Here is a 288,358-nt window from a genome sequence, read left to right on the forward strand (position 1 = left end):
TGAGTGAGGAGAGCCTGTCTGAGCCCCCAGGTCCCAGCTCTCAGCCAGTTTTCTCTCCTAGAGAAATGTGGGCCCCCTGAGAGGGCACAGTGAGGGGCGGGGTTTGTGACATCCGAAGCACTGCCCCCATGGAGGAAGGGACCATGTGGTGCTTCTTACTGGGAGACCTGAGTGAGCCTGAGACCGCTGCTGCATGGGTGTGAGAGTGATCACAGCTGCCGATGCGTCAGTGTGGAACCCGGCTGCAGGACTGTGAGCAGCTGCTCTCTGGGAAGCCAGGTATCAAACAACAGAGAAGCCCGGGAGAGAAGCCAGAAAAAGTGGGTAGTGGCCACACTACAGAGGGCTTGCTGCCTGGGTGAGGAGTTCACACCTGCCTCCCACAGTGAACCATGCGGGAGCAGGAAGATTCATCTGGCTTCTGGGTATAGGAAAGAGTAAAGCAGCAGCAAAGGCTCCGCTTGGACACCATGGCAGCCCTTAGACTTAGAGTCTGCATTTGCGATGATGGAAAGGAGGATGCAGGATCGATGTGAAGGTTTAGCCTTGGGAGCACATAATAATCACCAGAGAAGACCAATGAACATCAATTCCTCCAATGGTCCCAAAGTACAGCAGGCTTGGGAACCGGTGGTCAAAATTCCAGTGGCTTCTACCCCTGTGCCACCCAAAGGGTGATCCATGAACCAGCAGGAAGGCGACCTCAGCATCACCTGGGAGCCCATTGAGAATACAGACTCTCCATCCCACCCAGACCTGCGCCAGAATCTGCAGTGAACAAGATCCCCGAGTAATTCTAGGGGATATAAGAGTTTGAAAAGCCCTGGCCTAGAACATTCTAAAACCTTTAGTTAAGGGGCTCCTACAAGCTGCCTTCTTCTCTAATAATGACCACCACAAACTGAATGCATGCCAGTTCCCCAGACCACACTAGATAATTCTTTATGCTTTATCCAGCAAACCTTCAAGTCTTAATTTCAGACTAACAGGAAAGTTGCAAGAGCAGTACAAAGAATTTCCATATGTTTCACCCAGTTTCCCCAAATATTGATATTTTACCAATTAACTTCATCATCTCTCTCATTCTCATTCCTTTTCTCTGTATCTATATGTATAGGAACCTTTGAAAATTGCAAATATGATGCTCTTTTATCTCTAAATACTTCAATGTATATTTCTTAGGGGAAAACAACAACAAGGGCATTCTCTTTTTTTTATTATTATACTTTAAGTTCCAGGGCACATGTGCACAATGTGCAGGTTTGTTACATATGTATACATGTGCCATGTTGGTGTGCTGCACCCATTAACTCATCATTTACATTAGGTATATCTCCTAATGCCATCCCTCCCCCCTCCCCCCTCCCCACAATAGGACCTGGTGTGTGATGCTCCCCTTTCTGCGTCCAAGTGATCTCATTGTTCAATTCCCACCTATGAGAGAGAACATGCAGTATTTGGTTTTCTGTTCTTGCAATAGTTTGCTGAGAATGATGGTTTCCAGCTGCATCCATGTCCCTACAAAGGACATGAATTCATCCTTTTTTATGGCTGCATAGTATTCCATGGTATATATGTGCCACATTTTCTTAATCCAGTCTGTCATTGATGGACATTTGGGTTGATTCCAAGTCTTTGCTATTGTGAATAGTCCTGCAGTAAACATACGTGTGCATGTGTCTTTATAGCAGCATGACTTATAATCCTTTGGGTATATACCCAGTAATGGGATGACTGGGTCAAATGGTATTTCTATTTCTAGATCCTTGAGGAATCGCCACACTGTTTTCCACAATGGTTGAAGTAGTTTACAGTCCCACCAACAGTGTAAAAGTGTTCCTATTTCTCCACATCCTCTCCAGCACCTGTTGTTTCCTGATTTTTTAATGATTGCCATTCTAACTGGTGTGAGATGGTATCTCATTGTGGTTTTGATTTGCATTTCTCTGATGGCAAGTGGTGATGAGCATTTTTTCATGTGTCTGTTGGCTATATGAATGTCTTCCTTTGAGAAGTGTCTGTTCATATCCTTTGCCCACTTTTTGATGGGGTTGTTTGTTTTTTTCTTGTAAATTTGATTGAGTTCTTTATAGGTTCTGGATATTAGCCCTTTGTCAGATGAGCAGATTGCAAACATTTTCTGCCATTCTGTAGGTTGCCTGTTCACTCTGATGGTAGTTTCTTTTGCTGTGCAGAAGCTCTTTAGTTTAATTAGATCCCATTTGTCAATTTTGGCTTTTGTTGCCATTGCTTTTGGTGTTTTAGACATGAAATCCTTGCCCATGCCTATGTCCTGAATGGTATTGCCTAGGTTTTCTTCTAGGGTTTTTATGGTTTTAGGTCTAACATTTAAGTCTCTAATCCATCTTGAATTAATTTTCGAATAAGGAGTAAGGAAAGGATCCAGTTTTAGCTTTCCACTTATGGCTAGCCAATTTTCCCAGCACCATTTATTAAATAGGGAATCCTTTCCCTATTTCTTGTTTTTGTCAGGTTTGTCAAGGATCAGATGGCTGTAGATGTGTGGTATTATTTCTGAGGGCTCTGTTCTGTTCCATTGGTCTATATCTCTGTTTTGGTACCAGTACCATGCTGTTTTGGTTACTGTAGCCTTGTAGTATAGTTTGAAGTCAGGTAGTGTGATGCCTCCAGCTTTGTTCTTTTGGCTTAGGATTGTCTTGGCAATGCGGGGTCTTTTTTGGTTCCATATGAACTTTAAAGCAGTTTTTTCCAATTCTGTGAAGAAAGTCATTGGTAGCTTAATGGGGATGGCATTGAATCTATAAATTACCTTGGGCAGTATGGCCATTTTCACAATATTGATTCTTCCTATCCATGAGCATGGTATGTTTTTCCATTTGTTTGTGTCCTCTTTTATTTCACTGAGCAGTGGTTTGTAGTTCTCCTTGAAGAGGTCCTTTACATCCCTTGTAAGTTGGATTCCTAGGTATTTTATTCTCTTTGAAGCTATTGTGAATGGGAGTTCATTCATGATTTGGCTCTTTGTTTGTTACTGGTGTATAAGAATGCTTGTGATTTTCACACATTGATTTTGTATCCTGAGACTTTGCTGAAGTTGCTTGTCAGCTTAAGGAGATTTTGGGCTGAGACAATGGGGTTTTCTAAATATACAATCATGTCATCTGCAAACGGGGACAATTTGACTTCTTCTTTTCCTAAGTGAATACCCTTGATTTCTTTCTCTTGCCTGATTGCCCTAGCCAGAACTTCCAACACTATGTTGAATAGGAGTGGTGAGAGAGGGCATCCCTGTCTTGTGCCAGTTTTCAAAGGGAATGCTTCCAGTTTTTGCCCATTCAGTATGATATTGGCTGTGGGTTTGTCATAAATAGCTCTTACTATTTTGAGATACGTTCCATCAATACCGAATTTATTGAGAGTTTTTAGTATGAAGGGCTGTTGAATTTTGTCAAAGGCCTTTTCTGCATCTATTGAGATAATCATGTGGTTTTTGTCTTTGGTTCTGTTTATATGCTGGATTACGTTTATTGATTTGCATATGTTGAACCAGCCTTGCATCCCAGGGATGAAGCCCACTTGATCATGGTGGATAAGCTTTTTGATGTGCTGCTGGATTCGGTTTGCCAGTATTTTGTTGAGGATTTTTGCATCGATGTTCATCAGGGATATTGGTCTAAAATTCTCTTTTTCGGTTGTATCTCTGTCAGGCTTTGGTATCAGGATGATGTTGGCCTCGTAAACTGAGTTAGGGAGGATTTCCTCTTTTTCTATTGATTGGAATAGTTTCAGAAGGAATGGTACCAGCTCCTCCTTGTATCTCTGGTAGAATTTGGCTGTGAATCCATCTGGTCCTGGACTTTTTTTGGTTGGTAGGCTATTAATTATTGCCTCAATTTCAGAGCCTGCCATTGGTCTATTCAGGGATTCAACTTCTTCCTGGTTTAGTCTTGGGAGAGTGCAAGTGTCCAGGAAATTATCCATTTCTTCTAGGTTGTCTAGTTTATTTGCATAGGGGTGTTTATAGTATTCTCTGATGGTAGTTTGTATTTCTGTGGAGTCGGTGGTGATATCCCCTTTATCATTTTTTATTGTGTCTATTTGATTCTTCTCTCTTTTCTTCTTTATTAGTCTTGCTAGCGGTCTATCAATTTTGTTGATCTTTTCAAAAAACCAGCTCCTGGATTCATGGAATTTTTGGAGGGTTTTTTGTGTCTCTATCTCCTTCAGTTCTGCTCTGATCTTAGTTATTTCTTGCCTTCTGCTAGTTTTTGAATGTGTTTGCTCTTGCTTCTCTAGTTCTTTTAATTGTGATGTTAGGGTGTCAATTTTAGATCTTTCCTGCTTTCTCTTGTGGGCATTTAGTGCTAGAAATTTCCCTCTACACACTGCTTTAAATGTGTCCCAGAGATTCTGGTATGTTGTATCTTTGTTCTCACTGGTTTCAAAGAACATCTTTATTTCTGCCTTCATTTCGTTTTGTACCCAGTAGTCATTCAGGAGCAGGTTGTTCAGTTTCCATGTAGTTGAGCAGTTTGATTGAGTTTCTTAGTTCTGAGTTCTAGTTTAATTGCACTATGGTCTGAGAGACAGTTTGTTATAATTTCTGTTCTTTTACATTTGCTGAGGAGTGCTTTACTTCCAACTATGTCGTCAATTTTAGAATAAGTGTGATGTGGTGCTGAGAAGAATGTATAGTCTGTTGATTTGGGGTGGAGTATTAGGTCCGCTTGGTGCAGAGTTGAGTTCAATTCCTGGATATCCTTGTTAACTTTCTGTCTCGTTGATCTGTCTAATGTTGACAGTGGGGTGTTAAAGTCTCCCATTATTATTCTGTGGGAGTCTAAGTGTCTTTGTAAGTCTCTAAGGACTTGCTTTATAAATCTGGGTGCTCCTGTATTGGGTGCATATATATTTAGGATAGTTAGCTCTTCCTGATGAACTGATCCCTTTACCATCATGTAATGGCCTTCTTTGTCTCTTTTGATCTTTGATGGTTTAAAGCCTATTTTATCAGAGACTAGGATTGCAACCCCTGCTTTTTTTTGTTTTCTGTTTGCTTGGTAGATCTTCCTCCATCCCTTTATTTTGAGCCTATGTGTGTCTCTGCATGTGAGATGGGTCTCCTGAATACAGCATACTGATGGGTCTTGACTCTTTGTCCAATTTGCCAGTCTGCGTCTTTTAATTGGACCATTTAGTCCATTTACATTTAAGGTTAATATTGTTATGTGTGAACTTGATCCTGTCATTATGATATTAGCTGGTTACTTTGCTCATTAGTTGATGCAGTTTCTTCCTAGCATCGGTGGACTTTACATTTTGACATGTTTTTGCAATGGCTGGTACCTGTTGTTCCTTTCCATGTTTAGTGCTTCCTTCAGGATCTCTTGTAGGGCAGGCCTGGTGGTGACAAAATCTCTGAAACTTAGTTTGGCTGGATATGAAATTCTGGGTTGAAAATTCTTTTCTTTAAGAATGTTGAATATTGGCCCCCACTCTCTTCTGGCTTGGAGAGTTTCTGCCTAGAAATCTGCTGTTAGTCTGATGGGCTTCCCTTTGTGTGTAACCCGACTTTTCTCTCTGGCTGCCTTTAACATTTTTTCCTTCATTTCAACTTTGATGAATCTGACAATTATGTGTCTTGGAGTTGCTCTTCTTGAGGAGCATCTTTGTGGCATTCTCTGTATTTCCTGAATTTGAATGTTGGCCTGCCTTACTAGGTTGGGGAAATTCTCCTTGATGATATGCTGCAGAGTGTTTTCCAACTTGGTTCCATTTTCCCTGTCACTTTCAGGCACACCAATCAGACGTAGATTTGGTCTTTTCACATAATCCCATACTTCTTGGAGGCTTTGTTCATTTATTTTTACTCTTTTTTCTCCACACTTCTCTTCTCGCTTCATTTCATTCATTTGATCTTCAATTGCTGATACTCTTTCTTCCAGCTGATTGAGTCGGTTACTGAAGCTTGCGCATTTGTCACGTATTTCTCGTGTTATGGTTTTCATCTCTATCAGTTCTTTTAAGGTCTTCCCTGCATTAATTATTCTAGTTATCCATTCATCCATTCTTTTTTCAAGGATTTTAGTTTCTTTGCGCTGGTTACGTAGTTCCTCCTTTAGCTCTGAGAAGTTTGATTGACTGAAGCCTTCTACTCTCAAATCATCAAAGTCATTCTCCGTCCAGCTTTGTTCCATTGCTGGCAATGAGCTGCGTTCCTTTGGAGAGGGAGATGCGCTCTGATTTTTTGAATTTCCAGCTTCTCTGCACTGCTTTTTCCCCATCTTTGTGGTTTTATCTGCCTTTGGTCTTTGATGATGGTGACGTACTGATGAGGTTTTGGTGTGGGTGTCCTTTCTGTTTGTTAGTTTTCCTTCTAACAGTCAGGACCCTCTGCTGTAGGTCTGTTGGAGTTTGCTTGAGGTCCACTCCAGACCCTGTTTGCCTGGGTATCAGCAGCAGAGGCTGCAGAAGATAGAATATTGCTGAACAGAGAGTGTTGCTGTCTGATTTTCACTCTGGAAGCTTCGTCTCAGGGGTGTACCCTGCTGTGTGAGGTGTGAGGTGTCGGTCTGCACCTAGGGGGAGATGTCTCCCAGTTAGGCTACTCAGGGGTCAGGGACCCACTTGAGCAGGCAGTCTGTCCATTCTCAGATCTCAACCTCCGTGCTGGGAGATCCACTGCTCTCTTCAAAGCTATCAGACAGGGGCATTTACCTCTGCCAAGGTTTCTGCTGCTTTTTGTTTAGCTATGCCCTGTCCCCAGAGGAGGAGTCTTCAGAGGCAGGCCGGCCTCCTTGAGCTGCGGTGGGCTCCACCCAATTTGAGCTTCCTGGTGGCTTTGTTTAACCTCTTAAGCCTCAGCAATGGCAGGCGCCCCTCTCCCAGCCTTGCTGCCACCTTGCAGTTAGATCTCAGACCGCTGTGCTAGCAATAAGGGAGGCTCCATGGGCATGGGACCTTCTGGGCCAGGTGTGGGATATAATCTCCTGGTGTGCCGTTTGCTAAGACTCTTGGTAAAGCGCAGTATTAGGGTGGGAGTTACCCGATTTTCCAGGTGTTGTGTGTCTCAGTTTCCCTTGGCTAGGAAAAGGGATTCCCTTCCCCCTTGTGCTTCCCAGGTGAGGTGATGCCTTGCCCTGCTCCAGCTCTCGCTGGTTGGGCTGCACCAGCTGACCAGCACCGATTGTCCGGCACTCACCAGTGAGATGAACCGGTACCTCAGTTGAAAATGCAGAAATCACCCATCTTCTGAGTCACTCATGCTGGGAGCTGGAGGCTGGAGTTGTTCCTATTCGGTCATCTTGGGCGTGCCCCCGCATCAGACTTCTTGACAGAAACACTTTTGTCAGGAGGCCGCTGAAGAGTGCTGCACCACAGTTAGGAAGGCGTGGATTCAGCAAACAGGGGGCATTCTCTTATATAACCATGATGTAGTTATCAAAATCAGGAAGTTCACTGATAAACTACCACTATCACCTGATCTTCAGACCTGACTCCAATGTTTCCAATTATCCCAACAAGAACATTGTTGGCCCCCAAATTATTTTCTGGTCCAGGACTGAATTCAGCTACATATTGCATTTAGTCACCATGTCTCTTTCATTTCCTTTAATCTGAATAATTCCTCTGTCTTTGTTTTCATGACCCTGACAGTTTTGAGGTCACCTGGCCAGTTATTCTGTAGAATATTCCTTAGTTGGGCTGAACCTTATGTTCAGTTGTGGTGAGATTCAGGCTGTGTGTTTCGGGCAGGAATACCCAGAAGTGATGGTGTGTCCTCAGTACATTGTGTCAGGAGGCACAGGTTGCTGACTTGTTTCATCACTTGGTCAAAGTGCTGTTTGCCAGGGTTCTACTCCATAAATAACTATTTTACCCCCATCATGAGTAAGTGTCTTGTGGGGAGACACTCTGAAGCCATATAAATATCCTGTTTCTCATAAGACTGTCACCACCAGACTCAGCACCCATTGATGGTCCTTGCCTGAATTGTCACTGTGATGTTACCAAATTACCAAATGATGGTGATTTTCTAATCTCCTTCTCCTCCTCTTCCTCCTCCTCCTCCTTCTCCTTCTTCTTCTTCCTCTTCCTCTCCCTCTTCTCCTTCTTTCTTCTTTCTTCTTCACAGGGTCTTGCTTTTTTGCCCTAGCTGGTCTCAAACTCCTGGGCTCAAGTGATCGTCCTGCCTCAGCCTCCAAAGTAGCTGGGTGTACAGGACTAATTCTATCCTTCTATACCTATTAGCTGGCCCTCAACTCTACAGGAGAGCTTTCCCTACTCATTTATTGGTTGATTTATACTATGTGGACCTAGAGATTCTTATTTTTCTATGAGTTATACTCATTTACAATCATTATTTATTTGGATGCTGAAACTCTTTTAGATTTGGCCATGGGAGCAGCTTCAAACTGGCTCCTGTCTCCTTGGGACGTGTCCCCATCATCATCAGGGCCCTTCCTTATTTTCTGAAATAAGATGTTCCAGGCAGGCCAGGTGTGGTGGCTCACGCCTGTAATCCCAGCACTTTGGGAGGCTGAAGCAGGTGGATCACTTGAGGTCAGGAGTTTGAGACCAGCCTGGCCAACATGGTGAAACCCCATCTCTACTAAAACTACAAAAATTAGCCAAGCGTGGTGGTGCATGCCTGTAATCCCAGCTACTTAGGAGGCTGAGGCAGGAGAATCACTTGAACCTGGGAGGTGGAGGTTGCAGTGAGCCAAGATCGTGCCACTGCACTCCAGCCTGCTGACAGAGCAAGACTCTGTCTCAAAAAAAAAAAAAAAAAAAAAAAAAAAGGTGTTCCAGGCTCATCTTGTCCCTTCCCTGTACCAGCCCTGGGATCAGCCATTTCTCCAGGAGCCCTGGCTCCTTTGAGTGGGGTCAGATATTCAGAAACAAGGATATGGGTGTCAGGTGTGTGTGCTTCTTGCTGCCGGCATGTCATCACTCCTAGGACCTCTCAGTGGTCAGAGCTAAGAAGAAAACCATAGAGTACACTTCTCTCTATTTCTTTCTTTTTTTTTTTTTTTGAGACGGAGTCTTGCTCTGTCACCCAGGCTGGAGTGCAGTGGCCGGATCTCAGCTCACTGCAAGCTCTGCCTCCCGGGTTCACGCCATTCTCCTGCCTCAGCCTCCTGAGTAGCTGGGACTACAGGCGCCTGCCACCTCGCCCGGCTAATTTTTTGTAGTTTTTTTTGGTAGAGATGGGATTTCACCGTGTTAGCCAGGATGGTCTCGATCTCCTGACCTCGTGATCTGCCCGCCTTGGCCTCCCAAAGTGCTGGGATTACAGGCGTGAGCCACCGCACCCGGCCCACTTCTCTATATTTTTATCTCTCTCTATATATATATATAAAAATAGGAATTCATGCTGATACTTCCAATGCCAACCCCACACTCTAGGGTTTAGTCTAAGCTTCCCCTTTATTATTTCTCATGTCGCACGGCTAATGTGCTGATGTTGTAACAAGATGTGAGGGTGGGACATCACACACGCTCTCGCAAACACCCAATCATCACGCTTACAAGCTGCAAAAGGATCGTCACCTTCCCCTTGAGATTTGCAACTTCTTTCTCTAATAATGAGAAACCTGGCTCCAGGTTACTTATTTGCCCGGTTCTAAAATACCCAGAAAGTAGTTTCCGAATTGCTAACCCATGCACCTACGAAAAAGAAGCCTGGGAGCCACCAGTCATTCAGATCACCCACCCAGTGCCAGGCGTGGGTGGCCCTTGGCAGCAAATGAGAAAGACAAGTGAGGAAGCCGAGTGCTGCCGGCGGCGGGAGAGTGGAGGCCTCCCAGGTGTGCAGGGATTGCCTCGAGGACCAGTGCGAAGGTGTGTCCTTATCTGAGAACACGATGTGTCCATCAAGAGGGCAGCTGGAGTTACAGACTGAAGGCCACGAGTCCTGCCCTTGTGGCCATGCGAGGGAAGGGCCACCCTCCACGCTCCAGAGAGGTGACCTGGTCCGCCTACCTGATCCTCTACCACTGAGGAGATACTGGGGCAGCTGTCAGAACTGACACCACCCCACGTTCCAGGCCCATCAGTCACTGCTCCTGTACTGACTCCACCGTTGCCAAGTAACCTTGGGTAAGGAAGCCTCTTGGCTGGGTAGCAAGGAGGGCAGACCCTGGTCAGACCACTGTGACCATCCACTCCACCTGACTGTTATGTTTTCACCGCGGGCTAATCAATTGGCTTTCAAGTTTTCACTGCTTGATACTGTGGGTCTGTAAGCCCCAAGCCTGGAGAACTGTGTAACTCTGAGCTGGACTGTGGTGACTTCTCCAAGGCACATGTGGCGCTCTTCCCGTCTCTAGGAGCTCCTAGCAGAGCCTCTCCCTGCACTAGGAAGGGTGTGAAGGGAGCCCTGTCCTCTAGGACAGTCTGGGAGAGGGAGGTAGGCAGGACTTAGAGTGACCCCGTGCTGTGACCTCCTCCCCACTACTGTGCTGGATGGGACATTGTGCGGTCAGGGACAGCTCCCTAGAGATCTTTAAGTGAGTCTTGAAAGACAAATGAGTTGATGTTTCCCAGAAATACTTAGGGTAGAGGGAGGAAAGGGAAGAAAACAGAGAGGCAAGGACCAGCCTGCTGGTGTCGGCTAACGGAGACAGGACAAGACAGGGGCCAGCATGGATCCTCTCACATGGCCTTTGAGGAAACTCCAGGAGACCAGGGAGGGAGATGCTGCTTTTATTTCGGCTCTAAAATGCACTCAATTCAAAAGTGTGTTTTAAGTTTATTAATATTTTTGGAGGAAACAACCACCACCTCTGCAATGTAAATGTATCTGCCAGTGGTATATCTGGATCTAAGAAGCAGTAAAATGGGGAAATGGGGGTAAAATAGAGAAACTACCTGACAGAAGTAGTTTGACTAGTGGGCAGTGCTGCAAAGGATTCTGGGACTGTGTTCAGACACAGCCAGCGAGATGCTGTGATCGATTAGTGATGTCTGGCCTGGGAGTTGGAGTGGAGGCTGAGCCCCTGCTTCCTCTGTGGTGGACCATGAGGAGCCTTCATTCTTAGGTAATGGGGAGCCAGGGCAGGGTTGGAGGCAGGGAAGTGACGTGATGGCTTCTGCATCATGAGATGCATCTGAACCTCAGTTTACAAACTCATAGATGCTGATGTGAGAGATGTCATTTAAGAACGTTTTCCATAATTAAAGTGAATTGGTCGGGCATGATGGCTCATGCCTGTAATCCCAACACTTTGGGAGGCAGAGGCAGGCAGATAACCTGAGGTCAAGAGTTCAAAACCAGCCTGGAAAACATGGTGAAACCTGTCTCTACTGAAAATACAAAAAAAATTAGCTGGGCATGGGGGTGTGTGTGCCTGTAATCCCAGCTACTTGGGAGGCTGAGGCAGGAGAATCGCTTGAACCTGGGAGGTGGAGGTTGCAGTGAGCCAAGATGGTGCCACTGTACTCCAGGCTGGGCAACAGAGTGAGACTTGCTCTCAAAAAAAAAAAAGAAAAAAAAAAAAAAGAAAATTAAGTCCAACTCTGAGTCCCCATTCAGCCAGGCATTTGAGAAATCCATTCTCAGTCGCTTTGGCGAGCTCTTTTTACCGTGGATTGGGGGAAAGGTCCCAGAAACTTATGCAGCAATGAAGCATTGGAGAAAGGGGACCCTGCAGGTCGAAGCTGCCCAGTGGCAGTCACACTGTGTCCATGGAAATGCCCAGCGTCCCTGCACATGTGAGCCCTTCCGGCCACAAGGTTGTGCTGCTTTCTCTGCCATGCACAGGGCACAAGGAGGCCCCGTCTTAGGTCTTCCCATTCTAGGGACGCCAGGCACCCACCCCTTGTGATGTCCTGCCACTTGCTTGAAGCGAGGCTGCTGAGAGGTGTGTGGGTGCCAGTTGTCCTCAGGACTGACCACTGTTGATCCCCTGTCAAGCCAGATCTGCCCTCTGCATATTCCCTTACTCATCCAGAGACCACCCACAACTCCCTGTCCGAGCACTAGGACATACACTCATCCAGGGTTTAGGCAGGCACAGAAGATGGGGAAGAAAAGTGTCCTGGGTCTTACACGCGACACTGGCTTTTGGCTTAGTAAAATGAAAGGCCTGGATACTTGCCTGAGCTGGGAGAAACAGGAGAAAATCAAAGAGCAAAAGCAGACCTTCATGTTTTCGTGTCTCACCCCTCTGTGCAGCCCCTGGAGGGAGGCAGGGCAGAAGGCCTGATGGAGGGAGGTTGCCTCGGGGGTTCTGTGCTGCCCTGGTGAGGACTGAAGGGCTAAGCCAGCTAGGAAGAAAGGGGAACCGATTCCAAAGGTAACATGAAGGAGAAACCAACAGGACTTGGGGGCATTTGTTATGGAGGTGAGAGAGGGACAGGTCTAAGGCAGTATTGGCAATGTCTGGGGACATTTTTGGTTGTCACATCTTCCAGGGGACGGGGGATGGGGGGACTACTGGCATCTAGTAAGTAAAGGTCAGAGGCTGCAAAATATCCTACAATGCACCAAGCAACCCACACAACAAAGAATTATCTAGCCCTAGATGAAGGAACTCACAGCTTGCTTATGTGGTGATCTCTTTTCTCTTTTCTTTTCGTTTCCTTTTCTTCCTTTCTTTTTCTTTTCTTTCTTTTCTTTTCTTCCCTTCCCTTGCCATTTCTTTTCTTTTCCTTTCTTTTTATTTTCTTACAGGATCTTGCTGTGTCGTCCCAGGCTGGAGCACAGTGGCACGATCACAGTTCATTGTGGCCTCGACCTCCCAGGCTCAAGCAATCCTCTCACCTCAGCCTCTTGGGTAGCTGCAACCATAGACATGCACCACCATGCCTAATTTTTGTATTTTTTGTAGGGACGGGGTTTTGCCATGTTGCTCAGACTGGTCTCAAACTCCTGGACTCAAGCAATCCTCCCGCCCAAAGTGCTGGGATTACAGGCGTGAGCCACTGCACCCAGCCAGGCAATGTCTTTTTAATTCTCACAAAACATCCACAAAGTAGGTTTTATCCCCATTTAGTAGATGGGGGAATTGAGATTGGGAGAGGTTAATTTGCCCAATGTTGTGTAAATGGTAAGGGGCTGAACTGAGATTGGAATTTAAGCCGGCTTGATTTTGGAGCACTCAATTTAGTTAGCTGGAACAGTTTGGACAAACAAAGATTTTATTAAAATGAATTTAGGTTGTTTTCATCTATTATAAACAGAGCAAGGCAAGACAAGGTGGGCAAAAATGAATTTGAAAAGCTAAAGTAACCAACAACTAGGTCTTGGTTAACTAAGCAGTGTATATGGTATTAACAAAACTCAGAAACAGTTAACTGTGGTTGGAAATATTCATCTAAAAATCAAATTATGAAAATAAAAAACTCACCAAAAAAAATCATCAAACAAGTAGAGGAGACATAATTGGCTAAAAATAAACTAGGAGAGAAAAAACCTCTAAAACCTCCCTAAAACTCCAAATCCTCTTTTTTGATTGTTCATTTTTATTGCTTTGTTTTTTCTTTCATGGTTTAAATTCCTTTTAGTATTTTCTTTTTTTAAATTACAAAAGCAACGAGTGAGCCTTGCGGGAAAAGCAGAAACTTCAGTCAATCTATATCTAGATCTACATATCATACACACACACACACACACACACACGCATGCACACACTCACTCACTTTTTTTTTTTTTTGAGATGGAGTCTCGCTTTGTCGGCAGGCTGGAGTGCAGTGGCGTGATCTCGGCTCACTGCAAGCTCTGCCACCTGGGTTCGAGTGATTCTCCTGTCTCAGCCTCCCGAGTAGCTGGGACTACAGGCGCCCGCCATCATGCCCAGTTAATTTTTTTATTTTCAATAGAGACGGGGTTTCACCAAGTTGGCCAGGATGGTCTCGATCTCTTGACCTTGTGATCTGCCTGCCTCGGCCTCCCAAAGTGTTGGGATTACAGGCGTGAGCCACTGTACCTGGGCCACACACTCACATATTTTATATACATATATAAGAACCTTGAACTCACTCACCCTGCTTAGGTACAACATGGTGTATTTTTCCAGACCTTTCTCTATATACACTCATATGAATGTATTTTCTTTCACTCTTTCGCTCTCACTCTCTCGTTCTTGCCTTTTCTTTCTTTCCTTTTAACAAAAGTAGGATTACATCGTAATTTCTGTTTTGTAAACTTTCATCTTTATTAAACCAATCCTCTATTTTATCTTTTTTTTTTTTTTTTTGAGACAGAGTCCCACTCTGTTGCTCATGCTAGAGTGCAGTGGCACGATCTTGGCTCACTGCAAACTCCTCCTCCTGGGTTCAAGTGATTCTCCAGCCTCAGCCTCCGGAATAGCTGGGACTATAGGAGCCAGCCACCATGCCCGGCTAATTTTTGTGTGTTTGGTAGAGACGAGGGTCTCACCATGTTGGCCAAGCTGGTCTGGAACCGTTGACCTCAAGTGATCCGCCCGCCTCGGCCTCTCAAAGTGCTGAGATGACAGGGATGCGCCACTGTGCCTAGCCTCCCCTATTTTTTAACATTTAGATTGTTTCCAACATTTGCTGTTATAAACCTCACAGTACGGTAATGAAAAGGAGTGTACTGCAACCACACAAGAAAAACGAATGTCACAGTGTTGAATGAAAGAAGCCAGACACAAAACATTTACAATATGATTTCGTTTGTGTAGTATTCTCAAACAGATAGGCAAACCTAAAGCCCAGCCACAGACATGCATTCTTAGGAGGCAAAAGGACAAAGGCCAAAAGGACGCAGTCACCCAGCAGCAGGGTGGCTATGTCCTTCAGGGCTAACAAGGGTGCTGTGTCGGGAAGGACACTCAGGTGTACCTGGGGGCCAGTGATGTCCTGGCTCTTCACTAGTTGTGTTTTTGTGGGTTCTTACTTTATAACTATTAAACAGTACCTTTATGTTTTATGCACTTTTACTTCTATATGTGCTGGCTGGGGGTGGTGGCTCATGCCTGTAATCCCAGTACTTGGGGAGGCTGAGGCCAGTGGATCACCTGAGGTCAGGAGTTCGAGACCAGCCTGCCCAACATGGCAAAACCGCATCCCTACTAAAAGTACAAAAATTAGCCGGGCATGGTGGCAGACGCCTGTAATCCCAGCTACTCAGGAGACTGAGACAGAAGAATCGCTTGAACCCGGGAGACAGAGGTTGCAGTGAGCCGAGATCATGCCATTGCACTCCAGCCTGGACGAAAGAGTTAGACTCTGTCTCAAAACACAAACAAACAAACAAATACATATGTATGTGCCAAATCATGATAAAAAACGTTAAAAATGAACAGAATAAAAATAGTTAACTAAAAAATTAACTAGAAATTTAAAGCACAGGGTAAAACTAAATATCCCGAAATGTAAGCAAAATACTTGAAAAGGCACAAAATGATGCAATTCACCTTCATGCTGCATTAAAATTCTAATTTTTGAAAAATAATGTGGGGTATACTTTTAGACCAAATTGTCCTTTGGGTTGAATTGTTTCCGCTGCAACTTGTTCTCAACCAAATTGTTTTCTGTCCAATTGCTTTTGTTTTTGAACCAGTCACCTGGATTCTTCCAAAACCCAGGCATTTTCTGTGGCCCTCACTGTACTGTACAACTCTGATGGTGATCAAGTCCTTTGTTTTTAGTAAAAACCTCACTGGCTGTGTTTCAACACCTCTGCTTGGGGCCATATGATACTGGAGACTCTTGTCCTGCCTTAGCTCTGAGCCTGAAGTTCACCTCTGTCTCTCTTGAAAAGCATTCATTCGTTTGTTCATTCATTCACTCATTCGCGCATCCATCCACAAGTGGCCATTGCTGAGCACCCACAGGCATGGTCCTGGGCACTGGGTCAGAGCCGCAGGGTGCCTGCAGTCTCTGCTCCGGCAGAGCTCCGTGTGAACATCACACAGGTAAAATACAAGGTGTCAGGTGGCGATAAGAGAAAGTGAAATGCATCACTGCGGGGACAGCAGATAGAAAGTGACCAGGGAGCTGCGATTTTATACAGGTGGAGTCGGGGGTCCTCAAGGACACGGGGACGTTTGCACTGAGACCTGACTGAAGCGCAGTCTGCGGCAAGGGTGCCCGGGGGAGCGGCCAGGCAGGTGCCCCAAGGTGTCCAGGGAAGAGTGAGTGAGGAGAGGGCTGGGGGGTGGCCAGGGCCTGATCGGGTGGGGACCCGCCGCTGGGGAGGCCTGAGTGCTGTCAGCCGGACGGCATTTGCGGGAGGGCAGGGTTTACAGGGGAGGCGGGGGGCGCGGGCAGAGCGGGGAAACAGGGAGAGGAGCTCGGAGGCTTCTGTGGGGTCCGGTGGCCCCGGGGGCAGGGCAGCCCCCTCCCTCGGGGCCTCTTCCTGAGACCAAAGGCCTCCACTCTGCCGGAGCAGCCCGCCCCCTTTCCTCCAGGGCGCGCCGCGGTGTTCAGCACCGCCCTCCGTGGCTGCAAGCCTTCCCAGCCTGCCGGGAGCCTCCACTGATCCCTCCTAAAGGCATCTGGTTCAAGCTGCCCCCGCTGCGGCCTGTCAAGCACTCTTGGATCCTGGTTCTGTCAGGCCCTAAGTGCCGTCTGGCAACCACGGGGTCATTCCTAGACGTAGAGAAGGTGCCATCCATTCCCGACTGCAAATGGCTGTATTGACGTTGACTGGAACAGGCTGAGGACAGTGTCCCCTCCATGCCGCTGGACAGCTTCCTGCAGTGACCTGTCTCCGCTAATCTAACCTTGGTGGGGGCCGAGGGATGGGGTAATAAAATATTGAAATTTGCAAGCTATTAATTTTGATTGTTTGTTTGAGACAGGGTCTCACTCTGTGGCCCGGGCTGGAGTGCGGTGGTGCAATGGTGGCTCACTGCAGCCTCGACCTCCCTGGGCTCAAGCAGTTCTCCCGCCTCAGCCTCCCAAGCAGCTAGGATCACAGGCACAGGCCACCACCTCAGCTAATTTTTTTTTTTTTTTTTTTTGACAGATGGGGTCTCCCTCTGTCTCCCAAGCTTACTCTTAAAAAATCTGTGGCCAGCCTCGGTGGCTCACGCCTGTAATCCCAGCACTTTGGGAGGCTGAGGATCACAAGGTCAGGAGGTCGAGGCCATCCTGGCTAACACGGTGAAACCCTGTCTTCACTAAAAATACAAAAAATTAGCCGGGCGTGGTGGCGGGCGCCTGTAGTCCCAGCTACTCGGGAGGCTGAGGCAGGAGAATGGCGTGAACCCGGGAGGCGGAGCTTGCAGTGAGCCGAGATCGCGCCACTGCACTCCAGCCTGGGCGACAAAAACAACAACAACAACAACAACAACAACAACAACAACAAATCTGTAACAGAGCAGATTCAAAGCTAGTTCCATAGAACAATTATTCTCATTTACTTGCAATCCAATGAACTTTCTCCAGTTGAGGAGAAAGGATGGCATTCCTTCCTGTTTCTGACAGGGGACTCAGACCCAGGTCAGCACTGCCACTGCCTCTGGCCTCTGGAAATCCCCCGAGGAGCCCCAGTTCTTCTAGACAGGAGGGATTCTTTCCAGCCCTGGGGCAGCTCCCTCCTACTCCTTGGCAAGTTTGTTTCCATAACCAAAAAAACAAACAAAAAAAACAAAAAACCCGTCACACTCACCTTCCCTCTCCACACCCTTGACCCCAATAACCTCACTCTTGCTTAGTCAACCTCACTTCCCTCTGCTTGCAAAGCATTTTTTATTTTACACAGTGATTCCGCATGGCAGTATCCTCCTGTTCTCTACAAAGGTGAATCAGAAGTGACTTCCAAAATTACAAATACTAAAATAGGAAAAATGTTGAGTAAAAGTCAAGGCCAGAGAAGAGACTAAGGGGAAACTGGGTCACAAACATGCAAATTACAGGTTCTCACAAAATTACTAAAGGTGAAGTGTGAATTTGGCTCTGAGTTTCCTGACGGCCAAAAGAAGAAGAGAAAGATGATCTATTGCATGATTCACTGTTTCCCTGAGGTAAACACACCTGTTTTTCAGGGGAAAGCAATGGGATTGCTGTAATTAGTCCCAAAAGAATACTTTTCCCTGACATTAGAAAGTGTGGTGACGAGAAAGCAGGGCCAGGTTCTATCCTGATTATCTCTTTACACTTCCACTGATACCTCTTCTGGGCCCCACGCTGTTCCATGCCCTGTGCTAGTCTGCATTGACTGGTGGCTTCTTTGACCAAGGTTATTAACTGTAAAGTAGCCAAGAATTGTCACAACCTCTGCAGTTGCTCAGAGGTCACACTGGAAGTGTAGAGTTGTTCCTGTCTTGGTGGAGCTCTAGTTACTATTGTTCTGAATTCGTAGAGCAAAGGTACATGTGAATGCTGGAACTGAAGTCATCTTGCACTCTTCTGACGAGATACTTGCAACATACGGGCATTTTAGCAAGGACTTCCTTCTGTCTCTCTTTCTCTGAGTCACCTCTGTACGACCTGGTCTCTCTTTCTATGAGAGGAGCTGCCCTGTAGGATTGGAGGGGTCTTAGGGTCATTTTGACCTTCCGAACAGCACCTAGGTGAGGTACCACCTGGAAAATACCCACCCCCCCCCACTGTCAATGCCCACATTCTGTCCCTGAGTCACCCTCTGCTCCCCCTTTCGGTTTAACCACTTCCTGCCCACTGTTTGTTGTCTAAACAGCACAGTCAGAATGACATATTTGAACACTTCCCCACCCTCTAATGTAATTTTCCCTTCCAAGCTTATTTCTTCTCTGAGTGTTGGAATTTCGTATTCTGAAAATCCAAGTCACATGCCAGACAGTGTTCGAACGTTCTCTCCTTGGGGAAAATGATCGTAATTGCTCATATGTACTGAACGCTTTCTGCATGTCAGGCACAGGGAAAAGCTGTTTGCATACTTTACCTTACTTAATCCCCCCAGCAGCCCTGGGAAGTACATGCTGTTGTTATCCTCACTCTACAGACCGGGTCGGTAGAGCCCCAGATACTTGCTTGGGGTCACCTAGGGTGTAAGGATGGAGTTGGCATCGACACTTAGCTCCATTTGACCAGAGTCTGTGCATGTGACCATCACCCAGGACCACCTTCCGGGGTACTGAGAGGACATGGGCACTCCCCCGAGTTTCCGTTTCCACTTGGCCAGCCTATTCATCCCTGTTGGTCATTATTGGCTCGAAAGCTTCGCAGCAATGGTGTTTTCCACCTTCCGGGGGATGACAGTATCAGCGTGGCAAGGCGAGTGTGCTGGATGTTCTGCTTGTAACTAAATGGACTCCCCAGCAGATGCTGGGTCTCCCATGCCTACTGGCCCCTGTACATGGCTGGGGGCTGCCTCCAGGTGTCACCCAGTCCAGCCATCTGGCTGGCCAATGGGGTTGGTTGGCCTGTGCCTTTCTTTCTTTCCCCTATCCCTCAGGCCCTCCCAGGTGCCTTCTCCTCCAGGATGGCTGCTTTCTTTGAAGGTAGACATATTTCTGACACAGGGCTCCCTGCATTGACTGTCTTCCTCACCTCTGCCCCCAGGCGAGGCCAAGAGCATCCTAGAAAAACCCCCTCCCTTTTCTCCAGGGCCTGAGTGGCCTCTCCAGTTCCAATAACCCCAGTGCACCCGCTCTGACCTGGCCTCAGCTGCATGCCCTTGGCCTCTATGCTGGCTCTTCCTGTGGTCATCCCTTTGGATGAGATGGTTTGCCTGGCCCATTAAATCCTTAGCCTGTCTTCACCAGACACGCAGCCTTCACCCACAGCCCGGGAGGCTCCCGGAAGCTTCAGCCAGTTAGAGCCTGCCCTGCCGTCTTCCTGAAAGGGGGTTAGTCACTCTGTCCCAGCATAAAGCTTCCCTTTCCTCTGGGCAACATGTTCAACCCAGCTAGCAGCCAGCAGTCGCATCTACCTCATCCAGTCCCACAAAGAAACTCTCAGAGGCAATGACTCCAGAATTCTGCATGGAACAGAGTGGGAGGGAGCTGCCTTGCCACCCCGTTTGGCCTGAGCCCTGAGCAATACTACCTGCAGAGACCCTGCCTGTAGGGCCCTTGGCCACTGGAAGCCAAATGTCCTTTCCTTTTATATATATTTTTAAATAATTCCAACTTTTGTTTTAGATTCAGGGGGTGTATGTGCAGGTTACAAGGGTTTGTTTTTTTAGTTTTAGTTTTTTGAGACAGGGTCTCGCTCTGTCACCCAGCCTGAAGTGCAGTGGTACAATCATAGCTCACAGGAGCCTTGACCTCCTGGGCTCCCATCCTCGCATCTCAGCCTCCAGAGTAGCTGGGACTACAGGCCTAAGTGTCCTTTATTGATGGGAAGGCCTAAGTGGGCAATGGGCCTTCCATAGTCTCTTGGCAGAGAGCCTTGGTGTGGCCCTCCTCATCTAGGTCATAGTGACATAGAAGAGGCAGGCCAAAACTGCACTGGGTAATGGAGACTCCAAGGCTTAAGTAGAAGTTGTGTATGGTAAATACTGGTTGAATAAATAAGCGATGTCACAGGGTTCGCCACCAAGAAGACATGGGATAGAGTGTCTTCCTCTGAGAGCATGCTGGTTTATTCCCACCAGATCCCCAGGAGGATCAGTAGTAGGGGGTCCTTCTTCACAACAGGCACAGAGAGAAGTTAAGTTTGAGAGGAGAGCCATGCCTTAGTAATTGTATTGTGAATTCCCAGTTTTCTGCTCCACTGTCTGGAATCTAAGGTCTCCCCCATAGAAAATAGGTAGCCTCGTTCAAAGGCTTAAACAGGAAAAGATGCTGTATATGGAAGACTGATGACAATGTGGCACAGCTCTTGTAAAAATTGGGGCAAGGGAGTATGGGACTCAGCAGCCAGGCTGATGACGCTTCCAATCCCACCCCTCACCAGCTCTGTGGGCTTGGGGCAAAATGCCTCACTTCTCTCTCCCTCAGCTTCCTCACCTGTAAAGTTTGGATAATGCTAGCACTCCCCTCCCAGGGCCAATGTGAAGGTTCACAGAGGCCCTGCAGTGGCGCACTCAGCCCTTAGTCAGCACTCAGTAAATGTGGGTTGACCCTCATTATGACATGGGCCCATACAGCATTATAACAAGTGATATTTTTTCATCCAGCTACTGTGAACAAGTCAGGAAACTTCGGAAATAAGATTTGTCATCTTGTGGGGGAGGCTATTTTATGTGAAAGCTGTCTTTCTAATTATCCACAGTTCAAAGCTTCCTCTCCACAACCACAGTAAACAAGGGATCCTGATGCTGTAGAGAACATAGCTTTTGTTGAGGTTGTGACCAATGCACAATGAGGTTGGGTTCCATTTGGAGCTCGTCCACGGTGATGGATCCTAGAATCACACATCCTAAAAGGACCCAGCTGCCACCCCTACCCTTTGGAGAAAGCAGACAAGGCAGGCCACTTTCCAAAGTAGCAGTACCAGAAAGTTCCTTTTTCATCAGCCCTGCAGGCACAATGCCAATGTAGTTAACTTATAGGGCACCATAAAAAACTTTCAAAAATTTTAGGTGGTTTTTAGAATAAGAAGACATTGGTCAACAAGGAGAAAGACAACTTTTTCCTTCCTCTTGACTCTGAAAAAGTGCTCTCCTGGTGTAACAAAAACAGGAAGACACACTGCACTTGGCGAACTTGCCAAGACGAGGACTTGAGCACCAGTGAGACTCACGCTGGAAAGGTGGCAGCATGAGGCAGGGCGTTTGTGTGCTGTTCTTAGAGGTGTCCTCACCTTTAGGACACAGCCTGATACGGAGCGGGTGCTCAAGCCGTATTTGTTCAGTGAATGAATAAATGTATACTAACCAAATGGGTTAGTATGTAACAGAATGGACATCCTCAGCCAATGCCTCTCTCCTCTCAGTGAGTTGTGCAATCCACGAGGTCTTTCCTTCCACGTGCCCCAGCCTCCAGGCCACACCACAGCCCCACGAAGCTCTGCCCTGCCTAAGCACCTGCCTCAACTGCCCTGGATGTTCTCCTTCCCAGTAATGCTCCTTTCCCAGCAAACACTCACTCTTCCTCCAGGGCCTAGCTCGAATGCACCAACTCTGACTTCTCATGGAACTTTACCGTACAACTTTATTCCACAACTAATTACACCGCATTAAATTGTGTGCATATCTTTCCCAGGCTACAGGCTGCTCGAAAGACGCGGAAGTCTTGGCAGTGCTTACAGCCCCAGTGCGCTACCTGCATCATCAGAGACACCCAAAACAAAGGGCAAGTCAGCCAAGAGCGAGTGAACCAGCAGGTGAAACCAGTAGGTGGGATGATGGGGCAGTGGAGAGGGTGGGACTGTGGCTAATTCTGATCAACAAATGGGCTCAACTGGAGCTACACAATCTCAATCCTCATCACAGGCTCCAAGGGCTGAAAACTTAGCTAGTGATGTTTCCCTTAAATTAAAAGAAAAAAAGAAATCTGATGAACGCAGTTCTGCAAGGACAACCATGAAAGGGTAAACTGGGATACAAAACATCAGAAAGACCACAATTTCTTTAATAATGAAATAATTTATTATTTGTTAACGGTTGAACAATACAGTTTACATATACACAGCAAAGATTCTCTAAAACATGTAGTTTCTAAAAATGCATGTGCTAACTGTAGTAAAAAGCACCATTCTCTATGGTCTTGACACAGGATTTACATTGGCGTCATATTTACATAAAGAAACATCTGGAAACAGAATAGCATACCCTTTCATCTGCTGCTCCCCTGTCAGGCTGTATGTAGCATTAGGAAGATGGCCCCCCCAAAATGATGGTTAACAGCAATATTCCAAGAGCACCAGTTCTAGGGACGGGGGTAAAGGCAAGTTTGGTTGTCAGGTAAAAGCTAAAATGAAGAATGCTCCCTCAACTTGCCACCCCCCCAGAGAGAAGAAATCAAAATGTAAAAATCTGGATAAATCTTAAAATTGGGTGCCTTATGATTTCTCACTTTATGATTTTGAGAAAAGGTCAGATACTCAATCTCTTCAGCCATTCAATAGCTGAATCTAGCAGTGCCTGTCAATTTCTTCTTTCAGAAGAATCTAAGAAAAATCATCCATGTAATATTGATAATGAAAAAAATCATGATAAATCACCTATTGCACACCCCACCCTCTAACCCAGTTATCTTTGAAAGCAAAGCATCCTACAGTCTATAGATATCAGAGGATGTAGAATGAGAAAACCACCTCATCGAAAAGGGCCTTTGGGTTGTCTTCAACCAGGAAGAGTTTTTAAATAGGAGTAGCCAGCTACTAGACACGCTAAACACGCTGCACTGGAGTCAAACATAGAAAAAGAATAGATTGACGTGCAGGAAATCGCGTTTAGCCTTTTACTACCTGATGTTCAACACTCAGGGAAGGCAAAGAGGTGCAGACAAACTTGGGGAAACAAAGAAGAAACAGAAAAGACCAGGATTTTAAAGTCTCTTGTGTGGTTCATGAAAAAATAAAAAATAAAAAAAGACCAAGACTTGGGGGAAGTAGACTGTAAAGGACAATGATAGTGGTATTCTTGCCAATACAGTGTGGTATAAAAACCTAAATAATAATGTGTGTGTGTGTGTGTGTGTGTGTGTGTGTGTGTGTATAGACACTTTTCAAAAATAAGTTCTCTCTTGAAAGGATGGGGAAGAGGCAAGAAGAAATAAGCCCACAAAATCCATTCTCAAGCTCTAAGATATTGCTAGACGGTTATTTTGAGCATCACAATCCTACCTAGTTTACACTTTTTTCTTTTTTCTTAGCCCCCAGGATTTGCTCTTGGCCACTTTGGGGATGCAGAAGAGAGGCCCACAGGAAACCTAAGTCAAGGCCCCTTTGTTGCTTTTGAAAAAGTAGAGGTTAAAGGAAAATGCCCACCTTAAAAAATAAACAAAACAAAAAAACACTCAAGTGGCCAACTGCAGGATGAGGGGCTACTTCATGTTCAGTTCTGAATCAACACTGAAATTATTTTCATCTTGGGTTGACTGGGAAAATCTAGGTCCTGCCTAAAAATGTGATGCATTTTGAATCACTAAACTAGCATTAGGTGTGTGACTACAGAAAGGAGCCAGCAGTTGCTATCAGCACCTTGAAGAATTCAAGATCTCTGCTTAGCAAAAGAGAACCAAAATAAAGACACCCTGGGTGCTCGGCCCACCATTCAAAGCCAACAGGGGATGGAAAGCTATGTTTTCAGGATGTTACAGAAGCACACATATATATTTTCTCACTGAATGAAATTAAATTAGACTGCGTACTCTTATTTTTCCCACTTGCACTATGATGGTATCAATAAGAGTGCAGTTTAGATTTTTTAGTTTTTTAAAATCAACTTTCACATAAAAATATGCATGTGCCTATATTTATACACGTCTATATTTACGTACAATTGTCAAAGTCTTAAAGGCTGGGGTTTATATCTTTGCCCATCCCCTCCCAACCCCAAATCCCTACTAGAAAGGTTTTCATCTTGCTTAAAAAGACAAAACAACTAAAAAGACTATAGCTCTTAGCAGTCAGGCTGGTGGATCAGTGAATGAGAGAGGATAGACTGGCAAACCAGGGCTGCTGGTCAGCAGCGGGGGCGGAGGATGGGGTCAGGGGATTAGCTGCCTTGGGCTGAGTTTGCTGGTCCTGAAGATTACAGTTTTGGTTAGAGAGAGAAGCCTGTCTAGCATGCTGACTCGGTCTACCTCGAGCTTTGAAAGTAATGTCTAACCCTGCTGTCAGTTTATCACAAGTGCATTAAAAATATAGAGATCTATCAAGTTCCACATTTATATGCAATCAAATTGAAAAGGACCAGACAAACAGTGCAAAGGTCAAATAATTACTGTTTTATATTGGGACAGTACATTTCAGATTTCAACCAAAAGACAAAAATGCAGTTTAACTCAAAGGCACAACAATTGAAACACAGAAAATAATGGCATCTCTTGGATGCCTTATTTCTAAATTAAACAAAGAAGTACACAAATTTTGTTCCCTTCCCTCCCCCAGTGCAAGCCCACAAGCTTTTTCCAAAGTCTTGAGCTTTCGATGCTGTCCCGCATCGTGGACTTGTGAGGCGCTTGGATGTAGCAATGAAACAAAATGCTTGAGAGGTCTAGTGAATGGCATTCAAAAGGGACCTCAAAGTGCAGACATATCTTTTTCAAACATGTTACAGGCTGAGCTGGCTCTGTGAACACCATCACTCTGCTTAAAATCCAGGAAGCAGGCTTTAAAAATGCAAAAGGCATACAAGTTGTATTTCAGTGCAAATCTTTAGCTGGTTGTTGGAAAAGATTCCAAAAATTAAAAAAAAAAAAAAATCCTTTGTGTCACCTGCCCCTCCCCCCAGCCAAAGCTGAAATGAAGAAAAAACAAAGACAGAAGAATTACAGATGACTTTGGAATCATTTAAGAATCCACTACTTCCAATTAGAACATTTAGAAAAATACATTAAAGAATCATTTTTTAAAACACATAAAAGTAATCTTGCTTTTTGAGATTGCTCTTCGGGCATAGAATGAGCTTCCGTGGGGAGTGCGTTTGAACTTTGACCTTAGCTGTGTGCGAGGTGCAGACGCTGGGGGAGCTTCAGGCTGTGGTGTGCGAGTGACCACAGGCCAGCAGGCGCGCGGGGGGGGGGTGGCTGCCCGCTGCCGAGTCAGCCATTGAGCCCTTAGGTCGCAGTGCGTCCATGGATTTTAGGAATGTTCTCATCACTTCGTGACACACTCTGCTTCAGCATCACAGATTTTACAAATGGTTCAAATTCAATGAAAAAGATTCGCCAGAGGCTGAAAACATCAAGACCTCAAAAATATGAATGCAAAAATATTCAGGGGAATGAACTAATTTTGTAGATACCTACATACAAAGTTTCTAGAACATCTATAAAAGCACAAAGTCATAAGAATTTTTTTCCATTACATTAGTTTATATAAAATGAATAAATAGTATTTATAGATTTAATGTGTCTTATGTACATATACATGTGCTCTGTTTTAGCTTAAATAAAAATGCTACAAAGTTGGAGACCACTTAAGGGAGAAATCATAACCAAAAAGAAAAATCGGCCTTTTAAACTATCAACCCAAAAGCCTCCATAAAGAAGTTTCTGGGTGTGTCCAAAAATAATCAATAAGGAGAGGAGTTCTAGTAACGGTGTACCATCCTCTCCTGTTCACCTGCAACAGAGTAGAAACGTGGACTTTTTCTTTCACTGATAATGGCTACTAGCGCTGCTAGTGCCACAGCTCAGTTATTGCTGAAAGTTCAATAGGAAAATAGATTATAATTGGACCAAATGTCACTTATTTGGGGGGAAAAAAAGGATAATCACTTTGTGTTAAGTGGGAAATGGAGATCTCATTTATCTCTGAGGTAGGAAAAAAAAATGTTCCAGAGACAAGTAGCATTAACAAAGTTGGAGGGGAGAATGTGCCTCGAGATAGCAGAACACAACGAGGTCCCAAGAACATCGCACAAAAATAGATTGTACCGTTTTGTTTGTGAGAACAAACAATTTGGAACTTTGATGAGCTGTGCAACCCCAAAGACACACTATCAAGGTGTCCATTTTAAAGTGAGAAATACTGCTCCCATCCACACGCGGTGCGTCGGGGGAATGAGCATGCGCAGTGTGAAGGGCGTGTTTTCTAGAGGTATTCCTGACTTCCTCACTGGTGGTGAGGTCCATGGTTAAGTGCTCTTAAATGCCGCTTTCAAAGCTTACTTTGGAGTTCTGAGATCAGGATCTCAATTTCAAAAGTTTGTTTCCTTCAGTTTCCTAAGTACAAGACACACTTGGACGTTCCTCCTAGGCAAGTAACATAGTAAGCCAGAAAACTGGAAGAAAGGTCTGGGAGAGGACACGAGGAGAGCAAAGAGGGGGACTGCTGAGATGTGGACATTGCTTACTCGGTCTAAGAATTCTTGGATGCTTCAAATTGATTGGAATGTATAGTCTCTCAGAGACAAATTTTTATGGCGAGTAAAAGAGAAGCTAGTGGATGCAATCAGAAACCCACAATCCTAAGCACTTCCTTGAAAACAGTTACAAAGCTGATTTTGGTCAAGGTGGGACACTGAAGTTTACGTGCAAGGGAGTTGTGGGCAGGTCCAATACGTTACCTAATCAGAACCAACAGGGAGAACCTTCAAGGAGGCAGCCGCAGTGCCCATTCTCTTAGAGACCAAGACATGCCTTGTGACTGTCCTGCAGCTTTATTCTCTTGATGCTGGCGCTGGAATAGCCCTCGTCACTGCCGAGGCTCTGCATGCTGCCCCGCTCGTCAGAGTCGCTCACGCTGCTGCTGCTCCAGTCCAGATCACCCGTGAGATAGTCCGTGCTCTCCACGTCAACGTCGATTTCTTCTGCAGGGAGGACAAGAGAGAAGAACACTGATGGAAGCGCTCTGCAGAAAACTCAGGTGCAGTGGCTCATGCCTGTAATCCCAGCACTTTGGGAGGTTGAGGCGGGTGGATCACTTGAGGTTAGGAGTTTGAGACCAGCTGGGCCAACACAGTGAAACCCCGTTTCTACTAATACAAAAATTTGGCCGGGCGTGATGGCTCACGCCTGTAATCCCAGCACTTTGGGAGGCCAAGGTGGGTGGATTACTTGAGGTCATGAGTTTGAGACCAGCCTGGCCAACATGGTGAAACCTCATCTCTACAAAAATACAAAAATTAGCCAGGCATTGTGGTGTGTGCCTGTAATCCCAGCTGCTTGGGAGGCTGAGGCAGTGGAATCACTTGAACCCGGGAGGCAGAGGTTGCAGTGAGCCAAGATCACACCACTGCATTCCAGCCTGGGTGACAGAGCAAGATTCTGCCTCAAAACAAAACAAAACAAACTCAGGCTGAAAACCAACCCCAATCAAACCCTTCTGTGGGTTGTCACCTAACTGTTAGCAGGGAGGAGGAACCTGTCACTGCAGGTCACACTATTCGACTTCTCTACATCATACCCAATGTCTTAGTTCTTCCTACACTCTGCCTCCTGTCTGCAGCACTGAACCCCTGCTCTGGAAGTGGGAGAGGACAAGGGAGACAGGAGGAGAGTGAGAGGGGCTCACCCCTGTCGGAGTCGGAGCGCTCCGAGGAGACGGTGGAGCCAATGCTGTCCATCCGGATCCTCTCAATGCCCAGTTTCTCCAGCTGCCTCTTCAGGTGTCGCTGCTCTCGCTGAAGCTGGTCTATTTGGTGAACGGCTTTTCTGTCACAATCTTCAAGTTTCTGCAAGTCAAAGGGGTAGTTGTTGGGCCCCACAGGGAGATTTCTAAATGGTCAATGCCCCCCGCGTCTTCCTTTCTAGCAGTAGAATGCGCCAAACTTCCTCAGACGCCTTCTGGTGCCACTCGTCAAGCTTCTCCCTGAGACAGAAGTCGACTGGCCAGTGACTCCTGGCTTCGTCTGACTCTTCAGCATCGCCAGTGCTGGGGGTACTTGTCCTGTCACAGGGATTCAGGGGAGAGCTCTCACATGGTGGCAGCCTGGTAGCCCTCAGTTTTAGTATCAAAAAGACTGCAGGCAGCAGCCCCCAACCTGATCTCCCTTGTTTGCAGCGATCCCCTGAACACCTGATCTCTGAACTAGAAAACTGCACGTGACGGGAGCTTAAGAAACATGCTTCCATTTAAAACTATGTTTATTCAAGTACATGTCCCAATTACATAAGCACTTTTTTGTGTCATGCCAAATCTCAATTAACTTCTGTTTGTTAGCAGGAAATAATAGTCCCTTTTGATGTCCTGATTCTAATTTGTCCAACAGAAGAGTTTAGAAAACACATTTCCATATAATACTCATTTTTACAAATCTGCCCCCTAGCTTCTCATATTCTTCAGATAATTAAGAAGATTGTTTAATTGTAGCTGTTTTGCTTTAAATAGAGGTTTTCTCCCAGAATTGTCATGAATGTAGGCTACTAACCATAATTAAAGTAACATTTGTCCAACTATAATATGATTATACGAACATGCTAAACAGGGATTTTGGCTCTGCAGACTTTGAATCCAACTCCCCTTACCCTTTGCTATTCAGGCAGCATAGAGAGTGTCAACTCTGTGCCCAACACCCTGGGAGGTGCTGGGGCTGCGAGGTGAACACAAAGACCCAGTCCCCTGCCTCGTGGAGCATATAGTCTAAGGACTGAGACAACCCAGTGGTCACACAAACCACTGTCAAATGTCAGTTATGACAGGGCTAAGAGATACCCAGTGCCTGGACCACCTGTCACAGGAAGGAGGTCACTGAGTCGGGAAAGTCAGCGAAGGATTCTCTGAGCTAGAGAGACTTGCACTGTGATCTGAAGAATAAGTAGAAGGGAACAGCATGGACAAAGGCCCTAAAGTAAGACAATATGACAGTGCCAGGGACTGGAAGAAGAGCTGGAGAAAGGGGACTTGGGGAACAAGATGGTGCTGCAGAGGCAGGTGAGGACCAGGCAAGGCAGAGCCTGGGGCAGGCCAGGTGATAGAGCTTGTCCTGAGCCACAGAAGAATTTTAAACAAGGTCGCATGTTGATTTGCACCTTGAAAGGACTGTTCTCAGGAAGTATGGAAAGCAGACGGGAGGGACCCAGAGGGATACAAGGAGACCTCTGAGGATTTTATTGCAGTAGACAGTGGGGATGAAGATGGAAGTAGACCAGGTTGTAAAATATTTAGGCCTTGGAGATGGCCTAGATATATACGGTTAAGGAGCAGGAGCTATCAAGGACTCCTGAGTTTCGGGCTTGTACAACTGGATGGAGAGTTGGATGGACCATTTAACCTCTGGTGCATGGGAGTGAGAAACACTCAGCTAGGTTTTTAATAGGTTGCATTTGAGGTACCTGTGATTCATCCAATAGCCAGACTGGAGGAGTTCTGGGGAGAGGACTGTCCTGGAGATATAACAACAGACAAACCCTCACTGAACAGGTAAGGATAAAGCAGCATCCCAACAATACACTTACCTTTATGTGCAATTTGGCTTTTGTTAATAAACTCAACGTAGTGTGTCGACTTGATTCGGGTCCAAGTGGCACCAGCCCCTTCAGCTTCTCCAGGCACAAGCGAAGATGAGCCCGTCTATGAAAACAAGACCATGGCAGCATTTGAGATTTCACAGTGGGCCAGAAGCACCCCAGGCAGAATGAGTTCTAAAAGAGTGTGAAGTTGCCCAGCCCTTGCTATGGCAAATGCTACCAATGACCTCTTGCTGAATAAACATATTTTGAACCAGACAATTCTGGTGAAAACCAATGAGAAGCAAAATCCAAGGTTTTCAAAGCTAAGTCTGTTGATAATACAAGCGTTGGGGTAGGGAATAATATCTGCTATTATATGGTCATTCACATATGTAAATACTATATACAGCAATGATCCCTGATTCACGATGGTTCAATTTACAATTTTTTAAAATTTATAATGAGTTTATTGAAGTATTAAATGCATATTAGACTTGGGATGTTTTTTATTTATGATGGGCTTTTTGAGACATAACCCCATCATAAGTCAAGGAGCATATATATCTGTGGCGTTATTTGTTGAAGCTTTATTTGTAATAGCAAAGATTGAAACAACCCAAATGACCAGCCAGGAGGGAACTGTTAAATAAATTATGCTACATCCACACCATGGAGTACTATGTAGCTATCAAAAAGAATGAGAATGTGCTTTATGTCCTATTAGGAAAGATTTTCCAGATATATTGTGAAGTGGAGAAAAGCAAGATTCCAAACTGTAAGTATACCATACTGTCTTAAAGGCGGAGGAAAACAAGAATCTATATTCATGTTTTCTTGTATGTAGACAAACTCTGGAACGACACATAAGAAACTGGCTAGGCAGGGAGAAGGCAAGGAACAGTCAGACAGAGATAAGGAAGGAAGCGAGGGGGGTTTTTACTGAGTCATTTTTTATACTTTTTGTTCTTGGAGTATGTCAGACCGATGCAACGGCACGGAGTGGGAGAGGGAAAAGAGCTAGATGAAGAAGCAGACATGGCAACTGACTGAAGAGAGAGCACAAGAGTTGCTCCAATTTAGAAATTTACATTTCCTTGAAATAGTTTGTGCTTTATTCTAGAACCTGGAAGATTCTGTGAATGTAAGAAACAGCTGAGATTTGGGGTTTTTGCTTAAGCTTACCACCTCCTTAAAGCCTTCCCAAGCCATCCTAGCTCACAGTGATTCCTCTATTTTCTCAGCACCACTTGTTTATACTATTCACTGGGAAGTTCACTGTACTGCCTGAATTGTTTTGTAATTGTTACTTAACGATTCACTGCAGTCTCCTTAGAAAGTCAGGACTGCAGCTTAATCATTGCTGTGCTGCCACAGTGCCTCAAACACATACGTGCTTAATAAGTGTTTGCTGAATGGATTATGTCATCTATTCAACCAGACTTTAAGCTTCTAGAGGACAGAGTCCATCTCTACTGCATCTTTGCACCTTCAGCAGTGCTCAGAGTCTTCAGGTTTTAGATAACATTCATTGCCCACACACAACCTACTTGGAGCAGAGCTTCCTGGAGTCTAGGAGGCTGCCCTCCAGCTGAATTGGGAAACAATGCAATGCCTTATAGGTTTGCCGTTTTTCCTCTTAAGAATTGTACTGGTATAGCAAAAGTTGAAATGTAGACCAAAAAAAGGAAATGGCTTCAGAAAGCTATAGGACAGGTGAATATGCATGATATTAATGTAAGAAGTCAATTCACACTCTCTAGGGAGACTTCAGGATGTTCCCCCAAGGCAGGTCTAGTAAGCGAGGCATCAGACTTCCTTCCTTCTGAGCCTCCTGCCTCCTCTAGGTCATGAGGAAGTAGCCTGAACTCTCCAAGGGCACTCTAAGGTTTGGCAAGCTTGGGGAGTACAGCATTCCTTTCTGAGCTAGGAAGAGGTAATGGGACACGGGTTTTACTATTTTGTAAGTCTTTCACTTGTTCTGAAAACCTGTCCATGTGGCAGAGTCATAGCAAAGACTCACCTTACAGGTTTGCTCCTCCCACTACTGCAACGAGTGGGGACGGGGAGGGGAAGGGAAGAAAACTTGTATGTAAAACATACTTGTTAATCTTGGATAATATTCTTCAACAAGAGCCATGAAAATAGATGTTATTAGAAACACTATGAGAAAGTATAATTTATACATTTATAAATTTGTCTTATTTCTTGTCATAAAACTTATAGACTAATTTTCTTTTTCTTTTTCTATTTTTGAGACGGAGTTCTCGCTATTGTTGCCCAGGCTGGAGTACAGTGGCGTGATCTCAGCTCACGGCAACCTCTGCCTCCCAGGCTCAACAGATTCTCCTGCCTCAGCCTCCTGAGTAGCTGGGATTACAGGTGCCGGCCACCACGTCCGGCTAATTTTTGTATTTTTAGTAGAGATGGGGTTTCACCATGTTGGCCAGGCTGGTGTTGAACTCCTGGCCTCAAGCGATCCACCTGCCTCAGCCTCCCAAAGTGCTGGGATTACAGGTGTGAGCTAATTTTCGAATTAGAAGAAAAAGTTCAAAAATTAAAATTATATTTGGATATTTTTCAGTCAGCTTGTTATTTGCAAAGACTGCATGATTCAGTCTGCATGATTGTCATATTAGTACTTTTATGATGTTGGTTTATATGCAGATATGAGTGTGTGAATTTTTTTAGGAAGTTTGTCCACTGATAAAAATATAATAAAGTCATCTTTTGAAGCATTGTCATTTCTAGCCTTATAGGAGTCTTGCCCAGAAAGTGCAATTTTCACTACCTAAATGTGGGTTTCCAAAGAACACTCCTAGTTGTGAAACTAGAAATAAGCCATTTGACTAATTCCAGCTGAGGCTCATACTTGTTCATTCAGTGTTTTCTGGCCTAGTTCTACAAAAATAGGACCAGAATTCTTTCTGGATTTTTGCAGAGACCCAAAGCCAACTCTGTCTTTGGCAGGGTCTGCCTTGGCCTTCTCTGGCACCTCACAGCTGCAGCCTGATGGCTGCCCCCTGCCCACATGCCACTGCCTGCAGCCATCCCCACACTGGTGCCCGGGCCAACCACAGGAGAGCAATGAAATATATTAAGTAGACTCAGTTCCATCATATAGTAGTGAAATCCAATCTCTCAACCAAAAAAAGCAAACAGACCCCTCTGTTATGTACAGCTCCTACACCAAGGCTCTCCAACCCTGACACACACACAGACACATAAACAGACACACATACACACACACAAACTCCTGGGATCTAGAATCCCTCTGCCAGCCCTGAGTACCCACGGAGCTCCCAGATCCAAAACAAGCAGAACCACCACCCATCTCAGCATTGTCTTCTCAGTTCTGACTACTTCCCTGCCCTGCTGTCCCATTTTAAACCAGGTCAAACTCCCGTTTGGGGAACTAGCAGGGGTTTTGCCATATATCCTCAACAGGAAGCCACCTGACACCTCAATCTGACCCCTGCAGTTGGCTCTCTTCCCATCACATCTTCTTCAGACAGTCTTCGCTCTGTTGCCAAGAGCTACCTCCCAGCTTCCTGGCTGCCTCTTCCTTTAGCACTGATCCACACTGCTTTGTACTTAGGTCATGAACTTTAACAAACTTCACCTTCTGACTCTTCAGAAATATAACTTTAATTATTCTGAATAGGCTGATATACCTTTGGTCTACAGCGGCATAAAGAAACCAATCTTTGAACTATAATAAGTCATGCTCCCAAGCAAGTATGGCCTATAACTAGTAATAACGAATTTAGGTACAACTATAGATTCTCTTCAGTAAGTTTTAAGTATCCCAAATTTTATTGATTTTTATTTTAAATTTTTAGAAAATATTCTGACTCTTTCAGTCACTATGCAACCAAACATTAATGTAGTGATTAAGAGTAAATGCCTGGAGAAATGTGGTACATATACATAATGGAGCAATATTCAGCCATAAAAAGAATGGGATCCTGTCATTTGCAACAACATGGCTGGAATTGGAGATCATTAGGTTAAGTGAAATAAGCCAGGCACAGAAAGACAAACATTGCTTATTCTCACTTATTTGTTGGATGTAAAAATCAAAGCAATTGAACTCACAGACATAGAGAGTAGGAGGGTTACCAGAGGCTGGGAAAGGTGGTGGGGGTGGGGAGGAGATGGGGATGGTTAATGGGTTTAAAAAAAAATAGCTTGAAAGAATGAATAACACCTAGTATTTGATAGCACAACAGGGTAACTATAGTCAAAATAATTTAATTGTATATTTTTAAATAACTGGAAGAGTAGAACTGGATGGTTTGTAACACAAAGGATAAATGCTTGAGGGGATGAACACCACATTTTACGTGATGTGGTTATTATGCATTGCATGCCTGTATCAAACACCTCATGCACCCCATAAATATACACACCTACCACATGGCCACAAAAATTAAAAATTAGTATTAAAAAAACAGTAAATGTTTGAGATCCTGGCTCTGCCACTTACTCCCTGTGTGACCTTGAGCAAATTACTTAACTCTGTGTAGCCTCAGTTTCCTTATTAGTAGAAAGAGGGTGACAAGTGCCTCCCTGGGAGGGCTGCCATGGGTACTGACTGAGACAAGGTATGGAAGCCCCTGGGTCAGGGTCTGACAGGGAGTACTCTGTATGTGGTAGCAGTTATCCTTTCAATCCTAGCTTCCTCTGTAGAAGGAGATTTACTGTGAGCAAACACAGATAATAATGGCCCTATAATATTCCTTTTACAATCAATAGGAACTAAAAAATGTCTCACTAGGCAGACAGAGGCTAACTGGCAAAATCCATTTTTCTGAATGCTTCCTTAAAGAAAATGGACATCTTTTGTCATTAAAATAATTAATGGAAAATCTAATCCATTTTCTGTGGAAACACAGAAAATGCTTATGCTAAAGGTACTATTTCTTTACATTTACAAAATTAGCAAGGGTTTTATAAAGCCAATGAATGCAAAATAAAAGATTCCTTTATTTCCTATTCACATCATGGAGAGGCAGGGGTAGAAAGGATTCCACGGTTGGGAGAGAGGCAGCTGCCTCACTTCTGCTTGCTGCAGGAGCAAGCATTCTGAAGAGCCTGGGCCTGCCTCCTTGACCTCTACTGCAAGGGCCAAAGGAAAATAAAAATAGAGGCAAATACTTATTGACTTGCGAAGCCCAAGCACACAGATCTTAAAATATCTCACGTGCAATAGCAAGAAGAAAGTATAACATACTGGGGAGCAAATTTAAAACAGATTGGGAAGGATCTATGGGAAGAAAACTGTAAAACTTTCTGTCGAAAGACAAAGAATATTTGAGTAAATGAAAAAAATAGCAGATTCCTGGATATGAACCCTCCAAACAAAAAATGTCAATGTTCCTCAAGTTTGTTTACAAATTTAACACAATTCCAAGAAAAAAACTCCCAACAGTGTTCTTTTTAATGCTGGGACTACACTTCATCTAGAAGAATAGATGTGTGAGACACTGCCAAAATTTTTGAAAAAGAAGAATAATGAGGAGGAATGTGCTGTACCAGATATTAAATTGTATTATAAAGCTTCAATAATTAAAAACAGTGTAGTACTAATACAGGAATAGGCAGACAAATCAAGTGAACAGGATAGAAATCCCCAGAAACAGACCTAAGAATAGATAGGAATTTAGCACATAAAGGAGATAATGCCACAAATCCTTGGGGAAAGAATGGATTACTCAGAAAATGGCAAGAGAGTGAGGAGGTTAACATCAAAATAAATTCCAAACAGATTAAAGATTTAAATATAAAATATATTCAGATACCACATATTTCTGTTGTTAGTCTTCCTTAACTCTTGCCAGCCATGAATTACGGAAAGTAAACATCCAAGTGAAGGAAGTTATTAATGAAGAAAGTGCCGAGCTGTTTGAGGCACCAGCTCCTACCAGAGCTTTGGCACTGATAGAAGGCACCTGGGCTAACCTGCGTGTCTCAGACAATTCTGACGGTAGCTCTTCACAGACCATGCTTCCTTGATTCTATCTATGAATCTCTCTCAGGCTAGTAGATCTGCAAATTGGGGAATAGATTTAACAGAGTAGGATTATTAGGCAGATGGTGCTATCTGTAGATAGTGTCTCCTGCACTTAATATACTATCCTTAAAGTTCTTTCTGACTTGGATGTAATCAAGACCAGAAGTTACCAAATGAGGGGTATGTGGGTATGTGTGTGTGTGTTTGAGGGAAGCACTGTTATCTGTGATTACTTCTCTTCATTGAAAGTGTAACAGGCTGGGCCGGGCGCAGTGGCTCATGCCTGTAATCCCATCACTTTGGGAGGCCGAGGTGGGTGGATCACTTGAGGCCAGGGGTTCGAGACCAGCCTGGGTAACATGGCAAAACCCCATTTCTACTAACAATACAAAAATTAGCCAGGTGTGGTGGTGCACATCTGTAATCCCAGCTACTTAGGACGTTGAGGTACAAGAATCGTTTGAACCTGGGAGGCAGAGGTTGCAGTGAGCTGAGATTGTGCTACTGCACTCCAGCCTGGCGACAGAGCAAGACTCTGTCTCAAAAAAAGAAAAAAAAAAACTATTATGTTATGTTCTGCTGCTTTCTTAGGTCACAGGCTATATTTTCTTTTTTTTTTTCTGCATTGTCAACCAGGCTGGAGTGTACTGGTGCCATCACAGTTCACTGTAGCCTCAACTTCATAGACTCAAGCAATCCTCCCATCTCAGCCTCCTGAGTAGCTGGGACTACAGGTGCACGCCACCACACCCAGCTAATTAATTAATTTATTTATTTTGGTACAGATGGGTCTCACTATGTCGCCCAGGCTGGTCCTGAATTCCTGGGCTCAACTGATCCTCCCACCTTGGCCTCCTAAAGTGCTGGGATTACAGGTGTGAGCCAGTGCCCCCAGCTAGTCTTGGGATACAATATTGAGTAAGATCAAGTCCCTACCTTTGAGGTAATTAAAATTTAGTTGGAGTGCTCAAACATGTAGATGAATTATTGCAGAATGATTTGTAGGAGCTACATTCAAACCCTGACAGATATCAGCTCCCACCTAAAGTTATAGAATGGGCTCCCCTTTGTTCTTACCAAACACGTTCTTTCTTTTTCCTCACCCTCAAACATCCCATCTGACTTAACTTATTTCCAAGTTTTCATAGCCTATCATAACTTTCTTTTCCTTTCCAAATAGATCACCCTAAACAGGGTAGCCTATTTTGAGGTTTCACCATTTTATCACCTATCTCAGTGGGTGCACAGACTTACCCAATTAAATAGCATCTTAAATCCTATAAGATAATTGGAGGTTGAACAAAAATAATTTTAGATATGGGTATGTATGAGCTGTATAATAAGGAAAAGAAGGTATTTAGTATAAAGTAAGAAGGAGCAAGTCTTATTAATGGGACTCGTAAAATTAATCCCTTAAAGTGTCAAGGGTCACAAGAGATTCTGCATTGAGAACAAAGCTCTACTAGGTGAAGATGACAAGTCATGCTTTGAAAAGGGAAAAAATACTTTCCTTCTTTCTCTAAAATGATCCCTTTATAAACAATTGCCAAGTGCATCATTATTACCAACTTAATTGGAACCCTAAAAGGTTTTGAAGATTTCTCACAGTTGTGCTGATAAATCTTTGTAGAAAATACAAAGATATTAATATATTCAGTGAATAATACATAAATAGCAGTTCACAGTGGCTACATTTTGGAGAGATAAGATCACTTCTTTATTAAAGTATAAAATACATAAGTACACCTCATTAATACTTCCTTTTTAGAGCCTAATTTTCAAATGCAACATATATATTATAATCATACTTGTTGGCTCTATCCCACTGTTTGACTATTAATGCCTATGACAAAAAGTCAGGGAGTAGCCCCAGAGTTCCAGGTAGGAGACTAGAAATTGGTCAAATGACCAGCGTGTGTCTCTCCTCTAAGTCTTGCCAAAGGCAGGTGTCATCTACTCAAGGGTTATAGTATAAGAAAGATGATTCTTGTGGTACAAATGTGAGTTCTTCTCCAGACCATCAATATAGACTGGATTTATACACTGATCCCTGTGTCTCTCCTTCGTAATAACCTTACCCCATGTTGCAACAAACATGGACTTGTTACAACATCCCAGAGTGAAATCTGAATGTGGTCAAGAAAGTTCAGAAACAATAAGAGTGATGCAACACATACCACAACTCAGGCCCAGTGCAAAAGTCAGGCCCCAGCCCTTCTGATATAAGGGACTTGGTCATTCGAAAAATCAAAATCCAAAAGGAACAATTACAGGGACCTGTAATCAATTAGAATATTCTTCCAGAAGAGACCTGACTGAATTAGTTTCTCATGCCAGACCAGATGCCACTGAAATACTGTTTGATCAAATGGAAATAACAGCTTAGACTGGGCTGCGGAGTCTTCCCCATGGAGCCACACAGAAATCTTCTGTCACAGGATCAGAAGACTCTGGCAGAGGTAGTAGCTCCAGACCAGGCACCTAATTCCAGCAAGAGCTGCATATGCACCATTCCAGAAAAATAGATGTCTACTATTAAAGGAAATGCCAGAGCCATCTTTTGAAAAAAGAGTCTATTCTACCACCTGGCTCCTGACCTATTGGCTGTAGCTTACATGTGTTCGCTCAGTCTCCATTTGCTGAGGGGCTCATTGAAAGGCTTTATTTTAAAGTGGAGGAATTCTCAGTTAAGAGAAAGATATAGCAGAATTATCATCAATAAAGGGTATATAACAACAAAATATTCAAATATTTTTATATTCCAACAATAATCAATTAGTTAACTAAAATGGGAAACCAATAGCAATCTAAAAATATACAAATCCAGGAATACCTTTTACAGGACATGTATAAGACCTGTGTGGAAAACTTTGCTACAAAACTTTGCTTAGAGACAGGTCTGAATAAAGAGAGATCTCAATAAAGACACACACCAAATCCTGGATGAAAAGATCTAATATATAAGCATGAACTTTTCAAGGTTAACTTATATTGGAATTATGCAATGTTAATTTTTAAACTCCCAAAAGAATTTAGGGGTTGGGGAATTCATAAAGTTTTTTCAGGAAAAATAAACTGGTGAAAATAGATAAGAGCATGGAAAAATAAAAAAAGGAGAATGCAAGGGTATGTATTGGCATAGAAAGAAGAGATGGATCAATGGACTGGAAGAATAAGTCTAGAAGGAGACCTAGCCATAAACAAAAATTAAGTATACACCAAAGGCAGCAACTTGAATCAGTGAGGGAAGACTGATTCTGTAAAGCTAAATGACAAACTGGACAGTTATGTGATAGAAAAAGTGTCAATATCTTTCATATATGTCCTTTAAATTACTGAAACTTTTCAAAATAAAGATAAATTCTTCAGTAGAAAATTGGGCAAATGCTATTGAATAGACAATTTGCACAAAGAGACGCACAGAGTCAAAAACATCAACACTGCTCAACTATGCTAGTAGTACAAGAAATGCAAATTAAAACAAGTTGCCTGTGTGGGTGTTTTTTATTTTTTACTTATCAAACTCATAAAGGTTTTAAGTTATAACATCAACTTGTGAAGTGTAGGGAAAATACTGCCTATAACCTGCCTGGTGGACAATCCAGCAATCCTAAAAACGTGCTCACCACCAATTCCACAGCTATAAATTTATCCAAAGGAAATAATTATGACGTTGGACAGAGATTTTTCTACAGGTGGTTTAAGAAAGCATTGTTTAGGTTCTGGGAAGAATCCAAACTAGGGGACTGATTACACGAGGTTTAACGTATTCATATAATATAATACTGGGCATTAAGTAATGTTGGAAAAGGACATTTAATGACACTGGTAAATGTTTATAACTGGAAAAGATGCTACAAATTATTACTATATGATCCCATGTTGGTTAAAAAAAACTGTACACAAAAGTCTAGATGGATATAGAACAAATGTTAGCAGGTGTTACCTCTGAGAGGCCTATTACAGGTGATTTTACATTCTTTGTGCTTTTCTGAATTTTCTAACTTTCCACACAAAACTATATTTTCAGTTCTTTTCCAAAACAATTGGAAAGATATACTTCCAAGTTCCATTGGTTTTCTCTGAGTGCCAGAACCATGGATGATTTAAATTTTTAGTATTGTTTTCTATATTTCTCAAAATTTTCTGCAAGATTAGTTTAAAAAAAGAAAAACCACACACACACCGCCCGCCACCCCCACACCCCTGAGGGTGTTTTCTTAGGAGCTCAGACCCAGAAAATTAGTTAAAATGCAGAGAAACACAGGCCATGTGCTGACTGACAAACCCCCTGTAGAGTGATATTAATCTGAGCTCCTCCACAGCAGTGCGTAGCCTTTACTGGACTCTGTAGTCCCAGCACCTACTACATGGCATCTTAGGTGCTCAACACCTATTCTGTTGAGTAGAGAATACTACCACCACCATTCTAGAAGTCTTTTCATTTATTGTCCCACCAATGCGAAGATACTTCAAAGTGTTGGTGTTGGGTATAATATCCTTACAGTTGAGTCCTGATAACATAGAGTAACACTAATTATTTAGGATCTCTAAAGTGCTACAGAAAAGGTTTCCATTCAAGAAAACTAACCCAAGTATAATCAGCTCTGCAATATCAAAAGGGAAAATCCCATTGTTAGAAGTTCTTTTCCTAAGTTGCCTTTTCTTCTTCCTTTTTTTTTTTTTTTTTTTTTGAGACCCATGGCAATCTTTTTACACTTGATTATAGCCAAAAGGCCGAGAAGCAATGAAAGCCATGATAATCTTTTTATGCAATGTTATCAGGTAAAAAATGGCTAAAGTGTATTAGCATTTACCAGAGTGGTATTCTTTTATAGAACTCAGCTACTAAAACCAGGAAGAGTACAAAAACAGCTGTTCAACTGACCTCCAAACCCTGAAGTTCGTAAACATCCACACTAATAAGAGAGGGGAGCCCAGCAGCTTTAACCTCCCCTGAACTGCAGCAACCAATGCTTGCTTAAATTAAGTAAACTGAGTCCTGATTTTCCTTCTCTTCTGTTCACATGCTCTAGACTAGAAAGACTATCAAGACCTTAAAAGACCAAATTCCAAAAAAGAAAAGAAGGAAACTAGATAACTAACCCTTCAACAAGCAAAATTGACTGGTCATATGGAAGCAAGCTCAATTATAGGCAGCTTGCCTAGTGGTGACTTCACGTCCACTCTTCTAGACTTTTTACCTCCAGCTTCTTGTGCACACCTCAATCTTAGCACTTAGTATATTAACTGAAACTGTCTCTGCATCTTTACCATTGGACAAACTGCACATTTATCTTGGATGAGGACCTTGCTGATTTAATACCCTACTAGGAACGCATTTAATACCCAGTAACACGCACAAGTTCTGGGGCCACCATAGACAAAAAATAAACATCCCTGAGGTGCTAAAATAAATAATACAATTGACATTCTGTGGCATTCCTGCAGAGGCAAAAGTCACAAAGTTTTAGTAAGTCTTTATGTGAAGGGATCAAATTTTAATAATAATAATAATAAATACCAAAGTAAAGTATTAGAGGGGTGAAGAACTAGAAGACTTTTTAGTAGAAACAGTCCCGGTTTACCCACATCACTGCAAAGGCAGGAAGAAGGGAGAGAATCTGAAGAGAAAATCTAAAGATGAGAAAGAGAAGCCACACTGACTACCTTTCCACTTTAAGAGATACTTTTGTGTTTCTAGTTCATGATATGTAAATAGCTAAAGCATAAAGGAAGCTTCAACTTAAAACATGGTCAGTCACGATCATAGAACAATTAAAAGGGAAGACGAAGGGATGAGCAGAAGCATATGTGCAGTGAGGCACACTCACCATCTCACACACACACACACACACACACACACACACACACACGAAATTCCATAGTGGAGTAAAGCTAACCGCCCTCTTCTAGAATTCTACCTGCCTGGGAAGGGTTTGGTCTGCCCTTTCACTGATGAAACATAAATATAATTCAGATCCTGACTTTCAGAGTCAGGCTCCTTTTTCAAAGAGGGTTGGCAGGAAATAACCACGTCTTTACAGAGCCATCATTACACATCCTTTTCTTGTTCATGCAGGGCACTGAGAAAGCACTCAATTTGGATGGGTAGCCCGCATTTCAAATTGATGGGAGCCCAGAGACCAGAATGAGGCTAGTTCAATGGTTCTCCGCCATGGCTGCACATGAGAATCACCTGAGGAGCTTTTGAAACATATGAGTGCAGAGCCTCAACCCAAACCAGTTAAATCAGAATTGCTAAAGGTAAGGTCTGGGCATTATTTTGTTTGTCTGTTTGTTGGCTTTTAAAAGCTCCACAGAAAGTTATCATTAATTTTTTTTCAGTATGGTAAAACCAAGTGTTTTTTCTTTGTTGTTGTTGTTTTGGGTATTTTGTGGCTTTTTTTTGGTGTTTACTAGAGATATACAAGAAAATTTGCTTTAAAATACTCCATGGGGAGAGGTGGTTTTGCTTATAGAAGACTGGCAAAATGCTGATAATTACTGAAGCTGGGTAATGGATACATAGGAGTTGATTAGTCACTCTACTTTTGTAGATTTGAAATTTTTTTTTTCTTTTTCTTTTTCTTTTTTTTTTTAAGACAGAGTCTCACTCTGTTGCCCAGGCTGGAGTGCAGTGGTGGGATCTTAGCTCACTGCAACCTCCGCCTCTAGGGTTCAAGTGATTCTCCTGTCTCAGCCTCCCTAGTAGCTGGGATTACAGGCACGTGCCACCACACCTGGCTAATTTTTGTATTATCAGTTGACACAGGGTTTTGCCATGTTGGGCAGGCTAGTCTCAAACTCCTGACCTCAGGTGATCCAGCCACTTTGGCCTCCCAAAGTGCTGGGATAACAGGTGTGAACCACTGTACCTGGCCAGATTTGAAATTTTCTATAATAAAAAGTTATTTTATAGAATCAGCAGAAATAAAACTTTGTTCTCTACTCTCACCAGAAAAATCTACAAGTCTATGTGTATAATGTGTTTAATATAAAAATATGTTTAAAAATACACAGAAAGCATTGCAAGTGATTCTAATGTGCAACCAGAGTTGAGAACCACTCAGCGGCCTCAATGAAGGAGGGGCAACTGGATTTGGAAAATAAAGATTTAAGTAAGCAGCAAGAAGCAATCCAGGTGAGAGAGATTCCACTCAGGCTGTGGCAAGATGGAGCCCAGTGAGGGTGGTAGGCCTCCTCTAGTTAGGCACCATCTCCAATTTTTGCTATGCATACATTTGCCTGAATTTTGAGACTCTTCATTCACAAGTAAACTGCAAATACTCATACATACACATGTTAATACACATGTGTTAATATTACACACATATATTATGTTTGTGTATATATATCTATGTATACATATTTTAGATAACATTGCCAATTATATTCAGTAGCATGTAATTTTTAAAAAACACTATTTGTGGAAATATTGCCTCTTACTAAAATGCTTTGGTCTGTGGAATAGTCATCCAAAGGCTTTCTTCAGGAGTGGGCTGGTGGGGGTGAGGGTTAGGGGTGTAGTCTTTTAACTGGCAAGCTCTATATCTACCTAAGTAATTTATGAGCAATGCTGCTTAGAGGGCCCTGGGTGAATTCTGAAATCAGGTGTTACTAGTGGGAAGAGTCAAAAAGAGCAACCAAGTTTGAACTTAATGAACAGAGAATGCAACAAAGCTCCCCGCATTCCACCTCCCAAATCCCCAACTCACCTATTCTTCTCCATTTCATTGTGAGTTGATCTGAAAGAGGGAACAATAAAAGAAGAATAAGATATTTTTGTCTTAAAGAACTACTTCAACACCAACACAATTCTTTTAACTTCCTTCTCTCCGAAGTTGATAGGAGAGATGTAGAAAGGGAGAAAAATTCACTGGGCTCTACTAAAAAAATTAGTCCATTTGAAGAGTTAGATAAATGTAAATACCTAAAATAGAGTTCAAGGTAAAGAGACAAACCAAGAAGCATGCCTTCTCTAGTGGAAAAATAATCCCTTTTAAGACAAGGAAGAAAAGGGGTCTATTTATGCAAAAACAGCTGCACAAAGCAATGGGAATTTGCATTACATAATATGACAAAGCCTTCTTTAGGCTAAGGGTAGAACAATGGAGGTAGCATCCCTACCCCACCCCTGCAGTTTTCCCTAGGGGTAGCATACACCAAAACTTTGTGTAAAGTTGCTTGACTATGCTGTTTTAAATAGTAAAATAACCCTCTTCCCCAATCTTCTGACTCCCTGAAGTAACTATCATGTACAAGATGCTACTGTTAAATAGCAACCAAATGATTTTAGGAAGGGGTTTCCAAAGCTCAGCTCAACATAAAGATGACAGGTTGGTTAAAGCAGAAGTTAGTGAAATGTGAAGTCCAGCTTTGCCACTGATATGCTGTGGAATAAATAAAATTCTTTACCATCCTGTCACTGGTTAACCTGTCTATAAGATGAGAATAAAAATAATTATCAATTATTTACTGAACAAGTATAGGCCAATGAGGTAGCAACTGTAAAACTGATTAGAGAGCCTCGGATGAAAGGTGTGATAGATATGAAACCATATGATTAGTGTATTTATGGCTGACCTTAAAGACAAGGTCTGGCCTAAGACTTTATGGACAAGTTACCACAAAGTTATAACAAGTCAATGTGGCCCTTTTAGTGTCCTCCTCACACAACTCCTTCCTAACCAGTTATAAATCTGGAAGAAGCTACCAGCATTATAAAGGAGCTGAATCTTGACCTTTCTTATGAAAATTCTCTGGAGTTTAACCAGCTCAGGAGTTTACTCCCTGGTTCAGCTCATGAATTCTGTTGGGCCATCAATAATCAGCACCTTACTGGGCTTAGGAGATATATTCTCACAGCTATCATGGAGGAATACCACCTCAAGAGTGCTCAGCCACTTATTTACATCAGGGGCACCACCACCAAGTTCACTCGTCAGAGAATGGGGGTAAGGACAGCAAATGTGGGGGGATAGTGGAGGAAATGAGGAGGTTGTCTTGAAATGAGAAATTTCCAACCTAGCATTAAACTTCTCTTCCACAAGGACCTTGGGAATCAATTTTTATTCACAAAGAAAAAATAAATGAGAAAATGACAGTATTTTAAGTTTAGAATATTTGTTTTCTAGGTAAACAACACATGGACCTCATGTATTCAAACCAATCCAAAATTGGTTAACTTAAAAGTTTTAGGCTGGGCGTGGTAACTCATGCCTGTAATCCCAACACTTTGGGAGGCCGAGGCGGGCGGATCACAAGGTCAGGAAATTGAGACCATTCTGGCCAACTGGTGAAACCCTATCTCTACTAAAAATATAAAAATTAGCTGGGCGTGGTGGTGGGCGCCTGTAATCCCAGCTACTCGCTTGAACGAGGGAGTCGGAGGTTGCAGTGAGCTGAGATCGTGCCACTGCAATCCAGCCTAGCGACAGAGGGAGACTCCGTCTCAAAAACAACACAAAACAAAACTTTAAAATTGTCAGACATGGTGGCTCAGACCTGTAATCTCAGCACTTTGGGAGGCTGAGGCAGGAGAACTGCTTGAGCTCAGGAGTTGGAGACCAGTGTGGGCAACACAGCAAGAGCCCATCTCAATTAAAAAGAAATAAAAGCTTTACATTGATTCACTTGGTTATCCCTCAGCATTCTCCAGTCACATTGTTCTGAAGGTTTATTGCCTTCAGTGGCCAACAGGATACTATAGTTAACAAGTATCTGGCATATACGGCAAACCTTTGGCTCTAAAGCACGTGGCATTTTAACTTTAACCAGGACTAGTAAATTCAAAGTCTGACAGATTTTTTTTAAAAGATGAAAGTAGATGGGCACGGTGGCTCACGCCTATAATCCCAGCACTGTGGGAGGCTGAGGTAGGTGGACAACTTAGGTCAGGAGTTCGAGACCAGCCTGGCCAACATGGCGAAACCCCTTCCTTACTAAAAATACAAAAATTAGCCAGGCATGGTCACATATGCCTGTAATCCCAGCTACTCAGGAGGCTGAGACAGGAGAATCACTTAAACCCGGGAGGTAGAAGCTGTAGTAAGCTGAGATGGTGCCACTGCATTCTAGCCTAGGCAACAGAGCAAGACTCTGTCTAAAATAAATAAATAAATAAATAAAATAAAATGGATGAAAGTATATGCCAACAGTTGGTTCAGATTACCCTCTTTCACTGTAGACAAGGACCATCCTTTGTAGGTGGAGGAGAGGAAAGTGAACAGGTTGAGAAGACAGTAGAAAATAACAGTACACAGGAAATTCTTACCAAAATATTTCTGGATTCTTTGAAAATATATAGATAAACTAATAGAGTTATATACTCATGTAAAATTTTGAATCCCCAAAATAAACTTTTAAACAAACTCCATAGGAAGCACAACTTCTTCCAAAATTTGAACAAAATTTTTAAAACTACAGATTTTCTTTGATTACTTGAGAGTGTTAAACACATGGTGCTTTTTCAAGGGGGACTTATAGCGAATGGCTAGAGCATTACTGAAGGGTATCCAGTTTACTGAAACTGAGTTATTAATAAAAAGCAGCCCTTTAAAAAATGATGAGTTCCGAGATGCCAGCCACCTCCATTGATGGGTAAACATTTACATTTTTAATTAAAGCATTATAAGAACACATTGATACCTTGTGTCAAAACTATTTTCCATGTGATTATGGAAAACAATGGATAACTCTGGAATCACTGATAAAGGTCAAATTTCACCATTTAAAAATACACTCTAATAAAAAAATAACTAAGCCAAATTATGGCGTATCTGAGATAACCAGGAAAGATCCTTGGGTTCAAAAAGACTCCTCATGTCAGGCCACTCTAGCCACTGTCTTATAAAACAACTGGGTGGCAAGTCCTGAACTTCCTCTTTCATATGAGTGCCAAAGCTTGCTTTACTCATTGAACAAAACACACTTTTAAAAAGTTCTAGATTTCAATTCTAAATAATTAGTAATTGACTTCAAAAATCAGTAGGAAAGAAACTTCCATCTTCCTACGGATAATTTCAAAAACAACTGATATTCACAATTTCATTTTCGTTTTTGTTTTAATAAGCAACTAGAGAAACGTGAATAAGATCTGCATTTTCAGTTCCCAAGAAGTTTCCTATGTGGCTAAATCTTATCTTTATTGTCTAAGGAAAAGTACCTCCCCAGACTCTACAAGCAAAAAGCACAGCATTTTCAACCTGTATGAACAAGAGTAAACTGTTATCCAAGGGTTATGTAAACCAGCAGTAATCTCTCCCTATCCTTTACCTCAGTTCAAAATTCTGACCATACATGGCTGAGGATATAAAGCTGATTCAAACCATGGGGTCAAGCTGCTTTCTCCGTTATGATTGCTTGTTCCTCAAAAAAGGAGCTATTCCAAATGGGTCATGAAGGAAATGATCACACTGAAAGAAAACTACCTGCTCCTGCCTCACACGTGTGCCTGGTGCTACCTCTAGGTTTAATCATGGTCTCTCAGAAATCCTTACACTACTGAATATATTACACTAACTCACTAACAGTCAAGTATATGGACAACTGTGATAATCCCCTGTCTCTAACCATGGAAAGCAAACCAACCCATTAACAGAAGAATTTGTAGCCCTTTTTTTTTTTTTTTTTTTTTTTTTTGGCATAGTACTGATTCTTTCTACTAGAAAGAATCCATTTCTTGGCTTAAGATTCTTAACTACTATTATTTTTCTTTCCTAATCACCTTTTGGGACCAAACCACTTCAACATCTCATTTTTTTATCCCCACTAGTGAACATCCCCTACAACCTTCCTGTGAAACTAAGGAAAAAAATAAGGTGTTAAGGTATTAAGCCTAAATAAGTAACATGGACAATTCCTCTCAAATCATTAGTGGACAATAATAAAAGCCAAAATGGACTATGTTTTTCCAGAAAAATTAACTGAAAGGCCTCAAAATTCTTTTAAACAAATTAAAAAAAATACTGTATTAAAATGCAACACAGCTGAATTGTTTTTATACCATTGCATATTACAAGTCAGTATTAACAACCTTCTTAAAGTGCCTTCATATCCATGCACAAAACTACAGGCTACCACCTTCAGGTAATGCTAAGATTAGAGGACAAGCAAAACCCACCAAGTAATTACCAGGTTGATTCTTCATGTGCCATTTTTATTCAAGGGCATGGCACAAGTAATGCTGCTCACATCCTGTGGTTCCACCAACGATACTAATGAGGTGAACCAAGTACAGAAGACGCAGCAAGAACAAGTGATTTTTAGGTTTAAGTGGGAAATTCCTGGTCTGTATTAAGCCACAGAGAATATCAAATAGATACTTGCAAGGAGTTATTCATGAGGGTGAGGGAGGGATGAGGATTCTAAACCAGTGACGAAAAAATCAATGCTTTTAATTTACTGGCAGGAAAGGTATAGTTGAAGGGATCTAATAAAACGAATTTCCTAGCCAACTACATTTTAAGGGCAAAGAAGGGAGAAAAAGGGCAGTAACATTGATGGACTATTTACATGTACCAGAAACTATGCACAGGACTTTAATATGTGATTTAACTGACCATTAACCAAATCTCCAGTGAGATTCACAGCTTTTAAGAACTATGGTATAAGACAATCTATAAGACTAACATGGAAAGGTTGTAGCATATTAATATTTCGGTATTATATATTCCTCTATCACTAAAGAGGTAGGTTTTAACCTCAATCATTCCTCTTTGCCACTACAAATAGAGGTGACAAATTAGAGTATCAAACAAACCACTGTATTTAATTTACATGTCAAGTATGAGATCCTACCACTTATGCCAAATCAGGTACTTTAATGTGTTTATAAAATCATTACAACGAAAAGTAAAAGAAATGGATAATGTCCAGCATTTTGACTTATAGAAAACTTGCCCTGATCTGCAACTTCTGAAGGGAAAATATTGTCACCATTGCTAATCTCACTTGAAGCTTTCACAGATTTTTTTGTTCCAAAAGGGAAGAAAAGCGAAATTAAATTTTGAATAAAGTTCATAAAAAATGTAAAACATTTCTATTTTTCTTTTCAGTTCCCTCAACCCAAACAGAAACAGCTTCCTACAAGGTCTTAAGTCCATGTGTACATTACTGAATCATGACGGCCACAATGTAATTTTATAGGGTTATAATCACAACAGGCAACTTACATTCAGCAGTTTGTGTCACCTACAATATAATCTAAAAGACAGAAAGAAGTATTTACCAAATTACCTGCTACTGCTGTTATTCTTTTTGGATTTGTTCCTCCGTTTTAAGGCATCTCTGTCCTTGTTATTGTATGGTAACATGGAGGCATAACCATGTTCAGCTTCTAGAAAACAGGAGGATCCAGTTAATGAATGGGCCCAGAATATTTAATACTCTCTCCTCTCTACAGTATTTCCTTTTTCCTTTATTTATCTTTAAAAGAATATTGTGGAAATAATTAAATGGAGTAAGGTGGAATTCTGAGAACAATGATTAAAAAAAAAAAAAAAACAACAACATTGTGTGAATACCCTCAGTTCGGAGCAGGTGTAAAGAGGATTCCAGCTGCTCATTGTTGAGAAAGACACAGTAGTGGCTAAGCTCACGCAGCCTGGGTTTCCCACTGGCAACGTCCAGCAGGTTGGTGCGGGTTAAGTGGAACCAGCCTCAGGCGAAGGTGCGGGGCAAGCACCGTGAGGCGCTGCTCCTCTGCCCAGGAGACTGGGGCGCTGGACCCACCTGGGGGCCGGCCGGGACCAGCCCGGGTGAGGTAAACCAGGGAGGCTATCGGAGGCGGCCCCGGCCACCCATTCGGGAGGGACTGCGGAAGGGGCGGCGTTCGGGACCCCGGCGGGCGAAAGCCCCTTCTCCACCTGATTCATTGCTCTAGGGCAGCGGCGGCCTCCCTTCGGACCGCGCGTGGGGAGAGCCGGAGGGGTTGGGAGCGCTCGCGGTCTCCCCGCCTCCAACCACCCCCGGAGCGGCTGGGCGCCCGGACCTGAGGCCGGCCCTACAGGACCCCCGGCCTCGGTTCGAGTGGACCCCTTCCCGTCCCCGTGCACCTCTCTCTCGCCGCTCCAGATAGTCGGCCGCCTCCAGCAGCATCTGGATGTTCATCCGAACCGCCGCCGCCATTCTGCACCGGGGGCCGGAGCCACGGGACCAACCCCCACTGCCCACGGGCTCGCTGCCGCCGCCGGACCGCTATGGAGCCCGCTGTGGACACCGCGGAGCAGGGCTGAGGGAGCCTCTCTGGCAACCACGCTCGACAAGAGAGGGAGGGGGGCCAGTGAGCTGGGCACCGCCGACACCGTGACAGAACCCGGAGCAGAGCAGCAGCCGCCACCGCCGCGGAGTGTTTATCCCCGACTCACCATCTCCCCGCCCCCAGCCCCTTCTCTTGACAGGCCAGCTTCGGCCGCGTTCCTCATTGGGCCCCCCAAAGAATGCCCCGCCCCCAAACTTGTGCGATTGGGAGAGGGCTTCACGGCTCCACCCCCCAAAGTCCGCTCCTCTCGCTGGTTGGTCACGCTTGACAAGGCCCGGGCTCCACCCCCTCTTTCCAATTGGTGACAGGATTCGCAACTCCGCCTCGTGCTCCTTCCTTGTTTCCCATTGGTTCTATACCAACAACCCGGGCCCCCTTTTGCTTTGTTAGTATTGGCCAAGAGCTGTAGCAGGCAAGCACCTCGCCGGTCTCCCATTGGTGAAGCCTTCGGAAACCTCCCAGCTACGATGATGTCACCTTTCTCCAGTTCAGGCGAGCCCTAAGTGGCTGATGGTCAGCGGCCTGCCTGCTCCTCACCAGGTGTGGCATTGGCTGGGAGGGCCGGTCCGGCGCTGGGCGGCGCTGATTCACCGGCAGCCGCGGAGCTCGGCTCCACCCGGTCTCGCCTCGGACCTGTTGCCAAGACCTGTCCCCGGGGAAAACTTCCGGGGACCTGCCAGGCGTCCCTCGAATGGAAGGCTGGCACCTCGCGTCGCCTGGGCGCTCTGCGCCGCTTGGGTTCGGGGCCGGAGCCCTGGGTCTGGTGGCCGCGGCCCTGGAGGTTCTGGGCTTCGCGGAACTCCGGCTGGCGAGGGCCCAGCCGCGAATCATCCCGGAGAGCGGTGTAGGATAGTGGCCGGTGAGCCGGGAGCTCGGGCAGGCGCCACGTGGCTGCTGCGGGGCTTGAGAAGAAAAGCCTGGCGGTTGTTAAATGCTTGCCGCCTGGCGTTTTTTCTGCCCTCAAGAAAGAGCTGGAATCGGGCTCCAATATACAGCATTGAGCTCATGCGCCTTTTCCGCACCCCCTCCATCCCCGGGAAATGATGGAATAATTAATTCCTTTCACGCGAGTGGGTTTTTAAAGCTGAGACTTTGTGAACCTACAGAATGGCATTAAACTCTAAGATTCTTTGACTTAAATCTCTTTTAGGGTTTTCCCCTCCCTTTTAATTCTAGATGAAGGCACTCACAAGATTATTGGGGGTTTTTTGTTTTTTTTGTTTTGAAAGGGAGTTTTGCTCTTGTCGGCCAGGCTGGAGTGCAATGGCGCAATCTCGGCTCACGGCAACCTCCTTCTCCCGCCCGGTTCAAGCGATTCTCCTGCCTCAATCTCCTGAGTAGCTGGGATTACTGGTGCCCACCACCACGCCCAGCTTATTTTTGTATTTTTAGTAGAGACGAGATTTCACTATGTTGCCCAGGCTGGTCTCGAACTCTGACCTCAGGTGATCCACCAGCCTCGGCCTCCCAAAGTGCTGGCATTTCAGGCCTGAGCCACCGCGCCTGGCCAAGAATACTCTTTAAGATGTCTGCAAATGGTGTGTTTCCGCATGGGGTGGTACCAATATAAATGCTTAATAGAATGTTATGTATAGAAAACTAAAAAGTTTAAAGATTGTTCCCTAAACCTATCAAAATTTTTGAGATGAAAGCTATATGGCAAACCAAGCTACACTGCCAATGTCCTGACAGACAGCTCCAATTTTAAAAGTAGAAATGAAGTTCTTGGTAGGTTGAGTCCCCAAAATACAAATGAGTAAAGCATGAACATATTTCTTTTTTTTTTTAAGTTTATTATTGTTGCCAATATATAATAGCTTACTATGTGTAGGCATCATACCTACATTATCTCTAATCTTCAACATAGCTCCATGAGGTAGGTTGTGTTAATTACATTTTGCAAGTGAAGAAACTGAGGCCCAGGGAGGCTAAATGATTTTCCTTGTCATGCATTCAGCTGCAGACATGGAAACTGAATCTAGGTCTATCTCACCCAGAGCCCAAATTACCAATCCTCCTGTTGGTAGTTGTATAAAGACAAGGTGGTTTAAACAGATTTCCAGACTGAGTCACAAAACACTGACAACTCAAGTACTGAAGAAAAAGACAAAGGTGTAAATGTAATTATGGTAGGAAATGTTAAACATGTATTTTTTAATGGTCCACAAACCCACTAAAATTAAATCAACTCAATAAATAGAATAAACATGTAGTAAATCATGCCTGACATATAGGCATATTCTGGTTTCAGTGGTTAACTGGATCTAAAAACTGATTCTTTAGGAAAATACTAATGAAATACACATACTGTAGGTAAAGGTTTTCAAGGTACAATACAAAGTTGGAAATGAAGGTAGAAATATAACAGTATTTTTTTTCTCCCCATCAGACAGGTAATGTGCCAATGCTGTAACAAGCTCTTTGGGGGGCACGTCTCACACATGAATGGGAACACCTAATTACTATGTTTATGAACTACAAAAGGATCTAACAGTTTTTAAAGAGTATTTTTAAATTGCATGTTATTTGTAAAACAAACTTGAAAATCATAAGTGCAATTCTACTAAAGTACCCAAAGCGATTAATACTAAAAATGCTTTGATTTCTTTATCCTAACATTTTGGATTTTGTGTATATTTATATTTTCTCTTTGATTTTATTACAAACATTTGGCATATGTCTCTATTCTCTTACTCTCAACTCTTTATTTTAACCAAGTCCTATTTCAGTATCATGACCCTTCCTCTACCATCACCCTGACTGGAAAGTCACACTTGTGTTTTAAAAAGGGGGAGAAAAGGTTGAAATCTGAGCCAGAAACAGCAAATAATTTAAATGCCAACAAGTCTAACTTAGACTCCAAACAAAAATACTACATTATATAAAAATTAGAGAATCAGACTAAAGAATAGACCATGTTCGTTCCTTGGTGGTGGACGCCAATTATCAATTAGCCAGCAACACCAACTAGGAATTAGTATAACGAAGACCTTCAAAGGGTATTTGGTGCCATCTACTGGAAATGAAGTAGTAAGTATAAAGCAAAGGTTTTGAGATTCGGAGTTTCCCAGAAATTATTTTACACAAATGTATGGGATGACCAGTTAATTAAGAAAACCTGAAAGTATAAGTCTTGAAGAAAGAACTGAGAATCCTAAGATAATGAAAAAGTGGTGACTTTCAATACCTAGTGCCTCAAAGGCATGATATAAGCATTGACTGACTGAGAATCACAGTTCCAAACATAGAAGTTGTGAATTCTAGGATGTTTGAACCTGAGTTTTACGACCAGAACTTTAAATAAAAAGCTATGTGTAATAACATAAACATGGGATGGCAATAGTTTATATCTCTGAGCATATATCAAGATAAACTAATTGAGATATACCTTGAAAATGGGGAATTACAAAGACCTAAAATATTAGACTTGTCAGATAATCTTTACTGCCAAGTAAATCTCTGCCCAGTCTCCTCTGGGGGGCTCCTACTCCAGATGGGCACAGGACAGTATATTAAGAGGTAAATGCCAATACTGAACAAGCAGCAGGCTCATCACACACTATGGAGTTCTTTGCCGGAGATGCCGCTTCAGAGAGCACCCCAGAGTGGCAGGGAAGACAACTGTTACGGTATTATAATCCTGAAGTGCTTAAAAAGTTCTATCACTATGAGAATTAAAGCCCCCTATTTATAACTGAGTTTGATACCTAACTACTATGACATTAAAATAAATTTTGCCTCATAAGGTTTTGAGGAATTGATTTTGTTCCTTGAAGTATAAATCAGGATTTCAAGTTTCTGCTTCAATAGTATCATCTCTTTCTTTGTGGCTACTTTGGACACACTAATATGATACCTAACATCATAATAGTAAATTTTAAAAACCTTTAAAAACTCTGCTTTGCAAAAATTAGTCACTGTACAAATCTGTGATTTAGAAAATGAGGCACTGGCCAGGGACTGTGACTCATGCCTGTAATCCCAGCATTTTGGGAGTCTGAAATGGGAGGATCACTTGAGCTCAGGAGTTCAAGACCAGACTGGACAACATAGTGAGACCTCATCTCTATTCAGAAAATAAATTAGCTGGGTGTGGTGGTGCAGCCTGTAGTCCCAGCTACTTGGGAGGCTGAGGCAGGAGGACTGTTTGAGCCCAGGAAGTTGAGGCTCCAGTGAGCTGTGATCACACCACACAGCACTCCAGCCAGAGCGGTTCAAAAAGAAAAAAAAGGCAATGGCTAAACTGTCATATGTACATCACACAAAACACTATGCAGCAGCTTTTTAAAAGGTAGACTTACATATACTGGCAAGAAAAGATCCCCAAGGCACAGTGTTGAGTAAATACATTGTAAAATAACCCTTACAGCATTTTCTTTTTAAAGGCCCAAACTATGTATTTTCCCAATTTCCTACTCTGTTATATACATAGAGGCATGGAAAAAAGATACAAAGCAAAGGATCAGCAATAAGAATGGGCAATATCAGCCGGGCGCGGTGGCTCAAGCCTGTAATCCCAGCACTTTGGGAGGCCGAGACGGGTGGATCACGAGGTCAGGAGATCGAGACCATCCTGGCTAACACGGTGAAACCCCGTCTCTACTAAAAAATACAAAAACTAGCCGGGCGAGGTGGCGGGCGCCTATAGTCCCAGCTACTCCGGAGGCTGAGGCAGGAGAATGACGTGAACCCGGGAGGCAGAGCTTGCAGTGAGCGGAGATGGGGCCACTGCACTCCAGCCTGGGCGACAGAGCGAGACTCCTTCTCAAAAAAAAAAAAAAAGAATGGGCAATATCATTCTGAGTACTGTTCGAAAGGAGTTTAGCTTTGTCACAATGTTTTAAGACTGTTACAAGAAAGAGGCTTGCCACAAATGATATTTCCTAAATGAAAAAAAAAATGTAATATTTAACTTTTCTTCTGTTGAAGCAAGATAAGTGAACTGCATATATCAAAAATAAGATTTTCTTACTTTACAGGAAAGAAGAACTGAGATCCTGTGTTTTGAATGCAAGTTAAATACAAAATAAAGTACTTGGGTAACTAAAGGTAATCAGATGTAAACTGAAGATCAGGGGACTCGGTTAGTGAAAAAAGGTTACAGAACTATATTCACGAATTCAAGACATGCATTGAGTGTTGTACTCTGTGCCAGCCACTGTGTCGTGCTGGGGCTGCAGAGCTAACCAGACAGATGCCCCACTTCTCCGAGCTTGCTGTCTAATGGAAGAACCAGACAATAATAAAAGAATATAGAGTATGTCAGGCAGTGATAAATGCGGTGAAGACAAGTAAAGGAGGGTTTGGAGAGCCACATGGAGAAACTGGAACCCTCATATATTGTAAATGGGACTATAAAATAGTGCAGCAGCTTTGAAAGACAGTTTGACAGTGCTTTATGTTTAAGTCAAACATAGTTTCCATATGACTTGGTAATTCCACTCTCTTGAGCATACTCCCAAGAGAACTGAAAATATGTTCACTCTAAAACTTGTATACAAATGTTCTGGCACCATTTCTTTCTCTCTTTTTTTTTTCTGAGATGGAGTCTTGCTCTGTAGCCCAGGCTGGAGTGCAATGGTGTGATCTCTGCTTACTACAACCTCTGCCTCCCAGGTTCAAGCAATTCTCCTGCCTCAGCCTCCCAAGTAGCTGGGATTACAGGCACACGCCACCATGTCTGGCTAATTTTTGTATTTTTAGTACAGATGGAGTTTCACCATGTTGGCCAGGCTGGTCTTGAACTCCTGACCTCAAGTGATCTGCCCACCTCGGCCTCCCAAAGTGCTGGGATTACTGGTGTCAGCCACTGCGCCCGGCCATGGCACCATTATTTCTTAATAGTCACTAAGTGAAAACAACTCACATGCCCATCAACTGATGAATTATAAACCCAAATGTGGTATAAATAGAGAATGGAATATTATTTGGAGACAAAAAAAATGATGGATGTACTGATACATGCTACAACACAGAGGAACTTTGAAAACACTATGCTAAATGAGAGAAGCCAGACACAAAAGGCTACATATTGTATTATTCCATTTATATGAAATGTTCAGAATAGGTACATCTGTAGAGACAGGAAATACATTAGTGGATTCTAGGGATGGGGGGGATGAGGAGTGATTATTAATGGATATGAGGTTTCTTTCTGGAGTTATGAAAACATTCTGGAATTAGGAATGATGGATGCGTAACTCTGTGTATATTAAAAACCACTGAATTGTAAACTTTAGAAGGGTAAATTTTACGGTATATAAATTTAATCTCAACTTTTTAAAGGTTAAAAAAAAAGAGTAAAGCAGAGTGCAGAGATAGGGAAGAAAGTTTGCTATTTTGGATACGGTGGTCAGGAATGACCTTAGTTTGAGCAGCGATCTGAACAACGTAAAGAAGCTACTTGTGCAAATCAAGGAGGTGGGGGAACATTTCAGAAGGAAGAAAGAGCAAGTGAGAAGACTCTGGGAGTAGACACATGCCTGTTTTGAAAGAACAGCAAGGAGGCTGGCCAGTGTAGCTCAGTGCAGTGAGCAAGGGAGTGAGGCTGTGGAAAGCCAGGGTCTAGGTCATGTGGAGGCTCTGTAGACCACACTGAGGACTGGACTTCATTCTAAATGATTAATAAAAAAATATCACTGGAGCCAGGAGAAATATGACTAGTTGCACATTTAATTAATTTAGAGACAAAATCTTGTTCTGTTGCCCAGGCCGGAATACAGTGGTAAGATCTTGGCTCGCTGCAGCCTCTGCCTCCAGAGTTCAAGCAATTCTCCTGCCCCAGCCTCCCGAGTAGCTGGGATTACAGGTGCATGCCACCACGCCCAGCTAATTTTTGAATATTTAGTAGAGACAGGGTTTCACCACATTGGCCAGACTGGTCTCAAACTCCTGACCTCAAGTGATCCGCCGGTCTCAGTCTCACAAAGAGCTGGGATTACAGGCATGAGCCACCAGACCCAGCCTTGATATACATTTTAAAAGGTTCCTCTCTGATACTGGGTGAAGAATAAACAGCACCAACAGTGGAAGGAGGGAGACTTGTTAGGAGGCTACTGCAGTAGTCCAGGCAAGAGAGATGGCTTAGGTTATCATAGGTGGTGAAAAGTGGTCCAATTCAAAATGTACTCTGATGTTAAAGCCAAAAGAATCAGCTAATGAATCAGATGTAAGACATAAAATAAAGGAGTCAAAGACAACCCCAAGGACCATGGTCTGAACAAGGGAGTGAATGAAAGGGCCATTTACTGTGATGGGAAAGCCTCAAAAAAGAAAGCCTCAAAAAAGTTCAGTTAATCTTAAATTTGAGGTGCCTAATAGTCTAGCTGCATATACGTGATTGTAATTCAGTAAAATGGTCTGACTGGAGGAGTATAAATTTGAGAGCCATGGCAGAAGGTGTTTGAAGCCACACAAATGGACAGTTCACCAAAGAAGAGATTGGAGAGTTCAAGAACTGAGCCCTGAAGCTCTTATCATTTAGACACTGAGAAAACCTGGCTCAATTTACATCCCCTATGAGGATGAGCCTCTTAGAGGAAGAATACAAGGATGCTGCACTTTGGTTATTCTTCCAGAATTAGATGATCTAATGGATAAAAGTTCCTTCAAACCAAGACTTTTAGGATCAAAGGTATCTTTTCTTGATTTTTCAAAGATTTCCTCTTCCTCTATTTCTTTAGTGTTAGCTCACAGAGAGCAGATCTGTTGACCTACTAGATTCTCTCAGATTATTTATCTGCAAAGTATGCTGCCTTAAGGATTTCAAGTCAAATCTCTAGCAACACAATTTTACAGGTACCGATAAGAAACCATCAAAAGATGTATAAGATGTACGTAAACAAAGACTAGGTGCAGAACAGTATGAAGAGTTTGCTTCTATCTTTATGTATAAGATATATATATAAAAATATATGGTTGTGTATATGTGGAATATCTCTGAAAGGATATACAATTAATGCATCACTAGATATCCTTTGTATCATCTGAATTGTGTTCCGCATTTGTAGTACTTACTCAGAAAAATAAGTTAAAATCTAGCCACACAGCCTCAACTACCAGCAAAGTCTACAACAGAATGGGTGATGGTTATTATCTTCAATATAAAAAGAGTGTTCTTCAAATGAAAAAAAGAAAAGTTTGACAAAAGACAAATATTAATAGATCCAAGATTTAAAATTAGCATGTCACAAAAGAAATATGGCTAATACATTTAAAAAATATTCATCCTCCCTAGAAATGAAACAAAAACACAAAACCAAATAGTACCATTATTTTACCCATCAGGTAGGAAACTTTAAAACAAATTTTACACTTAATATTTGTACATGTGTCTGAAACATGAATGCTCATACTTTACTGGATAGAGTTGGTTGTTACCTTCTAGCCAGAGATACCAAACGTCTTAAAACATGTATACATAGCCCTTTTAATCTCACTCAGCAATGCCACGTCTAAGTATGGAGCCTGAGGAAATAATGAAACATACAAAAATATGTATGTAATGGAGATAGAGTAGTCACAGTTTTAATTATATGGCAAGTCATGGGAGGCAAGCCAATGTTTACCAATAAAACATTAGTTAATAAATTATGATACAACCAAGTAGCTACTAAAAGCTAAGTTTCCAAAGAATATTTAAAAGTACTTTTTAAATGTTCACAGTACATGGGAGAAAAAAGGGTTAAAGAAAGAACTGCATACATATTCTGATCTCATGGATGGGATTAACCCAAAGAAGCCTGGAAAGACATATACCAAAATGTTGAAATTGATTTTTTCTGGGAGTAGATAACAGGTGATTTTCTGCTTTTCTTTTACTTTTTGGTTTCTCTCAGGTCTTTTGTTTTGCATGTAACGCTTTTTATACTTGGGGAGAGAACCATAAATGGCATTTTTTTGGGGGGGACCATAGAAGACAGAAAAATCTAGTTATGCTTTTTCATTCTTCCCATTTTTAAACTACTAACAATCAATATACTTAAATCTATGCATGAAAAAAAAAGAAAATGTCTAGGGAGATTCGTTAGTAATAAAAAATATTTATCAAATCTAAAAGGGTAGAAATACTGCTTTATTGGATAAACTTACTTCCAAATTACTTTCATGTTTTTTAAGAAGTCCTAATGAGCATTCAAGAAGAAAACATATACTGCTTCCACAGGAATAAGGACAAATAAAATGGGGTTGACGCCTGCCACAAATGATATTTCCTAAAAGAAAAAAATGTAATATTTAACCTTTCTTCTGTTGAGGCAAGGTAAATTAACTGCATACATCATAAATAAGATTTTCTTACTTTACAAGAAGGGAGAACTGAGATCCTGTTTTTTGAATGCAAGTTAAATACAAAATACAAAATCCACTCTCTGACCAAGATGAGGGGAAAAAATATTATCCTTCAACATTTCAATTCTCATGCAATGAAATCCAAAGGTCTGTTGAATCCACCTTTTCGATTCATGTACTGCCTGTGATGAGAAGAGAAAATTCATTGTTTATTTTTTTAATCCTATACTCTTCTTATAAAAAAAAAAAACATGTTTCAGAGATTAAACCTATAAACCATCTTTATAATAGCAAAGTCTAGGGTAGAAACTATTCAAGGTAATTTAATGTATATTTAGAGATTATTTTACTTTCAAAATAAACCAAAGACTTTCAGATTTCTTTTAACTCCAAATAGCAGTATGGAAGTTTAATTTTGAAATTATTTGAGAAGATTCTACGGACTTAAAAAAAATCAATTGAAAATCCTTATTTATTTTAGGTAATAAGAAACAGGTAATTTAGAAATAGAGAGGAGTTCCAAAACAGGCACCCATTAAGCCAATTCAATTGCACACTGTAATGATTCTCCCCATAAGACCTTATTTGAAGGTAATTTTACAAAAGATTGTCCAAAATGATCCTAGTACCTTAGCTTATAGCATTTTCAATCACATGATTCATAATCTAAATTAACTGGACTATTAATCTTTTATCAGTGATAAAGTTAGAGAGAAAGGCAATGTTTGAAAATATCTTGACTTTTTCATTAAGAATTCATGTATGGATTGGTTTGTTCCAAAACTGTGGTACAAATAAAATATGCCTATACGTAACAGAAGAATATATTTACAGTTGAAATCATTACATAATCAATCTAGTTCAGGAGGGATCTATTTTATACCTAAATTATACTGAAATCAAAGCCCATAGACTTGAAATTATGCTTTTCTGAGGAAATTACTATCTATAGTCCTAAAATATTTAAGCCAACTACCCTCTCTCTCTAATAGCTATTAGCTCACATGTAAATGGGAAAACAATTTTAACATGCCAGAATATAAGCAATGAAGATAATATTTCATTCAAACAAGGAACTGTATGGAAAACTGCTACATTTCCTACAAACGTGATTATCCCATAATAAAGTTCTAAGTACAAAACTGATTAGTTCAAACATAATAATGGGGGCCATGCATACCTGTACTTCCTCTTCTGAGAGACATTTATGGCATAGGCATTTACAGAGCCATCCACTTTCTTACCCTGAAGAAAAACAATAAACAAATAACAAACAAAAAACCAGGGAGGATACATTAAATCAGGACATATGAAAGCAGGTGTGGTGGCAGTGGCATGTACCTGTACTCCCAGCTACTTGGGGGCAGGCTAAGGTGGGAGGATTGCTTGAATCCAGGAGTTTGGGACTGCAAGGAGCCATGATCACACCAATCCAATGCACTCCAGCCTGGGCAACTGAGCATGATCCACTCTCAAAAAAAAAAAAAAAAAAAAAGAAGAAGAAAGAAGGAGGAAGAGGGAAGTGGGGGAGAAGGGGGGAAGAGGGGGAGGAGGAAGAGAAGGAGAAGCAGCAGAAGAAGCGGCAGCAGCAGTGGAAGAAGCAGAAACAGCAGCAGCAGCAGCAGCAGCAGAAGCCAAGAGCAGCAGCAGCAGCAGCAGCAGCAGCAGCAGCAGAAGCCAAGAGCAGCAGCAGCAGCAGCAGCAGCAGCAGAAGCCAAGAGCAGCAGCAGCACAAGAAGCAGGAGCAGAAGCAGAAACAGAAGGAGCAGCAGCAGCAAGAGCAGCAGCAGCAGCGGAAGAAGAGGAAGGAGGAGGAGAAGGAAGGAGAATAAAGGAAGGAAGGAGGAAGGAGGAGGAGGAGAAGAGTCCAATGAGGGAGAGAGAATTTCCAGATCCTATGAACTCCCAAGCGGTACAACTCTCTGCTCACACTTTTACAATTGCACATAAGCAATTAATATTCAAACCAACAAACATTCACAGTGTATGTACTATGTGCAAGGCATGCTGAGAAAGTAGGGTAGCAGAATCTAATCTTTTCTGGTCAAAGAATACTTTGAAACCAGATAAAAGGTATAATCTCCAGAAAAACTCACATTTACACAAAATTTAACTTACAACCTTAGCTAATAATATTCTCATATCATGGCTGGAATGGTTGCCCTTGCAATTTTTTGTTCATTTTAAAAATTATTATTTTTTAGACACAGGGTCTTGCTGTCGCCAGGTTGGAGTGCAGTGGTGTGATCATAGCTCACTGCAGCCTCAAACTCCTGGGCTCAAGTGATCTTCCTGCCTCAGCTCCCGAGTAGCTGGGACTACAGGCACATGCCACCAATCTGGGCTAATTTTGAATTTTTTTTTTCCTGTAGAGATGGGATCTCACTATGTTGCCCAGGCTGGTCTTGAACTCTTGGTCTCAAGCAATTCTCCTGCATTGGCCTTCCAAAGTACTGGAATCCCAGGCATGAGCCATTGTGCCCAGCCCAATTTTGATCTTTAAATCAAGAATCAGAACAGAATAACAGACACAAATGCTAGGTTATGTGTCACTCCGTCTTGACCTTTCTGAATGTAGCACCCATTCTCTCTTTCACAAATTCTTGTTCAGGTCTTCTAATCCAGCCAAGTCAACTCAACATACCCACTTTCCCCCATGTTGTTCCTCATGCCTGAATTGCCTTCCCCGCCTCTAACTTGAACTATCTGGTTATTATCCATTGTTCAAGGCCCAATTCAAGCATTCCAGTTGCTAGGAAGTGCCATCTTCTCTAACTGCAGAAAAATGTTAACTGTGCTTTCCTCACAGTACCCTCTATTTTCTTTTCTTTTTTTTTTTTTTTTTGAGATGGAGACTTGCTCTGTCACCAGGCTGGAGTGCAGTGGCATGATCTCAGTTCACTGCAAACTCCACCTCCCGGGTTCAAGCGATTCTCCTGCTCAGCCTACCGAGTAGCTGGGACTAAAGGCATGCGCCACCACGCCCAGCTAATTTTTGTATTTTAAGTAGAGATGGGGTTTCACCATGTTGGCCAGGGTGGTCTTGATCTCTTGACCTTGTGATCCCACCCTGCCACCTCCCAAAGTGCTGGGATTACAGGCATGAGCTACCACACCCAGCCCAGTACCTTCCATTTTCTACCCTATAAAACCATGATGTACATCGTAAAGGTATTTTCCCTATGAGACTGCAAGCTTCTTGATGGAGGGATATGTCTGAGAGTCACCTTTGCATTCTTACATCCTAGGTAACTGCACTCCCAGGTATTCAGAAAATGACTTAGATGAGTATCATTAGTTAATGTCATGACACACACAAGTGACCCCCACCTCCTCCCTCTCCCATTACTACCTATGCAAGAGTAGCCTATCTGTGTAGTGTACTTAATTAGATATTGGTGTCAGGGCAAAAACTGATTCTGACCCACTGGCCAAAAGGCATACACAGATTAATATATATTTGAAGTGGGGCTAAAATAAATGTATTTGGTCTTACTTTTCTATATCTATTTTCATGTATTTTTTGGGGGGTGGAGGGTGAGTCCTCAACAAATTACTTGAGGTATATGATTTTGAACTCCCAATAATAGGAAGTAAGCATGACTGAGAAACTGGTCTTGGGCACAAAAAAGTAAATGATGATAACCTTTTTACAAAGTTCGATTCCTAAAGGTTAACTGATTTCTGGCAACTAGTTGCAGAGTTGCATATTATTAGTTCTATCCTCATTTATTTAAATGCTGGCATAGAAAATTATCCATTAATAAACAAAACCAAACTTTGAAACTTCCTAGAAGAATGTTATTGAAGTAATTGCAGTTTTAGCCATTATTTTCAATGGCAAAAACTGTAATTACTTTTGCACCAATCTAATAAAATGAAAGGGAAAAGCCAAGCACATTGCTGTGAGGCTACAGTCCCAGCTACTTGGAAGGCTGAGGCAAGAGGATTTCTTGAGCCAAGGAGTTTGAGTACAGCCTAGGCAACACAGGAAGGCTCCGTCTCTTCAAAAATAATAATAAAAAAAAATGGACTGAGGCAGGAGGATTTCTTGAGGTCATAAGTTCAAGACCAACCTAGGCAGCACAGCAAGACTCTATCTCTGCAAAAAATAAAAAAATTATCCTGGCGTGGCGGCATGTGCCTATACTCTCAGCTACTCCAGAGGCTAAGGTGGGGAAATTGCTTCAGCCCAGGAGGTCAGGCTGCAGTGAGCCATGATCATACCACTGTACTCCAGTATGGGTGACAAAACAAGAACCTGTCTAAAAAACTAAAAAATGAGGCTGGGTGCAGTGGCTCATGCCTGTAATCCTAGCACTTTGGGAAGCCAAGGCAGGTGGATCCCTTGAGGCCAGGAGTTCGAGACCAGCCTGGCCAACATGGCGAAATCCCATCTCTACTAAAAATACAAAAATTAGCCAGCCATGGTGGCGGCACCTGTAATCCCAGAAACTTGGGAGGCCGAGGCAGGGGAACTGGTTGAACCTGGGAGGTGGAGGTAGCAGTGAGCTGAGATGGCGCCACTGCACTCCAGCCTGGATGACAGAGCGACACTCTGTCTCAAAAAAATAAAATAAAATAAAATAAAAAATAATAAAAATAAAAAAATGAAAATACAATCAAATAGAAAGGAAAATGGGTGACTACACTGGCATATGAAGAGGTCCCACAATAGATCAATGATGAAACATCACAAGATACACATTACTTAAAAAGACAAATGAGCTGACTTTATAACTGATAGCCATGAAGCCAACTGCATATAAACTAAATTAACATCCTTGTAGATGTCATTTTAAAAAACTGACATCAATTAGTGTGACGGTACTCCATAATTTTTATAAGATCTATGACTTTTCACCTAATTTTTCTCTTATAAGCAAACATCCTCAACACTGACTACATTTAAGTGATGGGTGGCATCACCCTTAGATCTGACTTTCAGGAACTTCAAATCTGACATCAAACAACAGGAAAACCAAAAAACAAAGAAAATAATTCCATTTTCTTTGGGGAAAAAGTTCCCTCCTCATTCTTCTAAAGACAATAAAACTATAGTTGCTTTACTTTTAATGTATTTTTATTCACCCAACATATATATTAACAAATTTTCATTTATAAAATACTCTTTGGAAAAACAAATAAGGATTTAGGGCATTCAAAGGAAAAAAAGCTGATAAATAAACTTCATTAAATTCCAAAACAGAGTTCACATAACCATTGCAAGAATGAGAGCTTGCTCTTAATTTCTCACCTCAAAACAGTCATGCCTCAGTACTCCTAAGTTACACACTGTCATTTTAAAACATGTGAGCCCTACACAGTCACATTAGTTAGAAAGAAACTCTTAAAGCAACTGCGATTACCCCACTCCATTAGCAACTCAATGGAATACAAGACTTGGGAAAGTGGATTATTTTTGACAATTTTTTCTCAAACATCTCTATTTCCATTTGCAAAACTAAATGGAAAGACTTAAAATTCTAGAAAAGAGATTTTGAAAAATATATTGCTTTTTTTTCCACACACCCTCCCTCTCTCCATCTCCTCTCCTCTTTCTTCTTTCTATGCCTATCTCTCTCTTCCCCCATCTCTCTCTCTATGCTCTCCCTCCTCTACCTAATCCCTCCCTCTTTTTCCTCTTCCCTCATCTCTCTGCTATTATGAAGGCTAGACAGCATTCACTCCCCTATCCACCCTACTTCTAAGCTGTGAGACATGTATGCAGCTGCCCAATGTCATCTCTATCTGGCAGCTGGATTTTGTTCTTCCATTTCCCAGCAGTTCCCCTTCCAGAAACTCTGTTCCGGGTTAACTGTATCACTCAGGGTCCCAGCCTGACACCTGAGAGGCATTACTAACTACTCACTCCCACTTCCCCCAGCTCCTGAATCGTTCTCAACTCAATTCAGGCCTTCATCATCTTTCACTTGCACAAATCAGCAGTTCTCCCTGCCTCCAGTCTAACCCACCTCCCATCTGTCCTCCATGCTGCCCCCAGAGTTATTGTTCTAAAACACACATATAACCATGCCACTCCCTTATTTAAAAATCACTACTTCCTCTCCTCAACACCTAAAGAATCAACTCTGAATTCCTTAGCATGACTAAGGGCATCAAAAGCCCTCTGTAATTTGCCTCCTACCTCTATTTCTAGCCTAAGTCACTAGCCCATCAGCACTGCTTTATCCCCGGCAGAATTTGAAATTCCCACAATACACTGTGCTCCTTTACAGCTACATGGCATTTTCATGAGCTCTTCCCTTTACCTGAAATAATCATCTTCCTCTTTTTGTCTGATCACTTCTACTTGCCCTTTAAGATCTAACTCAAACATCGTCCCTGGCAACCACTCCCCGAATTCCAATGGCAGTTCACTATTTCCTCCTCTGTATTCTCAAAGTTCTTCAAACAGATAGTTACTGTCTTATAACCAAACACATTTGTATAAATGGAAAAGAACATGGAAAGTCAGGACAGTCATAACAGATTAATTCAAATGAGAATGTTGCACGTTTTACTTACTTTTGTGGAGTCAAAGGAGGCAAATCCCATTAACTTCATCATTTCTATTTCTTCCTCTGTTTTGCCCTCTAAGTCTTCCTCTGCAAAAATGAATAATTTTGTGAACTCTCTATCATTTCATATATATACATAAACAAAAAGAGAGGTGGTAACAGATTAATAGTCATTCCACCTCACTAGCAGAGAATACACAAAACAATTAGCTGAAGATGAGTCTAATGAAAAAATTCCTCTTACATTTGGACAGAATGTAACTTATGGTACAAAGAAAAAGTCCTCTCCTTGAAGCCTTTAGACAGGATTATCTTTTTAAAAAAATCTGGGTTTCATATTAAGGACTACCTTTAATATCAGGCATGACACTATCTAGTTCTGAAGATACTTCCAAAATAGAATATTCTCATGTTTGTAACTTCCCTTCTATATCAGGAGCACCACAGATAACCAGCAACTTGCTAGGGTGTAATTAAAATCTCATGCTGGGCACGATGGTTCATGCCTATAATCCCAGCACTTTGGGAGGCAGAGGCGGGAGGATCATCTGAGGTCAGGAGTTTGAGACCAGCCTGGCCAACATGGTGAGAACTCGTTTCTACTAAAAGTACAAAAATTAGCTGGCATAGTGGCGGGTGCCTGTAATTCCAACTACTCTGGGAGGCTGAGGCACGTGAATTCCTTGAACCTGGGAGGTGGCAGTTGCAGTGAGCCAAGATCGTGCCATTGCACTCCAATCTGAGTGACAAGAATGAAACTCTATCTCAAAAAATAAAAACAAAAAACTAAAAAACTCAAAACCATATGCAATGAGCATTATAAAAGGCTTAACATTTAAATGTTCAAAATTAAACTTTTATAATTTTATCATCACTGTACTTTTACTACAGTTATTTATCTAATAACATTACCAGTAATCTGCCGTTCTTTGCTCTTTGTTTCTTTTGTTTCTTTCTTTTCCTCATCTCTTCTTTCTTTCAGTCGAGAAGGGGAAGGAGATGTGGATCTATGTCGTCTTGGAGATCTAATATTTACAAGTAAAGATGTTAGAAACAGACATATCAACTTTGTATCAATCAGCACAGATATACATGAGCCGAGCTCCGCAGAACCACCAGTCATTCCCTATAGCAAAGTGAGGAAAAAGGTTCTGACAAGGCCTTGTTAACAAAAAAAATTTTAAATGTAGTTTACTGCTTAATCATCAGTTGCCTTCAGTACAATTAGAGCTAGAAAGCTTTCTGGAAGGCAGAAAAATGTAAATCCAGCACTTTGGAAAGCCGAGGCAGGAGGATGGCTTGAGCCTAGGAATTCAAGACCAGCCTGGGCAACACAGGGAGACCCTCTCTCTCTCTCTCAAAAAAACAAAAACAAAAACAAAAAAAGACTCAGAGCCCATTTCTGAAGTTCTTCCAAGATCATCCATTCTTGATTACATACTTGAATAAATCATTATCACCAAAAGTTAATAAAAAAGAAACAAAAGGCCGGGTGCAGTGGCTCGCGTCTGTAATCCCAGCACTCTGGGAGGCCGAGGTGGGTGGATCACCAGGTCAGGAGATCAAGACCATTCTGGCTAACACGTTGAAACCCCGTCTCTACTAAAAATACAAAAAAAAAAAAAAAAAAAAAATAGCCAGGTGTGGTGGCACATGCCTTGTAGTCCCCGCTACTCGGGAGGCTGAGGCAGGAGAATCGCTTGAACCAGGGGAGGCAGAGGTTGCAGTGAGCCGACGTTGCGCGGCTGCATTCCAGCCTGGGTGACAGAAGTGAGACTCCATCTCAAAAAAAAAAAAAAAAAAAGAAAGAAACAAAAATATAAAATACTTCTTCTTCTTGCCAAGCACCATGCTCTGTGGTTTGCATGCATTATTTCTTATTAACTCCTCAAGACAATTTTGCGATGTAGAGTACTATTAGTCCCATTTAACCAAGCTGAATGTTAGCTTTAGAATACGGTTGGATTAAGTTTCCTCCATTTCAGGAAACTGTAAATCCCCTTATAAGCGATCAAAACAAAGTTAAGAGCAGCGACCAGTTTCTTAGGGACTTTCGGTAAATAAAGCTCTTGGCTTATTTTCTACCCTTACCGGGAGCGTCTTCGGTGCGGGGATCGCGAACGGCTCCTTCTCCGATCTCTCTCCCGAGACCTGGACCTTTCTCGGCGCCTGCGTTCTCTCTCCCGGGATGTGGACCGGGAACGCCTACGTTCTAATGGAATCGCACACAAATTGCAGAACTGAAAATTACCTCAAATATCTAGAGCTGCACCGTCCAGTAGAAAAATAATGCAAACCATTACTAGTCACATTAAAAAGGTAAAAAGAGGCCAGTGGCTCACGCCTTTAATCCCAGCACTTTGTGAGGCCCAGGCGGGCGGATCACAAGGTCAGGAGTTCGAGACCAGCCTGGCCAATGCGGCGAAACCCCGTCTCTAACAAAAATACAAAAATTAGCCAGGCGTGGTGGCACGGACGGGTAATCCCAGCTACTAGGAAGGCTGAGGCAGAAGAATCGCTTGACCCCGGGAGGTGGAGGTTGCAGTGAGCTGAGATCGACAGAGCAAGACTCTGTCTCATTAAAAGTAAATAAATTGATTAAAAAGAAAAAAACCAACGAATCGGGGCAGAACCGAGGGTCTAAGTTAGATCTCCTGATGGAAGTCCAGCTTTCTTTACATCGCGCTGCCTCATTTATGGGGCTGGGAGCCAGAAAACATTACGAAGTGAGCTCCCAGGACTCAAAACTCTTAATATTGATTTCCCTGTAATGACTTGGGCAGGAATCTAACATTTATTAAGTATTTAAGAACTAGGCAGAATCACATACTGTATGTTATAGGGTGTGACATTAATTATCACATCAGTTTTTAAAAGTTGGCAATAGTACCCTCAATGACTAATTCTGGGAATTCGATTCAGAAAGGCTGAGTAGTGACTTGCCCACCGTCGCCCAGAAATTCAGCAAAGGAACTGAGGCCTAATTCTAAACCCACCGGCCACAGTGTAATAAAGGTTATTGTATGAAGGTGACAAAGACTTAATGAAACTAATTCAGAGACACTGCCTTCAAGCCGGAGGAGGTGGGCTGAAGAGGGAAGGGCCCAGGTCTACGTTCCTTTATCCACCCCTCGCTCTCCTCCTGGGGAAAAGAGCCCGCCTCTCTACTACCCGGCTACCAAAAACAAAACAAAATAAAACAAAAGGGACCGGCCTCCGACAGAGCCCCACATCCTCCGAAATGCTACAGGACTCACCCCTCCGTGGGGAGCGGCTACGACTGCGACCCATTTGGAGTCCCGCTTCCCGGAAACAACTGTGCAACAACTTCCGGGAGGGCCGGGAACCGAGCTTTTACCGCCGACCAGAAAACGTCAAAATGAGTCGCGAGGGTTCCGGTCTTCTTTTGTTCACGGTGGGCATTAAAACATGCGATTTGGTATTACTATAGAAATTCCTGGAAAATTCAGCCGTATACTCATTATCCTAACATATCTTTCATTTTTCCCCCCATTTTTGTCCACATGCACAAAATACAGGAAACCAATTGTAAACAGCAAACAGCTTATGTTTTTCCACATAACATTTATAAGCAGTGAATATACCAAAGTTCACCTTTTTTTTTTTTTTTTTTTTTGAGACAGAGTCTCGCTCTGTCGCCCAGGCTGGAGTGCAGTGGCGCGATCTCCGCTCACTGCAAGCTCCGCCTCCCGGGTTCACGCCATTCTCCTGCCTCAGCCTCCCGAGTAGCTGGGACTATAGGCGCCCGCTACCACGCCCGGCTAATTTTTTTGTATTTTTAGTAGAGACGGGGTTTCACCGTGTTAGCCAGGATGGTCTCGATCTCCTGACCTCGTGATTCGCCCGCCTTGGCCTCCTAAAGTGCTGGGATTACAGGCGTGAGCCACTGTGCCCGGCCCCCGTCCATCTGCTTTATATTTTCTCATGCCAGCATTGAGAAGGCACCCGAAACCTCCTACGGGCTCTTGGAAGGAAAACTAAAGGCCCCAAATTCCATCCTACCCCACAGAGTACTTCCCCGAAGTTGCCTCTGTCCTCAGGGAAAACAACAACAACAACAAAAACTTTAGAATGTTCAAAACTACAAAAATTAGGAGAAAGACTATCTTGCCCCAAGGCTGAACCATCTGTGATAGAGCATAAATAAGCTTACCAGGAAAGACTCAAACCTCTTTATTTTATTTTATTTTATTTTATTTATTTTGTTCCAGGGTACATTTGCAGGATGTGCAGTTTTGTTACATAGGTAAACGTGTGCCATGGTGGTTTGCTACACCTATCAACCCATTAAGCCCTGCATCTATTAAGCTATTCTTCCCAATGCTCTCCCTCCCCCCAGCTCCTCCCCCTACAGGCCCCAGTGTGTGTTGTTCCCCTCCCTGTGCCCATGTGTTCTCATTGTTCATCTCCTACTTATAAGTGAGAACAGGCAGTATTTGGTTTTCTGTTTCTGTGTTAGTTTGCTAAAGATAATGGCTTCCAGTTCCATCCATGTCCCTGCAAAGGACATTATCTCGTTCCTTTTTATGGCTGTATAGTATTCTATGGTGTATATGTACCACATTTTTTTAATCCAGTCTATCATTGACGGGCATTTGGGTGGTGTGGTTTCTATGTCTTTGCTATTGTGAATAGTACTGTAATGAACATATGCGTGCATGTATCTTTGTAATAAAATGATTTATATTCCTCTGGGTATGTACCCAGTAATGGGATTGCTGGGTCAAATGGTATTTCTGGTTTTCGGTCTTTGAGGATTCACCACGTTGTCTTCCACAATGGTTGAACTAATTTACATTCCCACCAACAGTGTAAAAGTGTTGAACCTCTATTTCTAATCAAACCAACTCTTTTCAGTCAGTTCTCTCCAGAATTATCAAATCTAGTGACCTGGCTTTTAAAATACAAAGAGCTGGGAGATGGAAAGGGACTTTATTAGGTTGGAAAAAATGCCCACCAATCACATACATTTTTAGTTAGATTTATACATTCAGAGTGGCCTCTTTAATACCTATTCCAACCCAGACTTCCAGGAAAGATCCAGCCATGACATGTAGGATTTCTACCACCAGCCCCGACCCCCAGACTCTTTTGGAATTACCCTGGCAAAGCATGCACTAGGTGTAGAATGGGGAGGTTCAAGAGAGGCGCAGGCCCCAGGGAAGAAGATTTAGGGACATCATTGGAGAAACACACCACTAATGATAGCTGGGCGTGGTGGTACACGCCTGTAATCCCAGCTACTTGGGAGGCTGAGGCTGGAGAATTGCTGGAACCTGGGAGGCTGAGGTTGCAGTGAGCTGAGATTACGCCACTGCACTCCAGCCTGGGTGACACAGTGGGACTCCATCTCAAAAAAATAAAATAAAATAAAATAAAATAAAAAGAGAGAGAGAGAGAGAGAGAAAGAAGAAATACACCACTAACGATTGAAGAAATTGTCCACAGGGAAGACAGGGTTTATGGGAAACCTAAGGGGGTATGTACTAGATATGTAAGAGAGGAAGAACATGGTGGCCTCAGGTGGTGGCTGAAAACACTCCTCTTTCTCCTTGTCCCCTCAGGGGTGGGGTCTCATCTGATGAAAATGCTTTTTAAGAAACCCCTCTAGGACTAAAAATGATTGGAAGGTATGCTGGGGATCAGCTGAATACACAAAGATTTTTTGAATGCATAAGATGCACAGGACACTATACCACTTTGGCACTAGGATGAAAAGATGAGTAAGACATGGTCCCTGCCTCAAGGAGCTTGCACTCTAGCTGTGGAGGCAGACAGAGGAGACACATCTTCACTATAATGTGGTAAGATAAAATATGCACAGTGTGCTATGGTGACATGAAAGAAGGCTTTTCAGCCTAATTTGTCCAAGAGGGTTTCCTGGAATAATAATAATAGCTAATACGTACTGTGCTAATTATATTCCAGGCACTGTTATAAAAATGTTTATGTACACACACATTCACACGCACACAATTAGTTGAGCTGTGAGACTCAAAAGAATACATTGTCCAGGTAAAGAGCGGGAGTAGCAGCAATAGAAAAGGCACAGAGATGTGTCACACTGGGACATACACAAGCACTAAAACAGGTTTGATATTATCATCACTTTGAGTTCACCATGGCAGACCTTACTAAGTACCTGGGATTTTATCCTTATGGTTACGAGAGGCCACTGGAGCATTTCAGGCTGGGGAGTGACCTGACCAGATTTGCATTTTAGATGATTCATCTGGATCTAAAGACCTGGGCCAGAAAGAACAAGTGGAGGGAATAAGGGGTTGCACTAAGGCAATGATGGAAGAGAATGAGAAAGAACACAGGAGACATTTGAGGAATAGCATGGCAGGTCTTGGAGACTGGTTAGATCCAGGCAGTGGGAAGAGAGAGAAGAAATGACTTCCAGGCAGGGCCAACTTTACAGGCATGTGACCTGTGTAGTCATACAGGGTCCTGGGCATAGAAGGGCTTAGTACTCAGCTTTTGCTACTCTTGAAATTCCTGCTAATCTTTGAACAAGAGGTTCTGCATTTCCATTTTGCACTGGGCCTAGCAAAAAGTGTGTCTCTCCTAGTGATGCCTACTAAAGTGAGAAAAATCACAATTTGTCAGTTTACTACTTAACTGAGACACAATGGTGAGTCCATGTGGGAGACGGTGGAGAAGACAGTAAAAGGGACATCCCTTTTTTATGTGAGATGCCCTATGTCAGTGATTAGTATGGGCCCTTCCCTGCCCCTAGATCCCCCCATATCCATTCAGGGGAATTCCTTTTGTACATGTTTGCTCCACAGTGTGAGAACCTAGTTACACTTCTGCTTTTGGTGAGAGGAAGAACATGAATTTCATTTTAGAAGATTATTAAGTGTGAGGGACTTGAGGAACATCCAGATAGATATATTTTTGGTAGGCATCTGACCAGCTACAGACTGAGTCTGATAATTACAGGGAGCAATCACGGCTAAAGATAGAGATGGGGGGATGGGCGCGGTGGCTCATGCCTGTAATCCTAGCACTTTCGGAGGCTGAGGTGGGCGGATCACTTGGTCAGGAGATCGAGACCATCCTGGCTAACCCGGGGAAAGCCCGTCTCTACTGATAATACAAAAAATCAGCCGGGCGTGATGGTGGGAGCCTGTAGTCCCAGCTACTCGGGAGGCTGAGGCAGGAGAATGGTATGAACTCGGGAGGCGGAGCTTGCACCAGTGAGCCGAGATCACACCACTGCACTCCAGCCTGGGCGACAGAGCGAGACTCTGTGTCAAGAAAAAAAAAAAAAAAAAAAAAAAGATCCAGATGGGGGAGTGATGAATCACAGAAGTCCATGAAATTGTCCCAGTGAGAAAAGTGTGCTAGGTGAGCAAAGGATGGCCCCCATGTGGGATTAAACAGAAAAGGAAAGGCCCACAAAGGAAGCCAAGATGTACTTGTCAGGTAGCAAAACAAGAGTACAGAACAATGTGCCAGAATTCAGAGGGGTGGAGTTTTGAGAAAGAATGAGAACGGTCAGTGTAGCAAGCTGAATAATGGCCACCCAAAGATACCTGGTTCTTTCCTCTGGAACCTGTGAATATTACCTTCTATGGGAAAATGTTTACAGATGTGATTAAGAATATTGAGACAGGGAGATTATCCTGGATTATCCAGATAGACCCTAAATGCCATCACTAATGTCCTTACAAGGCACAGGCGGAGGAATGTTTGATACATACATGAGAGAAGGAGGCAGTGTAACCACAGAGGCAGAGATTGGGTGGTGCAGCCACAAGCCAAGGAATGCTGGCAGATTCTTCTCTAGAAACTCCAAAGGGAGCACACCCCTACTACACTTTGTAGTAGGGTTTGGCCCAGTAAAACTGGTTTTGGATTTCTGGCCTCTAGAATGGTAAGAGAATAAACTTCTGTTGTTTGAAGTCATCAGGTCTGTGGTAATTGGTGGCAGTAGCCTCAGGAAACTAATACCATCAGCTATGTCAAATGCAGCAGAGAATCCTTTAAAGCAGGGGTCCCCAGTTCCCAGGTCATGGACCAGTATGGGTCTGTGGCCTGTTAGGAACCGGGCCACACAGCAGGAGGTGAGCAGCTGGTGAGCCAGCATTACTCCCTGAGCTCTGCCTCCTGTCAGATCAGTGAGGCACTAGCTTCTTATAGGAGCACGAACCCTACTGTGAATTGCACATGGGAGGGATCTAGGTTGCATGCTCCTTATGAGAATCTAACTAATACCTGATGATCTGAGGTTGACAGTTTCATCCCAAAACCATCCCCTGCCCTGTCCTGTGGAAAAACTGTCTCCCACAAAACTGGTCCCTGGTGCCAAAAAGGCTGGGGACTTCTGCTTTAAAATAAGAACTGAAAACTGTCCACTGGATTTAGCTTTATAGAGGCCATTGGTGAACTTGCTGAAAATTGTTTTTGGGGAGAGTAGGTTAAGACAAATTACAAAGAATTACATTCATCTTTCTTACTCCCGAAATCCATACCAGCATGGGACATTAGGGAAGATGCCATCAGCAGACCAGAAGCTGAGGAATTTCCAAACCAGAAAAATCATACCTAAGACAATGGCAACTCAACACAACAAAAGAAGTGATGACTGAAAAGGTGAGCAGATCTGTCTCTTTGTAGTCACATTCATCCACCTCTCCTTCACCACCCCAGGCCTGTGACAACCACTAAGCTTTTTTCTACCTCTGTAGCTTTCCATTTTGAGAATGTTATATACATGGAATCATGTGATACATGACCTTTTTTTTTTTTTTCTTTTGAGACAGAGTCCTGCTCTGTAGCCCAGGTTCAAGCGATTCTCCTGCCTCAGCCTCCCAAGTAGCTGGGTTCACATGCATGTGCCACCACTCCCAGCTAATTTTTGTATTTTTAGTAGAGGCAAGGTTTCGCCATGTTGGCCAAACTGGTCTCAAATTCCTGGCCTCCAGTGATCCACCTGCCTCAGCTTCCCAAAGTGCTGAGATTACAGGCATGAGCCACTGTGCCTGGCTAATACATGACCTTTTAAAATGGACTTTTTTGATTACAATGCCCTTGAGATCATCCAAGTTGTTGTATCAATTATCTGTTCCTTTTTGTGGTGGAGTAGTATTCCATAGTAGGAATGTACCACAGTTTAACCATTCACCAATTGTAGGACATTTTGCTTGTTTCTGGCTTTTAGCTATTACAGATAAAGCCGTTATGACTATTTGTATACAGGTTTTTCTACCGATAAATGCCCAGGAGTGTGATTGCTGGGCTTTATAGTAAGTGCCCGTTTAGTTGTTTTTTTTTTTTTTTTAAAGAAACTGCCGATCTGTTTTCCAAAATGGTTATGCCATTTTACTTGCCTACCAGCAATGTATGAGAAATCCAGTTTCTACACTTCCTCACTAGCATTTGGTGTTGTCACTATTTTTTAGGTATTCTAATAGGTAGATAGTGATATCTCATCACAGTCTTAACTTGTATTTCCCTAATGGCTATCTCAATATATTTTCATGTTCTTATTTACCATCCATATATACTTTTTGATGAAATATCTCTTCATATCTTTTGTCCATTTTCTGTTTGGATTATTGGTTTTAACTGTTGAGGTTTTGTTTTGTTTTGTTTTGTTTTTTGATACGGGGTCGCCCAAGTGGTGTGAACACAGCTTACTGCAGCCTCGACCTTCTGGGCTCAAGTGATCTTCCTACCTCAGCCTCCCAGGTAGCTGGGATTACAGGTGCATGCCACCATACCCAGCTAATTAAAAATTTTTTTTTTTTTTTTGTAGGGATGGAGTCTCCCTACGTTGCCAAGGGTGGTCTCAAACTCCTGGACTCAAGCAATCCTCCCACCTCAGCCTCCCAAAGTGCTGGGATTGCAGGTGTGAGCCACCATGCCTGGCCAATTGTTGAGTTTTCAGAGTTCTTTATATATTCTAGATATGAGTCCTTTGTCAGATATATGATTTACAAACATTTTCTTCCAATCTCTAGTTTATCTTTTCATCCACTTAACAGGATCTCTTACAGAGGAAAGTTTTAAATTTTGAGTAAGTCCACTTATTTTCTTTTTTACAGATTATGCTCTTAATGTCATACCTAAGAGCTGTCGCCAAGGCCCAGAATCCTGCTGTAGGTTAAATGTTTGTTTCCCCCAAAATTCATATGTTGAAACCTAATCTTTGGTGTGATAGTGTTAGGAGGTGGGGCCTTTGGGAGGTGAATAGGTCATGAATCTGGGGTACTCATGAATGGGATTAGTGCCCTTACAAGAGAGACTCCAAAGAGTTCCCTTTCTTCTTCCACCATGTAAGGACACAGCAAGAAGGCACTATTCTGTTCTATGAACCAGGAAGTAGGCCCTCACCGGATGAAGAACCTGCTGATGCCTTTATCTTGAACTTCCCAGCCTTCAGAACTGTAAGAAATACAATTCTGTTGTTTGTAAAGCTACCAGTCTAAGGGATTCTGTTCTAGCAGCCTGAATGGACTAAGACTGTCCAAAGACTTTCTCCTACGTAATCTAAAGGTTTTATAATTTTACATTTTATATTTAAATGATATTTTGATTTTTGTATAATGTGTAAGGTTTAGGCCAAGATTCACTAAACCTTTTAGTGTTATATTTGGTCGAATGCTTTTTCTGCATCTATTAATATGATCATGTGATTTTTCTTTAGTTTGTTAAAATGGTAAATTACATGAATTGATTTTCAAATTGATTTATATTGAACCAACATGACCCAGAGAATCCCACTGTTGCATATATACCCAAAGGAAATAAAATCAGCACTACAGAGGTGTCTGGGCTCCCACATCAATTGCAGCATTATTCACAAGAGTCAAGATATGGAAACAGCGTAAGTGTCCATTGATGGATGAATGGATCAGTCGTGCTATATATAAAATGGAATGTTATTTGGACTTAAAAGAGGAAATACGCCATTTGCAAAAACATGAATTAAACTGGAGGACATTATGCTAAGTGAAAAAAGCCAGACACAGAAAAATACTGCATGATCTCATTTTTATCTGGGATCCAAAAAGAGTCACATACACAGTGTAGAATGGTAGTTACCAAGGGCAGAGAGGAGGAGGAAATGAGGAGGTGTAGTTCAAAGGGTAGAAACTTGCAGTTATATAGGATGAATAAGTCTAGAGGTCCAGTGTGCCACAGAGCTAGAGTTATTAATATTGTATACTGAAGTTTTGCAGAGCGGAGATTTTAGGCGCTTTTACCACACAAAACAAGAGGTAACAGTGGTAGGTGATGGATATATTAATTTGCCTGCATGTCCTAATCTTTTTACTATGTATATCAAAACATCATGTACACTTTAAACATATGCAATTTTTTTTTTTTTTTTTTTAAAGGAAAACAGCTCTGGGGTTTGAGTTTACTTTCAGCTCCACTGCTCCACAGCTTTACCACCTTGGACAATATTCTTAAGCTTTAAGCTTTCAGTTTTTTCTTCTCTAAAGTGGGAATAATAAAGTTTAATACGTTAGACTGTTGTGAAGAATAATAGCACATAGCACTTAGTAAATGTGTGTTTTAAAAATCTGGAATGTTTTAATCAGATATGGTGCCTTAGTCTGTTTCTACTGCTGTATCAGAATACCACAGACTGGATAATTTACAAAGAAGAGGAGTTTATTTGGCTCGTGGTTCTGCAGACTGGGAAGTCTAAGAGCATGCTGCCAGCATCTGGTGAGGGTCATCCCATGGTGGAAGGCATCGTGTGGTGAGGAAGCACGTGCGACAGAGAGCAAGGGGGAAGGGGGCAAACTCATCATTTTCAGCAGAAACCCCCTCTCACAGTAATGGCATTAATTCATTCATGAATGTGGAGCCCTTGTGACCTAATCACCTCTCCAATGTCCTGCCTCTCAACACAGTTAAAATGGGAATTCAATTTTCATTTTATGAACTTTTGAGGGACACACTCAAACCATAGCATATGGTAAGACACAGAGACACAGATGTGAATGTCACGAAGGAAGATGTTTTTAACTGAGTAAAACATTACAGTCAGTTTCCTAGAAGCAGGAAGCATGGCATTCCACACAGGGAAGCACTAGAGTTGACCAGGAGGTGAAGGGAATGAGGGGAAAGCATGGGTGAGACTTTACTGTGGTTGTCATGGGAAGGAATGGGTGAGGCAGGGTAAGCAACTTCTAAGACTGGCTAGTTTGGCTAGTCTGAATAACTTCAGCAGGCTGTCAGGTAAGAGGCTGGCCCTGGGGTGATTAGGGGATGAGAATATTGGCTTGGCTTATGAGAGTTTGTTAAAGGAGGTAGTTGGGGATATGGGCTTTGGATTGGCTGGGGTGTATATGTAAGGCATGCTCCAATGGGAGTCTTTTGCAATCTCTAGGAATTAGTCCTAGGAAGATAAGTCTTAGTAAGAACCCAGATGTCAAAACATCAGAAAATAAAAAAGGCATGTTACTACAGTTTGTCATTATTCACACATTTATGGCACACCACATGTATCAGAGGATTTAACAATGCCAAAGACACAAGTCATGAGTAGCTTGCAGTCCAGTGGGGGATACAAACAAGTAAACAGTGTGAAAGTGCATTAATGGGGAAAGAACAGAGTACTAGGAGGGCACATACCATGGGAAGGTTGTCAAGAAAAGTTTCCAGGAGAAAACAACGTCCAAACAAGACCTAAAGTATGAGCAGAGACTAGCCGGGTGAAATGGGGTGACATCTGTGGTGGGGAAAGGTGGAAGAGATTGTCCAGGCTGAGGAGACTGCATGTGCAAGGGCAGGAAGCGAGGGACAGGATGGGCTCTTTAGAGAACTAAAGAAAAGTATGACAGCCACCTTGGGGGCAGAGTGTGGAGATGTGAAGACAAGGCTGAAACAGACTCGTTAGCTATTGTACAGAGTTATCCTGAGGGCAAATGGGGGACCTTCAAAGAATTTTGAGGATAGGAGAATAGACAGAGATTTGAGTTTATGCAGATAACTCTTTGGGTAATGTGGAGACTCAATTAGAAGGGGAAAACACAGGAGGTTGGTGCAATAATCCAGGTTGGAAATTATCATGGTCTGTACTAGAATGGTGGCAGTGGGCAAGGTGAGAAGCGGCTGCATTTGAGATACAGTTGGTAAAATCACAAGAACTTTGTGATTTCTGGATGCAGAGCATGAGGGAGTTGGAAGATTTGAGAATGATATCTAGGTTTCTGGCTTGCATAATTGAGTAGTGTCATTTGCTGACATGAGGCATACAAGACAAATTCCGGGGAAAGCAGATGCATGCAGATCTGGACACGCTAACTTTAGGTGCTATTTTGAACACTCAAGAGGAGATGTCAACTAGATGTGTATCTGGAACTTGGAAGAGAGATCTAGGCTAGAACTATAGGAAAAGGCATTATCAAAATACAGATGGTCATTTGAAGCCATGAGAGTACATGAAATCACTTGGTGCAGGCTCAGGAGAGAAAAGAGCCTGGAGACAGCCAGAGGAAGAAAACAAAATTAGACCAAGGAGTGGCCAGAGAAATAGAAATAGTGTGATGTCAGAGAAGTTTAAGAGAAGACTCCTTTTTAAGGAGAGCAAAGTGGTCAATTTTAAATGTTAGTTAAAGGGAATGCACATCTAACCTACAGGATTGAACAGCAAAGTCGTTGTTGACGCAGGAAATTTTATTTTGAGCCAGGAAGTTAGATTTTTTTTTTAACCTTTGCCAGTCCTAGTTCATATAAAATTACCAGTCATTACAAAAGTATTCTAGTTTATTTTTAAGAGACAAGGTCTTACTCTGTTGCCCATGCTGGAGTATAGTGGGTACAATGATAGCTCACTGCAGCCTTGACCTCGGCTCAAGCAGTCCTCCTGCCTCAGCCTACTGAATAGCGAGGACTACACCCAGCTAATTTTTATTACTTTTATATTCATGTATTTACTTTTTTGAGATGGAGTCTCACTCTGTCACCCAAGCTGGAGTGCAGTGGCGTGATCTTGGCTCACTGCAAACTCTGCCTCCTGGGTTCAAGCGATTCTCCTGCTTCAGCTTCCCGAGTAGCTGGGACAACAGGCACGCGCCACCATGCCCAGCTAATTTTTGTATTTTTAGTAGAGACAGGGTTTCACCATGTTGTCCAGGCTGGTCTCGAACTCCTGACCTCAGGTGATCCACCCTCCTCAGCCTTCCAAAGTGTTGGGATTACAGGCGTGAGCCACTGCATCTGGCTTCACCTATTTTTTAAAAAAATATTTTTTGTAGAGATGGGGTCTTGCTTTGCTGCCCAGCCTAGTCTCAAACTCCTGGCCTGAAGAGATCCTCCTGCCTTGGCCCCCCAAAGTGCTGAGATTACAGGCATGAGCCACTAGGCCCAGCCTTTCATACTTTACAAATGAATGTATGCTGTTGAGTAATTCTGCTCCATAATCAGATACAGTCTGACCACTAGTTAATAATGATTGATGCCCTTTGAGGATTTTTGCTCTTTGTACCCCTGTACCTTACACCTTGGGAAGAATTAAAACTCTCTGGTTGAGGAGAGTTTGTGCCATGCCTTTTAAAAAATTTTAATCCAGTCACATGATTGGGTCCATATTGGTTGAACACATTTCAGGAGATTGACAAGTCATTTATGCTTATCATTTGTACCCCTGGCTCTATTATTTTCTATTCTTCACACAGGTTCATCTTAAACAGTTTAACAATTACCAGTCCAATATTCTACATCAGCTATCAGAACTTTCTGCAATAGAAATATTCTATAGCTGTACTGTCCAATATGGTAGCCACCAGGTACATGAGTTACTGAGCACTTACAGTGTGGCTAGTGTGACTGAGGGAGTACATTTTAAATTTCTTTAAATTTTAATTAACTTACACTTAAGTGGCCACAGTGATCTTCAGTAACCCTATTTTTTTATATATTTTTTGAGACAGAGTCTTACTCTGTCATCTAGGCTGGAGTGCAATGGCACGATCTCGGTTCACTGCAACCTCTGCCTCCCAGGTTCAAGCGATTCTCCTGCTTCAGCCTCCCGAGTAGGTGGGATTACAGGCGCCCGCCACTATGCCCAGCTAATTTTTGTATTTTTAGTAGAGACGGGGTTTCACCATGTTGGCCAGGCTGGTCCTGACCGCAGGTGATCTGCCCATCTCGGCCTCTCAAAGTGCTGGGATTACAGGTGTGAGCCACTGTGCCTGGCCCCCAGTAACCCTATTTTTGCATTTGATGTTGAAAATTGTTCACATATGATGGTAATCCTATTGAAAGACTTGAAATTAGATAAAATGTTAGCTGTGAAACACTTCGTAAAAAAACAAAACAAAACAAAAAACAGGCCGGGCAGTGGCTCATGCCTGAGATCCCAGTACTTTGGGAGGCTGAGGTGGGCGGATCATGAGCTCAAGAGATCGAGACCTTCCTGGCCAACATGGCGAAACCCTGTCTCTACTAAAAATACAAATATTAGCTGGGCGTGGTGGCGCGTGCCTGTGGTCCCAGTTACTCAGGAGGCTGAGGCAGGAGAATTGCTTGAACCCAGGAGGCGGAGGTGGCAGTGAGCCAAGACTGCACCACTACACTCTAGCCTGGTGACACAGCGAGACTCCGCCTCAAAAACAAAACAAAACAAAACAAAACAAGTGACTACCACTGTTCTCCACACGGTTTTACCTTTCTTGCTAAGTTTCATGCCAAACCATTTTTTTTTTAAAGGAAAGGTATTCATATCCCTTCTTAATAACTTAGTGTGAAACTCTAGGACATATTTTCTTAAAGACCTCTTCCTTACTGACAAACACAAATCATTCTTAAAATATAAATGTTGTTTTCTAGCCCTAGCATAAAAAAATAGTAGAGGCTGTAAGACAAAAGCTGACAAAACACAAAGCTTTCATAAACCATAGTTTATATAATACTTTAGCTTACACTATTAACACTTTATTGAAAATATTTCTATTGAAAAGAACAAACTCTGCAAACACATAAAAGTATTTGGTAAGAAAACAAAAGCACATCTTTACTACCAATGTGAATTACTAGCTGACAATTATCAATTTCTCAAATAAGAACATTAACCTACTTGTGATTGAAGAATTATCCTGTCTATGGATGACATAAGCAACTTGCCCAGGACAGAACCAATGGATGAAACCACATACAATTCCAATTTGGCCAGTTAACTTATATAAGTGAAATGAAACAGTTAACTTTATTCATTAATATGCTCAAACATTATCTTTACTTCCAAGATTTGCAAAAACTTAATTATCCAAATAATTTAAGTTTGGCATTTATATATATTTCAATACATAAAGGGTAAGGAAACTCTTATACAGTAATGAGATAGAAAGAAAACAACAGCTTCCCGTGAAAGAGACCTAATAAAGTCAAATATAAAAATAATTAATGTAACCTCTTTTTTTTTTTTTGAGATGAAGTCTCACTCTGTCGCCCAGGTTGGAGTGCAATGGTGCAATCTCCACTCACTGCAACCTCTGCCTCCCGGGTTCAAGTGATTCTCCTGCCTCAGCCTCCTGAGTAGCTGAGATTACAGGCGTGTGCCACCATGCCCGGCTAATTTTTATTTTGTGTGTTCAATAGAGATGGGGTTTCACCATGTTGGTCATGGCTGGTCTTAAACCCCTGACCTCAAATGATCTGCCTGCCTCGGCCTCCCAAAGTGGCTTACAGGTGTGAGCCACCACACCCGGCTGATGACCAGCTGAAATGTAACCTCTTGATAACAGCCAAATCACTGTATTAGAAACATTTAAATTCCAGCTCTGAGGGTCAAGGGTGAGGCATTTAAAAGGTTCCTTTAAGTTAAACCAAATGGATGAATTTTAAAAGAACAAAAGCAATTTATGAACCTATGGGCATATCATTAAGAAAGAAAAAAATTATTAATAAATTCCAAAAGTTAAAAGGAGTTGGAATAAAAACCTAACTAGAAAGAAAAAAAATTTTGGTTTCAGTTAAGGGGGGTTTTTTGGTCCATTTTATGTAAGAGCTTACTTACTCTTTTTCCAAATGGGCATTTATTATTTGCACAGATACATAAAAATGATTCCCATTTTAAAAACCATAATAAAAATATACATTAACCACAGAAGTACTTACTCTAACTGGAAAGAAAATGAACATGGCTATTCTCAAAACAGTAATAAACACAAAAGGTCAACATATATAAATCACGACAAGTGTACATCTCATTTTTGACAAAAATAAGTTCCATTTTTACATTAATGCTTCATCATCAGGTTCTATATTAGATCCTCTGACCTTATTTACATTTACTATGAAATTTCTATTAGCATGTGTAACTCAAAGGCACTCAATTCTGAGGGTATAAAGTCCTGAGCTTAAGTAGGAAACAAAGTTCCCAACTAAAATTTGAACATAAATAATTCTAAAGATCAGAGAATATTAAAATGTTTAAAACTATAATATCTGGTACATAAATAATTCTAAACCTAATAATAAAGGTGTACAGACTGTCAAAGAAAAGACCATGTAAGGCAAGAAATATACTTGGAATCAAACTGATTTTTCCCTCATTCAAGATCATTTGAAGGTGTGAAGCTAACTTTCATTGTTCTTAAAATCCTAAGAAAGCCTAATTTAAAAAAATAGCAATGACAATGCTTAAGTTTAAAAAAAAGTTTCTCAGTTTAGTCTCCAAAACCAGGAAAAAAATATTTAATGATTAAAAACAAGTGTGAGCTGGAAAGATATTGAACTAAAAGGAGGCATCATAATGAGCAGGTGAAAATATTAAAGGAAAGCTTTAAATGCACCAACTGAAAAGAGCATTTCTAATTGGCCATCCGAATTATTCTTTTAGATTATTTTAGCCAAATAAAAAGAAATTTACAGATGGATAACTGAGGTCCACTAACATAAGGCAGAAAGAAAGTTTAAGCTAAAAATTAAATCTATATTTTGTTGCAGATAAATGTGAGATTTACCTACAGCAATTTTCTACTGATGCTAAATTAAACGCATGAGTTGACATCGCTCCAACAGAAACGGTTTGACAGATATTTTCTTGGCTTTAAAATGTTTTTTCGTATATGCATAGAAATGCAATGAGGATAAGAATAATCTTCTGTATTGTCCGTACAGTTCGTAAGGCCTTTGTCATTGTTAGTCACCTTAGATGTGAATATCAGTAGGGCCATTAAATTAAAACTGGCCTAAAAAGTTTTCAAAGTGCTACTGTTTCCAACCGATGAGATCTTCAGTTTTCTGTATTTTCTGGGTGACGATTATTTTCAATTCTTTTTTTCTGGTGATATATACAAGAAGTTACAGCAGATATATAAGGGGAAGATCAGAAGCCTGCTGTCCAAGTTCATCACCACTTGTTCCTATAAAACAGATTTGTAGATTTAATGACAATTAGATAGCAATAGCTTAAAAATAAAAACAAAAAAACCAAACTGTTGAACTGAGTGAACCAAAGGAGATAGTGTCCTGAGTCTGAGATCCACAACTCCACTCTCCAAATTCCCACCCACTAGCTGTGTGACCTTGTCAAATGCAGCTTCCTCACTGTAAGATGGGGACAATAAGAGTACCTGACTTACAGGAGGATTACATGAGACAATGCACAGGGAGTTTCACAAAGCCAGCTATCTATTGTGTACTCAATAATGGTAGTTGTTTTCATTATTGCAAAAATTTCTATCAAATACTTACATATTTTGTGAACAGATACAATGTCTACAAATACATAAACTTCTCACTTGACTTCAATGTTTTAAACATTTTATTTCCTTTTAAAAAATAATTATTTAAAAAAAATGAGATAGGGTCTTTCTATATTGCCCAAGCTGGCCTTGAACTCCTGGGCTCAAAAGATCTTCCTGCCTCATCCTCCTGCCTCAGCCTCCTGAGTAGCTGGGACTACAGGCAGGTGCCAATGTGCCCGGCTACTTGGCTTTGATTTCTGATGGCCGTTGGGTACAGCAAATCACTGGGATGAGGGTCGGGAGTCATTATCATCACCAAAAAGCAGGGTTCCTACTATTGTTTAAGATTTCCCACTGTCCCTATGACAAACATGTAATTTGTCTCCTGAAACATAAAATGCATTATCATGGAAAAGCAATTTCAGGTTCAGTTACATCAACACACACAAGAATGCTCAGAACTCCCAGAGACAGGAGTTGACACTACACAAATATAACATCCCTGATGCTACAGATCTCTGTTTGGAACCTCATATATCCTTTACTAGAAGCATTTGCTAAACAGAATCAATCCTCAGAGTAAAAGAGGAAACACTAAAATGAGAATTCCTACATTTTAAATGCCTGGCATACACTCTCTGCAATAGTATGCATTAGTTACACTTTATTTATTTTGGGTAAGATACTATTAAACACTGTTTCAATCCAAAGTTTTAATTTTTTACTGAGGCATGTATTCCTGCAAGAGGGACTAAAACTAGAATATTTGAGTGACTGAAGCAGACTCACTGGACACAGCTTCTGTGTTGAGGGAACAAGGAGATAAATTTGAATAAAGAAGGTAGAGAGTACAAATGTCTCTCTCTCACACACACACACACACACACACACACACACACACACACACACACACACAATCTCTCTCTATATATATGAGGGAAAGTGGTATTTTAAAAAGACATCAGTGAACAAAATCAGGGGAGGCTATCACCTAGACTGATTGTGCTAACAGTGTCACCAGAGAGGAACGATGCCAAAGCATGGTTGGTCTTCAGATACTTGAGACATCCTGACCTAGTCAAAATTTATATCAATAATCTGGATGAAGGCACATTTACCAAATTTGTTGAGGACAAATGCTTTGATGATATGTATATCTGATGATAAAAATTAAGATTCTGTACCTAATAACTAAAAGCTTCTGAGGAAGATTAGCCTTCTGGTATTTGAATATAGTTAAGATTGAGGCAGGGAAGGGCAGGTCAAAGGGCCAACTCTGGAGAAAGAAGGAAGCCATGTGGATATCATTTGGCTGAATGGACACACCAATTTTTGAATATTAAATTGTATTAATCCCCACTCTCCATTCCCAAACAGGATAGGTTGATCCTAGCTTCATCAAGTGTGTTGCTTCACCTAAAGGTTCAATCTGCATCTGTATTTGCATTGAAGTACCTTTACAGCAAAGTTCTATTGTCATTATTCCACTATGGATGGAAGCTGTGGAGCCCACATATCACAGCAGCAGAGCAGCAGCATCCTCCTAGGTCCCCACTTCTACTTCCAGATAGTTAGTTATTCATCTCTATGTAGAGATCCCTGCTTCTCTGAGGTTTTTGCAACTTATTCTATACTATTCCTCTATTACTTCCCCCACATTCTATCTTATATGTCTAAATTCCAAGATCTACAAATACAACTCACTATTGAATAATCTTTACTTAGTAACTCAAATTCAAACCCTCAACTATTGGCTACTATCTATCCCTTCCTTTCTTTCTTTCTGGGCCACCTCCACTTTCACTCTTACAATTCGGCTTAAAAAAATAAATTTCTGGGTATTTGTTGTTGTTGGTAGTGTTTTTTGTTTGTCTGTTTTTGTCTGGAGACAGGACCTGACTCTGTCACCCAGGCTGGAGTGCGGTGGCATGATCACGGCTTATTGCAGCCTCAGCCTCCCAGGCTCAAGTGATCCTCCTGCCTCAGTTTCTGAGTTGGTGGTACTACAGGCACATGCCACCATGCCTGGCTAATTTTTTAATTTTTTGTATAGACAGGGTTTCGCTATGTTGCCAGGGCTGGTCTTGAACTCCTGGTCTCAAGCAATCCTCTTGCCTCGGCCTCCCAAAGTGCTGGGATTACAGGCATATGCTACTATGCCAAGCCTGCAATTTGGCTTTGATTCCCCATCCCAGCTTTTGAATGTCTCACCAGGTTACCTTTTTTGCCCATCTCTTAAATACCAGTGATCACTAGGGTTCTATCATGCCATATTCTCTACACATTTCCTGAATGTTATCTCATCCAATTATTATTTCTAGTTCAGGCATTACTTGTAAACTCCAAATCCATTTATTAACCAGCCTATCAAGTTTTCACCTTGATGTTCTCAAATTAAACGTGCCCTAAACGGAATTCATCATCTCTTCACCATCACCAACACTACGTCATGTTCATTTTCCTTCCTATAATTCAAATCTCAGGTAAAACCACTACTATAAATCAAATTGCCCAAATCAGAAAACCATGAACCATCTGACATTTCCTCATGCACACACACGATTAAGAATCAAATTCTCAGTTGCATCACTTTATTTCCAGAACCCATCAATATTTTCATATTCACTGCTACATTCTTTAAGGTTCTCATCACTTTTAATCTGAATTATAGCTATATAATCAATAAATTGTTTTATTGCCATTATCATATCTTGAATCCTTGCTACACATTGCCATCTGAGGGAACCTTCTATAGTGAAAATCCATTTAGCATGGTCTTATAAGACGGACAGTTACAAAATAAATATACAAAATTCACTACCTTTCTTACATTATCAAAAACTATTAGAACAAATGATTCATTTCATATTAGCAATTGAAATGTAAAATACTGGCTGGGCGCAGTGGCTCATGCCTGTAATCCCAGCACTTTGGGAGGCCGAGGACAGCGGATCACAAGGTCAGGAGATTGAGACCATCTTGGCCAACATGGTGAAACCCTGTCTCTACTAAAATACAAAAAAGCGGGGCATGGTGGCATGTGCCTGTAATCCCAGCTACTTGGGAGGCTGAGGCAGGGGAATCGCTTGAACCCAGGAGGCGGAGGTTGCAGTGAGCTAAGATCACGTCACTGCACTCCAGCCTGGCGACAGAACGAGACTCCGTCTCAAAAAAAAATAACAAAATAAAATACTAAACATTATACTTCTAGGAAATAATACAGGAACAATATGGGAAACACTACAAATTTTAGAGAGAGACATAAGAGAAGACCTAAATAAATGTAGAAAATACCATATTCCAGAAAGGAAGACATCGACTGTCCACAAACTACTCTACATATTTAATCATATAAATTAAAATCCCCACAGGAATTTTTGAAAGGAAACTTAGCAAAATGATTCTATATCCCATACAGGAGAATAATCATGCAAAAAGAACGGAGAGATTTTTGAAAAAAGAAAAATGAAGGTGGTTTTGCATTACTAAATATTAATGCATTTTAAAGTTAGCCTAATTAAAACAATGCCTTGTCTTCATAACAAAGAAATCAATAAAACAGAAAGTCCAGAAATGAAAGCAATTTTATAAGTATTTCATGTACAATAAGGCATTTCAAACACACTGATACATCCAGTACATTTCAGATACATCGTCAAATACTCCAAAGTAAAAAATTAAGCCATAAAAAGAACAGAAAAATATATAGATGACTATTTATATAATCCTAGTAAAATGGGGGCCTAAGGGTCACACCAAACAAACAAATAATAAGAGAAAAAGATAGATTGTTTTGAAGGTTGAAAAGACAAATGACAAAAATGTAAAGACTGGGCATGGTGGCTCATGCCTGTAATCCCAGCATTTTGGGAAGCCGAGGCAGATGGATCACTTGAGCCCAGGAATTCCAGACCAGCCTGGGCAACGTGGCAAAACCTCGTCTCTATAAAAAAATACAAAAATATTTAGCTGGGCATGGTGGTGCGAGCCTGTAGTCTCAGCTACTTGTGAGGCCCAGGAGGTGGAGGCTGCAGTGAGCCAAGATTGTACCACCGCACTCCAGCCTGAGTGACAGAGTGACAACCTGTCTCGAAAAAAAAAAAAGAGAAAAAGTAAAAACTACAGACTATCACAAATGTTAGTATTTTTAATATATAAAAGCTGTTAAAAATTAGCAAGAAAAAAATGAACATTTTAATAAAAAATTTAACAGAAACAATATAAGCTGTCAGTTTACATGAGATGATGTGTTCAATAAGCATAACAAAACCCAACCATACACTAACCAAAGAAATGAACATTGAAAATTAAGGGCCAGGAGTGGTGGCTCACACCTGTAATCCCAGCACTTTGGGAGGCCAAGGCAGGTGGATCACTTGAGGCCAGAAGTTCAAGATCAGCCTGGCTAACATGGTGAAACCCTATCTCTACTCTAAATACAAAAATTAGTGCACTCCAGCCTGGGTGACAGAGCAAGACTCTGTCTCAAAACAAACAAATAAAAAAGAAATGAAAGTTAAAACAAATATTTGTTTTCACATTTACTACACTGGGATAGAGATGAAAAAGAATGATAAGACACAATATCGGGTATACTCTCCTGTACTGCTGCCGGGGGGGCAGTATCAATTGGACAGTACCTCTGGAGGGCAATTTGTCCATTAGAAAATTGTAGGTACCATGCAACAAGAATTCTACTTGGAATTTATGCCTTTAAAACATCATAAAAACGGACAAAGATATACGTATATTTCCTATAGTATTGAAAAAAATGAGAAACAACTTTATCCAATAAAGAGGAATTATCTAAATTATGGTATAGCCAAAACAACTAATATTATGCAGTTCATAAAAATGATGCTGTGAATATATATTTATTGACAAGAAAAGCTATGTACAACAAAGTGAAAAAAAAAAAGTAGATTACAATTACTACCTCACTGTCTGATGCATCTAGGCTCTCCTGGCCTTGGGCTCTGAAACAGGACTAAGCCTTTCTTCTACTGGGCCCAGGCCAGGTAACCCCACTTTGCCTCTTCCCCAGGCCTGAGTTCTCCCCAACCACTGAGTTGGTTCTCACTATGCGGCCAACAAGTTCTCCCCAACCACTGAGTTGGCCATGAAGGAGACAGAAGACAACACCATACTTGTGTTCACTGTAGATGTCGAGGCCAAAAAGCATAAGATCAAACAGGCTGTGGAGGAGCTCTATGACACCGAGGTGGCCAAGATCAACACCGTGATCAGGGCTGATGGAAAGAAGAAAGTGCATGTTCAACTGGCTCCTGAGCATGCTGCTTTTAGATGCTGCCAAAAAACTGGGATCATCTAAGTTGAATCCAGCTGGTGAATTCTAAATATATATATATTTCACCATTAAAAAAAAGCAGGTTACAAAATAGCTAATCTACTGTGATCCAATTTTGCAAAAAAGATACAGGTGAAGAAAAAACTCAGTAATGTATCTGAGTGGTACATGTATGATTGTTATTTCAGCTGACTTATATTTTCCGTTCTTTCTACAACATCCATAACCTATATGAAACACACAACTCCCAAAGTAAATCTTCCAAACTCCATCCACAGCCCTTATGCCCTGGCTCTAGTAATACTGAACTCTTCCAACCGTCCTACAGTTCCTTGAATGACCCGTGTATTCCCTTGCTTCCATCTTACTCACCGTTTGAGGCTTGGTTCAGGTATGTGTTGACTTTAACACTTTTCCAGGAGACGATGCTTTCCCTGAGCTGTCTTTCTTTCTCCTCCTCCTCCAATAACCACCCCCAACCCTGGCAACTGCTCAGTTATTACAGGTTAGAGTCTTCTCCCTCAAGGTTGCACACTCTGAGCTCATTCTATGATGCTACTTACACTAGTCTATATTAACACAAGCCTGTCTTTATTTCTTCTACTCCTAGCTGAGAACCAAGCACATGGTGGGGACACAAATGTTTGCTGAAGGAACATATGGAATACAACTACTATCTTGGCCTGGTGCATATTTAGGTCTCTGGCTGGGATTGAGCCATGATGGTATTTTTCATGAAGTTTCAGGTAGAAGATAAAGATAGTCATTGTCTATTCAGCTGCAGAGGGTACAAGAAGGACCAACAGAGAATTCTGACGGAGGCAGATTTAAACTTTCTCATTATATATCTGCCTTGAAATGGACATTCCTACCTATTACCTTTCATGTAAGATGGGGGTCGGCTAGAGTTTCAACAATGAGTGGATGACCCTCTGTAAGAATGCTATTAAAAGAAGTTCTCATATAGCATGTGAGGTTACAATGATCACTTCCAGGGTTACTTGCAATGTTAAGGATGTTCTATGATAGTCTCTTCAGTCTGAGGAAAACTACTAACTTTTCATAATTTATGTAAACTATAACAAGTTTTGAATCCTTTAATAAAACATTATGCCCTTTGGAATGATGATTAGTGTTAATAGAATAAACTTCCTCAATATTTTAACAGCTTTCAATTTTACTTTTAAAAATGGTCTACTTTCTCATCATGACACTTTGAAACTTCTCCAAGTGTGTGATGTATGAATAAATAAATGGCTTTGGAGATAATCTGGGGAACAATACAGAGTTTGCCATCTTACGAACCTAATGGGCTAGAGAATAATGCTCTTACGATATTAAGGAGCTTCAGAGACATACAGGATTGTCTTCAAGACGCCTGCTGTGAATGTACAAATAAATGCACTATGTACACAATGGATAAAGCACTTAAGTTCCTAAAATTTTAGGAATGAATTTTAGTGCTGCTGATGATATTCAGGATAAACAATTATTGCCTTATAATCAGCGTTTCCCTGCCCTTCAAATAGTGTTTTCTTTTTTTCTCCCAATTATGCTTCCATTGGGATGGGGTCAGTTATGCATAAGTGAACGTGGTACTTTCATCTTTACCTTCAAAAGGCTTTCAAACCAACTTTTAGGTCAAAATGCCATCACTTTAATGTTAATTCTACTTAAGAATTTTCAAAAGAGGATTCGAAAGACAAATATTATAATGACATACCAGAAGATAACCGAACATACCTGATCCTTTTCAAGTGTAAGTATTTGATAGCCAGTTGTTCTACTACATATTAGTTTTCCACTACTATCAAAAGAAGCCAAACGTAATCTAGGATTTAAAAAAATAAATAAATAAACACAGGATTTTTAAACCACAGATTAAATAAGCCCTTCCTCACTTTCATATTTACTTTTTCCTCTGTTTTTTATTTGATAAAAGACTTTCAGGAAGTCTTTTCAAACTGTAATCTGACTGCATTCAGTGACAAGCCTGTGCTATTACACATATCTGGCCAAGAGAAATAATTTATAAATGTTTTTACTGTGGTAAAATATACATAACATTTATCATTTTAACCATTTTAAAGTATATAGTTCTGTGGCATTAAATATATTTCCACATTGTTCTTTACCCATCTCTAGAACATTTTCATTTTCCCTCGCTGAAGCTCCTTACCCATTAAACACTAACTCCCCACTTTCCCTTCCCTCAGGCCCTGGCAACCACCAGTGTACCCTCTGTACCTATGAATTTGTCTACTCTAGGTACTTCATATGAGTGGAATCTTATAATATTTGTGCTTTTGTGAGTGGCTTATTTCACTTGGCATGTCTTCCAGGTTCATCCATGTTTAGCATGTATCAGAATTTCCTTCCTTTTCAAGGCTAAATAATGTTCTCTTTTATGTATGTACCATATTTTGTTTCTCTAGCATCTGTCAGTGAGCATGTGGGCTGCTTCCACCTTTTGGCTATTGTGAATAACGCTGTTATGAACATAAGTATACAAAAATATCTGTTTAAGCCCCTATTTTCTTTTTTTTTTTTTTTTTGAGACGGAGTCTTGCTCTGTCGCCCAGGCTGGAGGGCAGTGGCACAATCTCGGCTCACTGCAAGCTCTGCCTCCCAGGTTCACGCCATTCTCCAGCCTCAGCCTCCCAGGTAGCTGGGACTACAGGTGCCCGTCACCATGCCCAGCTAAGTTTTTTGTATTTTTAGTAGAGGCGGGGTTTCACCGTGTTAGCCAGGATGGTCTCGATCTCCTGACCTTGTGATCCGCCCGCCTCAGCCTCCCAAAGTGCTGGGATTATAGGCGTGAGCCACCGCGCCCAGCCTAAGTCCCTATTTTCAATTCTTCTGGGTCTATACTCAGAAGAGAAATTGCTGGATTGTATGGTAATTCTGTTCAATTTTTTTGAGGAAGCGATATATCATGTTCCATAGTGTCTGTGCCATTTTATATGGCCACGAGCAGTGCACAAGGATTCTAAATACTCCACATCCTTACCAACACCTGTTACTTTTGTTGGTTTTTTTTCTATTCTGTTTTTATTAATAGCCATCCCAATAGGTGTGAAGTGAAAGATCATTGTGGTTTTGGTTTGTATGTCCCTAATTAGTAATGCTGAGCATCTTTTCATGTGTTTTTTAGCCATCTGTATATCTTCTTTGGAGAAATGTTTATGCAAGTCTTTGGCCCATTTTTGAGTTGAGTTTTCTTTTTAAATTATAGAGTTGTAGGAATTTTCTGTATATTCTGGGTATTCATGTCTTGTCAAATGTATGGTTACAAATATCTTCTCTCATTCCCCGGGTTGCCTTTTCACTGTCCTCTGATACATAGGTTTGTGATTTTGATGAAGTCCAATTTTATCTATTGCTTCTTTTGTTGCCTGTGCTTGGGTGTATTATGGAAGAAATCACTGCCAAATCAATCGTTAGGAAGCTTTCCCCCTATGTTTTCTTCCAAGAGTTTAATAGTTTTAGTTCTTATGCTTAGATCTTTGATCCATTTTGAGTTGATTTCTGTATTTGGTGTAAGGTAAGTATAAACATATGACTTTTAAATCATATGTTCATTAAGCTATTGTCCAATTTGTCAGCTTCTGGTATCCTCTCAGAAAAAGATTGCTAGCAACTACTGGGCAAAGTTTAACATATTAAATCCTTTAAAAAGTTAAGGATAATACATGTTTTCCTGGAAACATACCTTGCTACATATTTCAACAGTCTGGACCTTTTATTTGCTAGGAATAGCAACAAGGTGATAACTTCAAGGCTGATATTCCCTATTGGTATATATTCCAGCCTATTCATTCTCCCTGACATACTAGATCTTATGATTCTGATTACTGACAATACATTTCACAGGAATGGAGCCTCGTCATTTCCTACCACTTTCACATATACTGTAGCTTACCAAAGTTCTACTAATGTTGGTGTAAATTATCAAGGTTTTATTTCTTACATTTCCTCTGGAGTGAGGAGAAGTGGGGTGGGGAATCTCACCCTACCTAAATGCTATGCTCCTTCGAGGCTGTAAACTGACAGATCCGCTACATGGCTGATTCAGTGTATTGCGTTTGAAAATGATGTATCGATTGGTGTAAGTTACAAGTAGGTCAAAGCCGAAGTTAAAACCCGTCCAACGCCAGCAGTACTAAAAAATACAAGAAAGAAGACTTACTTCAGTTTATCATATTAGCAAGTCAAAAATAAAAAATTCAAAATGTCTTTTGTCTCTAACTCATTACAAGTATTTCCCTCATGAGTGGCTGACTTTTTGTCAGTGACTTTTTCTTCAGGCTTATCACCCCAAACTATACATACATCTATGCCAGAAAAGCTGCCCTTATGATCATAATTCTCTAAGCTACTTTCCTCTTCATGATCAGTTTCCTTATCTCTTCATACTGCAATTCTACCATAAATAATAATGCTTTTTTTTTTTTTTGAGATGGAGTCTCACTGTCACTCAGGCTGGAGTGCAGTGGCATTATCTCGGCTCACTGCAACCTCCACTTCCCAGGTTCAAGTGATTCTCCTGCCTCAGGCTCCCAAGTAGCTGGGACTACAGGTGCCTGCCACCATGCCCGGCTAATTTTTGTTGTTATTGTTGTAGTTGTTGTTTTTTGAGACACAGTTTTGCTCTAGTTGCCCAGGCTGGAGTGCAATGGCATGATTTCGGCTCACCACAACCTCCGCCTCCCGGGTTCAAACAATTCTCCTGCCTCAGCCTCCCGAGTAGCTGGGATTACAGGCATGCAACACCACGCCTGGCTAATTTTGTATTTTTAATAGAGACGGGGTTTCTCCATGTTGGTCAGGCTGGTCTCAAACTCCCGACCTCAGGTGATCTGCCCGCCTCAGCCTCCCAAAGTGCTGGGACTATAGGTGAGAGCCACTGCGTCTGGCCTTTTTTTTTTTTTTTTTTTGTATTTTTAGTAGAGACAGGGTTTCACTATGTTGGCCAGGTTGGTCTGGAACTCCTGATCTTGTGATCCGCCCGCCTCAGCCTCCCAAAGTGCTGGGATTACAGGCATAAGCCACTGTGCAAAGCAATAATAAGGCTTTTCGCTGCAACTCTATGTGACTATATAGCTTAGAGCACTAAGAATCTAGATGGGGGTAACTAAGAACCCATTAAAATCTCCTTGCTTTAAAAATACTCTAAAATACCTTAAGTGACACATAACTGGGTTATGTAAATACCATCATGGGGTTCACGAGTTTGTTTATTCTATCAGCTAATAGTTAATGTGAGAGTATCAGATAAGGTGGTGTGATAGAGAGAAGTAGTTAGGGCTTCAAGTGTTTGGCTGACACCCTGGATTGCAATTCAGTATTAACTGATATTTATTGAGCACATATTATATGCCAGGCACTCCTCTAAGCAATGGAATCATAGCAGTAAATAACATACAGTTTCTGCCCTACCAGAGGTGAGGTGATAACTGTAAGGGCAAAGCTTTTTTTTTTTTTTTTTTTTTTTTAGAGACAAGGTCTCTCTATATTGCCCAGGCTGAACTCTAACTCCTAGGTTCAAGCAATTTTTCCACCTAATCCTCCCAAGTAGCTGGAACTGCAGGTGCATACCACTGTGCCTGGCTGGAGCAAAGGTTCTGAATAGGTGAGCATGGATAGAGTCCAGTACAAAGAGAGGGAATGGACTAAGAAGCAGGCAGTTCATTTTTCTAATAAGAGGAAAAGCATAGTGCATAGTTATAGATGCAGGTAGACTGGCAGAACTACTGGTAAGAGGATGTACAGATTCTCTTTTCATTGCAGTAGGCAGCAAGGCCATCAGGTAAGAATAAGGGTGAGAGTATTGCCCTTTTGAGGAGAGAAGGTATGAGTTATCTCAGCTAATGGGAGGAACAGTTCACTAGGGAAATACAGACAGATCATGATGCAGCACTAACCTACTTGAAATTCATGGTTACCACATTCAAGTGGAACCTAATGGGGTATGGTGTTTGTCTTTAATCACATTCATCTGTCTGGATGCAAGCATGGAGTGCAACCCTTAACAAGAGTTGGGGTTTAGCCAGGCGAGTTTAACATGTCCAAGAGGAAAAAGAAAAGTTAAAAGAGTATAAGCAAGCGACCAATTTTAAGATGGAACATAAAATATAAGTCAGGCAAAGAAAGAAGTAGAAATGTGGTCAGAAAGGTGATAGGGAAAGGTTGCAAAAATAATGTATTATATAGCCAAATGGGGTTAAAAAATTGTTGGAATCCAGGTGCTAGAGAGAATGAGCTAGAAAGACGAGGTGGGGTCTGAAAACGGGATGCCTGAAATGGAGATTTTGAAGGTGGTGTAGTAATTAATAATGCAAGGGTATGCTCATGGGAATGGATGCCCGAGGTAGGGTGGAGCACAAGAGCATGGGGGAAGGAAGGTCAAGGAATAGAGATATTGAAATCATCAAGACTGATAATAAGAATAGTGATAAAGAAAGGTAATGAGGGCTGGACGTGGTGGCTCATGCCTGTAATCTCAACAATTTGGGAGGCCAAGGTAGGAGGACCACTTGAGCCCAGGAGTTTGAGACCAGCCCGGGCAACTAGTGAGACCTCGTCTTTACAAAAAATTTTAAAAAATTAGCCAGGCGTGGTGGTGCATGCTTGTAGTCCCAGCTGCTTGGGAGGCTCAGGTGGGAGGATCACTTGAGCCCAGGAAGTCAAGGCTTCAGTGAGTCATGATTGTGCCACTGCATTCCAGCCTGGGCAACACAGTGAGACTCTGTCTCAAAAAAAAAAAAAAAAAGAAAAAGAAAAGAAAAGAAAGGCAGTGAGCTCAGTGAATTATGGCCATAATAAGGGTAGTAGGTGGTATAGTAGAAGCATTTGCTTCAAAGTAACAACAAGATCTGGAAGCAGCAACAAGGAAAAATGTGAACTAAAGAAAACTATTCTTTTATACTCTGAACATCTATCATAATATAAAGGCAAACATAAGCTGGGTATGGTGGCTCACGCCTGTAATCCCGGCACTTTGGGAGGCTAAGGCAGGAGAATCTCTTGAGCCCAGGAATTTGAGACCAGCCTGGGTAGCATAGGGAGACCCCCATCTCTACAAATAGTAAAAAATAAAATTAGCTGGGTGTGGTGGCATGTGTCTGCAGTCTCAGCTACTCCATAGACTGAGGTAGGAGGATTGCTTTCAGTTCAGAGCACTGAGGCTGCAGTGAGCAATGATTGTGCCACTGCACTCCAGCCTGGGCGACACACTGAGACATTGCCAATCAGTAAACCAATGCAAACATAAAACAATCAACTTTTAAAAATTAAAAATAAATAAAGTAAAAATGAGGAAAAGTTTGGGATAGAAATAACCAAATGGGTATCTATATAAGGCTGATTTTTTTGAAAAATAAAAATTATAATTAGTTGGGGGGAAATATTTAAAAATGTAGTTCATGTCCCATTAGTAGATTGTAAAATCAATTGAATAGGATACAATCAGCTGTTTTTCTTTGTTTTGTTTTGTTTTTGAGATGGAGTCTCGCTCTGTCACCAGCCTGGAGCACAGTGGTGTGATCTCAACTCACTGCAACCTCTGCCTTCCGGGTTCAGGCAATTCTCCTGCCTCAGCCTCCCGAGTAGCTGGGACTACAGGTGTGCACCACCACGCCCAGCTAATTTTTGTGTTTTTAGTAGAGATGGGGTTTCACCATGTTGGCCAGGATGGTCTCGATCTCTTGACGGTGTGATCTGCCTGCCTTGGCCTCCCAAAGTGCTGGGATTATAGGCTTGAGCCACCACGCCCAGCCACAGTCAGTTTAAAAAAAAAAAAAAAAAAATTAAATAGATAGCTGGGCATGGTGGTTCATGCTTGTAATTCCAGCTATTTGGGATGCCGGGATGGGAGGAGTGCTTGAGCCTGGGAGGTAAAGGCTGCAGTGAGCTGTGGTCACACCACTGCACTCCCGATTGGGTGACAGAGGGACAGCCTGTCTCTAAATAAAAAATAACAATAAAAGTATTAAATAGAAAAAATAATCTCTGGATGCACAGGGGTAAGTATTGTTTTTAAATACTGTTCTTTCACTTATATACATTTATATTGGGTGATAATGAAAAAATATCTTTTTTTTTTTTTTTGAGATGGGGTTTCTCCAGCCAGGCTGGAGTGCAGTGGCATGATCTTGGCTCACTGTAACCTCCGCCTCCCAAGTTCAGGTGATTCTTGTGCCTCACCCTCCCTGGTAGCTGGGTTTACAGGCACGCACCACCATGCCTGGCTAACTTTTGTATTTTCAGTAGAGACAGGGTTTCACCATGTTGGCGAGGCTGGTCTTGAACTCTTGGCCTCAAGCGATCTGCCCACCTCAGCCTTCCAAAGTGCTGGGATTACAGGTGTGAGCCACCGTGCCTGGCTGAGAAAAGGTAATTCCTAATGTGGGTAACAATCAATGGATCTGAATGTCCTTGATTTAGGATAACTGTAACACAGAATCACTTTTAAGACTATGTAACAGATCCCTCACAATTTCTTCTTTATCTTAATTTCGGATTGCTAAGGGACCCTCTTCTTGTATCTCTTATCTGAACTCAAAATTTAAGTTCGGCATTCTCATACAAAGCCAAGTAATCAATCACTACTGAGTGTGGTGGCTGTAACACCTTTCCCAGAAGATCATGCTACAGAAAGTATACAAGCTCTTCTGAGGTATGACAGGTGTCATGATTATTACTTACAGGTGCAGGATGTGCTGATAATACAATTTGTATGAGAATATTAACAGTCACAACCCATACTTACTTCACCATCTTTGGCAAGCTTTCTACCACACCTCATGCTATTTCCCTCTAGTTCTTCTTTATTGATTTCTTGAGGCCTAAAAATATACATAAAACATGAACTCTCATAGAAAATATGCAACTAATAATTTAAAAAGAACTATGAGTTAAGGACAGAAAATCTTGCTACCAGATTTAAAAATAAATTTTTGTGGTACAGATAAAAATAACAATGTGTTGATTAAATTTAGTCCATTACCTTTGCTAGATAAAAAAGATTTAATATCTTCTATGTTTCACTTATTGCCCTGACTTCTGGACTACTTTTATTAGGGCTCAGTCAAACCAGAGAAGAGGAAAAGAAAAACTGAAAAATTCTATTTGCCAAAAAAAAAAAAAACAAAAGTCTACTAAGTAAAACAAGTTAAAATCTATTATTTCTGTAAATAAGATGTGACTTGATATCACCTACCACTTAACATTACTTGTTTCACATGCAAACCATTTTTCATGTAGTGTAAGTATGCAAAATCAATATTTAATAGAAAATGTAGAATTTTATCAGTTAAGTCTTTACTTGGTTCCCTAGTTTAAAAACCTTAATAAATTAAGAGAAACACTGTTATCTCAAGTTGTAATAAATATAGTATTATATTAGCTTCGTAATTCCAAATGATAATAGCAATACAATACATTCATTCATATACTCATTCACAACATGAAGTGCCTAGAAATTGGGTGCAATAAGAGCATATATAATAGATAATAAAATAATGAAACAAATACAATAAATAAAGAAGTGTAAATAAGACTAATAAAACATGTCCTTGATATCCAAGAGCTCAGTTTAGTAGGGAATTAGACATAAGTAATAATTATAATACAGTTAATTATAATAACATTAATAGTTTGTGGTTTGTGATGTTAAGAGCATGAAGAAGGTACAGATTTATTGCCCATGGTTAGAGGGGGATCATTAGAGAGTAAATATTATTTGTGCCTGAGTGGAAGCTTGTTGGGTGAGGTGGAGGTGAGGGGTGAATTCTAAGGAGGGCTAAGAGTATTCCAGGCAGAAGAAATAGTGGATAAAAAGGAACTGGAGCATAACAGAAAACCAAATGTAAAGGAATTTAATACAGCTGCAGCATACGAACATAAGAATTTAGTGCACATTTAGTGCAGATGAACATGAAAGGAGATGAAGCTAAACGCATCTGGGATAGAATGCTGACAGTTCCCACAGGTCATGCTAATAAGTTTCAACTGCTCTTGTAGGTAACTAGTTCCCAAGCATTTATTCTGTAACTTTAAAATTTTTTATTATGAAAAACTGCAAACATATGAAAGCAGAGAAAACAGTGTAATGAGCCAAATTTTCTTACCATCCAGCTTCAATAATTTTGAATACCAATACTATAATCCCTTAACTATCATCAAATATCCCTGGACATATTTAAGTAGAGGAGTGACACAGTTTTATTTCCGTTTTAGAAAGATAACCTTCTTGGCAATGTAAACGAGAGTTTTATGAGGAGAACCCCAGAGGGAGACTTGACATCAGATTATAACCTAGCATCCAGGGAATACAGTGTCTTCCTCACTTTAGCAGTCCTGCAGCAGTGAGCAAATGCTTGGTTTATCTGTTGAACAGAACATTTCCTAAGCGGGAATATAATCATACACAGTTGACCCTTGAACAACAGGTTTGAACTGCTTGGGTCCATTTATACACAGATTTTTCTTAACCAAAATCAGATAAAAAATGCACTATTTGGCCAGGCGCGGTGGCTCATGCCTGTAATTCCAGCACTTTGGGAAGCCGAGGAGGGCGGATCACGAGGTCAGGAGATTGAGACCATCCAGTCTAACATGGTGAAATCCCGTCTCTACTAAAAATACAAAAAAATTAGCTGGGCATGGTGGTGGGCGCTTGTAGTCCCAGTGGCTGGAGAGGCTGAGGCAGGAGAATGGTGTGAACCTGGGAGGCGGAGCTTGCAGTGAGCTGTGACTGCGCCACTGTACTCCAGCCTGGGCGACAGAGACTCCGTCTCAGAAAAAAAAAGAAAAAAAAAAAAGCAGTATTTGTGGGATGTGAAATCCCACTTGTATATGGAGAGCCAACTTTTTGTATATGTGGGTTTTGCAGGACTAAACAACTGTGGGACTAGAGTATGTGTGGATTTTGGTATACGCAGGGGTCCTGAAACCAATCCCCCCAGAATGACTGTACCTCTTAGGCAAAAAACTAAACACTTATTCTAGTGCAGTATCTTAGATGAGACTCTACATTACCCTCAATAAGGATATGGGTGAGGAAAATCTTGAAAAGTAAAGAACATCCAAAATCTAAAAATTGAATATACAGAAGATATAGGATGATTTATAAGCTACTTCATACACTACAAAAATGCTTTAGTTCTCAATTCCATTAAACAGTTCATTGTTACTTCATATACTACATAATGCTTCAGTTCTCAATTTCATTAAATGGCTCATTTTTTGGTTTCAATTTATTATTTGTATTTCAACAATCTTTTTTTCTTATTTATTTTTGGGGCGGAGTTTCGCTTTTGTTGCCCAGGCTGGAGTGCAATGGCGCAACCTTGGCTCACCGCAACCTCTACCTCCCAGGTTCAAGCAATTCTCCTGCCTCAGCCTCTTGAGTAGCTGGGATTACAGGCATGTGCCACCACACCCGGTTAATTTTGTATTTTTAGTAGAGACGGGGTTTCTCCATGTTTGTCAGGCTGGTCTCGAACTCCCGACCTCAGGTGATCTGCCCACCTTGGCCCCTCAAAGTGCTGGGATTACAGGTGTGAGCCACTGCGCCCAGCCTCAACAATCTTACTATTATTTATGCTGGATAAATATACCGGAAATATATTTGAAAAAATATATAATTATAATCAAAGCAGAAACTAGGATCCTGGATAATAAAAATCTCATAATCATCATGAATTTATGTAATACTTTCATACACTTACTGTTTGGATGAAAACTTATAATTAGGTCATTACTTAAAAAAATTCTTTGGTATATAAAAATGAGTTCAAAGAGATCAGGGGCAAAAAATTAACTTCAAAGGTCTTTCTGTATACTCAGTCTCTTCATAATACCTATATATTAAGAAGCTAGCAGAAGGATCAAATCACAAATATAAAAGTTCTGTGAATTACAAAACACTATACCTCTTTCCTTTAAGATGAAGAAAGAGCATTAATGTTTTGTGGGGGGAGTCATATGTTTTTGGGGAAAGTATCCATAACCAGATGGTGTTTTTTTGTTTGTTTTTTATTTTATTTTATTTTATTTTATTTTATTTTATTTTATTTTATTTTTGAGACAGAGTCTCACTCTATCCCACAGGCTTGGAAGTGCAGTGGAGCAATCTCGGCTCACCGCAAACTCCACTTCCAGGGTTTAGTAGAGACAGGGTTTCATTATGTTGGCCAGGCTGGTCTCAAACTCTTGACCCCAAGTGATCCTCCCACCTCAGCCTCCCAAAGTATTGGGATTACAGGTGTGAGCCACTGTGCCTGGCCTGCATGGTTTTTAAATTAATTTTAGACTTAAAGATCATCAAAACCTATTTATTACATTAATTAGAATTTGACAATACTACCATAAATAAGAAAAAACAGATTTACCTAGACACAAATATAAAAATTGTGTTTTATGAAAGCATTACCTCAAATAATAGTTCAGTATGTCGAAAGAAAATCATATGATACTAAGTGAAACAAGGTATACATGGATTACGTGTTTGATTTTACTAACAAAGCAAATGATATTTCAATAATTGCATTATACTAATTGACCAGAAAGACATTTATAAGACTGATAATGTTGCAAATATATAATAAAAAGTGATAATATGATCTTTACTTCAACAGCTTGAGTTTTCAATACTGTTAATGATTTTTCAACATAACGCATTAAAAAATCCATAGCAAAGATTTTTTAACGAAAAATGATACGTTATAATATACTTACCCCACCTCACTGTCTTGTTCTGCCCGCAGCATAGCAAACCACTGCTGTTTATACACAGAAGAGAGCCATTCTGAAATGTAAGAATAAATTAATAATAAATAACGACTGAAGAACATAAAGGATTTAAACATTCATAGTTGATAAAATTGTTACCATTTCTAAATACAAGTTTAAAATAGCAATTTAAAAATTAGGTAGCTTAGGCCAGGCATGGTGGCTCATGCCTGTAATCCCAGCACTTTGGGAGGCCAAGACAGGTGGATGACCTGAGGTCAGGAGTTCGAGACCAGCCTGACTAACATGGCAAAACCCCATCTCTACTAAAAATACAAAAATTAGCTGGGTGTGGTGGTGGGCGCCTGTAATCCCAACTACTTGGGCGGCAGAGGCAGGAGAATCACTTGAACCCAGAAGGTGGAGGTTGCAGGGAGCCAAAATCATGCCACTGCACTCCAGCCTGGGTGACAGAGTGAGACTCCATCTCAAACAATCAAACAGACAGAAAACAAACAAACAAACAAACGAAACTGGTAGGTAGCTTATATTTTACAAACATACTATAATGGCTTAATGATCTTTAAAGTGGTAAAGGTTATATAGCTTTGTCTCAGGATAGACTGCACTTATATTGCATACATTTAAATTGGGATGTAAATCGTTAGTTAAAAGCATATTCTTGCATTTAATGTTTTCCTTTTCATAGTTCATATTAATTTTTCAATTGTAAAAATCATACCTGAAACTATATTTTTAGTTTTTATAGAAGTACTGACAGAAAATTGAATAATAAACTCTTCAGTTATTAACATCTAAAAAATAACAATTAATTTGTTTTTTGGGAAATCCCTAAATTAGTAGATGAAACATGCACACTCAATAAATAAATAATTCTAGAATATTAGATTTAGATAATATAAAATTAAAATATTTTAAATTATTCTAAATAGAATAAAAATTACAATTATAGACATTCCTATAATAAAACACTTTTTTCCCACAAAATAAGCCTGTGTAAGTGGAAATGTTAGTTATTTTAGATAAAAACAGATTAAAAACAAGAGTAGGCCAGGTGAGATGGCTCATGCCTGTAATCCCAAGCACTTTGGGAGGCTGAGGTAGGAGGATCACTTGAGCCCAGGAGTTCCAGACCAGCCTGGGCAACATAGTGAGACCTGATCTCTCCAAAATCACGAAAATTAGGTGGACATAGTGGCGTGTGCCTTTCGTCCCAGCTACTCAGGAGGCTGAAGCAGGAAGATTTCTTGAGCCTGGGAGGTCAAGGCTGCAGCGAGCCCTGGACATGCCAATGCACTCAAAACCTGGGCAACAGAGCAAGACCCTGCCATAAATAAATAAATAAATAAATAAAGAGAAAGAATTGGCTTAGCACTATTTATCTCTCTGCTCTTGTTTATTCCCAACTAGGGTAGTTTTCCTATTTTTTTTAAGTTCTTAAATTATTTTTCAATCTCTGTCTAAAAGAGGGGTAGAAATTAAAGTGCAATTAAAATCTGGATTGTCACTTCCTAGGTCTCTACTTAATAAAAGTAATCAGGTGACTTCCAATGATTTACTGGTGTCTTTCCTTAAAACATCCTATAAATACAAATACTTTTTTTTTTTTTTTTTAGATAGAGAGACACGGTCTCGCTCTGTGGCCCAGGCTGGAGTCCAGTGGCCCTATCTTGGTAAACTGCAGTCTTGAACTCCTGGGCTCAAGCGATTCTCCTCTCAGCCTCCAGAGGAGCTGGGACTACAGGCGTCTGCCACCATGCCTAGCTAATTTTTCCATTTCTTATGGAGAAGTGGTCTCCTGCTTCAGCCACCTACTGCTGGGATTACAGGAGTGAGCCACCATGTCTGGCCTAAATACACTTTTGAATGTTTCTTTCAGGGTCCTCCAAAATTATATTCTTGATATTATAAGGAATTTAAGTGTCTAGCACAGATAATTTGTCTTCATAGGTAAATACTAGTAGCAACTATTGCATGACTCAGCACACATATACTCGTTTATTTTTTTAAATTCTTTTTTTTTTTTTTGAGACGGAGTCTCACTCTGTTGCCCAGGCTGGAGTACAGTGGTGCGATCTTGGCTCACTGCAAGCTCCGCCTCCAGGGTTCACACCATTCTCCTGCCTCAGCCTCCTGAGTAGCTGGGACTACAGGCACCCGCCACCACACCTGGCTAATTTTTTGTATTTTTAGTAGAGATGGGGTTTCACCAGGTTAGCCAGGATGGTCTCGATCTCCTGACCTCATGATCCACTGGCCTCAGCCTCCCAAAGTGCTGGGATTACAGGTGTGAGCCACCGCACCTGGCCAAAAATTCTTACATATGTGTATTTAAAGCTGATCACTACCTATTAAAATGCCTGGAGTTTGAAACTCATTGATCTAGAGATGGCATATGGCATTTCATGATTCGTTTGTAAAACTGGAATGAGTTACACATACGTGCATATTCTCAAATATCATGTTAGACGTATCCCACAAATTTTTTGTTTTTTTTGAGACAGAGTCTTGCTCTGTCACCAGGCTGGAGTGCGGTGGCATGATCTAGGTTCACTGCAACTTCTGCCTCCCGGGTTTGAGCGATTCCCCTACCTCAGCCTCCCCAGTTGCTGGGATTATAGGCATGTGCTACCACACCTGATTATTTTTTGTATTTTAGTAGAGACGGAGTTTCACCATGTTGTCCAGGATGGTCTCGATCTCCTTATCTTGTGATCCACCCACCTCCGCCTCCCAAAGTGCTGGGATTACAGGTGTGAGCCACCGCGCCCGGCCAAAAATGTTTTAGAATTTAAATTGCAACAATTTTTGTATAACCTCCTTTAAAACCAAAAGCATTTTAACAAGTTAAAAACATGAGTACATATTTTTGTTTCTCTTGTCATGGCTTAATCCAAAAGAGTAAAAAGTCAAACTTCAAATCTTTCTGGTCATTGGTAGCTCAAGGATTCTAGGTCCCATGTCTTAAAAGCAGCATTCCAAAAGTAAGTCAATGTAACACAAGTTCAAATGCAATGTTAATAGCATTGCAAAAGGAAAAAAAAAAAAGAATCCCTGGTAAAATATGGGATGAAAAGAAGTGAAGCAGGTTCCTTTACACAGAGTTTTCAATATGTTTGTATGCAATCATTTCCAAAAAGGAAGAAACACTAGGCAGAGTTTGCCAGAATCCTTTTTGGCAGAGAGCTACTGTTGGCTGGAAAGATTCTGAAAAAGTGCCTTCAAGAAACTTTGACTAAGTAGACTAAACTTTGACTAAATAGTAATATGTTTCAGCACTTATTTTAAACTTTATCAGACCAAGGTCCAAAACAAAAACTCAAAATAGGGGCTAGGTGCAGTGACTCATGCCTGTAATTCCAGTATTTTGGGAGACTGAGGCGGCAGGATTGCTTAAGACTAGAAGTTTGAGAAGAGCCTGGGTAACATAGCAAGTCTCTGCCTCTACCCGCCTGCCCCTCTCCAGGCCACAGGGCGAAAAAAAAATGGGCATGTCAAGGTGGTATTTGACAGTGTCATGGATCCGATCTGCAGTTGAGATCTAGTCTACAGCAGTTTTGAATATAAACACAGTATTTTCCCAATGGAATAAGTGAGATACATGAGACTGAATTTATTTAGATTATTTCCCTAGTTTTACACAAAGAATATGGAAAGGGGACCTCTAAAACAATATTATTTGAAAATGTCATGTCTTACATTTACGAACTTTAAAAAGCAAAAAAAGATACTTCCTAATTTGCCCAGCATTTTTTGTTTAAGTGAAGGGAAAAGTGTATCTTCAGGTATACATACAGTCACACGAATCCACTTAAAACTAATATGGCTTATAGCAAAAAACTAAGCCTACAAGTTGAACTACTTTATGAAACACATAAATCAGATGTAGATAATGAAGATGAGTGACCAAACATTTACATAGTGAAAATTCCTACATAGACAAATAGGAGTACTCTGTATAGAGCATCTAGGTAGAAAATAGTAACACAAAATTACGGAGAAGCCTGGTTCAAAAACGCTTATGTATAATAACATAAAAATCTAGTTCTGAGGCTATTTTCTGAATTTATTACATGGATTTATATACTTTTTCATTTTCAGTAACTTATTTTCACAAAACTGACAATGAGGTAATTGGGTAGAAAGTTGGAACAGAGTGGCAGAAATTGATATAATTGCTGAAGGAAATGAAAAAGAGAAATAACGAACTAAAAGTAGTATAAGAAGTCCCAAGGTTCAAGCTTAGTGTTGAAATGTCAATTTGCAGTGACACCAATACGAGAGCTGTAGAATGCTCTGCAGCAGTACTCAGCACAAAGTAGAGTGCTTGACACAGTTGAATCCTAAAATAAAGTGCTTCTATACAAAGTCCCAATTCAACTTTTAATTAAACATGTTTCTAAATTTTTTACCTAAAGATGGCAAACAGATATACACAAACTCTCCATATTGCCAAATGCCTAACTTTGATTAATGTTAACACGTTTGGCACTATTTCTGAAAAATGATCAAGTTTTAGGTTGATTAATCAAAATAATTTCAACTCATTTCAAATCTAAGATACCTTCCTACTGACAGCATATACCAATCTATCTCAATAATGTGAATTAGGTGGCTTCCTTCTGTCCCTTCACAATGTGATAAATATGTGGTAAATAATAATCTGTAAGATATGGTAACAACGACTGACATCTGCCAGAAAATACAGGATCTAAACTCTTTCTGATTCTATATTGAATAGACTATTTTAGACTAGAAATACTTGTACCCATCTTGCAATCCAAAAATATAAAGCTTATCCACTTGCATCACAGGCACACTTAAATTAAACCACTTTAGAACAAACTTTTCCCCAATCTCTTTCAAAACTCATTTGCAAAAAGCCTTAAAAGGAAGTACAGTTAAAGTGGCATATGTAATTGGCTTTGGCATCTAATATTACATAATTGCTAGGGCCTGGTATTTAACAGATACTAAAACTATTATAGAACTGCTATACTATAAGGAATGTAAAATTCAGAGAATTTGTGATTTAAACAGCATCTATAAACTTGCTGAAGTGATTTTATAAAAATGCACCACTTCCAAATATACCAGAAGAGTTAACTCTAAGTTTTCTTTCCCTTCAATTCCTTTCCAAATAAGTATACAGATTTCAGGAACAATTTAAATCTATAAACATACAGCTACGTCACAATTAAGGTGTCAAAAAAATCACAACTTTTTACACAAATCTATAACTCTAATTATTAGTGCAAACATGACATATAAATCTTCAAACAGAAATTCTATTTTCCATTTCTTATATGTATATATAGTACTAAATGGAATTATTCACAAGCACTAGAGATTTAACTTAGAAAGGTAAATCAGTAGTTATTTCAAAAATTTTAAATTATAATTAGCAAAGACACATTTGCTTCAACATGAAGTTTAAGACTTTAGAATAAGGAAAAACCAGAATAAACAAATTTAAGGAGCACTAATAGAAAAATCAGTTATGATCTTTAAATACTTCAAAAGTCATTTTTAAAAGTCTGATCCAAAATCGTGTACTGGTTTACTAAATTAAAGAACATCCATATTACAGAATACTAGATAATCATTTAAATATTCTAGAAAGTATTTAATGAAATATGATATGGGAAAATACTCATGATATGTAAGCATGGAAAATTACCTCTATAGTATGATTCCACTTTGGAATAAACATGTATACCTTTTTGGGATTAATAATAATTTCTACTTCCTTGTTCTATTCTATGATCTATATTACTGTTATAATCAGAAATATATTACTTAAAATTACAAATTCATTATGTTCTCTTACCTGAAGGTACTATAGCATCTTGTTCAATAATTCTTGCAGAGGCCAGATCACTGATAATATATTGTAACCTTAAATGTCTGAATACCGACACAAATGGTTTTCCTTGTTCAGTTTCAAGAAAGGCCATACCTTCAAAATCTATAAAAAACCGTGTAAGTTAAACAGTCATTCTTTTCAAACCTATTATTCTTAAATGTTTTGATGGACAGGAGATACACACATACACTCACGTCTATTAGAATACAAAATAAGGTAGTTTTAAAGTTCTCAAGAATTTTATAAACCTTAGGTTTACAGATAAAAACATAAGGAGATTTATTTTAAAATCCCAGGAAATTAACTTTGGTCCTAATGAAACCCCTGGGCTGGGAATTCAGCTGTTTCTGGGCATTTGGCATTTATAGCGCAGCAAGCTGGGAAAGGAAGGCTTGAGAAAGGTACTTAGGGTTACACACTCTCACCAAAATCCCCCTCCCAGGAACCGAACAGGCCAGTGAAACTCTGGAGCCCAAAAGCCTCACTCAAGGGTAAGGTACACAGGACAAAGACTATCTCTTAATTTCTTTTAACTTTCATTTCAGCTACATGTAATGAACACTAGTTAATATATTAATTCTCTATTGAAATACAAAATAAGAAAGATTACGTATGGCTAGGCGTGGTGGCTCACGCCTGTGATCCCAGCACTCTGGGAGGCTGAGGCTGGCAGACTGTTTATGCCCAGGAGTTGAGAGACCAGCCTGGGCAACATAGTGAGATGCTATCTCTATTAAAATAAAATAAAATAAAACAAAACAAAATAAAATACAGACATTGTAGCCATAGTTTTGCAACAGTTGGGTAGTATTCAGTTATTATTAAGATAATTCAAGGCTGGGCACGGTGGCTCACACCTGTAATCCTGGCACTTTGAGAGTCTAAGGTGGAAGGATCACTTGAGTCCAGGATGTCTAAGACCAGCCTGGCCAACACTGTGAGACTCCCATCTCTACAAAAAATAAAAATAAAAAAATTAGCGAGGTGTGGTGGCATGTGTCTGCAGACCAGACCCAGCTCCTCAGGAGGCTGAGGTGGAAAGATTGCTTGAGCCCAGGAGTTAGAGCTTGCAGTGAGCTATGATTGTGCCACTGCACTCCAGCCTGTGTGACAGAGCAAGACCCTGTCTCTAAAATAAATAATAATAATAATAATAATAATAATAATAATGATAATACTGAAAACAGAATAATTCGGCCGGGCGTGGTGGCTCATGCCTGTAATCCCAGCACTTTGGGAGGCCGAGGCGGGTGGATCATGAGGTCAGGAGTTCAAGATCAGCCTGGCCAAGATGGTGAAACCCCATCTCTACTAAAAATACAAAAAGGATTAGCCAGGTGTGGTAGTGGGTGCCTGTAATCCCAGCTACTTGGGAGGCTGAGGCAGAGAACTGCTTAAACCTGGGAGGCAGAGGATGCAGTGAGCCGAGATCATGCCACTGCACTCCAGCCTGGGTGACAGAGTGAAACTTTGTCTCAAAAAAAGAAAAGAAAATAGAATAATTCAAGTTTATGAAGTATATAATTTTTTTTCTTTTAGGGAGAATTTAAGGTTATTCCTAAAAATTACCCTCAGTTACATTCCAGTGTGCTTTCATGAGTCAGAAGGAAAGGTTTAGGGTTACTGCTATCAAACAGGTATTTGTGCATGAGCCCTAGTCTATGTTTTCTGTTAAACGACATACACCCAGGAGAGTATGTACACCCAGTCCTGTTGCTATTAAGGATAAGGAGAAAAACAAGACAGTTGCCATTATAGACTATTATGTCTCAAACCATGCTTCACATAGAATACAGGTTTTCTGTAGACCAAAAGGTGTTCACTAAAATATTTTTTTCCTGAAAATTGTAAAAAGACAGCCAAGTTAATGAAAAGAATTTCCACATTATCTCATATATTTTTTGTATTCCCTTGGCACCTGCTTAGAGTCAGCAAAGCAAACAAGAAAGCAGTAAATTCATTAAAAAAATTTATAGTTAACTTTGCTTATTTATACAACAGGTGTGTGATGGTGGATTTATATCTCTTGCTTTTAAAAATAACAACATTGGTTCTAGTTCATATGTTGAATTAAATGTGCCAATTTCATGGGGTGTGCTGAGAATACCATTTTGTTTTTACAGGTGTTCTGTCACATGAACAAGACATAAAAATCTAATTCTGGATTGTCTCATAGAAATCTGGTGATTATATCTCATGAAGCCTTTTCGTCAAGGCTGTAGAAGAGACTGGCTCATTTACTTCTGTAAGAATTTATAGAACCAAAAAAAATGTTTTAAAGTTGCTTGCTGGACAACATGTGGCCATACTTATTCCATCAGCCAAATTCAATAGCAATCCTTAAGTATAATTGTGTAGAAAACTTTCTAAATTTCTATTGTTTCTTGTAGTCCTGATCCATATAGATCTGAAAAGTCAAAGAATTAAGATAACTTAAAAGAAATATACAAAAATATATGCCGGGTGTGGTGGCTCACGCCTGTAGTCCTAGCACATTGGGAGGCCGAGGCAGGCAGATCATTCGAGGCCAGAAGTTCAAGACCAGCCTGGCCAACATGGCAAAAACCCATCTCTACTAAAAATACAAAATATTAGCTGGGTGTGGTGGCATGCACCTGTAGTCCCAGCTACTTGAGAGGCTGAGGCAGGAGAATTGCTTGAATCTGGGAGGCCGAGGCTGCAGTGAGCCAAGATCACACCACTGCACTTCCAGCCTGGGTGACAGAGCAAGACTCCGTCTCAAAAAAAAAAAAAAAAAAAGAAAGACATACACCAAAATATAATGAGTGAGGGATCACAAGTGATTTTTTCTATCCTATTTCCTAAGTATGCATCTTATTTACAATTTAAAAACTATTGAAAATGACTCTATAAAATCTTCACAGAAAAACAAGAGCATTAGACATACATTTTGGTTTGTGCAATCAATGTCTCCCTGAAAAGTTATGTTGAACTGTAAACTTTCACACCTCAGGGGCTGGGAGGGAGAGCCTCAAGTGGGAAACCAGAAGTGGACCACAACCACAGCTTGCTTCTCTAGTTTCTGCCACTTAGGCTACAGGGCAATTTCTCTTTTGATTGATCGCTGTGGTGGATCTATCTGAAGCACAAATGATCATAAGGTTCTATCAACATTTGCCTAACATCTGCTGTTTCTACTGAGTCCCTCTGTCTTTTTAACTTCTTCTCCATCCTTGTCTCTTTCCGGTTTTCTTTTGTCTTTTTTTTTTTTTTGAGATGGAGTCTGGCTCTGTCACCCAGGCTGGAGTGCAGTGGCTGGATCTCAGCTCACTGCAAGCTCCGCCTCCGGGGTTTATGCCATTCTCCTGCCTCAGCCTCCCGAGTAGCTGGGACTATAGGTGCCTGCCACCTCGCCCGGCTAGTTTTTTGTGTTTTTTAGTAGAGACGGGGTTTCACCGTGTTAGCCAGAATGGTCTCGATCTCCTGACCTTGTGATCCACCCGTCTCGGCCTCCCAAAGTGCTGGGATTACAGGCTTGAGCCCCCGCGCCCGGCCCTCTTTCAGTTTTTCTCTCTTTCGTTTATTTAAATGCTTTCCCCTACTATTCTCCTCTATAATTTCCCTAGTCCCTCTTTAATTGCCATAATGTAACATGAAAGTATAATTTAAGATACAAGTTTAGTATTTTTGTTCTTCAAGGAAATCAAGTTATATTTCACTGATATGGTTCTTTACATATTTTTATTTCAAGAGTTTTATAGAAAAATAATTTATCTGGCTCTGAGGTAGGAAATCTAACTACATAAAATAATTCTATAAAATGAATTTAACTAAGCTATAAAGAGCATGAAATTTTAAAATTAAGAACATCTATTCATCAAAAAACATTTTTTTTTTCCTTTTTTTTTTTTGAGACAGGGTCTCATACTCTGCTGTCCAGGCTGCAGTGCAGTGGTGTGTGGCCATGGCTCACTGCAGCCCCGACCCCCACAGGCTCAGGTGATCCTCCCCCCATGTCAGCCTCCCCAGTAGCTGGGAATATAGACAAGTGCACACCACCATGCCCTGCTAATTCTTTTTTTTTTGAGACAGAGTTTTGCTCGTTGCCCAGGCTGGAGTGCAGTGGCGCAATCTTGGCTCACTGCAACCTCTGCCTTCTGGTTTCAAGCGATTCTCCTCCCTCAGGCTCCCTAGCAGCTGGGATTACAGGCGCCTGCCACCAAGCCCAGCTAATTTTTGTATCTTTAGTAGAGATGGGGTTTCACCATGTTGGCCAGGCTGGTCTCCAACTCCTGACCTTGTGATCTGCCCACCTCAGCCTCCCAAAGTGCTGGAAGTACAAGCATGAGCCTCCGTGCCTGGCTGCCCTGCAAATTCTTTATGTTGCTCAGGCTGTCCTTGAACTCCTGGGCTCAAGTGAGCCTCCTGCCTTGACCTCCCAAAGTGCTGGGATTACAGGCGTGAGCCACGGCACCAACCAAAAAGACATCTTTAATCAATTAAAAAGATAACCTACAAACTGGAAGTGCAGAACATATTTACGACAAAGTATTAGTTATCAGGAATACATAAAGAAAGCCTACAAATCAATAAGAAAAGACAAATGTGACATTACAATAGGGAACATACCTAAACAGATATCTCACAGAAGATGAAACATGTGGCTAATAACCATATTAAGGGTCGTTCAATCTCTTTAGTTATAAAGGAAATTAAAATGAAGGCCACAATGTGACATAGTTCCATAACAACTAAAACAAAATGATACATTATCCAGTGGCGTGTTGTCGCTGGCTTATAGGAGCTGACTGTGTACATCTCCTTTTTCACAAAGTGATGTCATGTTGGTAGTTTGCAATCAATCAGCCACGATGGGAAAATTTGTACCATGGGAATTAAAAAATGGTACTAATCAGGGATTGTTTTTTTCAGAGTCAGCTTATTAGCACACCACTATGTAATATATGTTAAGATATATATACTTGGTGCAATAATATATATTTTTAAAGCAAAAGAATAAACACGAAGTTCAAGATAGTGGTTAGGAAAAGTCAGACGGACTCAACAGAAAAGAAGCACATGAGTTAGACTGAAGTTACTGATATTCTAATTCTCCAAGATTAGGTCATAAAGGCTCAACGTATTAAAAATAAACCAAAAAGGTGGCTATAAGCTAAGAAAATCATGAACTAAGGATTATGATTTATCCAGTTCTTTGCACCTGACAGCCATAAAAAATACTTTTTCTAGATATGTTTTAGCAAAGTAAAAAATAACATACATACATTTTAATATACACACACATGTATTTTTTACATTGCATGCCCTTCTTTGTACAGATAAGACCTTATAGCAGTTGATCTTAACCAATTTTAGATCAGTCTCTACTGAGAATCTGATGGAAGGCATGGAAGCTCTCCTCCCACAAATGTATGCAGCAGCACACACACATATCAAATTCTGTAACCACTTTTGGGGGTCAGTGACACATGAAAGCCTATCTATGGCCCCCATGTTAAGAATGGCTGCCTGACAGGGTATAGTTTGTTAGAGAAAACTCAGTGTGGTCAAGACAAATGCAGTCAACAAGATCTGTTGGTGATATAATGGGAAAAACAATCGTTTTGGGGGATCAAGAGTATGGTGACAGTTCAAGGAGTAACAATTCAGATAATAATAGGTAAGGCATTTTTCTTATCTAGCCTTGATTTTCTCACTGTAAATGAGAGGCTGAAGTAGATAACTGCTAAGGTTTTCTCTAAGCTCTAAAATTAAGTCTATAAACAAGTCAGGGCCTGATTTCATTTGATTAATTAATTAATTTATTTTCTGTTCTCACGGGGCCTGATTTTAATAAATTTCCTTTTAAAAGACAAGTTCTCAAAAACTTCAGGCCTACCTTTCCTCTGTTTAGAAAACCAGACATCTGTCTCTGTCAAAAGCTGTTTTAAAGATCCATTCCAAGAAGGCACAAGTTGAAGGAACATCCACTGGGTTAAAAAAATTAAATAAGAAAACAATTATGAAATTTCATCATTTTATGATTTTACATTTTCAGATTGCTTTCACCTTAAAATATAATAGCTAAAAAATTTAACTTCTACTTTACCAGCAATTGCAAAAAAGAAAGTACAACTATTAGATGACATGCTTATAAACACTCAATTTATCACGGCATTATCATAGTCCAATGGCTGGGTGCTGTGGCTCACACCTATAATCCCAGCACTTGGGAGGCTAAGGCGGGCAGATCACTTGAGAGAGGTTTAGACCAGCCTGGGAAACATGGTGAAACCCCACCTCTATGGAAAAAAAAAAAAAAGGGTATGGTGGCATGCATCTGGAGTCCCAGCTACTCAAGAGGCTGAGGTGGGAGGACCTTTTGAGCCCTGGAGGTCAAGGTTGCAGTGAGTCATGATTGCACCACTGTGTTCTAGTCTAAGTGACAGAGCGAGACCTTGTCTCGAGGAAAAAAGAAAAAAAAATCACAGTCCAGTGATAAAAATTGGATGTGGGTGCTAAGGAGTAAGCCAATCCTTGAGAAGTCTTTATGGTAACTCACTGGAGATTACTGTATTAAAAAGGTAAAGGTCTAATATGTATATTACATTAGTAATTTTATACTAACTTATTCTACTGACTAACAACTCAATTTCACTAAATACTATATGAGATTATAAAAGCAAGAAATTAACACGGGAAAAAGGAGCTTCTTTGTCTTATTGTTGCTAAGATAATATGCACAGCAGGTAAGAGCAAAAACTTTTAAATCCTGGACCTGGCACTTAAGAGCTGGGCACATTACCTAATATCTCTGGGCCTTAATTTCTTCATTTGTAAAATGAGCATGATAATATGTTTATCTCATAGGACACTAAAATATTTAATATATATAAATACTTAGAATGGTGCATGGCATGTAAACACCCTGTAAGTATTAGCACTTATCATTACTGGCAAAAAGCAGTTATAACAACAGAAATGAATGCCACTGTGACAACTCACTGCGGGCTGCACCTCCTAGGTTCAGGTGATCCTCCCACCTCAGCCTCCTGAGTAGCTGGGACTACAGGCACAAACACCACACCCAGCTAAGCTTTCGGATTTTTTGTAGACAGGGGTTTTTGCCATGTTACCCAAGCTGATCTTGAACTCTGCGCCGTAAGCAATCTGCCAGCCTGGGCCTCCCAAATTGCTGGGATTACAGGCGTGAGTCACTGTGCCTGACCTCTGCACCAATTTTTTAAAAGACTGGATAGCCCAGATAGTAAAGTTCCTTGAAGAAAAATAGTAACAAAATTTCATCTCTACCATATAAACAAACAAACAAAGAGTCCCTATGAGATAAGCTAGAAAGTGTCTCAGTCTGAAGTTTCACAACCGTGTGAAATACTCACAACAGTTTTGGGGACAAAAGGGTAAAGGCGGGATTATGCAGTACGAAGAGGGCAATGGACTGGGACTCCCAAGATCCAGTCTCTGCCTCAAGCCTGCTCTGAGTCTCACTATCTACATGAAAGAATAGTGGCTGATCTGTGTCTTCAAAGAGTTGTGAAAATAAAATTAGGTTTTTAAAATGTTGAAACTTTTCAAAAGGATGAAGTAAAACATATGCCAGACATGCAAACAAGCCTTTGAAAGAAAAATTTCAACATTGCTTAGAAAAAGTGTGTCTAAAAATACCATCATTAACTGAAGCTCAACTTTGAAAACGTTCCTAAAAATGATATAAAACATTTCTGATTACGTAAATAAATAACAACAACATATTTTTTGTTAAAGAGAAGTCTGGGAAAAAACAGAAAAGTATTCCTAAAATAGAAAAGTACAAAAAATAAAGTTAAAATCACTAATGATACCAAATCCCTAAATATAAAGACTTTTTAATGTTTTGGCCTATTTCCTTTTCCTACATTTATAACCATCCCTGTATTGCTGAACACTGTTTCCAGTTTTTCACCATTATACACAGTGCTGAGGTGACATCCTTGCATAATATGACATCATATTATGTCAGTACCTTTTTTAGAGCGGTGTATATATCCATCTCCACTTGCATCACAAATAAGTTAGATGAACCAATAAGCTGTTTCATGACATTTATACTGAAAAGGATAAATAGAGGGAGTGAGCTTATCTTTAGGCACGGGCTAAAGGATCCTGGTGGAACTAAAAGCTTTGTCTTTCTTTTAAAAAATACGTGGAATTAAAAATGACAGCAGTCCTTCTGCCCAAGACAAAGAATCTTAGAAAACAATCTATCTGGATACAAGGATACTTTTAATTCAGATAGTGTGCTGTGAAAGGTCCTTTTCACACTGATAGGGAAACAAAGAGCTCTGATCTGCTGATTAATCAAGTTAAAGCAAGGTTCCAATAAGAGAATTTTCAGTATGCGCTGATAAAATGACAGCCATCCTCTTTTGCCCTCCACCACCCCACTTCTATGTTTTGTTTTGTTCTTTAAAAAAATGCCAGGCATAGTGGCTCACATCTGTAATCCCAGCACTTTGGGAGGCAGGAGAATCATTTGAAGCCAGACGTTTGAGACCAGCCTGGACAACATGGTGAGACCTTGTGTACCAAAAAAAAAAAAAAAATTAGCCAATCATGGTGGTGTGCACCTGTAGTCCCAGCTACTTGTAAGGCTGAAGGGGTAGAAGGATCACTTGAGCCCAAGAGGTGGAGGTTGCAGTGAGCCGAGACTGTACCACTGCACTCCAGCCTGGGCAACAGAGCAAGATACTGTCTCCAAAAAAAAAAAAAAGACACTAGAACAGCTATATCGTCAAAGTAATCTTTAACCTCTAGGCTTAAGAGAATTGCTTAGTCATAAACTATGGTTTTAGTACTATTCAAGAGCATAAGATCAAGAAACACGTGCTATTTAGAGTGAAAATGACATCATCAGTTATTTTGTTTTGTTTTGCTTTTCCTTTGTTCTTTCTTTCTTTGAGCCACAAAAAGCCAAGAGAACATGTGGGTTTTTAAGAGGATCCTGCTCCTTTTTCAAAAAGCTCAATGAGAAATTAGAGTTGTCCCCTTGTATCTGTGGGGGGTTGGTTTCAGAACCCCCTACAAATACCAAAATCCTCTATGCTCAAGGCCCTTATATAAAATAGCACAGTATTTGCATGTAACCTATGCACATCCTCTCATATACTTTAAATCATTTCTAGGTGTTCTTATAGCACTTACTACAATGTAAATGTTATACAATAGTTGTCATACAATATTGGGTTTTTTGTTATCATTTTTTAAAGTTTTTCCCCCAAATCTTTTCAATCAGCAGTTGGTTGAATCCACAAATGGAGAACCCATGGATATGGAGGGTTGACTGTATTAAAGTGTTTCTAATGATTTTCAAATCAAACATTCTACAGTGATTTATTTATGCCTCGATATCACCAGGTGATGAATGTCTCTCACACTTCTCTACCAAATTACCTCGTAAAGGCAAAAGAAAGGAAAAAACCCAGTGATCTAAGTGGTGGTCTAACCATAAAAATAACATTTCTATAAATGGTATCTTGAGAGTTCAAGGAAATTTGAATTCCCTCTATTCTATAATGTATTTAAACACAAAAATGTTTACCTCTCCCCCACCTCAACAACAACAACAACAACAACAACAAATCAGTACAATCAGTAAAATTCACATCCCGGGAAGCTATGCAATGTTTGACTTTAGTTTTGTACAGTTCCATCAGAAAGTCACTTACTCCTGGGCACATTTGTATCCCTGTCTCCAAAGCACCGCTGTCAAGTAAATGCAAGCCAGAAAATGACTGTAATGCCAACCAGCCTTCAAAACTTCACTGCTAGCCAGATTTTCTCAGACCCATCACAAATACCTTAGTCCCATTACTATAAATAAGTTCCCTGACAGCAAGAGACCATGACAAAATCATCTCTGCATCCTTCACAGCCACAAACAGAGTATCTTTACATAATGAACAGTTAGGAAGTACTTGCTGCAGGAATAAATGGATAATATGCGTACTTAATCCAAAAAGCCAAACTAAGCTGGGTGCAGTGGTATGTGCCTATAATCCCTGCTACTTGGAGGCTGAGGTGGGAGGACTGCTTGAGCCCAGGAGTTTGAGTCTAGCCTGGGCAACATAGCAAGGCCCCCATCTCTTTAATAAAGAAAGACTGCTATATAGCTTGGGTGGTGGGCAGTCCTCATTGTCACCGCCATATATCTTGTAGGTTTTTAGAACCCTGGAATCCATTTCTCATGGGTGACTGCGGTCCTATTATTCCAGCTTGGACTACATGGTCCACAGGTGACAGAGAAATCTTGGCCCTCTGGCTCCATCTCCAGGACCTCTGGCTCTGCGCTGTGCTGTGTGCGACCGGGTCCCGCTTGAAGATGAAGGCAGTGCATTTGACTGTGGGAGCCTCTGCAGCCCCAGCCTGAAGCCTGCATGGGACCCTGTGTGGTGCTAACAGTTTTTTTTAAAGGAAGACTGCTATTTTCTCAAAGAGAGGGGACGTCACTATCTTGCCCAGGATGATCTCGAACTCCTAGATTCAAGCAATCCTCCCAACTTGGCCTCCCAAAGTGCTGGGATTACAGGTCTAGGTTTTCCTAAATCTGCTTTTCTGGTAGAGAAACCCTGAGGACTGATTGGCTTTTGATTGTCTAAAACCATGGCCTGCGAATTCGTAACATTCAGGGACATGGCCATAGACTTCTCTCATCAGGAGTGGGAATACCTTGACCTGGTTCAGAAGACCTTGTACCAGGAGGTGACAGTGAAGAACTATGGTAACTTGGTCTCAATGGGGTCTCACTCACACTGAGGCTGGAGTGCAGTGTCGCAATCACAGCTCACTGCAACCTTGACCTCCATGGCTCAAGCAATCCTCCTGCCTCAGCCTCCAGAGTAGCTGGGATTACAGATTTGAATTCAAGGAGTGAAATAATCAGAGACGGAAAAATGTACATTTATAGGAGCCACACATTTGTTACGCCACATCAGAGAATTCATTCTAGTGAGAAAACCGATCAACATGAAAAGTTTTTGAAGGTTAAAAAAAAAAAAAAAGGCCAAAACAGTTTCTTCAAACTTATTTCTCAATAATAAAGATGATTTTTAAAATATACCTTTTAAATTCTCTAAAAGTCTGGCAAAACCTGAAACTTTTCTATAGTCTTATAACAGTAATGCATTTTTCTATTAAAATTGGTTAAAACGGTAGACATAATATCCATTATATTATTCACAACAAAGAAATAAGTTTGTGTAGCATTTCTTCAGCTTATGGATGTAGTCAAGCCCTTTCATTAAATTGTTTGCTTTTTCATATTTTTGTGTTCTACAAAAATGTTACGTACTTTAACAAATGATAAACAATATTTTAGGATGACTAATTATAAAGTTACTTGAAATTCAAATACCTGAGTTCTTTAAAAAGTTCAACATTCTGGTGAGTCATCAAATTGTTTAGAAGCCATTCAAGGCACCTGAAATTAAAACATATAATTATTACATTATATACCATGTATTTACAATTTATTAAGTAGGACTTATAGTTAAAATCAGAATATTAATCTTGCCAGAACATGCTCAAAACTTTTAACTTAACAATAGGAAATTTAGTATTATTTTTGTCAGTGGATATTATTAAGAGAATATTTCCTTTATATTAATGAGAGCATTTCTAGTTTTAAAACTTCATTTTGAGTTTGTGTTAAATAGTTTATCAAGGGGTCTGCATAGTACTATAACCTTTAAAATCTCAAAACAGGTACTGCAACTTTCAAGAGTTAGAAGGACTGTCAGTCATTGCAATGATATAATGTCTATCAGGCCTACTTCTTAAACAATTTTAATAGAAAATATACTATAAAGTGCAGTGGCATGATCACAGCTCACTGCAGTCTTGAACCTCCTGGGCTCAAAGAATCCTCTGACCTCAGCCTCCAGAATGGCTGGGACCACAGGTGCATGCCACCATGCCTGGCTAATTTTTTAAATTTTTTGTAGAGATGGGGTCTCCCTATGTTGCTCAGGCTGGTCATGATCTCCTGGGCTTAAGTGATCCTTCTGCCTTGGCCTCCCAAATCACTGGGATTACAGGTGTTAGCTACTACACCTGACCAAGAGTGACCAAGATTTTTATAAGCATATATATAACCCATATGGTCACTGACAAAGACAATACTTTTGAGGAATTTACTAATTAGTCCAAAAGTTAAAATGGGCTTTTTATTTAACAAAATTCCATTCCCCTATCCTAATTTTCCTTAATTCTTTCCTTCTTATAGCTATACATTCTCTTAAGAAACTAAAGCAACCAAATTCCTAAAGTGGGATAGGAAGAAAAATGAGAAAGGTAACTCACTTTTTCTTTACAGAATCTAATCCATAGGTCCCTGCTGATGTGTAATAGCCACATACAGTTTTCACATTAATTGTTTCCTTCATTGTCTCACCACACTGCTGTATTAAACCGTCCTGTAAATATAAATAAGCACTGGAAAGGCCCATTTCACGTGGGAAAAATTAGCTCTGATATGTGCTTTTACATATTAAAAAGGAAAAAAAAAAAGAAGAAAGAAAAGAAAGAAAACTCATTAAGTGCAGCAAACCTAAGTTTTGTGTTTTTTTTTAAACAAGTCCAATAAAAATACTGAAAAAAAATTCAGCAAGTATTCAACTAAATACTTGGAATTTGAAAATGGAAGGTGGGGGGAGCAGTCAGGTAGAGATGAATACTGCTATTCTTTTTCTTTTCTATTCTTCCCTCTCTGAGACCTTTGCAAATTTCTTTAGCAGCATTTTGTCTGTTTTGCCATTTCTTTTTAAATTAAGAAGTCTACATAGTCAGTTAACCATGTCATGGGCCTAAACAAATAGTATGCATTAGCAGAAAGTAATTATTAAGTTTAAAATAACTACAATATCTAAGAGACACACCTAAAACAAGTATATTGTTATTTTAAATTATGAACATTAAAGTTTTAACCTAAAATGTTTATATAGGTTTTAAGCGAACTAACTTTAATATATGGAAAGAATACTATTTTTCGTTCAAATTTCTGAAATATATTCATCATGCAGGTATATTAAGTTAAAGAGTTAGTAAATCATAAAAGTAACGCAGAAAGTGAATTTAGAACAAAATCAAAAGGACCAGAGTTAGAAAATAAAGTATACTTATTGGAAATAAGTATTGAAAGGATCAAAACATTTTGAAAATCAAATGATCTCAACCAAGGATATTTAGCAAGCTATTAACTAATATTTCAAATGAATCAGTACAAAAATACCACACAAAAGTTAAACAATTTTTTAAGATTAAAATAAAACATTGACTCCATTAGGATTTTCAACTTACCTGGAAATCATTCTAGACTCCTCCCCTTTCCTCTTAACACTTAGTCTGTCACCAAGTCCAGTGGATTATCCCTGAATCTCTCTGCTATCTACTTTTTCCTCTCCAAGCTTATTGCTACTACCCTACTTTCCTCCCTTGCACGACTGCAATAGGTTTTGTCTCTAATGCTGTATTCATCATTCCTTCAATTCATCTTTCACATTGTTACGGAAGTATTCTTTCTAAAACATAACTTCGTCTTTCCCCTGATTAAAATATTCCAAAGGTGCTGTGTACGCTAAACTCAGCAATGTGTAACGGTATTTTCATGATCTGGCTTCTGCCCCTCTCTTCTCCAATCCTTCTTATGTTTATGCAGGAGCCATGTTTCTGTTAGAGTCTTGAATCCTCCACGATTTCACATCGCTAGGTCTTAGTTTATTCTGTTCTGTCTGAAATGCTCTTCCTTCCTCTCTTCCTACTTTGCAATACAAACACACTTTCAACTTTCAAGACTCAATGTGGAAACGTTACTTTCCTCTGTGATACCACCAGGGTGAACTGACCACTTCCTTCTTTATGCATTCACTAAATGCTACAGGATGTTTATTATCATATCTATAATATTGAACAGCTCTTACTTTACCTCTGGGTTTGTATATCAACCCTCCCACCGCTCTCCACACATACATACTATATTGTGAACTTTTTGAAAGTAAGGATTACATCTTAAGTTACCTTTGGATTTCTGTGTCTAGTTTGACACAGTGCTCAATACACTTCGGTTAAATAAACAAATCTGTCATTCTGCCGGTAGATTAAAATACATATATGTGATTTATACACAATTCTTTCAAAACTAAGAGAAATTTAAATAGTAGGAATGCATGTTTATTTGAACCCATGAATGATATTGATTAGTAATCATAAGCCATCTGCTTAAGAGTCAAGTCATTAATGAATAGAAATCTGTAAATGACCTTAGACAAGTAAGTTTTTTCCACATTATAGTCATACTAAGATATCTACACAGAAATGGCCTGCATTCATTTTATGCAGACATCAAGACTCCCTCAGTTATAATAAATTGCTTTTGGTTAGGCATTTTAAATGATTTCTAACAAATGGCATATTTATACGTTTCATTTTTATTTAAAAACTCTAAAAAGCTAAGCTTTATTTTTGTTTTTGGAGTACACACTTTGCGACAAAGATTATTATTCTGAACCTTTCTTTGAATCATGTGCATACTTACCAACTGCAGCAAACAAGCTGCTGCCAAAATGGCAACAACTCGACTGGGCTTTATCAAGACATCATCTCGATACAGTGAACCAAATGCAACCTGCAGTGCTGAAAGCAAGGTACACATGTAGGATGAAATAATATTTATATCTATTACAAGTATTATACAAATAACAATGACGACTGTCTTCACACACAAAGACATTTGTCTAAATGTGGCATGTACACAAAAGGATAACAGAAGTATCTCTTTAATTAAAAACGCTAGTAATCGTTACTGGTTGACACTGTTAATTTAATAACAAGGTTATAAATTTCTGTTTATTCTACCAAATCTAGCTGCATTCTTCTAACATGTAATCTTGACATCAGTGGTCACAACCAAGATGCCTTGGAAGAAGTTTTATAAGATACTCCTGAGTAAACCAATCGTTAAGTACAAATATGCAGACTCAAAGATAATCTTAACCCTGCTGCTTTCAGCACTTCACCACTGAGAAATGTGGTACAGTTCCTGAGTCCTGTCCACGCCACACTCATGCCCAGCCCCCACAGTGATCTATGCCTGTCCATCCTTCCTCCACCGCCACTGTTACGAACGTCCCACATAGTTTGCTTTGTAAATATTCTTAACTATTTCTTTGCCTTTGTATTGAGCACCAGGTACTTCCATGTGGACCACCAATGAGGGGAGCAGCAAGAGCACTGGAATGGGAATGAGGAGAGCTGTCGTCTGACATAGGCTCACTAAACTGCTCTGAGATCCAAAGTAAGTCCCTTAACTCCTTTGGGCCTCAGCTTCCTCAACTAAGGATTCTTTTAGCTCTAAAACAGTATTACATGATTTATGCCTTTATTGTTCCCAGAAAATAGGGAATAATAAATAAGTATTATTTATCAGATTTTCTACATAATTAAAAAAATGGTCATACTTTTCCTTCCTTCATCCTACGTCTTCCATATCCCAGGTGGGCATATTTACAAAGATAAGTAAACAGACTGATAAGGCCCACATGACAAAACAGATTAGTGACAGGATGGACAGAACTGATAAACTATGGCGTAAATCAACATAAAATTATCACCTTGAGGTGATAAAAGGAGTTTTCTAGACTACAAGGCTAGAAGGAATTATTTAGTTTCTACCAAAAGAATAAGATTATGTTTTTATGATTCTTGCATAATAGTTAATTATTATGGTAGTTACCTTCTACATCAATGTTCTGGTCAGGAATCTCCAGTTCAATAATATTCATGCTGGATTCTTTCCAAGAACCACTGAACATACTAGAAAAGTAGCCAGACTTAAAAAAAAAAAAAAAAAAGTCAACGATTATCAAGTACTTTCTGTGTCTTCCAAATTATTTTCCCATTTCTAATTCTAAGCAACTATTCTATCCATTAACTAATCTCATCCATTCTATTACTTCAACAGAAAAAGAACTGCCAAATGTCTACAGGAGAAAAGAAATTAAGATACGGACACTAATAGGTGTATCAAAATATACTTTCAGTTTAGTACTATTTTTGACAAAAAACTAAAATTCCTATATTACTATCTAAATTGAATTTCTGTATTTCTATTTGAACCTGGTTAGCTTTTTACTCAAACTGTTGAATCCTTACTGTACACCTGAGTGGCTATAAAGGACCAAACCAGTCCCAAGTCAGCACAAACAGAATGATTCCCAAAGAAATTAGGGAAAATCCAAAATTTAGTTTAATCTAATGAGAAATTTCCAGAATGGACCTGAATTCTTGGAAAGGTATAGAATGAAGTCTTTAGTTATCTGCCAGATAGCACTCCTCATAATTAGAATTATTTTGAAATTGATCAAATATTAACTAATTTATTTAAAAATGTTACTGAGTACTTAGTATGTAGAAGGCACTGTGAATATAGCAATAAACAAAATCAATATTGTTTCTGTCTTCAGGGTGCTTATATTTTAGCATGTGGCTTGAACTATAATCAATACAGCTTCCATGAGAGGTAAAGTTTTAACAGAGGTATTCTCAACCTTAAGTTCACAAAACTGCTTCCAGATATTAAAAAGAAACAATATGAATCATATCCTGAAGTTAAAAGCAATATTCTGATATAGTGTCTGGGCAACATACTTCAAGCCAAAATAAATTTGTTTCAAAAACACATTTTTTTTTTTTTTTTGAGATGGAGTCTCGCTCTGTCACCCAGGTTGGAGTGCAGTGGCGCAATCTCGGCTCACTGCAAGCTCTGCCTCCCAGGTTCACGCCATTCTCCTGCCTCAGCCTCCCGAGTAGCTGGGACTACAGGCGCCCGGGGTTTCACGGTGTTAGCCAGGATGGTCTCGATCTCCTGACCTTGTGATCCGCCCATCTCGGCCTCTCAAAGTGCTGGGATTACAGGCGTGAGCCACCGCACCCGGTCTCAAAAACACATTTTAAAACATGATTAAAATGTTAGAGAAGGCAATTCCTTTCCAAATACTTCTACTGAAAAAGTTTATACTATACTGTCTTACCAGTAATTATTCTCAAATGGTAAAGAGGAAAAATATAAGTTCCAAACGATAAAAACTGTTGTTTTATTCCTAGTGCCTAGACCAATATCTGGAATAAAATATTTGGGCCCTTAGAGCAACATTGTATTCTATTTTGAAAACTCTGATTTTTTTTTTTTTTTTTTTTTTTTTAAGACAGAGTCTCACTCTGTTACCCAGGCTGGAGTGCAGTGGCACGATCTCAGCTCACTGCAACCTCCATCTCCCAGGCTGAAGCAATTCTCCTGTCTCAGCCTCCTGAGTAGCTGGGATTACAGGTGCCCATCACCACGCCGGCTATGAAAGTTCTGAATTTTTAAAGTGGGGTGCAAGTAGTAATATTTTCAGTACAGAAATCGACTTAGTCTATATACTTTTTGGTGTTGTCTTTACCTGGATTTTCCAGGGGAGAACTTTCCACTCACACTCAATGTGAACTACAAAGCAACATTTCAGGTGAGTTTATCCAATTTAAATAACCATAAGCAAAATAAACACATTACGATCTTAACTTTAATGTTAAATATTTTTCCCCAACTATTCCCCTTTTATCAACAGAAGACACTGAAAAAAGCACTTTATGAAGTAATGACAAATACGTAGTATTAGGCTCGTATGATACTGAAATCTCAAAATCTCTTTCTAGACCAAACTTAGTTTTCACTAACAATGCTTACCATTTTTCTTACAGACATTTTACCAAATGAGAGGATTTAACCACTATGGTGTTCATGCAAAAGATTACTGTGAAGTGCAATGAGAAAGAACATGATTTAAGAGTTTAAGTGATTACTCTGTTACTCAAATAGAAAAAATACTTACTTGACATAAATATATTTTGTGTAAGCTCCATTCTTCTCCTAGAGCACAAATCTTAATGTCACTGTTTTCACCATTCAAAAATAATGTTTGATAAATATATTTAGATGTACTCTTTAATTTTTTCCTGTTAAAAGAAATGAAAAAGTCACATATTTATATAAATTGAATGTTTTACTGATTTTGCATATATTTCTAAATACTCTTTTTATTCAATTTCTATTAAATAGAGTCAACTTACCTATTGTGTAAAAGGATAGGGGGAGAGTATATATTCAAATTTTCTTGTGTCTAGAAGAGTACATAAGAAATTAACAATAGTGGTTATCTCTGGGGTCCTCTATGCATGAGAGAGATAGTGGAGAAATGGGGGCGGCATGGGAGGCAGACTTTTCACTACACACATTTTAGCAATTTTGGACTAATTTAATTACCTATTCAATAGATTAAGAAGTTAGCATGTTGATTTTTTTGCTTATTTCCTTATTTAAAAACCAGCACTATGAAGGAACTCAAATAGTGCAATAATCTGCAACTAGGAAATGGAGAACAAGAGCAAACATTTCACTTACCCAAGTAATTTTAAAATGATTTACATTTAATCTTACTTTGGTACCAACCTATTCTTAAACTACTTAAAATGTTTTCTTCCCGCTGGACAAATGGTTTGCAACCTTAGATCAAAGATTTTATTTTCTTATTAGTTTTTTAAATTTATTTATTTATTTATTTCAGATGAAAGGTTTTTAAAAACTGCTCAAAGGAGAAGTCTTAGGGGCCACCAAGGAGAGCTGAGGAGTGAACTGTGAGTATCCCATCTAACTTGAACCAGAGCAGCATCACCTATTATATCTGTAAACATATGGGATTTCTGCACAGATTTAATTTAAAGGAAGAACTTGACTAAAAAAATAAAGTTTGAAAATTATTGCTCAAAATGGTCCAGTAACCAAGAAAAGGCTCTAGGCAGAGGCTGATCAATATCTCAATCCTGACCAATTCTGACAGCTTTCCTAGCACATAAAACTTTCAATCTCTCTCTTTTTTTTTTTTTTGAGACGGAGTCTTGCTCTGTCGCCCAGGCTGGAGTGCAGTGGCCAGATCTCAGCTCACCGCAAGCTCCGCCTCCCGGGTTCACGCCATTCTCCTGCCTCAGCCTCCCGAGTAGCTGGGACTACAGGCGCCTGCCACCTCGCCCGGCTAGTTTTTTTTTTTTTGTATTTTTTAGTAGAGATGGGGTTTCACTGTGTTAGCCAGGATGGACTCGATCTCCTGATCTCGTGATCCGCCCGTCTCAGCCTCCCAAAGTACTGGGATTACAGGCTTGAGCCACCGCGCCCGGCCCTCAATCTCTTTTTTAAAATGAAGTAATTGTTTCAGATGACATCCTGAACCGGTGAGTTTAACACCTGTGTACTTAACACCTCTTCCTAGCCAACAATAAAAACAGCACATGCCTTAGTGGAAACAGACTTGGGTTTGAGTCCTAGCTGCCCCCCTGTTCAGTTATCACAGCTGTAAAAAGAGGACATTAATAGTACCCACTTCATTGATTATGATAAGAAATCAAGAGACAATGTAGTTTCCAGTTCCTGATAGCAGAATGTACACATGTTGGCTTCCCATCCCTCCCCAAATTACATTAAAGATTAAGAGTACAAAAAGGAATAAGTCCACACCAGGAAAAGGTAAAGGGTAGACTCATCACTTGATGAGAGATTTACACAGATCTGAAGGTTAGAAAATAAATTCAAATGAAAAAGAACAGTGAAAGCCATAGCCAAAAAATACATTATGGAGGGCTAGGATGGAGGCTAAGCTTATCTGCCCGTTAGAACCCTTGGGAGAAAAGTAGGATGAGGTCTCAGGGAAACAAAGGCAGAAGAAAGAAGAGGGGCAGAAAATGGGGAAATTAGTGCCTTCTCCACTCTATGAACACAGATTATAGATAAGGAGAGTACAGATACTGAGGCAAAAATATTCCAAGGCTTTTCTAGAAACAGCACAAAGCTAATGGAAGATCTAAGGCTGTAGTGTAGCTGCTGGTGCCCAGACAAAGCAATCCTCATTCTGAAATTTAAAGAATCTGTGGCCTGTTCACTCCCAATCCATTCACCCTGAGTCATGGTTCCCAAACTCTGTGTGAAATTCACCAGTTCAGGATACCATCTGAACTTAGAGCACCACAGCCAACTCAGAGAGGCATGTGGAATATTTTAAATTTGAAGGAAACACAGTAACATCTTTCAGATACCATGCAATCTGCTATCATTAGGTTGTTTGGCCCTAATTATGAGGTATTTCTTTTGGACTAGGAGTGAAAATTACTAAAACATGAAATGTGCTGTGATCCATGAAAGCTTGGGAACCTCTGCTCTACAAAGCATGCCCCACCTATAACCAAGTTAGTAGTCTTCTTACTCAAAGAAGAGGTACATTGGAAATAGATCTATTTACTCAAAATACCATACACCAGTTACTCATTCTTCAATGTAAGTGGACAAGCAAGGAAGGATCACCCAACATGAGGAAGAATAAGAGCATATGAGAGACAGAGAGACAAAGAGAGAGACAGAGAGAGAGAGAGAGAGAGAGAGAGAGGCTCCCTACATCCCTGGAAACATAATTCAGGGAAAAGAGAGGAACAAAAAACCCTCTCACTAGTATACCTAGAGATCTGAGATTATTATATTCACCCCGTAGGATGCTATGATAAAGGATGACTCAGAACAAGAAAGAGCTTTTAGAGACTAAAGACATGATTACTGAAATTTAAAAAAACAAACAAACCAAAGAATGGTTTGTTTTTCCTCCTCATGTTGGGTGATCCTTCCTTGCTTGTCCACTTACATTGAAGAATGAGTAACTGGTGTATGGTATTTTGAGTAAATAGATCTATTTCCAATGTACCTCTTCTTTGAGTAAGAAGACTACTAACTTGGTTATAGGTGGGGCATGCTTTGTAGAGCAGAGGTTCCCAAGCTTTCATGGATCACAGCACATTTCATGTTTTAGTAATTTTCACTCCTAGTCCAAAAGAAATATCTCATAGTTAGGGCCAAACAACCTAATGATAGTAATGAAAAAGTTAAAGGAGATTTCCCAGAACATAAAGCAAAAAGACGAAGAAAAGAAAAAAGAAGAGACAGATGCATAATCCAAGAAATCCAGAATCCAGTTAAGAGGCATCCCAGAAAGAGAAAATAAAGACAAGAGAAAGGAAATTACGGAAGAAATTAATGGGAAAAAATTTCCCAAAACTAAGGTAGTATATGAGTCTTCAGATTATAAGGAACAAGTACGAAGGCCATTAAAAGACCCATACTTAAGCACATTCTAGTTAAATCCCAAAATACCAAAGAAAAATTTCCACAAGTTCCAGAGAGCAAAAATGGTCACCTGAAAAGAGAATTACACCAGGATCAAATTTTTCATCAAGACTGTAGGCCTGAAGACAATGAAGCAGTATCATCAAAGATATGAAGAAAGTTATTTTAGATTTCCATACTCAGACAGAGGATGAATAAAGTAAAAGAGACTAAATTTATATTTAGATATGCACAAATTACCCCTTTTTGCACCCTTTCTTGGAAAAATACTTGAGATGTATTAAATAGTTCCTAAAATGAGTGAGAAAGAAATGCAGGCTACACAAAATAGTGGATTCAATCCTAGAGATGGGGTGAAAGGAAGTCCCAGCATAAGAGCAGACAAATCCAGATTGGAACAGGAGGATGGAAGAGGTCTAGGTTTTAGAGAAGGATTCCATGAAAGTGTGTTTCAAAAGACTTTTCTGTGTTTTTTCAGAAAAATCTGAAGCCATGATGAAGGAATATTGTTACTTTGTCAAGGGTGGGGGAAAGGCCATTATACACTCTAGGACAATAAAAAAGCAATACAAAAAAAGGCGCTGTCCAAATAAGATACAAACAAAAGCAGGGCCTGACTTTATGCACTTGATGGAATATAAGAAAAGATTCCAGGCCGGGCGCGGTGACTCAAGCCTGTAATCCCAGCACTTTGGGAGGCCGAGGCGGGCGGATCACGAGGTCAGGAGATCGAGATCACAGTGAAACCCCGTCTCTACTAAAAATACAAAAAATTAGCCGGGCGCGGTGGCGGGCGCCTGTAGTCCCAGCTACTCAGGAGGCTGAGGCAGGAGAATGGCGGGAACCCGGGAGGCGGAGCTTGCAGTGAGCCGAGATCGCGCCACTGCACTCCAGCCTGGGCACAACAGCGTGAGACTCCGTCTCAAAAAAAAAAAAAAAAAAAAAAGAAAAGATTCCATATGACTGTGAGGTTAGAAAAATTTCTCCCTTTGAACAGACAAGGAGTTGTGACATTGGACCCATCAAGTATGATTTATAATCCTAGCACACTACTTAACTCTTCAGAAACAATATTTACATAGTTATAACTATGTAAATGTTGTTTCAATTTTTTAGAGACAAGCTGTGGACAAAACACTCAAGATCTGGTTGTAGAACAGTGTGGGTTTTAACAGTCTTGTAAATGTAAAAGTAAAACATGCAGTTGACAAAGGTATGAGGTGGAAGTTGGGCCTAACAGCTAAAACTTCTCATAAGGTGGTCTGTTGATGTGGGAGGGCACACCAGACAACCTCAGGAAGAATATACTAGGGCCAACACACAAAATTCAACATCTTAATGCTTTCTCTTTTAAATTTTTATTTATTTAGTTTTTGAGACAGGGTCTCACTCTGTTGCCCAGGCTGGAGCGCAGTGGCACAATCTTGGCTCACTACAACCTCTGCCTTCTGAGTTCAGGTAATTCTCCTGCCTCAGCCTCCCAAGTAGCTAGGAATACAGGTGCGCACCACCATGACTGGCTAATTTTTGTATTTTTTGGTAGAGGCGGGGTTTCACTGTGTTGGTCAGGCTGGTCTCAAACTCCTGGCCTAAAGTGATCTGCTTGCCTTGGTTTCCCAAAGTGCTGGGATTACAGGCGTGAGCCACCGCGCCTGGCCCATCTTAGTGTTTTCTTATACCCTGCATCCGTACTGGGCTGAATAATCCAAGCATCTTCTAGTAATATACACACACTAAACTCTGATATGCATTTTCTGATAAAGGTTTGCTTTAAAAACTTTCCATTCCAGTCTACTTATGTAGTCTAGGAGTTGGTACACTTTTTCTGTAAAGGTCTAGATAGTTAATATCTTTGGCCTTCTGGGCCAAAAGGCTTCCAAATAATTTTGTTGGCATCCTAGTAGGCAGTGTCCTGCTTGCCAGCCTCAGCCTACCACACCTGAGCAAACTTTTCCACCATCCAGTGGGCTACAGCCACACCTCCTTCAACATCATCTGAATCTTAGCTTGGTAAAGGGTTGGGGGCACCTATTTTCCAAATTTGTTCCTTCTGTGGCTATTCTGCCTCAGCCTTAGAAGTACTGACTACTCCATGTATTTTCTAGAGATCTCTTTACCTTAGCATTTTGTCCTCAGTAGTTAATTCTCTGTGCCTTGTTAATAATGTTTATATTAAATTTCCTGTATTCAAATTGCTGTGTGATTTCTCTCCTTCAAACGCACTGTGATGTATATTTCAAGAATTACATTAAATATAAGTGGTCTAACTACTAATTGAAAGGTTAGATTGTCCTGTTGGATAAAAGAAGCAAGACTCAACTATATGCTGTTTACATGATATACATTTTAAATATACACAGGTAAAAAGTGAAAGGAGAGAAAATGAGATATTCAGATATTTATCAAAAGAAAGTGGCTGATGGATACACTACAATCCCAGACTTCACCACTACTCGTTATATGCATGTAAGAAACCTGCACCTGTACCCACTAAATATAAATAAATAAATAAATACATGTATGTGGTAGTGGCTAAATTACTAGGGATAAAGAAGGATGAACATTTTGTTGTGATAAAGGGGCCAATTCATCAAGGAGACATATTTACTGCATGCTTACATGCTAGACATTGTGCATTTGTTTGTTCTCATATTTGTCAAAGCCTAAAAGGCAGGTATTTATATCTCCAATTTACATATAAGGAAAATAAGGCTATTAAGTGCAGAATACAGACAAGAAGTCAGAATTTTTTTTTTTTTTTTGAGATGGAGTGTCACTTTGTCACCCAGACTGGAGTGCAGTTGTGCCACCTCGGCTCACTGCAACCTCGCCTCCCAGGTTCAAGCCATTCTTCTGCCTCAGCGTACCAAGTAGCTGGGATTACAGGCGCCCGCCACCACGCCTGGTTAATTTTTATATTTTTAGTAGAGACAGAGTTTCGCCATGTTGGCCAGGCTGGTTTTGAACTCCTGACCTCAGGTGATCTGTCTGCCTCAGTCTCCCAAAGTGCTGGGATTATAGGCATGAGCCACTGCGCCTGGCCAAGAACTCAGAATTTGAACTCTTAAAACTATGCCACAGGTTGGCAACGGTGGCTCACACCTGTAATCCCAACACTTTGGGAGGTCAAGGCAAGAGGATCACTTGAACCCAGGAGTTCAAGGCCAGCCTGGGTGGGCAACAGAGTGAGACCTTGTTTCTACAAATAAAAAAATTAGCTGGGTGTGGTGGTGCATGCCTGTGGTCTCAGCTACACAGAAGGCTGAGGTGGGAGAATTGCCTGAGTCTGTGAGGTCGAGGTGGAGTGAGCCATGATCCCACCACTGCATTCCAGCCTGGGCGACAGAGCGAGACCCTGTCTCAAAAAAGAAAAAAAATTTTCCAAAAAAAAAAAACTATGCTACACTGACTCTTCAAAAAGGTTACAGGGTCAGGCATGGTGGCTCACACCTGTAATCTGAGCACTTTGGGAGGCTGAGGTGGGAGGGTCGCTTCAGCCCAGGTGTTTGAGACCACCCTGGGCAATATAGTGAGACCCCTGTCTCTTTAGAAAAAAACTCCAAAAATCAAATAAACAACAAAAAAAGTTACTGAATAGTATTCACAGTAGGGGTCCATTTTTGTAAATAAATAAAAATATTCATTAAAAAAGGTACAAAAGGTTTTATAAACCAAACTATTGAGTTTTTAATCTATGATTCCTTTTTTACAATATGCAACACTTGTATAGCAAAACCTTTTTGAATCTGCTCATAAAGTTTAATTTTACGCTGGGTGCGCAGTGGCTCACGCCTATAATTCCAGCACTTTGGGAGGATGAGGCCAGCAGATCACCTGAGGTTGGGAGTTTGAGACAAGCTTGGCCAACATGATGAAACCTGTCTCTACTAAAAATAGAAAACATTAGCCAGGCATGGTGGTGCGTGTCTGTAGTCCCAGCTACTCGGGAGGCTGAGGCACAAGAATCGCTTGAACCAGGAAGTGGAGGTTGCAGTGAGTTGAGATCGCACCACTGCACTCCGGCCTGGGTGACAGAGCAAGGCTCTGTCTGAAAAATAAAAAAAGAAAAAGAGGCCGGGCACGGTGGCTCAAGCCTGTAATCCCAGCACTTTAGGAGGCCGAGATGGGCGGATCCCGAGGTCAGGAGATCGAGACCATCCTGGCTAACACGGTGAAACCCCGTCTCTACTAAAAAATACAAAAAACTAGCCAGGCGAGGTGGCGGGTGCCTGTAGTCCCAGCTACTCGGGAGGCTGAGGCAGGAGAATGGCGTAAACCCGGGAGGTGGAGCTTGCAGTGAGCTGAGATCCGGCCACTGCACCCCAGCCTGGGCGACAGAGCAAGACTCCGTCTCAAAAAAAAAAAAAAAAAAAGAAAAAAAGAAAAAGAAATCATTAAAAAAATTTCATCTGTGACCCTACCAAATCACCTTTAAAAACAAAAGCAGAAAAACCAAATTGTTTGTGTAAGAATATATTCTACCCATAAACTACATTCCAATTCCAGGTCACAAGTCAATATTCCATCTTTCAACTCATCAAAAAAAAAAAAAAAAAAAAACAGTTAAGCAAGCTGCAGCAGCACCGCCCTACATACAGTACATCCACGGTCAACGACATCAACTGCTAGAAACTTGCACAAACTCTGTTCCTGGTTAGGAACAAATGTACACTATTGATAAACTTCACCTTTACGATTAACGAGAACTCCTGTGTGCAATTATTTCCCCTCCACTGAGTGGGCGACAGTAAGAGTGCCCATTTCAGAGATTACATTTAGTGTCTGTACTAAAGCAACCGGATGCAAAACAACTTAGTCTGCGGCTACCCACTTGAGAGGGCAAAGGTGGACTGGTAAGGCCAGCCAGCCGGGCGTCTCTAAGGTTTAACGAGACGCGAGCTCGGGCTTGGCGTTTCTCATCCTCATCTTGGGGCTGTAACAACACCCTGGAAGCGTCTGTGGTTAAAAATGCAGAACACCAGGCGTCTCCCAAGGCGCTCCCCCGTCCGCCCGGCATCGGGCCGGCTTCCACATTCACTTGTCAAGGGCACGACCCCTCTTCATAGGCTGGGGAGCGCTGCACCCCGCAAGCGCACCGGGCGCCGGCTCGGCCCCAGGCCCAACAGGTGCGGGTCCGGGTCCGCGCGAGTGCGTGCCCCCACGTACCTTCGAGGGGTGTTGAGGAGCCGCTGCTGCTCGTCCCCCTCCTCCTCATCCTCATCCGTCTCCGAGTCAGGGTGACAGTAGCAGAAGGCCCCGCTGCTCCGCTTGCGCTTGTGGCTGCCCGGACAGTAACAGAAGCCGTGGCCCGCCGCATCGTCTCCAGTGTCCGGCCTCCGGGCCGAGCCCCCCGCCCTGGCACCCTGCGCCTGCTGGGCAAGGGCTCGTCTAGGCTGGCGCAGCACCCGGCTGCTCAACGATCCCATGGGTCACGGCTCCCCGAGACTTCAGGGAGCCCAGAGAAGGGGGTCTCCCGCCATGGCCCGGCCGCCGCCGCCAGCCTTCCCCGAGCGCAGATGCCTACACCGCCACCTTCTCACGCGCAGCCCCAACCGTTGCAGCGGACGCTACAGCCTCCATCCTCCGCCCCGCCCGCAGCTTCTGGTCGCTCCGCGCGCTAGCACCGCAGAACCTCGCCCCCTCGCTTTCGTAACAAAGCGCGCGCCGGCGGGCGCATGCGTGTGGCGAGCCTCCGGAAGGGGCGGGGCAAGGCAGGCGTGCGTGCGTGGCAGGTGGAGCCTGCGCACAACGCGGCGTGCTCGTACGGGCGGGTGTTTTCGGGCTTGCGGTGGGGCTGGCTTCCAACTAACGTGAACTTAGGCGTAGACGCAGTGTTAAGCCGTAGTTCACACACGCCTTTGTAGTGGCAAGACTTGGAACTTCAGTCGCGCATTCTTTCTACAAAGGTGCCTTGAGCCCCCGGTGCTTATGGGCCTGTGCTAAGCAAGTGGCAAAACCCCGAAGCTATTTGGTCTCCTTGCGGGAGCTCGGCGCTTGCTGGGGCCGCGCTCTGCTTTGTTGGGCGTGGCCTCCTGTGAGAGGGGCCCTAGGATGAGGCGCTATGCTGGATTCCTGGGCTTCCTTAACTGGAGCCCTACCCTGCTGTAGACGTGAAAGGAACCCGTTAAGTTATGGGAACGTTCCCGGCACTCCTTTTCTTTCCTATCAAGTGCCAGTGGGATGTCCGAATAGGGTCTGGCACCATGACTGTCCGTACTCAAAAAAGTGCCTTCAGGAGGCCCTAGCAAAATTGACAAGTGTCTGCCTGGAGGAGCTGCTCTTGTGATGGACTCCGGACAGCGAGCGTTCACTCCCTGACTCCCTTCTGTTACTTTTTAAGTAAAATAATAAAAATATTTCTCCTGTGGACCCACCACTAGCTTGAAATTTTATCATACTTGGTTTCATTCTTTTTTTCCTCTCCGCTTTATTGAGGTGTAATCAATGATTCATTCTTTTTAAATAGAACAATACAGATAGGCAGAAGCCCCTGTGTACCTCCTCCATCTCATTCTGTCTCCCTCCCCAGTGGCAATCACTGTGCTGAGAATGTTGTATATTATTATGTCCATGTATGTCCTTATATGCGTACCCATATTTTCTTTTGCATGTTTAGACATATCATGGAACGGAATCATAGCTGTACCTCTCACTGTGCACCTTTCTCCTCTCAAAATTATACTCTCGAGATTTGTCCATTTGGTCAATTGCTAGATAATTTTCACTGCTCATTGAATGACTGAACCATATTTGTTTTTACATTCCTTAGTAAGAGGTTATTTCTTTTTTTTTTTTTTTTTGAGACGGAGTCTCGCTCTGTCGCCCAGGCTGGAGTGCAGTGGCGCGATCTCGGCTCACTGCAAGCTCCGCCTCCCGGGTTCACGCCATTCTCCTGCCTCAGCCTCCCGAGTAGCTGGGACTACAGGCGCCCACAACCGCGCCCGGCTAATTTTTTGTATTTTTAGTAGAGACGGGGTTTCACCGTGGTCTCGATCTCCTGACCTTGTGATCCGCCCGCCTCGGCCTCCCAAAGCGCTGGGATTACAGGCGTGAGCCACCGCGCCCGGCCGTGAGAGGTTATTTCTACTTTAACGGCCTTACAGAGCAGCAATGAACATCATGTGCAATGGATTCGCCAAGCCGATTCCCAGAAGTGAATTTGCTGGGAAATTTGCAACTTTGTTAGCTATTACTAAATTGCTCTCTGGGTTGATTGCATCAATGTACCAATTTAGACTCCCATCGGCAGTATACGTAGGGCCCCAGTGGACTAATGTCTGATTCATGTATGAGAAATCTGAACTGAGAGAGGCTAGCCGAGGCAGCTTGGGGTGGAGGTGGGAGGCAGAGAATGATGGCTGCAGAGGGATCAGCTTGCATACACAGAATTTGCCAGCACAAAGAACGTGCAGGTGTTTCCCATGGAGCAGATGTGGACCACCATGAGATAGCTGGGATGGGATCATCTTGGGTCCTGCCCAACAGGTCTGGGAGGAAAGCAATGAACTTCAGCACTGAGAACCTCAAAGAGTCACCAAATTCCTAGAGGCTGAAAAAGGAGTACACATTTGCCTTGCCAAAGGAACCGCAGGTGAGTAGCATGATGAGGTCGACAAAGGAACCCACAAGAATGCCCACAAGAATCAACTTCAGTCTGTCAGAGTCACGCAGGGCTGATCCTCTACCACTACAGCAATGACAGTCAGGTAACAACTTTCCTGCTCCCCTTAACTCTCTGCTCTGCTACAGCCCAGACATGGTAGGTTGGGGCAGGGGAAGAACGTGGAAGGAAACCTAGGTGGAAAAAGAAGAGAAACCCATGGTCACCCTTTCCCCAGAAACCAGCTTCCTACTGGCAGTAGGCCAGAAGTAAGTGAGGGAAGAAGCCTCAACTATAAATCAAGCTTGGAATTTTGACTGGATGTATTACTTACTAAAATGACACTGTTTTATGACCTTAAGGGACTACACAGTAGGGTGAACAGAAAAGTTATGACTCTATTCTCTATCTGAATCTACATCTAAAAGAACTAGGCCCGCTGAATGTCAGTGGACAGTGGGAGGGAAAAACAGTTACTTCATAATTATATCTCAAAGTCATGCTAATTCAATATGACAAACTTTCCTCCAGGGTGACTTTATCCTACCTTCTAGAAATCTTCTGGTGAATAAATGCTATTTGTTTTAAAATTTTGGCCAACCTATGTATCATTTAAACATAAAACTTCTACCAAAAAATTCACCATGCTTCCAAAGACAAAATAAAGCTGATTTGGAGATTCTGTGGTCTTCTGGGAAGGCATTGAAATGGCAGTATTATTTCCTGTAAGTAACTGGAGTGACTAAATATTCACATAAGTAGCTTCTACCAGTAGCTGTAGCTTTTATAATAAACAACACAAAACTAAAAAATTCTTATTATTCCACCCAACAAAATACAACGGATGTTATCAAATGAACAAAGAAGGCAAGTATTCTTACTATAAGAATATTAATGTCTTTTATACATTTATGATATTTTATATAAATGGTCTACTTAGAGCAGACAGCATCACTCATTTCCAGAGAATAAGTTCATATATTATTTTATGATACTGAGTAGTGTTTGGCATATGTGAACATTAGCCAGTAGGCACACATAAGACTAAATATGTGATTTTTTTTCTTATATTTTAATTCCTATAGAAACTGAGTAACACAAGTCCTTCAAAAATAGCTCCTTTCAGGGGTCGGGATGAAAAAACCTCAGAAGGTGAAAAGTGGATCAGAGAAAGACTATACCTCATTTTAAAAACACTCCCCTCCCCATCCCTTTAAGATTTGGTTTCTCGCTCTGTCACCCAGGCTGCCATGATCTCGGCTCACTGCAACCTTCGCCTCCTGCCTCCTGGGTTCAAGCAATTGTCCCTGACTCAGCCTCCTGAGTGGCTGGGATTACAGGCACCTGCCACCACAGCCAGCTAATTTTTGTATTTTTAGTAGAGATGCGGTTTCTCCATGTTGGCCAGGCTGGTCTTGAACTCCTGACCTCAGGTAATCCACCCACCTTGGCCTCCCGAAGTGCTGGGATTACTGGCGTGAGCCACTGCCCCCAGCCTAAAGACACCATTTTAAAATTAAAATTATTTTTCCACGTTCATACAAAGTGAACTTTTTAATTAAATCCAAGTACATCTTCAGAATGTTTCTAGAGTTGAAAGGCACAGTGCAAACAGAAATTACTACAATCAACAAAATTGAAAAAGATTTTAAAAAGTATTTTTAGCACAAAAAAGTTTTCTTTATATCAAACTAAATTCAGAACATTACATAATTCCCAGAATACCTAGTTTGAAGCTTATTTGTTTTCTCCATTCACTTGCAAGCTGGATTAAGACATTAAGACTATAATAATATGGAATGTTCGGCATTTATGTTTGGTAACCAGATATATATGGTTTGTATAAGCATACTTCAGAATTTAGTTTGTTCAGATAAATTGGTTTTGGTATACTTTGACTACAGAAAGTGATTTCAACATAAGATGTGATGAAGGAAGTCTCCCATGAAAAACTTAGTAAGGATCAACTAATGCTATGGACAAAACCTAAAAAAAGAGATTTGTAGATGCTTTCAAGGCTTTGATATGAAATATAGAAAACTGGATGGGCGTTCTTACTAACCAGATGCTTACAATTTCAAATGAAGAAAATACTAGCTACTCTAAAAATTAGATTAGGGGAAAAAGTGATTTTAGAACAGTTTTCCATTTAAAAAATTTTTCACTGAAAAGAAAATATGGAATAATTTAATATATTCAATGTCTGTGAAACACAAAGTATAATCTTTTAAAAACATGGAATACATTTTTATTTCTATTTTTAAATCTCCATTTATGTCTTATAAGCTTTGAAATGCAAGTACAGCTTTAAAGCATCATAATGACTAATTATAGGCGAATAATAATACAGACAGTCTATATCCTAGGAGGCAGCTGTAGGCGTTTTAATTGGAAATAAGCATTCTGAGATAATGATAATAGCAGTGTAGAAAAATGAAGTTAAAAAAATTCAAAGTGTGGAGAATCCTCCTGTCCTTCTGGGATTTTTATTTTAATCATCTCCTCCACAGAGAACAAGCAGTACTTTCCTGTAGTCTCCGGATGTGTCACCCTGTTGGATAGGGAAGCAAAGTTAGATAAATAGATTTTGAAACAAAACACACAGTTCAAAGTCATCTAAGCCAACTTTTTCAAGCTTGGCTGGATTTTTCTTAGCTTTAAATTTTTTTTTTTGTTATTTTTTATTACAAAGGTAATATTCAGTGTAGAAAATAAAGACAAAAAAGAACACAAAAATCAACCATTATTCCATCATCTAGAGACTACTATTCTTATCATTTTGATGTATGAATGTCCTTCCAGTCTTTTTTCTATATATCTAGATACCCAATGTGATACAACAGTAGTATTCTGTGTTCCGCTTTTTCACTTAACAATATAGCCTATTTCCCTATTTTGTTAATTTTTTTTTTTTTTTTTGAGATGGAGTCTCGTTCTGTTGCCCAGGCTGGAGTGCAGTGGCGTGATCTCAGCTCACTGCAAGCTCCGCCTCCCGGGTTCACGCCATTCTCCTACCTCAGTCTCCAGAGTAGCTGGGACTACAGGCGCCCGCCACCATGCCCAGCTTTTATTTTTGTATTTTTAGTAGAGACGGGGTTTCACCATGTTAGCCAGGATGGTCTCAATCTCCTGACCTCGTGATCCGCCCACCTCGGCCTCCCAAAGTGCTGGGATTACAGGCGTGAGCCACTGTGCCAGACCCCTATTTTGTTAAATATTATTCTACAACATTATTTAATGGTTACAGAATTAATTAATTGTATGCAGGTAAAATAATTTATTTAATCACATCCTCCCTCTCCCTATTGTTGGATATTTATGTTGTTTCAATTTTTCACTATTATAAACACTGCTTCAATAAGCAAATTGTAGTTACATTTTTGTATATTTTCTTAATGATTTATTCTGGATAAATTTTCATAAAATAGGAATTACTGGACTAAATGCATTTTCTTAAGCCTTTTTTTTTTTTTTTTTTTTTTTTTTTGAGATGGAGTCTCGTTCTGTAGCCCAGGCTAGAGTGCAGTGGTGCAATCTTGGCTCACTGCAACCTCTGCCTCCCAGGTTCAAGCGATTCTCCTGCCTCAGCTGCCTGTGTAGCTGGCACTACAGGTGCACACCACCACGCCTGGCTAATTTTTATATTTTTAATAGAGACGGGGTTTCACCATGTTGGCCAAGTTGTTCTTGAAGTCCTGACCTCAAGTGATCCACCCACCTCAGCCTCCCAAAGTACTGGGATTACTGGTGTGAGCCACTGCACCCAACCTGTTTTCTTAAACATTTTGATATGGGTTACAAAACAGTCTTCCAGAAAGGTTCTATAATTTCTACATAGAAATTTTAGTGGTCATAATAATTGATTAATTTTTTAATCTTTTATTTATTTATTTATATTATATTTTTAGAGACAGGGTCTTGCTATATCACCCAGGCTGGAGTACAGTGGTGTGGTCATTGCTCACTGCAGCCTTGAACTCCTGGGCTCAAGCGATCCTCCCACCTCAGCTTCCCAAAATGCTGGGATTATAGGTGTGAGCCACTGCACCTTGCCTAGATTAATTTTTATTAGTCATTCATGGGGACTAGAAAAGATGGAATCTCTGTATATAGGTTTCAAAGTTTAATAAATATCTGTTAAACTCAATCTTAATATATCCTTGTTTATACTTTGCCTTACTGATCTGCCAAAGCATAGGATGTATTAAAGTCTCTCACTAGCATAGTAATTCCATTATATGTTTTCTTCTGGAGCCTCGAGTTTCTTATTTATATATTTCAATGCAATATGATTTGGTACTTGAAGTTTCATAACAGTTTAATCTTTGCTGTGAATTGTTGCCTTTGTCAGTATAAAGTGATCCACTCTCTCCTATTTAATACTTTTTCTCCGTAAATTCTTCTTTTTACTAATAGCATAATCTCCACTTTCTTTCTTATATGTTCGCTTTCTTTCCCTGGTGTTTTTCTTTAAGCTTTTTACATGTCACTATCTTTTAGTTGTTTCTTATAAACAGCATGAAGTTGGATTTTATGTTTTTACCTAACTTGAGAGTTTATTTTTATAACTTTTATTTTTATCTTTTGTCATTTTTTTCTATTATTTACATATTTTATTATTCTATTCTGCGTCTTTTGTTTCTTTTGACAACTATTATTGAATGAGCAATGTATTCTTTATTTTTAATCTTTTCTAGTGGTGTGTGTGTATACACACATATATTTACATATTTATATATACAGACACATATACACTAGATTATGGTGTTTTCTTCCCAAGCCAATCAATATATTTGTACTCAATCATTTTAGTGTTGGTATAGTATTATATTGTATGGATTTTCCATAATTTAAGTTATTCCCTATTGATTAATAGTAATAATAATATACAATTATATACTATAATACCATATTATTGATATAAATATAAATAACATAAAGCAATGTAAATAATATAAATAATGCTATGATGAAGCATTATAATACTTAGTCTACTCTTTTGACATTTCATTAAATAATTTTATTTAAATTCTTTCGGAGACATTTTATTGTGTTAAAAAAATATATATATATAATTTGTCATTTTAACCATTTTCACTGTTCCTTTTACAATGTTATGTAACCATCATCACTGTCTATTTCTAAAACCCTTTCATCACCCCAAACAGAAACTCTGTACCCACTAACCAATAACTCCCATTCTTTCCTGTCCTTGCAAATTCCTGGTAACCTCTAATCTACTTTCTGTCCCTATGAATCTACCTATTCTACATACTTCATAAAGCAGAATCATACAATATTTGTCCTTTTGTGTCTGATTTATTGCAGTTAGTATATTTTCAAGGTTCATTCATGTATCAAAAACGTCATTCCTTTTTTTCATGACAGCCTACCATTGAATGTCACTGCTTTTTATGTATGTATATATATATTTTATCTAGACATCTGTTGATAGATATTTAGGTTGTTTTCACCCTGTGCCTATTGTTAATAATGTTTATGTTGATGTACAACTAGCTGTTTGAGTTCCTGTTTTCATTTAAGTATATAACTGAGAGTGGAATTGCTGGATCATGTGGTCATCCTATGTTAAAATTTTTTCTTTTTCTTTTTTGGGAAGGGTCTTTACTCAGGCTGGAGTCTTGAAGTGGTACAATCATGGCTCACTGTAGCCGACCTCCTCAGCCTCAGGTGATCCTCCCACCTCAGCTTCCTGAATAGCTGGGACTACAGGCGTGCACCATCACACCCAGCTAATTTTTGTATTTTTTGTAGAGACAGGGTCTCACTATGTTGCCTAGGCTGGTCTTGAACTCCTGGGCTCAAGTGATCCACCCGTCTCGGTCTCCCAAAGTGCTGGGATTACAGGCGTGAGCCACGATGCCTGGTCTATATTAAACTTTTTGAAGAAGTTTGGTGCTTAAAGTTTCTTAACAGACTGTTTTTCACAGTGGCTGCACCACTTTACACTCCTACCAATGGTGCATGAGAGTTCTAGTCTCTCCATATCATCCATAAATCATTTGTCATTTCCTGGGGTTTTTTTATTTTGTTTTTTTCTTGTTTGTAGTATATTTTCCCATAACTTCACTTACTGTCATCCTTGAATCTTAAACTAGTTATACAGTTCAGCTCTGCAAAATCAAGTTACCTAATAGCCTAGCCAGACATAGAAACAAGTTCCTGCATGCCTTGCAGACATGGTAACAAAATCCACAGCTTGGTGGGGCATGGTGGCTCATGCCTGTAATCCCAGCACTTTGGGAGATCACGAGGGGTGGATCACTTGAGGTCAGGAGTTCGAGACCAGCCTAGCCAACACAGTGAAACACCATTTCTATAAAAAATACAAAGCTCATGCCTGTAGTCCCAGCTACTCAGGAGGCTGAGGCAGGTGGATCACTTGAACCGAGGAGGTGGAGGTTGCAGTGAATGGAGATTGTACCACTGCACTCCAGTCTGGGTGACAGAGTGAGACTCCGTCTCAAAAAAAAAAAAAAAAAAAAAGAGAAAAATCTGCAGTTTAAATCACCTAACTGTCACACCTCTCCAAGCTTTGAGTAAGATTCAGAATATTTAATTCACAGATCAAATGCTAATTTGAAGCTTGCAGTGCAGGCAACCTTAGCTGCTAGGGAAATCTGTCTCACTTTCATGTCCATGAGACTCTTCTGGCATCCTCAAGAAACAAAATCCCAGGAATGCCTGGCTTTGAGGGAGGTGAATCATTTCTCACCACTACCATGCCCTCTTAGGACTCCTAGAAGTCTGGTGCCTGGTAAAGAACAGTAATTCAGGATAACTAAAATGCTTTTCCATGTTCCCAGCAGACCTCAGCTGGCCCTGCATAGGACTCTGGATTCAGTTGTTTATCTTCTATCATAATTAGGTAGACAAGGAAATTGTGGGCTTAAAAGTATTCATTAAAATGTAATCTTTGTCTGGGGTCAACATAAAATAATTACTGTATTTAGAAGGCAAATTTCCAGCTTGTATCCTGGCAAAGGTTTAAATATCTGTGTGAAAGAAGAGAGACTGGAAATATCGGGAGTATCATCTTTAAAGGAAATTATATATACCAAGAAGAGGGGACAAGTGCTAAATGCCGAGGTCAGAGGGGTCCTTTTCTGGATCCTTTCCTCTGGACTGAGGCTGCTGTGACCTACCTTGATGAACGAGTACAGAGACTTTCCATAGAGTCTCTTGAAGTGTGCCCGGATATCCAACATGTCAATTTCTGCTCGAGAAACCATCACTCTGATGAGGGTGTCATCATCGGTGCCCAAGCCCTAAGGAAGAAAACGAAATCCAAACATATACAATAACCTAGCTGTTTTTCAGTGTCTTCTTTAGTCTGCCAAAGCAAGACTAGAGATGACTGTGCTGATGATGTCCTCTGCTCCACTGCTTGGCAGTCCTGAGGAATATCCTCACTCCTCATCATGGTATTCAAGGCTCTCCACAACTCACTTTTCCAGTGCTATATGTTCTGACCACAGGATGCTGTTCCCTGCTTTTCTAGAGCCATAACCTGTGCTGTCCAGACATACCCTGCCACCTGGCTTACCTACGATTCCTTCTCATAGAGTACTATCCTTCTCTCCCCAGCCTTATCACCCCTTCCCCTCACCATGTGAAATCCTCTGATGTAAAACTTTTACATTTGGAAGGTCCTGCTCAATTGGTGTTTTGCACATATTTGTCTAGGCTAGACATTCTTTGAGAGCAAGTTCTACATTTTTTTGTTTTGTTTTGCTTTTTTTTTTTGAGATAGAGTCTTACTCTGTCACCCAGGCTGGAGTGCAGTGGTGCGATCTCAGCTCACTGCAACCTCTGCCTCCTGGGTTCCAGTGATTCTCCTGCCTCAGCCTCCCAAGCAGATGGGATTATAGGCGTGAGCCACCATACCTGACTAAGTTTTGTATTTTTGCAGAAACAGGGATTTCACCATGATAGCCAGGCTGGTCTTGAACTCCTGACCTCAAGTAATCCACCCGCCTCAGCCTCCCAAAGTGCTGGGATTACAGGAGCCACCGCACCTGGCCAAAGACTACATTTTGACCTTCCCTGCACCTCCTGTGATTCTCAGCACAGGTGCCTGCAGAGTACGATGGAGGGTTAGGAATATGGGCTCTGGAGCTAGAATGCCAGCTGTTTACCTGGCATTCTAGCTCCATTACTTCCTCACTGAGAATCTTGGGCAAACTGCATATCCTTTCTATGCCTCAGTTTCCTCATCTGTAAATTGGGGGTAATAGTACCAGCCTCATAGAGCTGTTGTGGGGATATAATTAATCTATTAAAAACAGTGATCCACACATCCTAAGTACTCAGTAAATATCACCTAGTATTATTATTAGCAGGCACTCACTGAAGTATTCCATGAATTGAATTGGATCTTTCAGAGCAAAGTTTGGATAGGGGATATAAGTAAGCTTAAGAAGGTGGACACAAGATAACTCAAATTCATTTACATGCTAAAAATAAGGCCATTTACCTTCATTGATTTATAGAGCTTTTCAGCAAAATACGCAGATTTGTTCCTCATGCACTTTACTGGCAAAGAAAAATAAAAAAGAAGAAATGAAAAGATTACAGATAAGACCCATGAAAAAAGGAAAGTGACAGTTGTTTCCTCTGTTTCTACAAGGTATCAATATTTGCTTTGCCAGGGAAATTTTAGCCAAGCAATGTTTCATGAACATAGGCTATGCTCTATGTATTTTCACAGATAGAAAGTACCCTCGATTTATCATCGAGTTCCTGGAGAAGTAATTGATAAAGTCTATCAAAGCAAAGGGTGGTATTTCGTTTCAAAATGAGGATTATCGTATCTGCCATATGAGACAGTTACTAGTTTCTAACCATTCACAGACTTGCAAGCTGCAGCTTGTTTATCTGCACACTATTACCTTTCACGTAGCACATACAAAAGCATAGAAGATATAAAATATATAAACCACGTGGCACAATAGCAATCAGGTTGTATATGATATTTCTTGTTTAAAAACCTGGAATGTACCATGAGTGATTCAAACAACTTTTATCTCTGAAAATAATTCTATATCCCCATATTGCAAGTTGATAATGAGAAGGAAAAATCTATAGACATTTGTTTCTCTACTCCCCCTACCAGCTTACCTATAGCCAGCAGAGCATCTTCAAAGCTACCAGATGTTTCAGATTTAATACTCTGTTCAATATCCTTCTGTGATATCCTTTTGTATTCATCAAACACTGCAAACAATAACAAAATAGTATTATTGGGAAGAAAAAATAGAGGAAACTGAAATTTATGGAGCAAATGAGCATTTTTAACTAGCCTACACTATTTATTCTTCAGCATACTTGAGGAGGAAACTAATTAGTAATGTGGGCAAGCACACAGGAGGGAGGTGCAGAGTGGACAAGAAGGAAGAAATGCTGTGATGTTTGGAGGACACCAGTCAAGTCCTTTCCCTTATGTGGGACCCTTGTACATAAAATGGAGATGGCCTCTGGGGACCTTTGCTTTCCTTTCTCATTGTTTCCTTAATAAGCAGAATGTGTCGTTTTGTGTTTTTGTCCTTGGCAATCACCTCCCTGTCATCTCCCTTTTGGCTCAACAAAACTAGAACAATTCAACCCCTTCAAAACTGAGTCACAGTTAATAACAGCTGGTTGCATCTTTTAAAATACTTAAACATAATTACATTTTTTTTTTCTAAGTATTTTTGAATGTGGTGAATATGTTTCCCTCTCTTGCTGTCTCCTTCTGGAACCTTCTTAGAGCAGGTATCCATTTTATCTTCCCACCATCGCCTTCTTTGGGGTGCTGCCTCACTTCCATCAATGTGATTTTAACAGGGCTGTCAATCAAGGGACACCATACTCAACAACATACACCACAACCTCTGTCAAACACGTGAGCAGTTCACCCAGTCAGGACCCATTAGAGTCTCTCCTGGGAACTTTTTAATTGAGCAGCTCACGGGGATGGCCAAAAGCACTGCGTCATCTTTGCCCTCAGAGAAACCTGTTAAACTTCCTAGGTGTCACACTCAGAGGTTCTAATTCAGTCAGTCTCAAGTAGGGGGTCAATAACGAGCATTTTAAATAGAAAACGAACTTCAGAAACTCTGCTTTAGAAATAAAATCCATTACTCCCTTCTACTGAGACCCCCAGAACTGCCCTGATTGCTGTTCTTCCTGAAGGTGTTCAGCTCTCTGTATAAATCTGTGAGCTACCAGTATTTTCCATTTTCCCTCTTGTGCCATTCTATATTATTTCATATTTTCTTACTTAAATTGAAGTCAGTGTGTGTGGCTTGGAATCAAAGAACTTAATTGACACATTTCTAAGCCTCAGTTTTCTCCACTGTAAAACGGAGAAAATAATTACTGCCTCACTGGGTGTTGCAAGAAACAATGCTTATAAAATGCTTAACAATGCACCTAGAAAATAGAAAATTATTAACAAAACCATAGTTATTATGAAACCTCACCATTATTGTTGGTTGGTAAGACAATTATGAAGTTTTCCTAACCCAAACAGTGCTTAAAATATTTTCTCCTGGTGGCTTACAAACAGATATTTCATAATTGCCTAACTATTGACTTGCACCCAGAAGTGAAAATGCTTACAAACGCATTTATGCACTAAATCGGCTTCTGAGGACCTGCAGTTCTTCGAAAATACCACCAGGGGGAGATTCCTATTATTTGTAACCAGGCAAGGGAAGGAAATGAAGCAAGAAGCCGAGTCAGAAGTTTGTGTTTCTGATAGTAGCCCAGGATATTGATTAACAGGAGTAATCACCTGTTTTTTGTCACTGTGAAAAATCTGAAATAATTACAACTTCAGAATGTGTTGTACTTCTCAATTGCTTTATGTTTTCAATTTAACAAACTCATTCTCAAATTTCCCACAGGCTTTGCAAATCAGTGTGTGTGACTAAAAAGGTATGGTGGGTGGGTTTATAAAATTATAATGTATTTAAAGATCTAAATAACTCGTATAAAAGATGAAATATCTTATTAAACCCTTACTGCTGTTTAAAAGAATATAAACCTGACAGCAAATATTCTAAAATTGTCTAGTGTCTTTCCCCCAAATAAGTTAAAATCACATTACAAAGTTTATATTTATCAGAAACAAATCAGAAACATTTCAAATTTGAAATTATCCATTATTCATCTTATACAACGTAACCCCTAAAGAAATCACTTGTATTAGCTTTACAGCTTGGATGGTACACAGGAATAAATATCAACCAACATTGCTATTTTATTGCTACCCGATCTACTACAGATTACTTTCTTTTTTTTTTTTTTTTTTTTTTGAGACGGAGTCTCGCTCTGTCGCCCAGGCTGGAGTGCAGTGGCCGGATCTCAGCTCACTGCAAGCTCCGCCTCCCGGGTTCACGCCATTCTCCTGCCTCAGCCTCCCGAGTAGCTGGGACTACAGGCGCCCGCCACCTCGCCCGGCTAGTTTTTTGTATTTTTTAGTAGAGACGGGGTTTCACCGTGTTAGCCAGGATAGTCTCGATCTCCTGACCTCGTGATCCACCCGTCTCAGCCTCCCAAAGTGCTGGGATTACAGGCTTGAGCCACCGCGCCCGGCCCAGATTACTTTCATATGTAACTAAATTAGAATGAAAATACTGGGGCTACTTTAGAAAAGCGACTGACTATGAAGGTCAGTTTCCTAGAAACAAGAATGCCAAGCTTCTATGACTACATGCATTTTTGCTAATTATTCATAATTAATCTTTCAGAAATTAGCTTTCATACACGTCATTGGGCTAATACATTTCCAGGGTGAGAATCTAAGACACCTGGGTACAATCAGTTCTTTGTACCCACTGAAGGAGAAAGGTTATCAATTACTTATGGGCAATACAGCTTTTGCTATCTTTCACACCCTTTCTTTGGGAAATGAAGTGCCTTACCATGCAACAGGTGATTTCGGTTCCGGGAACAGAGAACAGTTAGAAATTTTACCTCGTCTGTCCCCCATTTCTTCTCTCCAGCCTCATACAGGTCCTGAAGCCAAACAAAGCACAAGTCTAAAACTCCAAAAAGGATGTGCCAGGACACAGGCAAATACTTCCAGAAGCTCAAAGAGCTGAGACAGATTAGTTTTATTTTGTTGGTGATGGGGGTGGAAATGGTGGTGGTGAGTGGAAATGACTCAGGGCCCTTCCTCAGGCATAAGGCTGTTGGGACTCTGTCATACCTTCCTGGGAGTCAAGGCAAACACTGGCAGTTCCCTAGCTGCAGACTACATGGTTCTATCTTAAGAGCTAAAAGAAATGTCCTAGATTTGGGCTGTCCCCTACAGTTGCCACTAACCACATGTGGCTGTTTAAATTTTCATTAAAATTAAATACAATTTAAAATTCAGTTCTTCAGTCACACTAGCCTCATTTCAAGTACCCAGCGGCTACAGGTGGCCAGTAGTCACCCATACAGGACAGTGCAGATGTGGAATGTTCTCATCACTGCGGGGAGTTCTATTGGATAGCCCTGCTCTAGAATGATCTGTGATTTTTCTGAGGCTACAGGTCTCACAGTAGAACCAGGGACCCATTGCCAATTGCTTACATTCCAACCAGGTAGGAATACAAGAAACTGATTCTGCTCAATTTAACTACATTATCGCTGAATTCAGAATTACTGTTCATTTATAATAAGTAGCTGGCCTGTTACATTTCTCAAAAAGATCTTAATTCACACATATTGTTGCTCATTGGGCTTACCTCCATATACTCCCCCATTTTCCCACTTCTTTCTCTGATTCCCTCACTGCTTTAGAGTCAATTCACATAATCATAAAAATTTAAGCTGAAAGCGTTCATCTAATTCACCTAATTCAAAAACGTTCATCTTATTCAGCACTTCTGAAACTTGAATCTCAACAGGCTTGTGACTATTTATTTTATGTCAACTTGACCAGGCCATGGGTTACCCAGATTTTTGCTCAAACATTATTCTGGGTGTTTCTGTGAGGGTCTTTGGATGATCCAATATGGAACAGGGGTCCTCATACAATCAGCTGAAAGCTTTTGTTTTCAAGAACAAAAGGGCTGACCTTCCCAAGAGTAAGAGGGAGTCCTCCTGCCTGACTGCCTTGAGCTAGGGCATTCGTTTTTTTCCTGCCTTTGGATGTGAACTGAAACATCAGTTCTTCATGGGTTTCCAGCCTGCCGGCCTTCAGATGGGAACTGCTCCTGGTTGTCAGTCCTTTGGACTCAGACTGGAACAAAATCATGGCTGTCCTGCATCCCCAGCTTGCTGACTCCCTTGGAAGATCCTGATACTTGCCCACCTCCATCCTCTCTCTCTTTCACCCTCCCCCACCACACACATACCCTCTGTGTGTGTGTGTCTCTGTGTGTGTGTGTGTGTCTGTGTCTGTCTCTCTGTCTCTCTCTACTGGTTCTGTTCCTCTGCAGAATTCTGACTAATACATTGCTTTAATTAATAAAGCATAGTAGTTGGCTGGGCACGGTGGCTCATGCCTGTAATCATAGCACGTTGAGAGGCCAAGGCAGGTAGATTGCTTGAGCCCAGGAGTTTGAGACCAGCCTGGGCAATATAGCAAAACCCCACCTCTACCAAAAAAATATTCAAAAATTAGTCGGGCATGCTGGCATGTGCGTGTAGTCCAGCTACTCAGGAGTCTGAGACGGGAGGATCACTTGAACCTGGGAGGTGAAGGTTGCAGTGGGCCAAGATTATGCCACTGCACACCAGCCTGGGAGACAGAGCAAGAACCTATCTCAAAAAAAAAAAAAATAATAATAATAAGATACAGGTTAGTGGAAGTGACACTGTGATTTCTGAGGCTAGATCATAAACAATCCTGCAACCGCCACTGGTTCCATTAGAATGCTTGCTTTCTGGGTGCTCCCTTTTGAAACCCAGCTGCTATGCTCCAAGAATCCCAAGCCACACACAGACCTCTATCCCCTCTAATGAAAGCAACAAGTTCTCTTTTGCATAAAACTAAGTTGTTCATACCTCACATACTGAATGGGACCAATCCCTCATTATGGTTATATATTGGTTAAGAATACTGGGTCTATGGCCAGGCGCGGTGGCTCATGCCTATAATCGCTGCACTTTGGGAGGCCATGGCAGGTGGATCATTTGAGGTCGGAGTTCAAGACCAGCCTGGCCAACATGTTGAAAACCTATCTCTACTAAAAATACAAAAACTAGCTGGGTGGTGGTAGCACATCCTGTGATCCCAGCTATTTGGGAGGCTGAGGTGGGAGAATTGCTTGAACCTGGGAGGGGGAGGTTATGGTGAGCTGATATCATGCCACCATACTCCAGTCTGGGTGACAGTGAGACCCTGTCTCAAAAAAAAAAAAAAAAAAAAAAAAAAAAAGACAGAATACTGGGTCTAGATGCCAATTGGTTCAAATCCTAGCTCTGTCCTTTATTATCTGTCTGAGCTTGAGCAAGGTACTTGACCTCTCTGAGCCTCAGTTTCCCTGCTTGTAAAATGGGGATAGCAATACTTACCTTATGAAGTTATTGCAGATTCAATGACATACTTAATATAGAATTTGGAACAGTGGGCAGGGTGCGATGGCTCATGCCTATAATCCCAGCACTTTGGGAGGCCGAGGCAGGTGGATCACCTGAGATCAGGAGTTCAAGACCAGCCTGGCCAACACGGTGAAAACCTGTCTCTACTAAAAATACAAAAAATTTGCTGGGTATGGTGGCAGGCACCTGTAATCCCAGCTATTTGGGAGGCTGAGGCCGGAGAATTATTTGAACCCAGGAAGCGGACGTTGCAGTGAGCCAAGATCATGCCATTGCACTCCAGCCTGGGCAACAAGAGTGACATTCCATCTCAAAAAAAAATTTAGAACAGTGTTTGGTATCTGGTAATGACCCACTTTTTATTAGCTATTAGTGTTATCTGGCCGCAGCTGATTAGACCATGGATTGGTTCCAGGACAACCATCACTGGGCTGGGAAACAGAGAGGCAAATGCTTCTTGGGGTTTCCTATTAATTTTACCCAGCAGGGTATACACTGTGCCAGGCTATTTTATATAGGTTCTATCAAATGTCCTCTTTGATGAAGAAAAATGCACAGTGAACAGTCCCTTTCACCTCCAAGGCATTGAGAAGACACTCAGTGGTTCTCCAGGATTGCCACACAATGGTCCTAAGGCTGAGAAACCTGGAACCCAGGAGTGCTTATATAATGATGTCCAGCCCCAGGCACCTCCGCGAGAAACCTGTTATTAAAGGCCATCTGTGGGAATGTTTTTAAAGAACATATCCAAGCCTGGCTAATATACACTGTAATATAAGATGTTGTCCACCCACTAAGGCCTGTCTTATTGGCAAAAGAGAAGAAAACTGGAAGAAAGAAGCCGCAGTTCTACCAACCTGGGCATCCTGTCTCACGAGAGCATCGTCCAGATAATTTCCTTCATCCCTCCCACCCTGAGGATGAGAAAACAAACAAAAAGTAATTTGAGAATATACATGAAGATCTGGGGACACCATTAAGATAGCAGGTCTAGAGTAATGAGACAAAATACCATGAGGAGTGGGGCTTCAGACCCAGGGAGGAAGGACAGACATCCTCGAAATGTGCTCGCATTATTACCATGGCTCTGATGTGTGCCTAGAGGGCTGAGGCTCAGTGTGGCCCCTAACATTGCATGGGTGCCTTTGCCAATAGAAGGAGAAGGAGAATAAATGCTTCCCAGGGACAGCTCCCTCCACTATCTCCTGGCCTCACCCACACCCCACTCTCCTGTGTCTTCCCAGCTGACTCATGCCTTCCTAACTGGCAAATCTACATTGATTAACCTCTGCCAAAAGGGGGTCGGGGAGTGCTTGTAGTTCCAGCTACTCAAGAGGCTAAGGTGGGAGGATGGCTTGAGGCCAGGAGTTCAAGGCATTGAGCTAAGATGGCACCTGTGAATAGCTGGTCTGGGAAACACAGCAAGACCTTGTATCTTTAAAAAAAAAAAAAAAGCTGGGGAGGCTGGGAACAGAGGAGAGTCAAGAGAATATGGGACCTATGGTGGGACTTGAGGATCCCATAAAAATGTCCCCCTACCCCTCAGCAACACCAGCTCACAAGAAGGCAGGGTGGAAGCCTCTGAAGAATGCTAACAAGTGACAAAATGGGCTAACTTCCTCTAGTTTGTAGGCTATTTTTATTGTTATACTGTGTCGATATTCTATGGTCTAGGCATGGCTCATCAGAGTGGTAAATATGGGTGGAAAAGAAAAAGTGGGAAAGAAATATGAGACACAGGCAGGTGTTACTAAGTAAATATTGGAGACAAGAACAACGTGAAAATTGGAGATGATTTCTAGGGTTCTGCTTCTTTAAGTGTAGGAGGAACAGCAGCAACATTAACAGAAACAGACAAGTCAGGAAGAAGAGCTGGTTTGAAGGGAAAATGAGTTCCGGTTTAATTCATGAGGACTGGTTTAAGGGGATAGTAGAATATCCATAAGGAAACATCTAAAAAGCAATGTGAAATGAGAGTCTCACGCTCAGGAGGGGGTGAGGCCGGGGATAAAGATGCAGTTGGGAAGTGATGTGAAATGTCTCGAGTCTCCAGCTTCCCTTTTCAGGCACCCCTGCCCCACCTAGCTCAGTCCTGCTTTATTTTCCAGCTGGAATATTCCAGGTAGCTTCGTACCTGGTTGTCCAGCCTCCAGTTCCCGCCACTGTTCATCCTACATGTCACTATTACATTACTCTTCTGAAAGTGCAGCTCCAGTCACATCACTTCCATCATCGTTGTCATCATCACGTCATCTACTGCTCCCAAATCAGTAAGTGTAAACTCCTCCCAACATAGAATTCCCGTTTATCCTCCCACCCCGTTTCCAGAATCACAAGCCCAACTGTTCAGTCAGTTGTTCCCTGAACCCCCTGTTCCCTGCCTTGTTCTTGCTGTTCTCCCTGTCTGGAATACACCCACCCACGTCTCTGCCTCTTGAAATTCTAGTAATCCTCCAAGTCCTCTCTGAACCAGCATCTCTATCATGAAGGCTTTTCTTTGTTTCCACAACCAAAATTTCTCCTTGAATCTTCTTTTTCCTATGCGCCTCTCCTTTGGCATGTAATCTTTTCATGCCTTCTAGCAACTTGTGTACCTGATGTATTCCCTTATGACAATATATACTGTTAAGGCCCAGGAACTGCCTCTGAATCATCTTCATAACTCTCTATGCACTGAGTGACAGGGGGACCTGGCAGGCATTAGGTACTTGTAAATATCAAATTAAAGTAGAACAAATGGGCATGAAGGATTAGCTAGAGTCTCTGAAGGAGAAATAAGATAAAGGAACAGAGGGGTCCAAGAACAGCACCTGGGGAATATCCACATGTCAGGGACTGAAAGGATGAGAAAGGCTGGCAAAGGGGATAGAGTGGACATTTCAACAAAACCCACCCCCCATCAGAAGCAGTCACTCACAGCTGACAGAGACACCAGCACTCGCTGGAACATGAACGATGTGTCAGAGCGAATGTCATCTTCAAGGCTCCGTCCATATTCTAGCAAGAGAGTGAAATTAGCTACATCAGAATAAAGAGTCTTGCCCAATGTCCTGTCACACTCCAGAGCACTCTGTACCCTCAAGACCAGCCTGCTTATGGAAGCAGCTTATCACCCCACACACAGTTTTTCAAAAACTAAACTCTGGTAAAATGGTCAAGATAAGCTTATCCTGTCACAAGATATTCCTATTTTTGTTTTGTTTCTTTCGAGATGGAAACTCATTCTATTGCCCAGGTTAAGAGTCTGAAGTGCAGTGGCACCATCTCAGCTCACTGCAACCTCTGCCTCCTGGATTCAAGCAATTCTCCTGTCTCAGCCACCCGAGTAGCTGGGATTACAGGTGCGCCCCACCATGCCCGGCTAATTTTTGTATTTTTAGTAGAGATGGGGTTCTGTCATTTTGGCCAGGCTGGTCTTGAACTCCTGACCTCAGGTGATCCACCTGCCTTGGCCTCCCAAAGTTCTGGGATTACAGGCGTAAGCCACTGTACCCAGCCGAGATATTCCCAATTCTTAAAATGTGGGGTTGAAAAAGCTGGAGCTGAAATCCTCCCTCTGTGCTTCCTGCCACCCAGGGGTCTGATCTGAATGTGGTTCTCAGTGATGCAGAGAGAACCTGCTGCTTCACGGATGGAAGGCAACCACATAGGAGCTTCTGAACCCAGCTTTGGGGTGGGGCTGGGGTCGGAGCACCATCAAGGGCAAATCCTAGCATATGCCTTTCTGCCACGTCTCTCACTTGGGAGGTTCTGACAGGTTATCCACAAGAAGCTCCATGGCCAAGTGCAGTGGCTCATGCCTATAATCCTAACACTTTGGGAGCTGAGGAGGGCAGATTGCTTGAGTCCAGGAGTTCGAGACCAGCCTGGGCAACATGGTGAACCCCCATCTCTACAAAAAATACAAAAATTAGCTGGGTATGTTGGCACATGCTTGTAGTCCCAGCTACAGGGGAGGCTGAGGTGGGAGGATCACCTCAACCTGGGGAGGTCAAGGCTGCAGTGAGCCATGATCATGTCACTGCACTCCAGCCTGGGCCACAGAGTGAGACCCTGTGTCACAAAAAAGGGTGGGAGAGCTTCAGCAAGAAATTAAAAATCACTTCTTTATTAATTTTTAAAAAGCAAAAACAAAAAGAGAAGCTCCAGCCCTTCATAGCCCTCAGGGAAGAAAACCCTCATTGGGCAGATGTGGGGACTGGGTTGCTAAATCCAGACTCCTAAGGTTTAGAATCTCCTGCTCTGAACACTTCCCACAAAGCTCTTATTGTGGTTGTTTTTCTTTCTATAAAGGTAACACATGCTGACCACAGAAGACTTAGGAAAAAACAAATAAGAAAAAGGAAGGGACAAGGCGAGGAACTCCACTGCAATCTAGTCACCCAGAAATAATAATCATTGATAACATTTCTGTAAATATCCTTCCTCATTTTCCCCCATATACACACATTATCTTCATTTATTTAAAAAATAATGTTATTAACTGTGTTAATTTTTTAAAAATGGGATCATAGCATACTATTTTATGGCTTGTCTTTTTCACTTATATGTACTACACCATTTAATAAATATTTTAATAATATTGTTGGCCAGGTGCAGTGGCTCACACCTGTAATCCCAGCACTTTGGGAGGTCGAGGTGGGCAGATTGCTTGGACCCAGGAGTTTGAGACCAGCCTGGGCACCATGGCGAAACCCCATCTTTACAAAAAATACAAAAATTAGCTGGGTGTGGTGGCGCACGCCTGTGGTCCCAGCTACTCAGAAGGCTGCAGTGGGTGGATTGCTGAAGCCCAGGAGGTCGAGGCTGCAGTGAGCTATGATGGGGCCACTGCACTCCAGCCTGGGCAACAGAGTGAGACCCTGTCTCAAAAAAAAGGTTAAATAAAAGAAAAAAAATACTCTTTGATATAAGTTTTAATGACTACATAACAGTTCATTGTGTAAGTGTATCGTATTTTGTTTAGACATTCTGCTACTGTTGGACATTTTTAGCTAATGTAGACAATACTGAATAAACACTGTGAGATCTAAACCTTCGTTCATGTTTAGTTATAGTCTCAGGGCAAAAAGTCAGGCATTTTTTAAAGGCACTTCGTATGTATCACCCTCTGGAGGGCTCTAAGGGGGAGTGAATGGCTGTCATTCTGATTTGGCTGGAGGACATACAGTCCAGTCTGAAGGGAAGAATATGGGCCAGACAGCCCCTCCAGACCATTCCTTGGAATGCTAAGATCTGCTGGTGCCACCACTTTTGAACAAGTACCTTAGATTCTTTGTCTGATAATAAGGAACAACTTTCCAACTTTTAGGGTAATAAAATACTGCACTGGGTAGGCAAAGTAGTGTGTCATCTTCACCTGAGAAATCTTAAGAAGCCAACAGACCACCATTTGCCTAAACAGGGATCTCTCTCAAAGCAGAGCTTGGCACCAAGGATCCCTCATGCTCAGTATTCTATGAAAAGTCTAATGAGCAGACAACCACCCGCTGCTACCCTCATTCTCTCATCACAGCGAAACCTCAGCCAGGGCCACTGCGGATGTCACGTACGCTGCTGGTAGGTTTGGCTTATGCGCCGGATCTCCTCAGGGGTCCGGGAGGCCAGGATCTCAATTAGGCAGCCCTCATCAGTGCCAGCTCCCTAAACAAGAAACCAGAGGACAGGGCTATATGAGCCAGTTTACAAAGCTGAGGCCCAGACACAGAAGGAATACAGCCATGAATCTGCAGAGAATAAAGACAATCCACTGTGTTCTAGCAACAGGATTTGTTCACTTTTGTTGTCCTGCCTGAAACCCAAAGTGTTTGCCATAATAATTATGAGTAATAACAAACATTTCTAGGTTGTTTACTATGTGTTGGTTACTCCAGGATAGGTACAGTTTCTGCCCTCTGGGAACTTAATTTTTCCTTGACCTCTTCTACTCTCTCCCTCTGAAGGGCAGAATTTTCTGGCAAAGACTTTGTCACCTCTTTGCTTTCCCAGAGCCTGGCCCAGAACCTTCCACAAGTCTGAGTATTTATTGACCTGGTTGAGGAGGATAACTGTACTCCTCGACTTATGATGAGGAGTACAATATACTGAAAATTTTTAAGTAGAACCATCCTAAGTTGGGGACCATTTGTATTTGCATTACATACTTGGTCATTAAAATTCAGCAGACCCAGGCTAGGGCACAGTGGGTAGGTCATCTAGGGAAGCCAAGAACTCTTTCGCCAGTTCTAAGCCTATAGTAGACCTGGAGGCCCCAAGGTGTCAGTCATAAAGTTACATATCTCAAAAGTAGTTAACATGACCACGAAGTCTCTAGAGCTGTACTAAAAGCCACAATTATAATCACTCCCCATTGAGCCACAGGAAGGAGCAAGTGATGCCCTTTTTGAAAAAGAATTTTTAAATGATCATTGGTATAATGTAATGTTGTTTTCAAGTTGTCATAAATGAAGGAAAATCTCCTATACTTTACACCTGCCATTCTCAGAAGGCCTTGGTCATAGTTTCTTTTTTTTTAAAAAAAATTTAACTTTTACTTTAAGTTCAGGGGTACATGTGCAGTTTTGTTATATAGATAAACTTGTATCATGGGGGTTGTTGTACAGATTATTTCATTACCCAGGTATTAAGCCTAGTATCCATTAGTTATTTTTCCTGATCCTCTCCCTCCTCCCACCCTCCATCCTCCAACAGGCCCCAGTGTGTGTTGTTCCCCTCTATGTGTCCATGTGTTTTCCTCATTTAGCTCCCACTTGTGAGTGAAAACATACGGTATTTGATTTTCTGTTCCTGCCTTAGTTTGCTAAGGATAATGACCACCAGCTCCATCCATGTTCCTCCAAAGGACATGATCTTGTTCCTTTTTACAGCTATTCCACGGTGTACATGTACCACATTTTCTTTATGCAGTCTACTATTGATGGGCATTTAGGTTGCTTCCATGTCTTTGTTATTGGGTGACAGTCTCTTAAGAAAGCACATCAGCGTTTGCATCAGCAGCACCAAGAGCACAAGAGGAAGAGCACAGACCTTCATGGCCCTTCGCAGCTCTTGCACGTCATACAGCACCGTGGGCGTCATCATCCCCACAATCACCTGCTCGAAATCGCCACTCAGTTCTGACTTCAGGTCGTCTATCAAGTCCTGCAATGCAAGAAAGTAGCTCCACTTAACTGCGACAGCAAATGAGACCAGCCACTCTCCAGTGTGGTCCAGGGATATCTGGGGTCTCCAAGACCCTTTCAAGGAGCCTGCAAGTCAAACCTATCCTCGGAATAACACTCAGATGTTATTTGCCTTTTCACTGTCATTCTTCCACAAGCATACAGTGGGGTTTTCCTAAGGCTATTTGACATTGTCTGTGCATCAACAACTGTTCAAGTACTCTCCCCATTTTCAAGTACATATCTGTACAAGACCAGATTTTCTTCATATACCTCAACCCAAACAACATATCATAACAAATTGAAGTAGAAACAGATATGAGAAGCCATCTGTCTTCCATTAAGCCAGACATTAAAGAGATCTGCAAAATGTAAAACAATGCCAGTCTTCTCACTAAATTTTTTTGTTTTGGGACATATAGCTATTTTTTCATTAAAATGTTATTTATAGTAACATACAATACACTTATTGTTTTTACTAAGTTAACAAATATCTATTTTTAAATGCCCTCAGTTTTAGTTTCTAATAGGGCAAATATCAAAAGATAGAACCCACAAAACCAAAAGTCCTAAAAAATTTAAGAGGTAAAGGAGCCTTGAGGTTAATATGCTTGTAGACACTGATGTAAATGTACTTGCCTACTTAACAATATGTCTTGAATATATTTCCAAGTCAGTATTCACCGATAATCTTTTTAGCAGCTGTGGAGATTTCTATAGATAGGTGCAATATAATTTTTCTTTTTTTTTTTTTTTTGAGACGGAGTCTCGTTCTGTTGCCCAGGCTGGAGTGCAGTGGCACAATCTCGACCTTACTTGCCTTGGCCTCCCAAAGTGCTAGGATTACAGGTGTGAGCTACCACACCTGGCCTAATTTCTTTAACTAGTCATCTGTTTCTATTTTTCTACTGTTATATACATAAGGCATTTAGTTGTATCTTTGTGATCATTCATGATTATTTCATAAGGCTCAATTCCTAAGATATAATTTCCAAATATAATTATTTGGAAAATGGACCGAATTCTAAACATGTTTATTCACATTTCCTCCTAGAACAGGTCAGAGAGTTTAAGAACCTGTTTAAGATCAACTGACTAAGAAGGAGCTGAATCGCTATTCTCTATTTTTTTTTTTTTAGATGGAGTCTCACTCTGTTGCCCAGGCTGGAATGCAGTGGCACAATCTCGACTCACTGCAGCCTCCACCTCCCAGGTTCAAGCAATTCTCCTGCCTCAGCCTCCCAAGTAGCTGGGATTACAGGCAGCCGCCACCACACCCAGCTAATTTTTTTGTATTTTTAGTAGAGATGGGGTTCCACCATGTTGGTCAGGCTGGTCTCAAACTCGTGACCTCAGGTGATCCACTCACCTTGGCCTCCCAAAGTGCTAGGATTACAGGTATGAGCCACCACGCCTGGCCTAATTTCTTTAACTAGTCATCTGTTTCTATTTTTCTATTGTTATATACATAAGGCATTTAGTTGTATCTTTGTGATCATTCATGATTATTTCATAAGGCTCAATTCCTAAGATATAATTTCCAAATATAATTATTTGGAAAATGGACCAAATTCTAAAGATGTTTATTCACATTTCCTCCTAGAACGGGTCAGAGAGTTTAAGAACCTGTTTAAGATCAATTGACTGAGAAGGATCTTAATCGTTCTTCTTCTTCTTTTTTTTTCTTCAGATGGAGTCTTGCTCTGTTGCCCAGGCTGGAGTGCAGTGACATGATCTTGGCTCACTGCAACCTCCACCTCCTGGGTTCAAGCAATTCTCCTGCCTCAGCCTACAAAGTAGTTAGGATTACAGGTGCCTGGCACCATGACCAGCTAATTTTTGTATTTTTAAGTAGAGATGGGGTTTCACCATATTGTCCAGGTTGGTCTCAAACTCCTGGCCTCAAGTGATCAGCCTGCCTTGGCCTCCCAAAGTGCTGGGATTACAGTTGTGAACCACCACACCTGGCCTCGAGAACATCTTTAAACAAGACAAAGGATCGATCTTTTAAAACACAGGGTCACTTCAGGATCCTAGATCAGGAAGAGGCCCTGCTTCCTGTTGCTGCCAAGTCAGCCAGACAGAGCAGGAAAGACTGTGGCCTACCCTGCCGATGGTGCTCTTGTAGGCCGTCCTGATCTCCTGGCGCTGGGCGGTGTTGCGGTAGGCAAGGACGCTAATAATGGCGTCTTCATCAGTGCCTGGGGACAGAACAGAGACAGCAGGTGAGTGTGATTGGAGAGAGGAATGAGAAAGCGGGTTCCTCTGTGGACACTGGAGTTACCCAAACACATGCAGAGGACTTTCTAAGAAAAGAGGCCCTTATTCAGAGAGTTTTCTACTTTTTGGGAAACAGATGCTAGGTTTGGGACTTAGCCTCTCCTTTAATTGGCTGTTTACTATTGAACAAAATGGTTAACTTTCTAAACATTAGTTAGTTTCCTTATCTGCAAATGTGAATGATGACAGTGATTTCCTTCGATCGGCTGCTGCAAATGTTAAACAATATAATTAAATGCGTAGCACTTACTAAACATTTAATAAATGTTGGCTGGAGTAATTATTCTTCCTCTCCTCTAGAATTGTCTTTTTTTTTTTTTTTTTTTTTTTGAGAGGATGTCTTGCTCTGTCACCCAGGCTGGGTGCAATGGCGTGATCTCAGCTCACTGCAACCTCCACCTCCTGGCTTCAAGTGATTCTCCTGCCTCAGCCTCCTGAGTAGCTGGGATTACAGAGCTGTGCCACCACCCCCAGCTAATTTTTGTATTTTTAGTAGAGACAGGGTTTCACTATGTTGACCAGGCTGGTCTTGAACTCCTGACCTCAAATGATCTGCCCGCCTCGGCCTCCCAAAGTGCTGGGGTTACAGGTGTGAGACATCGTGCCCAGTCATCTCCTCTCGAATTCTTTTCATGTCTTTTGAATCTCCTATCTCTCTCTTCCATATTCTTGCCTTTTCTTTGTTTTTATCTCTTTATCATCTCCTCTGAGTTTTGAAACAATTCAAACTTGTCTTTTAATTCACCAATTTGGCATTTTGCAGAGTTTAAATTGGCTGTAACTACGTTCACTGTGTTTTAAAATCTGGAACTATGTTTTTCACTTCTAAGCTATCTTTCCTGAACACAAACGGTTCCCTTTTAGAACTGCTGACAAATTACCATGATACAATATCTTACTAAAACTTTAAGCAAAAATTACAAATTAAAAATGTTCTAAGTTTTGCTTGCCTGTTTCTTGCAGCAGCTTTTACAAAGAGACTTTATTCTGATTTTTCGAATTGGTCCCTTATCTTTATAACAGCTGGATGTTCATAAATGTTTGGTGAATCTTCTGTTTCCTCGTTGTTTATGCTGTATGGGGGGTTGGGATAGGTTTCAGAAGTGATTCTACTGAAAATATTTCAGGGAGAAGTGAAAAAATACAGCCTCACCTTAGTTATCCTTGGCAAGATTAGAGATAAGATGTGAGTTGTGGGGAGGAAGCTATAGAACTTTAAGTTTACATACCTTGGGGACCTACTTTCTGTTCCTTTTTTTTTTTTTTTTTTTTTTTTTGAGATGGAGTTTCGCTCTGTCACCCAGGCTGGAGTGCAGTGGCACAATCTTGGCTCACTACCTCCGCCTCCCAGGTTCAAGCAATTCTCCTGCCTCAGCCGCCCTAGTAGCTGGGATTACAGGCGCCCACCACCACGCCTGGCTAATTTTTTTTTTTGTATTTTTTAGTAGAGATGGGGTTTCACCATGTTGGCCAGGCTGGTCTTGAATTCCTGACCTCAGGTGATCCACCTGCCTCAACCTCCCAAAGTGCTGAGATTACAGGCATGAGCCACTATGTCCAGCCGTGTTCCTATTTTTAAAAAGGAGAGGACAATCCATACAACAATGTTTCTCCCTTGGCACTCTCAGCTAGGAGGGGATGTGGAGGGGGCAGAGAGGGTTCATTACCTTTTGTTCTCTCCCTGTTTCTTTGAAAGGGATCACTCTTCTCCCCAGTCAAGTCAAGCTGAAATTCTCAAAATAGACTTGATTTTTTTTTTTTTTTTTTTTTTTGAGATGGAGTCTTGCTCTGTGGCCATGCTGGAGTACAGTGGCACCATCTCAGTTCACTGCAACCTCCGCCTCCTGGGTTCAAGCGATTCTCCTGCCTCAGCCTCCCTAGTGCTACCACGCCTAGCTAAATTTTGTGTTTTTAGTAGAGATGGGGTTTCACCTTGTTGGCCAGGATGATCTCGATCTCTTGACCTCGTGATCTGCCCACCTAGGCCTCCCAAAGTGCTGGGATTACAGATGTGAGCCACTGCACCTGGCCAATAGCTTTATTTTTTCACCCTCTCCTTTCCTCTACATTCAAGTCCACTGTCATGAAAAATGTTGCTTTACAGCCTCGTTTGCATTCTTTCCCTCTTTTTATTTCCTACCATAACCACTCCAATTCAAGATTTCAGGGTTTCTTCTTACACAAGTGCAGATGTCTGCTAACGAGTATTCTTAACTCCTGATTGGTCTTCCCAGAGTCTTGCCAGATTCATTTGTGTAAAAAGAAAAACTCACAATGTCCCTCCCCTGCTCAGAAATACACAATGGCTCCCCATCATCTACTGGATTTACTTTAGGCACAGCAGCCTGACATTTGAGACTCTCTACAATATCCCATTCACTATTGTAAACAGCCACATAAAAGGACACTAGGCAGCCAAATTCACGGACTCAGCTCTTGAAATATTGTGCTTTACCCAACTGTGCTGCACTCCATGTTCCCGACCTCCTTCATTACCAGTCTATTGGTTTATATGTCTCCTTAACCCCCTCCATTTAGCATCATGATTCTGGCATATGTTGTTTCCCGGCCAGTGCCTGTGAGACATCCCCCCCTGTCTGTGATTCTTATCGGTGGCTTTCTCAGTAGCACCCCTAGAACCTCCTTCTGGTACCTGCTTTCTCAGAAAGCTCCTGCTTTGCAAGTACCTCCTGCTGATACAGGAGATAGAAAGAAATTGTTTAGGCAGATAGTGAGGGCAGGCTGGGTGTGGGGGCTCACGCCTGTAATCCCAGCACTCTGGGAGGCTGAGGTGGGTGGATCACTTGAGGTCAGGAGTTCAAGACCAGCCTGGCCAACATGGTAAAACCCTGTCTCTTATTTAAAATATAAAAGTTAGCCGGGTATGGTGTTGGGGGCCTGTAATTCCAGCTACTTGGGAGGCAGAGGCATGAGAATTACTTGAACCCGCGAGGTGGAGGTCGCAGTGAGCCGAGATCATGCCAGGGCATTCCACAGCCTGGGTGGCAGAGCAAGGTTCCATCTCAAAAGCAGAAACAAACAAACAAACAAACAAACAAAAAACAGAGAGTGAGGGCAAAAGAGTCCTTGGGAGAACTTCCCTTCTAACAAAAAGCAGCCCCCAAAATCTTTTTTTTTTTTGTTTTCTAACAAAGAGAAGCCTGAAAGATCAAGCTACAAACGTAGATAAGGAAACTGAAAGCTTGCACAAGGGAATGCTGGCCACTGTGCCAATAGAAAAGGACTACCTGGGGGCCAGGCATGTCCACCATGGAAACTTCATCTTCCCTTTTTTGTTAGCATGTGTACAGTAAGAAAGAAATGTAAGAAAGTACAGCTCAGGCTGAAAATCCACCTGCATAATAAAAGACTGGGGTACCGGCTGCCAGAGATTCGTGCCCTATGCAGATAGCCCACCTGTTTCTAACTGGTTTTTGGTGCCCTGTGTAGATCAGACATCAGCCCTCCCCATCCCCGGCCTCTGCCACAGATCATCTATAAACCCCTCTGCATTTCACTGTGAATTGGCAACCCATTTTTCTGGAATCCCTTTCTGTAGCAGACAGCTAGTCTCTTTCTTTTCCCTATTAAACTTCCACTCTTAACCTCACTCTGTGTGTGTCCACATTCTTGATATCTGTGGTCATGAGACAACAAACCTTGGGTGTCACCCCAGACGAGGCCACTTCACTGCTGCAAGACACTTTTCTGTGTATTTACCATGACTCCCCTAGACCTCAGGACATGCCATTCCACTCATCTGAAACACCTTGTCTCTTAACTCTGTTTATGGAAATTCAATCATCTCCCAAGGTCCATTTTAACTTCTACATCCTCCAAGAAGCTTTGCCTATTGCCCCCAAGTGAAACGTGATCTCTTCTCTCTGAACCCCAGTGGGATCTTATTTGTGCCCCTCCTGTTACTGTTATATTATGAATTAATCACAGTTATTTCTGTGCATGCCTTAGCTATGCTAGCATTCATAGACTATTTGAACACAAGAACTAGGGATTATAATCCTTGTCTCCTCCAACAGTCTGCCTTGCACTGGCCCACACATAACAGGCACTGAAAAAGGATGGTTGTGCCAAATGTCTCCTCACCCTTTATGTTGATAATTCTGAATGTGACCTAGGCTACATTCTGAATTATGGTGTCCTTGTAATACACCAAAGAATTAGGATAAACTGAAAAAAAAAGGTGGGTCCTGTACTTTTCTCTTTTTATGAAAAAGGGAAAAGAAGAAGATACATAGATTCAGGACAATGTTCTCTTCAGAGATGGGCAGCAGCATAGAACAGTGGCTTAAACTCCAGCTCGGGAATCAGACATGAGGCAGCTGATCATGCAAAGATGAAAGGAAAAGGTTCTAGGAATTACCTAGAATCCTGAATATACCACTTAGTAGTTCTGGGACCATGGGCAAGTTAGCCAACTTCAGTCAGTCTACTTTACCTTCTCAACAGTAAAACAAGCTGCTGTCAGGATTAAAACAGATAACCCATGGAAAGCATCTATCTCTATGTCTGACACATAGTAGAGCTTAATAAACATTTGCTATTATTGCTACTGTTGTTGTTACTGTTAGCAACCTTGAGGCTGAGTAAAATGAACTCTTTTTGAATAGAAAGATGGTCTCACGGTCAAGTGTTTTTACCCTAATCTCAAGGAGATTCTAAATAGCAGCTAAGAACCAGGGGATACTTCTCTGGCCAAAAGTCCACTGAGACAAGGTCTTGGGGGCAGAGGCTAGGCCAGGTAGCTTGTAGTGCACATAGAATCACTGTACCTACCCAGCATGAAGGTGGTGGCCCCCAAGGAGCTAACTGGAGGGTAGCATGTTGGAAGACACTACCAGTGTTATAGGAGGCAAAAATAAATTATTTAGGTAGATATTTAGGGTAAAGTGAGTCCCCAGCAGAAAACTTTCCTTTTACAAAAAGCAGCTCAAAAATAGCTCCCTTTCTAATCACACACAGTTAAAAAAAATCACTTCTAACAACAAGCAACCTGAAAGTTCAGGCTGTAAAAAACAGATAAGACAGCTTAAGCACAGAAGGAGGGGTGGAAGTCTCCTGGGTAATCGCCAAACTTCACACTTATACAGTGGGCCCCAGTAAAACAGTGGGTCTTAATAAGCACATTCCTTTCCCTTTAGGTGCACTAAGATAGAGAAACTAAAAGCAGACTGGGGGGATGCCTGCAGCTGCAAGAAGATGTATGGGAACAGACACAGAAACTCTCCCTCCCAGATAAGCAAGACAAAGAAACACAGACTAAGAGTCAGCCTATGTGGTCAGGGAATGGGATAAGAGCTGATAAAAAAATTCTGCTCTATACAGACAGCACACTTGGTCCCAACTAAACTGTCAGGCCCTAAGAGGATAAGATATCCCCTCCTCATGAGGCCCCTCCTCCCTAGACCATTTATAAAAACCCTGACATTTTTACTACTGCTTAGCAACCTGCTCTAGACCCCTCTCTGTGATTGTTCTGTTCTGTTCTTTTGCCTATTAAACTCTTGCTCCAAACTCACTCTATGTGTGTGTGCATGTCCTCGACCTCAAGCTCCTTGGCCATGAGACCAAGAACCTCAGTATTTACCCCAGACAACAAGGCTGCTTCATTTTGAGGGCTCGTCCAGGATTTGAAGGTGACTTAATCAGAATGGTGAGTAAAGGAGCGGACTCTATTTTCACTTCCAAGTTTTCTTGTCCTCCATTTTAATTCTCTCAAATAACTATCAAAAACACCAGGCATCTGACAGCTGATTAAGGAGCCACAAGGGCTGGCCACCAGTCTTGAAGACTCAGATGTGAGGCTTGCCAGGGAGGGCATAGTCAATCCCCTAGTGACCTCAGGGTGCTGGGAATGTTGGCTCTGTCCAAACTAGTTTCTTTTCACAGAAAGCCTGGCTGTCGCTTGGGGCTGGAATAGGTCCTGGAGCAACTGAGAATTTCTGGCCAGGACCACACCCTGGTGTTATTCAAAAGGCTCCTGGACTGACCCCAGCCTCTGACTGCCTGACTGGGTGTCAGCCACAGGATCCCCAAGTTTTCCTGTTGCAAATCTTATTTTCCTCCTTTCCTTTCTGCAGTCACCATGTCTCCCATCCCCTCTCTGTATGAAATGCTGCAGGAATTTTTACAGCCCAGGAAATAATTCAATTAGACAGGCTTAGCAACCACCTTAGTAACCAGGAATACAGTTCAAGGGATTGCTGTTTTTGTGACTTTTTACAGATAGGGGGATTCCATGATCCAGATCTCAAAGGCTATTTAACTCCTAATGATAACACTTCCTGGGGTTGGGTGGAAGGTTACTTTCCCCCCAGTAAATGCCCCTCTGTCTACTTAGACTGTTTCTTTTCCCATGTGAGGAGCCAGCACTGTCCAGTCAAACTGGATAGCCCCTCTATGAGGCGAATTAACTTTCTCCTGTTAGGAGGTGTGCTGTGGGGACAGCTTGCCACAGGTCAGACTTCTCTCTCCGTCCTTTGTTTAAAGAGCATATGGAGGCAAAGTTACTGCCTGGTATTCCACTAGCACACCTAGTAAAATGGGAATCCTCTCCATGAGGAATCTTGTCTGCCCTTTGCTAAAAGTCTCTGGCTTTTCAGTTCTTCTCCCTTTTACATCCCTCTAACAGATATCAAACCTTACGCCCCCTCTGCAAGTGGGAGAGCTCTGCTTTCAGCAGTGAGGAGGAATATGTCCTCCAAAACCAAATTTTAGTCTCAGTACTCTCTCTGTTAGCAGGAAGGCCACCATTTGACCCTTATGTTCTCTGGAGACACCCATTCTGCCTACAACTAGAATGGCATCGAAATAGAAAGGGGATTTTATGTCTGGAAGTTTATTGGAAACACCACCTAAGAGTAAATTCTCTAGTCCGGTCCATAATAGCAGAGTATAAAGCTCAATCCAGTATACTCCCTCCATTAATGGGCCTTGCTCAAATGCAAGAGTTATATAATCTCTCCTGAGACTCATTTATCAAGAAGCCACGTGGGTCACACAGGTCTAGGAGGTCAGAGGGTAATTACCCAATTATTAGGCAGATGACTAAGGTCATACGGGTAAACATGACTAGCCCATTGATTAGGGCCTCTGGTATTATGCTTGGGGGTCACACCTGCAACCATGGGGCTGCAATTATGGTGCTGGGACCTGGGGACCAAGGAGGGAGAACAGCCGGGAGGACGCTCCTACTGTGTCCCCTCCTCCCTGAGTCACATTGAAAAGAACCAGAAGACCGAGGAACACCTCTACTCTTGTCTCTTTTTCAGATGGGTAACAAGCCATCTTCAGCCGGCACTCCTCTGGAGTGCATTCTGAAGCACTGGGACTCCTTTGACCCTAAAACTTTGAAGAAAAAGCAGCTCATTTTCTTTTGCACAAGGGCGTGGCCTTCTTACTGTCTCTGGAATGAACAGACATAGACAGCTGAAGGGAGCCTTGATTTTAATCTTATCCAACAATTAGATCTTTTCTGTAGACAGGAGAGCAAATGGTCCAAGGTGCCCTATGCACAGGCTTTCTTTGCCCTGCGAGACAACCCAGACCTTAGCAAGCACTGCACAATTGACTCAGCTCTCTTAGCAATCATATCAGGCAGGTCTGTGGAGAGTAATTCCCCTAAGTCAGAAGAGCAAGTTTTGGAGGAGCCACTGGGGGCAGCTTCTAAGTGCCCCAGTCCTAGTTTTCCTAATCTGGGGCCCCCTCCAACTGCACCATCAGCTCCTCCAGCTCCACCATCTCCAAAGCTCCCCACTGCCCCGGCTTCACTCCTACCCCTACAAGAAATGCCAGATGGAAGGGGCACCTCTAGGGTACATGTTCCCTTCTCATTACAGGACCGTAGACAAATAAAGGAAGACTTGGGCCGATCTTCTGATGACTGTAATAGGTAGATAGAGACCTTCCAAAATCTAACTCAGGTGTTTGACTTCACATAGAGGGCTGTTATGCTGCTTCTAAGCCAAACCCTCACTGCAGCTGAAAAGCAGGCAGCTCCTGACATTAGAAGGAAGCCACAGAAACACGTTATAGGACCAGATAGTACCTTGGAAGATCTCCTGAAGGTGGCCACCTCAGTATTTTACCATAGGGACTGGGAGGAGGCCCAGGAGAAAAAGAAAAAGTGACTAAGTCTCGAGTGGCTGCTTTGCAGGCTTGCAGAGTCCAGGATCCTCAGGAAGCAGCCACTAATTGCTACTGGTGTGGCAAGCCAGGGCACTTTGAGAAGAATTGCCCAGGCAACAAGAAAAAGCCACCTTGACCCTGTCCAGCCTGTGGTGGAGACCACTAGATATTAAACTGCCCCTGAAGATGGAGGTCACTAAGTCCAGAACTGGTCTCACAGATGGTCCGGCAGGACTGACAGGTCCCAGGGCTCAAACCCCTGGCTCCAGTGGCTCAGACTGCCATCACTGCTCAGGAGCCCCAGGTGATTCTGGAAATTGAAGAGAGGAGGGTGGGCTTCCTCCTGGATACTGGAGCCAGTCTCTCTGTTCTCTTGTACAATCCAGGCCTCCCCTCTTCCCATAGCACAACCATGGTGGGTGTCTCAGGAAAGACTCTAACCCAATATTTCTCTCAATCCCTTAGCTGTAGTTGGGGGGACTTATTATTTACACTTGCCTTCTTAATTATGCCTGAAAGTTCCACTCCTTTATTAGGTAGAGACATTTTAGCCCACATGGGCCCAGAGTCTTCATGGCCCCAGGACAAACTCTTTGTCTTCCCTTAGTGAAAGCCAATATTAATCCAGAAGTGTGGGCAACTGGAGGAAGAATAGGTCAAGCTAAAACTTCTAGGCCAGTTCAGATCCACCTTAAAAATCCCACTTCTTTCCCTAACCAGAGACAATGTCCTCTAAAGCCAGAGGCCAGAAAAGGGCTAGAAGCTATTATTAATAACCTAAAAATGCAGGGCCTCCTCAGACCCTGTAACAGTCCTTGCAACACCCCTATACTAGGAGCGCAAAAACCCAAGGGGGAATGGAGACTAGTTCAGGACCTCCGCCTCGTTAATGGGCCATAGTCCCAATTCAGCCAGTAGTCCCTAATGCCCACACCTTGCTGACTCAAATACCTGAAGGAACTAAATGGTTTATAGTCCTAGATTTAAAGGATGCCTTTTTCTGCATACTGTTACATCCTGACTCTCAATACCTGTCTGCCTGTAAGGATCCCTCTGGCCAGACTACGCAGTTAACATGGATGGTGCTGCCTCAGAGATTTCAAAACAGCCCTCATTCGTTTGGACAAGCACTGTCAAAGGACCCTTCTAAGTTCTCCTGTCCTCAGCTCAGGGTCTTGCAGTGTGTCGATGACACTTTCCTCTGTGCCCCAATCAAGGAAGGCTCAGGAAGACGCTAAGACTTGCCTCCATTTCTTAGCTGAAAGGGAGTATAGAGTCTCAAAATCTAAAGCTCAGCTCTGTCAGACTTCAGTAAAGTACCTAGTTCTAGTCTTATCAGAAGGGACCAGAGCACCAGGTGAGGAAAGGATTAGGCCCATTTCCTTTGATAGTTAGGAAAATTCTTGGGCATTAAATGGATTTTGTAAACCGGGAGTACGTGGGTACAGGGAAATGGCTCACCCTTTATACTGCCTCATAAAAGAAACTCAAACAGTTAAAACTCACCCCTCTCTTTTTTGGGAACCTAAGGCTCAAAAAGCCTTTAACCAGCGAAACCAAGCCTTCCTGGCTAACACGGTGAAACCTCGTCTCTACTAAAAAGACAATAAAATTAGCCGGGCGAGGTGGCGGGTGCCTGTAGTCCCAGCTACTCGGGAGGCTGAGGCAGGAGAATGGCGTAAACCCGGGAGGCGGAGCTTGCAGTGAGCCGAGATCGCGCCACTGCACTCCAGCCTGGGGGACAGAGTGAGACTCCATCTCAAAAATAACATAACATAACATAACATAACATAACATAACATAACATAACATAACATAACATAACAGCCCGCAGTCTTTCCATGGGGAAAGCATTCAGTCTCTACACAACAAAAAGGAAGGAAATGGCCCTGGAAGTTTTAACTAAGGCTTGAGGTCCAGCTCGACAGCCAGTGAGTTACTTAAGCAAGGAACTTAAAACTTGGTGGCCAAAGGATGGTCAGTCTGCCTCCAAGCAGTTACAGTAGAGGCTTTGCTGGTGCCAGAGGCCACTGGGTTAACCATAGGAAATAACTGTTTAACGCCACACAATGTAACAGGACTGTTGTCCTCTAAGGAAAGTCACTGGCTAATAAACAATTGCCTCCTCAAATACCAAGCTTTGCTGCTAAAGGGATCTGCAGTCCAGCTGAAAACCTACCCTTGCCTGAGCCCAGCCACTTTCTCCCAAAGAAAACTGGAGAACCTAAACATGATTGTGAACAGGTAAGTGGAGCAAACTGGGTAAAACAAATAATAAGAATCACTGTTTGCATTCTCTGTAAAGTTTTAATTAATGAAAAAGGATTTTCTTAAAGAACATTCAGCTCAATTAAAAGTGGATATCCAAGCTATGGTTATACTTAAAAGGCCTTTATATTTTTCTCTTCATAAATCTTCTTTTCCTGGAAAACATTTTTTTCTCAGTCGACTGAATTTTTTTTTTTTTTTTTAACTGTGTCTTGCCACTCTTGGTCTATCTAGAATGACTTCTGGTGGCCTGGGACTCCTTGGGGAAACAGAAAAGGCGCCACAAATCCCATTTTAGGAAAAAATCTGTTTTCCTCATGGAGCCTCTAGAATTAAAGGTGAATAAATACCTCTCAAAATCTGTCTTTGTCTTCTGGCTATGCTTGCTTATTAGGCCCTGGAAACTGTATTCCTAGTTCTGTTCTTAAAGAACCTCACTCGGAGGCCAATAATCCAACCGGAACATTGGCACGTGCAAAATCTTATAACTACTGGATCTTCTTCCTTTTGTCTGTGTGGTTACATGTGTGCTACTTATGTAATGTCTATTTAAAAAAGGAACTCTAATTAATTGGCCTAAGAAAAATAAGTGCGTAAGTCAAATATTTTTAAGGGAAAAATAAAAGCTGTGGTACCTTTCAGTTCATGTGACTTCAATCTTTAAAAATAAAAAGAGTCTTAGGAATTATTGGTAAAATACAAATGCCTTCAAGGTATAAAAATGTGGTCTAAATTATGCAGCTCAAATATTAGGTTTGCTAAATATTTCAAGGTTGTTGTAAACTGCTTTTTTTCTTTTTCTTTTTTTTTTTTTTTTTTTGAGACGCAGTCTTGCTCTGTCACCATGACTGGAGTGCGGTGGCGCAAATCTTGGCTCACTGAAACCTTTGACTCCCTGGTTCAAGCGATTCTCCTGCCTCAGCCTCCTGAGTAGCTGGGATTACAGGCACGTGCCACCACACCCAGCTAATTTTTGTATTTTTAGTAGAGACAGGGTTTTACCATGTTGGCCAGGATGGTCTCGATCTCCTGACCTCAGGTGATCCACCTGTTTCAGCCTCCCACAGTGCTGGGATTACAGGCACGAGCCACTGTGCCTGGTCGTAAACTGCTTCTTTAGCCTTTAAAAACTGTCAACTTGCCTGCTTCACAACTGGTAGGACCTGGGAACATATGGAAGTAACCATGCCCCTAACTATGCTGAAAGGAGTCCAACTTTATCTGCATCTAGCACATAATTAAAACAACCTAACAGGTTTTACATTAAAGTTAAAAATTACTATAAGTTACCATTATAACATGTGATTGAAACTACTGAACATGCAATTGCATGCAAAGTGTGTAAAAACAGTAAAAGATGTTTTTATTTAAAGATTATAAGGAGGCATGGAAATGTATATTTTGCTTAAAAATAAAGAATTGTCTTAAAGTAGAAGGTTTAAGCAAATTGTAAAAAAAGTTGTAAAAATTAATCTTGCAAAGAAAACTCTGTGTGTGAACATATTAACTAAATCAAAAGGGCATTATATGGTTTTTTTCTGTAAATTAATCACTGAAATAAAAGCACAGCAAGGTTTTCCTAAAATGCTAATCTACTCTTTAGAAAAACTTGTCAAGGGCTATAACAGGTATGTGAAAATCTCACTTCATGGTCAAACTGGTTAAAATTAAATAGGATTGTCTATAATGTTTCATTTAAAATTAAGGTTAACATTAATAGTAAACTAATGCAAAGGTAAAATTTAACTTTCTCTCTTAACACAGGAGTTTCATGGAATAGAAAAGAATGAATGGTTTTTGCTTTTTCAAATTTCTGGCTCATCATTTTGGCAAAAACAAAAAACTTATGGTAATCTAAAAGTCTATTTCATAATATCAAGTGTTTTAAATTTTAAATATACTTAACAGGCTTCCCAAAGTCAAACTTTAGTCTCAAGGTTGTCTTTCCTAACCCCTGGCTTTTGGGTGCCGCAGAGGACCCCCGAAGCATCTAGAAGAGAGGTAAACAGAATTATTTAACAGGTTGAGGAACATAAAATTACCAAAATGATGTCTAATACTCTTCAGGTTATATTTTAGGGGATAATATTAACATGTGTTCCAAAACTGTGTGGGATGTCTGTGGTTCTAGTGTCTGAATGTGTGCTATTACAATTAAGCTTGTTATGTTAGGTTTTTGAAAACCACAAAAATAACCAAATTTCTTTGTTAATTGTATTTCTGACTATCCAAACTGGACATTTTGTCATTTACAGACAATTGTTGTTTTGTTTTAATTCTCTTCAAAAGATGGTTTATAATCAAGCCGTGGGACTTCAGTAAGTTCTCTCCAATGCAGGTTTGTCATGACCAAAAAATGTACAGGACTCATAAAAGGCTAAAATGTTTATCACTATCAAACAAAACAAAAGTTAATGGAATGAACTAAACTAATAGAAAACTAAAGCAATATTCCTCATTTATGCTTAGAACATGGCTAATCCTTATTTTATTTTTTAGAGTCAAAAAAACTTGTCTTTAGCTACAGCCTTTGATAACTAAGCAAAGTGTACTACTATAGGCAAAGTTTGGAGCATGTTTATTTCTTTCTGACTAATTCCTCTAGAATTTAGAAACTAGTTATAAATATTCTTAAATTACAACAATATAGTTGTTTGAATCAGTGCAACAAGAATCCATTTTCTCTTGCAACAAAACACAATCGGAAAAACTGGTTGTTTTACCAAGGCTTTGATTGGAAGGGTCTGTTTCCCTTTAAGGGATCAAGCTTAACTTGCTGAGCCAATAAAAAGCCCTGGGGAAAACTGGCCTCATACCTGTCTACACAGTCTCCACACCGGGTTCCTGACCTGCGGTGTGTAAAGAATGTCACTTTCTAACAGGCCTAGGAACCCCATGCTTCTGGAACCTCAAGAAGGAAAAGAATTTATCCAACTCACAGGTATTTAAAAGTACAAACCCATGGCTGGGCTTGGCTTTAAAAAGTCCTATCTAAAATTCCTCATGGAACAAGGTTCCATCAAAGCCAATCTAAAAGGCCTATATAAGGATGATTATTCTTGCTGTACTTTATGCAAATAATTAGGCCAAGTATAGGACTGAAGTCTGTTTTACAAACAGCCCAGTCCTATCATAGATTGTTTTTAACAAAAATGAGGACAAGAGAAAGAGAAATTATGTTTTAAAACTTATCATACCTCTGTTATTAACTTCTAGTCTCATTAGTTGTTTTTAAGTCTTTGCCGACATTTTAAACTATCCCTGCTTATTCCTGTCAACCAACCAGCAATCTCTGGCTGCAGCTCAGAGAAAACAGAAAGGCATGGGTGACAGAAAAATCTGGAAACATGTTCTAGTTCTGGGCAATTATCCTACAAATCCTGCCAGGTAAACTATAACCCCAAGGTTTCCCTCTTTTTTGGGAAAGGAAGACCAAGGAAGCTAAATAAAGCCAAGCCCCATATACCCACTTACAACAGCACAACCCATCTGAATGGCTCACGGGTATCAAATAAACTCTGTTGTCATGGTTACGGCCTATCGTGCCCCCACTAATAACAGTCGTCTTAATACTCATATTTGGAACCTATATTCTAAACCTCCTTGTAAAGTTTATCTCTTCTCGTCTAGAAACCATCAAGCTTCAGATGGTGCCGCAAATGGAGCCGAAAATGAAACTGCCCTCCTACGAAGGACCCTTAAATCAGCCCCAGGAGGAAGCCCCAGCTGCTGTTCCCCACACAACACCACTCTCCAGCAGGAAGGAGCCAGAAGAAATGTCACCCACTTTCCCCTAGCGGCAGTTAGGGATTCTATTTCTGAGGGGGGAAATACATTATAGGAGTCAGAAATTATTTAGGTAGACAGTCTACCTAAAAAACTGAGTCGCTGGCAGAAAACTTTCCTTTTAACAAAAAGCAGCTGAAAAATAGCTCCCTTTCTAATCTCATGCAGTTCAAAAAAAGTGCTTCTCTTCTAGCAACAGGCAGCCTGAAAGTTGAGGCTGTAAAACACAGAGAAGATGGCTTGAGCACAGAAAGACAGGGGGAAGTCTCCTGGGTAATCACCAAACTTCACACTTACACAATGGGCCCCAGTAAAACAGTGGGTCTTAATAAGCATATTCCTTTCCCTTTAGGCGCACTAAGATAGAGGAGCTAAAAACAGACTGGGGGGATGTCTGCAGCTGCAAGAAGATGTGTGAGAGCAGACACAGAAACTCTCCCTCCCAGGTAAGCAAGACAAAGAAACACAGACTAAGAGTCCATCTATGTGGTCAGAGAATGGGATAAGAGCTGATAAAAAAACTCTGCGCTATAGACGTAGCACACCTGGCCCCAACTAACCATTGGGCCCTAGGAGGCTAAGACATTCCCTCCTCAGGAGCCCCCTCCTCAGTAGCCCGTTTATAAAAATGCTGACAATTTTACTACCACTTGGCAACCTGCTCGGGACCCCTCTCCGTGATGGAGAGCTATTCTTTTCTTTTGCCTATTAAACTCCTGCTCCAAACTCACTCTCTCTGTGTGTGTGTGTGTCTGCAACCTCAATCTCCTTGGCCATGACATCAAAAACCTTGGTATTTACCCCAGACAACAAGGCTGCTTCACCAGCCTTCTCACATTAAATTCCACACATTGCATGTCAGTGCTGTCACAGCTGTGTCTATCACCACAGCAACAAGCAGAGGGACTCAAGGCAAGAATGTGGACTTAGCACTGATGACCCGGAGCTTGAGATGGGATCTGCCTAGCGTGAGCCATGGCTCAGTTTCACTCACTATGTGACTTGGTGAGAGTTACTTGGCCTCTCTGGGTCTCAGTTTCACATGTGTAAAATGGGGCTAAAATGACAATAGGAATAGCTGCTTTCGCTAAATCACAGGTTGTTGCATGTATCCAATGAGATAATGTTTGTCAAAGTGCTTTGTAAATCTATGGCACCATATACATACCAGCACTAATTGGAAAACAAATGCATTTCTAAAATTTAATATGCAGATTCATGATGTTGTAATTCTTTTTTTCTTTTTTTTTTTTTGAGACAGAGTCTCGCTCTATTGCCCAGGCTGGAGTGCAATGGCACGATCTCGGCTCACTGCAAGCTCTGCCTCCCGGGTTCATGCCATTCTCCTGCCTCAGCCTCCCGAGTAACTGGCATCACGGGCGCCCGCCACCGCGCCCAGCTAATTTTTTGTATTTTTAGTAGAGATGGGGTTTTACTGTGTTAGCCAGGATGGTCTCGATCTCCTGACCTTGTGATCCGCCCACCTCGGCCTCCCAAAGTGCTGGGATAATAGGCTTGAGCCACCGCTCCCGGCCGATGTTGTAATTCAAAGCAGGTTTAAACAACAGGGGAAATCCATAATGAGTATATTAAATGTATCATTCTTTATTAAAGTGAAGAACTAATGCCCCTCCCCATCCAATTTGTCCCAACTTTTCTCAACTTGTCCCATGTGTTTTCTTTCCCTCCCTCCCTCCTTCTCTTCCTTCTTTCTTTCCTTCTTCCCTTCTTTCCCTCTTTCTTTCTTTCTTTTTTGAGATGGAGTCTCACTCTATCTCCCAGGCTGGAGTGCTATGGTGAGATCTCAGCTCGCTGCAACCTTGCCTCCTGGGTTCAAGTGATTCTCCTGCCTCAGCCTCCCAAGTAGCTGGGATTACAGGTGTGTGCCATCATGCTTGGCTAAATTTTTTATTTTTAGTATAGATGGGATCTTGCTATGTTGGCCAGGTTTGTCTCAAACTTTTGGCCTCAAGTGATTTGCCCACCTCAGCCTCCCAAAGTGCTGAGATTACATGCGTGAGCCACCACACCCAGCCTCCCTTGTGTTTTATTAAAGGAAGACCCACGTGATGGCCAGCAGAAATGGCACCCTCCTGTGTGACCCTGTGATATGCAATGCACGCAGGAGGATTCACTTCTAGCAGGACACTTACCGAGCCCTTTCATGGCCTTCCTCAGGGTCTGGGCATCTTCCACGGCGTTGAATCCTGAAGCAGCTTTGACAGTACCTCCTTTGGTTGCCTGAGCACAAAAGACAGTGATGTTACTGAGAGGCAGCCTCTTACCAACATGGATTCATCTCATTCGGCAAACATTTGCTAAGCACTAACCATAGCCTAGACAGTATTCTGGGTTCTAGGGATACAGAAGTGACCGTGAAAAATGGAGCTCTTGCTCCCTGGGACTGATGCTCTAGCTCATGGGAGGCAGACAGTGAACAAGCCAACAATTCTCAATTCTATGAACTGCCTGGGGGTGAGCAGTGCTGTGAAGCAGATAGAGAGGTCCTACAGGCCCATTCTGAGGAGTGACATTGAGGTTAAGAGCTGAATGAGATGAAGCAGCTGCCCATGCAAAGACGGAGGCAAGGGTTATGGGCAGAGGAAACAGCTCCTGCAAAGACCCTGAGGCCAGAACTAGTTTGTAGGGAGAGCAGGATAGAGGCCAGTGTGGCTCAAGTTGGTGGGCAAGGAGGGGAGGGGAAGATGAACTACATCACCATGGAATCCTGGTCCCCCCAAAAGGGAAAAATATCAAACCTGAATCCAATCAAGCCTCTAGAGCCAAAAACAAATTTACAGTAAACAGGAGACAGGAGAATGTTAAACCACACCAAAGCGTTGCAGTCAGCAAAATCCAGACTCTGAGACACAGCACTTAACAAACGACCTAGTTTCTTTGACAAACAAATGGCAAGGAGAATTTAAAGAGAGAGATGGAAGGGAAATACAGTTTAAAAGACATTGAAAAGGAACATCAATGATCATAATGTGAACCTGTAGTACCATAATTTGGATCCTAAATTAAACAGTAAAAAACAAAAGACATTTATGAGACAATGAAAATTTGAACATTGACTTGACATTTGATGACACTAAGGACTTGGTTTTAACATTTTTAGATATAAGAACGGCATTATGGTGATTTTTCATTTTGAAAAGAGGTTTAATCTACTGAAATAGTTTACAGATGAAATGATAAGATGTCTTGGTTTGCTTCCAAATCACACAGGTGGAGAGAAAGGGGAGGAAGTGGAGATAAAGAAGAAACAGGCCGGACATGGTGACTCACCCCAGCAATCCCAGCACTCTGGGAGGCTGAGGCGGGCGGATCTCTTGAGCCCAGGAGTTTGAGACCAGACTGGGCAACATGGTGAAACCTCATCTCTACAAAAACATACCAAAAAATTGGCTATGCATGGTGGCACAGGCCTGTAGTCCCAGCTACTCAGGATGCTGAGGTGGGAGGATCTCTTGAGCCCAGGAGGTGGAGACTGCAGTGAGCCGAGAGCACACCACTGTGATCCAATCTGGGCGACAGAGTGAGACCCTGTCTCAAAAAAAGACAAAAAACAAGAGTGACGATGAGTTAATAATTATTGACAGGTACACAAAGGGGTTCCTTATAGTATTCTGTTTACTTTCATATATGTTTAAAGTTTTCCATAATAAAAATATTTAAATAAATGAACTAAAAATAAAAAAGAAGGCAATCAGAGAGGTGGGCTGGGACCAGAGCAAGGCAGCCCTTCAAGCCAGGTAAGGAGTTTGTATTTTATTCTAAGTGCAGTGAAAGCCACTGACAGGTTTTGAGCAAGGAGATGGGGACACACGATCTGACTTAACGATTTAAAAGATCCCCTGGGCTGCTGTAGGGAGACGCAGAGACCATTTGAGAGTCTGGGCCAAGATCTGGGGGTGGGATATGAGCTAGACTAGGGTGAAATAGTTAAGATGGAAATAAACAGGAGAACAGACAGCTCAGCACATGTTTTGGAGCAAAGGCGACAGAACTTGCTGATGGACTGACGTGGGAGGTGAGGAAAGAAAAGAATCAAGTATAACTCTAAATCTTTTCCCCTGAGCAGCTGGGTATCATTTACCCAGATGGGGAAAACCGGAGGAAGACTACTAGATTTAGGGTGGCAGTGTGGGGTGGGATTTAGAGGTTCTATGTTGGAAATGTTAAGTTTGGGATGTCCATTAAATATCCCAGTGGAATTGTCAAAAAGACAATTGGTTACACAGTATAAGTCTAGAGGTCACATCCAGCATAATAAAGTTAGGACGCATCAGCATTTGGGTGGCACTTGATGAGATGACCTGGAAAGAAAGTGAAAATAGGGACAGGAACTTAGGATAAGCCTGGGTCTCTCCAACAGTACAGGTCCAAGATGGGAGAGCCCAGAAAGGATGGCTGAGAAGGGGTGGTCCTTGAGCTCATAGGAAATCCAGGATCGAGCACTGTCCAGAGGCTGAGGAAGGAGGGAGTAGCTGGCGCTTGGTCTAAGAAGCTTAGTGGGAAGGAGCATAAGCACTGGAGTGGGGTATGAATCTTACCTTTACCTCTTTCTAGCTGTGTGGCCTGGGACATTTCATTTTTCTCACTTGTATATTGGGAATAATGATAACTCACAGAAACAGGATAATATAGGAATGTACTTAGCACAAAACCCAGAAAAAAGTAAACACTAAAACAAAAACTCAGAATCATCATCATCATCATCATCATCATCATCATCATCATCATGAAAGAGGACTTCAGCTGTGCCTCCATAATAAATAAAATAATGAGATTCTTTCATCTATTTCTTGTATTACACCTCCACACAAGCCTATGGGGTAATGCCAAAGCAGAATCTAGGATGGAGCATTTGTACAAGGTGGCAAAAACGGTGTGGAATAGAGAAAGTTTTCTGATAATCTAATTGGACCCAAGAATGTAATATGGGCCATCTAAAGGAATGGAGGATTTTTATACCCTTAGTGCAGTTCTCTAGTGAGCCTGACTTGAGCTTACTGCACTAGACCACCCTGGCCTGGACCTCTCAGGCCCATAGTGGCCCACATCAAGCCCGTCCAAGTCCTCAGGTACCCAGGGCATGGGCCTTCTCTGCTGCAAGACCAGGCTTTCATGTCCTGGATATGATAAACATTTAGCACTTGGTCATCACCCTTTCACGTCTGACAGAGGAACGCAGAAATGTATGACATCAACTTCCTTGGGCACTGTTATTGGATGAATTGTATCTCCCCCACAAAAAAGACACATTGAAGTCCTAACCTCCAGCACCTCAGAATGTGACCTTATTTGGAAATAGGGCCGCTGCAGATTAATCAGTTAAGATGAGGTGATACTGGAGTAGGGTGGGCCCCTGATCCAATATGACTGGTGTCATTATAAGAAGATGTGGACATGAGAAGACAGAGGTAAAAGGGGCGAGCACCGTAGGACAAAGGCAGAGATGGAAGTTATGCAGCAGCAAGCCAAAGAATAGCTAGGACTGCCAGCAAACCCCCAGAAGCTAGGAAGAGGCCCAGAAGGCTTCTGCACAGGTGTGAAAGGGACCACAGCCCTGCTGACACCTTGCTTTGGGTTTCTGGCCTCCAGAACTGTGAGGCAACACATTTCTATTATTCTAAGCCACCCAGTTTGTGCTATTACTTTGTTTTGGCAGCTTCAAGAAACTAACAGAGGTACTTTACTTCTTTTCTTCTATTATATATCAGTAGTAATACGCAAATTGGTGACTTGCTGTCAGAATTCCAACATGGCCTTTGGCCCCAGCATGAGACAGCTTTCTCAGTTGATTGTTTCACAAGGTTCTTTTGGAACTCCCGTATTGAAAAATTTTTGGATGGCATTCAAACACTGCATTCAACTATTAAGCAAACTACATTGCTGAGGGACACTACTGTGGGATTAGGATTAATAGATAATAAGGTGAATCGATAGAGGAATTGGCAAGGGTGGTTCTGTTTACCAGTTAGCATTCTTAGTGACTCTTTTTCTCTAGGAAAAAGATCAAGAAATGTGTTCCCTGTTAGCCCATATTGATTAAATTTCAGAGTATAATATACCATTATCCATTCTGGGAAGACACGGAATTCTGTCCCAAGAGGGCCCATTGTGATAGCAGGCAAAGGAAACAGAGAGGATACAGAAAGGAATGATGAAAATGAATAGATAAAAATAGGTGCCATATCACAATTGATGAAATGTTGTTATTACATTAATAATGAAGAAGATATATGCCAAAAAGAACGGAATACAATACAATGGATACTAATGAGCAAAAAAAGGAATGGAGGAACAAACTACTGATGCAACAACACGGATGAATTGCAAAAGAATATAACGCCCAGAAAAAGAAGTCAGACACAAAATAGTACCTACTCTATGATTCCATTTATAGGATGTTCTAGAACAGGCAAAACTAACTTATGATAACACTCAGAAGAGCAGTTGCATTGCCTGTGTGGAGTGGAGGGTGGGAAGGGGAGTTGATACAAAAGGGGCATGGAGGAGCTTCTAGGAATGATAAAATGTCCTACCTCGATACACGAGTAGGTTATGTGGGTATATACATTTGTCAAAACTTATCGACCAGTAACCTTAAAGGATGTGCATTTCACTATATGCAAATTATATCTCCATAAAACATGTTTTAAAATCTTGAATACAATGATTTAAAAACATATTGTAGAGAATTCAGCAAATTTTTTAAACATTAAGAAGAAAGCAGGGCGCGGTGGCTCATGCCCGTAATCCCAGCACTTTGGGAGGCCAGGGTGGGTGGATCATGAGGTCAGGAGTTCGAGACCATCCTGGCCAACATGGTGAAACCCTGTCTCTACTAAAAATACAAAAAAATTAGTCAGGTGTGGTGGTGGGCACCTGTAATCCCAGCTACTTGGGAGGCTGAGGCAGGGGAATCGCTTGAACCCAGGGCGGAGGTGGTAGTGAGCCGAGATCATGCCACTGCACTCCAGCCTGGGCAACAGATTGAGCCTCTGTCTCAAAAAAACAAAAACAAACAAACAAACAAAAAAAAATTAAGAAGAAAATTAAAACATAACCACTAGAGTAAATAATTTTAATGATATGAAATGTAATATAAACATTACATTATCTCATTAGCATAGAGAAGAGATAAAGCATAAGATCAGAGTGAATACATAACTTGTTTCCTATTTTCCTGTACTAAGTAGAGGAAAAGAAAGGCTATAAAACTGTTGTTTATCCTCTTATTACTCTTATTGAAAAATCATTATACGTATGAGTAAGGTCTAAAATAAAATAATGGCAAATAGTTGGTGTTTCCAATGTTGTGACTGGATAGTGTGGTTTTCTTTTTAAAATGTCCTTTATCTGTCTAATAAATAATAGTCATGATAGAAAAACAGGTTTTAGGAGGAAAGATGAGAGCAACTGAGGTAATTTTCCTAGAGTGGAAAGCACACAAAGAGCCACTTAATTACAGTCTTCATTTGTAGGAAAGCTGTGAGCCTACTGAAGACAGGAAAAGCATCTCATTAATTCTGGGTCCCAGTACCACATCTGGCACAAAGTAGGGGCACCATAAGCATTTCTGAATAAATATTCTCCACGTTGGCTAGGCACAGTGGCTCATGCCTGTAATCCCAGCACTTTGGGAGGCCAAGGTGGGAGGATTGCTTGAAGCCAGGAGTTTGAGACCAGCTTGGGCAACATAGCGAGCCCCTCATCCCTATAAAAAATAAAAATAGGCCAGGCTCGGTGGCTCACGCCTGTAATCCCAGCACTTTGGGAGGCTGAGGTGGGTGGATCACGAGGTCAGGAGATCAAGACCATCCTGGCTAACAAGGTGAAACCTCATCTCTACTAAAAGATACAAAAAATTAGCCGGGCCTAGTGGTGGGTGCCTGTAGTCCCAGCTACTCGGGAGGCTGAGGCAGAAGAATGGTGTGAACCGGGAGGCGGAGCTTGCAGTGAGCCGAGATAGCGCTACTGCACTCCAGCCTGGGCAACAGAGGGAGACTCTGTCTAAAATAAGTAAATAAATAAATAAAAATAAATAAATAAAATAAAAAATAAAATAAATAAATATTTTTTAAAAATTCTCCATGGCTAGGGAGAATCAATCAGCAAGAAATTGATTTTAAACTAAAGCATGAGAGATTTGGGGCACACATGAATAAGCCTTTGACTGTCAGAGATCATGAAGAAATTTCTGGAACATCTAATGCAAAAAAAAAAAAAATTAAGAGTATATTACTCTTTGTTCAGGATAATTCACTTTACACATCCATCTCCCTAAAGGAAGGCAAATCTCAAGCTGGAAGGCTCTCTGGTTCCTTTCTAGGTATAAGATTTCCACTTCTATTATTGCTTCCTCCAGAAGACCATGGACCAGAATTACTTGTCTATTCAGAAACATATTTGGGTGAGAGAAGGCGAGCAGATGGCCAGCCTTAGGTACAGCCATGTTTTCAGCTAAGAGGCTCAGCTTCCACCTCAGAGCTGAACTGTACAGAACTCTCAAAGGGATTCAATTCGATGCTTGTTCCAAAGATCAGATAACCAAGGTCCAAGGTGTCTGATTACTGTGTAAAGCAAGAGGCGGCCGACACACCCATATTGTTAGGAAATACCCCTCTTCAAGAGCCTCAAATGATGTGGCTACCTCAGAATATGGATAGCAGTCCTCTTCTGGTGGTAGAACCTGCAGAATTTTTAGTTTTTCCTTTTTAAATGTTCTAAAATAAACATGTAGTGCCTCTGTAGACAGAAAACTACAACTTGTTTCTATATTCTCAGGATGTTAAAAGAATTCAAATAATTCTCTCTTTGAATCAGTTTTCAAGGTCAAGTTGCTTACCACCCCTAAAAGAAATTTAAATGATGTTTAGAAATAGATCTGCCTTTTCATGTCCTCCTCCCTTCCCTCTATTGAGTAAACAAGGCTTTGTTTAAGCTAACAGTCGCTGCGCCCACATTCTGTACCTGTTAGCAGCTGGCACCAGATAAAGTTGAGGTAGTTCACAACTTACCACGGCCATGACTCTAGGTCAAGATCAGAGTTCAGTCACCCAAGCAGAAGTTCTTCTGTGATAAAAGCAGAGGGGAAATGATTGTGATCAAGGAAATGGCATTAAAATCATTCATCAGGATAACTTGCAGTTTGCATGAAGCTAAGCCATGAGGAAATGACATCCAACTTAATCAAAAGGCCAGTTACTGATTAGCCAAAGATACAAGGAGTGGGCTAGTAATTAGAGAAACTGTTAAAAAAAGTCAACTTTATCATACTGGTAAAATATTTTCCTACCTGTTCTTCTGTTTGGAGATACACACGACAGAAAGGATTCCTATTGTTTTGTTAGGGTAAGGTACCATTACTTGTACTCAAGCTGGACACAGATTCTGAACTGAATGTTATAGCAGACCAGAAGAGGTTCCCCTTTGAGAAAAGAGATAATCCAACTGCATCAGAGGAAAGTACAGCATACCAGCCTCCCCTCCGTGTGTGCATCTGTGTGAGTGTGTTTGTGTGTGTGTGTACGTGTGTGTGTGATGACAGGCCAGCAGCCCAACCAACATGAGAATCTTTTCATTTCCCAATGGCGATTTTTACTGCCACCATTCTAGGATTAAAGATGTTTCTTCCCTTTAAGCTGCAGGCTTATCCACTCAACTTTGTCCTCGGTTTTCAGTACCCCCTCTTTCATCATCATCACACATTTCTTTCAGTTGTTCAGAATGCAAGAAATGTCTTCATTGTAGTCTAGGACTCTTGTGGAGTTCTCATGATATATAAACAGTCCCCTAACGGCAGCCCACCACCTCCTGTTCCCATATCTAAGTCATATGAACAAGGCACCTTCTCTTTTCTTGCTTTTTTTGAGTCAGGATCTCCCTCCATGTCCAGGCTGGAGTGTAGTGTTGCAATCATAGCCCACTGCAGCCTCAAACTCCTGGACTCAAGCGATCCTCCTGCCTCAGCCTCCCGAGTCACTGGGACTACAGGTGCAAACCACCTGGATAAGGTTCCTTTTCTCAGAATTTAGTTAGATCCTCGATACTCAAAGAGTCATCCGAGAACCAGGAGTACATGCATTCCTGGGAGCTTGTTAAAAATGCAGAATCTGGCTGGGCACGGTGGCTCATGCCTGTAATCCCAGCACTTTGGGAGGCCGAGGCAGGTGGATCATTTGAGGTCAGGAGTTTGAGACCAGCCTGGCCCACATGGTGAAACTCCATCTCTACTAAAAATATAAAAATTAGCTGGGGGGTAGTGGCACACGCCTGTAATTCCAGCTACTTGGGAGGCTGAGGCAGGAGAATCACTTGAGCCTGGGAGGCAGAGGTTGCAGCGAGCCAAGATCATGTCACTGCACTCCAGTCTGGGTAACAGAGTGAGACCCTGTCTCTAAAGAAAGAAAGAAAGAAAAAGCAGAATCTCAGGTCCCTACCCCAGACCTACTCCCAGAATCTGCATTTTTAGAAGATTCCCCAAATATTTGCCTGTACAGTAGTTTGAAAAGCACTGGTCTAGATAATCTGACCAAGCAGCGTGCCTTTTGATGATAACTAAGTCCTTCTTAACCCACCTTATTACCACTTAGGCCTTGTTTGATCACATTTGCTTTTTACCTTCCAGTTTCATTCTTCCTGTTTCCCATCATTCATTGCCGACTGACCCCCTATTACCTGCGGGTTCAACTAAGGGGAGAACCAACTAGTCCTGGGGCACAGCCTGAGCAACGGTGCAGAGGTGGGAATGAGCTGCAGTTTCAGGGATAATGAGGAAATGCGGGCATGACAGCAGAGGGCTCATTCCAGGGAAAGCTCAGAAACAAGGTTGGAAAAGCCAAAGCAAACTGAATGGTATGGGCCTTGCATGCCTGGCTGAGGAGTCTGGCTTTAGAGCATACCACAGGTCATGGGAATACTGTGGAAAGCTTTTTGTTATTTGCAGAGAAGTGCCATAATAAAAGAAAAACTTTAGCAAGGTACTGTACTTTACTATAGGGTAAACTGGAAAGAGAGACTGGAGTGAGGGAGAAGGAGTTAAGAAGGCTTGAGAGATGACTACAGGAACAGATGGGTAGAGGCAAAGGCCTGGGCAGGGTGTGGCACTGAAATATGATATACGGAGGATGTTTGGAAGGCTTTATCAGATGTAGTGACTCATGGACTGTATAGATTTACTCATTCAATCACCAAATGTTCCTAAATGACCTCTCACAACACTTCTCCAGGCACACTTGTTCTGTTGATAGAGATAATGCAGTGGATAAGACAATGAACCTGCTGTCAAGGCATTTATAGTCTACCAGGAGAGATAAACAACACATTTATTTTTTAATTTTATTTTTTACATAACTAGACATCTTTATCTTTTGACAAATAGTTTTAACAAACGTAATTTTCAAGCTCTTTCCACAATAGAAATCATTACTTGAGCCCCTTATTTCATTTAAAAAAAAAAAAAAAGGATTCATTCTGACTTCTCTTTCCTTTCTTTTGGAGGCAGAGTGTTGCTCTGTTGCCCAGGCTGGAGTGCAATGGCACGATCTCGGCTCACTGCAACCTCTGCCTCCCGGGTTCAAGTGATTCTCCTGCCTCAGCCTCCTGAGTAGCTGGGATTACAGGCATGTGCCACCACGCCTGGCTAATTTTGTATTTTTAGTTGAGATGGGGTTTCTCCATGTTGGTCAGGCTGGTCTCGAACTCCCAACCTCAGATGATCCGCCCGCCTTGGCCTCCCAAAGTGCTGGGATTACAGGCGTGAGCCACTGCGCCTAGCCCAACTTCTCTTTCTAAATGCCAGATATACGTCAACCAGGCCTCTTCTGACCCCAGAGACAGCAGACTTGGTGACAGTGCCGATATCTGCTGTAGAGATGCATTGTAATTTGGCTAACTCTAATTAGTTCTGATATTAACAGGCCCAGCATAGGCTGCTAAAACACTTTGACAATTTTAAAATATATTTTTAACTCTTACTTCTAACTTCTACTCAACTTCTTTGCCACCAACAACAAATTTTAGAAGGAATAAATGAGATAATTTCTGATTTTGGCGAGATGATGAAAATATAACAGGATGACAGCACAGAACAAGGATCGGCAAACCACAATAGCTCATGGGTGAAATCCTGCTTTTGTATGACCTACAAGCCAAGAATGTTGTTATTTTTTTTTATAATTGACTAAAAAATAAAAAAAATGATATTTTATGACATGTGAAAATTATACAAAATTCAAATTTCAAAGACTTATTGGAACAGTCACACGTGTTTGTTTACATTTTGTCTGTGGCTACTTTCAAGCTACAACAGCAGAAATGAGTAGTTGTGACAGAGACCATGCAGCCCAGGAAGCTAAGAATATTCACTGTCTGGCCCTTCACAGAAAACATTCGCTGACCCCTGACATGGAAGATAACAGGATCAGGTTACCAGGAAGGAGCTGGCCTGGGCAGGGCGATCCAGGAGGCATCTCTGAGTTGACATCTGAACTAAGACCTGAATGAAGGGAAGGGGCTAGCCATTCAAAGTTCTGAAGGAGAACTCTCAGGCAGCTGGAACAGTCAGTGCAAAGGCCCTGAAGCAGAAATGGGCTTACTGTGTTTGAGGGATGGACAAAAGCATTGTGAACAAGGGCAAGAGTGTCATGAGATGAAGATGCAGTCAGGCCATACAATATTGTGACCTAGAATAAGGAATATACACCTCTTCATCCTCCTGTTCCTGGTACAGAACTCCTAAATCCCTTGGAATTTTCTAAGTGATAAGAACAATAACGGTGAAAGGAGCATATTTTGTTATTCATAACAAGCCCCATTAACCACACCTGAGTTCATGTTAATGAGGGGATGTCTGGAAAGCCACCAGATAACTCTAGGATGGGGGACTGGTTGCTCCAGTAAAAAAACTCTGTGATAGAGAGTTGGAATTTTCAGTCCAACCTCTCATCTCATGGGAGGGGAGAAGGGCTGGAGACTGATTTCATTACCAATGGCCAATGATTTGATCAATCATGCCTATGTAACGAAGACTCCATAAAAACCCAAAGGACGGTGGGAAATAGGGAGTAAAGGGTTTGAAGAGCTTCCAGGTTAGTGAACACATGGAGGTGCGGGGAAGACGGTGCATCTGGAGAGGCCGTGGAAGCTATGAGCCCCTCCCCACATGCCCCACTCTATGCATTCTTCCATGTGGCTGTTCCCAGACTGTATCCCTTTATTATAAACCGATAATCCAGTAAGTAAACTGTTTTCCTGAGTCCTGTGAGCCATTCTAGCAAATGATGAAAGTCAACAGGGGGTCATGGGAACCTCCGATTTCTAGCCATTCCATCAGAAGCACAGGTGACAGGCTGCACTTGCCACTGGCATCTGAAGTGGGGAGACTTGTGGGACTGACCCCTTAACCCAAGCTTGTCCAACCTGTGGCCCATGGGCCACATGCAGCCCAGGACAGCTTTGAATCTGGCTCAACACAAATGCGTAAACTTTCTTAAAACATATGAGATTTTTTCAATTTTTTTTTTTTTTTTTTTTTTTTTTTTTTTTTAGCTCAGGAACTATTGTTAGTGTTAGTATATTTTATGTGTGGTCCAAGACAATTCTTCTTCTTCCAATGTGTCCCAGGGAAGTCAAAAGATTGGACACCCCTGCCTTAACCAGTGGGGTCTGTGCTAACTTGATAGTGTCAGAACTGAGTTAAATTGTGGCATACCCAGTTGGTGTCCAAAGAGAACTGAAGAACTGCTTGATGTGGGAACCCCCACCCCGCCTCCTCACCCACCCACATCTGGTGCTAGAAGTGAAAAAGTGTTAAAGTATAAGGAAAAAATAGTTCGTTTTCCTATACAATCAGTGTCAGAAGTGAGGTTTGCTAGAATGGCCCCGGCTTGCAGGTTTGGGAAGAAAAAGAACGAAAGGGTTAGGGATGAGGAACTTTGATTCCTAGGTGGCCACATGGTCATGAGACAGGCAGGCTGGTGGGCTCCCTATTTTTAAATGGTCTGGGCCAGGCACGGTGGCTCATGCTTGTAATCCCAGCACTTTGGGAGGCTGAGGTGGGTAGATCGCCTGAGGTCAGGAGTTCGAGATCAGCCTGGCCAACATGATGAAACCCCATCTCTAATAAAAATATAAAAATTAAGCTGAGCATGGTGGTGGGTGCCTGTAATCCCAGCTACTCAGGAGGCTGAGGCAGGAGAATCATATGAACCCCCAGAGATGGAGGTTGCAGTGAGCCAAGATTGCACCACTGTACTCCAGCCTGGGCAACAGAGTGAGATTCTGTCTCAATAAATAAATAAATAAAATAATAATAAATAAAATGGCCTGGAAGAAAATGATAGAAGCCTTTCACTCAAGCTCTAACTTATCTAACTCTCAGTCAATTAATAACAAAAGACCCAAGAAGCTTATTAACCACAAGCTCCTATTTCAGGGGGCTGGGGACTTCCCTGGAGCCCTGCATGCATAGCTAGACTTAAAGTCCAACCTACAGTTACCGTTCCTCATTTTAAGGCTCAAAATGAGTGGGGTGGAGATTTAAAATGCTAATGTTGCATATGATGCATGAAGAAGCATGCTGAGCTACTGTGTGAGTGCTAGAAAAGCCTCTCCTATACATGCTCTGATGTAACCCTTTCCCATGGAAAGACCCTATAAAACTAACCCACACACTATCCTCTGAGAGCAGTCTGTTTCTTGTCCTTTCTCAGCACTGGCTCCCTTGTGCACAAGCCAAAACAAACTTTTTCTTTGCTGCTATGTATGGTGATTGCTCTTGATTTCTATCCTGGGTAATTACAAGAACCCAGGGCATTGGTAACAGCCACCCATGGTACAGAGTAGCATACCATGCTGAGATCTGTTAGTAAAGGTAAAAGCTACCCCAAGGAGTTGGCTTACTGGATGCATACGGAAATGCAAACTAGTAAGAAAAGGTGACATATTCAGTCCCTTGCTTATTGTTATCTGTCATAGCTAAAATAAAATTAAGGGAGAGTGCTGGGTCAGACCAAGCTCAGATTTCAGTGAGTCTATGCTCTAGCCACTAATTGCGAAGCCACCCACCAATGGCAAAATTATGCTGAGATTACAGACAATATCACTAAGAACTCTGGTAACCAAGAAGGCAGTTCATGTGGGGTGGAAGGCAAACCATGAAACGATTGAAAACACAGGGTAGAGTGTGAAGAAATTATTTCTTTTTTTTTTTTTTGTGATGGAGTCTCGCTCTGTTGCCTAGGCTGGAGTGCAGTAACACGATCTCAGTCGCCCAGGCTGGAGTGCAGTGACGCGATCTCAGTCGCCCAGGCTGGAATGCAGTGACACGATCTCGGCTCACTGCAAGCTCCGCCTTCCGGGTTCACGCCATTCTCCTGCCTCAGCCTCCCGAGTAGCTGGGACTACAGGCGCCTGCCACCACACCCGGCTAATTTTTTGTATTTTTAATAGAGACGGGATTTCACCGTGTTAGCCAGGATGGTCTCGATCTCCTGACCTCGTGATCCGCCCGCCTTGGCCTCCCAAAGTGCTGGGATTACAGGCGTGAGCCGCCGCCCCCGGCCAGAAATTATTTCATTTTGTAGATCAGTATCATAAACTTCCTGAAGAACCTTTATTCAAATGTGTTGTGTGAGTAACTAAGTGAGTGACAGTGTCTTAGGTTTTGAACACTGCAGAGTATTCAAAACGCTAGCATTCATGTTTGGGTTGATGCAGGACCCACAGCTCTCCATGGAGCAATTGCAGATGTTTCCGGTGGTCCAGAGGCATAGGAGGTTATTCCTGAGAGAACATCCAGCCTGGTGGACTGGAGAAAAGCCACACTAAGGTCTGTTTACCCTGAGAAGGGGGACTGTTCCTCTCCCCTTATAAAAGTCAAGTAGAACACCCCTGATGAAGCAGCTGATATGCTTCATATGCAAACCACACAGGACTGCCTTGATGATCATCGGGGTATCTGTCTGCTGAATATGCCTGTTACCCAGGTCATGGTAAATGCTGCGGTTAAGGGCGCTCCTTTTGGCCGGATGCAGTGGCTCATGCCTGTAATTCCTGCACTTTGGGAGGCCGAGGCAGGCGGATCACCTGAGGTCAGGAGTTTGAAACCAGCCTGGCCAACCTGATGAAACCCCATCTCTACTAAAAATACACAAAATTAGTCAGGCGTGGTGGCAGGCGCCTGTAATCCCAGCTATTCGGGAGGCTGAGGTGGAAGAATCACTTGAACCTGGGAGGTGGAGGTTGCAATGAGCTGAAATTGCACCACTGCTCTCCAACCTGGGCAACAACAGCGAAACTCCATCTCAAAAGAAAAAAAAAAAAAAAAAAGGCGGGGGGGCTCCTTTAACATAAACACCTCATATAACCTTACCGCTGCAAAACCAAGGGAGTCTTATTGAATTTCCTCTCTCAGTTTCCCCTTATGGGTCTTACAGATGCTAATAAAAACATGAGGTTAGTTAAGAGAAGAATGGAGAAAGGCACAGAGAGTCAGAGACTCGTCTTAGCAGGGTGGAAATTTTTAAATGGTTATTAACACATAGGGCAGGGTGAGATGGCTCACGCCTGTAACCTCAGCACTTTGGGAGGCAGGGGTGGGCAGATCACTTAAGGTCAGGAGTTCGAGACCAGCCTGGCCAACACAGTGAAATCCTGCCTCTACTAAAAATACCAAAATTAGCAAGGCATGATGGCGCATGCCTGTAATCCCAGCTACTAGGGAGGCTGAGGCACAAGAATCGCTTGAACCTGGGAGGTGGAGGTTGCAGTGAGTTGAGATTGTGCCACTGTACTCCAGCCTGGGTAACAGAGTGAGACTCTGTCTCAAAAAAAAAAAAAAAAAAAAAGAAAGAAAGAAAGGAGAATAAAACAAATATTGATAAACAAACAAACAAATAAAAGTCATGGGCACAGCGTAAGACCTTCATAGATCCCAGCCAGTCCTTGGTCTGGAGGCCCTGTTTCATGTCATGTGAATGATCCACATGTATCCATATCCCTTGGTAAGTATGATTCATATGCTAATTGGCTGACAAGTCTGGCAGATACAGCTTTTCAGAGCAAGGGCCTTCCCTTTGCTTTCATGTAGTTTTGGAATAAATGACAAGTGAGGAGGCAGGGAAGGGGGACACCTCTCCAAAAAAGGCAACCTTTAATATGAACATTCCACTCCTTTCTACCACATCAAGAAGTGGAAAGACACCTTGATCAAAGCCTTCTGGAAATACTGAGAGTCATTATGCAAGGAGCTAGAAATATTTCACTTAAGGAAAAAGAAGGTATCATACTTGAACACTGGATACTTTTAGTCAATTTACTTTGAAACTCGGACAGCACACAGTGTAATATACACATTTATATACAGACAGCTGTTGTTTATTTATTAAAGTTTTACTAGTATGAAACAAATTTCTTTTTTTTTTGAAACAGAGTCTCGCTCTGTTGCCAGGCTGGAGTGCAGTGGTGTGATCTCTGCTCACTGCAACCTCCTCCTCCCGGGTTCAAGTGATTCTTCTGCCTCAGCCTCCCCAGTAGCTGGGATCACAGGCGCCTGCCACCATGCCCAACTAATTTTTGAATTTTTAGTAGAGATGGGGTTTCACCATGTTTGCCAGGATGGTGTCGATCTCCTGACCTCATGATCTGCCCACCTCGGCCTCCCAAAGTGCTGGTATTACAGGTGTGAGCCACTGTGCCCGGCCACCAAACAAATTTCTAAATAGAGTATAGAAATAAATGCAGAAAATGGTACTCCTCGATTCATTGTTATATCAGATAATATGTATAAAGTCAGTCTACACAAATGCTTATTAGCCTAGAGCCTGGGACCTGGTAAGGCCTCAATAACTCTTGGCACAAGGATGGGGGGAGCAGAAAGAGGAAAGAAATGCACCCCCCAAAACACAATTGCTGTAGGCCTCTCTTAGCTGCACACAATGATAACTCCCAAGGACTGAAAAGCCTTTCTTCTGGAAGCTCCACCTATAACCTTCCCACCTCATTTTCCACCTGCCTCGCAGTGCCATACTCTTAGCAGAGCCTCTGCCCAACATTCTTTGCTACCTCAGCTTCCTTGATTCCTTTGTTCTTTCTCTCTGAAGGCCTTTCCACAATCCATAAGCTGCACATTATGACCAATTCCACAATGACTCAGACTGTGTTGGGGGTTTAAAAGCTCCTTTGCTGCTCATAGATGGGGCGAAATAATTAGCAACTATACCTCAGTTTTTACATTTGTAAAATGCAAACACGCCCCCATTTTGGGGGTGACTCAAATAACTCTAAAAGCATCAGGACTGTTCCAGATGGAAGGATGAAGCCTGAAGGTGATGCACTTTTTAGTGATGTCTTTAAAAACCTAGGCTTGGCCGGGCGTGGTGGCTCACACCTGTAATCCTAGCACTTTGGGAGGCCGAGGCGGGCGGATCACGAGGTCAGGAGATCGAGACCATCCCAGCTAACACAGTGAAACCCCGTCTCTACTAAAAAAATACAAAAAATTAGCCGGGCGTGGTTGTGGGCGCCTGTAGTCCCAGCTACTCGGGAGGCTGAGGCAGGAGAATGGCGTGAACCTGGGAGGCGGAGCTTGCAGTGAGCCGAGATCGCGCCACTGCACTCCAGCCCGGGCGACAGAGCAAGATTCCGTCTCAAAAAAAAACAAAAAACAAAAAACCTAGGGTTATGAAGAACATGGGTAGGTGAGTACAGCTTCTTAACAGTGTCTGAACTCTACAACTAGGGCTTAGGATAGGGATCTGAAGTTTTAAGACATAGTTTTAGAGCAACTGAAAGATAGTTGGGAATTAAACATATGAGACCTATCTCAATAGCAGTTACCAAAGGGAAAAATAAGTTGTAAATAACTTCAACTTATTTCAACTAAGATTAAATAAATTCATGGAAATAATTTACAATGAATTCATAAAGAAAAAGTAGGTATGTTGAGAATACATCTATACTGGTTTCCAGGATGTCCAGAAGGATAATAATACACTACAACACAAATTGCCCGCTTGTATCTGCCAGAAATGGGCAAGCCAGGTGCTGACTCAAGTAGAAAGTTTCTTATGTTCTTATGGCAGACTGCAGGGATGTGGAACAAGGACTTCTGATTTCAAGTCCTATTTAGCAGGCTATATGTGGAGGCAACGGTATGGTGCATTCTCCTCTCTCACCCAGAATTTGGAAAGCAGACAAAGTAGATACTTCCCTAAGCATTAGACTAGTAAAATCAGCAAACACCCATCAAAACAAAGATATGCAAACGCATTTTAATGGGAAAGAACAGCTCCTGGGTTGAAGCAGGCTTGCTGGAAGGTATTAGCATGTTTAAAGAAAACTTGTGTCTATCAGCAAAGCAAACTCCATGCAAAACTGGCACAGATGCTCACTTTGAAACATTCATCTAAGCCCTGTCCTACGGAAAGGGTGAAGCCAGTGGTCAGGGTCAGGTATTTCCCCACTGTGAAGATGAATTCTGTCCATCTAATACTCCCTTGTTCCATGGCTGCCAAGCACCTTTTAGACTAGAGTTTGGCTTCCCAAATTAACCTGTCTACAAATATTGGAGCATGAGGATTTTTGCCTAAATAATACATATATATATATATATATATATATTTTTTTTTTTTTTAAGAGACAGGGTCTCACCCTGTTGCCCAGGCTGCAGTGCAGTGGTACAGTCATAGCTCACTGCAGCCTCGAACTCCTTAGCTCAAGAGATCCTGCCGCCTCAGCCTCCTGAGTAGCTGGAACTACAGGCACATGCCACCATGCCCAGCTAATTTTTTTTTTTTTAAATTTTCTAGAGACAAGGCCTTGCTGCATTGCCCAGGCTGGCCTTGAATTTCTAGGCTCAAGTGATTGCCCGCCTCACCCTCCCAAAGTGCTGGGATTACAGGTGTGAACCACCATGCCTGGCTCCGTATTTCTTAATATAGGTAAATTAGCAACATGTGTCTGCACGTGTGTGTGTTTGCACATGTGTATGTGCATACAGGTTTAATGAGCCTGGTGAATAGGAACCCTCCCTTTCTTGCCGTGCTGAGAGAGAGTTTCTCTGGGTCTGCTGGATGTTGCATTGAGGTGAATTCACCCCGGTAACTGATGCTCTCCTTCAGACCCCATCACAACTTGGCGGCCTCCATTCAGGTTCCTAACACTGACCCACATCCCAGAACAGGCCACCTGAGCCTACAGTATGAAGGGACCTGCCAGCTTTGTGGCACATTCCTACTGAATCCTCTTCGCTGGAAGATCACATGTGAGTGAGTCATTCACTATTTTTCTTTGGTACATGGTTTCACTTTACAGCCCACAAGGATGACAAATTTAAACCACTGGTCTGCAGATTGCAAAGGGTGTGACTGGGCCCCACCCAAATACTAAAGGCTTTCAAAACCGTCTATGAAATAGGAAAATGACAGTAACTCTCTTTTTTTCCTCCTTTTTTTCTTGGAACTTAGATCCTTCTAAAAGTAAAGGAAGTTTTATTGCAGTGACGGGGTTTGAGTCAAGAGAAATAACATTTTAAACATGTATTCAAAGGCAAGATGTAGAAGCTAAAGGAATGAAAACAAATTTGGAGGCCTGCCTGCTAGGCCATCTGAAGAAAGAATCGATTCCAGCCTAGCACCCAACTAGTAACTTACAGAGGATCTTTTGTCCATATTTTGGCCAGTTATTCACAGGATTGCTGAAGGCAATAATAATCCTTTTAATCCACAAGTAATTCAAAAATACGTATCTTAGGCCTGGTGCAGTGGCTCACACCTGTAATCCCAGCACTTTGGGAGGCTGAGGCGGGCAGATCACCTGAGGTCAGGAGTTCGAGACCAGCCTGACCAACATGAGGAAATCCTGTCTCTACTAAAAATACAAAAATTAGCTGGGTATGGTGGCACGTGCCTGCAATCCCGGCTACCCGGGAGTCTGAGGCAGGAGAATCTCTGGAACCTGGGAGCAGAGGCTGCAGTGAGCTGAGATCACACCACTGCACTCCAGCCTGGGTGACAAAGGAAGACTCCATCTCCAAAAAAAAAAAAAATGTATTTTACATATAATTTAAAACATCCCACGCCTTCTCTGCCCTTCCCACATCATGCCAAAGCCAGTTTTGCCTAAAAGGCAGGGGAAGGAGGGAAGGAACACTTATTAAATACTCCTCCATGTTATCTTAATCTACTCAATAACCTCTGGGACAATGACTATTATTTCCACTTAACAAGTTAAAAACTGAGACTTAGAAAAGTTGTGTAATTTGCCTGAAAGTCACACAGTTAGCATGCGGCCAGACTGGGATAAAACACCTAGTTTGCCTGATTCGAAAGCCACTAGATACCACAGTAGTGAAAACTGGTTGTGGTGAGTTCTATCTTGTCTTAAGAGGTAGGGCTAAATAGCTACATTTTACAACACTAAGGAAAGTCACAGTGGCCTCAATGGTTGCTGGGAAAGCTGGTTGGGTGCCACATGCTGATAGTTTAATCCTTGCTTTGTTGTATGGTCTTAGTTCCCAGGCTCAAGCTTCGAATACTGCATAAATCAAAGCATATTCTAATAAGCTTTACAAATGTGCAGCTTCCCTAGCTTGTTTCTCTGGGCACCATATCCAACTTGCTTCAGATATAATGAAGCACCAAATATAGTGCTTTAGATTTTCCTAAGTAATTTTTTGTTTTATTTTTACTTTCTGACTGACCCGTAGTGCCACCTGTGGACTACAGCCTTTGGAATCTTGGTTGGCTGGTTTTTTTTGTTGGTGGCAGGTTTTTTGGTTTTTTGTTTTTTAACTTTTCTTTTGAGATGGGGTCTCACTATGTTGCTCAGGCTGGGCCTGAACTCTTGGGCTCAAGTGGTCAGCCTGCCTCCGCCTCCCAAAGTGCTGGGATTATAGGCATAAGCCACTGCACTAGGCCTTCTGCCTTTTAATTGCAGACAAACTAGATGGATTTCTCTCCCCCCCAGACCAGTGAGCTCAGAAACAAGAAGCTGATGTGGTGGTAAGTCTGCCGATTGCTATTATGAGACCGACAGGATAGTTGTACTGATGTTTCATATTCATTCACCGACTCATTCAACACACATTATCTGAATGCCTGCCCCATGTCAGGTACCATTTGAGGTACTATACGGCACCCTTTCCTTTCTGCCTGTATACCTTTCATGACAGTATATGATCCCCTATGCCTTGTAAGTTTAAGAGTAACCTGCCATTTAAAAAAATCCTGGAGGCTATGGAGATGACTTGCTTGAACTTCCTGCTGTGAGGACTCTACAATCTTTCGCAGTGGTCCTCTCTCAGCTTCCCGTCACCCTCTCTCTGGTCCTGGGTTCACGCCTCCACAGGTAGGCTTTGCCAGTGCTAAGCAGCGGTAACCATCAGGAGAGCTGGCCTTATATTCCTCGTTCTGTCCTCTAGAGCCAGGGGGACTTTATTTTAAAATAAGGATTTATTGAGCTAGTTGTACTGAATGCTTATGTGTTTTGTCACTATTACATCATTTTGCCCTATTATTGTCCAGTGGACTGGAAATGATAATTTAAGTTTTAGAGAAGTTAAGCATAGTACCCCAGGTCACTCAGTAATAGGTGATAAGAGCTATGTTTTCATAGGTCTGCCTGTCTTTAGAGACCTTTATATATGCTGAATACATGCTATAATATATACTTGCATATACTATATAAAGTATGCATATACTAATGTGTATAATTATATAAATATTATATGTGTATATACACATACTTTCAATATATGTATATGTATATATTTACATAATGTGCATAATATATGCAAAGTATATATATATAAAGAGTGTATATATATGTGTATAATTAGGTGAAAAGGCAGATGACAATTCTAGAAGCTTTTAGAATAATGATAGAATAAAAACTAAATTGTTACATTTCTTGCTGAGCTAAAACTTTCTCATTCTTCATATCTTTTAACAAGCTGGATGCAAAAAACAAAACAACAACAAAAACCTTCCTCTTCCAGACTTATCTCATGGAAACTGGACCACACTTCGACGGGCAGACAGATGGCCCCGGTCAAACGTATTTAGTACAAGGCTGGTGGCCATTTCAAGAAAGCAGCGCATTTCTAACCCCCACATGCTCTAATTCAGCCATACAGCCTTTCTGGTGGGAGAACAATGCGGCATGGCTCTGTAATATGTCTCTTTGGGCAGACATATGGTCAGAGTTGTGCCATCTCCAGCTAAAAGGGACATAAAGATTCCACCCAAGCACATTCTGTGGCCCCCACCCCTTAAAAGAGGGCCCAGCATCCTGTGTTTAGTGATTAGTGCAGGTAGGGAGGTCATGGCTGATCCAACCACAATAGCAAAGTTCCCAATGTACAGCCTGCTTCAGAGACTACTGATGCATCATGCCTTTGGGGTATCTGAATCCAGTGTCAAAACAGGTTAGATATAATGACCCCATTTGGTTATGTTTATTTTAGCACCAGCAATATTAAGACTATCCAGTATACACCAGTAGGGAGAGAAAGGAATGCCAAAAATAGCTCTTTTAGCTCTTGCTACAAACTGAAAACATTATGGGCTTTCATTCAAAGCCTCAGATGGAGTTGGCACAGCTGCAACATGTGCTTTCCAGCCCTGGATGGCTGTTGCTTATGCTTTTGGAGGCAGCGCCCCTCCAGGCTTAAAGGCACAACTCTTCTTTTGATCACTCAGGGTTGATTTTCCCTGTTTCAGATCAAAATGTGAAGTAAACCATACATAAGAGAGTAATTCTAAGGCTAAAATATAAGTATGCAAAGAAAATGGGAGTAGAAATAGAGGGGAAATTCTTGCCCCCCAGAAAGAGTGCATTTCTGCCAGACTGGATTGTTAGGGTAGAAAAGACTTTAGAGAGCATCCGACCCACCCCTCCACTTCTAGCTAGGAAACAGGCCTATCTACAGGTGAGTGATGGGTTTGCCTTCTGGGCAGTGTGCTTGGTAATAACACGTTAAGTTCTGTCAGCTGACACAAGGTCTGGAAGTTTCTGGCACTGTGGGCAAAAACAAGTTCACCCTGGGATGGGAGATCTATGCCACCCTTCTGATGAGAAAAAGAAGGAAAAGTGCAGGTCTAACTATGGTGCGCCAACTTCCTGGCCTAGTTGCTAATTTTGCATCATGGGCCATTCAGATAAACAGAAACTTTTCCTTCAATGACCACCCCATCCTTCCTCCATAACAAAGTGGTTGGAGCCCTGGAGCACAACCACCTGGATTTATAATCCTCCTAAAGATACCTTCTGACTGGGTGATTTGGACCAAGGTATAGTCTCTTGTGCCTCAGTTTCCTCATGGGTAACATAGAGTTAATAACAATAGTTCCTTTATAAGACTGCAAAAATTAATCAAGTTATTACATCATGTAAGTACTTAGAATGGTGCAGACACTGCGTACTCAACAAATGTTAACTATTCTTCTATTGCTGTTCTTTTCCAAGTAGTCTTTATCACATCTACAGTATTCTAGTATTACCTGTTTAGTGAGCTGTTTAAGGTGGGGTTACCAAATCTACCCACATGAAAAGCATCTGTGGCGTACAGAGTTCAGGCATTCACATTTACCAACAAGTCAAACCAGATTCCTTTGCGGTTCTTCTGGTCACCAAGTCCATAAGGTCCTCAGTGTGTGTCTGTCCTCTGACAAAAGCATTATCCAGTTGTATGAATTCTAAGGCAGCATCTTTCCTCACCAAATTCTCATCCTAGGCCTCTAGTTTCCTGTTTCTAAATTTTAGCAGTGCCTTGCACATAGCGGGCCTGCAAGAAATGCTTGCTGATTAATTGAACTGGCTGCCTCTGAAGCCATAGGACTGACATTAATTGCTATGGCTCCTTGGGCTTCCTGAAGGCCTCATTGCTAGGAAGGACCCTCTCTAGCCTTCCTCAGCCCTTCCCAGGATCTCCTCCTCTCACTTTGTTTCTGAGACCCATCGTATTCTCTAACCAACCATTAGCACAGTATCAAACTCCAGTCACACTGGGGTTTATTTTCCATCCACATTTAATTTTAGACTAGGGGTTTGGATAAGCCTCAAAAGCATTACTCTGGCTAAATGAAGCCAAACAAAGTATTTGTATGAAATGCTAGAACAAACAAAGCTAATATATAGTGCTAGAAAGTGCAAAAGTGGTTGTCTGGGGCCAGTGATTAGGGGCACTGGTGAGGCAGAAGGGATACTAACTGTAGAGGAGCATGAGGCAACATCAAGGGGTGATGAAATGTTCTTTACCTTGATTGGGGTAGTGTACCCAGATACACACATCTGCCAACACTCACTGAACTCCACTCACACCCATTACAATGGCTATTACTCAAAACAGAACAACAGAAAATAACAAATGTTGGTGAAGATGTGGAGAAACTTGAACCCTTGTACACTGCTGGTAAGAAAGTAAAATGGTGCAGCCACCATAAAAACAGTACGGCGGTTCCTCAACAAATTAAAAATAGAATTACCATATAGTCCAACAATTCCTCTTCTAGGTATACATATACCCAAAAGAACAGGAAGCAGGAACTTGAAGAAATGTTTGCACATCCATGTTCACAGCAGCATTACTCACAATTGCCAAAAGTGGAAGCAACGTAAGTGTCCCTCAACAGATAAATGGATAAACACAACGTGGTGTGTGGGGGGTGTGTGTGTGTGTGTACACATATGTACATTGGAATATATACAGTAATATTACTCAACCTTACAGAGGAAGGAAATTCTGCCACATGCTGTAACACCGATGAACCTAAGGACACTATGCTAAGTTAAATAAGCCAGTCACAAAAGGATGAATACTACATGAATCCACTTACATGAGGTACTCAAAGTAGTCAGATTCATAGAGACAGAAAGCAGAATGATAATGCTGGGGGAAAGGGAAGAGGGAGTTACAGTTTAATAGCATAGAGTTTTAATTTTACAAGATGAAAAGAGTTCTGTGAATGGATGGTGGTGATGGTTGCAAAACAATGTGAATATACTTAATGTCACTGAACTGTTACATTTAAGAATGTTTAAGATGGTAAAATTTCATGTGTATTTCACCACAATTTTTAAAAGTTGATTTTAAATGTTAACTCCTTAAAAGAAACGATGACTCATCAAACTAATCACTTAAGATGGGTGCATTTTATGGTGGCATAAAACCTAAGTAAGAGGTCAAGTTCTCAACCTAAGTAAGAGGCTCACAGTGGCCTCTCAGGGAAGCATGCTGCTGTTATCCATCACTCAGCAATGCCCACTCTGAGGCAAAATCCAAACCAGTGTAATCCAGGTGGCTTTTGCACAACATCATGAGTAAAATCATCTCTTCAACTATAATTGTTATTTAAAGAGAAAATGTGTCAAGCATGGTTGGGGTTATATCATGTTTTCTGATCTGTTCTCAGAGTTATTTTAGAATAAAAGTCCCTTGAGGAAACATGAAAGGTCACCTAATTTCATGTTCATCTTTCAGAAACACCATTGGTAAACTATTACAGGTGAGTGTGAAACTAATACTGAAATCCCAACTGGTTGATCACACAGGAACCCCAACACGTTCATCACAAACTACTGGCATTGATCTCCAGTTCTTGTCCGTTCTATCACGAGGGATTCTCATCTGTCCATCTGCGCTTAGGCCCCTTCAGTCTCTCTTTATGGGTCACAAACCACAGGCCTCCATTTCCCAAGGTCCAAATTCCAAGGTTGGCCAGTAATGTTGGTATCTTTTGTTGTCTTAGCAATCATAAGTCTTAGGGATAAAAGAAGAGGACCTTGTCAGAAAAAAACTAAGACCAGGTGTGGTGGCTCACATCTGTAATCCCAGCACTTTGGGAGGCCGAGGTGGGTGGATCACGAGGTCAGGAGTTCAAGACCAGCCTGACCAACATGGTGAAACCCCGTCTCTACTAAAAATACAAAAATTAGCTGGGCATGGTGGTGCACGCCTGTAATCCCAGCTCCTCAGGAGGCTGAGGCAGGAGAATCGCTTGAACCTGGGAGGCGGAGGTTACAGTGAGCCGAGATCACGCCACTGCACTCCAGCCTGGGCAACAGAGCGAGACTCCATCTCAAAAAAAAAAAAAGTACAAGAGGGAAGGGATTTGCAGTGAGTCAGTGATAAAGCCAGACTGTCGTCCTTGTTGGGTTCTATTTGCCTGGAATACAGGCATTATGCAGCCCGGAACTTTCTTTCTGGCTCTAAACACACAACATCAACTACCTTTATTTGCCCATGTGGGGAAAAAACAAAAAGCCTTCTCTTTCCAGATGAACCGGAAAAGCAGCTTCGTTTCCTACACAGATTTCAACTGGCTCCACCTCGGAGATCTGGAAGTGAGCAGAGAGTAAGCACTGCTCTCTTCAAAGTCTCACTTTGTTCTGAGGCCTCCCGCGCCCCGAAGTCATCAAGTTCCAGCTCTCTGGGCAACTCCTCCTCCCCTTGGATCAGCTACTCCCTCTCTGGGCCAGGGCAGGGTTCTGTTCCCACATCTTTCCAAAATTCAAGCTGACTCTGGCAGAAGAGCACAAAAACAGAACTGTAAAATTCTTGCACAGTGGATTTCTGATTCACGTGAGGAACTCAAGCGATCTTCCCACCTCAGACTCCCAAAGTGCTGGGATTTCAGGGGTGAGCCACTGCACCCAGCTATGTTTTAAGATTGATAAAGATTCTTTATCTTTTGATGAATTGATTTCAATTGATAAGATTGAAAAACAAAGGCATGTTACTGATGTACAATTGAGGAGAGTGGCAGAAGCATTACAGCTGGCACAGTAAAGAACAAGAAATGGAACTGACAAGAGAGTTTGTGAATTTACTTAACTTGGAAAGATGCAGTTTTAAAAGTGAGAGGCTTTTCACTTCAAAGTCAAATTCTTCTAAAAAACATGAATCAGTTTTTTCAATGTGCATGCAAATATTAAAGGAAAATTATTTTAGAGTACTTGATCTAGTTATTGGAAAAATTTTGAAGTATGTTTGAAATGATTTGAGCATGTAAATTGATGTGAAACTGAACATTTCATGAAATCTAAACACAGACAAAATATTTGATGAAAAATTTGCATTTAAATTTGGATGTGCTATCAGTTTAAAATACACATTAGACTGCTACAACACAGCATGAAAAGAAGCCTATAAAATATCTCCTTAATAATGTTTATATTGATTACATGTTGAAATGATAATACTTTAGGTATACTGGGTAAAATAATCTATATGATTAAAGTTAATTTTGCCTGTCTCCTTACTTTTTTGAACGTAATTATTAGATAATTCAAACTTGCATTTGTGGCTTACTTTATGTTTATTTATTTTTAAATTAATTAATTTAATAGAGACGAGGTGTCACTCACTATGTTGCCCAGGCTGGCCTTGAACTCCTGAGCTCAAGCTATCCTCCTACCTTGGCCTCCCAAAGTGGCTCACCAGTGTGAGCCACCACACCAAGCCTCACTTTGTATTTCTACTGCATAGCACTACTCTACACATATTTCATCTTATTTGTTAATAATTGTTATAGGTAATGTTGACTAAACATTTATTATGGTCAGATACTGTTCTGAACACTTCACATGAACACTCAGACTAGCTCTTTAAATCACGCACACAAAAACGTGTTTATTTATCTTCTCAGTGCCTTCATTTCCCCATTTGCTAAAAAAGAAAAAGAAAAACATAACATGCACCTACATCAAAATGCTAGAAAACAAGGGAAAAAAACAAAGCCCCATAATATTTAAAAGAAGAGTCTATCTCTCAAAATAATCCACTGAATTATTCAGAAGAAACACTTAGGAAACTATTAGGCATCCTCAGTGTTTGGTAGAATAACACAGCACTCCAAACAGAGAAGATTGGCTGGCACCAAAATATCACTAAATCCTTTCAGACTACAGATTTTGGCTTAAATATTCCATACTCATCACATCAAGGGCAAGATTCATTTTCTATGACCATCCTCTCCTCCCTCTCTCTATTTAATCAAGTGACAAGATATTTTAGATTTTTAAACCATATGTGCATTCAAAAATGACTTACCAACTCATCACTAAATATCACCCTTTTCACTACTGTTTGGTTTCAATGAAATTGTTTTTTCATAAACATGGAATCCCCCCTAAAAGAAATGAAGACTAACTGCAGAGGTCATAGAAAATGTAATACTAATACCTCAAAAAATCACACAAAAAAAGATAAAACAGGCCAGGCGCGGTGGCTCATGTCTGTAATCTCAGCACTTTGGGAGGCCGAGGCGGGTGGATCACAAAGTCAGAAGATCGAGGCCATCCTGGCTAACACGGTGAAACCCCATCTGTACTAACAATACAAAAAATTAGCCGGGCGTGGTGGCCGATGCCTGTAGTCCCAGCTACTCTGGAGGCTGAGGCAGGAGAATGGTGTGAACCCAGGAGGCAGAGCTTGCAGTGAGCCGAGCTTGCGCCACTGCACTCCAACCTGGGCAACAGAGTGAGACTCTGTCTCAAAAACAAAAACAAAAAAAATTAATTGTCTTTTTAATATTAATCTTTATTTAATTTTGAATTTTAAAGATAATATGTGTACACGGCAAAAAAAAATTATTGTTTGGTTTTGTTTTAGCAACCTCAGGATCTTCTGGTAGTAACAATGAAGTATGCATCCTGGACAGTCAGTGCTAGTTTTATTTGTCACTATTAACCTCTCCTTCCCTCTAGCTATTATTATTATTGTTATTATTAAAGTAACCTGTGTGATCTGATAAACTTGTTTTCCAAATCCTGCAGAATCTAGGTAGAGGTAGAATTTTTCACTGCAGTGTTGAAAATAATGAATCTTTCCACACTTACAAATACAAATGATTAACTTTCATAGAATTTTAGAGACTGGAAAGCCGTCAGCAATCATCTATTTCCCCTTTTCATTTTATTTTGTAGATTATTAAATCAACTTTAAACACTGTAAAGGACATTTTTTAAGTAATGTAAACTTACCATCTACTTTCTGTTTATTCCAGTCTTTCAGCATAGTTGTAATCACAGTATGTATATAATTTTGTGTTCTACTCTTCTTAATTTTCTATATTTTATACAATCACCATATTTACTATTTTACTATAGTCTTCTATCAAACTGATATAATTTACTCAATGTCCCTACTACTGGTTGTTCAGATTTTCTATCTCAGAAATATAGTCTTTTTTTTTTTTTTTGACAAAGTCTCTCTCTGTCACTGGAGTGCAGTGGTGCTATCTTGGCTCTGCCTCCTGTGTTCAAATGATTCTCCTGCCTCAGCCTCCTGAGGAGCTGGGATTACAGGCGTGCACCACCACACCCGATTAATTTTCAGAATACTTTTAGTAGAGACGGGGTTTCACCATGTTGGCAAGACTGGTCTCGAACTACTGACTTCAGGTGATCTGCCCACCTCAGCCTCCCAAAGTGCTGGGATTACAGGCATGAGCCACTGTGCTTGGCCTATAATCTTTACAATTAGCTTTGTAGATATTTTCTTCTGTTGGCTTATTCCTTGTGATATCTGATAATTATGAACATTCTAATTGTCCTCCAAATTTATAAGGCTATCCAAAGCCCAACCACCCATAAGTTAGCTTGCTTGCTCAATTTCTTTATTCTTAATTTAATATTTAGGCATAAAATGGAATCTTATTAACTTGCCTGATATTTTTTTATTTTTTTAAGAAACAGGGTCTCACTCTGTTGCCCAAGCTGGAGTGCAGTAGCACAATCATAGCTCACTGCAGCCTGAAACTTCTGGGCTCAAACAATCCTCCTATCTCAGCCTCTTGAGTAGCTGGGACTACAGGCATGTGCCATCACTTCCAGCTACTTTTTAAATTTTTTTTGCAGAGATAGAGTCTCCCTATGTTGCCCAGCAGGCTGGTCTCAAGCTTCTGGCCTCAACCAATCCTCCTGCCTCAGCCTCCCAAAGTGCTGCGCTTATAGGTGTAAGCCTCTGTGCTTGGTCTCCTTTTAACCTTAGTAGTAGGGGTCGGGTACGGTAGCTCACGCCTGTAATCCCAGCACTTTGGGAGTTCAAGACGGGCAGACCACTTGAGGTCAGGAGTTCAAGACCAGCCTGGCCAACATGGTGAAACCCTGTCTTGACAAAAAACAAAAATTACCTGGGCATGGGGGTGCACGCCTGTAATCCCAGCTATGCCGGACGCTGAGGCACAAGAATTGCTTGAACCCAGGAGGCAGAGGTTGCAAATATTTGTTTTCATATTTACTACACTGGGACAGAGATGAAAAAGAATAAGACATAATATTGGGTACACTCTCCCGTACTGCAGGTAGGGACTATAAATTGGACAGTACTTTTTTTTTTTTTTTTTTTTAATGAGACAAAGTCTCGCTCAGCCACCTAGGCTGGAGTGCAGTGGCATGATCTTGGCTCACTGCAACCTCCTTCCCCTGGGTTCAAGCGATTCTCCTGCCTCAGCCTCCTGAGTAGCTGGGACTACAGGTGTGTGCCACCACGCCCAGCTAATTTTTGCATTTTTTTTTAGTAAAGACCGGATTTCACCACGTTGGCCAGGATGGTCTCAATCTCTCGATCTCGTGATCCACCCACCTTGGCCTCCCAAAGTGCTGGGATTACAGGCATGAGCCACTGTGCCCAGCCCTGGACAGTACTTTTGGAGGGCAATTTGGCCATTAGAAAATTGTATGCACCATGCAACAAGAATTCTACTTCTTGGGATTTATCTTTCAAAATATAACAGAAAAGGCTGGGCGCAGTGGCTCACGCCTGTAATCCCACCACTTTGGGAGGCTGAGGTGGGCAGATCACGAGGTCAGGAGATCGAGACCGTCTTGGCTAACACGGTGAAACCCCGTCTCTACTAAAAAAACAAACAAACAAACAAACAAAAAAACAAAAAACAAAAAATTAGCCGGGCGTGGTGGCAAGTGTCTGCAGTCCTGGCTACCAGGGAGGCTGAGGCAGGAGAATGGGGTCAACCTGGGAAGCGGAGCTTGCAGTGAACCAAGATCACGCCACTGCATTCCAGCCTGGGCGACAGAGCGAGATTCCATCTCAAAAAAAAAAAAAAAGAAAAGAAAAAAAAATACACACACACACACACACAGGAGTTCAAGGCCAACCTGGACAACAATATGTATATACACATACAGAAAAATGGCTGGGTGTGGTGGCTCACACCTGTAATCCCAGCATTTTGGGAGGCTGAGGCGGGCAGATCACCTGTGGTTAGGAGTTCAAGACTAGCCTAACATGGTGAAATCTCATCTCTACTGAAAATACAAAAAAATTAGCCAGGCATGGTGGTGCATGCCTGTAGTCCCAGCTACTCGGGAAGCTGAGGCAGAAGAATTGCTTGAACTTGGGAGGCGGAGGTTGTAGTGAGCCGAGATGGTCCACTGCACTCCAGCCTGGGGAACAGAGCGAGACTCTGTCTCAAAAAAAAAAAAATTAATTAACGTAATTTAATAAGTAGTAGGAACACTGACTCTTCCTTTTTTTTAAACTTGTATTCTTCTTTGGGAATTATTGGTGCATATGTTTTGTCCATTTTTAGGATCTTGGTGCTTTACTGACATATACATTATGCATATATTATAAATTTTAATATTTTATACCAAAAATTAATTTTAAGTATGTTTCCAATTTAATATTCTTCTTTTAGTTTTGCATAGTCAAAATTTGGGAGAAAAAATTTAAATTACACCTGTCCATCTTTTCCTCTGTATTCCTCCTTATTATATTTCAATAGTTAGAAAAGTCTCTTTTTCATTGAAATGTTGGTAACTGTTGAGGTGGGTGATGAATAGTTACATGGCGGTTCATTTTGCTATTCTCTCACTTGGGTGTATATTGGAAAATGTTCATAATAAAAGCTTTTTTTTTTAATGCTAGTCCAGGGAAACAGTAGAAGTGGAGAAGGAACAAAGAAATCTCTGTAACTGGCTGTGATCAGTAATAAAAACTTTTTTAAAAAACCATCTCTTCCTCATTGCTAGAAAAATCATCCTATTTTATTTCTACTAGTTTTTCTCCCACCCCTTTCATCTTACAGTTGAGGAAAGGCACCCATGAGGTTAAAAAGTAACCAGCTGACTCTGTGACTCATCTTCCCCCTACTAAACTTAGCCACCACCCTTTCTTTTTTAGGCAAAGCAAAAACACCCCAAGGCAGGGCTATTTGGAAAGGGCTAGGATTCAATTAAAGAAAGCTGGGCTGGTAGCTTCCAAGCGACTGGTGTTTTATTCCTACAAACTTACACCAACCCTAACCCACACGGTAAGGCCGGGGATGCGCTGATAAACCTAATAGCCAGCTCTCCAAGGAAAGGACACCCTGATGTGTAGCCACTTCTTTGGTGTAAATCTGTGCACCCTGACCAATTTCAAGTTACCATTGTGATGTCACTGAACTGGGAGTTGGGAGTAGATGGGCAGCAGCACCCCATTACACATTAATACTAGTCTCACCACACAGATATAATAGACACAAATACCTTCAGGAGCATAGATAATGGCAAAAGGGAACTTAAGAACTACGAAATGATGAATTGTTTTAAATACAAATTACTTATAAATATTCATATTTCAATATAACTTATTTACTCATTAGTTCATATAATTTAATTTTAAATCACAGCTGGCTATATTTAACAATCAGCTTGCAAAACCTCTAAAAATTTAACAGTCAGCTCTCAGGGCCTGATACAAGGACAATTTAGCACATCACTCGGAGATAGAAGAATAACAAAAACAAGATTTTTTTTTCAATCATGGTAACATATATATAGCAAAATTTACCATTTTAACCATTAAAAAAATTTTTTTGAGATAGGGTTGCCCAGGCTGGAGTGCAGTGGTGTGATCTCAGCTCACTTGAGTCTTGACCTTCCTGGCTCAAGCGATCCTCCTATTTCAGCCTCCCAAGTAGCTGGGACTACAGGTGCAGGCCACCATGCCTGGCTAATTTTTGTAGAGACAGGGTTTTGCCATGTTGTCCAGGCTGGTCTTCAACTCCTGAGCTCAAGTGATCCTCCAGCCTCAGCCTCCCAAAGTGTCGGGATTACAGGTGTGAGCCACTGTGCCTGGCCTATTATGACCATTTTAAAGTGTACAATTCAGTGGCATTAAGTACATTCACAATGTCTTGCAACAATCATCACCATCCATTCCTAGAACTCTTCCATCGTTCCAAACAGAAACTCTGAACATGTGAAACAGTAACCCCCTCACCTCAGCCCTTGGTAATAACCTCTATTCCACTATCTGTCTCTATGAGTTTGACTATGGTAGGTACCTCATATAAGTGGAATCATATAACATTATCCTTCTGTGTCTGGATTATTTCACTTAGCATAATGTTTTCAAGGTTTGTCCATGTTGTACCATGTATTAGAATTTCATTCCTTTTAAAGTGAAACCAAAATTTCAAGACCAACATTTAGAGCCACCATCAGTATACAATTAACCAGGCCTGGAGGGAAGATGCATTGACCTCACTCCACCTTCTCACTTCTTTTGGAACAAGCCCAGCCTAGAGTCACCAAAATACAGAAGGCTAGGTGAATCCCTCTATGCAAAACACAGCCAGAGGGGAAGGCCGGGGACAGCCTTAGGTGGGAGCACAAAAGAACCTGGAAAGGATAGGATGTGTGTGGCAGGCATGATAAAATCCTATTATGTCATCTTTTCAATGAACCCAGATCAGTATCATTTGTTCTAAAAGTGTGGTTTCCAGACCAACAGCATGACCATCACCTGGGACCTTGTTCAAAGTGCAATTCTTAGGCCCAACCCTAGATCTACAGAATCCTAAACTCTGGGGATGGGATCCAGCAGTTTGGGTTTTAAGAAGCCTCCAGGCCATGCATGATAGCTTGTGCCTGTAATCTCAGCTATTGGGAGGCTGAGGTGGGAGAATCCCTGAGCCCAGGAGTTTGAGGCCAGTCTGGGTAACATACCAAGACCATCATCTCTAAAAACTAAAAATAAATAAATAATCTTTGTCAAGTGCAAGAATCCCGCCAAGTGATTCTGATACATTCTGAGGTTTGAGAACCCTGGTTTTATAGTAATAATTCTAGACTCAAACTATTGATGTCTAAAAGGTCCCCAAACCACCCCGTGAGCATTTCATAAGTATAGATTGCCAGTCATGACTTTACATCAAGTATGAGGAAATGGGAACAGATATAAGTTATGTTAATGGGGGATGTTATAATACCCTTTTTTTTTTTTTCTTTGAGATAGAGTCTTGCTCTGTTGCCCAGGCTGGAGTACAGTGGCGCAATCTCGGCTTCACTGCAAGCTCCACCTCCCGGGTTCACACCATTCTCCTGCCTCAGCCTCCCAAGTAGCTGGGACTACAGGCGCCTGCCACCTCGCTCGGCTAATTTTTTTTTTGTATTTTTTAGTAGCGACGGGGTTTCACCGTGTTAGCCAGGATGGTCTCGATCTCCTGACCTCGTGATCTACCCGTCTCAGCCTCCCAAAGTGCTGGGATTACAGGCGTGAGCCACCACGCCCGGCCATTATAATACTTTTAAAACACTTGCATAAACATGACTTAGGAAATATTGTGTTTGCCAAAGATTATTTAAACAGCAGAGTTCTCAAAACCATCCACTGCAAACATGCATTACTCCTGGTAGGCCAGATCTGGTATTCTATGATATCTGTGAAACTCCAAATTAAATTATCTTCCCACAGATGGGTGCTGGCATAGGCTGTCAATGAAGATCATTCAGGTTTAGAATCCAGAACTAGAACCAAGTTCCAGTCCCTATTCTGCCCTCCAGATTTAACCCCACCTATGAGAGCTGGTTTATTTTGGCATAAAATTGGGACAGTAGCAGTTCCTGCAATGCACAGACTTTTTTGCAAAAATCAGCAATAATTTCAACCTCCATTACACTTTCCTTCTTCCTTAGGAGCACCTTCTTTCTGTTTAGAGAGTGGGTTTGGTAAACCAGGAAGGTGGGGCTAGCCCCAGCAGGAGATAATAAGTGGTCCAAGGCAACCCCATTTGAACAGCCATGAATGGGTTAGGAGTGGCCATGTGACCCACTTCTGACCAAAAAGAAATAAGGATAAACCTGCTAAGATGCTTTGAAGTTCCTCCAGGCTAAAAAGACAGAGTCAGCCAGCCAAATTCCCCCTTTCTCCTGGCCCTGGATGTTGTCAGGACACGATGTCTGGAGCTATGGCTTCAAAACAATTCTACTTAATATAGATTGTATAGCATCTGTCTAGCTTGTTATATGAGGAAAGTTCTCAAATTCAAAAGTACACAAAAGTCATGTGGGGAGCAGTTAAAATACAGATTTTTGGTGAGGACCCTGGAGATCTTGGGTGGGCCCCAGAGACTTCATTTAATCAAGTTTAAATAAGCAACCCTGGCATTCTCCTCATAAGAATCAGTCCGGGCCCTGTTTCTTACACAAGTGGTTTTCAGTCCCCAGTTCCAAAACCGCCACTCGCTATGTGTGCAGGCACTCACAGTCCTTACTTAAAATTTATTTTGCCCCTATCATGTGCGAGGTATGGCAGGAGAAAGATGGAGGGGGACATGATCTTGCCCTCCCAAGGATCCCAAGGATCTTGCTTCTCCCAAGAGAAACAGAACAGGTATATAACTAGTCTAAGGACAAAGCGGCATGTGAGAACTATTACGAATTGCAGGGTAGAGGAAGATGGACAATGTACCCCTAAGAAATTCAAAGAGCTCTCATGTGACTTAGGCTTTGAACAATAATGCGATTTCAATAGGGAAAGAATTTTCCAGGCAGAGAAAACAGTAAAAGCAAATCTCCCGCTATGATTATGAACATTGAGACTTATTTGGAAAAGAGTAGTTAGTTTGGAGTTGAGTGGGAGTTTAAGGACACCATGAAGGGAGCAAGAGCTACAAAAGTAATTTTCAAAACTGGATCATTTTTGTGGCAGGCCAGGACTAGAGGGTGGACTAGATTTTCTAGGCCATGGGAAACTGTCCATTCACACTGCACACTTGTAGCAAGGCCCGAGTATGTGCTCAGCAGCACTGTGCTAGCCAGAGGGGGCTGCTGGTCCTTGCCCTCAGTGGAGCTCAAAGCTGAAGAGAGGAGGCAGGTATGTGATCAGACATAGTAAGGTGTGAACATTCCCATGCTGGGGAAATCACAGAGTCAGGAGTGTGTAGGAGAGGCCCCTGACCCAGATTATATCAGGGAAGGAGACCGTGTCTAAGATGAACATTGGAGGTCTGGACAGGCTAAGCAGGGAAGCAAGGAGCCATGTTTCTCCAAGGCTAAATCTCTGCCTTGGTTTCCTTCCTGTTACCCAGCACTTTCATTTTATCTGAAAACATTTATTACATAACTTTACCAGGCACTGGGGCAGATGCAAAGGGAAGTAGGGATTTATATCCCAGGCCAGCAGTTCCTTACATGGGATCCTTGGACCCTCTAAGACCTATCCCTCAATACTCATCTGGCCTGTCTCCCATACACCTACAGAATGGATTTAGTTTCTAAGGGACCTCCATCTCCACCTCTGGGACTTGCCTGCCATAACAGACATGCCATTCCTTCAGTGTGCTTTGGCCTAGCTTTCTCATCTCCATGACTGTGCATAAGCCCTTCTTCTCTAGCCCTGGCTCAATATAAAGCTTCCTCCTCCAGGAAGCCTTCTCTGACCACTAATGATACAGTTAGGTGTACCTCTTCTGTTACTCCATGGCAGTCTGCACATATCTGTCAAATTATTATACTAATCATACAGTCCTATGACTTTTGAATCATTGACTTACTTATCCCCCTAAGTCAATGTGTTTCATTCTTGAATCTCTAGTGCCCGTCACTTATATATAAAGAAATGCACCTTTGCCCATTTGGCAGAGGCCACTGACCTCCTGCCTAGCTCTCGAAGACTCTACCCCAAGGTTCTGAGCTGTCTCCCCTCCCTTCAGATGCTGCCCTAAGTCTTGCTCCCACGAGGATGGGCCACCAGAGTCATGATGCAGCACATTGTCCTGCTTCAGCCTCTGCTCCCCACTCCTCACCTGGACCCCCTGGATACTCAGAATGACCTAGATCAATATCAAGTTCATCTTGGACAAGTGGTTTGGACTTAGACTCTCCTTCCCCTCTGAAAGAATTCAGCCCCATGGCTTAATCTCCCAGCCCTGTCTTTTTCAGCTGATTTCCCTTTTTATTTATTTATTTATTTATTTTTTGAGACAGGGTCTCATTCTGTCATCTAGGTTGGAGTTCAGTGGCATGATCTTGGCTCACTGCAACCTCTGCCTCCAAGGTCCAAGTAACCTCCCACCTCAGTCTCCCAGTAGCTGGGACTATAGTCGCATGCCACCATGCTTGGCCAATTGTTTTATATTTTTGATAGAGAAATGGTTTCGCCCAGGCTGGTCTCGAACCCCTGAGCTCAGGCAATCCACCTATTTCAGCCTGGGATTACAAGCATGAGCCACTGCACCTGGCCTGATTCCCCCACTTTTAACCCATTAGACAGAGTGGTAAAGCATAGGATATAGTCATACTGACAAGTTCAAATCCTGGCTATGCCGCTCGTCAGTGTGCAACTTTGAGCAAATTACTCAACCCCTTTGTGCCTCTGTTTCCTCATCTTACATTGGCAATGATAATACTAGTACCCACCTACTATGGGTGAAAATTTAGTGAAATATCATACCAGATGTCTGGCACAGGGTCAGGATCATAGAAGACACTTGGTGAACATTAGCTATCAATGTCTCCAGCAGAGACAGGCAGATCTTTCACAGACTAAGACACAGTCTGGCTGAAGATAGGGTTCCAGGCTCCAAAGTCAAGGTCAGGCCCCTCAGTGCGCATGGCCATTGATATCACCAGAAGAAATTTCTCTGACAAAGGCTCCTGCCCCAGAAGGTCTACCTAGTTTACGGGCCCTGATTTATTCCATCTACCTCCTGTCTCTGCTTCTGCAGCAAAAGACACCCTGGAATCAATCAGACCATTTAAAAACAGAGCTAGGCCAGGTGCCGTGGCTCATGCTTGTCATCCCAGAACTTTGGGAGGCTGAAGCAGACAGATGGCTTGACTCCAGGAGTTTGAAACCAGCCTGGGAAATGTGGTGAAACTCTGTCTCTACAAAAAATACAAAACATTAGCTGGGCGTGGCAGTGCATGCCTATAGTTCCAGCCACCTGGGAGGCTACGGTGGAAGAGTTGCCTGCACTTTGGGAGGCTGAGGCAGGCGGATCACGAGGTCAGGGGTTTCCACCCTGGCAAACATGGTGAAACCCCGTCTCCACTAAAAACACAAAAATTAGCCTGGCATGGTGGCGTGAGCCTGTATTCCCAGCTACTTGGGAGGCTGAGGCAGGAGAATCACTTGAACCTGTGAGGCAGAGGTTGCAGTGAGCAGTGGGTGACAGAGCAAGACTCTGCCTCAAAAACAAACAAACAAACAAACAAAAGAACTATCCTTGAGAAGGAAGCTTTTAGCATTTACCACATTACCTAGAGTTTATACATAATGACCAAAATCTAAGTTTCCTTGGAAAGGTGATATGTTTTTATTAGTGCTTTATTCAATTTATGAAGTATACACATATTCATATAAGTGTTTCTAAAACATAGTTTCTCTGTCGGGCATGGTGGCTTACACCTGCAATCCCAGAACTTTGGGAGGCTGAGGCGAGCAGATTGTCTGAAGTCAGGAGTTCGAGACCAGCCTTGGCAACATGGTGAAACCCCACCTCTACTAAAAACACAAAAATTAGCTGGGTGTGGTGGTGGGCGCCTGTAGTCCCAGGTACTCAGGAGGCTGAGGCAGGAGAATCGCCTGAACCTGGGAGGCAAAGTTTGCAGTGAGCTGAGATGGCGCCATTGCACTCCAGCCTGGGTGACAAGGAGAGCCTCTGTCTCAAAACATTAAAAAAAAAAAAAAAAAAAGCATAGTTTCTCAAAGTGAGGCCCGAATCACAGTCATCCAGGGAGCTGCTTAAATAAGCAGAATCTGCATGTTGTATAAGCTTCCTGGGTGATTTTGATGCACCCTGAAGTTTGGGAACTATAGCTTTAGAAGTTACCTGAGCTTAACCTGCTAACCCTTTCCAGCTCCATCAGAAAAGGGCTGTGGACCTCTGCCTAAACACCTCTAGTGAGAGAGCTCTCGCCAACATCAAGGCTGCCCAGTCTGTGGGTTTTAAAAGCCACTTCCTCAGATTCAACCAGAGCCTATCACCCAGCTCTGCCAAACACCTCGAAGAGCGAGTTTATTCCCTTGTCCACACGTCAAACACCTCTGGCATTTAGGGCTGCTGGCTAGCATGCACCCCCCACACTCACTGCAAACTTCTCTCTCTTTTTTTTCTTTTTATTTAGAGACAGGATCTCACTCTGTCACCCAGGCTGGAGTGCAGTGGCGCAATCATAGCTCACTGCAGTCTCAAACTCCTGGGCTCAAGGGATCGTCCTACCTCAGGCTCCCAAGTAGCTGGGACAACAGGTGCACTCCCTTTCCAGCTGAAACAGTTCTAGTTCATCCAACCCCATTTCACATCAGCTTGACAAGAAGAAAATAAGAAAAAGAAAAACATTTGTTCAAGATTTAGTTAACAACCTACGAAGCCACAACTCCAAATTACTATGAACCAAGCACTGATGGAGTTATGGTAGGGCGGAGAGGATAAGAGAACAGGCTTTTGGGCCGGGCGCGGTGGCTCAAGCCTGTAATCCCAGCACTTTGGGAGGCCGAGTCGGGCGGATCACGAGGTCAGGAAATCGAGACCAGCCTGGCTAACACGGTGAAACCCCGTCTCTACTAAAAAAATACAAAAAACTAGCTGGGCGAGGTAGCAGGCGCCTGTAGTCCCAGTTACTCAGGAGACTGAGGCAGGAGAATGGCGTAAACCTGGGAGGCGGAGCTTGCGGTGAGCTGAGATCCGGCCACTGCACTCCAGCCTGGGCCACAGAGCCAGACTCCGTCTCAAAAAAAAAAAAAAAGAGAACAGGCTTTTGTATCCTGGCAGCTGGATTTAAGCTTTAGTTCACAAATGGTCTGAACTTGACCAAGGATGATGATATGGAACCTTAGGATCCTCAGCTGTAAACCAATGTTAATAACCCCACTGCAGGTTGAAGTGAAGATTAGATAAGACAGTCTAAGATGAGTGTTATTAAAAGTTGCTCCAGGGAGGACACTGCAGTGTCTATCGAACTGCCTCCATACGTAGCCCTAATTGCAGTGAAAACAAACCCTCAAGGGCTAGGTTTGGACCAAATCGCAGCCCAAATCCCAAGCAAAATGTTTTCCAGGTTTCTTGTTTTAGATTTAAAAGGTATATAATTTTTGGATTCTACTTCAAAATATATCTGTGATTGTTTTAGTATAAAAAGTGTTTTTAATCTGAAATATTTGTGTAAAAATGACACTCAAAGAAAATCTCCTCCTCTTGCTTTTGTTTGTTTGCTTGCTTGTTTGTTTATCACCCAGGCTGGAGTGCAGTGGTGTGATCATAACTCACTGTGGCCTTGAACTCCTGGGCTTAAGCGACTCTCCCTCTCCAGCCTCCCAAGTAGATGGGACTACAGGTGGGCGTTACCATGCCCAGCTAATTTTTAAACTTTTTGTAGAGATGGGGTCTTGCTATGTTGTCCAGGCCTCCCCACTGCTTGTTTATTCTGGAACTTCAGGTACTCCCTGGCACACTGCCCACCATCCCCAGTGCCTGCCACTCATCTTGATCTCCCTCGGAGAAAAGCAGGCTTAGTCTACAATCAGATAATAAGTGAGCTCAGGAAAACAAAAGAGTGGCTGGACATAAACAAAGAAACATGCCACTGGACATAAGCCTGGGGATGACCAGGAGACTCACCCTTTAAACACTAAGGCCTGGAGTGGTACACGGCTTGACTGTGCGGGTTACCCTCTAAATTGCTTGCAGAGAAAAATGATCCCTAACCAAATGCAAGAACATCCAGGAGGGAAATTCATAGAAGCCCTTGATCCAGTAGCTGTGTGCCTGTGCCTGTGCCTGTCTACGTGTGAGTGGGGGCAGGGGTGTACTTGCGTCTATATCCTCAATCAACAGAAATCTGACATGAGCTGAATGAGGATGGCCTTGGCCTGATAGGGCTCTGGGGAGTCAGCAGTTCTTGGGTCACTGGGGTTATCCATTTTCTTATTCCTGTCCACTTCCTCTCCTACTTGCTCTTCCATCTGTGTCTGAGAATTCCCTGGCAACGAAAAACCTAGGGTTTGGATGCTGGGCATGGTGGTTCATGCCTGTAGTCCCAGCACTTTGGGAGGCTGAGGCAGGTGGATCACCTGAGGTCAGGAATTCAAGACCAGCCTGACCAACATGGCAAAACCCCGTCTGTACTAAAAATACAAAAAAATAGCCGGGCACAGTGTCGGGTGCCTGTAGTCCCAGCTACTCGCGAAGCTGAGGCAGGAGAATGGCGTGAACCCGGAAGGCAGAACTTGCAGTGAGCCGAGATCGAGCCACTGCACTCCAGCCTGGGCGACAGAGCAAGACTCCATCTCAAAAAAAAAAAAAAAAAAAAAAAAAAAAAAAAAAAATCTGGGGTTTGATTATCAATAGTTACCAGTTACCTCCTGAGTAGCTGGGACTATAGGCACGTGGTGGCATGCACGTGTAGTCTCAGCTACTCAGGAGGTTGAGGTGGGTGAAACACCTGAGCCTGGGAGACAGCGTGAGCTGTATCCAGGCACTGCACTCCAGCCTGGGCTTCAGAAGTGACACTGCGTCTCAAAACAAAACAAAAAATTAAAGGGCAAACAGTAGGGAATGGAAAGGGGTGGTGGGGTGTCATGGACTGGTGGGCAGGAGAATGGATAACTTGGAGAGGGCCACCCTATCTATCCTTCCCACTGTCAGCAGGAGAGAGCAGATGCCGAGTTCCATGAAAAGCACGAGTTATGCAGGACCCACTCTGCTCTATCAGCTCAGAAGACTTGCATTGACCCGGGGGGCACTTCTGCCGGCAAATTGTTGAGAAGCAATCCTCTTTGGCCCCAAAGTCTCCAGCTGGTCAAAGTCATGACAAACTGGTGAGACTGCGCCACCAGCCAACTCAAGTCATGGACCCTATAATGATCAGACTCCGATGTGCCGGGCACTGTGCCGAGGGCATTAGACACACAAGAAGGTAAGACAATGGTAAGGATCTAGGAGAAAGGAATAAGTTTCTTAAATGGAGTAAAGAAAGAATCAAAAAGTAAACTGTAAGAGGTGTTAGGCGCAGTTAGCTACGGTCAAGATTATCTCGGTCCTTTCTTTTTGATGCCGGAGTCCAGCACACGGACTGAATAAATAGCTGCCGTGGTCTCTGATCCGCGTCCTGAGCTGTGTAAGCGGCCCTGGATGTCTGGATGGTGCCAGTGGTTAGGCGCCGCACTCGCCTCCCTCTCGCCCACCCGGAGCGAGTCCCGGGCCCGCTGGCCCCTTCCACCCTGTGGCCGCCCGGGCTTGCCCGCAAGCCGGCGCCGAGCACCCACTCTAGGGCGCAGCGCGGAGCCGGGCATCCCCGCGAGACCGGGCCATATTCCCCGTTCCCCGAGCCCAGGACCCCCGGCCCGGAGCCCCTTTACCCCTCATACCGAGGCCGGGCTGCGCTCCTCCTCTGCGGCTGCGGAGGTCACACCCTGCTGAGGGCCAGACGGCTGGTCTTATCCGGGACGGATCCGCCCCGCTTTGGGGTGGAGACTGAGCCCGAGTTCCTGGTTTTTCCTCTGCCCACGAGACCGGAAAATCCCTCTCTAGGCAAAGCGCACCTGGGGCCCCGGGCCGGGACAGCAGCGCCAGGCGCTCTCTGAGGGGCGGGCCTCGACCCTCGGCGGGTCCGCCCTCCACACGTGCCCGCGCCCCAGGCCGGCCGGATCCCCCGGCCTCGCCCCCTGCCCGGATTGGATAGTGCCGCCAGTACCGCCAGCCCCGCTCCTGGTCCCGCAGGGTGGGAGCAGTTGGATTCTCGGGGTCCCCGTGTCCTGGGCGCTCCACACCCTCGGAGGGCCGAGCCCGGGCCACCTCGCCAGTTCCTCCCTGCGCCTGCCGCGCCCATCTCCGCGCGGAGCCGCAGTCCCGCCTCGAATCCACGCTTCCCCCAACCCCGGAAAACCGTTTCTCTCCCAACGGCAGGCTAGTGCTGAGCCCGTGGCCGGAAAAGTAGAAAGTGAAATCTGAAGGGTACTTTTCATTTCCCTCTTTTACAGGAAAACACATTCCCAAAAGTTTCCAGCACTTCCCTCTTCCCTGTGCGCCCAGCAGGCCGGGAAAGCTTTGGAGTAGGAGTTAGGAGCAGCTCCGGATCTTTCTCTATACTCCTGTGAGTGACTGAGGTTTAGACACTGTCCGTAGCTCCCAGGTTCGACTTGGCGCGGCGCTCATCCCTTGTAATAGTGTTGTGTTTTTATATCTGCTTCCCCTGCTGGACACAGCCTCTTGAAGCCACCAACTAGGGCTAGGTCGTCTTAGCACCCATGCCCAGCACCGATTCCACCACGTAGTGAATGCTTGCAGAATGAATCCGTTGAGTCTATAGGCACATTCAATTTTTTTTAAAAAACAGAGAATAGCCCGTTTGGGGAGTGTTTTCTATCCGACACATCAAAATCTAAGTGGTTAATGGCACCCTTAAAGCTGGAGAGGTAACATTAAATTATTTCATTAAGATGTAATTTTAAAAGGTGGTTTAATATGGTTTAGAGCATGGGTTTTAGGATCAGACTGATTTGGATACTAAAACTGGTTCTGCCTCTTTTGTCTGCATGTGATAACTTAAAAAATTAAGGCTGGGAACGGTGGCTCACGCCTGTAATCCCAGCACTTTGGGAGGCCAGGGCAAGTGGATCGCTTGAGCCCAGGAGTTCGAGACCAGCCTGGCCAACGTGGTGAAATCCCATATCAAAACACACACACACACACACACACACACACACACACACAAATTAGCTGGGTGTGGTGGCATGCGCCTGTAGTCCCAGCTATTCAGTAGGATGAGGTGGAAGAAACCCCCAAGCCCGAGAGGTGGAGGCTGCAGTGAGCTGAGACTGCGCCACCGCACACCGGCCTGGGCAACAGAGCGAGACACTGTCACGGAAAAAAAAAGAAAAAATAAGTAAAATAACTAGCCGGGCGCGTAGCCACGCCTGTAGTCCCAGCTACTGGCCAGGCTGAAGCAGGAGGATCACTCTAAGCCCAGGAGGTCAATGTTGCAGTGAGCTATGACTGCACCACTGCACTCCAGCCTGGGCGACAGAGTGAGACCTTGTCTCAAAACAAAAACAAAAACAAAACAAAACAAAAAATTAAAGGGCAAACAGTAGGAAGAAATGAAATACAGATAATTCATTTCCTCAGCAAGATTAGAGAGACACTGCATCCCTTACAAGCAACAGTTAGTCTGGGTGAGGTGGCTCAGACTATAATCCCAACACTTTGGGAGGCCCAGGTGGTTGCTTGAGGCCGGGAGTTTGGGAGACTAGCCTAGGCTACATGGTGAAAACTTGTCTCTAAAAAAAAAGAAAGAAAAAATTAGGCTACACGAAAAAAATAAAGGTTAGGAATGAAGCAGACGCTGTTGGCACCCCGCTCAAATAATCTTTACTAGGTGGGTGCGTCCAGCCCCAGCTCACTGCCCCCTCACTGCCCGCTTCTGCCGATATTTGCGCTCAGACCAGACTGGGGAAGCCACAGCCAGAGGCTAACTTTTTTAGGGTATAAAAGATGTGACTTCCTTGCTGCATTGGATAATACTTTTTAAATATTGGGAGATTATTTGCCATTTTTTGTGCTATTCACAATGTAACAGCTACAAATATGATACAATTAAAAATGTTAATAGTAAAAAATAAATAAATAAATAAATTAGATGATGGAGTATAATCCAGTGCAGAGATTCAGAAGATGCTCAGAGGACATTGAATAATAGCTTTTCAATTACATTAGGGAAATCCCCAGGGTTGAGAAACCTTGAACTTGGCTGAGTTTGGATTTTGAACATTTATTTGACCATATTTATTATAAACAAATCAAGATAATGCAAATGAATTATTCCCTTGTGAAGTTTTGTTGTTTAAACAAAAAGGAAATATTTCTTTATAAATAAATGACCTGTCACCACTTAAAAAAAAAAAAAAAAAAGGCCAGGAATAAATCTGCGGTACCCTTCATATGCCAGAGCTCCCATGGGATCAGACTGAGGCTAAACTTCATCAAAAATTTGCCCAGTTTCTCCCTCTGGCCTATCCTATTTCCCTCACTTACCTAGAGGCTTCCCTCGAGAATACGCTCACTACAGCACTTGCACTAGAATCCCAGGATCAGGCTCTGTTTCTAGGAAACCTGATCTAAGAGTATTAAAAAAATTAATATAATTGTAGAAATTCAACTCCAAGAAGCCTTTAAATTAAAGACAGGGCTGGGTGCTGTGGCTCATGCCTGTAAACCAGCACGTTGGAACGCCGCAGTGGGAGGATGGTTTGAGGTCAGGAGTTTGAGACCAGTCTGGGCAACATAATGAGACTCTCTCCCCCACCCACCATGTCTCCTAAAAAAAAGAAAACTAGCCAAGCCTAGTGACACACACCTCTAGTCCCAGCTACTGGGGAGGCTGAGGCAGGAAGATCACTTGAGCCCAGGGTTTGAAGCTGCAGTGAGCTATGCCCCTGCACTCCAGCCTGGGTGACAGAGTGAAACTCTGTCCCCCGCGCCCCACCCTGCAAAAAAAACCCACACTTTTTTAAATTAAAAAAAAAATTTAAATCTCACAAGGACAAGGGAATAAAAGAGGAAAAATAATAAGAGTTTGGAACCTGGAAAGCATGCGGACAGGCGACAACTGACTTAACAGACCTGAGAAAGCCGACTTCCAAACCAGGAGTAGGGAAAACCAAGAAACAACATGACAGTGGGATTTCTCGGGATAGGAGAGTTTGCTGCACTGGATGCGTTTGAAAGTGGGTATGTAGGTGAGACTAAACCCAGGACGATTTCTTGTAAGTCTGTACAAGAAGCAGTGAGCCTCCCCAACACTGCACAGTGGCCACTGCTCCTCTTCCGCCAGGGCGGATGATTGGACGCATGTCCTCTGAAGAATCATGCAGGGCTCTCTGGAATGGGGACACCAGATGTAGTCGAGGTGTTCTGGTTGTCTAAGTTTGCCTAAAAACCACCCCAACACTTGAAGATGACTTAAAACAATGACCATTATATCTCATGATTTTCTGGTTCTGAATTTGAACTGAGCAATTCTTCTGTTCCACCTGGCATCAAGAAAGGTCACTTGGTGTTATCCAGCTGGCAGATGGGCCAGTCTGGAGAACTCACATATTGGGTACCATGATAAGAAGAGCTGGAAGGTTGGTCTCGACTGGCACTGTCAACTAGAGCATCTACACATGCCCTCTTCACATGGCAGGCTCAGGGTCAGATTTCCTTCATGGAGGCTCAGGGTTTCCAGAAAGGATACTCCAAGACATCCAGGCAGAAGTTACAAGGCTTCTTATTATGCAGGCTTGGAAGCTGATGAATGTTATTTCTGTTGCATTCTATAAGTCATGCCTGTCACTAGGGCCAGCCTAGATTCGAGGGAAGGGGATTAGGCTCCATCTCTGAGTGGGGAGGGGTGGGAGGGTGCAAAGAATTTGCAGCCATCTTTCATCAAGGCCAAGAGATGAACACAAGACTAGGGCTACTGTACTGAAATTGAAGAGCCACATGAAACTTAAGATGATGTCTACTGAGCTGCTTGGTATTCTTCCCACTTGGCTCCTAGAACTCTGGCAGCCAGGACCAAACTCATTAGGATGGGGAGTTTGGAATACTCTTCTCTGGGGAATCTAAGAGAAAAGACCTGAAAAAATGTAATAATTTGCGCAATGAAACTGGAGGAACCTGTTAGTCAACTCACCCTTGTCAAGCCCCACCCACTTACACACGCACTCAGGGCTTCCAGGCAGCTTTGCAGATCTCACTCTTAGGGTTGTGAGATAAAATACAGGACACTTAGTTAAATTTGATTTTCAGTGAAACACCAAGTAATGTTTTACTAAAATATAAAATACTCATGTACTATAAGTATGTCCAAAATATTACATGAGACATACTTATACTAAAAATTATTCATTGTTTATCTAAAATTCAAATTTAACCAGATGTCCTGTCTTTTTTTTCTTTCTTTTTGTTGCTAAATCTGGCACACTTAAGTAAGAGCAGGCAGCTGAAAGTCATCACAATGTAAGGGAAGGATCTGACATTAAAGACAGAGCCCAAAACATGCTAACAGGAAAAATGAGACAAGGAAGAAAAAGAGTATATGGGGAGAAGAAAACTGAGAAATCTATTATTGATCTTCTCTGAGAAAGATCAAACAGAACAGAAAAGCTGGGCGCGATGACATGAGCCTGTAGCCCCTGCTACTTGGTAGGCTGAGGCAGGAAGACCACTTGAGCCCAGGAGTTTGCGGCTATAGCGTGCTATGACCACACCTGTGAACAGACACTGCACTCTAGCCTGGGTGACATAGCGAGACACTATCTCAATAAGTAAACAAATAAATACTCTAAAAAAGGAACACTCATAGAACCAAATACAGCTCTTTTAAATTAAAAATACAATAGCAAAAATGAAAAACTCAGTAGAATGTTAAGAAGATAAAGTTAGAAAATATCCTAGAATGCACAGACAAAAGGCAAAGAGAAGGGGAAGAAATAAGAAAAAATAAGAAGATTAGAAAGCCAGCCCTGGACATCTGGGAAACGGGGTAAGAAATGAATTATTCAATTATATATTTTGAGAAATAAAGAGCATGCATTTCCACATTGAAAGTGCTCACTGAGCACAGTGCAATGGACAAACCAGAACCACACCAAGGCACATTGTGATAAAACTTCAGAAGACTGAGGACATAGAGAAGATCTTACAAGTACCCAGGAGGAAATAAGGTTTCACATAAAGGATCCAGAATCAGAATGGCATCTGATTTCCCAGTAGCAACGCATAAAACTGAAAGACAGTGGAATAATGTCTTTAAAATGCTGAGAATAGACCGGGTGCAGTGGCTCACACCTGTAATCTCAGCACTCTGAGAGGCCAAAGTGAGTGGATCACTTGAGGACAGGAGTTCAAGACCACCCTGGCCAACATGGTGAAACCTCATCTCTACTAAAAAATACAAAAATTAGCCGGGCATTGTGGTGGGTGCCTGTAATCCCAGATACTCAGGAGGCTGAAGCATGAGAATCACTTGAACCTGGAAAGTGGAGGTTTCAGTGAGTCAAGATGGCACCACTGCACTCCAGCCTAAGTGATGGAGCGAGACTCTGTATCTAAATAAATTAAATAAATAAATAAATAAAATGCTGAGAGAAAATTATTTCTAACATAGATTCTCATACCCACACAAATTAGCAGTCAAATGTGGCGGTAAATATATTTCAGACACGTACAATTTCAAAATATTTATCTCCCATGTATCTTTTCTTAAGACGTTTTCAGATGGTGAAAACTTTTCCACCTAAACAAGGACATAAACCCATAAACTTTTTTCTAAAAAAAAGGGAATAGCAGAATGAACAACTGAGAATTGAAAGATGGGGAAGGGTAATTAGTTAATACTATAGTTATGAACTTCTAATTTTTCTTAACTCTAGAGTACAGCTAGAGTTACTTACTATATGCACTTACTATGTGCCAGTCAGTATTCTAGGTGGTTTAAATATACGATATTAATGAGTTAATCCTCACACGGCTCTATGAGTTAGATACTCTCATAGAGTAGGTGTCAAGAAGTATTACTATTAATGGTATACAATCATTTATTAATTCAACAAGTTGCATTAAACTTCCTACTGCAGATTGTATTTTTCAGAATTGCTGCAACAATATGTTCAGTCCCATGTGCTCTTCCAAAACCCTGCCCCCAACCTCAATCAAGAGGTGGCATCTAAGTCCTTTCACCTTGAACCCAGGTAGGCTTCATAGATGGATCTCTGTGACTGCACATCTAAAGTAATGCTATGGGACTTTCAAAACTGGGTCTTAAAAGGAGACCTGGTCATCTAGCTCTAGGCATCAGTTAGCTCTCTTGCTCAGAACATGTGCCTTTGGAGTGTATAAGTACAGCAGCCCTGAAACCACCATGTTGCAGAGATCATGTAAATAGACTCCGTGAAAATAAAGAAAGAGTCAAGGAACTTTGACTGTTTCATTCCCCAGCAGTTTGAATTTTCCCAGTCCCAGTGCCACGCATGTGAATAAGGAAGCCTTCAAGGCCATTCCAGTACAATCTGTGTCTCATGGTAGCCAGGTGACACATTCTAAGTGGGAACCAACTAGCTGAGCCCAATCACCAGAATCATGAGAGACAATAATAAATGACTGTGGTTGTTTCACACCCCTGAATTTTGAGTGTTATTTTTTGGAGCGATAGACAAGAAGAACACTTCCAGGGAAAATTGGGTTTTAGCCTAGACTTCTGAATCTCCTCTCTAAATACTCACTGAAATGGCCCAACACATGTAAATAGGGGATTTTTTTTCCCAGAGTGGCAAGTCTTCCCTCTGATACTGCAGTTGAGTCCAAAGCTCATACTGCTTATTGCACAACAGCCAATAAGTTGAGAGACAAGGTGTTGAGGCAAGGAAGATGACTTTGTTTCAGGGAGCCAGTAAACAAGATGATAGTGGACTAGTGTCCTAAAGCACCCTAAGTTGATAGATTTTTAGGCTCTTTTATGTTGGGGGAAAGGGGAACAGGGAAGGAGTTAAAGTCCAGAGGTGACTGGTGACCACAGACATCTGGGCATCAACAGGGGTCCAAGGAGGTTGCAAATCTTCTTTGTTCATAGTTAACTGCTTGTCAGATCCACCCTTTTCCTATAAGTCTTTAAGATAGCATTGTTACTTGTGTACATACTTCCTTACCTCCTCAGAAGTCTGTTTCAAAAGACAGATAGTCATTGGTTCTACAGTTAAACTATAAAATAAATTATTTCCATGATTAGCTTGGCCTACATGTAGGAATAAACAAAAGCAGTTAGCTTGTGAGGTTAGAAGCAAGATGAAGTCAGCTATGTTAGATTTTTCTCACTGTTATAATTCCCCAGTATCAAAGGTTCCTTCCATAATCTTGTGGAGTTGGGGACAACAGAATGTTTTCTCTCATTTGGCTACTTTCCACTGGGCAGGGTTGACAAGGGGTGACTGTGGAATGAAACTATTTGACCTGGCTAAGGAAATATTCCTTAATGCTCCTTTTAGGAGCAATGATTATAGGCATCTCCTTTCTTGTTTCTGCAGTTTTTGAGCTAGGAGGGGCCCTCTAGTAGTGTCAACTTTAGTATAGTGTACCCACAGTTTTATTCCAACAAACTTCACTGATGAGTGGGTATTCAGCAACATCTCAAACAGTCCCATTCACTTGTTCCTTCCAGGTTTTTAGGAGGACCTGATCTCCCAGTTGAAAAGGATTTAGGGCTATGTCTGTGGGATGAGTTAATATTTCACTGGGCTCAATTTCAGCCCACTTTGGGGAGCCACTCTAATCCATGACAGGGCAACCAGCAATGCCTTATCCAAGTCAAATTAGTTTCTTGACATATTTTAGCAATGTTTCTTTTTAGGTATGGTTCATCTTTTCAGTTTTTCCCATCAATCATGATCTCCAAGGTGACAATCTAAAAGTTGCAGGAAGGGGCAAATCACAGTTTCCCTTGGCACTCCTATAACCATTATTGTCCTGTTTGAACCAGGGGTACATGGGTGTTGACTACAGAATATATGGCTCCTGCATCAGTAAGAATGTAAATAAGTTTGTTCCCTACTGTCAATTGTACCTGGACACCTGAGGGGAAATGACAACAGATTGGCTAAACGTATATATTTAGCATGTTACAGGAGGGGCTATAAATATCCATGAAGGACACACATGTATTGAACATGTATTGAACATGCATGTAACATATGATCCATGTTTACCTTGGGGTAGAGGCTTAACATTTAAATTTAACCAAACCAGTCTAGAAATAGGCCAGTCCCATTAAACAGCTGTGTCTCATTTTGGGAGATGGCATTGCAGGTGGGAAAATAATAAACACTCAAAAAAAATGGACAAGGCTAGAATCTAATACCAGGTGTACTATAGTTTTCTTCTGAAATATAATTTTTCTCTTCAGTCCTGTATTTCTATCAAAGACAAGTCAAAGTAGAATAAATTTATTTGCAAAATAAGTTTTAGTTTTATAATACTTGGCCTGATTATTTGCCTAAAGTGCAGCAAGAATAATTATTTGCTGCACTTTAGGCCCGTTTTAAAAAATTGGCTTTGCTGGGACTTGTTTTTTCACAAGGAATTTCAAATTAGACTTGTTAAAAGCCTCCAGCCCAGCCAAGGATTTAACTGTGCCTGCAGATACCTGTATGAATTGGGTGAATTCCTCTCTTCTCAAGATTCCAAAATAACTTGGGGTTCTTAAGCCTGTCAGAAAGTGACATTTTTTTACTTAGTACAGGTCAGGAACTTTGTAAAGAAATCACACAGCCATGGTATAAGGCCAGTCTTTCCAAGGAGCTTTTTATCAGCTCTGTAAACTCAATATCAATTCTTCAAACCAGTCTGAGCATATCTTTAAAAATGTCATTCTAGTCAAACTCTTGGTAAAATAACCAGTGTCTCCATCTGTGTCCTTTTGTAGAAGAAAACAGACTTAGTCAAACAACTATATTGCCATAAATTAAGAATACTCACAAACAGTTTCCAAATGCTGAATAAATCAGGTGGAGAGAAAGAAATATGCTGCAAATTTTGGTCACAAGAGTAAACTTTACTCAATTATTAAACACTGTATATAGTTTAAAAGAAAAAAGTTTTCTTGACGTTGAAAAACAAAGCAAAAAGAATCATCAATGTTTCATACAAGAAAGTTAAAAAATCATTTTAGTCCTCTATTAATTCAGTCCCATGTAATTAATTCTTATTTTGCTTGATGCCAAGCTAGAAATCCTCATTAATGCATCAACTTTTCAATTAGAGTCTGGGGATTTTTTTCTCTAGTCCAAATGGCACACTCTCCAAAGTTATCAGAAATCTGCATTCAAGAGTACCTGTCGGAGTCCTTTTCATGAAGTCCCCTAAAGAAGCAAGTTTTGGATTATACCTTTTTTAGAAGAATAAGTGTAAAACAATTAATTGTAAATGACAAAAGTCTTAGAATAGCCATAAAGGCAATTGACATGGAAATTTGGCTATTTCTGTGGTATACAACAATTTTACATAAAAATCATAATTATTACTGATAACATACACTAAGACACTTAAGAATTTTAAGAATCTCATATAATTTTGGAACTCAGATTAATAACACATTTTATATTAATAAATATAACCCAAAGAAAGTTAAACATCATTTTATATTTGACAATGCTTCCTATATAATTTTAACATACTAATTAAGTCTAATATGTCTCTCTTAGACTTTCAGAGGACTTAATAGCTAAAAAATTAGTTGAGGGTTGAAAGGCTAAGTTAAGAATTTCAAATTTAATTTTGGAAAGTTTATTAAATATTGAAGCTTTAAAATACTTGAGATCAGCCTGGGCAACATGGCAAGACTCCATCTCTAAAAAATAAAAATAAAAAATTAGCTGGGCATGAGGGTGCATGACTATGATCCCAGCTACTTGGTTGAGGTAAAAGGATTGCTTGAACTGAGAAGGTCAAGGCTGCAGTGAGCCATGTTCATGTCACTGTACTGCAGCCTGGGTGTCAGAGTGAAACCATGTCTAAAAAAATAAATTAATAAAATAAAACACTTGGGATCACAGGTCACTGTGAAATAGCTGTCATTCATTTAGCCAAAGTGATCATTTAAAGATTTCAAAAAGCAAAGACCTTTACTCTTTGACAGAGAGGAGAATCAGTTCCCAATCATGAGACCTAATAAAGATAGCATGAGGCCAACTAAATCGGTCTCCCTGTCTCTCTCTCCCTTCTTTTTCCTGCAGTTTACTCAAATGGTAAACAAAAATCTTTTATTATCTTATTAGTATTACACAAAATTTTTGCTCAAAAGAGAAAACCAAATTTTACCTTTGTATAGTGCATTATTCATATTAAAGTTACTTTAAATAAACCTTATACACAAATCTATCTAATTTCAATCAGTTTGACCATAAGGTAAGATTTTCATAAATCTTTTATAACCTTTTACAATTTTCCATTAAAAAGCAGATCAGTGCCCTAAGAAAACCTTGTTATTCCTACACAGTGCTCAGACAATGGCCTTGCATCAGTGTGCTTTTGATATTAATGTTTAATTGATAGAGAAACTTTGAACGAATTTTATCCCTCAAAATCAGCCCCTATAACCTCATACACCCACCTCTTCCATGTTAGGGCCTGGGCCTAGAGGGATTAACAAGTTTTAATTTCTGGATATGTGCCTCAGAAGCGCAATTCATTTTGATTGTCACCTTCTGCCTAGTCTGAAGACAAGTCTTTGATTCGTGTCAATGTTTAAGATTTAGCAGGAGTCAGTGACCTTTTCAGACCTGGGAGTCAAAGCTCTGTAACATAACACCACAAAGACTTTAAAAGCAATACAGAAAGTTACATGGATGTAAAAACTTTAATTCTTTTATGTTTCAGTTTCCTAAGGAATCAAAAACTTAGTAATGATAACAAGGAATTGTCTTGGTAAAACATAAAATGTGTTTTACAGGTCAGTTACCAAAAGGTAAAGAAAGACCATCTGCAGTGTGATTGCTTCTCCTTATGGGAAACCCATTTAGATAACCTGGAAATCAAACCTGATGAAAAGGTACTTGACTTAATCAGACACAGGAAGAGTGTGTCCTGGGTCATGAGTAAAATTTCTTGGTTACATGAAACGATTTAGACATATCAAGAAAAGCCAAGGGTATAGAATCAAGTTATACTGGAGGAAAATGTCCCTTTTTTTTAGATCTTTAAGGTAAGATATTTTAGCATCAGACCACAACCTAGTTAGAAGTGCAGGAAAAAATTTACAGGAGCTGCTAAAAAAGTTTAAGGAGAGAGTTAACATTTCAGGCCTTCTCAAGGGGAGAAAAAGCTAAAAGCAGCAAGATACAACAAAAGTTGAACTTCTGATATATGAACTGATAAGTTTTCAAAAAGAAACAAGTTACAGAGTTAAAAATCATTATCTCTTATAATTTTATTTAGAGAAAATTAATGCCTTAAGGAAATCTTGTTCTAAAATAGGAGACAAAATTTAGAAAGATTATTATGTTTCCTTTGATTATAACCAATTTAATCACATACAAAATCCCTTTTATAAATTCTCTTTTCTTTATAACCTTCCTTACCAAAAATACATCTTCATATCCATAACTTGCTTCACAGTTCTCTTTCCTATTTACTGCTTCCTTTCTGCTCCTTTCATAAATAACTTTGAAATAATCTTCAAATTATGTAAAATTATTCTTTTTCTCAATAAGAACACAACTTTAGATCTTTCTTATATTCTCTCATCAAAAAAACACATCTTACCTTGATACACTTTCTATAGAGAATTATATATTAACTAGAATTCTTATTTTTAGTAACCTTAAATTTTAGTAAAAACCTAAGAAGCAAGAAATCTTGAACTATCAGATATTAGTATTTTCTAGGTGAAACTACTCCACAATTTTTAGAAACTTATGCTACCATATCATAACCTTTTCTTAATTGAAAATGACCCAGGTAGCTAATGAGCATCCAAAATAATTTTAAGATTTTAAATTACAAAAAAGTTTACCTGCAAGTATTTATTCTATTCATATTCACTGAATTTATTCATTGTTAGCAGTTTATCTAGATTACTTCTGAAAACTGAGATGTTAGACAGAGCTAGTCATCATTTCATGTTATTTTTTGTTTGTTTGTTTGAGATGGAGTCTCATTCTGCTGCCCGGGCCGGAGTGCAGTGGTGCGATCTCAGTTCACTGCAACCTCCACCTCCCAGGTTCAAGCAATTCTACTGCCTCAGCCTCCTGAGTAGCTGAAACTACAGGCACGTGCCATCACACCCAGCTAATTTTTGTGTTTGTAGTAGAGACAGGGTTTTGCCATGTTGGCCAGGCTGATCTCGAACTCCCGATCTCAGGTGATCTGCCTGCCTTGGCCTCCCAAAGTGCTGGGATTACAGGCGTGAGGCACCGCGCCTGGCTCTGTTATTTTCTTGTTAACCATTTTTTACAGCCTGTGAATATCAGATGTTCATCTAAGTAATAACCTTAAAGTTAAACATATGGGTCTGGGCGCAGTGGTGCACACCTGTGAATTCCAGCACTTTGGGAGGCTGAGGCGGGCAAATTGGTTGAGCTCAGGAGTTTGAGACCAGCCTGGGCAACATGGTGAAAACCCCGTCTTCACACACACACACATACAAAAATTAGCCAGGAGTTGTAGTGAGCACCTGTAGTCCAGCTACTCAGGATGCTAAGGTGGGAGGATTGCCTGAGGCCAGGACGTCAAGAGTTAGCTAAGATCATGCCACTGCACTCCAGCCTGGGCAACAGAGTGAGACTCTGTCTCAAAAACACAATGAAAAAGTTAAATGCATGGGTACTTTTGCCAATAACCCACAAGATACAGCTGTTTTCATTAAACCAACAATATTAAATGAGTCTTACTTGTCAAAAAAGTCACATAAAAATCATTCTATTTTTGGCAGAGTTTATAGGTTTATCACCTTTGTGCCAAACCCTAGCACCTTAAAATATCTAGCAAAGCAAATACAAAATAATCAGTATATTCAGACAAAAATGTATGATGACAATTCTGAAGACATTTCTATTTTTATTTTACTGATAACTTTAAGACTAGTTTATTTATTAAAGATTTACTTAAGTCATGTGAACTTGAAAGTATTTGAACTTATTTATTTAATCTATGAGGACTCATTTACTTATAAGCCAATTCAGTACCATGCTAGACCATCAACGGTGAGTTTTATCTCAACACCAGCAGGTTACTAACAACCGATTCAAAGCAGGCAGAAAAGGAAAGAAAGAGATAGAGAGCTTTAGAAGTCCCTACTTAACTCTATAGTTGCAGGTTAACCATTTGAGCTTTGACTTTTTCTTACTGTAATTTGCCCATTAGTTTTTAAATGTGCACAAAAATGGTCGTAATATATAACCAGCTGAACTTCCAGAAAACCTGGTATGCTTTGGAGCTTTTCCATGTTTTAAAATATGTAAGCCAGGGGCCCATGGATTTTTCGGCTCCTTTTATGTTACGGGAAGGGAGAACAGAGAGGGGTTAAGGTCTAGAGGTGATTGGTGACCACAGACATCTGGGCATCAGCAGGGGTCCGAAGAGGTTGTGAAACTTCTTTGTTCATGGTCAAATGCTTGTCAGGTCCACCGTATTGCTATAAATCGTTAAGACAGCATTGTTTAAATGTTGTGTGCATACTTCCTTATCTCCTCAGGGGTCTGTTTCAAAACAGAGGTAATTATTAGTTCTACAGTTAAACTATAATCTAAATTCTTTCCATGATTAGCTTAGCCTACATGTAGGAACACACGAAGGCTGTTAGCTTGTGAGGTTAGAAGCACGATGGAGTCAGCTATGTTCGATTTCTCTCACTGTTACAATATTGGCAATGGCAGTCTCCGGAGGATGGCCAGGCCACATCTAGTCTGGCTGTAGTCCCAGCTACTTGGGAGGCTGAGGCAGGAGAATGGCATGAACCCAGGAGACGGAGCTTGCAGTGAGCCGAGTTCGTGCCACTGCACTCCAGCCTGGGTGACAGAGCAAGACTCCATCTCAAAAAAAAAAAAAAAAAGTCACAGATCATGGTCTCCGAGGAAAAGGTGACACCCACAGCTTCCTCCACATCCAACCTAGGCCTCTAAATAATGTAAGGCATAGCAAGGCAACTGATAAGCAACATGCCTTTGATCAGCACAACTTCTTGACTGGGGTCCGCTTTTGGCGCTGTAATAATGGTTTTTTTTTTTTTTTCTTTTTTAGAGATGGATTTTTGCTCTTATTGCCCAGGCTGGAGTGCAATGGTGTGATCTCAACTCACTGCAACTTCTGCCTCCTGGGTTCTGGTGATTCTCTTACCTCAGCCTCCCGAGTAGCTGGGATTATAGGCATGTGCCACCACGCCTGGCTAATTTTGTATTTTTAGTAGAGACGGGGTTTCTCCATGTTGGTCAGGCTGGCCTCGAACCCCCAACCTCAGGTGATTCGCCCACCTCGGCCTCCCAAAGTGCTGGGATTACAGGCGTGAGCCACCGCGCCCGGCCGGCACTGTAACAGTCTTTACTCGATGAACTCTACTGCTGTTTGGGAAGAGGCATTGCCCGGTTTATGTCACTTCTAGATATCAGATATTAGATATTCTCAGAACTTCTCGTTTACCTCATCTACAGACACAGTGAACAACACCCCCAAACCCACTCCCATCAAGGGTAAAACCTAATATTCTACAGAACATGTAACTAAGAAATAGCATCAGCATTTGGTATTTCTGTTTTTTCCTGCCCCAAAAGAGTGGCATCTTTTCTTTCCTTCCCCAAAACCTGTTTTGCTTACCATGCACTGCTGCAGCTCAACAAAAAGAGGAACCTTATTTGACCACAGGGAGGTTAATCATTTGCGTTATATCAGTATAAACTTCAGCATAGTTTGACAGTCAAATATGCATTTGCAGACCATTGCTTCTGAGGAAGTGTCCTACCCTACCCTTTACTCTACTCAGATGCCTGACAGCTGACCAGGAGGGCAGTTTTTATTCAATTATTGACTTTTTAAAAAACATCTGTTCTTTGAGGTTGTGCCCTTCTGCTGCTGAGCTGCAGCTCATATTCAAGCATCATCAAACCAAGCCATCATTATGAAAATAAACTCTGATCACAGGGGTCAACATGGTCTCATTTGTTTTCACAAATACTCTAGGTGGATGTGGATCGCCCTGAAGTGACTGCAGTTAAGTTGGCTATTTTCAAAAACAAAGCAGCTGCGAATAGTCCAGCGTGAGAGTCAGCATCATCACTCAGCAATTTCATACAGGTTTTTGTAGTAGAGCTTTCAGCTTGAGCTAAGTTTGTGGCCACTGCTAAGTTGGAGCAAGTCTGGGTAGGTCTGGCAGATGGATGGAAAAAGTCCACCAGAGGTCGGAGAAGCCTCATGCAAGAAGGGAAGGGAGCCAGTTGCGCTGAAGTTAATTAACAAAGACCCGGTCGTTGCGGGAAACTCCACACCCCAAGAATAAAACTAGGACCCAGCCTCCAGGAAATAAGTCTCAAACATTGAGTGGGATGGAACCAGGCCCTACGTTGTTACCTTCTGCATCCTGGTAGACACAGGGAGGCCTACTGGTGGCTACAACAGACTCATGAATTTTAATATAAATAGTGACATTGTGGCTTTTGGCTTCTCGGGGCCAGCACTCCTCAGGGCCAGCACTTCAAACCCATCGACCTAAAAGGCAGCTTTGGGGAACTGTTGATGGAGACGTAATTTTGCCTTACCCAGCAGCACTTCCCTGTCATCACTACTGGATGGAGAAAGCGAATATATGACATTAGTAGTGCCTCGTCCCTTTCCTACGTTGGCAGTGGGCCTTGCTAATGGGCCATTATCGAGCAATCCCTAAGCAGCAGAGATGACTGCAGCTGTTAGATCAGTTTACCAATCTTCCATTCAGTAAGGAGACAACACACCCAAACAGACAGTTTCTCACAGTGCAGCTGGCAGCATGAGCATTATGTTTACGTAGGTTCTCATTTACCTCCAAGTCGCATAGGGGCCATGCGGAGGCAGGCCCAGGTGGATACTGAGCAGACAGTGGATCTATGTCACAGCTGAAGAACATTGAACCTTAGAAACCCGCATCTTAGAAGGAGACTGCTCACAAATCTGCTTGTCCTTCTGAGTTTTTTTGTTTTGTTTTTTGGTGTTCTTTTTGTTGTTGTTGTTGTTGTTATTGTTGTTGTTGTGAAGATGGAATTTCATTCTTGTTGCCCAGGCTGGAGTGCAATGGTGCAATGTCGTCTCACTGCAACCTCTGCCTCCCGGGTTCAAGCAATTCTCCTGCCTCAACCTTCCAAATAGCTGGGATTATAGGTATGCACCACCATGCCCAGCTAATTTTTGTATTTTTAGTAGAGATGGGGTTTCCTCATGTTGGCCAGGCTGGTCTTGAACTCCTGACCTCAGGTGATCCACCCGCCTTGACCTCCCAGAGTGCTGGGATTACAGGTGTGAACCAACGTGCTCAGCCCTCCTGGGTTTAAAAAACAGATTTTTTTTTTTTAAATAAAAGTAGAGGTGGGGTCTCACTATGTTGTCCAGGGTGGTCTCAAACTCCTGGCCTCAAGCGATCCTCCCACCTTGGCCTCCCAAAGTGCTGGGATTACAGGTGTGAGCCATCGTGCCTGGCCCCTCCCTGGATAATGTAAGCAAATCTCCAGGGAATAAAGGGCACGGTCTCTAGCTCTGTTACCCTGGAATATCTCAGGAAGAGGCATCTCCAAATCTCTTTGCGGAGAGTCACTATCTTTATCTTTCCAAGACTGTCTGTTATACAAGTATCTGTGAACAAAACTGTCAGTGCCTTTTGCTCAGAAGGTGTCCAGAAACACAAAAGCCACGGGGAATTATCTCCCAACAATTATAACATCTTTTTATAAACTGAACACAGTATGTTTTATTCACACCCCAGTAATCAAAACTAACTTTAATATGATGAAAATGTCACTGTATATCACTTTGTGTGAAATATAAAAATCCATGAACAGCATATAAAAATAATGACTATGAAGTGATATCATTCCGGAAGTTCTTAACTCTATCCCGGGATTTCTTGAGAATAGCATTGTTGACATTTTGGGCTGGATGTTTCTTTGCTGTGGGGTGGCTGTCCTGGCATTGGAGGATGTTAGGCAGCACTCCTGCTTATCCAGTAGACACCTATAGCACTATCCCTAAGCCGTGCCAAAAATGTCTCCAGACATTGCCAAACATGCCCTGGGAGGCAAAATCACTTCCCATTGAGAACCACTGCTCTCTGCTACTCTCTTCTCATATAGTCATGCTTTAAGAATAAATTGTCAAACATCAAATGCCTAGGAATAAATCAATGGAAGTTGTATAAGACCACTACGCTGAAAATTACAAGACATTATTGAGGGCCATGCACAGTGGCTCACATCTGTAATCCCAGCACTTTGGGAGGCTGAGTCACTTGAGGTGAGAAGATAGAGACCAGCCTGGCCAACTAAAAATGCAAAAATTAGCTCTACATGGTGGCTTGCAACTGTAGTCCCAGTTACTCGGGAAGCTGAGGCACGAGAATCGCTTGAACCTGGGCGGTGGAGGTTGCAGTGAGCTGAGATCATGCCACTGCACTCCAGCCTGGGCGACATAGCAGACTCCATCTCAAAAAAGAAAAATATTATTGAGAAAAATACAGAAGATCTGATGGAGGAAGATACTTATGATTCGATATTGTAAATATGTAATGCTCCCAAATTGATCTATAAGTTCAAATGATCCAGATCATCTCATCAAGGGTTTGAGTTACATATGTAGAAACTGACAAACTGATCCTAAAATTTAGACCAAAATGCAAACGGCCAAAAATAGCAAAGTCTATCTTGAAGAAAAAGATTAATGCCAGAGATGTAAAACTATCAAGACTCAATAATATGACACTTAAAGTCGGTGTAGTATTCATACAAAGATAAACAAAGAGACATGGAATGGAAGACAGAGGGCGGAAACAGACCCTCACCTCTATGGTCATCTGATTTATGACAAAGGTGGCAGTGTAGTGAGGAAAAGACAGACTTTTCTGTAAATGATGCTAGATCAATTGGATATCATATGAAAAAATAATGAATCTTGATACCTATTTAAATAAGAATGAATTACAGATAGATTGGCAATTCAAACATGAAAAGAAAAACAAATTTTTAGAAGAATACATAGGTTAATATCTTCATGACCTTGTGGTAGGTAAAGGTTTGATTTCTTAAACAGGACATAAAAAAGACTAACCATAAAGAAAAATAAATAAATTTATTTATATTAAACTTAAGAATTTCTCCTCATCAAGACATTAAGAGAGTAAACAAGACTTAGAGTAGGATAAGATATTTACAATATATGTATCAAAAAAGGGCTCATAGCAAGATCATATCGAGGAGCAATGAAGTAAAAGCACTATGGAGCAAAAGCATGAGAAGAAGAGGATATTTACATATTGCCTTATTATATATTTATTAACTACAAAAGAAATAATACGGTAACTGCACAGTGGAGACACAAGACAGATACCACCTTAACCAACTGATCCAAGCTAACTTTACCAGTGATAAAGTATATCAACATTATGTTCTTCCTGATATCATGAACTGAGAAGGATACGTTATTTCTTGCAAAGATGCATAACCTGAGGGTTTCCTTTAGACTAATACAAATTGAGTGCGTTTTACAAACTAACTGGCCAGTACTCTTCAAAAACGTTAATGTCATGAAGGACAGACTGAAGAGCTTCAGGTTAATGGAGACTTAAAGAGACATGACAAGTAAATACAATGCATAATGCTGGCTTGATTCCTGGTCCAGAAAAAGATATTAGCAAGCCAACCGATAAAATTTTAATAAGCTCCGAAGATAGATACAAATGTTAATTTCTTGATTTTGAGATTAACTACAGTTATGTAAGGTATCAAGATATCAAGACAGATGAAGGAAACATAAGATTTTTTGTATGCTTTTTGCTAAGGTCTAAAATTATCTCAAAATGAAAAGCTAAAAATAAAGAAAAAATTAAATTTTTGTAAAGTGCCTGTTCACATATTTTGCAGTAAATTGGTAAAAGACTTAAACAGCACTTTACAAAAGAGAATATCCAAATAGCCAATACAGCACATAAAAAAAAAAAAAGCTCAACTTGGTTAGTCTTCAGGGCAATGCAAATCAAAACCTGGTGAGATACTACTGCACACACCAGAATGTCCAAAATGAGAAAGACTAGTTATACCAAATGTTATCATATTGGAGCAACTGCTACTCTATACACTGCTGGTGGGGATTTAAACTGATAGAACCACACTGAGAAACAGTTTGGCAGCATCGATTTCGGCTGAACAAATGTGTATCCTATGACCCAGCAATGTGTAACCATGTTCATGAAAAGACATTTGCAAAGAATTTTATAGCAGCATTATTTGTAATAACCAATAACTGAAATAATTTACATATCCATCGATAGTGAAACAAGCCTAGGCACAGTGGCTCATGTCTGTAATCCCAGAACTTTTGGAGGCCAAGGTGGGAGGATTGCTTTAGCCCAGGAGTTCGAGGCCAGCCAGGGCAACATAGGGAGTGCCAGTGTCTAAAAAAATTAGCTGTGTGTGGTGGTGCACACCTGTAGTCCCAGCTACTCAGGAAGCTGAGGTGGGAGGATCACTTGAGCCCAGAAGTTCTAGGCTGCGGTGAGCCAGGATTGTGCCACTGTACTCCAGCCTGGGTGACAGAGCAAGACCCTGTATATATACACACACACACACACACATATACACATATATATACACATGTATATATATTTGCATGTGTGTGTGTGCAATGAATAGATTGTGGCATAGTCACATAATGGAATACAATACAGCAAGAGAAATATCAAACTACAAGTACACACCACAACATGATGCCTTTCTCAAAATATTGTGTGATGAAAGCCAGGCACACAACAGTACTTCTTGTTTTATTTTATTGATGGAAAATTCAAAAGCAGGTGCAATTCATCTATGGTTTTAAAAGTCAGGATAATGGTCACCCTTGGAGTGACTAGAAGGGTTTCTGGAGTTCTGATAATATTCTGTTTCTTGATCTAAGCACCGATTACATGGTTGTGTTCACTTTTTGCAAATTCATTGAGCTGTATGTTTCTCTGTATGTATGTTATGCTTCCATTAAAAGTTTATATTAAAGAAGTCAATCTTTTAGGATAAATCATTGCATTTTTCTAGCATAGTAATAAAGACACAGCTAGTATAAGCTGACAAATCAGTTAAGCTCCTGAGCTGAAGAATGCTTGGATTGGCCCTGTATTAGTCTGTTTTCACACACTATAAAGACCACCCAAGACTGGGTAATTTATAAAGAAAAGAGGTTTCATTGACTCACAGTTCTGAATGGCTGGGGAGGCCTTAGGAAACTTACAATTATGGCAGAAGGTGAAATGGAAGCAAGGTGTGTCTTACCTGTTGGCAGGAGAGAGTGAGGGAGGATGTGCCACTTTTAAACCATCAGATCATATGAACTCACACCACAGGGGAAACTGCCCCCATGATCCAGTTACCTCCAGGTCCCTCCCTCGACACCTGGGGATTACAATTCGAGACGAGATTTGGGTGGGGACACCCAAGAGCACCCAGAGCAAAACCATATCAGTCTCTTCAGGAAAAATTATTTTCAAAACACACAATTTATCTCACTGAATAGCTTTGATAATTTTCTCAGCTGCATCCTAACAACAGCATAGTGAAAAAAATGTCACAAGAACCAAATCATGAAGCAAGAACTAAACATATTTTACAGAATTCTGTGCATTTATATATGTGAAAGAAAAATTAATAAAATGCCAGGGAAAATGAGCTGGTTCTTAAAATGCCATTGTTTTCCTTAAAAATAAATGATCGCTTGATTTTTCTAGGAAAATACAAAACAGAGGCTGTGAGTGATCAAGAGTCGCATTTAGCCTCTTACTGTGCACATTAGCCTGAAGGCCACACACTCCGTTCACCCACTGTTTGCTCTTCTCTGAGCCTTGAGCCTCTTCAGCTCATAGGAATTGACTTTGAAGGTGGACAAGACCATGTACCAGTGTGATGGAAGTGTTCTGTGTCCTAACTGGGGCGGCGGCTACACTGGTATATATATTTATTAAACTCACTGAATCGTACACTTAAGGCACACGTTTAAATACACTTAAAGGCACACATTTGAAGTGTATGGTATATTTATTTGGGGCACCATTCATATATTTAAATATATATTTATATTTAAATAAATATACAATAAATATATAAATAAATATATCATATTTATATATAAATAAATAATTTTATATATTTATATATTTAAATATATGGTATATTTATTTGGGGCATCATTTAGATATAGTTAAATGTATAAATAATGCCTCAAAAAGATGCTAAAATGATTAACGCTAAATGATAGATATTAATATATATGTTAATACGTTATATCTTTGTAAATACCTATATGTCACCTTGAGTCAGAATTTATTAAATTGACATCCATTATATTATCAGTAAGACCTCCTGGCATTTCTCAGGTGGATGTCAGGAAGCTGAGCTCCGTGTGGTCTTGACCTGTGTCTCCCGGGTTTAAACATCGGCTGACTGCAGAAGTCAAAGGGAGAAGAAAAGGAGACAAGCTGTGCATGAACTTGACGAGTGCCGTGAAACTGTTATTCCACTCAATAAAATTTCTTGACGGGATGAGCAGGTATTTTCAAATCGCATAATGATGAAGCTGGGATCCGCTAAACGTTCCACACGGGCAGCCCCTGCAGCCCAGCTTCCTCCCTCAAATTCCATCATCAGGAAAGTGTTTCCAGTACCTAGGCAAGGACGCCATCTAGTGGCAAAAGAAGCAACCACAGGGCGAGAGCAGGGTGGCCGAAGGAGCTTTTTTCTTGCTCCAGCTTGTCTTTCTTTCTTTGCCTTTTTACAGAACTAAGGTCTGTCGGCAAAAGGTAATTCTCCTCCAGTGGACTGCCGGTGGTGGGTTAGTCACCCACCAAAGGGCATGAAAGGATCTTCTGAAAGATGCTTTGACACTGAAGAGAATTGAGGGGGCTCTTTAGAAGGGACAGAGTCAGACATGAACTCTCCCCTAGCCAGGACAGTAATGGTGACAGCTGGGGACACAGGGCTGCAATTAGCCGAAACAGCCTGACGAATTTGTACTAATTAGAAAAAGTCTTCTTTTAGATGGGTGGATGAAGCCCCCGGGTGCACGGCTTGGTAAATGGCATACTGGCTGTATTTCAGCGGACCTCCCTGCTTCTGCCAGGAACAGTGGACAACCTGCACGACCATGTGCTGCAGCCCTTAGGCAGCAATAGTACCTTCTCCTGGCACCTCATTTGCCCACAGCAAACACCAATTTCTAGGAGATGGGGCACAAGATGGGTACAGCCACCCTCAAATGGATCCTTAAGGTATTTGGATAGCCGTTGTTGCATATGGATATCCATATCTTTTCTTTTCTTTTTTCTTTTTCTTTTTCTTTTTTTTTTGAGATAGAGTTTCGCTCTTGTTGTCCGGGCTTGAGTGCAATGGTGCGATCTCCGCTCACTGCACCCTCCGCCTCCTGGGTTCAAGTGATTCTCCTGCCTCAGCCCCCCGAGGAGCTGGGATTACAGGCATGCGCCACTGCGCCCGGCTAATTTTGTGTATTTTTAGTAGAGATGGGGTTTCACCATGTTGGCCAGGCTGGTCTTGAACTACTGACCTCAGGTGATCCGCCCGCCTCGGCCTCCCAAAGTTCTGGGATTACAGGTGTGAGCCACCGTGCCCGGCCCCATTTCAACTGTTCAGAAGTGTTTAGTTTTCAGGCCTAGGTTTTGAAAGCCTCTTTCAGCTGAAACCGAATAAGAGTAGGAGCTTCTCATGTAGTGTCTTTAGGAAAATAGCGTCACAGGCTGGGTGCAGTGAGGGGTGCATGCCTGTAATCCCAGCACTTTGGGAGGCCAAGGTGAGAGGATGACTTGAGCCCAGGAGTTTGAGATCAGCCTGGGGAATATAGCAAGACCCTGTCTCTATTGGAAGAAAGAAAACAGAATAAAATAGCATCACACAGCTGTGTCATAGAAGACTGTAGTGTAGGATTGGACATCCAAAGTTATAGATAAAGAGCATAAGAAATTTTATATCATAAAATTTATGGATAGACAAAAGACGCATTGTAGAACTAAAGGAAAATGTTTGTTCATTTAGCAAATATTTCATAAGTCTCCTGGTTGGAGACATTGGGCTAGGAAGAGAGAACAATAGTGACTGGAACAAGAGTCCCTCTGCTTGCAGGGCAGAATCCCTGGTCGTCACCACATCCTGTGCCCTAGAAAATGCCTGCTCTCCTCCCCTAGTCCACAGTTCAAAAAGCTTGTCTTTTTTTGAAGCCTTCTGGAGTTGAGGAGTTTCTTCATATCACTTTGGAAAGCATCTTTTAGCACATCTTATTATAGTTACTGCGTATTTATTTAGTAGTTTTTACCTCCCCCTGAATCAGCTTTTGGTTTGTTGAATTTCTCTATTGTTTTTTTTTTGTTTGTTTGTTTTCTATTTCATTGGTATTTTCTTTATTATTTCCTTCATTTTATATATATATATATATATATATATTTTTTTTTTTTTTTTTTTTTTTTTTGAGGCAGAGTCTTCTGTCGCCCAGGCAGGAGTGCAGTGGCACGATTTTGGCTCACTGCAACCTATGCCTCCCAGGTTCAAGCGATTCTCCCGCCTCAGCCTCCCTAGTAGTTGGGACTACAGGAGCGTGCCACCACATCCGGCTAATTTTTTTTTTCTGTATTTTTAGTAGTGATGGGGTTTCACCGTGTTAGCCACGATGGTCTTGATCTTCCGACCTTGTGATCCGCCCACCTTGGCTCCCAAAGTGCTGGGATTACAGGCATGAGCCATCATGCCTGGCCTATTTCCTTCATTATACTTTCTTTAGGTTTACTCTTCATTCTTTTTCTAGTGTCTTTAGTTGAACTTTGACCCATTTATTTATGTTTGCTATTTTTTATTGTAGTTAAATACATATAACATAAAATTTGCCATTTTAAACATTTTGATGTGTATAAATTCAGTGGCATGAATTAAATTCACAATGTTGTGCAACTATCATCACTATTTCTAAAATTTTTCATCACCCCCAACGGAAAGTCTGTATCCATTAAGCAGTAAATTCCCATTCTTACCTCCCCCGAGACCCAGGTAACCTCTGATCTCCTTTCTGTCTCGATGAATCTGCCTGTTCCTGATATTTTATACAAGTAGAATCATATAATATTTGTCCTTTTGTGTCTGCCTTATTTCACTTAATGTAATGTTTTTAAGGCTCATTCATGTTGCAGCATGTGTCAGAGCTTTACTGCTTTATATGGCTGAATAATATTCCATCGAATATACATACCATATTCTTATCCATTCATCTGTTGACGGACACTAAGGGCGGTTTCCACTTTTTGGCTATGGTGAATAATGATGCCATGAACACTGACACGCAAGCATGAGTTTGAGTCTCTGTTTTAAATTCTTTTGAGTATATGCCTATAATTATGTCTTTACATCACTGCTACTTCCAATAGATCACAGACCTTTAAGGTTGGTCTCGTTTATTTTTACATCCCCAGGCTTAGCACAGGCCAAATACACAGTAGGAATGGGTGTGAGTTTGGTAAATAAATGAATAATGATAACAATATTTTACATCCGTGAATCACTTTGAAGTTTATAAAACACTGATCATATTTTTTTGTTTGATCTTCCCAATGACCCCTGTGAGGTACTTAGGAGAGTCTGATATTATTATTTCCATTTTATAGAAGAGGATAGCCAAGGTAAAAGCATCAGTGTAGAAGTCACTTGGGATTGAAATCTAAATCTTTCACCTTCTCGTTCAATTCCATTTTCATCCTAACTTGCTGTTTCTCCTGTTATTTCTTTTTTTTTTGAGACGGAGTCTCGCTCTGTCGCCCAGGCTGGAGTGCAGTGGCCGGATCTCGGGTTCACGCCATTCTCCTGCCTCAGTCTCCCGAGTAGCTGGGACTACAGGCGCCCACCACCTCGCCCGGCTAGTTTTTTGTATTTTTTAGTAGAGACGGGGTTTCACCGTATTAGCCAGGATAGTCTCGATTTCCTGACCTCGTGATCCGCCCGTCTCGGCCTCCCAAAGTGCTGGGATTACAGGCTTGAGCCACCGCACCCGACCTCTCCTGTTATTTCTGACAAAAATTATTGGTGAAAATATCCATTCCTACTGAAAATTAATTGCAGGAATATAATAAAGATTTTTCTATAAAAGAGCCAGAGGAGACTGGGGAGGTCTTGATTCGTCCTTATTGTCTAGTCAAATAGCTGCTGTACCTGGAGTTTAAACAATCCAGAGTAACCTTTTTTTTTTTTTTTTTTGAGACAAGGTCTCACTGTGTTGCCCAGGCTGGAATGCAGTGGCACAATCACAGCTCACTGCAGCTTCTACCTCCCAGGCTGAAGCCATCCTCACCTCAGCCTCCCGAGTATCTGGGACTACAGGCATGTGCCACCGCGCCTGGTTAACTTTTCAATTTTTTTTTTGTTGAGACACGGTCTTGCCAGCCTTGTCTCCAACTCCTGGGCTCAAACAATCCTCCTCCTGCCTCAGTCTCCCAAAGTGCTGGGATTGCAGGCATGAGCCACCACGGCCAGCCAGAGCGATCTTTTAACATCATGGATTTGCTCATGTTATTGCTGCTCTACCTGAAACCTTCCAATGCCTTTGCAGTGCTTCCAGGGTAAATAACAAAATCCTTAACAGCCCTACCCACCCTGTAGAGTCTAGCTTTTGAGATCTAGACTCCAATCCCAACAGGAACTAGACAATTCGCTTAAATGAGCAAACCGGCTGGGGAAGAGATGAAAGACAGCAGCTGGCTCTTGGCTGCAGTGGTGGGAACTGACAAAGAATGGCCGGGCTGTGGCAGCTTGGAGAGTCCACGCCACATCGGAAGCAGCAGCCAGGGCTTGATTTATTGCCACGAGGGGCATGCAGGCCTGGGGTGGCCAGACCTCCCAACTTTCTTAGAGGAGCAGAAATCTGTATATTTTGTGTGACATCTATACATTTTTAATAACGGCAATGAATTCAAATTTAAAAATCAGTTGGGCCAACACTTAGGTGAGAATCAGAGGAAACAGAACAGGCCGGTCGTTGCCCACAGAAGATGAAGACGTCAGCCCTTTCCTCTGCATGTCTCTCCTGGCTCACCCCCAGTCCCTCTGTACTCTGGCCACACCAGTTATCTTCTAGGACCTCGTATGCAGTAGTTCTCAACCCTGCGTGCACACAGCAATCACTGGGCACCGGGAAGAAAAAGAAAAGTGGTATTTGGACCCCTCCTCTGGGTACGTCTTTAATGATGTTCACATGTAGGCAGATTGAGAATGTCTAATTACCAGCTGGGCTTCTGCCTCCAGCTGTGCCCTCCTCTGGTCAATTTCCCATACTGCAGCAAGAGGAATCTTTTAAAAACATAAATCTGATCAAGTCACTTCCCTACTCAAAATCTTCCACGGCTGCTCCCTGCCATCAGGATACATAACTTTGCACTCTTGGTAGGTCCTTCGTGCTGCATCCTCCGCAGAGCCCTCCGTCCTCACCTCTTCCCCTCACCACCTCTGCTCCTCCCCACTCTGAATGCACTTTGCTTCAGCGCCCCTGAATTTCTTAAAGTTCCAAGGATGCACTGTGCTCCTTCACCCATGAACTTTTGAACATGCACAGTTGGCAAAGCCTGTGTGAAAGTGATCACCAAGGCACTAATGGAGTGAGAGGAGGGACCGGGGGATTTGAAGCGGTGTGAAGAGGTAGCCAACACTAGTACTATCTTCAAAAAGAGGAAAACTGAAGGCAGAGATTACAATTAGTATTGCTTGTTTCCCTCTCCCCAGCCCTCCAAGGGCCAAGTCCTTAGCATATGAAACAAATTCTGAATCAAATCGGAATTACATTCTCAGGAAATAGTCTCTAGTCTGCTGCTTATTTGGAGGGGGAGCTCATTCCTAATCTGATTGAGAGTCAATTGAGTAGCACTAATAACCTATATATTCACCCAAAATGCCAGTATTTATTGATCATTTACTGGTTGCCTGGCACGTTGGAACTGTAATGACAACCAGAGAACTTATTGCCAATTGGTAAAGACTTGGCCAGGCACAGTGGCTGATGTCAGTAATCCTAGCACTTTGGGAGGCCAAGGTGGGACGATCACTTAAGCAGGAGTTTGAGACCAGCCTGGGCAACACAGTGAGACCCCATCTCTACTAAAATTACAAAATTTAATAATTTCTAATTAATAATGTTTGTGTAATTAATAATACAAAAAATAATTTTAGGCAGGGCACGGTTACTCATGCCTGTAATCCCAGCATTTTGGGAGGCCGAGATGGGCGGATCACTTGAGGTCAGGAGTTTGAGACCAGCCTGGCCAACATGGTGAAACCCTGTCTCTACCAAAAATACAAAAATTAGCCAGGTGTGGTGGTGCGCACCTGTAATCTCAGCTACTCAGTAGGCTGAGGCACAAGAATCACTTGAACCCAGGAGGCAGAGGTTGCAATGAGCCGAGATCACGCCACTGCACTCTAGCCTGGGCGACAGAGCAAGACTCCATCTCAAAAAAATAATAATAATTTTTTTTTTTTTTGAGACGGAGTCTCGCTCTGCCGCCCAGGCTGGAGTGCAATGGCCGGATCTCAGCTCACTGCAAGCTCCGCCTCCCGGGTTCACGCCATTCTCCTGCCTCAGCCTCCCGAGTAGCTGGGACTACAGGCGCCCGCCACCTCGCCCGGCTAGTTTTTTGTATTTTTAAGTAGAGACGGGGTTTCACCGTGTTAGCCAGGATGGTCTCGATCTCCTGACCTCGTGATCCGCCCGTCTCGGCCTCCCAAAGTGCTGGGATTACAGGCTTGAGCCACCGCGCCCGGCCAAAAAATAATAATTTTTAAAAATTACCCTGATGTTGTGGTACATTCTGGTAGTCCTGGCTATTCAGGAGGCTGAAAGCAGGAGGCTCTCTTGAGCCCAGGAGGCTGCAATGTGCTATGGTTGCACTATCACACTCCAGCCTGGGTGCAGAGCAAGACCCTGCCTCAAAAAAAAAAAAAAAAAAAAAAAAAAGACTGGAAAATAGTCAATGGTTAGAAAACTGTAAAAATGGGGGTGTGGCAAGGTCAGGAGTTCAATACCAGCCTGGTCAATATAGTGAAACCCTGTCTCTACTAAAAATACAAAAACTAAGCTGGGTGTGGTGGCAGTTACCTGTAATCCCAGCTACTTGGGAGAATGAGGCGGCAGAATCGCTTGAACCTAGGAGGTGGAGGTTGCAGTGAGCTGAGATTACGCCACTGCTCTCCAGCCTGGGTGACAGTGCGAGACTCCATCTCAAAAAAAAAAAAAATGGGGGTGTGAGAGGGTAGCTAGCTCGAGACTTGGAATATCAGGAAAAGCTTTACAAGAGACTCTGGAAGGACAAGCAGAAGCCATGCTGTGTATGCATCTGTGTATGCATCTGTGTATGCACGTATGTGTATGCATGTATGTGTGTGCATGTGCATGTGTGTGCGTGTATGTGTGTATGCATGTATGTGTGTATGTGTATGCGTGTGTGTGAGTGTGTGTGCATGCATATGTGTGTGCATGTATATGTGTGCATGTGTGTATGCATGTGTGTGTGCATGTGTGCACGTGTGTGTGTGCATGCATATGTATACATGTGTGCATGTTTGTGCATGCATGTATGTGTGTATGTGTATGCGTGAGTGTATGTATGTGTGTGTGCATGCATGTGTGTATGCATGTATGTGTGTGCATGTGTGTGTATGCATGTGTGCATGTGTGTGTGTATGCATGCATATGTATACGTGTGTGCATGTTTGTGTATGCATGTGTGTGCCGTGGATAGGGTTGGTGGGAGACAAGGAAACCCCAAGCCACAAGCAGCAGCAGGTATAAAGCCCTGGAGCCAAGGAAGGCATGACAGTTTCTGGAAAGTGTAAGTAATTCCACAAGTCTGAACCCGAGTGATTCTATGACCTCTTCCAGTGACCTCAAATTCTGGCTAAGCATTTCCCAAATGTAGCTGAAATAGTATCTACTTGAGAAAGTTGAATATAATTTAGTTCCTGGCTGGTGCATTACATCCCCCGAAGAATCTCTTAGGAGATGGTCGGGTAAAGAAGGAAGGGTGAAACGACAGACATCCAGAAGATGGGGGTGCCATTTATACTGCAATCCGTCTCCCAGTGGCAGCCTTCTGCGGGAACTCTGACCAGCTGGGGGTACCTTTCCACACCAGCTCAAGCTTTTATCTAGCAAATCTGGGGTCCTCACTTCTGTTATGCAGACAGGAAGCAAGGTTCTCCTGGGGTTACACAGCAGGAACTTGACATTTGGATAATGTGATTGATGAGTTCTGTCCTCCCACAGAGAAGTCCCATGGTGAGAGAGGGCTCTAGAAGCCAAGTAGCCAGGGACTTTCCAAACCAAACATCTGCTATGAAGTGTAGAACGCACTGAGCTATGCCTGACCTAGCTAGACACACAGCCTTGGGGCATCAAGCATCTCCCTAGCCAGGGTTTCACCATTAAAACTATTCCTTTTAATTCTAGCTTTCTTACTTAGAGGACCCCTGCTGAAACATTGTAGAGGGAAGGGAGTGCATAAGTTGTGTACATCTCTTAGTTTGCCTGTCATCTGGTAGAAGGCCAAGACCCATAGGGATCCAGGCACATTCTAGTTTAGTCCGTGCCTGAGACAAGCAAACTGGATAAGGTACAGTCCCAGGCATCAGGAGGGCTCAGGGCACCTGCTGCGGAGGCAAGGCTTTGTGTGGAGGGGTCACAGGGAACAACATATTCCAAAGAAGATGAAACGAAGAAAAACAAAGTTTCCAGTTAGACACGTGGTGTTAAAGAGGAAATGGCGGTAACAGAAAGATGCAGCGACGGGTAATTCCAGAAATGAAAAGGATGGGACATCAGGCCTTTCTGCTTCAACTCAAAGTCAGATCCCTTGAACTTACAAAATAATATTGGCTGATACCCTGGAGAGAGAGGCCTTTGTTACCCTCATTTATGATGCAGGAATAATGATCAAATGCCACCTGCTTGTGTCGATGAGCCAGGCCTAACAATTAAAGGGTGGGCGCCAGGATGGGCTTTGGGAGCGTGGGATGAAAGGCACTGGATGAGAACAAAGGGGCCATGGTGGGAGTGTTCCAGCACCAGCCTCAGTTTTCTGCACAGAAGCCTCCTGCCACCTCGATGCCAGCTTTGAAGACGTAGCCCGGCAAAGAAAACCAAGAAGCCAAACAAAATGCATATGGATGCTTTCAAATGGGCATGTTCCTATTCAGTGGGCATGAATTGGAGAGTATTCATCTTTAGCCACCTCCTGCATCCTCAGGGCGTCAGCTCCTCCTTCCAGGACCACTGAAGGGATGGATCCCACACCCCGGCCCCTCTGCCACATGACGCTGCTTTACTGTCTCCCCTGCACTTCCCTCGTTTCTTGATTGGTTTCTCTGGTTATCATGTTTTGTCTTGACACAGTGTGATGCCGGGGAGCAGAGGCTGGACGGTGTTCTCCTCCACACACTGCTTGGCCAGTAGTAGGCAGGCAACAAACAGTTGAATTGATGACTCAGAAAAACTTAACAATCTCCAACTCTGTCATCTCTTTTGGTAAACCTACTGGACAATTCCATTTAAATGTATGATACTTACTTCAAACTCCACATGAACAAAACACAACTCTTTTGGTTCTTGCCCTCCCCTGTGGCTAATGACCAAGTCAAAAAAGTTGAGTCATTTTCCATCCTGAGCTCTTCACCTGGATTCCTGGAGCAGCCTCGTAACTATTCCGCTGCCCTCCTGTTGTGCCGTCTCTCAGACCCGTTCTCCCGAGTGACCTTCTCAAAACGAGCTTGAGCATGTCACACCACTGCTTGAAACCCTTTGGGAGCTCCCTGTTGCCCTCACATAAAGACTAAATGTTTTAGCCTGACAAATAAGGCCTTCCCTGACGTGGCTCTCGCCCGTCTCTCTAGCCCACTCCACACATCTCGGCTCAAGTCAGCCTGAGCTGCTCGCAGTTCCTCGAGTGTAGCTGCTGCTACATTCACCCTCTGCCTCTCTTCTTATCTTTCTGGTGAATCCCTTTTTTCCTGCTTCACCTGTTCTATGAATACTTTTTTTGACCAATATTGTATTTCTCAGGACTCTTGACTTTAAGGGACAGAAACCCAACACAAACAAGCTTCAGTTAAAAGAGGATGTATTAACTCATATAAGTAAGGACTAGACGGAGCCACCACAGGAATGGCTACATCCAGACACTCAAACAATGCTGTCAGCTCTCTCGCTCTCTCTCTCTCTCTCTCTCTCTCACACACACACACACACACACACACACTCATATGTACACGTATTTTGGCTTCTTATTATGAGTTGGTCTCATCCTTTCTCGCTAGGGGAGACTGTACTCACAGGCAACTCTAGACTTACATACAGTTTGATAACCCCAGGAGAGAGGGAGGCTTCTTTCTCCCAGGCTCAGGTTATTAAAATTATGGGAAAGGCTAACAGTAACCTGACTGGTGACATGTGCCCAGCACTTGGCCCATGACTGAGGGACAGCGTTGTTATTGACCATGCCTTGGACCCTCTTTCTTGACCTAGGAAGAAAGAATGGGTATTCCTCTTGTCAGAGAGCAGCTGTCAGATAAAAGAGGGAGTCTGTTATCACATAAAGAGGGTAGACCACTGATGTCTCCTTCTTACCCCTCCCTCCACCTCCATTCACGTTCCCACTGCCCTCTGCGCATAGGCACAGAAGGGGACAAAACAGATTTTGGAGTCAGATAGACATAGAGCCAGTTACTGGCTTTATAGTAACTATGTGACTTTGGGGATGTTTTAAGCCTCTTAGTGCCTCTGCGTTTGCATCTGTACAATGTTTTAGGGATGTGTTGTGAGGGTTGAAAACCTAGGCAAAGTATCTGGCACATAGTAGGTACTATGGCAGTCATAACAATCATATTTGACCATCTCCCTTTTCTAAACCATGATTTGGCCAGGCGTGATGGCTCATGCCTATAATCCCAGCACTTTGGGAGGCCAAGGTGGGAGGATCACTTGAGGCCAGGAGTTCCAGACTAGCCTGACCAACATGGTGAAACCCTATCTCTACTAAAAACACAAAAATTAGCCAGGCATGGTGGTGTGTGCCTGTGATCCCAGCTACTTGGGAGGCTGAGGTGAGAATCACTTGAACCCAGGAGGCGGAGGTTGCAGTGAGAGGAGATGGTGCCACTGCACTCCAGCCTGGGTGACAGAGTGAAACTCCATCTCAAATAAAATAAAATAAAATAAAATAAAATAAAAATAAACCATTATCTGCTTGAGGCAGGGCCTTATTTTAGGCAAAATTTAACTGATTATAAGAGCAGGGCTCAAATATATGATGGATTGATTTCTGTCCACTGAAACAGGATGATACTGAAAGATAAGGCAACTTTTGCAGATGAGGGAGGCATTTAGTCCTGTCTTCTTCAATCTTGGCTTTATGATATTGGCCCATTGCCATTATGTAGTCTTCTGTTTCAAGCTCTCCAAAGCATCTCCACATCTGTTACTTGACTTCACTGTGTCACCCTGGAGGGAGGACCTTGCATTAGGCTTCATGAACAGATCTGATGAGGGATTCACAAGACACAAGGTTAACCAAGAATGGGCAGCAGGGAGCGCTGTGGACAAGCCCCGGGAAAGCCAAGGGAAAAACTGCAGAGGTTCTGAACCTACACCTGCCCAACGTCCTGCTGACTGACTCAGACACCTCCGGACCTGGGTGTCTGGCCATTGATCGGTTACATGCTGAAGCATGCTTGCCTCCCAGGGCATCCCATCACAAGTTAGGTCCCAGCTCTGGGATCTGGCCCAACGCAGGCCCTCTCCCATGTATAGGAGCTGTGGGGAAAACACAGGAGGTTAATGGGAGCCCGGCCGGGATCCCAGGAAATAAAGCGCTGAGGTTTGATACACTGATGGGCACACTGTGGACAGCAGGCTGGCTGGTCTGGGGCAGGTGGAGTGTTATGTGAGGTTTCGGTCATGTGCCTTCGCCAAAGCCTCAGTCTCTTATACTCTTACACTTCCTCCGGCGTCGGTTGCCGGGAGTAGGTGCTTGTATTCTACAGAGTAGTTTATATCTGAAATCCTGCATGGATGCATTTGGTCCTCACCGCATTCTTCCTCCCTTTCGGAAACTGTAGGCTCCCCTCCTTTGGAGAAGGTCACTTCTCCACTTCATGGGGTTCTAGTGCGGCTGCCAATCACCATGCGCTCACATCTCCACCCTGACCCCACCCCCCAGCCCACCCAGGCACCGGAGGTGGGAAAGAGCTAGAGCTTGTCAGAAGGTAGACCTTGAAGGAGAAGAGCCTCCCAGTAGGGAGATCAGGAATGTGCTAAAAAATCCAGGCTCAGATGTCTTCAAAAGCCTGGAGAGATGTCACCCACCAGGCACTGCGGTCTTTGGCAACTCATGTGGGACAGAGGTATAGACTAAAGAATGTTCTGCCCCATTCTTTTGTGAAGGACAGAGTAAGGGAGAGTAGAGCTCGTTTCATATTTGAATTTCCCTTTCTCCTCTTCACAGCAGGGTCTGATGTTCCTCCATCAGGTGGAATTTGTGCTGCAGGGTAGACAGCAAAAGCTGCTGAGACACAACCTTTTCCCCCCTTTCTTTCTTTGTTTTTGTGAAAGGCAAAACTCCTCAAAGTCCTAAACTGTTAAGAGAGTTAGGCGCCCCGGGAGGAGAGGGGAGAGCGGTGATGCCTTCAGGGCAGCAGCAGAAGCAATGGAAGGATGGATGAGAAACCCTGCAAAGGGGAGAGAATGCTGGAGTCTGTGAAGAGTGGAGAGCTGAAACCCAGCTCACCATGTTACAGGTTGTGTGTTGCTGGATCCAGCAGGTAACAGCTTGCTGGAATGAATGTTAAAGTCTCAAGAGTTCTACAAACTGGTTGACTTTACTTTTTAAATTGGCTTTATTGAGGTGTACAATTTACATACTTGGAAGCAGCTATGGTAGAAATGTTTTTACACCATGGAGATTGACACATGCTACAATTCAGGGCTTTCTCTTTGCCCCAAAGCCAGCTGCTAAACGTTTACCAACACACCATCGAACGTACGAGTGGTTTCTTCCAATCTTGGCATCCACATATCGCGTCTTCCTTGGGGAGAATGAGTGATAGGAATGGGAGAGAGAGGGCCAGAAAGTGTGTTACACCGATAGCACTCCCCTGAAAATGGAGCGGAAGTTCTTCATGGAAACAAATAATGGAGATAGAAGGGCTCCCTCTACCTTCCTTCCTTCCTTTACATTTTCTTTTTTTACTTCATAATAATGACTATACTGAAGATTTCAGGAAACAATAGGAGGCAGCAGAGTGGTGGTTGAGAGTAAGGCTTTGTAGTCAGACGGCATTTGGGTTCCCACGGCAGCTCTGCCACTCTCGGGCTATGTGGTGTTGTACAAAGTGGAGCAAGGGCAGAGTGGGAAATCTCCTGATGTGTATTTAGGGTAGAAGCCAGTCCACTCTGGTCAGCTGAGCTCTGTCGGGGATCTTCATTGGCCACAAAGAGTCCTCTTTTCATCCTCTCTGAGCCACTGCAATGAATGAATGGTGGTAGGCGCCCACAAACCTGGTGCACAAAATGTGGATAGGATTTAGGTGATATCTTGACAACTCAAGCAGAACCCAGGCTTCAACAGTCCAAGCAGATGTTGTCTCCTTCTTCTAGGCACATCTGAAAACAAAATGCCAAACGGGAGGTCCTGTCGCTAACGTTGGTCATCCGGTTCTTTATAAGGGAGTGGGTAGATCCCATGGTCTGTCTGAATGTCACTTTCCTTATCCATAGAGTAGAAATGACAGGATAGCCTCATTATCTTTTGTGAATCCATATTAAAAGGCCAAGAACCATTGCAAATTTGTTACTGAGACTTTCTGGAGTTCCCCAGTTGGATCCAATTAGCATCATTACTGAGATGGTTGCCTCCCCTAGGCTGAAAGAAAAATGCCACCGTTAACCTTTAATCATTCACAACAAACCCAAAGGAAAAGTCCTTTGCCCAGGTCCTAATAGGGCTATTAAAGCTATTTTCCTATTCAGCTGCTTAGACTTGGGGCGAATAACCCGGTAATTTTCTACTGCTCCCCACAGAATGTAAAGGATCAAGAGTGAACTCTCCCAACTAATGCGCTTTAGGGCAGGGGCCAGATTTTACCTTCTTGTCTCTTGGTTTGCTTCCGCCCCCCATTTTTCTCTTTTGGTTGTTTTATTTTAGTGTGAGGGGTGTGTGTTTGTGTGTGTGTGGTGGGGGGCATTGGGGAAGATTGAGCTGTGTGTGGTGTGTCTGTAGGTATGTGTGTGGTCTGTTCAGTGGAAGACTTTGGAAGCACACAATAGTTACACATGGTGTCTAAAACCCCCCAGGAAAAGCAGCGACCAAGAGAATGAAGATAAAAAAATAAAAATAAATTGAGACAAAATAGACAGCACATACAAAAATCCTAGGTATAAAAACTAAGTGTTTTCTCAATTTCTTGCTCTCCTTTTTCCTTTTTGCTGCAGTAGAGATCCCCCCATGCCCCACATTTCTCTATGTCTCTTTTCTCTCTCTGTGCCCTCATTAACTCAACCTCCTTAACACTTCCAAAACCAGAAATCATTGTCCTGACACCGTCCCCTACACCCTTCAAGTCCTATTTCTCTGTCTGAATTCCCCAATCTGTTTTCAGGTTCCACTTTAGGTCAGCTGCCCATACAAACAAACACAACCCAAAAAACTATATAGCAGAACCTTTTCTTATTTTCTTAATTGGCTTTATTGAGGTACAGTTTACATACTACAAACTCATTCATTTTAAGTGTTCAGTTTAATTCATTTTGACAAATCTATATAGTCATATAACCACCACCACAATCAAGGTGTAGAACATTTCCTTCATTCCAAAAAGTTCTTACCTCCACTCCCAAGCCCAGGAAACTACAAATATCACTATAGTTTTGCCTTTTCTAAAATGCCATATGAATGGATTTATACAGTAGGTAGTCTTTGATGCCTGGCTTCTTAGCACACTGCTTTTGAGATTTATCTATGCAATTACATGTATCAGTAGCTTATTCATTTTTACTGCTGAGAAATATTGCATTAAATAGACACATCACAATTGTTTGTTTATCCTTTCACCAGTAGATGGACATTTGGGTTGTTTCTTGGCTCACTGCAACCTCTGCCTCCTGGGTTCAAATGGTTCTCCTGCCTCAGCCTCCCAAGTAGCTGGGATTACAGGCGTGCGTTACTATGCCTGACTAATTTTGTATTTTTAATAGAGACGGAGTTTCACCATGTTGACCAGGCTGGTCCCAAACTCCTGATCTCAAGTGATCTGCCCACCCTGGCTTCCCAAAGTGCTGAGATTACAGGTGTGAGCAACTGTGCCTGGCCAGTTTGGGCTATTATTAATTAAGTGCTCTGAATATTCACATATGGGTTTTTGTGTGGATGTATTTTCATTTCTCTGTGGAGTAGAATTTTATTTTATTTCTAGGAGGAGAGTTGCCGGGTTGTATAGTAAGTGTAGTTTAACTTTATAAAACACTGGATAAACTTTTTTCCAAAGAGGTTGTACCATTTTCATTTCCACCAGCAATGTATGAGAATTCCAGTTGCTCCATGTCATTGCCAACACTTTGTATTGTCAGTTAAAAAATGTTAGTCTGTAGTATTTGTAGTATTACCTCATTGTCCTTTTACTTTGTATTTCTCAGGTGACTAATGTGGAGTATATTTTCACGGGGTTATTTGCCTTAAGTATATCTTCTTTGGTAAATTATCTGTTCGCTTTTTTTTTTTTACCCATTGAAAAATTGACTCATTTGTCTTCTTATAATTGATTTGTAAGAGTTATTTATATATTCTGGATGCAAGACCTTTATCTGATACATATTTTGCCTATGAAAAAAATCTGAAATACAGACAAAGAGTCATGCATAAGGATTACCATATCAATGTTACTTATAATTGTGATGAAATTGGAAACAAGTTACAATAAAAGGAAAACTTCATTTCTTTATGATTCAAAGGGATATTTTACAGCCATTTAATGATATAAAAAATTACAGACACGGAAATCTACTTTTAATATAAATTTAAGCAGAAAGTAAAATTACATATAATATCAGCAATGCATTTAAAAAGCCTGGAAGTGGGCCGGGCATGGTGGCTCATGCCTGTAATCCCAGCACTTTGGGAAGCCGAGGTGGGCAGATCATGAGGTCAGGAGTTCGAGACCAGCCTGGCCAATATGGTGAAACCCCATCTCTACTAAAAATACAAAATTAGGCCGGGCGCGGTGGCTCAAGCCTGTAATCCCAGCACTTTGGGAGGCCGAGACGGGCGGATCACGAGGTCAGGAGATCATGACCATCCTGGCTAACACGGTGAAACCCCGTCTCTACTAAAAAATACAAAAAAAAAAAAACTAGCCGGGCGAGGTGGCGGGCGCCTGTAGTCCCAGCTACTCGGGAGGCTGAGGCAGGAGAATGGCGTGAACCCGGGAGGCGGAGCTTGCAGTGAGCTGAGATCCGGCCACTGCACTCCAGCCTGGGCGACAGAGCAAGACTCCGTCTCAAAAAAAAAAAAAAAAAAAAATACAAAATTAGCCAGGCGTGGTAGCACATGCCTGTAATCTCAGCTACTCAGGAGGCCGAGGCAGGAGAATTGCTTGAACCTGGGAGGCGGAGGTTGCGGTGAGCCAAGTTCACGCCATTGTACTCTAGCCTGGGCAACAAGAGCAAAATTCTGTCTCAAAAAAAGAAAAAAAAAAGCCTGGAAGTGAATGTCACCATAATAACTGATACCATCTATGTGGTAAGATTATGGCTGGTGTTTAAATTATCTATTGTTTGTCAAAATTTATACAGCAGGCATGCTTTAGTTAAAAAGGGGGAAAATGTCATAAATAATTAAATGGTTGAAGCAGTGCTTGGCGCTTCCCTTACAAGCACACCTGGCTTGCAGCATGATTCGTGATACTATTAATAACAAAGTGAATTGGTTAATTGCATAACAGACCACCCCAAAGCTTTGAACTATAATTCCAGCTCTTCCCTTGAACTCCAGGCAGTTTTTCTGAAATGGGTTTCAGAGTTATGAGTTACCTAGCGAGGTTGCCATGTGCATTCCTGGGACGCGGCTTCCGGTGTATGTACTCTGAAATGTGCAAAAGTTCTTGATGTTACATTCAGTGACTTGTGAAGATCATCTTGAGAAGTCAGGAATGCCTTGAATACTTAGAAGACAGAGTCTCTGTGCTTCTGCTGATAGAAAACAATGACCAAAGAGAACACAGACGCAGAGGGCTGGAGGCAAAGCAATGCCGGCAGTTAATGAGAAAAGCCTTTGTTTGAGGAAAATATTGGCACTAAGAAGAAAGGTGGGAATGGAAAGAGGAAATGGAGGAAGAATAGAGAGGCTAAGCGAACAGGTCAGACTTCCAGGAAGTAAACTTTATAGATGCATTTTGCACATAAAGTCTTATCCTGTAAATAATTTGTATCCTTTCCTCATTTTAATTTCTAACTCTAAAGTCATTTCCGTTGCCCTCTGAAGACTGTCAGGAGGATACAATTACTATTGGGTTTATTGAGAGGAAAAAATTTAAGGAACTTAAGATGCTTCTATAGGGATTTCTCTCATACGAAGGCAATTTCTTAAAGCAACATGTTTTGCGAGGGTCAGTGATTTGGTTCATATCAAAGCATCTTTGAACCTGGTCAGTTACTTTACCTAAAGCAGACACACTATGTATTTTTGCTGACGAGTGACCTAAGAGACAAAGAAATAATATTCAAATTATTATTCAGAAGATATAGCAGAGGTTTTTTTTTTTTTTTTTAAGTTTGGTAGCCAATTAAAATCTAACCAAATTTTTTCTTTGAAACTTGATGAGATGGAAGTGCAAAGGGCCAAGAATAATCAAGACAACCTTGAAGAACAAGATAGGAGGTTTCTTTACTATATATTTGGATGTATTGTAAATAATTTTGACATGAGGATAGACAAATTGACCAATGAAATAGAACAGAAATATCAGAAAGAGATTCATGCTTATAAGGATATTTTGTTTATGACAAAGGAGGCACTGTGAAGTGCTAAAGAGAGTCTTTTGAATAGATGGTTCTGGAACAACTGGATAATTATGAGGAAGAGAAAACCTGACCCCTACCTCATGCCATGCATGAATATTCACTATAGATGTATCATAGACTTAAATGTGAAAGGCGACACAATAAAGCTTCTAGAAGACAATATAGGAGAAGAGCTTCAGGACTTTAAGGGAGGAAAGACTAATTAATAAACACTAATCATAAAAGATCAGTATGTTTAAGTATATTAAAATTAAAATGTCATTAAAGGTAAGGAGAGACTTCTTAAATAGGGTACAAAAAGAGCTAATCATAAAAAGATTGATAAGTCTGAAATTAATTTGACATTTAAATTTAACACTAATATTAAGAACTTCTATTCATTAAAAGATACAGAAAATGGAAAAGATATTTGCACTATCTGTAGCCTACAAAGAGTCCACATATGAAATACATAAAGAAATTCTACAAACCAGTAAGAAAAGACAATCAACCAAAGGAAAAATGGGGGAAAAAGGATATATAATAGACCATAGACATATGAAAAAATTCTTAATATTAGGATACTAATAATAAGAAATTGAAAATAAAACCAAAACCCCGGACAGAATTACATGCCCAACATAGCGAGTAAAATTAAAAAGACCAATACTACCACATGCTGGTGAGGAAATGCACAACAGATACTCTTGCGTGCTGCTAGAGGAGTGTGGATTGGTACAACACTTTTTGTTTTACAATTTTAAAAAATTTATTGTTTTATTTCAATAGGTTTTTAGGGAACAAGTGGTGTTTGGTTACATACATAAGTTCTTTAGTGGTGATTTCTAAGATTTTGGTGCACCCATTGCCTGAGCAGTGTACACTGTGCACTGTACCCGATGTGTAGCCTTTTATCCCTCACTCTCCTCCCAACCTTTCCCCCAAATCCCCAAAGTCCATTGTATCATTCTTATGTCTTTGCATCCTCATAGCTTAGCTCCCACTTATGAGTGAGAACATGTGATGTTTGGTTTTCCATTCCTGAGTTACTTAGAGTAACAGTTTCCAATTCCATCCAGGTTACTGCAAATGCTATTATTTTGTTCCTTTTTATGGCTGAGTAGTATTCCATGGGATATATGTATATATCCTACACTTGTTGATTGATGGGCATTTGGGCTGGTTCCAATTTTTTGCAATTGCACATTGTGCTGCTATAAACATGCATGTGCAAGTATCTTTTTTGTATAATGACTTCTTTTCCTCTGGGTAGATACCTAGTAGTGGGGTTGCTGGATCAAATGGTAGATCTATTTTTAGTTCTTTAAGGAGTCTACACACCGTTTTCCACAGTGGTTGTGCTAGTTTACATTCCCACCAACAGTGTGAAAGTGTTCCCTTTTCACCACATCCACACCAACATCTATTATTTTTAAATTTCTGATTACGGCCATTCTTGCAGGAGTAAGGTGGTATCGCATTGTGGTTTGGATTTGCGTTGCCCTGATCGTTAGTGATGTTGAGCATTTTTCCATATGCGTGTTGGCCGTGTGTGTATCTTCTTTTCAGAATTGTCTATTCATGTCCTTAACCCATTTTTTGATAGAATTGCTTATTTTGTTCTTGCTAATTTGTTTGAGTTCATTGTAGATTCTGGATATTAGTCCTTTGTTGGATGTATAGATTGTGAAGATTTTCTCCCACTCTGTGAGTTGTCTGTTTAGTCTGCTGATTATTTCTTTTGCTGTGCAGAAGCTTTTTAGTTTAATTAAGTCCCATCTATTTATCTTTGTTTTTATTGCATTTGCTTTTGGGTTCTTGGTCATGAAGTCTTTTCCTAAGCCAATGTCTAGAAGGGTTTCTCCGATGTTATCTTCTAGAATGTTTATGCTTTCAGGTCTTAGATTTAAGTCTCTGATCCATCTTGAGTTGATTTTTGTATGAGGTGAGAGATGAGGATCCAGTTTCATTCTTCTGCATGTGGCTTGCCAATTATCCCAGCACCATTTGTTGAATAGGGTGTCCTTTCCCCACTTTAAGTTTTTGTTTGCTTTGTAGATGATACATTGGCTGTAGTATTTGGCTTTATTTCTGGGCTATTTATTCTGTTCCACTGGTCTATCTACCTATTTTTATACCAGTGGTACAACACTTTGGAAAAAATTTTTATCATATTTTTCAAAGTTGAAGTTACATATAACTTACAATTCAACAACCCCATTCATAGGAATATACCCAACAGAAATAGGTACACATGTTCTCTAAGAGACATATACATGAATGTTCAGAGCAGCTCTATTTTTAATTATCTCAAACTAGAAACTGGCTTAAAGTCTGTCAACTTAAGAATGAATAAACAAAGAGTGGTATGCTCCAAAAATAAAAAAGTATGTTGAGCAAAGAGTAACAACAGCGACACGTAACACTCTATTTTTTTTTTTTTTTTTTGAGATGGAGTCTTGCTTTATCACCCAGGCTGGAATGCAGTGGTGCTATCTCGACTCACTGCAACCTCCATCTGGGGTGCAGGCGATTCTCCTGCCTCAACCTCCTGAATAGCTGGGATTATAGGCACATGTGACCATTCCCGGCTGATTTTTGTATTTTTAGTAGAGACAGGGTTTCACCATGTTGACCAGGCTGGTTTCGAAATCCTGGCCTCAAATGATCTGCCTGCCTAGTGGATGGGATGCAGATGCAGTCCGGGCACAAAGAAGCTGACTTCCAGTACACAGGCACCCTCAATTGTTGGAGGACCGTCTTCAGAGAGGAAAGGGGCAAAGCTTTCTTCAAGGGCATGTGGTCCTCAGAAACAGGGACCTGCTGGTCCTGCAGGATGAGCTGAAGAAAATCACCTAAATGCATCTGTCTCCCCAGTAAAAGAACCGAGAGACTCATGAAGAATACTTTCTCTCTCTTTCTTTCTCTCTTTCTTTCTTCTCCCAGGCTCAAATGATCCTCCCACCTCAGCCTCCCGAGTAGCCAGGATTATAGGCAGGTGCCACCAGCCTGGCTAATTTTTGTGTTTTTTGTAGAGACAGGTTTTTGCCATGGACAGGCTTAAAATACTTAACTGTTACAGACTACTGCCCGAAAAATTCTAATCGTCTTTATCCTGGCCAGTTCGTTCTGTAGAGGGTTGTGGAAGGCTCTAGAAAAGGAGCCCATTGTGATCACGTTTCACCATTGGCACTTGATGCCACGTATTGATCACTGAGAAGAAGGGGGGAATCATGACATCATTGTGGGCCCAAGCAGGAGTCAGCTCCACTACTCAGACCTGGAGTCCTGATGCTTGTAGGTCCTGAGTTGTGTTTAAGTATTTATTTAAAGCAAAAGAATCGTGTCTCCCATTTGTGCCTAGGTGCTAGCACCTCTTTTGCACAGTGGGCTATTTGCAATTATGTTCTATGTTGGGCACTCTGCTGCAAAATACTGAAAACAGAACATGGGGGCGAGAAAACCATGTTGTGAGTCCATAAGAATAAATATTGTGTAACTTCATTTATATGAAGTGAGGTTCCAGAAATGCAGGCATGGTCCAATATTAGGAATTGTACCAGCTGGGTATGATGGCTCATGCCTGTAATCCCAGCACTTTGGGAGGCCATGGCGGGTGGATCACCTGAGGTCAGGAGTTTGAGACCAGCCTGGCCAATCTGGTGAAACCCCATCACTATTAAAAATACAAAAATTAGCCAGGCATGGTGGCAGGCACCTGTGATCCCAGCTACTTGGGAGGCTGAGGCAGGAGAATTGCTTGAACCTGGGAGGCAGAGGTTGTAGTGAGCCGAGATCAAACCACTGCACCCCAACCTGGGTGACGGAGTGAGACTCCCCCACCAAGAAAAAAAAGGAATTGTACCAATGTACTACTATATTAACAGATCAAAGGAAAAAGTATAATAATCACACTAGATACTGAAATGCCATTTAGCAAAATTGAACATTCATTCCTGATTTAACAAACAAACCAAAATCAAAACAAAAACCAGAGTCTTAGTATCTTAGAAAAAGCTAGATTATTTTTGCATTATAAAAATTCAGCATCATACTTTAATCTCCATTAAAGTAAGAAAGAACATATTATGCTTTTTCTTTTTTTGTTCTCACGCTACACAAATGTATATTTTTTAAATAAAAATTTTTAATTAAAAAAATTAACATGTACCATATAGCACTTTGAGGAAGTATGTGTTTTATTTTGTTTTGTTTTGTTTTTTGAGACAAAGTCTTGCTCTGTTACCTGGGCTGGAGTCCAATGGCATGATCTCGGCTCACTGCAACCTACACCTCCTGGGTTCAAGCAATTGGCCCGTCTCAGCCTCCCAAGTAGCTGGGACTACAGGTGCCCGGCCCCATGCCTGGCTAATATTTGTATTTTTAATAGAGACAGGGTCTCACCCTGTTGGCCAGGCTGGTCTCGAACTCCTGACCTCAACTGATCCACTTGCTTTGGCCTCCCAAAGTGCTAGGATTACAGGCATGAGCCACCACTCCTGGCCAGAAGTGTGTGCTTAAAAGACATGTAAGAATATATCATAAAATCAAAAGTGCTAATATGTTAACAACTACAAAATTTTTAGATTATAAGGACACTCCAATTCCAAATTGTAGAACAGAGATTCTGGCTACAAGCAGGATGATTACTGTGGCTTACACTTTGGGGTGAACTGGGACTCTCTGAGCCATCCCAAAGTGATGGTGTGCCAACAAATGAACGATTTTATTATATAAGCAACACATATTCATTGTAGAAAAAGTAGAGACTAGCAAGAAGCGAAACAATAAAAAGGAAGCCCTATAATCCCACGACCTATTAGGTAACCATCAGTCACTTTTTCTTTCTTTCTTTTTTTGAGACAGCGTCTCGCTCTGTCACCCAAGCTGGAGTGCAGAGGCATGATCTTGGCTCACTGCAGCCCCGACCTATTGGGCTTGAGTGATCCTCCCACCTCAGCCTCTCAAGTTGCTGCGACCACAGTCGCACACCACCACGCTCAGCTAATTTTTAAATTTTTTTGTAGAAATAGTGGGTAGTCTCTCTATGTCGCCCAGGCTGGTCTCAAATTCCTGGCCTCCAGTGATCCTCCTCCCTCAGCCTCCAAAAGTCCTGGAATTACAGGCCCATCAGTAACCTTTTTTTTTTTTTTTTTGAGACGGAGTCTCACTCTGTCGCCCAGGCTGGAGTGCAGTGGCCAGATCTCAGCTCACTGCAAGCTCTGCCTCCCGGGTTTATGCTGTTCTCCTGCCTCAGCCTCCCGAGTAGCTGGGACCACAGACACCCGCCACCTCGCCCGGCTAGTTTTTTGTATATTTTAGTAGAGATGGGTTTTCACCGTGTTAGCCAGGATGGTCTCGATCTCCTGACCTCGTGATCCGCCTGTCTCGGCCTCCCAAAGTGCTGGGATTACAGGCTTGAGCCACCGCGCCCGGCCATCAGTAACCTTTTAAAGTAAGATATTATACTTTCATAATGTTTTGGAAATCGTAAGCAGTACGATTAAGTAAGAAAATAATTTAAGAGTTAAAATTACCTCTTAAGGTAAGGAGGATTTATTATTTAAATGGTATCAAATAATTACTAGAAACCTGACGAAAATAGGCCAAAAAGAAATGTTAGGAATCTGGGGGAGATTGCAAAAACAGCTACAATCTTTTGCAGCTCTTCTCAGAAATGAAGTATATTTCTTCACACTATGAGCTCAACCGTGTGACTTTCTTTAGAACAATGGGACATTAGCAAACATGATGCAAGCAGAAGCTTGAAAAATATTCGTGTGTTGGAACTTGCCCTCTTTTACCATTTTAAGAGACTGTGACCACTGCTCTGTGAATAAGCCTAGGTAAGCCCATGGCATGATGAGAAGCACGTAGCCGCTTCATCCCTGTTGCTCCTGACACAGAACCAACTACCAGACATCTGAGTGAAGCCACTCCCATCTATCAAGGCCAATGAAAATGCCAGTTTTCTGCAGAAATAAACCGAGTAGGCCCAGACCAGAAGAACTGCCAGTTGACCCACAGAGTTGAGAAATAACGTTTCTTATTTTAAGACACTAAGTATTGGGTGGTTTATTTTGCCAGAAAAGCTAACAGAAATTATAAGAGAATTGTAGTTAAGTAGTTAGTTACTTTTTGCATAATTACTGTACAAAATGGTTAGTTAGAAAATACAATGAAAGAAAAGATCTCATTTAAATAGCAACACTATCATCAATTTGTCTGAAAATAAACTTAACAGGAAATAGGCAGGACCATGTAAAGAAAATATAAAATCTCTATTAAGGGGTATTAATTCTGGCTGAATTTAATCTGTCAACTCAATGTGGTCCCAATAAAAATTTTTAAAAATGTATTTTCAACATTTTACAAGAAAATATTGGGTTCATCTGTAGAAATAAACAAGAAAGAGTAGCCAGGAAGAAAATCTCAACAGAAAGATATTAGGGGAGGGGAGGCAGTTAGATTAAATATTTAAATGCATTTTGAAGTTACAAGAATTAAAACATTTAAGCTGGGTAGGGTGGCACGCACCTGTAGTCCCAGCTACTTGGGAGGCTGAGGCAGGAGGATGGCTTAAATCCAGCCTGAGCAATATAGTAAGACTCCATCACTAAAATAAGTAAATAAGTTAAAAAAAAAAACCTAGTTTGATTCTAGCAAAGATTTAGATAGATAACAGAATAAAATAGGAAATCCAGAAATAAACTAAAATGAGAATTTAGTAGATGGTAATGGTGACATTTCTAATCCATGAGAGGAAAGATGAATTATTCAGAAACCAGTGTTGAGACTATGACAGGACTATGTGGGAGAAAAAAGAGTCAAGCTGTATAACTCCTCTTCCTTCATTAAAGTAAATTCCAGCAAGGGTATGATGTAAAATGTTAAAATGAAACTCTAAAAGTACTAGCAATAAAAAAGTCAGACACAAAAGGCCACAGATTGTGATTCTATTTCTATGAATGTCTTGGGAATCCATAGAGACAAAGTAGATTAGTGGTTGCCAGGGACTGGGGGGACATGAAAATGGGGAGTGATCACTTAATGGGTAGAAGATTTCTTTTGTGGGTGATGAAAAAAATGTAAAATTAGATAATGGTAAAGATTGCACAACTGTGAATATACTGAAATCACTGAATTGCATACTTTAAAAGGGTACATTTTATATGTGAATTGTATTTTAATAACACTCTTTTTTTTTTTTTTTTTTTAAAAAAAAGGAAGCCAGAGGCGAAAGAGTCCATAGGAGGCTCTGACCCACATGGCGAGGTCGGGAAGGTTGTCTACAGAGGGAACAGGAGGACAGGGCCTGAAAAGGTGTTTCATGGCAGTAGATGTTTTACAGGTGAGAAAAGGGGCAGGGAAATTAACTCTCTTGGCTCTGATTACCCCGTGTCTCTGGCTCTCTCCAGGGCTTAAGAACTTTGCATGCACTGGACAATAATTTTGAATTTAATGAAAGGTTTTTGAGTAAAATAAATGCTAGAAGAAAACATGGGTGAGTTTATTTATAATATTGTTATGAAGACTTTGTAAACACGGCACAAAACCCAGAAACTATATAGAAAATGATTGGTAAGTTTGCTTAGAAATGAAGTTTTATATTTAAAAACAATATACATATGATTATAGTTTTATAGTTATGTTTTAAAAGAATTTTGTCTTTAGAGATACACACTGAAAATACTTATGGATGAAATGATGATGTCTAGGCTCTGCTTCAAAATACTTTTTTATTAAGAGACAGATCTTTTAATATCTTATGTTGCAAATATCTGTTCCCAGTGTATTTATCTTTTTACTTTGTACATAGATCTTTCTTCTTGCTGTTTACTTTTTATTTTATTTATGCATTTTTTTGAGATAAGGTCTCACTCTGTCACCCATGCTGGAGTACAGTGGTACAATCACAGCTCACTTAACCTCCAACTCTTGGGCTCAAGTGATCCTCCCTCTTCAGCCTCCCGAGTAGCTGAGACTACAGGTGCACACCACCACACTTGGCTAATTTTTTAGAGATGGAGTCTCACTATATTGCCCAGGCTGGTCTCCAACTCCTGGCTTTAAGTGACCCACCCACCTCTGCCTCCCAAGTGCTGGGATTACAAGTGTGAGCCACCATGCCTAGCCCTCAAAATAATTTGAGGTGTGGTGGAGATTAAACTTGGTAATGGGTACGCAGAGTACTCTTTTCTCCACTTTTTAAATATATTTGATTTATGTATTTTTATATTTTAGATTTTTTCCATAACAAAAAGTAAAAAATAGGCCAGGCGCGGTGGCTCACACCTGTAATCCCAGCAGTTTGGGAAGCTGAGGCAGGCAGATCATTTGAGGTCAGGAGTTCAATACCAGCCTGGCCAACATGGCAAAACCCTGTCTCTACTAAAAACACAAAAAAATGACCCGTGGGTGGTGGCGCACACCTGTAATCCCAGCTACTCAGGAGGCTGAGGCAGAGAATTGCTTGAACCCAGGAGGTGGAGGCTGTAGTGAGCTGAGATCGTGCCACTGCACTCCAGCCTGGGTGACAGAGTGAGACCTTATCTCAAAAAAATGCATAAATAAAATAAAAAGTAAACAGCAAGAAGAAAGATCTATGTACAAAGTAAAAAGATAAATACACTGGGAGCAGATATTTGCAACATAAGATATTAAAAGATCTAATTTCTTAATTTATTAGGAATGCATACAAAGTGCTAAGAAAAAACAGAGAAAACAGTGGGTAAAGATATCAACAGGTGGAACAATAAAAAAGAAAAAGTCGCCAATAAATCTGTGAAACGGTGACCAGCCTTACTCATACATGCAAAGGAAAACAATAACCAGACTCCTCTTCCATGGAGTAAACTGGCAACATGAAGAGGCTGGATAGTAAGCAGGATTGGTGAGGCTGGGGGAAGTGTGGCTGGACCTACTTGCTGTGGTGGGAGTGAAGGTATCACCTTTTAGAAGGACGATTTCAGAATATCTGTCTGCAAATTTAAAATACATACCTCCATACAGTGAATATAATATTATTCAGCCTTAAAAGGAAGGAATTTCTGATACATGCTGTAACATGAATGAAACTTGACAACATTATGCTAAGTGAAATAAGCCAGTCACAAAAAGACAAATTATTCCACTTTTACAAGGTATCCAGAGTAGTCAAAATCATACAGATAGAAAATAGAATGGTGTTTGCTAGCAGGAGGGACAGGGAGGGCAGTGGGGAAAATGGGGAGTTCATGTTGACTGGGTATAGAGTTTCAGTCCAAGATGAGGAAAAGAGTTCTGGAGATGGCTGGTGGTGAGGGTTGCGCAACAATATGAATGTACTTAAAACCACTCACCTGTACACTGAAAAAATGATTAAGACAGTAATTTTTAGGTATGTTTTGCCACAATTAAAAAAAAAATTAGGCCAGGCACAGTGGCTCACTCCTGTAATCCCAGCACTTTGGGAGGCTGAGGCAGGTGGATCACTTGAGGTCAGGAGTTCGAGACCAACCTGGCCAACATGGTGAAACCTATCTCTACTAAAAATACAAAAAAATTAGCCGGATGTGGTGGCAGGCACCTGTAATCCCAGCTACTCTGGAGGCTGAGGCAGGAGAATCACTTGAACCTGGGAGGCAGAGGTTGCAGTGAGCTGAGATCATACCACTGCATTCCAGCCTAGGTGACAGAGTGGGACTCTGTCTCAAAAAAAGAAAAGAAAGAAAGAGAGAGAGAGAGAGAAAGAAAGAAAGAAAGAAAGAAAGAAAGAAAGAAAGAAAGAAAGAAAGAAAGAAAGAAAGAGAAAGAAAGAAAGAAAGAAAGAAAAAAGAAAGAAAGAAAGAAAGAGAGAGAGAGAAAGAAAGAGAGAGAAAGAAAGAAAGGGAAAGAAAGAAGAAAGGGAGGGAGGGAAGGAGGGAGGGAGGGAGGGAGGAAGGAAGGAAGGAAGGAAGGAAGGAAGGAAGGAAGGAAGGAAGGAAGGAAGGAAGGAAGACCCCTTGACCAAGTGATTCCACTGCCAAACATTTACCTTAGGTTACCGAAGAAAAAAACATGCCAAGTATGTTCATTTCTATCGCTGTAACAACAAAATCTTCAAACAACTTAAATGCCCAACAATGGTGAATTCACAAAATAATTATGTAATACCATATATATAGCACACTACTCCGTAGAGATTTTGAAAAGGTGGTTTGAGCTCTGAGATATATGACTATGTAATCAAGGCCATAGCATGCCACAGAATGTGTACTGTACGACCCATGTGTATGTATTTCTAAAAGTGTGTGTGTGCTGTGTATGTATGTGATAAATTATGAGTAATTTCTATATAATCGTAACATATTTTTCTGCAGTCACAAATAAAGTGTTAATAATGGGAAGAGTATGGATGGTGGCAGTGATAGTAAGACTTTTTAAAACTTTTTGTAGTGCTTGGACTTTTTACTTTATTTGAATGTAATTATTTTTATTTATTTATTTAGAGACAGCCTTGCTCTGTCACCCAAGCTAGAGTGCAGTGGTGCCATAGCTCACTGTAGCCTCCAACTCCTGGGCTCAAGAGATCCTCCCATCTCAGCCTCCTGGGCAGCTGGGACTATAAGCATGCTTCACCACATCCGGCATTTTTAATTTTTTAAGTTTAAAATAAAAATGTGACATTTTGTATTCAAAGGCTGTGAACTTTGTCATGGTTTACAAGATGTGTTTCCATTTGGATGTTTTATCTAACCACTTTCTTTTAAAAAAAATTACATTTCCTTCTGCTACCTTGTCTACAATCATAATGTTAAATCTTCTTTTTGTCTTTCTATACATTTCTTCAGTTTTCCCTCTCTCCTTCCATTCTTTCTGGGTGCTCACTTTGCTAATTGAACTAACTGCCTGTGGCTGTTATATACTGCATTGGGACATCTTTGGAATGGCTGCCTTCCTGCTGGGGTGACTAAATTCCCTGGAGGTCACCATCTTCAGGCTTTTTATAGCACTCCTTGTTCTGGTACCCGCACAGCATGTGCTGAAAATTTTTTCTTGGTCATGATGGACCCTCTTCCTTTGAAAGCCTCAAAGCTGCAGTCTTGGATTCTTTGTTCCTGGCACCTCAACCTGCACCTCTTTTTTAACCCTCAGTTTTTAGGAGTATCAAGTCCACCTCAAGTGGTAAGCCTAAATTTGTTTTTTTGTTGTTGTTGTTTGTTTGTTTGTGTTTTGAGACAGGGTCTCACTGTCATCTAGGCTGGAATACAGTGGCATGATCATAGCTCACTGCAGCCTGGGTTCAAGCAATCCTCCCTCCTCAATCTCCTGTGTAGCTGAGACTACAGGTTCACACCACCACACCTGGCTTGTTTATTTCTCATTTTTTGTAGAATGAGGTCTCACTGTGTTGCCAGGGCTGGTCTTGAACTCCTGGGCTCAAGTGATCCTCCCACCTGGGTCTCCAAAGTGCTGGGATTACAGGTGTGAGCCACTGCACCTGGCCCTAAGTTTCTTACTATGTGGGTGGCCTCTAACTTTTCACATGTGCTTTCCACATCTTTGATCTTTTAACTCCCTTCTCCGAGTGCACAAAATAGAGAAAACAGCCCTGGAAGGTGGGGCAAGGAGACCAAAGTTTAACCCGGCTCTGCCACCAGTTTACTGAGTGGCTCTAGGCCCAGGTCCTCCTCTATGTCGGGAACACAAGTGCTAGACCCCGCCCCACACACTCCAGTGTGTGGCGCTTGGCAAAGACCATTACACCCTCCTCTTTACCTATGATTATAGCTTCAGTTGTCCCCCTCACCCGAATCTTTCCTTCAATCCATCAGCCTTCTAAGATATTAATATAGTCTATTTTCCAGGCTTTGTTGTTTAGCTCTTGTTCCACCTTTCCTGCCTCATTCTCTTATTTCCTTTTGATTCTTTCAAACAGTATTCCAAAACATAAAAATAAACCTTGTAGGCCGGGCGCGGTGGCTCACGCCTGTAATCGCAGCACTTCGGGAGGCTGAGGCGGGCGGATCACGAGGTCAGGAGATCGAGGCCATCCTGGCTAACACGGTGACACCTCATCTCCACTAAATACACAAAAAATTAGCCGGGCGAGGTGGCGGGAGGTTACTCGGGAGCTACTCGGGAAGGCTGAGGCAGGAGAATGGCGTGAACCCGGGAGGCGGAGCTTGCGGTGAGTCGAGATGGCGCCACTGCACTCCAGCCTGGGCGACAGAGCGAGACTCCGTCTCAAAAAATAAAAATAAAAATAAACCTTGTTTCTTTCTACTTCTTCTTCCCCCTTTTCATTGAAATTACAACTCAAAACCACCACTCTCTCACAGAGCTTTATGAATGAGTAGTTGTATCACCATCTTGAGAAGCAGAGACAAAGCTTGGTAGCGCAGGAAGGACACAAGCCTCAGAGTGACAAGGGCCAGAATTGAATCCTAGCAGTCCCCCTCATGATCGAGTCTCAGTTCCTTCATCTGTATAATGGAGACAATAACAGTTTACACTTCTCCATCGCACAGTCCCGCCGTGCCCCACCTAGTCAGAGCCAACAACGCAGCTTGTCACCAGGATCCATTCACTCCATAGGTGACACTCCTGCCCCCAGGCCCTCTGGTCATCCCTCTCTGCCGCCCTAGGCTCCCACTCTCTGCACCTCATGGCTCTCCCCACTCTGTTCCAGCCTTCTCAATGAATCAAAGCTCCCTGCGGAGAAACACAGGGGGAAGAGGCCAGCCAAGGAAATGGCGTGAGTCGAAGGGCAGTTTTTTAGCTCCATAAATTTCTGCGTGTGGGGACTTCCTAGAAAGCTGGTCTTCATCTTCCATCTGCTATAGACTGAATGTTTGTGCCCCGCAAAATTCCGTAGGTTAAAATCCCAATCCTCAAGGTGATGGTATTAGGAGGCGGAGCCTTTGGGAGGGAATTCCTGAATGAGCAGAGCCCTCGTGAATGAGATTAGTGCTCATCTTTGAGAGACTCAGAAGAGCTTCCTTGCCCCTTCAGTCATGTGAGGACAGAGCAAGGTGATGACATCTATGAACCAGAAAGCAGGCCACATCAGACTCTGAATCTGCCAGTGCCTTGATCCTGGACTTCTCAGCCTCCAGATCTGTGAGAAATAAATTTCTGTTGTTTTTAAACCACCCAATCTATAGTATTCTTGTTTTCTTTTTTTTTTTTTTTGAAATGGGGTCTCACTGTGTTGCCCAGGCCAGCCTCAAACTCCTGGGCTTAAGGGATCCTCCCATCTCAGCCTTTCAAAATGCTCAGGTTATAGGAATGAACCACCTTGCCCGGCCCCTGAGCCACCACACCTGGCCCCAGGCATCTTTGATGTTACCATTATTAATGTTTAGGGCACCATAAACTGTGCCCATATAGAATAGCAAGCTTAATTAATAAATATTATATACTGACTGCTCCACGGCTCAGACTCAACAATATTGACATTAGGCCAATTAATAACCCTACAATGGCCTCTCAGTGTTCAAGTGAAAGGAAGAGTCAAGCGCATCTCTCATTTTTGAATCCGAAGCTAGAAATGATTAAGCTTAGTAAGGAAGGTGTGTCAAAAGCCAAGACAGGCCAAAAGCTAGGCTTCTTGTGCCAAACAGAGAGCCAAGTTGTGAATGCAAAGGAAAAATTCTTGAAGGAAATTAAAAGTGCTACTCCGTTGAACGCAAGTATGATAAGAAAGCGAAACAGCCTCGGTATGGAGAAAGTTTCAGTGGGCTGGATAGAAGATCAAACCAGCAACAACATTCCCTTCATCCAAAGCCTAGCCTAGAGTAAAGCACTAACTCTTTTCAATTCTGTGAAGGCTGGGAGAGGTGAGGAAGCTGTAGAACAAAAGTCTGAGGCTAGCAGAGGTTGCTGCATGAGATTTAAGGCAAGAAGCCATCTCTATAACATAAAAGTGCAAGGTGAAGCAGCAAGTGCTGATGGAGAAGCTGCAGCAAGTTATCCAGAAGATCTAGCTAAGATCATAGATGAAGGTGGCTACACTGAACAATAGCTTTTCAATGGAGATGAAACAGCCTTCTACTGGAAGAAGATGCCATCTAGGACTTTTGTAGCTAGAGAGAAGTCAATGTCTAGCTTCAAAGCTTCAAAGGACAGGGAACTCTCTTGTTAGTGACTAAGGCAGCTGGTGACTTTAAGTTGAACACGGTGCTCATTTACCATTCTGGAAATCCTAGGGCCCTTAAGAATTATGCTAAATCTACTCTGCCTGTGCTGTATAAATGGAGCAACAAAGCCTGGATGACAGCACATCTGTTTATAGCATGGATTACTGAATAATGTAAGCCCACTGTTGAGACTTACTGCTCAAAAAACAAACAAACAAAAATATTCCTGCTCCTTGACAATGCACCTAGTTACCCAAGAACTCTGATGGAGATGTACAAGGAGCTGAATGTTGTTTTCATGCCTACTAACACAACATCCATTCTGTTGCCCGTGGATCAAGGAGTGATTTTTGACTTTCGAGGCTTGTTATTTAAGAAATACATTTGTAAGGCTACAACTGCCATAGATAGTGATTCCTCTGATGGATCTGGGCAAAGGAAATTGAAAACCCTCTGGAAAGGATTCACCATTCTAGATGTTATTATAAAACCATCAACATTAACAGAGTTTGGAGGAAGCTGATTTTAACCCTTGTGGATGACTGCAGGGTTTGAGACTTCAATGGAGGAAGTCACTGCAGATGTGGTGAAAATAGCAAGAGAACTGGAATTAGAAGTGGTACCTGAAGATGTGACTGAATTGCTGCAATCTCATGATCAAACTTGAACAGATGAGGAATTGCTTTCTATGGATGAGCAAAGAAAGTGATTTCTTGAGATGGAAGCTACTTCTGGTGAAGGTGCTGTGAACAGTGTTGAAATGACAAGAAACAATTGAGAATGTTCCATAACTTAGTTGATAAAGCATCAGCAGGGTTTGAGAGGATTGAATCCAATTTTGAAAGGAGTTTTACTGTGGGCAAAATGCTATCAAACAGCATCTCACAATACAGAGAAATCTTTTGTGGGAGGAAGAGTCAATAAATGTGGCAAACTTCATTGTATTATTTTAAGAAATTGCCACAGCCACCCAGTCTTCCGCAGCCACCACCCTGGTCAGTCAGCAGTCACCAGTGTTAAGATAAGATCCACCCCTAGCAAAAAGATTTTAACTCACTAAAGGCTCAGATGACAGTTAACATTTTTTTTTTAACCAATAAAGTATTTTTAAATTAAGGTATGTACTTTTTTTTAGACATAATGCTATTGCACACTTCATAGACTGCAGTATAGTGTAAACATAACCTTTCTATGCACTGGGAAACCAAAAAATCTGTGTGACATGCTTATTCCAAATATTTGTTTTATTGCAGTGGTCTGGATCAAAACCCACATAACCTCTGAGACATGCCTTTTTCTCAGAGGTAGGATTGCTGTTTGATTGGAGATTAATCTTACAGGGTAAGGAAACTCATGCTTTCAGTCCATTGTCGGAAAGGCCTCTCCCAAGGGGATGCCAGCTCTCCCCAGCCTGGTTTCTCCTCCACTTCGTTGCTTCCATTCAATCACTGTCAAGAAGAGCATGCGGGTGTTGTTGTATTTCACACTCATGGGTTGCCGTTCTATGTTGCTTATTACAACACTTTGCACAACTTCTTTTTGCTCCCTCATCTCCAAAAATAGCAAATGACACTGCTTGCCCAGATTTTCCACCTGAGTTTGTTTTTCATTTTTGAGGGAAATCAGCACGGGTGCTGAGTGCTGCCTCAGCACCAAATAAATACTGGTATGAACCCCAGGACAAAGTCAAAGGTTATGCTCGTCTGCAGTGCAGCTGCAAATCTGCTTTGATTCTCAGCGTGAGAAGAACGGATGCTGTTTGTGGTGTGAGTACTATATATGGAAATAGCTTGAATGTGCCTGGATTTCTGCATTAAATATGTTCCTGGAATTTAATGTGTACTATTTTTTTTTTCTTTTTTGAGACAGAGTCTTGCTCTGTCACCCAAGCTGGAGTGCAGTGGTGCAATCATGACTTTCTGCAACCTCGCCTCCTGGGCTCAAGTGATACTGCCACCTCTCAGCCTCCTTAGTAGCTGGGGCTGCCGGCGTGCACCACCATGCCAGCTAATTTTTGTACTTTTTGTAGAGATGAGGTTTCGCCTTGTTGCCCAAGCTGGTTAAATTTATCTTATAACAGGCTGGGCATGGTGGCTCACACCTTTAATCCCAGCACTTTGGGAGACCGAGGCAGGTGGATCACTTGAACCCAGGAGTTTGAGACCAGCCTGGGCAACATAGCAAGACCCCATCTCTGAAATAATTTAAAATTTAATAATAAATAAATAAATTTATCTTATAACAAAGTCAAGCTTACCCAGAACGACTGGTGTCTTAGTCCATCTGGGCTGCCATAGACTGGGTATTTTATAAACAACAGAAATCTATAGTTTACAGTTCTGGATCAAAGTCAAGGCACCAACAGATGTGGTGTCTGATGAGGGCTCACTTTCTGCTTCACAGGGTATCTTCCTGCTGTGTTCTCACATTGTGGAAGGGGCAAACAAGCGCCCTTGGTTCTCTCTCACAAGGCAGTCATCCCATTCACTCCATTCACTTTAGGGCCTCATCACCTCCTCAGACCCCACTTCTTAATACTATTGCATTGGGAATTAAATATGAATGTTGCAGGGGTTGAGGGGAGACACAAACATTCAGACCATAGCAACTGGTAAACAGTGTTTCCACGATCATCAGATACGTTGGAATAGGGAGACCTACTTTTTAAATAAACCATGTGTAACCTGGTTTTTCCAGGCCACAGTAGCCAGGAGATTCAAGTGGAGTTTAGGACCACTGAGAACTCTCTGGCAGCTTCACGGGTGTGTGACCTGTACGAGTGTCCAGAGGTCTGCATTCAGAAGGGCCTGGTGCTTGGTTTAATGCTCAGCTGTCACAATCATGAAATTCTTAACTCTAAAACCAGGAGCCTGTGTTGTCATTTTGCACTGGGCCCTGCAAATATTGTTTCCCTATAGCTACTTCCTCTTGTTAAACCTAACCCCAAATATGTCCAGGAACCCCCTAGGGGTGGGTGTCACAGATGTCGATGAAACCACTCAGTAACCTACTTTGTGCATGCTTCATTTCCTTCCTCTCCTGCCCCCACAGACACTGTGGCCCCGACATGTGGCTGTCCTTGGGGACCTGCAGGCAGGGTGCCATGTCCTCTGGAATCCCCAGAGGCCTGAAGACATGCTGCATGTTCCTGCAGAAGTGCTCCTGGCTCTCCTTGTTAAACATCTTATCTCTTGACCCCAAAGCCCATCTGCTTGCGCCCCAGCGTCTCACTGAGCTTAACATGGAAACGTGCTCCTCATTGCCTGCTTATGGCCCTGTCCCTCTCTCAGACCCTAGACAGCGACCTGTTACCTCCCCTGTCTTCCTGGCCAGCTGCTCCTTCTCGGGCCTTCCCTTCTCCCCTTCCAGCCACTTTCCTCCCCAGGGAGCTTAGAGTTTCCCTTTGAAGTCCTCACTAAACACAGATGAGGACTCTTCAAAGAACTGCACCGACCAATTCTATGTTCTTCAGAACTGCATTGCAGGCATCTATTAATAGGAGCAACAAAAAAGGGGAGGTTCACTAGGCAAATAAATTTGGGAAACAGTGCATATTAGATGCTCTTCTTGGAGATTTAACTAGTTACTATCAGGTATGTTGAAAGTTCAGGGAAGAATCTATTTAACCTAATATAACCCAGTGTTTCCTAAATTGGGCATTAAATTGGGCATTGAACACTCTGACTATCCCTCCCCACACCTCACACACACATTAGCAGTATGCAGATTGTATTCTTGGGTGAAACACACTTAGAGTATAATAAAATGAATTGATACAAACCAATTCTGAACATAATTCAATATTGCTTTGAGGATTCATGAGACGCTGGCATTTATCTTTTGATCTCTGGACAAATGGAAATTAAGCATACTCCAGATGATATTTAAAATATACTAAAGACATTTAGCCTTACCTAGAGCTAGGCACATTGTAAATATTCAGTATATACTTGTGGAATTACTGAATTTATGGAAATCCTTTGGGTCTCGGTTTCATATACTTAGAGGAACTGGATTAGTTGGTCTCTGACATCACTTAATAAACATCAAGTGTCTTTTAAGTTAGTCACTGAGGTGTGAAGACTAGGTTCCTCTCCCAAAAGATAGCCTAGTAGAAAACAGCCAATACACAAATGTAATATTGTTACAGGAAATACATATACTGTTATGGAACTGTAGAGGAGGTAATAGCATTGAGTCTTAAAAAATAAGTAGGCGTTCATTAGGATGAAATGATACAGGGAAAAGGAATTCCAAACCAAGTGCACAGCACAAACCAGTAAATGAAGACCTAAGGCACTGAATCTTTCAGGGACACTTATAGGCCTAAATCCCTTGACTTTATAAATGTCATGGTAAATTGCATAATGCAAATCACCATGCCCAAATTCATATTTTATAACGCCGTATGTTAGATCTCCTGACTGTGGTTTCACCTGAGGCAATCTTCTGAAATTTTCTTTAACAAACTGAAGAGTTGTCTGGGCATGGTGGCTCACGCCTGTAATCCCAGTACTTTGGGAGGCCAAAGTGGGTGGATCACTTGAGGTCAGGAGTTTAAGACCAGCCTGGCCCACATGGGGAAACCCTGTCTCTACAAAAATACAAAAATTAGCTGGGCATGATGGCAAGTGCCTATAATCCCAGCTACTTGGGAGGCTGAGGCGGGAAAATCTCTTGAACCCGGGAGGCAGAGGTTGTAGTGAGCCAACATCACGCCACTGCACTCCAGCTTGGGTGACAGAGCGAGACTCCATCTCAAAACAAACAAACAAACAAAAAACAAAAAACCTGAAGTTACTGAATAGTAACCAATCCCCCTTCACTTCAAGACAGATGCCAGGAAGCCCAGCCACAATGGCCAGGCAGCTCTAGTCCTGCCAGCTGCTCCTATGCTGCTAACTTCTGTCCTGGTAGTGTGAGGTCTGGGCTGCTCAGAAGGCTCACTCCAGTCCTCCTGTCCAAGGCCTTTTCTAATTGTGTTCCACAGCTCTCTGGGTTTCAGTGGGTTCTGTGGCTAGTTCTAAAGAAATAACCTATAGGCGTGCATATGTGCATATGCGTGTGTGCGTGCGTGCATGCGTGTGTGTGTGTGAAATCACTGAGGGTTCTCATATTTTAACTTTGAGCCTATCATTTTGATGCAGTTCATTCCTGTCTTCTGTCTCCAAAGTAAACTCCCATCTTTATACTGTGGTAGTGCATCTGTTTTTCAGTGTAAAGACTGTAGCAGGGGCCAGACGCAGTGGCTCATCCCCATAATCCCAGCACTTTGGGAGGCTGAGGCGGGCGGATTACTTGGGGTCAGGAGTTCGAGACCAACCTGTCCAACATGGTGAAATCCCGAATCCCGTCTCTACTAAAAATACAAAAATTAGCTGGGCATGGAGGTGGGCGCCTGTAATCCCAGCTGCTTGAGAGACTGAGGCAGGAGAATCACTTGAACCCGGGAGGAAGAGATTGCAGTGAGCCCAGATAGTGCCACTGCACTCCAGCCTGGATGACAAAGAGGCTCTGTTTAAGAAAAAAAAAAAAAAAAAAAAGATTGTACCAGGAAGAGAAAGATACACGTGGTGGTTCTCCAAGGCAGAATATCTGTACACTTGATATTACTGCTACCCACATAACGAATATTAAAAGGGAAGAAAGACTGTTGCCACAGCCTTCATCTCTAGAATTCTCTTATACATATGATTTACCATTATTGTTACTTCTTGGTTATTTCAGGATGTTTCTTCCCAATAAGAACCCAGCATAAATTCTGAGTATTAGTTGCTTTGTTTTACAAACAGTACTACAGCACTAAAACATGGTGCTTAATAAAGCAACTGGTGATGCCCTGGCATAGGTGGAGTTTGTGATCAAGGCCTCTTGTTACTCAGGAGAGGTGACATGCGATGGGTAAATGTTTTGCAGAAATTACCTTTAAATGAACTCCTCAGCATGCATTGTCACCTAAAAAAGAATAAGGTTTTAAGGGGATGGACCAATAAAGGGCTAATCTTAGATGTCTGAAAATCATTTGAAAAATGTAGAACATTTGCTTAGGCTGGAGAGGGTATCCCAGAGGTAAGTGTGTAGGAATTGCACAAACAGGGTGGAGCCACTAAATAGATGAAAAGACTGGGCTGGGCACAGTGACTCATGCCTGTAATCCCAGCACTTTGGGAGGCTGAGGCGGGTGGATCACTTGAGGTCAGGAGTTCGAGACCAGCCTAGTCAATATGGTGAAACTCCGTCTTTACTAAAAATACAAAAATTAGCCAGGCATGGTGGTGCGTGCCTGTACCCAGCTACTTGGGAGGCTGAGGCAGGAGAATCGCTTGATCCCAGGACGTGGAGGCTGCAGTGAGCTGAGATAGTGGCATTGCATTCCAGCCTGGGCAACAGAGTGAGACTCTGTCTCAAGTAAATAAATAAATAAATAAATAAATAACAAATAAATAGGAAGGACAAATTTTGAGAGACACCTGAATTCTGTTTCAGCTGACCATGCTGAAAGTTCCTTAAATTTTAATTTTGATTAAATGTGTTTAACATCCAAATAATACTATGTACAGTTCACATGGCAGAGTACTACACAGCTGTAAAAAACAATAAGGAATATATGGAGTGATCCTTAGACTTTATGGCTAGTGAAAACAAAACAAGGTAGAAAAAATTGTCTATAGTATGTTACTGTTCATCTAAAAAGAGAGAATTTGCTATATGAAAATGTTTGCTTATTTTTTAATGAAAGACTATGCCGTATAACTTTATTTCTTAAAAAAGACTTCGTTGGGAAGTAGACAGGTTAGAGGGCCTGGGATAGAAGTCACACTCCTCTGAATGTGCCTGGTGTTGTAGATTTGACTTCGGAAACTTGTAATCATTTTACGTAATTATAAAATATTTTTAATTGAAAAGCAATCCCTATAAAACAAAATCAAAATGAAACAAATGAACTGAAATGTACACTCTGAGTTGATGGAATAACCACACAGGAAGGAACTACTTCAAGTGACTTTAATTTGATTTTCATTATTATGGTATGCCCTAAAGCCAAAAAGAACTACATAACAACCTTAAATGTATTTCAATAGTCATATTGTTAGTGGTGGGTGTTAGAACAGTTATTGTAAGACAGTTGCATTTTTTTGTGAAATAAAGCAAATAAGTAATTTCATTGATGTCTTTGAGAATTGGGATTTTCAATAAGGAGAAAAAATATAAATGTGAGAATGACGAGGTTGAAAAAACATCTCGTAGTCTTGTTTGAAATGTCATATTGGCTGGGCATGGTGGCTCATGTCTGCAATCCCAGCACTTTGGGAGGCCAAGGCAGGAGGATCACTTGAGGCCAGAAATTTGAGACCAGCCTGGGCAACATAGTAAGACCCTGTCTCTACAAAAATAAAAAAATTAGTCAGATATGGTGGTGTATGCCTATAATCCCAGCTACTCAGGAGGCTGGGGCAGGAGGATCACTTGAACCCAGGAGTTCAAGGCTGCAGTGGACTATGGTCAAGCCACTGCACTCCAGCCTGAGTGACAAAGTGAGACTCTGTCTCCAAAAGAAAAAAAAAAAGAAAAGAAAAAGAAAATGTCATATGAACTCACAATATATTTTAAAAGAAGAAGAAGAGAAAGAAGAGGAAGAAGAAGAAAGGAAGAAGGAGAACTTCCTAATGCTTTCTACTAAAAAGCCCTAGAAACTATGATCAACCTAGTAGGCTGACAACCCTGCAGCCCCGAGTTTGGTCTCTAAATGTCATTTCCCATTGAAAGGAACCAGGACTCTTTGGAGAAATGGCCAATTCCTGATCTGGGGCAGAAAATACATGAGTTGAATATGGAATGTAAGAGATCTTGTCATATTAGAAATCAAGCAAATAAGTCAGATCACGTCAAAAAGACTTGGAAGCCAAGTTGAATATTAATAAAAATAACAATGGCGATTGATTGAAACACATCAAATATTTTTAAATCCATTAGTGCATCATAATACTTAAAACGAAACAAAACAGCTCATTGGTCTTCCTAGGCAGATGCTTGTGAACCAACTCATTGTTTTGAATTTCATAAGTAATGTAGCATTTATCTTACATTTTCTGTGCTTCAGCATAACCAAATTATTGATAAGGGGATATTCTCTTTATAAAAGTATTCCAGCTAATAATTAAAGGAGCAATGAGAGATTAAAAGATCACCATTTAGAATTGTAAATGAATTAACAGATCTAGACGCTTATCATCAGTGGCTGCTGATGTCACAATTTCTCACTATTTGTATTTCTCACTATTCTCCTAGTGAGAAATACAGAACATCACTCACAAAGCATTCCTTCCCAAGGAATCAAACATAAGCGTTATCACAGGAAATATAGGGGAAAGAGGAACTTGTTAAATATACCATAATGCAATTTTTAAAAATTCAGACTGGGAAATTCTATACGACAAATAACACAGCACCTTCAACAAATAAATAATGAAAGGGAAACTTACAGCCTAAAAGAGATTTAAGAAACACATCTAACCATGGTGATGTGTGGACCCCACATCCTGACTTGAGCAAGCTCAAATTACAAATTTATGACAAAAATGGGAAAATTTAAATAATGACTGCATATTAGATGATATTAGAGAATCAATATTAATTTCTTAAGTGTGATAAAAAGTATTGTGGGTATATTTTCAAAATGCTGTTATGTTTTAGAGATGCACACTGACGTGTTTATGGACTCAATAATATGATGTCAGGCATTTGCATTTGTTCCACAAGAATCTGGAAGAATGGGTGGTAGGAAGATATGAGGATAGATGATATAAGATTAGATATAAAATTGATAGTTGTTGGCTGGGAGCGGCGGCTCACACCTGTAATTCCAGCACTTTGGGAGGCTGAGGTAACTAGAAAGCACAATGGATCAAAAATCAGGCAGAGACTTGGGGACATCTTCAAGATTATCCAGCCCCATTCCCTCTTTTGATGCATGAACCATCTCTACACCATCCCTAAAGGTCATTGCCCATATTCCGCAGGACTGCCTTCAGTCCATTCCTCTTTTGATAGCTTTGCCTGTAAGAAATTTCTTTCTTTTTTCTCCCCTCCCCCAAAAAATGTTTTTTTTTTGTTGTTGTTGTTGTTGTTGTTGTTTTTTTGAGACAAGGTCTTGCTCTGTCACCTAGGCTGGAGTGCAGTGGAGCGATCTCAGTTCACTTCAACTTCTGCCTCCTGGGTTCAAGCGATTCTCTTGTCTCAGCCTCCTGACTAGCTGGGACCACAGATGTGTGCCACTATTCCCAACTAATTATTTTTATTTATTTTTAGTAGAGACGGGTCTCACCATGTTGCCCAGGCTGGTCTCGAACTCCTGAGCTCAAGCGATCTGCCCACCTCGGCTTCCCAAAGTGCTGGGATTACAGGCATGAGCCACCACACCTAGCCAGAATGTCTTTCTTATATTGAACAGAAAATTTGTCTCCTTGTATCCTTTTCTACACACCAATTAGAGCCCTAATCCTTCCTTATACAACAGCCTCTCAAATATTTGAAAACGAGCTCTCCCCTGTCCCTCTCACCCTCACCGCTCACGCAAGTGTCTTGAGCTCCAGCCTGCACAGCGCTGCTCCTCTCCGTTGTTTCACACACTCGTGACTTTGGTTCTCTGCCATCCTCTGCTCTGATCTCAGGAAAGTGTGACTTTAAGTTATGTGCTCTGGAATAAAGGGATCTGGGTGTGTCCTGACAAATGCAGAGAACAGCAGGGTTATCACCTCCCTTCTACCAGTGACCACATTTCTGGTTACCATGGTCCAGAGCCCATGTGCACAAACTTGCAAGAGCTGATAGTTAAATGTTCGAGAATTTTCTGAGCTAGTTGTCAAATGCAGTTCTAAGTAAAAGTTAAATTATCCTGGGCATGGTGGCTAATGTATCCCAGCCCTCTGGGAGGCCAAGTCCAGAGGATTGCTTGAGCCCAGGAATTCACACCAGTCTGGGCAATATAGTGAGACTCCGTCTCTACAGAAAATTTTAAAAAGTATTAGCCAAGCATGGTGGGGCACATCTGTGGTCTCAGCTATCCAAGAGGCTGAGGTGGGAGGAGCGCTTGAGCCTGGGAGATTGAGGCTGCAGTGAGCTGAGATCACGCCACTGTACTCCAGCCTGGGTAACAGAGCAAGACCCTGTCTCAAAAAAAATAACAATAATTTTAAAAATTAAAGTTAAATTACATAAGCCTACAATTAGATATCTTAAAAACAAAGGTAATAAGTAATTAAAATATTACTTCCTAATAATTTTACTGCTTTTTATTATTATCTCTCCTCTTGAGGTTAATCACATCTACTGCGTCTGTGTGGTGAAAATACCACATAATGGCATGCTATCGCACGTCTCTTCCAAACTCTGAGTTCAGTGTCACAAGGTCAATACCTTGAAATTGGCCAAGGTGAGAGTATTTACACTACAGAGATTGGTCAGAGCTATTAATCAAAGTCCCTCCTTCTCTCCGCCCCCAACCCAGGGCCAGTTGTTAAATATTTACCACACCACTGGATACAGCCTAAAATCTTAGTTTTTTTGGCAAACACATTACACTTCTGACTCATATTGAGTTAAGGCTCTTAGTTACCACTAAAGCAAGTATTACTTATTCTCACTAACATATTTAATTCCTTAGACCTCATATTAATTGCTCTTAAATTTCATCCTTTTAGATTCAGTCTATGGATTTTCGTTCTGCCATTCAAGTATTCATATTCCCCCTAACTTCAGGTTGCCTGTAAATCTGATGAGCACGCCTTCTGTGTATTTATTCTGAAAGCATTTATGAGGAGACAGTGAAGGACACAGCCTGGGACTCACCACTGCATGCTTCTTCACAGTTTGTTACCCAGCACCTGTGTGCGCAATGGACTGGTTTCTAATTCATTCAGAGTGCCAGAATTCAGTTTATATTTCTCTGACTTGTCCAAAAGAATATTACTAAAAAAAAACTTTATTAAATGTCTGATAACAAAATATTCTATGTGTATGGGCATTCCCTGAGGTCCTGGGCTGGTAACTCTGTCAAATAGAAGAGATAAATTAGCCCTGACTTGTTCTTAGTGAACTCATCTGGATCTTAATCATTCCTTTTTTATCTAGTACCTGAAACTGTTCCTCTAATAACCCCCCTTCTAGACTGTGGCCTAAGATTGAGATTACAGACCATTATCTACATTTTTTCTGGCTCTGCTTTCTCTTTCTGAAAATCAGAATACTCCACTGTTGCCAGTGCTCTGGAATCCCTCGTATTTTCTATGATGCCCCAAATATCCCTGACAATTGTTTGGTGATCCCACAACAATGTTTTCTCAGGACCCTAAGACATCATTCTTCAAAACTGGGGACTCGAAATAGCTGGAGCAGCTTTGGACTCTTTCTCACTCTATTATTCCATCTTGGGCTTCTATCTTCGCTTACCAAAGTTTATGCTCTTTCTCTATTTCTCCTCACCTTACTCATCCCATGTGGAGAAAAAAATGTCCTTGTCCCAAAAGTTAGAAACAGAAGAGAATTGAAGATCTCTGTTTTCACTATGCCCCCCACTGACACTGGCCCTACATTCTACTTGATGGGTTTTTATTTATTTTTTATTTATTTTTGTTTTTTTGAGACAGAGTCTTGCTCTGTTGCTCAGCCTGGAGTACAGTGGCACAAACATGGCTCACTACAGTCTCAACCTCCTGATTTCTAGTAATCCTCCCACTGGAGCCTCCTGAGTAGATGGGACTACAGGTGCACCCGACTCCACCACGCCTGGCTAATTTTTGTATTTTTTGTAGAGATGGGATCTCACTGTGTTGCCCAGGCTGGTCTTATAGGCATGAGCCACTGCACTCAGCCATACCTGGCATTATTCCTCGAACTTTACTACAGAGATTGTAACACCCAAATTACATCCATCACATAATCTGATAGTTTCAGAATAACGTGAACTTATTTGGAGTTTTAGCCTTTCTGACGCAACTGTGTCCCACGTGCATTCGGGCAGATGTAATGGCAATTTGATGGTAGGATAGATATTTGATAAGAGATTCCTTTCATGAGTTGTGACACCACATCCTTGTTTGAATTTGCAACAAACTCCCTACTTTCTAAAGTGAAGCATGGTATAGAGTAGTCTTAAGCTTTTCAATTAATTGGACTTGAGAGTTTTCATCTTAAAATTTTTGAGAAAAACTGTAAATACTTCTGAGCTTGCAAATCACAATCAAGGAGATCCACAAAAATGAAAGAATTCAGTATATTTAGGAGCTTTTCTCTTTAATTTTACGTAGCTGATCTTGAACATAAAACAACTTCTTAAAACAATCAACTCTTGTTATGCGGCATTCTCTTACCTGGAACTCTAAATTGCCCTTATGCATAGTTCCAAAAAAATGTGAACAATGTTGACGGGTTTTAATCCAGAGGCCCTGAGCTAAGAGATAATGAAATCTAGGTTCACCACCACTTTGTTCTGCCATAACCAGTTGTGCATTCTGGGACAAACCCTCTTGCCTTTTTTGTTCACATCTAAATGTTGTCGTAAGTTCCATCCAAATCCAAGAAAACAGAGTAATACATTACCCAGCTATCTTTCTAAGGGCTCTTGCCTGTCTCCATATACTCTCTAGTAGACGTGTGAGTGTGCAGGTATGTATGGAGGGACAGACTGAAAAACAGTCTCAGTTGGGAGTCTTGGTAGGAAGAGGAAAAGGAGGAGGAGGAGGAAGAAGAAGACAGCGCATATCATTCCTCTTTGGTTTCTCAGAAGAGGTAATTTCAAAACAAAACTAAGCCAACCTATCAAAACAAGATAATGACAAGGGAGAAAGTAAAGGTTTTTGATCAAATTCATTTCACAATCATTCTTCCTGTCCCCACAAAGCTATCTGAACTGAGATCTTATTAGCAGACTCCATTTCCAGTAAACATCACTCAGTTAGAACAAAAACGGGAAGCTCCCACATGTAGCGGCTGGAAGGAGTCCCAGATGCAGGAAGAGGTTTGTATGACATCATCCAGAGTTATGCAGTAGGAGAGTCTGCAGATTAGAAAAATATAGTTCACCTAAGAGTTCTTTTCACTAGGAACTTTTAGCCAGCATTTAGCAGGCCTAAGTTTGTTAGAATATATGTTTATTGATATATGTGTGTTTATTTAACCCATACGTAGAAATGTATATATCTCTTGGAAATTATTTAAATGCTAAGGAAAACTTTATTCCAGTCTCTCTGTGTGTATAAACACTTAAAAGACCAGAAAAAAATATAGACAAATACTATTATCCTTCTGTATGTAGAAAAATTTTGTTCCGGTTTTAAACAATAACGTGGTTGTTTTAGTAAAAATGATACATGCTTATTGTAAAATATTAAACAAATTAGAAAAGCACAAAAAAGATCATAAAAATCATCTGACTTCTCAAGACAGAAATAAACACTGACAGAATTTTGGTAAGAACTCTGCAGACCTTTCTCATGCCTGGAAATAGATGTTCACTCTCACATGAGTGGCATGTTCTTGATTTGCTGCATTGTATTTCTCCTTACTCCTCAATAATGTCGTTCATCTCTGTAAATGTCACCAAATATAGGTATGTCACGTGACTTAAGGACCTCATGGTTTTCCATTTTATTTTGTTTCATATTTTGACATACTTAGTCAATCCCATATGAAAAAAAATACAGTTGTTAAGAAAGAACTTAAGCTTCAAAAGAACCATTATGTAAAGAATGTAAAGTTATTTAAAGAAACTCATTTACACAAGAATCTGGTTTAATTGTCTCTACTCCAAAAGCTTGAAATAGTGTATGTAGACAGTGAGATACTGTAAACACGTAAAAGGGTATTTTTATTATTACTGAACCATTAAATAAAATTAAATGTTTTAAAAAGCAAGGATGAATCATAAAGTAAAACTCAATAGATTCCACAACATAGAAGAAATGTAAAATATCATAAAGAAAATTTTAAAAAATTTATTGAAACAAATGGAAATTGACATACAACATATGAAAACCTACGGGATACAGCAAAAGCAGTGCTAAGAGGGGAGTTTATATCAATAAACACCTACATCAAAAAAGTAGGAAGGTTTCAAATAAATGATCTAAAGATGCCCTCAAGGAACCAGAACAGAGAGAACAGGCCAGGCATGGTGGCTCACTCCTGTAATACCAGCACTTTGGGAGGCTGAGGCAGGAGGATGGCTTGAGCCCAGGAGTTTGAGACCAGCCTGGGCAACACAGGGAGACCCTGTCTCTACAAAACATTAAAAAAAAAAATTAGCCAGACACAGTGGTGCACACTTGTGGTCCCAGCTACTTAGGAGGCTGAAGTGGGAGGATCACTTGAGCCCAGAAGTTCAAGGCTGCAATAAGCCATCACAGAGCCATTGTACTCCAGCCTGGGCAACAGCACAAGACCCTGACTCGAAGGAAAAAGAAAAAAAAAAAGCAAGAACAATCCAAACTCCAAATTAGCAGAAGAAAATAAATAATAAAAAATTAAATGAAATACAGACTTAAAAAATAATACAAAAGATCAATGAAATGAAAAGTCATCTTTCTGAAAAAGTAAGCAAAATTGATAAATTGCTAGCTAGATTAACCATGAAAAAGGAGAGAAGACACAAATAAATAAAATCAGAAATGGTCCGGGAACAGTGGCTCATACCTGTAATTCCAGCACTTTGGGAGGCCGAGGTGGGTGGATCATGAGGTCAGGAGTTTGAGACCAGCCTGACCAACATGGTGAAACCCCGTCTCTACTAAAAATACAAAAATTAGCCAGGCATGGTGGTGCACACCTGTAATCCCATCTACTCGGGAGGCTAAGGCAGGAGAATTGCTTGAATCCGGGAAGCGGAGGTTGCAGTGAGCCGAGATTGCACCACAGCACTTCAGCCTGGGTGACAGAGCGAGACTCTGTCTCAAAAAAAAAATAAAAAAATAAAAAAATAAAAAAATCAGAAATGAAAAAGGAGACATTATAACTGATACCACAGAAATACAAAAGATCATCAGAAACTATTATGAACAACTATATACTAACAGACTGGAAAACCTAGAGGAAATGGACAAATTCTTGGACACATACAGCCTACCAAGGTTGAATCAGAAAAATACTGAAAACCTGGCCGGGCGCGGTGGCTCAAGCCTGTAATCCCAGCACTTTGGGAGGCCGAGGTGGGCGGATCACGAGGTCAGGAGATCGAGACCATCCTGGCTAACCCAGTGAAACCCCGTCTCTACTAAAAAATACAAAAAAAAAAACCTAGCCGGGCGAGGTGGCAGGCGCCTGTAGTCCCAGCTACTCGGGAGGCTGAGGTGGGAGAATGGCGTAAGCCCGGGAGGCGGAGCTGGCAGTGAGCTGAGATCCGGCCACTGCACTCCAGCCTGGGCGACAGAGCCAGACTCCGTCTCAAAAAAAAAAAAAAAAAAAAAAGAAAGAAAGAAAACCTGAACAGACCGATAATGAGTAGTGAGATTAAATCAGTAATAAAATGTCTCTCAACAAAGAAAAGTCCAGGACCAGATGGCTTCACTGCTGAATTCTACCAAACTTACAAAGATCTAACACCAATTCTTCTCAAACTATTCCAAAAAAATGAAGAGGAGAGAATTCTTTCTAACTCATTCTATGAGGCCAGCATTACCCTTACACC

At 41.7% G+C, this 288,358-nt stretch overlaps 4 protein-coding genes, 2 long non-coding RNA genes and 2 other non-coding genes across 11 annotated transcripts; 1 reads left to right on the forward strand and 7 right to left on the reverse strand.

Moving 5' to 3' along the window:
• Positions 1-9,424: 9,424 nt before the first annotated feature.
• Positions 9,425-9,528, reverse strand: LOC114672044 (small nucleolar RNA U13). Its single transcript, XR_003722243.1, has one exon. It is a non-coding gene; the product is annotated as a small nucleolar RNA U13 (small nucleolar RNA).
• A 16,999-nt stretch (positions 9,529-26,527) lies between these two features.
• Positions 26,528-50,012, reverse strand: MXD1 (MAX dimerization protein 1). Its single transcript, NM_001260858.2, is given in 6 exon segments — positions 26,528-27,250; positions 27,955-28,114; positions 29,838-29,952; positions 43,563-43,592; positions 49,084-49,183; positions 49,902-50,012. Coding segments are annotated over 6 exon segments (666 nt in total). The 5' UTR covers positions 49,975-50,012; the 3' UTR covers positions 26,528-27,062.
• Positions 50,013-52,490: 2,478 nt separating this feature from the next.
• On the reverse strand, positions 52,491-52,594 carry LOC114672043 (small nucleolar RNA U13). The gene has a single exon (XR_003722242.1). It is a non-coding gene; the product is annotated as a small nucleolar RNA U13 (small nucleolar RNA).
• A 6,010-nt stretch (positions 52,595-58,604) lies between these two features.
• Positions 58,605-69,243, reverse strand: SNRNP27 (small nuclear ribonucleoprotein U4/U6.U5 subunit 27). 2 transcript variants are annotated; one of them, XR_001439130.3, is made up of 7 exons: positions 69,174-69,236; positions 68,008-68,128; positions 66,829-66,941; positions 65,924-66,003; positions 60,576-60,640; positions 59,406-59,577; positions 58,605-59,319 (listed from the first exon to the last, which is right to left on the reverse strand). XR_001439130.3 is itself a non-coding variant. In NM_001194069.2 (6 exon segments), coding segments are annotated over 6 exon segments (468 nt in total). In that variant the 5' UTR covers positions 69,208-69,243; the 3' UTR covers positions 58,621-59,522.
• Positions 69,244-81,794: 12,551 nt separating this feature from the next.
• On the reverse strand, positions 81,795-135,388 carry GMCL1 (germ cell-less 1, spermatogenesis associated). Of its 2 annotated transcripts, XM_002799303.4 has the most exons (14): positions 134,901-135,388; positions 126,409-126,532; positions 124,272-124,368; positions 123,075-123,172; positions 120,845-120,957; positions 119,898-119,963; positions 116,511-116,595; positions 114,390-114,480; positions 108,494-108,631; positions 102,649-102,718; positions 98,678-98,753; positions 93,924-94,069; positions 91,651-91,738; positions 81,795-84,275 (listed from the first exon to the last, which is right to left on the reverse strand). In XM_002799303.4, the coding sequence occupies exons 1-14, from the start codon at positions 135,158-135,160 to the stop codon at positions 84,180-84,182; spliced, it is 1,548 nt and encodes a 515-aa protein (XP_002799349.3). In that variant the 5' UTR covers positions 135,161-135,388; the 3' UTR covers positions 81,795-84,179. The 2 variants fall into 2 exon arrangements, with proteins under 2 accessions (XP_002799349.3, XP_028688252.1); XM_028832419.2 differs by lacking the exons at positions 91,651-91,738; positions 93,924-94,069.
• Positions 135,389-139,559: 4,171 nt separating this feature from the next.
• ANXA4 (annexin A4) lies at positions 139,560-219,198 on the reverse strand. 2 transcript variants are annotated; one of them, XM_077958379.1, is made up of 14 exons: positions 219,130-219,173; positions 184,547-184,601; positions 178,915-179,067; positions 177,668-177,755; positions 161,142-161,236; positions 158,902-159,015; positions 157,428-157,518; positions 154,793-154,872; positions 152,733-152,789; positions 149,265-149,358; positions 146,476-146,571; positions 145,832-145,890; positions 144,501-144,623; positions 139,560-139,885 (listed from the first exon to the last, which is right to left on the reverse strand). In XM_077958379.1, the coding sequence occupies exons 2-14, from the start codon at positions 184,553-184,555 to the stop codon at positions 139,826-139,828; spliced, it is 1,119 nt and encodes a 372-aa protein (XP_077814505.1). In that variant the 5' UTR covers positions 184,556-184,601; positions 219,130-219,173; the 3' UTR covers positions 139,560-139,825.
• Positions 168,162-180,317, forward strand: LOC114671944 (uncharacterized). Its single transcript, XR_013402750.1, has 2 exons — positions 168,162-175,960; positions 178,746-180,317. It is a non-coding gene; the product is annotated as an uncharacterized LOC114671944 (long non-coding RNA).
• A 34,205-nt stretch (positions 219,199-253,403) lies between the features above and the next one.
• Positions 253,404-282,367, reverse strand: LOC114671945 (uncharacterized). Its single transcript, XR_003722131.2, has 2 exons — positions 282,246-282,367; positions 253,404-254,447 (listed from the first exon to the last, which is right to left on the reverse strand). It is a non-coding gene; the product is annotated as an uncharacterized LOC114671945 (long non-coding RNA).
• Positions 282,368-288,358: the final 5,991 nt, after the last annotated feature.

This window comes from Macaca mulatta, chromosome 13 (assembly GCF_049350105.2).
Source record: "Macaca mulatta isolate MMU2019108-1 chromosome 13, T2T-MMU8v2.0, whole genome shotgun sequence".
NCBI classification, from domain to species: Eukaryota; Metazoa; Chordata; class Mammalia; order Primates; family Cercopithecidae; genus Macaca; species Macaca mulatta.

Bases quoted from the DNA above. Each gene is read 5' to 3' on its own strand.
- ANXA4 (XM_077958379.1), bottom strand. The intron at 157,519-158,901 runs GTCTGTGCTCTT...TTTCTTGTTTAG, and splicing joins AGCTGCGAAGGGCCATGAAG to GGAGCTGGCACTGATGAGGG. The intron at 144,624-145,831 runs GTAAATGGCCTT...TTTCTTCCTTAG, and splicing joins AGCTCTATAAATCAATGAAG to GGCTTGGGCACCGATGATGA.
- GMCL1 (XM_002799303.4), bottom strand. From the start codon at position 135,160: ATGGGATCGTTGAGCAGCCGGGTGCTGCGCCAGCCTAGACGAGCCCTT. The intron at 108,632-114,389 runs GTAGGCCTGAAG...GGTTTTTTATAG, and splicing joins GTTTTCTAAACAGAGGAAAG to ATTTTGAAGGTATGGCCTTT. The intron at 98,754-102,648 runs GTAAGTATATTA...GTATATTTTTAG, and splicing joins GAACAAGACAGTGAGGTGGG to GCCTCAAGAAATCAATAAAG.